This window comes from Crocodylus siamensis, chromosome 1 (assembly GCF_052110815.1).
Source record: "Crocodylus siamensis isolate JL-2025a chromosome 1, ASM5211081v1, whole genome shotgun sequence".
Classification (NCBI taxonomy): domain Eukaryota; kingdom Metazoa; phylum Chordata; order Crocodylia; family Crocodylidae; genus Crocodylus; species Crocodylus siamensis.
This window is the reverse complement of record NC_143395.1, coordinates 205858837-206099827: the sequence shown is the minus strand read 5'-3', so window position 1 is coordinate 206099827 and position 240991 is coordinate 205858837. Positions and strand designations below refer to the sequence as shown.

The 240991-nt window shown below is 45.9% G+C and overlaps 2 protein-coding genes and 1 pseudogene across 2 annotated transcripts; 1 reads left to right on the top strand and 2 right to left on the bottom strand.

Moving 5' to 3' along the window:
- The first annotated feature begins 19635 nt into the window (after positions 1 to 19635).
- HSD3B1 (hydroxy-delta-5-steroid dehydrogenase, 3 beta- and steroid delta-isomerase 1) lies at positions 19636 to 32474 on the top strand. The gene is made up of 3 exons (XM_090031574.1): positions 19636 to 19789; positions 27498 to 27662; positions 31563 to 32474. Exons 1-3 carry the CDS (start codon positions 19636 to 19638, stop codon positions 32375 to 32377), a joined length of 1134 nt encoding a protein of 377 aa, XP_089887700.1. The 3' UTR covers positions 32378 to 32474.
- A 5437-nt stretch (positions 32475 to 37911) lies between these two features.
- Positions 37912 to 40128, bottom strand: ZNF697 (zinc finger protein 697; annotated as a pseudogene).
- Positions 40129 to 53986: 13858 nt separating this feature from the next.
- Positions 53987 to 233268, bottom strand: MAN1A2 (mannosidase alpha class 1A member 2). Its single transcript, XM_090053566.1, has 13 exons — positions 232593 to 233268; positions 203736 to 203991; positions 164056 to 164152; positions 131305 to 131423; positions 130559 to 130639; positions 112326 to 112420; positions 108148 to 108271; positions 107638 to 107731; positions 95897 to 96012; positions 92984 to 93203; positions 82022 to 82194; positions 59515 to 59630; positions 53987 to 54675 (listed from the first exon to the last, which is right to left on the bottom strand). Exons 1-13 carry the CDS (start codon positions 232898 to 232900, stop codon positions 54543 to 54545), a joined length of 1932 nt encoding a protein of 643 aa, XP_089909692.1. The 5' UTR covers positions 232901 to 233268; the 3' UTR covers positions 53987 to 54542.
- Positions 233269 to 240991: the final 7723 nt, after the last annotated feature.

Sequence of the window (240991 nt, the reverse complement as noted above, 5' to 3'; positions counted from 1 at the left end):
CTATAGGCTTTATAGACGGGATAGAAAAGGAAGGAAAGGCAGGGGTGTGGCGCTCTATGTCAAGGAGCAATACACACCCTCTGCCAGCAAAATGGGGTCAGAGGGGCAAGCTGAACTGCTCTGGATCAAGATACAAGGGGGCCATGGGGAGAGAGATCTAACGGTGGGGGTCTACTACAGAACCTCCAACCAAGGGGAGGAACTGGACCAGAAATTTTCGGGCCAGCTTGCAGAGGTATTTAAGGCAAGGGATGTAGTTGTCCTGGGTGATTTAAATTACCCAGACATCTGCTAGGAGGAACAGTCAGCCAGGTCGAACCGTTCCAGGAGGTTCCTGGCCTAGATACAGGACCTCCACTTAATTCAGGAGGTGCACAGTCTCACCAGAGGAAATGCCTTGTTGGACCTGGTCCTGACCACAGGCAACAACCTGGTAAGGGGCCTCCAGGTCCTTGACCACCTGGGTGATAGCTATCATCGCTTGCTGGAATACACTATCCAGTGCAGGGTGTCAAGGGCCAGCAGCAAGGCAGTAGCCCTAGACTTCAAGAGGGCCAACTTCAATGAGCTGAGATTAGGGGGAGAGGAGCTGGGGTTCTCAAGGGCAGGGGAACTCAGTGCCCAAGATGAGTGGTCGTTCCTTAAGGAGACGATAATCAGGGCCCAAGGGGTTACCATCCCAACAAAAAGCAAGGGGGGCAGGAGTGCGTGAAATCCCCCCTGGCTCACCAAGGGTGTACTGAAATGCCTGATTGCCAAAAAGGCAGTGTACACCTTTGGGTGCTATCTCCAAAGAGGAGTATACCTCCTCTGCTCAGGCCTGTAGGGGGGCTGTCAGGAAAGCTAAGGCGAACATAGAGCTAGGACTTGCGTCCAAAATCAAAGATAATAAAAAGTCCTTTTTCAAATACATAGGGACAATGAAGAAAGCACCAGGAAATGTGGGGCCCCTGCAAGATCCTCTGGGCAATTGGGTGGTTGCACCAAAGGAGAAAGCAGACCTCTTTAACCAATTCTTCACCTCTGTTTCCTTGGGCAGGGACCGGGACTTCCCCACTGTGATGCAAGACGGACTCAAGGGGAATGCCTCCAGACCTCAGGTTGGGGAGGACTGGGTCAGAGAACTTCTGGAGGGGCTGGATGTGTTCAAATCAGCGGGTCCAGATGCTCTCCACCTCAGGGTGTTGAGGGAGCTAGCAGGGGTTATTGCAGGGCCCTTGGCACAGCTTTATGAGAGCTCATGGTGCTCGGGCCAGGTGCTGGATGATTGGAAGATAGCCAACATGGTCCCCATCTTTAAAAAAGGGAGAAGGGAGGACCCGGGCAACTATAAGCCCGTCAGGCTTACCTCAGTCCTAGGGAAACTCTTTGAGAAGATCATCATGGAGCACATCTGTGATGGGCCAGCCTCAGAGATGATGCTCAACCAGCATGGGTTCATTAGGGGCAGGTCATGTCAGACCAACCTGATTGCCTTTTATGATCAGGTCACAAAAGCCTTGGATGCAGGTGTTGCCGTGGATGTAATCTTTCTGGACTTCAGCAAGGCCTTTGACACTGTCTCCCACCCCATCCTCATTAAAAAATTGGGTGACTGTGGCATTGATGCCTACACAGTCAGATAGATTGCAGATTGGCTGAAGGGTCGTACTCAGAGGGTGGTGGCAGATGGGTCATATTCGACCTGGGGAGAAGTGGGCAATGGAGTCCCCCAGGGCTCGGTCCTTGGGCCCACGCTGTTCAATCTCTTTATCAGCGATTTGGACAATGGGGTGAAAAGCACCCTGTTTAAATTTGCTGATGATACCAAAATTTGGGGCGAGGTGAGCACGCTAGTAGGGAGGGAAAGACTGCAGCAAGACTTGGATAGATTACAGGGGTGGACTAACAAAAACAGGATATGCTTCAATATTGACAAGTGCAGGGTGCTGCACTTGGGCAGTAGTAACCAGCAGCACACTTATAAGATGTGAAATGCCCTTCTTGAAAGCACAGAAGCAGAAAGGGATCTTGGAGTCATTATTGACTCCAAGATGAACATGGGCCGACAAGGCAAGGTCATGGTTGGAAGGGCTAACCGGACCTTGTCATGCATCCACAGATGCATCTCTAGCAGGTCCAAGGAGGTGATCCTCCCCTTCTATGCAACACTGGTCAGGCCACAGCTGGAGTACTGTGTCCAGTTCTATGCGACCCACTTCAGGATGTATGTGGACAACATTGAGAGGGTCCAGAGGAGGGCCACCCGAATGATCCAGGGACAACAGGGCAGATTGGTCACAAGGCTGGATGATGTATTAAAAGCAACTAACTTTGCAAATGCTTAAGTAAGTGCATTTTTAACAAAAGGATAGGGTGCAAAGTGCATGATGTGTTGTGTAAAAATAGGATGCAGCCCACCAGTTATCATTAGGGGATAAAGCAGAAATACGGCCTTGGAGATGGTGCTGAAGTCAGCAAGAAAACCAGAAAGAACCAACAAGAAACCACATGTGACCGAAAGAAGCAGAGGTCAAAGTCTTAGGCACACACTTTTAGCAGAGAGGTATGTAAATGAATGAAATACATAGGCTAAGGAAGCAAACAGTGAACAGAGGTGGAGCTTGAGATGGGAGGAGAAATGGGTGGAACCAAAGGAGGAACATAGGCAGAGTGAATGTTAATCTCTATGAACCAGGTGTATAAAATGTGAAAAGAACTAATGTTCAGGGCCGGTCCCCAGTTTGTTGGTTTTTTGGGACCTGGCCCGAAGCTGTCTCCATTCTAAATAAAGCTGTTGCAAGCAATGTGTGCTGGTGTTTGCTCCCTGCTTGCTCTGGCTAATGAGTAACAGGAACCATGGATCATCGTCTCCCCAGTCATTGGGCACCACATGGAGTTGGGGTCTAACATAGTCCTTGAAGAAGTCTTCTTCCAGGTGGCTCATAAAAATGTTGGCATACTGTGGGGCCATTTTGATGCCCATAGCTGTTCCCATCATGTGAAGGAAGTGTTGGTTATTAAAAGTGAAGTTGTGTGTGAGGATGAAGTGTATAAGATCAGTAATATCTTTGATTCTGTACTCTGAGTTGTAATCTTGCTCCTGTAGATATGTAAGGCAGGCTTGGATGCCATTCTGGTGTGGGATGTTGGTATATAGGCTGCTAACGTCCATGGTGATTCTTTTAGAAAATGCACTTAAAAACTGTCAAATTTGAAAATCTCTCCCATAAGAAGAGGCACACAGTCATTTCAGTATGCAAAGTGGCACATGGAATTTTGTCATATAGCTGCCATGATTTTAATGAGAGTAACATGGTTAAAACCCTGCACAGTGTTTTGAAAAGTTAAGGGGATCATATTGTTCCCAAAGACACCAAAAGCTTAAGAACACCTCTACTGCTTAAAATGAATACCAGCCATCCACAGGAAAATTGCAACACAGTCCTTTGAATTTAAACAAGAAAACAGAGGAGTGATATAATTGACAGGAAAATCTATGTGGACAGTAACAATCAAAGAGCTGACCTGAGACCAGTGTGATGCTAACATTGCCTAGACACAATTGTGTTCCAATAGCTCCATACCATGATTTCAACAGGAATTGGATGCAACTGCCAACATTTTCACCATAGGGAGAGGAGTTTTGTTAGTGTGAGATGAAAGGGGTGAAATGAAGCAGCCTACCTTTGATCTTCTGCAAAGGCTTAAAGGACCATGAAATTCCTTGACATTTGTGTACAACTACGTGGCCATTACCTGAAAGCACAAGCAATAGTAAAGCACAGTGAGTTTCTCACTAGTTTTTGCCAGATGTAATAGAAATGGGGCCCCAAGGGTAGCTCTGATGCCTTCTGGTGGCCTTGCCACTGTTGCCTTGCTCTGGTGCTTTAGATACCCTCCCATTTACTCTCTCACCTGCCACACCTTTCTGGTAATATTTGACTGGGAGCAAGGGAGGCTGCCTTAGAGTCCCAAAGTGAGTCTTTGTCTTCTCCTAGTCTATAGTTTTATTTCAAACTGTACCAAACCCCTGTCCTGGCTTCAGACACTAAGTATGGCCCTTCTAGCCTGGGGCACTGATCACCTTAAGGCAGGGGTGGGCAATTGTTTGGGCCCACAGGCCACATAGGCAGTTCTGAGGAGTTACCATGGGCCGGTCAGTACCCACTCCCTTACAACATCCCAGAACCTGCATGGCCCTGCAGCTCCTCCCCACCACTGCCAACAGTGCACAGCCCCAGCTCCACCCCTGGCCTCACCCCAGCTGTAGTGGACCAGGCAGAACCTGCATCCACAGTTCCCACCCCACCCCACATCTGCTCCAGACCACCCACCCATGCTGAGCAGCAGCAGCTGGGCAGAAGCTGTTGCTTGGTGTGGGGGAAATGGGCCCTCACCACTTCTGGGTTACAACAGCCTGGAGCCCATGCCTGGGCTGCCCTGCAGCTCCTCTCCACTGTCATGACTGCTACAGGGCAGCAGTGTCAGTGCAGAGGAGCAAGAAGGGCCAAGCAGTGGTGAGGAGGAGAGGCTGTTTTTCCCCATTTAATTGTGGTCCTCCTTTTTTGTGTCATACATGGAGGAGATGTGTGGCTTTGATAGTGTTTTGTATTACTGTGTGTAAAAATGCATTTATTCTTGAAACATCTTTATATTTCATCATCATAACTGTTTTAACACACATGATCTCCCACCTCAGCAATACTAAGCTAGTCTCTGTGGTTCTTATCTTTGTGAATTTGCACTTGAAGTAGTGAACCAAACCAAGGAGACCATTATCCTTTGTAATGCTAATGTATTTTCATTCTGTTTTACATCTTCAGAAATTCTGCCCTGTCACAGGCAGAGGCATACAGATACCACCAATATATGACAATGCCTTATACATTGCATAGCAAATTTCACCAAGACAAGAACCAAGACTAGACTTTAAGAAGGTCTTTGACACTGTCTCTCACCCCATCCTCATCAATAAATTAAGCGACTGTGGCATTGATGCCTACACAGTTGGATGGTAAAAAATTGGCTCACGGGGCACACCCAGAGAGTAGTGGTGGACAGGTTGTACTCAACCTGGTGAGATGTGAGCAGTGGGATACCCCAGGGCTTGGTCCTCAGGCCCGAACTGTTTAACATTGTAGCAGCGCACTAGGGTGCTCGCTACTAGTGATGGAGATGCGGGCTTAGCTGCCAATTCATAGGGCAGCACAGCCGGGGGTTGCCTAAGCAACTGAGTGGGTCAGCTGACTGCCAGGGGGCAGGGCCTAGCCTATATAAACACACAAGGCTGAGGCCTGAGACAGTTCCCCTCTGGCAGCCCAAGGAGCAGAAGCTCTGCTGCCGCAGAGCAGAGCCGAGTGGACCAGAGTTAAGCAGAGAAGCCAGAGTGCTCCAGCATTCATATAATGATGAGAGGGGGTGAAGAGAACCCTGGCAGAGAGGTGAGGGAGCGCCTAGGTGGTGCACAGTTTAGTAACCTAAACAGGTGGCTTCTTTTGGGTTGTAGCCAGTTGGCTCAGGGCTTTATGTTGCTAGTTTGTTATCATTACACCGGAGGACTGGGTGAGGCTGTAGGGGTGCGAGGAGGCCTCATGGGAGCTCCCCAGTAGCTCGGGGGTTCCTGGTGCCCAGTAAGGGCACAGCAAGCAGTGCCAGCGAGGGCACAGCGATTGGTGCCACAGCTGGCACGGCGGGTGAGCGCTGGAGAGGCGCAGTGTGTGGGGTGTTGAGACCCCAGCCCATGAGGGTGGTATTTTGCCCAGTAGGGCATAGGACCCGGGAAAGGGGTCTGGGGCCAGATAAGACGGAGGCCGCCTGAGCCCCATTGTGAGAAGGCCCCAGTGTGGGCAGGAAAGCGCGAGAAGTGCGGGACAGTCCCCAGAGAGGGCGAGTAGCGCGAGAAGCGCAGGACAGGCCCCAGAGGGGGCACGAGACCCCAGTGAGGGGAACTTACTGTGGGAGGCGGGTGACAAAACCCCAGCAGGGTAGCACCTGTGGGGAAGCGCGCGGTGACCGCGGAGAAGCTCAGTCGGGGCAAAAACGTGGGGAGCGCAGAGACAAACCCTACGGGGGGACCCGCGGTGACCATGGTGAGACAGACCCTAGTGGGGAACTACCTATCTGGGAGAAGCCCCAGCAGGGCCAAACTTATTGAGAAGCCCAGCAGGGTGAGTGTACAGACAAGCCCAGAGAGGCGGGCTTAGCAAGAAACTTAAAGGAGCAAGCATAGTGAGCAGGCCTGAGTGGGCTAGCAAATACAGGGGAACTGGTAAAAGGGCGCAAGTTGCGTGACAAGCTCGGGAGCACCAGTAAGGGCGCTGGTTGCCTGACAAGCCCAGGGGCTTTAGCCAGGACGCCTGTTGAGTGACAAGGCCAGAGCGCCTGCGGGAGGCACCAGTTGCGTGGCAAGCCCAAGAGCGCCAGTCAGGGCACAGAGAGTAAACTGATCGGTCAACATCCGGTACATCTGCGAAACTTGGGGCATGCTAAAAGGGAGGTTGGATGCATGCGTAGCCCATAAGGCTGGGGCGCACCAGGTCACCCCTCATAGGATAGGGGCCAGGATGAACAGAGCACTGTGTCATAGGGAACAGTAAGGCATCCTCCCTTAAAAGATATATAACACCAAGACATGGCGGGCGAGACTGAGGGTGCTAAACAGTTAACTTGGCACAGTAGAGGGCACTAGGGAGATCACGGCCGCTCCTAGGGCCCGCTCCGTGACAAACATCTTCATCAGCGACTCGGACAAGGGGGTGGAAAGCACGCTGTCCAAGTTTGCTGATGACACTAAGAGGTGGGGCAAGGTGGACACACTTAAAGGGAGAGAGAGACTGCAAATAGATTTAGACAGGCTACAAAAGTGGGCAGATGAGAATAGGATGGGGTTCAACATAGACAAATGCAGGGTGCTCCACCTTGGGAGAAGGAATCCACAGCATACATACAAGCTGGGGAGTTCCCTCCTTGAAAGCACAGAGACGGAATGGGATCTTGGAGTCATTATTGACTCCAAGATGAACATGAGCCGCCAATGCCAGACTGCAGCCAACAGTGCCAGCCATACCTTGTCCTGCATCCAAAGATACATCTCAAGCCAGTCCAGAGAGGAGATACTCCCCCTCTATGCAACTTTGATCAGGCTGCAGTTGGAGTACCACCTGGATGGATGGATGTGGCCAGCCTGGAGAGGGTTCAGAGGAGGGCCACCCATTTGGTGAGAGGGCAGAAGGACAGCCCCTAAGAGGAAAGACTGAGGGACCTGAACCTGTTCAGCCTTAGCAAGAGGAGGCTGAGGGGGGACCTGGTGGCTGCCTACAACTCATCAGGGGAGACCAACAGCAAATAGGTAAAGCCCTTTTCTCCCCAGCACCACCTGGGGTGATGAGGAACAATTGGTAATAAGCTGATGGAGAATAGGTTTAGGTTAGAGATCAGAAGGCAATTTTTTACAGTTTGGGTGGCCAAAATCTGGAACCAACTTCCCAGGGAAGTGGTCCTTGCCCCTACCTTGGACAAATTCAAGAGGAGGTTGGATGTTCACCTGTCTGGGGTCTTATGAACCAGCATTCATTCCTGCCTGTGGCAGGGGGTCAGGCTAGATGACCTGTTCAGGTCCCTCCTGACCCTAGCTACTATGAAACTATGGAAAGACCATCTTTGGGCATCATTTGGCCAACCTAATAAGGACAGTTTTAAACTAGGTTCCACAGGGGATGGTGATCAAAATCCTCCAGCAACAGAGAAAAACAATCCAGATGGGAAAGGACCAAAAAGAGGCAGATCAACTTTGATAAAGGCCTAAGGAGCCACAAGACAGCAACAAGTGGTACAAAAGGGAAGCAAGAAGATCAAAATGCAGATTGACTTTTATTAGTAAATGTTTAGGATTGGGAATCCAGAAAAAAAGATGACAAAGCTGATAGGGAAATACAGATCACCCGAGCAAGGGACTAACAAGAGGGGGATGGGGGTGAGGAGGGGAACGCAACTAGGCTACAGGAGATACAATGTTAGCCAGCTAAGCCCAGGGATGGGGAATGGAGGGAAGGGGGAAGGGAAGGGAGAGGCTTCACAAAGCTGAGAGAGAAAGGAGATAGATACACACAAACCCGTTACAATGGTCCGCAATGGTGGATGAAGTGGTTCGAAGGAAGTGCCTCAGTCCATATAGAGTCACATCGCGGGGGTCTTCTTCGGGTGAAGCGGGGTCACCTGTGGTCAAAGAATCCTCTCGGAGTGAAGAGAAGGTCCGTCTGGCATGGGGGGGCGCGGTTCAGGCTGTCCCCTCCGGGTCCGGTCCGGCAGCAGCTCATCTGGTGGGGTCAGAGTACTGGCAGTGGCCCATGATGTGTTCCATGTAGATGTCGCAGGTCCAACGGGTGGTGTCGGACACCTTGCGGCAGCACATCAGCTTGGCGTAGTGACACGAGATGCAGCAGGCACGCAAGACGCTTTTGTTGCTGGGGTCCCAGGCTCTGAGCGTTCTCACGATGAGCTTGTTGACCATCATGTCATAGCCAGGGCCCCTCAGGGTGTTGGCCAGCGGGGCGTACTTCTCCCGCTTGTGAGCCCGGGCGTCGATGATGGTTTGGCACTGGTTCCTGAATGGGATGCTGATGTCCACGATCACAACCTTCTTGGCTTCTTCATTGGTGATGACTATGTCAGGTTGCATCTGGCTCTCACAGCCCGGGACAGTGTGGTTCAGGGAGATCTCCCCTGCCGCGGCCGGGATGGCACTCACCAGGCAATCCTGGACAGTGTTGTGGTGAAGCTGCCAGGCTCTGGTGTGCAGCTTGCAGATGCACAGCACGTGGTGGAGGGTCTCTGCCGTATAGATGCACCATCGGCATCTCTTGTCCCGGTGGCCGAAGCACACAGCCCCGTTCAGAGGCAAGCAGTTGAGGCGGGCTCAGTGGAGGAAACTCCAGTCCACGAAGTGCATGAACCTCCCATTGGGCATGAAGTAGTTGCTAGCATCCCACTTTTAGGTGACGTTGAAGACCTTGCCGTGGTCAGGTTTGGCCCTCAGGTCGCTGTTGTACTTGTTTCGGATGGCGTCCTTCAGGAACCTCTCCAGGAAAGTCCTTGTGCAGGGTATCACGGTGATGCAGTCGGCGTGTGGGGCTGGTTGCAGGGAGACTCCCAGCTCCCGGTGCTCCTCGGTCCAGGTGCAGGCACAGCCGATGTGTTTCCCGAGGTGGCATGTGGCATTGCGGGCTCAGCTCCACAGTGAGGCAAAGTCCCCACCGTCTCAGCTGAACTCACCTCCAGCGAGCCACTGAGGAAGGTGGCCAAGTCTCGTCCAGTCGGCTGCCTTGTGATGCTCTTGTGGGCAGTCTCCTCGAGGGTGCTGGTGGTGATGATACTTACTGTTGTGTCCGGGCAGGTCAGGAGGCAGAAGGCATGGGTGACCACCGTGGTCGCAGAGGTCTCCCATGCGGGGGACGTTGGTGCCTCCCTGCTGGTAGGGGATGTGCAGGACCTCATTGCTGGCCCATACCGGCAGGCACAGCCACTTCTTGAGCAGCCGCCGGCTTGGGGTCTTGGGGACCGCCAAGCCTCTCAGGACGAACACGACACGGGGGATGAGGAAGGTGTTCACTGTGTCAACCTTCTGCCAGGGGACCAGCAGGGATGAGTGCAGCTTGTGGGCCTCCTGCACGATCCCATTGATGGTTTCCTCCAGCATCTGCTTGGCCCGGTGGCCGGTGGGCGTCCCCAGGTGGCAGTAGGCCTCACCGTCGCGCAGGTGCCTCATAACCTGGCCCTGGATCGTGAGGCTGGAGTCCAGGACGCGGTTCTTCTGCCTGCCATCGATGTGCACCTGATATCTATACAATGACAGAAGTATAGGGAATAAAAAATAGGAGCTGGAAATTTCAGCTTGTGAAAAGGATTATGATCTGATTGATTTTTGCAGAGCCCACTTTTATGGCTGGAGATTTTATGACTGGAATGTCAACATGAAGGGCTATACTTTGTTTTGGAAGGATAAGTTTGGGAGAAAAGGTGGTAGTGTCACCTTGTATCTCAAAAACACATACGCTTGTTCCCTGGTTCAGGAAAAAGAAAAGAGCAGAGCAGAAAGCTTTAGGGTGAAGATGAACCCAATAAAATGATAGGGATTTATTATAGACCACCAAATCAGGAATAAGAGATGTATGAGGCTTTCTTCAAGAAATTGACAAAAATATCCAAAAAGTATGGAATGGAACTGATGGGAGACTTTAGTTTTCTGCATATCTGGTGGAAGAACAGAACAACCAAACATAAAATGTTGAGCAACTTTCCAACTTTTATGGAGGACAACTTTGCATTCTAGAAGTTTGAGGATACAACTAGGGAATAATCTATTTTAGATTTTGTCCTGATTAAAAAGGAAGAACATGTGGAAGATGTGAAGATGATGGGCAACTTGGGAGGAAGAGATCATTGTATGATTTCCCAATCCTGAGATGGTAAAACCATGAGGGCAGTAAAAAATTAAGTTAGATTTCAAAAAGGTAGATTTCACCCAGCTCAAGAAGTTGATAGGCATGATTTCATGGGAAGATAGAGAGAAGGATAAAAACATTCTGGAGGGCTGGGAGCTTCTAAAGGGAGTAGGAGGACCACAGCAGCCGATATCCTAGTTGTGTAAAAGGCTGTTAATAAACACTCAAGAGATCCCAGGTAGAGAGCCAGACACTATTAGAACAATGAGGCAGTGGAAGACGGCTGAGGGAAGCTGTGAACTCTCCATTACTGGAGGCAGGGCTGGATTAACCCTTTAGTGGGCCTTAGGCAAACAATGTGGGTCTCAGGCAAGTTGAGACCCCCTCCCCAGTGCTGCCACCTGCAGGGAGCAGGGCTTGGAGCCACTGCTAGGAAGCAGCTGCCGTAGCAGTGAGACCAGCAGAGGGGAAGGGAGGAGAGGGGAGGGGAGGGGAGGGGGAGGGAAGGGAAGGGAGGCAGATGGGACCATTTGCACTGCCACTGCTGAGGGAAGGACTGGAGCCCCCACAGCTCAGGGCCCTAGGCATGTGCCTAGTTTCCCTATGCGTTACTCTGGCCCTGACTGGAGGTGTTTAAGAACAGCTTGGACAGCCACTGGTCAAGGATGATAGAAGCATGGCTATGGCTATATTGTATTACGGGCATTTCCCATGCTTCTGGGCTTTGCTGGTTGCCCCATTGGGCTGGGGGGGGACATGGAATTCTGTTCAAACCCCCCCTCCCCCCAACCCTTTCTGCCATGTGTCAGGGGAGGGTTTTTTAGCTATCTTCAGAGGCACTGGGTATTGGCTGCAGCCAAAGCTGGGGATGTTGACTAGGGTATTTCAGTACTCCTGCTGGGACTTAAACTCAGAGGTTCCTGGCTAGAGGGTCTTGCCCTTCCACTCAGAGTCAAACCAATTGCCATATTTGGGCTCAGAAAGGAATTTTACCCCATAGTCAGACTGGTACAGACTGTGGGGGGCTTTGTCTTCCTCTCAAGCAGCAGGCGCGGCCCTCTACCTGGGATCTCTTGAGCATATATTAACAACCTTTCACTGAAACAGGACACTGGCTGCTGTGGACCTTGGTCACCCTGCTTTTCCTGTGGCAGGTTAAATTGCTATGTCTTGTGTTGTGTCAGGATTAGCAGTCGATTTACTAAGAGGTTCGATGATTGATTGTACAGGGTGGTTTGGATAGGGATGATGCTGCCTCAGGCAGGGGGTTCCACTACGTGATCTATGGGGTCTTACTTCTGTATGATTCTATGTATAGAATCTAATTATCGGAGGGTCGTCTTAAATCAGTGGCTCCCAACCTTTTTTTGCTTCAACCCTAAATCCAGATTGCAACCCCCGCCACGGACTCACTTATGCTCGGTGGTGCCAGTCGTGCCCAGGCTGGGCTGGGATCATGGGGGGCAAGAGCCATGCAGACCATGCAGCAGGAGAACCCCCCACAGGCAGGAGGAGCAGAGCGAGTGGCAGACCCCCTACAGCCCTGAGTTGGGTCGTGCCCCGAGGTTGGGAGACACTGTTTTAAATTCATGTCCTTACAGCTGCAGCATGGAAAGCAGTGAAACAAAAGCAGGAAGCTGGGGCGGGGCAGATGGCTCCCTTGCCCTCTGCCCCACTGGTCACTTCTTCCCCCTGTTGCCTACCCCACTTGTGCCTGCACCCCCAGCATCTGCCCCATCACCTCTGCCCCCATGCCTGCTGTCTGCAGCCTCTGCCTTCTGCACCCTATGCCCCTCACTGGTTTCTACCGCCTCTTCCCCCCACCATTATTGTCAGATGCAGCTCCAACTCCATTCCCTCCCACGCATGGAGCACATGGAAATATGGCCCATGCCCAGATATGCAGCAGCATCCTGGGGGTTGGAGCTGCCACTGTTGCTGACTGGCCAGGCAAAGGAGAGAGTTTCTCTGTGCTCTGGGCCCCAGGAAGGAATGGAGCCAGAGCCAAACCCGCATCTTAGAGTAAGAAGTAAGGGAGGGGGCAGAGGCTGAGGGTTGGGGGGGCAGGCTCAGGGCTGAAGTCAGAGCCACAGCAGCCACCTGCCACCACCACCCTCCCTCCACTTTGTACTCAAATCCAGGACCAGGGGCTTTTTCCCTCATGCTGGATAAGGAGAAAAAGAACTAATCTTGGATTTGTGTAAACATGGTACTTTTTGGCACATGTATATTTCTATTGGAATCTATGGGAAGAGGTGGACCCATAGCAGGTGCAGTGGGTGGATGCATGCCCCTTTTGGATTGGACTGTACCACAGGAACTTCTGCGGGCTTTAGTCCCTTCTCCTTCCCCTCTCCACCCCCTCCCCCTCCAGCCAGGCTATATGGGGGCAGGGTTCAGCTGGGAACAGTAACAGTGGCAGTGGCGGGCAATGGGTGGGAAGGATTGTCCCTCTTGCACCTGCTCTTGGGGCCAGGCAGAGAGGGGGAACCCAACCCCCTGCCCATCTCTGTTGCTATCACTGTTGCTGAGCCCAGGCCACTGGCTGGAGTGGTGAGGAGTGGCTTTGAAGCTTCTCCTGCTCCCAGGACAGTGAGGAAAGCAGCAATGGCAGGCAGAGAAGCAGGGGAAGGAGAGAGGAAGGGATGGGGAATTCTTACCTGCTTTGGGAACTTAAACATTTTGAAGAGGCTCTCACATTTCATTCTGTATGCACCAATATGTGGAGGAGACTGGGAGCAGGGGTCCTGCACCCTCATTTGCCAAATCCTGGGTCTGTCCCTGCTTGTAGGTAAGTCTAAGTAACACAAAGGAGTATAACTTTTGCTTGAAATAAGAAGGCCTATAAAGAGTAGGCCCTCCTTGAGGTGGGGCAAGGGAGGACTCTGCCTGCTCCATAACTCAATAAATAGGGCAGGCACCATTTTGGAAGAAGGGACTCGGCCAAGCTTGGTTGGAATTCTGTGAGTGTTTCCTATTGCCTGCAAACTTTCCACAGTGCTAGCAATCCCATCACCTGAGAAAAAGCCATGAAAGCTAGCAACTCTGTTAAACCTCAAAGCTACCTTTGGGTTCCAGAACAGCTCCGTAAGAGGAGATTTAAAGACTAAACTACCCTGGGACGCCCTGGAATTCTTGCTAAGCAGCTTTTTCCATCAGGTGTAAAGAGAAAGAAAGTAGAGGGGGAAAAGGAGAGTGGTGGATAAAGAGATAATTATAGACTGACCAAGGCCTAATGTAAGAAGTTCCTGATTCATGATAACTCAGACCTCTGTCAGTACCTGCTGACAAGGGACTGTATGTGAAGCTGTATGATGTCAGCAGAATCTAAAGCAGTGGTGGGCAAAATGCGGCCCAGGGGCTGGAAACGGCCTGCCAAGCCATTCTATCCAGCCAGCAGGGCCCCTAAAAAATTTAGAAAATTAATATTTATCTGCCCTGGGCTGCCTGTCATGCGGCCCTCAATGGCTGGCCAAAACTCAGTAAGCAGTCATCTGCCCAAAATAATTGCCTGCCTCTGGTCTAAAGGAAACAGCCTGGATGGACCCCATGATGTCTTAGCTGAGGTTTTCTCACAATGGTTTTACCAGTATGCGATCTCTGACAACCCAGTTCAAGGAAATAGGGCTTGGGTACTTTTTATGAACAAACCAATTCCACTAGGAAATAGCACATGTCCATGTCATGGATTTATTCTCCACCTGGAACCTGACCTGAAAGGCATCAAAATCTGCTGTTGTCTGGCAAAGGTGCAGCAATATTAGCTTGCTTCTAAGACAGTGTTTAAAAAGTGATTTGGTTACAGTCATTCCCCAGCTCTATTAGCAGCAGCCCACTTCCTTACAGCAGAGAGCTACCACCTCCCCAACTGCTCCTGTCTCAGTTCCCAACTTTCCCTGTATCTACTAGGGACACAAGATTAGAGGAGAGAGTGGTCTCAGGAAAAGAGTAAAGAGGAAACAAATCCACTACACTGCAGTGGGGCAGCTCCAAACTCTTAACTTTCTGTCCCCAGGAGCTCTGCCTTTATTAGGACTGAATTTGCCTTCTGGTCCTGCTCACAGCACCTTGAGTTCTCTAGAGGCCTTGGGGCCTGCCCTTGCCCACCCAGTGTGCCTACAGCTGTTTCACGTTTGGATTCATGAACACCTTGTAGATTTCTGGACTGACAATAATGACTTTAACACTTCTAACAGAGTTCTACAAGTTTTTAAAGTCAGGTGCCTGGCTCTTTTTTTTTTTTTTTCAAGAAACGTAGTCTATATTCCTGTCACAATGTCCAGGAAACAGGAGACAAATAGCTACTGCAGAGATGTCCTCACAGAGTTATCAGCATGATGTATTATTGTCTGGAGGGGAACATCCTTGAAATCTATCAAAATCCGTATTTTGCTGTAATTCCTGAGCTTTATCTGTGTGGTTGCAAGTCTCTGTCAAGGTTTGTTATCACTGGAGCACAGAGAAAGGCCCTGAGTGAAGGACTTTGAAGTATCAGTGGAGACACATGTATCTCAGACAACTTAAGTTCTAAATAGGATAAGATTACTGAAAGCCTTTTACATCTGTTAAACTCCCATTAAAAAAAGATGGCACCCATCATGGCTTTTCTCACCATCCACATAAAATTTGCGACTATGCCAACTATAGTAAAGAAACAACAACAATAGAAAAATAGAGAGACCTCACTCAGTAGATGGGCATCCACTGCTCAAGATGTCATACAAAAATAAAGCAGAAAATGTTAGAGTCTAAATAGTCCAGGCAAACCTTTGTAGAAAGAGGACACACGAGCAATCTAGTAAAAGGTAAAATCAGTAATGAATTTTTGTTGTTTGTTTACTAATTTCTGCAAATCGAACCCTCCATACAGGCCCCCAGTCCACTGTCCTGCTGTTGCTGACCCAGGGAGAATTCCCTTCAGCCTGATTCTCCATGAGAAATAATACTCTTGCATATATAAAATATGCAGGGAACTGCTGATGTGAAGAAGAAATTGGAAAGGGTATTCATTCAAAAGAAGCTGGATGTCCCCTACCTCTCTGTACTGCTTTTGCCACTCTTTCCAGCAGCCACATGAGGAGAAAGCAAAGCAAAAACCTTCACAAAACACTTGTTCACTCTAACATGCCCTTCAAACTAACTGCAGCTAGAGGCAAGTAGCAAGTCAGAGAATGTAACTGAGTTCATGAGTCCATAGCCTCAGCACTTAGAATCAAGTGGCCAAAATTACCATCAAAACAAAGCTTTCAGGGCTGATTAAGTATCTCAGACTGTACAGGAAACTCTTGCCCTTCAGCCCAGCAGAGTACCCAGTAATAGATGGTCACTACTTATTTTTTCATTCTCCAGAAAATGGATGGTAACAAGAACAGCATGTAAGCAGGGCCTTTCCAGGCTGATCCATCCCTTGCTCTTCTCACAACTTTCAGCATTCAAAGGCCTGGGATGGTCAGAGGTTGAAGAAAGCTTGGTCTCCTAGCTTCAGCCAAACTACTGTCTGAAGATGTTTTCACCTGAATACTGAGTAATCTTTACAGTTTAAAAATGAACAGTGTTTGTGGAGCAGCAGATATATAATGCAGGACTAGCAGGGCATGACATAATCCATGTATACTAAGGCCTTCTGTGACAGAAGCTTCCTGACCTAAGCCAGAAGTCACAAGATGCATAAAAAAACGTTCCTCAAATCCTTGCAGCAGAGGAAAAGACAAACAATGAGGGTTTGTCCTTCCTTCTTCTCCTACTATTGTTGGCATAACTCCTTGTGGTCCTTGGAAACGGGGAGCAGAACTACTGGGCACTTTGGAGGAGGTAAGAAGAAGGCTGTAGTCACCAGGATAAGGGTATAAGAAGAAGGTGATATAGGCTAACGTAGATATTTTCTGTGAATGATGGAAGAGGTATTTGCAGTATTGGCTGATGGGGCTCGTAGAGTTTGCATTCTGGGCCCAGCTGAATATTTTCGACCCCTTGTTAGTAGATCCTGGGTAATATCTTGGGCAATATCCTAAGTTGATATAATTATAGATGGCCCCACGAAATTGTCAGTTACATTTCTAGTTCTTAATCAAAAGCTGCAGTTCTGCCAGTCTACAGAGCCTGCCTATTTCATACTGCTGTGTGACAATCAAGAGGACAACACTAAAGCCAGTGACATATACTCCATGTTTTTAAAGGAAGCATGTTGTTTAACAATAATTAATACAAGCACTATCCCCATTTACTTGGAGCCTAGCATCCCAAAATAGCATTCCAAATACTTGAAACCTAGCATCCCAACTTTCAGAGCATTTGGGATTAACATTCACAAATTTAAATTCACAGGCAAACAATATGTGTACTTCAACCCACATACACATGGGTGGAAGAGATACTTTTAGGTGAAAAGCACCAGAGGCTTAGGTTCTTGACTGAGTAAAGTGAAAGAGGTCCTTGTTAAAAATGGCAATACATCAGCACTGTTAAAAGACCTTCTCATTCTATGCTATGTTCTCTGAGTGGTATTGTTACCAAGGCCTTTGTAAGCAAATCTAATTTTGAACTTTGAAAGGTTGTTATTGCAGCTCAGGGTCAGAAGTGTTCTCAGCTGCATCACAAGCATGAAATGAGCTGTAAATAAGTTCCTCAGTACAAGTTTTGACTATTCAGTGCAGATGAGGTGAGCAGAGCATTCCAGCACTACTCAATAGTTTGAGCCAAGAAGTGAAGAGGAGCTCCATCTCCCACAGCAACTGCTAGAGACATATAAATGGTCAGAATGCACACCTACTTAAGACTTGACACTGCTGTCTTTATGATATTTTAAGTTGACAAGAACTGAAATGAGGCTTCGTGCCTCACTTACAAGTTAGCTTCTGTAGTTGTAGAGCATCTCATAATACCAAGCAGGACATCTGTCTTGGCAGTGCCTTAAGGCGGGGAAATATATAAGTAGCAATTCTTCTGAAAGCACATAGGTGTTCACTGGATGTTTCACATCCAGGTACTGATCCTTAATAAACCTGTGAGATCTGGTATGTAAGTTAGCTGTATGTAAGTACGGTATCTTAAAGGGGGGAAAGGTGTGTTGTTTGTTTGAAGTCATTCAGAAGGTAACAGGCTTGACAGCTTATGAAGTTAAGTTTTTTTTTTCCCCCTGAATAAATCATTCACATTGCACAGCAGAAAAATCTTGCATCAGCTTCTGATAGGAAATTATAATTCCCCCTGGGTCATTGTCACAGCCTGTGTCCTACATAACATCTGCCAGGACCAGGGGGAGCTGTTCTGTGAGGCATGGGCAGAGGAGGTATAGCAGGTGGAGGCTGGCCTAAGTCATTGCCAATAATCCAAGGCATTGGTAGCGTCATTGTCTCTCCTGTTGTCTTTCTGATGCATACTACCATTGCTTATGCAACCCAACTCTTTTAGCCCCTACTCTACCCAAGCAGAGACTCAGAGATTTTGGTTCTTTTAGGAAATAATAGATAACAATGCTCAACCTGAACAAGGATAGATTAAGGATTCTTAGGGCCCTTGACTCAAAAGCAGAGGTCCCAAAAATAACTATACTGACCACCACCTCCATTAGAACACTGCCAATATGAGCACTCTCTGTGGGGTTAGGATGGCCTTGCATCCCTCTTTTTATGACCATGATGGCACAGTTTCTCCAGGAGCCAACATGATACCACTGGTGCTGTCTGTGGTGATTCAGCTGAGCTTACAGAAAAATAGCAGCCAAAGGAGTTTCCAGAATGGGTGGGGGCCTTCTCTTTCAGGGGGCTCTAAGCCTAGATCTTGTGGGCCTGTTAATTAATCCATCTGATTATAGGGACTTTTACCCACAGGCACTTCAGCTATTTCAGCTCTTTGCAGAAACAGTGGTTAATAGATCTCAGTTTGAACCCACTGTAAGGACTTGTAGTTATAGATGCTTTGCTTTCTGAGAGTTGACAACAGACTGCAATGCCATCCCAGGAATGATTCCTATTTGGAGTCCTCCCCAGCCTCTACTTTCACTCTGGATCTGAGGGTCTCTCCACTGCCAACCATGGCAGGGGATCATCGTAGCTGCTGACCCCTTGGCAACCTTTGCCTATTTTTCTCTTATAGCCTTTGTACCCTTACAAACTTTATAATTTTGGAAGGGAGGGACAGCGAAGACACACAACAAGGCAGGGCAGGGTTGCACCTTAGAGACTAACTAGTTCAGAGAGGCATAAGCTTTCATAGGCAACAGTTTACTTTTTCTGATGTTATGAAGCAAAACAAGGTTAATTTGGCTTTTGGTGTTTAAGCAGGTTTACCTCAACACAGCTAAAACTGACACAAACAGCTCTCAAACTGATGAACATGAATACTGATAGAGTCACAGATAAGGGATACACACAAAGTGTATCATACGGAACATAGCTAATATCAGCAGGGTATGGTTGCCTGAAGAATAATTAATTCTGTTAATCCTGAGAAGAGCCTGAAAGGAAATATGAAGCCAACAGATAGACACTTTTGGACCCTGCCCTATTCCCTCCAGAGATTAAGATGGTGGGAAATGGTCAGACCTTTGACACACAGTACTGGTTGCAGCAGAATTACACAAGGTTTTGTCTTGCTTTGTTTTTATTCATTTATTTATTTTTTGGCATCAGAATTAGAAAAAAGGGGCTACATTTAAATATGCACTCAGAAATCTTTTGCTTCAAAGAAGTTCTCCAGATGGGCCGGCAGTGGGTAGGGGGAGCCTTAGTTTCATCATAAATTGAAGAGGGAGGAAGGGAGGGAAAGCAAGATAAGAACGGTGGCAGATGTGTAGCATATAAATACTAAGAGCAGTCTGGTTCCTTCTTATAAACCTAAGGAAGTGGGAATCCAGGCCAGAGGCAGAAAACTGTAGGATTTATTTACTAATAACATTTATTTTAACATTTTCATTTTAATTTGTTCAGTTTATAGTATCTAATTCTTAAATGCTTAGTGATTTTTGCATGGTAACAATGCATGGGCAACTTCTGAATATTAATAATCAGATAATTCATAGTTTTAAAGTTGTTGAATTTGGGTTGGTTATTGAAATTATATTCTTTTCCCTTTGCAATCTCTTTCTGGTGTGATGACTGATTTTCTTAGGCTTTTTGAAGGTAATGATGATTGTTTTTCTTTTCAGTCAGGGCAAAGAATACCTGCTCCATGTTCTAGAGCTGGCCAGTTTGCAACTGAAGAGCAAGCTTTTGCAATGTCTTTGGCTGGAATGACCTGTCTGGTGACGGGAGCAGGGGGATTTCTTGGCCAGAGAATTGTCCATTTACTGCTGGAGGAGGAGGAGGCACTGGCTGAGATCCGACTTCTAGACAAAGTCTTTAGCTCTGAGACACTCATGAACTTTGCAAGTAAGTGAATGTCCTTAGGATGGCATGTGCATGTGTCTGTGTAGAAAAAGGATTTTTACAATACATTCTCCAGAGGAAACTCTTGGAACACTTGCTCATTTAATAGTTTTGTGGAGCTGAGACGCATTTTAATCATGAAACCTCAAAGACAATATGGTCTAGAGGACTATTCATTAGTATATTGGAGGGTATCAGCTTAGTTTTCATTAGATTAAAGCCCCCAGGTCAGTTTCATTATAAAATTTGTTATCACTGTTAGTGGAAGAGAAATCAACTTTCAGTTTATACTGAGACTTGTAAGTAATTTTAGGTTAAGACTGAGCTGAACAAAGCCCCACCACCCCCTTCCCCCCACACTGGAGTAGGAAAAGGTGCTGTAGTTCAGGGTGGAGGGTCATTGGAAGAGCTATGCGGCAGGGTCCAAGACTGGAATAGCAGGGGATTATGCAAATCAAGCAAATCCACCAGGGCAGTTATTACTGATTATTTTTATTACTGTAGTGCCCTGCAGCTTTGGCTGAAATCAGGATCACTTCATAGTATGCACTGTACAGACTGCACATCACAAGAGAGTCCCTGCAGTCTACAGGAAGAGAGTTCTAGTATTCCTAGATGGGAAACCCGATTGACTGATTTGTTCATTGTCACATAAGAAGCTGTTGGCTGATCCAGGAACTGAGTATAACATTTTTTTAAAAAAACCATTCCCATTTGAAAATTGAAATTAGTCCTTAGGAGTAAAAGTTCTGTTGCCTTTTGATAAAACTTCAGCTCCTAACTCATACAGACACATTGGAAAATGTTACCTTTAGTCCAGTTCCTTAACCACACATCCATTTTCTTCTCAGTAGTAATTATCCATATAGGCACTTACACAGAGAATGATATACAATATAATAAAGAACAGATTTTTATGTAGAAATTTTAAGCCAATATATAGAGTTCTACCAGATTACTGTGCTCTGTTTAATTGCATGAAGTTTTAGGAACATTTTCAGAACTTGTTTTTTTCCAACTAAATTCCATTGAATATTTTACTGAGGATTTTACAAGGTTCCTTGGCAGCTCACTTAATGTTTCTTTACTCCTGGAATTCAGCAGCCTCTATTATTCTACTTCCAAGGCAAAAGTTGCAACCACAAGTGGGACTAAGCCTTACCAATATGTGTTTTTCCCTACTTATGCTACAACACAGCATGGCATATTATATGTGCTCCTCTGTATTAACTAGGAGATTTGGGGTATAATTCCCCTGGGAGGAATGAGTGTTTTGGTTTGGGGCTTTCTTAGGGGGGATGTTCTGTTTTGTTTGCATAATTCAATCCTAGCTAGTCCACAAAGCTCTATCCAGTTTTACCTAAACTCCCCCAAGAAACATACCACAGATCCAGAACACTTTCTCTTACCCCCTCAACCCCTTACAGCCGCATGCCCCTTGCCCAGCTGCCCAAAGACTGGAGTGTGCAACAGGTCACACACCTGATTTTTAGACTTGCAAACAGAAAGGGAGATAAGTGAATGGCCTTCCAGAAAGCCTCAAATACACCTGAAGTTCCCTACACTCTGGCAGCAGCTGTGATAACCAATCTTGATGATATAGGAAATCCTTGGTTGATAGAGGAACTGTGAATAACATATCTTACCATTTAGAATAGCCTGTGCACCCCATGTCTGTAAATACAGGATTTAGGGACTGTGCCACAAGCACCTCTCTCAGGAGAAACAGAAATATTTCAATCTAGTATCATTCCCAGTCCATTTCTAACTCAGGGGTTCTTACTCTGGGTTTACAGCTCCTGCACAGCCATTGGGATAGATTCCTCTTTATCTCTATTAGTCTTACCCCAGTGTAACTCCAGTTACTTCACTGGCACATTTATGTGTCTTGATTTAAGGCAGGTTTTTGAAGGCAGCACTGATATAGCCATGTGCAGAGTACAGCAACTCATTCTTGTCTAAAGTCCTTGAGTTCTTTTGATCTCAGTGTCCTTGACAGCATGTGCTCTATAACAGAAAATGAAGGCATTGTTGCATTTAACAGTTTCTTGCTTTGTAGCAATTTAAATTGGAAACACTAGCATTTGTATAACCACTGGCCTCTTGCTGGGACCCTGAAGTCACATTTTATTTGAATAAAATAGATTTTTTTGTCTCCCATGTTTGCATCCTGGAGGTATAGTCTATGGAAGATTCAGGTCCCAGCATGTTCTAATAAAAAATAGTCTTGCAGGTTGAGGCCTATGGTCTCCCTGAATAAATGTTTTTATCAGACACTAATATAATAAGCTACATCATAGCACCTCAGGGTCATGGCTCACCCTGACCACTTTAGTGTTAGGTGTTTCTCTTGGAAAGAAGATACATATCAATAATGTTGATAAATACTGATAGAAACATTTCTACCATATTTGCCTGACATTATACTGCATACTTCTCAAATAAGTATCTAACTTCCTCTACTGATTGACAGTATAGTTTCACATTTTGGCAGCTGCAAAAGATTGCAAAATTGTTTTGCTGTTGAAGAATACTTGTTTGGGAGATTCCACTGCAGCATTAGACTTTTAAAATACAATCACAGTTTAGAGCTGAGGTTAGATTTTTTTTCTCTACAGCTGTACTAACAAGAGACAGCCAGATCATTCCCAGAACATCATCAAAATATGTCTGAAGTAGGACCAGTAGAAACATAGAAAAAATAAAAATGACTGAGTTTCCTAATAATAAAGCAGATCATGCTATGACAAGTCACTCGATTCCTTACAAATGAAAATAAAATATTATTGTTCTGCTCTGAATGCCTAAACTAGATCAGACAAGGTTCTTTGGGTAAATGTGATATTTTTTATTAGACCAACTCAAATAGTTGGAAAAATTCTTCTTAGGAAGCTTTCGGGTATAAATACCCTTTGTCTGGCTGAGAAAGCACCTGCAGTTGGTGTGTGCTAAGAGCGATGGGACAATTTTCTCTCCCTTCTTCCCAGTTTCAACACACACTTTTCTGTTAGCACAACAAGGACTGCATATGTAAGTTTATTTTGTTAAATAAGGAGCAACTCACTGAACAGACCAAGTAGGATGAAAACTGGTGTGAATGAGGTTCAGCAGGTCTACATTGTACTCATGGGACATCTTACATCATGGGCATAACTAGGGGTGCGCTAGAGTGATACTCATGCTGGATGCCAAGTTAGACGGGTTGCCAGAATCACCCCCTCCCCTTCAGAATCTCTGCCCTGGCAGCATACCCATGCCAGGAACTCCTAAACTGCTACAGGTAGCAGCTACTATGGTTGCCTTAAGAGCAACAACTGGGGTGGGGAGGGCATGTTATGGCAGCAGCAACTCAGCAGGCAACTCTTTAGGAATTCCTGGCATGAGTAAGACTGCTGCACCCCTACCCCTCCCTTGGAACTGCTCCCTGCATTGGAACCTGTACCCCCCTCTCAGAACTGTGCACCCTGCTATCCTGCAGAGTTTGCCCTGGACACCGATTCTGCTTATGCCACTGCCAGGGGCCTTTTGGACAGGCTTTCTTGCATTTTATCATATTATATACAACTATTTTAAAATCTTTGACACCAGGTAGGCTTAAAACAGCTAAGCAAATAGCAGCGGTATATCCTGCAACAACTGTACTATGTGGATCAGTTTTCAAGGGAGAGTTCTCACATACACATACAAAAAATTGGAATTTGCAAAAGTAACTAATTTCATTTGCTCAACTCTTTCACAAGCCTTTTCAGTAGCCTGATTTAAGCACACAAAAAGTATGAGAATTTATGCCTAAAAACACAGATTTATATATATCCCTTGTGTTACTGTAGTAGCTCATCGTTCTCACCACAGACCAGAAACACACTTTACAAAGACATGGATTCTACACCAGTTGCTGGTTGTATGCGAAAATACTGCCAGTAGCACATGTATTAGAACAAACCCAAATTGCAGATTCTTTGCAAAAGTTTCACAAGGCTTTGTGCCTGTCAAGCTTGGGCCCATGTGTACACACATACATGCTAGAAACCAGATATTAGGCCTTTTGAAAATGTAAGCCTGGGTAATAATACATTCTAAATAATAATAAGGGTGAATGTCCTACTCACTATTGCTAGATAACTGACATTTTTATAACTAACAGGAACTTAGAATTTCATTTCAAGTCATATGCCAACAGTCAGAGCAGAAAGAGACACCAGAAAGCTGTAGCATGAGAATATTTCTGAATTAGTAAAAGCTTCAGTTCTAACCCGTTGAACAGGTGATTGGGAATCCAAATAGAAGACTTCCTTAAAGCAATATACATTCCTGTTAAAAGAATAGTAAACAGGTATGTATCTTACTCTCACTAAAGAAAACCCTGAAACCCTTGACTGTACTATAGCCACTGGAGAAATTCTAGGGCTAGCAACAGGCATTACACATAAACTGGTTGAACTGATCATAAACTAGTTTAAACCTGTAGCAGAACAGAACTGCAGTGCACATAAACCAGTTTCAAAATGCCTGAAACAGGTTTGAGATAAACCTGGTTGAATGTCGTATCAACACTTAACTTATTTGGCTCAAACCAGTTTATGCAAATGTCTGTCCCAGGCCCCTTGCTGGTTTAAGATAAAGCCCCAGCATCCTCTCTGGGCTGGGCATGGCTCTCTGCTCCGGCCACAGAGCTGACTCCACCCCTCTGCTCTCTAGCTGGAGCAGGGACTGGCCCTAGCAGAGATGCACTAGAGGCAGCCAGCACTGTGCTGGGGATGAGGAGCGCAGCCCCACACACCCTGCCTGGCCACTTCCATCCCCACAGCTCTATGTCATGCCTACAGCTCCACAGTGGCAGCAGGGAAGCCCCGGGCTGGACTCTGCAGGAAAGCAGGGGGCAGGGCAGGGCTCCCTCCACTCCCTGAAGAGTGTGGGGACCTGCACAGCAGGGAGCGGGAGAAGCAGCTGGCTCTAGTATGGGGTATCCCCTGCTGCGAGGGCTGGAGCTGCAAGCTCAGGTTCAGCGAGCAGAGCCACGGGGACAAGGCAGGCTCCACTCCCTCCCCCTGTGCAGCACTGGCCAGAACTGTGCCTGCACCAGGCACAAGCGCCCTGACCTCCCTACCTGATGCTGCTGCCAGGCAGTGGGGGCTGCATGCTATGGGGGGAGTGTGTGGCAGTCCCTACACCCCTCACCCTGCCTTACACCCCACACACCTTGCCCAGCTGAGCTTCATGCTCCTGCTGCCCCTCTAGGGGCTTCTGGCTTGAGCCACTTCAGGCTTGAGCCACTTCAGCCATGTGCAAAACATCTATCCACTTGCAAACTGGTTCACTCTGCAGGTTAGACTAACCTGAAAAGACTGAATCAATTCAGGCTCAGACTTTTTGAATGTCTGTCCCTAGCCTAAGGTGTCACTCTGGATTTCAGTTGTAGCTCATGTTGTCAGAAAAATAAACTGAGTTGGCCCTGACTGGGGGGAGGGGGGGGGGCTGTTGTTGTTCACATCAGTGTTACACCTGTCACATGGAAAAAGACTGAAACAACATGCAGCAGCATAGGAGAATTTGGAAGAGGTGCAGGAACCATGACTAGAATGGTAGTAAATGCTTCAGAACTGGACTGAAATGAGGGGAGCTCAGTGCTAGAACCATGGGAATGCTCCAGACCAGGACAGAGGAAAGCACATTAGCAGGTGTGTGAGGCCAAAGCCTTAAAAAGAGCAAGTGGCATGGGCAACTGATGAGTTCCCCAGTGGCTGATCACCAATCAGGGAGCCAGGGGCAGAGGGAGAAAAAAAAATGGGGGGGGAGGTCTGAATGCACTCACATGCAGGGGGAGGGGAAAGGGCCATGGCGGGGGAGGGAGGAAAGAGCCAAGGGCAGGGGGAGGGAGTGAGGCTGGGGCCGGCACCGGACAGAGATTGGGCTTGGGGCCGGGGTCTGCTGCACCCATGAGGCTGCCTCTTCCCCTGTGCCAGGGGGTTATTGCCCGGCGCTGGCGTCCACTGCCCCGCAGCCCTGCACTGGCCCTGCCTGCCTCCCTGCACTGGCCTCGGTCTAGCCCCAGACACATACTGCCCAGGGGTGCCCAGAGCTGGAGCAGAGCCAGCCTCAGCTGTGCCATTAGGCTGAAGAAGATGGAGCCTGTGGAGACCCTCGCCCCACCCTGTTTAAGTCGTCCTCAGCAGCTCTTGCAGAGTTGCAGCATTGCATTAGGGAGCCAAGGGGGGCACATGCCCGCCCCCCTCAATCTTTGCACGAGAAAAGAGTGGGCTGCAGCTGCAAGGTGAGCTGGGCTTTGTCTGCTCTGTGCCTTGCTGCAGCCTTTGAAAGCGGTGCATCGCCATGTGTGTCCCACCACTCGGTGGGCCACACAGCAAGGCGCATTGTGCTGTGCGGCACCACTTTCAAAGGCTGTAGCCTGGCATGGAGCAGGCAGAGCCCAGCTCACCTCACAGCTGCAGCCCCCCCTGCCCCTTGCAAAGATGTGCCCCCCTTGGCTCCCCCATGCTTCAACTCTGCTTGTCCCATGACCTGGCCCAGCTGGGGCTCCATTCACTGTGAATGAGGCCCTAACTGGGCCATGTCGCGGGGCAATCAGACCCCAGAGGCTTATCCAGGGCTGTGGTGTCTTGGAGCCAAGGGGTTGGGGGAATGTGCTGCCCCTCCCCTGGCTCCCCTGCAGTGTGCACAGTGACAGGAGCCACCGGGCTCCAACTGCCTCATGACCTGGCCCAGCCAGGGCTCCATTTATGGTGAATGGGGCCCCAGTCCGGTTGGGTCATGGGATAACCCCCACAGTGCAGCAGGGAGTGGGGTGGGGGTTGGAGTGAATGATTCGCCCCTACCCCTACCCTGCTTCCTCCTGCACTGTGGGGGTCTTGATCTCTCCCCTGCAACAAAGAAACTTTACTTACCTGCCTGTGCCCGCTGTGCCAGGCATGCCACTCCCCCCACTGCAGCAGCCTGTGGCCAGGTTACGCAGTGGCGGTGGCAGCGATGCGTCTCAGGGCAGGCACAGGAAATCCCAGGGGGTGCACATGCACCCCCATGCTCCCCATACACGTCGCCAATGATACTGCAAGTCAGGACTCAAATAATCAGTGTCAAGAGGCTAGGAAAATAAGAGGTTCCAGGCCAAGAGTAGCATGAGGTGTTGTAAACGGAACTGCAGTGCACCAGAAGACATGCGAGAACCGCCCTAGCAGAGGGAGGGCTGGCATAACAAGCAGGATTGTTGGGCAAGAACCATGTGATTCTTCACAGCTGTGTGTACACAATCTCATATGATAATTGTTTGTCCAGCCTTTGCGTTAACACCTTCAAGTTGCTAGCAAATCACCACAATATTTGTTTCTAACTTTCCCCAGTATGAATATAAAGGTTGATTTGTATTCCATGTGTAGGCACTTTTCTGGAGCCTGTTGGCACGAGGAGATTTTTTTTTTAAAGAAAAAGGTCATGTTGCATTTTGCTGCAAAATCATTCCCCACGGTAACCAAATCATACCCATCTATACAAAGCTGTAATTATCACTTGACAATTAGTGCTTCTGTAAAAATGCCTTTTATTCTACCTGCCCCAAAATGCCTCCACTCAGGTCTGGGCTGTTGGGATTCCTAACTGCAGTCCTAAGCCCTCACAGGGTCCTACCCTTCACCACTCTATCACTTCTCTTAGACATGTCAACAAGGGTCCTTTTCTTCATTTCATGTTGTTTTGGCAGGGCACAGGGGTAAGGCTGAGGTGAAAATCCTGGAGGGGGACATCCGAGATGCTGCCTTCTTGCATCGCGCCTGCCAGGGCATTTCCCTGATCATCCACACAGCTTCCATCATTGATATCTTGGGTCATGTAGAAAAGCAGCTGCTCTGGGAAGTCAATGTTACAGGTGAGCTGCTGGCTGGATTTTCTGTAATGTTTCAAGCTTTGTGTCTATAACGTTGATCACGTATATAGGGAAGGGAGCATTTGCCCTCACTAAATATGTGATTCATATGACTACGCTGCACTTGGTGCCATCACTTACACAAGTGAGAAGGGTGCACAAAGCATTGCCATTCTGATTTCTCTATATCCTACACTCACTCTGCACCAGCAGAGAGAGACAGGGCAAGGCAGAGCCAGGCCCTGAGGCTAGAAGTCTGCTCTGAATGTCAGTGTTTCAATACAAGATTCCTTGGGTAAATCTGATATCTTTTATTAGACCAACTCAAATAGTTGGAAAAATTCCTCATAAGCTTTTGGATACAAATATCCTTCATCAGGCAGAGAAAAGTTTCAATACTTTTCTTAAGGAAAGGAGACTGACTTTCCCCAAGCCCCCACCATAACTCACCACTTTCCTCACTTGAAACTACACTTCAAACCCCAACTGTAGTTTCACTGAACACAGATAGTTTCTAGAAATCCATAGCTTCAGTACAAGGTTATATGCTAAGTCATTGTGCCTGTACTCTTTGGTTAAGGTCTTGAGAAAGCATTTATATTTAAAATGAATGAAATTTAAGGCTGTCAGTTAATCACAGTTAACACATTAACAGAATTAATGTGTTAATCAATTTTTGCCTTCATTTTTTAACACGTTAATCACACATGTAGTTTTGGAGCCCATCCTGGGCTCTGCTCCACTGCCTCCAGGCTGCCCAGTGAGCAGTGGTGACAGTGCAGAGGACCGCAGGGCAGCTCGGACCCAGACTCTAAGTAGCTGCAGCAGGAGTGGGGGATGCATACATAGACACACATGAGCAACTGCAGCCTGCATGCTGCATATAGAGAAACTCTGCCATGTTGTGCCTCCCACCACCAGGCAGGCAGGAGACATGCAGCACAGTCAGCATGCAGCTCCAGGAGCAAGGGTAGCAGGGTGCAGGGCTCCAGCCTGCAGAAGGCAGCTTGCCTCCACCACATGCACAAATCAGGGGGTACATGCACCCCATGACTCCACCAGGGGTGTGTGCAGCAGTGGGGAGCCATGCCTCCCTGTGCCTCTGGACGAGCTGTCTGCAGCTCCATCCCATGACCTGCCCCGGCCCCAGGGCCCCATTCACCCCAACGTCTACCCCAGTCCCTGCCCCACTCCCTCCCTCATTCTGCCTCCCCCACCCCCTTTCCTCTCCCCCTGCCCCTTCCCCTCCACACACTTACCTGCTGGGCATTGTCTGTGTCTGTGTCTGTGTGTCTATCTGTGTGTGTTTGTATGTGTCTCTGAGCATTAAGCACCTTGTGTAGATGCACCAATGAAGTATGATTTCCTCTGTTGTAAGAATGCATTAAACTCTTCAGGGATGTATATGTCAAGTTTTATTATTTTTCTCTCTTAAAAAGTTAAATACAAGTAAGTCCTTTGAATTAAGTCCTTCGGTCTTGATTCAGTCCTTATTCAAAATAAACCAGACATATTAGGATTGCTCATGTAGTAGTCCTTTGCAGGACTGGTCCATTAAATATTTACCTTATTACCCTAAGAAATAAGATGAGTAATCTACCTTTTATATTTTTACAGTATGTTATTTAAATCCAAAATCATAACAGTTTTATATATTCATTTTTACAGGAGTCAAGTTGATACTGAACACAAGCTAACTGCCAAGATACTTTTTTCCTATTTTCACCTTATGGGAGCTTGCAGTCTCATTTGATTGTATCGAGTCCTCCAAAACCTTACTAATTTTTGAAACTTCAGTGGTAGTATGGGTAGTTAAGAGTTTTCTACAGGAATCTGGCTTCCATCCTTTGCAATTTGCCATATACACATCTACATTTTAATGCTGACTTTATTCCTGGATGTTTAACAATCATGTTTTTTTCATTATTTCCTAGTTGTCTAAGCCTCTTTTTGTTTTCTTGTTAAGGACTGAAAAAGGAGTTCAGCATACCAGCCGTGTGAAAGTCAGTAATTCCCCCCACTTCTCATTTATTTAGTGAATCAAAATTTAATCACTATTATTTTTCCATTGACACAGTTGTATTTATTCTCCATATTCTCTTGGACAGTATTAACCCATTTTCTATCTTCGCTTATATTTTTCTATCTTCACCTTCTTCCTTAACAGATTGCAAAGACTTGCTTGTTTGTGCTTTTCCCTGTTTTGTTTCCTGTGTTATTAATTATAACTCCAGATCGTCAACCAGAACTTCGGTGCTTTAATGCACAGTAGACTATTTTACTGTGCACTAAAGTGTCACATAAAAAAGTGACATTATACTAATGCACAGTAAAATAGTCTACTGCGCATGAAGTGTCACTTAGAACCTGTGCAAATGCACTACTGTGTATTAGGGCAGCCTAATGCACATTAATTTAGTACCTCACATTGGAGGTACTACATTTAATGTGCATAGAAAATGTGCATTAATACACATGTAGACATACCCAGTAAAGGATGGACTAAGAAACTGGGTCTTTGGTACACAATATAAGAGACAGATAATAAATGAGGCACTATCTTAAGCATCTTTGCTTCAACCCAAGTCAGATTTTACTTGATCTTACAATAGCAACGTGAACATGAAGTCAATTAAATTGCTATAAGATCAAATTGAACTTTCACTGAACAAGTCAGATACAGTGTCTGGATCCCCACAAGCACGAACATGCACGTTGTGGCACCCCAAAGACTTTTGAGGTGCTACAAAATGCACATGGTGCACATGAAAGGGTTCACCATGCTGCATATTTGTAGTGTAGAGCCAAAATTAGATATCAGGAAATCCCAGTACCCATAAAAAAAAATTGTCCAAAAAAAAAGCCAGGTGGCACACATAGCGTGTGCCACCTGAAACTGGAGCCTGGTCAGCCAGAGCCACAGTCCAGCTGCCAGCCAGGATCATTGCTGCTGCAGCCCCAAGAGGCCCCCAGGTAAACCTGCTGGCCCCAGCCTCCCCTACCCCACCCAGGACAATTTGCCACATACCACAATGCACAAGCAGGGTGTTGCCTGGGGACAAGTAGCAGCAGTACATCTATGTACAACTGCTATTTGTCTATGGGAAAATACACACACACACTCATGAGGACACACCCAGCAGGTGCATATACATGTACACTTTACTGTGGAGTTGACTAATTAGCTACATAGTAAAATGTCACTACCTACGCATGCACCACTATTAGGGTGCAGTAAACTCATTAACTCCACAGTAAAGTAGTACTATGAGGGACAGTACTATTTTTCATCTGAGTCATTAAGTGCAATCAACCACATGTGTAGACAGTGATCACTGGGTGCAAATTGCGCCTGGTCAGCCCAGCCAGCTGGGGGCCAGACCCCTAGGTCCTGTCAGCCCCTCCACCACCTGATGCTGCTACCCAGAGCCTAGGGTTGTCCCCCCATGTCCCCTGCTAGCCCAGGGCTGCTCCACCCTGGCTCAAATTGCTGCAGTCCTGAGCACACATGTAGACACTGAGCCCAGGAGCAGTTCACTCCAACTCAAATGGATCTGGACTTCATTGTGTTGCATGCACAGCATATATAGATGCACCCAGTTTGAAAAAACAAGATAACAAGTGTTATTTAATTATTCATATTTTTTCATTCATATGTTCAAGCAGCTGTGCTGACTCTCTCTTTTCAAATTAAAATAACTACAGTTTGATTAAACATACTGTCTAATTTGAGATGGGGTTTTGGTAGCCTCCAGAGTGAGGTTAGTCAGGAGTCTGGCATACCTGTTTCAAGATATGTGATTTTAAAATGACAAACATACTTTCCCCCAGCTGTGCAACCCAAGATCTGGACCTGTCAGCCAATCCAGTAAATTGCTGCCTTAACACCTTCTTCTTTTGAAGGTACTCAGCTACTGCTGGAGGCGTGTGTCCACAGTAACGTCCAATACTTCATTTATACCAGCTCCATAGAAGTGACAGGCCCAAACTGCAGACGTGATCCCATCTGCAATGGTGATGAAGAAACAGCCTATAAGACTTCACTAACATCTCCGTATGCCCAGACAAAGAGACAAGCAGAGAAATATGTCCTGGAGGCAGATGGTCAGGCACTAAAGGCAGGTGGCATCCTGCTGACGTGCTCCCTACGGTCTATGTACATCTTTGGAGAAGGAAGTCAATTTCTCCAGAATCACCTGGATCAAAGCCTCTTGAACAAAAATATCCACCTGCGTACTTCCAGGAAAGAAGCTTTAGTGAATCCTGTATATGTGGGAAACATTGCCTGGGCTCACATTCAAATCGCCAAAGCCCTGAAGGATCCAGAAAAAGCTAAGCAGATCAGAGGGCAATTTTACTATATCTCAGATGACACTCCCCCCATGAGCTATGCAGACCTAGATTATGAGCTGACGAAGGAACTGGGCTTTGGGATTGAGCCCCAGCTGCCCATGCCACTGGTAATGCTGTACTATTTTGCATTGCTACTGGAGAGCTTGAGTTTCTTGTTCAGGCCCTTTTTCAGATACATCCCCTCTACCAACCGTCACTTTGTGAATCTGATGAACACACAGTTTACCTTCTCCTACAAGAAAGCACAGAGGGATTTTGGCTATGTACCCCGCTACACATGGGAAGAGGCTAAGCAGCGCACTAGTCAGTGGATCGCCTCACTGATTCCACAGAGGAGAGCGTACCTGAAAAATAAAACCGCCTGAGTATGAAAGAAGCAGACTCTGCAAGATAAACAGGCTCATCAGCAATAGAAGAGCTGAATGGGTTTCAGTAGACAATGACAAAGAATTAAAATGTGAGATCTTTGCAAAGAACAACTTAAATAAATAAAAAAATATGAAACTTCATTTGTTTGTGGTATATAGGCTGATATGGGTAAAAGTGCATGATCCACACACATCTCTGTCTATCTGTAAACAGATATCTCATTTGAGACAGTCTGGACTCATCAGTCAAAACCCAGAACAAGAGAGGAGTGACGAAGCCTTTTAAACATGTAGCTGTTCAAGCTACTTTTCTGCCCCTCTGCCAGTAAATGGCCAGGGAGATCACACAGGCTTGGTCTTAGAATGACTGGCAATTAACTTGAAGAAGCCAGGATTAACTTAGTCATGTCATGGAAGACACTGAGGGAAGGAGGGGAGTATTAGAACATTTTATCTGGCATACTTCACAGGTACTTGAAGCAGGACAACAGACTCTTCTGTTTGTAGAATACCAAGACAAAAAGTTTTTTCTAGGGAGATCTGTGATGTCTGTTTACGCTGGGGGTGGGCAAAATATAGCCCATGGGTCAGATCTGGCCTGCACACTATGCGGGGCCCCTCTAAAACTTAGAAAATTATTACCTGCCAGTGGCTGCCTGTCAAAGCTAATGAGGTTCCAGTGGCAGGACCCAGCCCCACCTCACACCCAGCACCTAACCAGAAGCTTCTGTCTAGGAGAAGCTTCTGGCCTGGTGACCATGGGGCTGTTCCCCTGCCCTCCATCCAAGAGTAGAAACTCAGATAAGAACAGGCAGAAGGAGGGGGGAGGAGAGAATCACTGGTGATTGCCCCACTCCATGGGGGCCGGGCTGAGACAAGCTGGCTCCATGCCATGCCATGCCATGCCATGCCATGCCAAGATATGCAGCCAGGAACTGCATCCTGCCAGAGCCAGCCTGCCCCAACCAGCACCACATGATGCCCAGCTGCATGGCAGGAACCACACAGTGCAGTATGGAGCCCACCCAGCCTGGCCCAGCCAGGAGGGAGGGGAGGGCAGGAAGCAGTGGCAGGCAGGCAGGCGGGGGGAGCTGTGGTGGTGGGCAGGCAGCAGTGGCAGCAGTGCCTGGGAAGCTGTGGCAGCAGTGGTGGGCAGACATGTGAGATGAAAAGTAGGGAAGCAGCAGGGAAAGGGCAGCAGCAGTGGGAGGGGAAGAGGTGGCAGCAGGGGAAGTACCAGTGGTGGGGGTGTGGTGGTAGTGGTGGACAGGAGCATGGGGTCTGCGCCAGTGCCCCAGGGCTGGCGGGGAACCAGGGTGGGGTGGCAGGAGCATAGAGCCTAGGAGCAGGGTCTGCCTAACTCTACTGCACAAAGCTCACATGCAGTCGATCCAAGCCACTTGCCTCTGGGTAGAGCCAGGCACAATGGAGCCAGCAACCCAGTCCCACTCACTGCTATGCACAGGTCATGGGGAATGGCAGGGAGCTCTATGCTATGGAATTGGGCCAGGTCCACCCCTCTCCCTGCTGCCCTGACTCAGCCCCATGAACTACACTGCCAGCTTCATCATGCAGGGCTTGGTAGGGTTGGCCCCACATGCTACCAACACCTGCAGCAAGGGACTAGGGTGGGAGCATGGGGAGCTGCACACTATGGAGCCAGATGGGGCTGGCCCTGCTCTCTGCCACCACACGCAGCTCCAGAGACTGGCACACTCCGGTGACTCCAAAGACCTCCCCCCCACACACATGTATCCACACATCACCCACCACCATACCCCCAAATACATCCACACCCTCAAACAGCCCCCACACACACTTCACCATCCCCCACCATTCCCCCAAACATACCTTCCCACATACATTCCTACCCCAATCACATACCCGACACACATCCACATCCACCCACAAAACCCATGTCCCCATGCACCCACCACACACATGCACACACACACACACTCCCCAACCCCCCTCTACATACACCCCTTTACTGCCCACACACAATATACAAGAGTAGGAGTGTATTTTGAGCTATTATGCAAATGCCTCTAGATACACTATGCAAACACATAAATCAGGACAATTTTTAAAAAATAAAATTAAAATAAGTTATAGTAGATGTTTGATTTTTTTATTGTATGATTTTGGTCTTTTTCCAGTTTCAAGATGACAGCACCTTCCTTTCCAAAAGGAGTACTTCCGAGGCAAGGGGAGGGAATTCCAGTGGCAAAGGTCAGGGGTTAGAGGTGGGACTTCTGGTACCAAGATGGCATCCCCAACGGGGCACCCATCTAAGGGCAAGGCTACCCTTGCAGCCCTTGACAGCTCACCAAAGTTTCTTAAGTGACCATTCGGCCAAAATAATTGCCCAGGCCTGGTGTATAGTGAGCAAAGCACATAGTGTGTGTTTAGTGAGCAAAGCACACAGAGTGTGTGTGTGCAATGAGGGAGGGATAGGGAGAGTGTGTGTGTTTTTGTAGGGTGAGTCCCACAAGTACCCCCACCATACACATGCACCCACATTCCCCTTGCACTGCCATACACACAGACCCCCACACCCACACCCCCTCACACACCCTAGCCACCTTCTCCCCAGACACACACCCCCACAAACCCCATATCCATCCACACCCCAGATAGCCACACACACCCACATGCTCCCTCACACCATACCCACACCCCACATACCAACCCCCCCCACAGCCGCCATACACCCACACCCTCTCCCACATACCCACAGCCCCCCACAAACCTATACCCACCCCCCCCATGCCTCCCACAGTATACAAGAGTAACACTTCATTTTAAGCTACTGTGCAATCATCTCCGTGTACACTTCACAAAAACATGTAAGTCAGGACAAAAATATTTTTTAAATTAAATTAATAAATATTGTAAATATTTGATTTTTAGAATATATTTTGGTGGTTTTTTTATTCTGAGATTTCATAGATTTCATAGACATTAGGGCTGGAAGGCACCCAGGAAGTTCATCGAGTCCAGCCCCCTGCCCAAAGGGCAGGAAGTCAGCTGGGGTCATAGGATCCCAGCAAGATAAGCATCCAATTTACTCTTGAAGGTGTTCAATGTAGGTGCTTGATGGCAAAATCCCTTCCTGAAATGAGTATTTCTGAGGGCAAAGGAAGGGGCTTCTGGTGGCAAAGGGTGGGACTTCCAGCCCCAAGATGGTGACCAGGGGGCGGGGCACCCATCAAGGGGCAGGGCTACCCATGCAGCCCTTGACAGCTTGCCAAAACTCACTAAGCAGCCCTTTGCCCAAACTGATTGGCTGCCCCTGCTCCAGACCTATCCAATCCAATGCTCTCCCTCTAGCATCCGCTCTAGCAACTGTCAGAGACAGGATATTAAGCTAGATGGACCATTGGCCTGATTCAGTATGGCACTTATGTTCTTAGGTTCCACACAAATTTTTAAATAAGTTTAAAATATTAGGCATAATATTTTCACGCACTTTTTCATCTGAACACCAGTAGAACTACTGAATACTTGCAAACATGTTCAATGATCACACGTTCCTTTCATCAGACTCAAAAATAAAATTACTTTGAATAAATATTTCCTGAGACAGAATTTCCTTGTTTTGTCTTTAACAGCATCTAGGCTGTGAAGTAAACTGCTAGCAATAGGCCAAGAAATCAGGAATTTGGCAAATGTAAATCAGAGGTGTAGATCTTTCTTTTCTCTTACACAAAATGATGTTACTTTGCAAGTTATAATTTTATTATTGTTGTGGTCTGGGCATAATTTTGTTAAGATAGTTTTCACCAAATCATTGTGGAAAAACAAATAAGGTCCTGCCCAATGAAACAGCATGCTTTAAAACAAAACATGCTTTAAAATGGTCTTCTAACACGGCAAGTCCTAAATTACAGGAAGTACCAGAATGATCAACTGTTGTTGTTTAGCACTAGAATTACCCAAAGCCAGTCTGTTTGACACAGGAAACAATAAGAGTCTTTGGCTCCACTGTCTGGCTTCGTGTGGCATTATCAAAAATTGTGCAAAGCAACTTTAAAATGTAAAGTATACCACTTCAGAATTACATATATACCCCGGCAAGAATGAATACATTTTACAGGTGTAATGCCATAGGATAAAGGGCAAAGTGTTTCCCCATTGCCAAAACTGTGAAAACTTCAAGTTCATATTAACAGCTTCCTTTCAGGAATTTGTACCCAAATAAGGGACATTTGTCATATCACACTACTTTATAAATGACCCTAATATACTCTTTAGGGATCTTATAAACATGGCCTTTACTTTTAGTAAAACATCTTCAGAATGCCTGAGTTGCAGGCTCATTCCTGTGGTTGAGAGCATGAATACCCCTTTCACTAACAGGCAGGGAACTGACTTGAAACCTGTCTAAAAAGCGCCCACAAATCATAGCCCTCTCTTACCAAAGGACATGGCACTTTCACCAGGACCCACCTCACAGGGCCTTATAGCCAATAATTAAAACCTTTAGATAGTAGGTATGTGGTTGTGAACTGGAAAACTCATGGGCGAGAGTAATAACTTCAAGTGTGAGGCTTCTGGCACTTCAGAGCAGCTACAAATATACACTGAGCCCTAGGTATATTAATTAACTTGGAGTTAGGTACAGCACTCAGTGTATACTAGACAAGTCACCAAGTTGAAGAGTGGTCACCAAAGTTCTCTCTCAGCTAGCAAAATGAGGTATGTTGAATAAATAGGTTAGTTATCACTGTAATTTTTTTTCCCTTGTTCCAGATAAGACACATAATAAGGCTGCTTTGTTTTTCTCTCTAGTGAAATTAATGGTAGAGTATACAGGATTCATTGAAAATTGAATCAAGGAAAAGAGACCAGAGAATAACATTCTTTATAAGAAGGAAAGGGCAAGGGAGGGGCAGGAAAGAAACTGCCTGCAGCAGAAATCTGAAGTACTACAACATACACTAGAAAACCTTTTTGCCCAGGTTTAACTGAGCTCGTAAAACAGCAACTACAATAAATATGATCTTCTAATAAGAATAATAATAAGAAGAACAATAACAAAAGAGGATGCAATTGCTGGAGATGCTGCCAAAGAGAATTAGGGGCACCTGTTGAACTAAGGAAGAAACCTTAGTTCAGTAAGTAAGGCATTTCCCAGGGTACTGGTTCCAAAGTCCAGCAAGTAATTTGTCATCTTTGTCTTCTTAATATGATAACAACCAATACTTTCCCTCTTGTCCTTCCATTGGCAGTAATCCAAACAATCGGAACTCCTTACCATCCAACTTCTTCCCCATTTCTTGCTACCACCTTCCAGTCCTTGTTGACTCCAATTAACAATTAACTCCAGCCAAAAACAAGCTCACATCTGCTGTTCCTCCCAAGCCCCGCCCCCCACCCCCATTAATCTTAGAACAACCAACTTTCACTAGGGTGACCCCATCACTTGTGGTTCCTTCTTTGTATTCATCACTGACATGTACTTGGACCTCCATTTTTATGGGCAGGTCCATGGCTTGCAGATCCCCAGGAGGACCTGCCCCTATGTCCTACCCCAGGTGGGGTTTGTGGTGCTGTGTAACATGGGTCATGTACAGGAAGCCCTTGCCACAGTCAGTGCATTTATATGGCTTCTCCTTAGTGTGGATCCTCTGGTGCCGGACAAGATGGGAGCTCTGGATGAAGTTTTTCCCACACTCCACACACACATAGGGTTTCTCACCTGTGTGAGTCGGCTGGTGTTGCGCAAGTGTCGAGAAGTTACTGAAGCTCTTCCTGCAAGCATTCATATGGCTTCTCCGCAGTGTGGGTTCACTGGTGGTTGCCTAGGTGTGAGTTGCTGAGGAAGCTCTTGCTGCAATCACTGCACTGGAAGGGTTTCTCCCAGGTGTGGGTTCTCTTGTGGGTGGAGAGGTGGGAACTCACACTGAAATTTTCTCCACACTCATTGCACATGTAGGGCTTTTCCCCAGTGTGTGTTCTCTGGTGTTTGATGAGGTCCAAGTGCCATCTGAAGCCCTTGTGGTACTCTGGGCATTTGTGAGACTTCTGCTCAATCTGAGCAATCTCAGGGGGCACTAGGCTCAGGTTCTGACTAAAGCTCTCCCCCAATCAGGAAATGCAAAGGAACTCTCTCCGAGAGGAATCCTTGGGTGGAGATGATACCTTGTAGATCCCTGAAACCTCTTTCAGGATAAATGGGATTAACAACCTGTTTCTTACCCAGAAGATCTTCCTGTTGCTCTTCTGACATGCACTGACTCTCATAGGCCTCTTCCTCATCAGGGCTCTGGAAAACACAGTCTGAAAACTCCCCTGGTAACACCCCATGCTGTTCCACATTCTCAGGACAGTCTTCCAGGGGATTCTCTTCCTCATTCTCACTCACAATCTCATCATCTTCTTAACAAAAACAGAAGCCAAACATAAATGTTTGGTAGGAAACAAATCCGAGGGAAGGAAATAACAAAAGGTACATGCCTCAACTAAACAAACATTAAGGTTGGATGTTGGGAGTAAACCTATTGAGGCAGGGAACAATTCTGCTTTAATATTAGAACTGAATGCTCAAAGATAAGCTAGGAGGAAGCACACTGGCCAGAAGATAAAACTGGTGGAAAATCAGGAGTGAGGCTTTCCAGATAAGGAAACTATTGGTTTTAAACCCACTGGAAAGGCGAAGAAGTGTTGTGGAGGCTCTGCAGGAAATACATGTTATTTCACTCAGTTTGGAGATAAGTTTGTCGTATTCCTCACATGCGTAGTCACCAAGAAGGATCTCCCTTTCCTCAAAGTCCTGGAGATATGGGGTGCACAGCTCTATGACTTGTTCCATCCAGGGGACAAGTTTAGAAAACCTGCTCATACCAATGAAAAGGGTCAGTATCACTATTAGTGAAATTGCCATTTTGTATTCATCAAACACCTGATGACAATGTAACTAGTTAGGAAAGAACATATTTCTCAGTGATCTGCCCTGTAGCAGTCCAGAGAAAAACTACCCTACATCTCCTCCTACATCACATAAACATGGGGGGAAAGCCCCTCATCTTACATTTGCATACACAGAAATCTCATTAAATACAGTGTCTATTATTAAACTGCTGCCGAAAGCAGCATGTGATCAGTAATCTAAACTACCTATGATGTTTATTAAATAAAGCCAACGCTAAGCATGACTATAAAGTACATGGTCCATATGAAGCAAACATGCTGATGGGAACTTTTTTTTTTTTTTGTGGCCCTTAAAAAAAACAGGCAGTTGCTCCCCTAGGAGCACCAGGCCAAGAGGTACTGCAATACCAGGCTGACACTCAGAGGCCAGAGCAAGCTTTAACACTCTCCCCTGGTACCAAAAATGTTGTTAGGAACCTATTTTTATTACAAAACTAGAAGAAACTACATCAATGCAAAACCTGGCAACCTCCATGTACAACAATACCTTGTTCTTATTACACACCCTGTTTCACCATTAACACACTAACCTCTCATGAAACTCCCCAACCCAGGATTCACTCCATCCCTTTCTCCTTTTGGAAGAAATACCACCATGCTTCTTTCCTGTATCTCTTCTCTGCCTTCTCCTTCCCCATCTTGTCTGCATCTTGATCCACATAATATTTCAATTTGTATATTGCCAACTCCGAACATTCTCTTCTGGGGAAAGCCAGTCCCTTTACCAATGACAGGTTTCTCATATTCCATACCACTACTGTTGCACAAAGTAGTACAGTGCTCAGACTCTGTGGCTTCAGCTCTTTGGGCATTAACCCATACAGCACCAGTTCATATGTTATATCACAGTCCTTAACGATCACCCTCAAAAATCGACACAACTCCTCCCATACCCTTTGCACAAAAGGGCAGTCCCAAAATACATGTGGTACAGATTCTTCAGGCCCTGTAACTCTCTCTCAGGCACACAGCTAATCTTACCAAATCCCATTTATACTGATAGCTCCTCACAGGAAGAATATTCCATATCATCATCCATATAATATCCATATGTTCTCCTTTCACTCTATTATCTGGTCAGGCTAGTTGACTGACCCCTGGGTAGTCATGTTGGGCTGTATGACCTGTGGTTGTTCAAGTCAGCTTAAATGACCCCAGTGGGTGCTAGAGATGGCCTGACTGGTCTAGTTGGCTTGACTGACCCACAGGTGCTTGAGTCAGCCCATTTGGCCCCAGGGCTTGAATGACCCCCTAGCTTGCTAAAGTTAGCCTGAATGATCTCAAGTAGGTTGAGCGGGTCCAAATGTCCCCAGTGTGGTTGAGAAGGCCAGAATGTCCCTTGGTGGGCGAATCACCCTAGGGTGATCGACTCTGTGCCACTGAACTCTCAAGTCAAGTCAAACCTAATGATTTAGGGTGGTTGAGTCAGCCCAAATGACCCTGGAATGGTGGACTGCCCCTGAATAGCTCCATGGTGGTTAAGTTGCCTCAACTGACCATGGGGTGGTGGAGTGGGCAAATTCAATTGACCTTTTGATGGTTGAGACAGCCCAAATGATCCCAGGTTGTATTGGCCTGAAAGACCCAAGGATGATCATGTCAGCCTGCATGTCCCCATGGTGGTTGAGTTGGCTGGAATCATCTTGGGATGCTTGAGTCAGCCCAAATGACTTTGAGTATACCAACTCAAACATTAGCTGTCAGTGAGATGCTGTAACCAGCAGGGCAAACAATACTGTGGCATGCATCAACTGATGCATCTCAAGCAGAACCAAGGAAGTGATTCTTCCACTTTACTCAGCATTGGTGAGACCACAGCTGGAGTACTGTGTCCAGTTCCAGGTGCCGCACTTCCAACAAGGCTTTGGGAAAGCTTGAGAGAGTCCAGAGAAGAGCCACCCATATGATAGTTTCATAGTTTCATAGTTTGTAGGGTCGGAAGGGACCTGAGCAGATCATCTAGTCCAACCCCCTGCCATGGCAGGAAAGAGTACTGGGGTCAAATGACCCCAGCAAGGTGTTCATCTAACCTCCTCTTAAAGACCCCCAGGGTAGGAGCCAGCACCACTTCTCTTGGAAGCTTGTTCCAGACCCTAGCTGCCCTGACCGTGAAGTAGCGCCTCCTCCTGATATCTAACCTAAATCTACCCTCTGCCAGCTTGTGATTGTTATTCCTGGTCACTCCTGGTGGTGCTCAGGGAGACAGTGACTTCCCCAATGCCTGTTGATCCCCCCTGACTAGTTTATAACAGGCCACAAGATCCCCCCTCAGCCTTCTCTTTTGGAGGCTGAACAGGTTCAGGTCCCGCAGCCTGTCCTCATAGGGCCTGCCCTGTTGTACCCTGATCATGCGAGTGGCCCTCCTCTGGACCCTCTCCATGCTGTCGACATCCCTCTTGAAGTGCGGCGCCCAGAATTGGACGCAATACTCCAGCTGCAGCCTGACCAGTGCCACATAGAGGGGGAGGATCACCTCCTTGGACCTGCTCGAGATGCATCTGTGGATGCATGCCAAGGTGCGGTTGGCCTTCCTGACTGCATCCCTACACTGCCGGCCCATGTTCATCTTGGAGTCAGTGATGACCCCCAGATCCCTTTCCGCCTCCTTGCTGATAAGAGGGGAGTTCTCCAACCTGTAGGTATGGTGCCGGTTGTTCCTCCCCAGGTGCATCACCTTGCACTTGTCTGTGTTCAAACCCATCCTATTCTCGTCTGCCCACCCTTGTGGGGTCTGATTGTAGCCTGTTGCATCCTTCCAATGTACCCACATCCCCCCACATCTTCGTGTCATCAGCAAATTTGAACAGGGTGCTTTTTACCCCCTCATCCAAATCGCTGATGAAGATGTTGAACAGTGCGGGCCCGAGGACCGAGCCCTGTGGAACCCCACTGCCCACGTCCTTCCAGGTTGAGAAGGACCCATCCACCACCACCCTCTGGGTGCAGCCCTCCAGCCAGTTGGCGACCCATTTGACTGTGTGGGTGTCTACACCACAGCCCCCCAGTTTCTTAATGAGAACGGGGTGAGAGACAGTGTCAAAAGCCTTCCGGAAGTCCAGGAAGATTATAACCACTGCTACCCCTGCATCTAACGATCTGGTGATCTGATCGTAAAAGGCCACCACGTTGGTCTGACAGGACCTTCCACTGATGAACCCATGTTGGTTGCCCCTAAGCATGCAGTCTCTTGCTGGCCCCTCCTGGATGTGTGCCAGCATAATTTTCTTGAACAGCTTGCCTAGGATCGAGGTGAGACTAACCGGCCTATAGTTTCCTGGGTCCTCCTTCCTGCCTTTTTTGAAGATGGGGACCACGTTGGCCCTCTTCCAGTCCTCCGGTACCTCACCAGAGCACCACGAGTGCTTGTAAAGCTGTGCCAGGGGACTTGCAATGACCCCGGCCAGTTCCTTTAGAACTCTAGGGTGGAGATCCTCTGGGCCGGCTGACTTGAATACGTCCAACCCCTCCAGAAGTTCCCTAACTAAATCCTCGCTAACCCATGGCCCAGGTGTGCCTCCTCTGGGGCCCGAGGGGGGCCCAGCAGGGAGGTGGCTGTTCTGGTCCCTACTTAGGAAGACGGAGGCAAAGAAATCGTTAAACACGTTAGCTTTGCTGTCTGGTGTGACGACCAAGTTACCCATGTCGTCCTGCAAGGGCCCCACGTTACCCGGGACCTTCTTTTTACCCCCTACGTATTTAAAAAAAGACTTTTTATTGTCTTTAATCTGGGAAGCTAGTCCCAGTTCCATCTCTGCCTTGGCCTTCCTAACTGCCCCCCTACATCCCCGAGCAACTACAGAATAGCCCTCCCTGGTGATGACCCCTTCTTTCCACTGGGTATAAGCCTTGTTTTTAGCAAGGAGACATTCCCGGATTCTTTTGGTGAGCCACAGAGGCTTGTGTGCTCTCCTGCTCCCTTTGATCCTCGTTGGGATTACCTTCCTTTGGGCTTGGAGGATTGTCTCCTTAAGGAGCGACCACTCTCCTTGGACACCTGGCTCCCCTCCCCCCCCGGGACCTCAGTGCTTCTCCAACTATCCTCCTTAGCTCGTTGAAGTCTGCCCTCCTAAAATCTAGGGCCGCTGCCTTACTGCATGCCTTTGCCACCTTGCGCTGGATGGTGAATTCCAGCAGGCGATGATCGTTATCACCCAGGTGGTCGAGCACTCGCAGCCCCCTCACCAGGTCATCAGAGACTTGCAAGGCAAGCCATATGAAGAAAGGCTGACGGACTTGGGCCTCTTTAGCGTAAAAAAGAGAAGACTGAGAGGAGACTTGGTAGCAGCTTACCACTGCATCAGGGGAATACACCAAGGGCTCGGTGAACAACTGTTCACCAGGGCACCCATGGGGAAAATAAGGAGTAATGGCCACAAACTCCTAGAAGACCATTTCAGGCTTAACACTAGGTAAAACATATTCACAGTTAGGGTGTTCAGACTGTGAAATAAACCCCCTCCAAATGTGGTACAATCACCTACCCTGGAAATCTTCAAGAGGAGACTGGACGGTCACATTCCTGGTGGCATTCCTGATGCCACTTGTCTTTCCTGCCTAGTGCAGACAGGCTGGACCCAATGATCTTGTGAGGTCCCATCCAGTCCCTTACAATCTATGAAATCAGCCCCAATGTCCCTGGGGTGGTTGAGCCTGACCCCAACATCCCCTGAGTTTAGCCAAATTACCCTGGTATGGTCATGTCTGCCCAATAAGCCCCAGGGTGGTCTAGTCAGCTTGTATGACACCATGGGGGCTGACTCTCAGGGTGCTCAAGTCAACCCAACTGGACCTGGTGTGACTGACAAAGCTAAAATAACCTCAGCTTGATTGAGTTGGCTCAAATATCCCCCAGCAAGTCAAGTTGGCCTGAATGATGCTGGAGAGATTGAGTCAGTACCATTGATGCCTTGGTGGTTGCGTCAAACCTCATGGCCCTTGGATGGATGAGCATGCTTGAATGTTTCCATGGTGGTTGAGTCCATTAGGTTGACCTCAGGGTTATTAAGTGGGACTGGTTGTCCCCAGGGTTGTCAAACCAGCCTGAATTATCCCAGGATGGTCAGGTTGGCCTTATTGACCCCAGACAGTAAGATTCATTCCAAATGACCCCAGGTGGTCTAGCCTACCTGATAGACTGTGGGGTGGCCTAGTTGGACCAAATGATCCTGGGGTGGTCACATTGGTCTGATTTATTTTTGTTGTTGAATCTGCATGATTACCTCTGTGCTGCACCTATTATCATGATTGACCCTGAGGTAGATATGTCAAACAGATTAATCCTTTTGTGGTTGAAGTTGCTGAGACTGACTCTGGGTTGACTGAGTTGTCATGACTGATCTCAGGGTGGTGATGTCTGCCTGAGTGACCCTGAAGTAGCCCCATCAGCCTGATTGACTCTCAGTGTCTACCCCAGGGCATTTGATATACCCTAGTGTGCCCACATTGGCCTGATTTGCCCCAGGATGGACAAGTTGTTTCAATCGACTATGGCAGGGATGGACAAAATATGACCCACAGGCTGGATCTGTCCCACCAACTGATTGGGCACCTGCCAATTGACTGTATCTGGTCTGCAGCTGCCCCTGCAGCACTCTGCATGCGGTTGAGCCCCTTCCACTCCTGCCTTGGGCAGCCAGTGCCACATTTCCACCTGCACCCGCTTCACACCCACCAGACAGCACCACCCCTGCCTGCAACTTCCCTAGTACTGCTTGGCTCCCCTTTTCTCCATAAGGTACTCCTCCTCCTCCTCCCTCTGCTGCACTGCTCTGGACAGCAGAAAGTGTGGGGAAGCCTTGGAGATGTGAGCCGGGCCACAGACACCCAGCCAGGTGTGGAGGAAGCTGAAGCCAGGAGGTCCTTACCCAGCACATGGGGCTCCAACTCCTCCTCCCACTTGCCTTCCACCCACTTGGCTGCCTGCAGGTGCCTACTCATTGCACTGGGCAAGCAGACTGAGTGGAAGGCAGCCAGAGCTGGAGCCCTGTGTGCTAGGACAGAAGCCACTTGCCTGTAGCTTCCTCCCTGCCTGGATGGGCACCTGCTAGCTGGCACACATCCCCACTGCTTCTCCACATTACCTGCTGCCCAGAGTGGCACAGCAGGGGCAGGAAGAGGAGAAGGAGGAGGAGGAGAAGGAACCACTGGAGCTTGGGGGAGCCAAGCAGTACCCAGGTGGCTGTGGCAGCAGTCCTGCCAGGAAGCTGTGCATGCTGGCTGGGGTACTGCTGTCTGGCAGGTGTGGGGCGGGTGCATGTGTAGGTGGGGGAGGAAGGGTGGAGTACATCTGCACCAGCCAGCTGACTTCTGCTGCATGTGCCCCCTGCCTCCACTCTCTCCCTGCCCCAGCCAGCTGCCAGGACCTAGAACACAGCAACCCCCCACCTCCATGCACAATATACAAAAGTAAGACTTTATTCTGAGCTATTATGCAATCATCTCTATATATACCATTAAAAACAAATCAGGACAAAATTATTTTTAAATACAATTAAAATACGTTATAGTAATGTTTGATTTTTTAATATAGCAATTTTTTTATCTATAGTTTGTTAAAATATCTTTTGAAGGATTTTATGCATGCTCACCAAAACTCATTAAGTGGTCCTCCAGCCAAAATAATTGTCCACCCCTGGACTATGGGATAACCACACTGGCTTGCCCTCATTGACCCTGAGTACCCATGTCTGCCCAATTTGCCTTTTTTTGTTGAGGCAACAGAACTGACCTCTGGGAGGCCACATCAGCCCAACTGACCCCAGAGTGGCCATGTAAGCCCAGTTGACTAGTTTGGCAGTCAACTGGACTGAGCCCTGGGTGGCTGATTATGCCCTATTTGCCCTTTTGGGGTTACGTTGCTTTAATTGAACCCCACCTTCCTGAGTTGGCAATTTGGCCCATTTGATCTCTGGGTGGCTGAGTTGAAGGTCAAATGGGGCTGAGTTCAGAGGGCATGACCACCTTGGTTTAATAGGGCCAAGTTGGTCCATCATAGTCCAGCCTCTTCCAGTTAGGAAATCTGGGTAAACCTACCTTCATTCACACCAAGGCATTCATTGGGTCAAGTCAGGCCTGCATGGCCAGCAAGGGATAATCAGGGTGAGTTAGGCCAACCTGGCTAGCAAGAAGTTAATTGAGCTGAGTCAAGGGAGCCTGGCCACCATGGTGTTAATTGGTTTGAGTTGAACTGGTGTGGCCAACAAGGGTTAATCAAGTCAAGTCAAACAAAGCCAAACCCCAGTGGGTTATATGAGCTGAGACGGGTTGTCCCAGTCACCAAAGGATTAAACTGGCCCTGTCAATCCAGCTCCGCCACCTTGGACTAAGCAGGCTGAATCAAGCCTGCTCAGTCACCAAGGTTTGAATCAGCTGAGTTAGGTCATCCTAGCCACCAAGGGGTTCATTGGGCCAAGTCAGGTCAGCCCAATTTCTATTGAGATAATCGGACAAAATCTAGCCATTCAGTGTTGATCAGTGCAAATTAGATCAGCCTGCACAGCAATGTCTTAATCTGGCTACATTGGGTTGTTCAGTAGAGCGATAGTTAATTGGGTCTAGCCAACATGACCCAATCCCCAAGGAGTTAATCAAGCCTAGTCAGGCCAGCCCTGCCAGGAAGGGCTGAGTCAGGCTACTCAGGCTGAGTCCAGCCAGCCCAGCCACCTAGGTGATTAAGCAAGTCAAGTCAGGCCTGCTCAGCTGCTGTGTTTACTGGGATGAGGCAGCCCAGTCTGGTCACTGATGGGTTAATAAAACCAAGCCAACTTGGCTTGGCCAAGTGGGGCTGGCCCAGCCACCAACATGCAAGTTCGTCTCAGGCCAGGCCAGCCCAGCCCAGCCAGGAAGGGGTTAATTAGGCCAAGTCAGGCTACCCTGGCCACCAAATGGTTAAATGGGCTACTTTAGACTGGCTGGGCCCAGCCACCAGGTCAAACTGGCTCAACCACCACAAGGTTAATCAGAACTGAGCTGGCTCAAGCCAGCTTAGCCACCAAGCAAGGGGTTAACAAGACTGAGTCAGACTGGCCTGGCTAGCAAATAATTAATCTACCTACATGGGGTTGGCCCACCTACCAAAGTGTGAGTCAAGCTGATCTGGCCCAGCTCAGCTACCAAGGCATTCAATGGGCTAAATTGGGTCAGCCCAGTTACCAAGGGAATAAACAGGCCAAGTCTAGTCATTCTGGCCACAAAGGGGTCAGCAAAACTAGTTAAGCCTGACACAATACAAAACATAATGCCCTAACCTACCACAGGCTCAGTCAAAGTAATTGATCAAGCCAAGTAGGGCTGGTCCAGACACCTCACAGCTAAGTAGGCTGAGTTGGGGGAGACATAGCCACAAAGGGGTTAATCATGCTAGCTAAGTCCAATTTACCTGGCTGCCAAGAGGCTAATTGGACCACATCTGGCCTATGCAGGTAAGATGGGGTTAATTGGGCAAAGTTGGGCTGGCCTAGCACCAAGGAGGAGGCAGAGTTGGGCCCACCTTGCTAGCAAGGAGTTAGTTGTCTGTCGGGTCAGCATGACCTCCAAAGGATTAACTGCACCAAGTTATGCCAGCCTGACCATCAATGGATTACTCAGGCCTGAGGGGTTAATTTATCAGGGGGAGTATGCCTGCTTGGCCACTAAGGGGGTTTAATTGGAGCAAGTTGAGCCAGCCTGCCCACCAAAGGATTAATTGGTTTGAGTCAGGCCAATGTGGCCATCAAGGCCACCATCAAGACAAGTCAGATGGGCCAAATCAGGCTAGCCCAGTCACCATTAGTTTAATATTGCCTAGTCAGATGAACCTGGCCATCAAGGAATTAACTGGGTAGAATCAGACCAGCCTGACCACCAGGGATTTAAGCAGGCCAATTAAAGCCAACAGGCCAGTATTCAGGCTGAGTTGGCCCATCTCTGCATGACCCCCTGGATGGCTCAATCCAAAAGACCAGCCCCCCCTCCCCCGCCTTACCCCTTTGCCCCCAGCACCTTGGGTGGCCTGACTTGGCCACTTTTCTATGTTTCTATGGATGATTGCCAGAAGACATGCAAATCCAGGCTAGAAAATGTCAGATTTTGAAGCATGCTTAAAACCAGAGAGGAAGTTCTTAATCATCCTAGAAGTGAGTGGAATACTACAACCCACTGCTTCTGCTTGCTGTTATGATTGAAAAATAAGGACACAACAGATGCCTTTTTCACTTAAAGACATTCTTTATTGATCTTTTTATATACAATATTACTTTCATTCTGTAAAAAGTACATATGCAGGATACCAGGTTGGAGGCAGCCAGAAGGTTCTAAAGTAGTCAGATGATTGACTCCTGCCCCTTTGTTATTTTAGAGGAAAATAATATTTGAATTTTAGGAAGAGTGAAAATAAAGGCAAAATGACAGTCCAACTTCCACCAGAAGTGACAGAGATTATAAGGGCAGCTGCTTAACTGAAACAAGCAATGTTCTCTCTTATTTGATGGTTCCCAACCTTTTTGGACAATTGTAGAGCAGTTGGCCAATGTTCACCATCCCTGATACAATGGAACATACATTAAAATGTATCAGAGCACGAATTTTCTTTCTCCATGATGGCTGGGACACCACTGCAAGATAGGGTAGCACTTCCCAGATTGTGGCAAGAGAGGGAAGGAAGGGAAATAGAATGACTGTGAACAGACCTTTCAACTGTCATACAGAGGATCAGATTTCTTTTTTAAACAAAAAATCTTTAGTTGCTCTATTTAGGATTTTTTTTAAAGTCTTAAAACCATAGAGAATGTGTAACTAATGTAGCTGTTGGCCTGAGTTTGCAGAAGTGTGAAATGATAGCCCTGAGATATAAACTGCCCCATTTATTCCAGTGGGTGCTAACTCAGATTAAAATGCTTGTTCTTTAGATGCTGTCAATATTATTAACTATTTCTCATCTCAAAGCATAAAAGAAAAAGGAAGAAGTGTATTATGAAGGTTAATGACAGAATTTTCCAAAATGGCAGAAGATAAGACAACCCAGGGGTACTATGAAAAGTGAAGAGGGTAACATTATATGGCAGCATCACAGGGAAAGGGCAACTGCTTTTCATTTCCCAGAAATGTATACCTCAGTGCTCAAGTTTGGAAATTACTGGGTGAGAGGGTGCATTAGTGAATTGGAGGTAACAGAGGCTGTATGCAGAGATTTATGAGGTGCATCAACATTAAGGTTGGAAGAAGGGAAGCCTACAGTAACTTCAAACACCTGAATGGTATGGAAACCACATTATGGTCCCCAGTTTTTCCCAATCTCAGTGTTGTTCTCTGCATCTCCAGGATAGCCATAATCTTGTATACAATTTTTACAGTGTTCAGCTTCAATGGCTGATTGTGCAGTGGTGTGAGCTGCTGGAATGTCATTGTGGCTTTTTTGAATTAGCAAGGCAAAAACAAGTAGCTGATTTTCAGATATGCTGAACAGTGGGGATCAGATCCTGTTCCACCTACTGCGCAGCTAAGTGGACTTAGGGTCCTAAGTGCAGTTCTCTCCAAGCTGTTCAAGTCCTGAAAATCCATTAATGCATCTACATTTGTAACATACTGTCATTTGACCCTTAAGACCAAAGCTAAAAACAGAACTCAGCTGATCAGCTTCATTAGACTAAATGCATCACCTGTTGTCCCACCCACTGATTTTGTGGGACAATCACTAACATGCTCCCCACTTATAGAGACATGTCCCAGAGATTGACAGGGCATGTCTCTGTAGGTAGGGAAACCTCTGCTTTACAGTGATGGGTCCCACTTCTGTATTTTTTGAATTTTCCAGGGACTCAAGCCAGGGTGGAATAGGCTCATACTTAGGTGCTTAAGTTCATTTATACACCTAAGAATAAGAATAGAATTACAACTCCAGTTAAGTCAACAGAATGTGTAGATGTTCAAAACCTCTAAAAAAAAATAAAGCCCTAGAAATTGCAATTTGTCAATCTCTTCCTCCATGCATTTATCTTGTTTTGTGCAGTAAGGCCACAACATGTAAGGGTTTGTTTTTTTTTAATTGGGGCCTAAAAATGGAAAAAATAAAAGCTATTTTAGATGGGCAAAATGAAACAGACTGGAGCCAGAATACTCAGATCAAGATGAAGCACTGCACAGTGGGACATAAAACATCTGCAAGCCACTGCTCTACATAGCAAGGGGCGGGGGCAGGAAGTCTGATGCAGAGCTGCATGTTTTTCTGTCCCTTCCCTCCTGGAGTTCTGTTGAGGCAACATCCTTATAATGAAACATTCGTTCTCAAGTCTTGCAACTCAGGTCAGAACCAGCAAACATTCTCTACGCTGGAACAAATACAGGCACAAGAACCTGAAAAGGGAAAAAAACAAACATGTTGATGAACAGCATAGGAATCTGATGAAAATTTGCTTTCACAGTTGGTTATTTAGTAATAACACTCTCCCTGCTATGAGCTGACAGAGCTACAGCAAAACTGTTGTAAATATGGCAGATACATTGTACCAGTAAGCACTGACATGAAGAAACACCTGGGGCGGACCCACGGGGTATGCCATGGTGTGGTCACACCCTCTTATTTGCCACCACTGTCCCCAGCCAAGCCTGACAACCCCACTGCTGTTGAAGCCCCTGGACTGGTAGGGGACCTACCTTCTGCCTGACTGGGGTGTGAGTGGAGTCCCAGATCTTTTCCTAACCCACTCCAGCTTCAGACTGCAAGGGAGGCCAGGCTTAGCTGGGGACAGCAGTGGCAGCAGACAGGTTTACTCATCCTGAACTTGCTTCTTGCTGCTCTCCATCCCCATGTTCCTCACTGGCTAGGAACATGTGTTGGAAGGAAGAACCTGCTTCCTGCTGCTGCTGTCTCTGGCTGATGCAGGCATAGGCAGAATCCAAGAACTGCTCCACTCCTGCTCTAGCCATGGGCTGCAGGAATCAGCTGCACAGAGTTCTGGGCTTGGTCAGGGACAGCAGTGGCATCACACAAGTTCCTCTTTCCAGCATCTGTTTGCTGGCCAGATGGGGAAAAAGTTGAGATGCAGGGAGCAGGCACTGGAAGGAGGAACGTGCACGTTGCCCAGCTGCTGTGGGCAGGAACAGAAAGCAGATTCCCCCCACCATCACAACTTCTTCCTGCCCAGCTCCTTGGTGTCCCCTGCCAGCCTGGTAGCTCCAGCCACATCTCACTCCCATTTAGAAAATCCTAGAACCCCTTGAGGAAACACCTCAAGGTGATCAACCTCCAACTCCTAACTCAGCTAAAAGGAAAGAATGTGGGAGTTGTGGAGAAACAAAGTTAAAAAGAGAAGAGCAAAATCCTTTTAGATCTAAGGATGCTGAGGCAGGTGCAATGGAAATGATAACCTGCTTGTGAAGAGTGTGTTTAAATTCAAAACACTGCTCCAGAAAGCAATGCCGAAGGAAAGAGCATGCAGGAACAGCCTTCCTGACAGTTGTGCAATGTGCGTAAAATTTTACACACTAATAGGAGAAAAGACCTCCAGTTTCTCATCAAGTCTCTTCTTCCATTGGTGTGCAAGGGATTTTATGCTGTTTCCGTAAAGGATCGTGCATTGGCTTTGCACTGAGGCAGCTCATGACTCAGATGAAATTTATTTCCATTACCCAGATTCTGAACATTCTGATTTGTCTCCTGCCACACACCTCTATCAAACACAGCAAGACTTCAGACTTTAGTGAGGATCTAGTCAGGGAACTTCTGGAGGCACTGGACATATTTAAATCAGCTGGTCCGGACGATCTCCACCCCAGAGTGCTGAGGGAATTAGCAGAGGTCATTGTGGGACCCCTGGCATGGCTTTACAAGCACTCACGGTGCTTTGGCGTGGTGCTAGAGAACTGGAAAAGGGCCAATGTCGTTCCCATTTTCAAAAAAGGGAGAAAGGAGGACCCAGGAAACTACAGGCCAGTTAGGCTTACCTCGATCCTGGGAAAGCTTTTTGAGAGAATTATCCTGGCACATGTCCATGAGGGGCCAGCAGGGGAGTTTATGCTTAGGGGCAACCAACATGGGTTCATTAGAGGTAGGTCCTGTCAGACCAACCTGGCTGCCTTCTATTACCAGATCACCAAATCCTTAGGCACAGATGTAGCAGTGGACGTAGTCTTTCTGGACTTTAAGGCGGCTTTCAACACTGTTTCTCACCCCATTCTCAGTAAAAAGCTAGGGAACTGTGGCGTCGACGCCTATGCAGTTAACTGGGTCACTAACTGGCTGGAGGGCCGCACCCAGACAGTGGTGGTGGACCGGTCCTATTTGACCTGGAGGGATGTGAGCAGTGGGGTCCCCCAGGGCTTGGTCCTCGGGGCTGTACCGTTCAACATCTTCACGAGTGCCTTGGACAAGGGTGTAAAAAGTACCCTGTTCAAATTTGCAGACAACACTAAAATGTGGGGGGAAGTGGGCACACTGGAAGGGAGGAATAGACTGCAATTGGACCTAGACAGGTTATAGGGGTGGGCAGATAAGAACAGGATGGGATTCAACACCAACAAGTGCAAGGTACTGCACCTGGGGAGGAAGAACCAGCACCATACCTACAGGCTGAGGAACTCCCTTCTCCTCAGTGCAGAGGCAGAAAAGGATCTTGGAGTTATTATTGATGCTAAAATGAACATGGGCCGACAGTGTGGGGACACAGTCAGGAAGGCCAACCATACCCTGTCATGCATCCACAGATGCATCTCAAGCAAGTCCAAGGAGGTGATCGTCCCCCTCTATGTGACACTCGTCAGGCCACAGTTGGGAGTAAAGCATCCGGTTCTGGGTGCCGCACTTCAAAAGGGATGTGAACAACATGGAGAGGGTCCAGAGGAGGGCCACTCATATGATCAGAGGGCAGCAGGGCAGGCCCTACGCGGAGAAGCTAAAGGACCTGAACCTGTTCAACCTCCACAAGAGAAGGCTGAGCGGGGAACTAGTAGCCATTTACAAACTAGTCAGAGGGGACCAGCAGGCATTGGGGGAGTCCCTGTTCCCCTGAGCACCACCAGGAGTGACTAGAAATAATGGTCACAAGCTGGCAAAGGGTAGATTTAGGCTAGATATCAGGGGGTGCTACTTCACTGTCAGGGCAGCTAGGATCTGGAACCAACTTCCAGGAGGAGTGGTGCTGGCTCCTACCCTGAGGGTCTTTAAGAGGAGGCTGGATGAACATCTTGCCGGGGTCGTTTAACCCCAGTATTCATTCCTGCCATGGCAGGGGGTCAGACTTGATGATCTGATCACGTCCCTTCTGACCCTACCAACTATGAACTATGAGAATTTCAAAGCAGGACTTGTGAATTGTTCCTAACTAATAAAACATGAATATAAAGGGACAATAGACAAATGTAAAGCAACAGCACAAACTACACTGTACCAGATCATTTTTTGTCACAAAAAAGGAAGAATCAGGGCTGTTATAAAGATATGTGGGTTTTCCATGTTTCACTTTTTTTGACTGAGCAAAGGAACCTGAAGGTCTCTCACCTGGATAAGGAAACTGAATGAGGCTGTGCGTCCCATGCTCACTGTCTAAACTTTGTGGGATAAGCTAATCCCAGCGTGCTACTCATATACTACAAAAGCAAATACCGGCTTATTACTTACTCTCTGGCTGCAGTCATGCTCCACAGACCTATAGACTTCATTATGAAGGAGTAAATGATAGGAGGCAAAGGCCTACAAGGAACTGGAAATGGCTGCCAGTCTGGGCAAATTTATGGAATTAGAAAATTCAGACAGGTACAGAAAAGATTTCAAATCCTGGTGCTGCTGGTGCAATTATGTTGCTTTTTTATTGTTGTTTTACTCATGCCATCTTCAAAAAAGAAAGAAAACTCATGTCTGGAATCCATCTCATCCATGCTGGAGACAAGTGTGCAGTTCCTTGGGAAAGGCCAGCAGCAGCAGCGAAGGCTAGGAAGGCTGTTATTCCTTTGCCTGTCAGGCTCCAAATTTACTAGCAGATTCCAATTTCTTGTTAGGATTCAAAGCACATGAGGTCTCTGTCCTGCAAATACGACAATAGTGTGTTTTGGTCATGTATAAAAAGGAATTATTTCAGAGTTACTTATCTACAGGCTGAAGAGCTTTCAGGGGCAGAGGTTCTTTCTCAGCCTGGATTTTGACTCTGAGATCTAGATTAATGAAATATTTCCTTCCTCTCCAGCCTAGAGTCTCAAATGGTCCATGTAAACAAAACACAGTGGAGAACAGTCTCTCCTCCTTTTCTTGGAGTTGCTTTTATTGATACGCAGGGTGTCCTGATAGTGTGGCGTTGGCTAAATGTAAAACAGGCAAAGGGTGAGCTTCTGTGTTAAAAACCCAGTTGTCTAAAGGTAGGAGGTCATCATTGGAGAAGAGCAGATACAAATACCTGGACAGCAAACAGAGAAAAACAATGTTTAAAGGATGACAGCAATAAAAGGTGGTGGGACCACAAACCACCCCAAACCCCTCAACAGCCACAGCTCTGTGACACTACTCTTAACATCAGTTATTTGAATTGCTTCTTGTCCTTCAAAGCTCATGCCAGCCATCATATTCTCTTGACAACAGTATTTCAGGTAAGGAGTCATTCAAGAAAAAAAAAAAAAGATTCTTTAGATCTTTATAGCAACTGGAAAACTGTGGTTTGTGGAAAGAACTATAAAAAGGTGTAAAATAAACAGTTTCTTGATGGCTTTATATTTTTTTTAGTGCTTTTGTAGCACAAGTCCAACATCTGATGTTGAAAAATATGGCAGACTTGGACCTGTGGGCAGGATTTAGAGCTTTTGGTCAAGAAAAAAACTCCTAATCCTATCAAAAGATTTAAGTTCCAAAGATAACAATTTTCCTCCAATACTAAGCCTTCAGTGTTTTCTTTCCTAGTGTCACAATATTGCTCTGGTTTACTTCCGTTTTAGTCTTTGGATAATTCTTGACTAAGAAAAAATGTACCCAAAAAGCAACTCTGCCCTCTGCCATGTAACAAACAAGCATTTACTTGGTAAACATATTAATAAATGTATGTAATTATACATTACATTTTCTTTTTCCTCAAAATGTTATTGCAGTGGGGTGGTGGTTTCCTGGGTGCCCTACTGTGCATTTCCATACTTTCATAAATTTGAATTTTTTAAAGTTAATACTAACTGAATTTCTTAGGCTTATTATGCATGTTTGGGGGATAATTATGACTGCTCAGAAATGTATTTTATCTTCCAATATTGAAATATACTTTCAACCTCAAAAGCATGTTCTTGTTTTTAAAAGTGAATATAATCGTTATATATGGATCCTAAATAAGACAGCCAAACAGAATGTGGTCATGTGAAATTTCTATTGATATTAGAGTATGTAGCATAAGTCTTATATAATTTTACCTTTACGGATAGATTCACCGGTATGACCTGACTGCTTTATGTTCCAGAGAAGTACAAAGCAAGAAAATATACTGGCTAGTTAAGCTGGTCTCCTTTTCTCTGTATTTCCTTTCATGCACACCTCCTAAATACTTCCTGCCAAACAACTGTACACTCAGCCCCCTCCAAATATTCTCCTTCCTGCATCCCACTTGTTCCCTGCACCCATCACTAGTTTCCCCAATCCTCTGCAACATTCACACACATCCCAATGTCCTCTTCGCAGCTATCTCCAGCTATCACCTTCTGTACCTGCATGGGTAGACACATGCAGTCACACACATGCAATTTTCCCCTTCTTTTTGTCCTCCCCCTCCATTTTGCAGGCCTGGTGCAATCACTAATTATTGTAAAAAACAAGTAGTTAGGATTAAGGTAATTCTACCTTTATTTTTCACAATTGAAAATGCATCTTTGAGTGTCTCCATTTTTATGCATCTCCCAACAAAGCACTGCCTTCACTCAGGATGTTTCCTCTTTCTTTATTTTTGATAGAAGAAACATTTATTTCTCAGGAATTCGTTTTCAATATTTGTTATTCTTTTTACAAAAAGCGGTTTTTAGAGTACCATCATCTGGTCCAGGGTGACAGGTCATAATGAGGCTCATAGCTCACTGTGCCCCAGAATGTTGCTTGCCTCGCCCTACAGCTCCCAAAGGAGTTGCAGGGCAAAGCACGCTATTACCTTGCCTAGCAGCTCTGGAGCAATGCATGATCAGGTGCTAAGTCAGAGTCAACACTGTCCTTCAGCACAAACTGGCATGCTGCTTGCCTTGTCCTGCAGCTCCTTCAGGGCCAGGTCACAGTGAGCTGCAGGGCCCACCCTAACCTGCACCTGATCATGCTTTGCACTACAGCTCCCAAGGGAGTTGCATGGCCAGCCAGCAAAACAACTCAGCTTGTCTCTACCTTCCTGGGATAACGGGCATGGGGGAGAGTTAAATTCTCCAGTAGGGCAAGGCCCTGAATATAAATGGTTAGGTTTTGGGGATAGAAAGAAGTGAATAATGAGGTTCCCCAGGGACCAGTATTCAGACCACTGCTGTTTAACACATTCATAAATGGTCTGGAAAAGGAGGTCAGTGACCAAATTTGCTGAGGACACAAAATTATTCAAAATGGCAAAGACTAAGGTAGACTTGAGGAACTACAGAAAGATCTGACACTACTGAGAGAATGGACAACTAACTGGGAGATTAAATTCCATGTAGATAAGCGTAAAGTGACGCACATTACAGGTGTGTGAAACAGGCCGTATTCGATTCAGATTAGGCCCAAATCAGGGACAGTGCTTCAATTAATTGATTCGGCTCACTGTCCCGATTCAATTCAGCCAAATCCAAATCTGAAGATTCGATGTTGATTCGGAGAATCAGTGATTCGGCGAATCAGCGATTCAGCCATAGACACAGATTTAAATTGTTTTTTCTACATACCTCGAGGTATGAGGTGCGGCTCATGAACGCTGAGATGGTGGGGAGGATGGAGCATCCCACAGAAGTGCGCCCCCCGCAACGTGCTTGGCGGCAAACCTGGAAGCGGACTCAAAGTGCTTCTGGTCCACTTTCGGGTCTGCTGCCATGTGCAATGGGTACCCCCCCGCGCTCCTGTGGGACACTCCATCTGCCCCACCATCACAGCATTCACGATCCATCTGGTACCTCCAGGTATGTAGAAAAAACATTTAAAGCTGTGTATATGTCCCAATTGCTGAATCTTTCTGAATCTCTCCAAATCAATTAGGAGGGTTCCGATTTGATTCAGAGAGATTAACGGGTCTCCTGATTCAATTTGGATTTGGAGATTCAGCCACTGAATCGGGTCTAAATCTCCCCCAAATCAAATCAGTGACCAAACTCTCACACTGCCCTAACGCTCACAGGCAAAAATAACCTAAACTATACCTACACTATGATGGGCTCTACATTAGCTGTTACCACACAGGAAAGAGATTTGGGAGTCATTGTGGACAGTTCACTAAAAACATCCTCTCAGTGCTCAGCAGCCATCAGAAAAGCAAACAAAAAGTTAGGAATTATTAAGAAGGGAATTATAAACAAAACAAAGTATCATTATGCCCCTTTATAAATCCATGGTGTAACCCAGTTTTTCTCCCAACATTTCAAAAGAGTAAGAACTAAAGAAAGCCCAGAGAAGGGTAACAAGGAAGATTAGTTGTATGGAGGGGCTTGCATATAAGGAGAGAATAAAAAGGTTGTTTGGAAATGAGACATTTCAGAGGGGGAACATGATAAGGGTTTACAAAGTACTAAATGGTGAAAGGAAAGTTAATAGGAATTTATTATTTACTGTCCCTCACAATACAAGAGTTAGGAGGTATAAAATGAAACAAGTAGGCAGTAAGTTTAAAACTAACAAAAGGAAGTTCTTTTTTCAACCAGTGCATAAACTAAAATGTGAAACACATTGCCACAAGATATTGTGGAAGCTGACATTTGACCAGATTGAAAAAGGGACTGGACAAATTCTTGGGGTAAAGGTCCATCAGTAGCTCCTGAGCATGGGAGTTAGGGAAACTGCCTCTGAATTGGAGCTTTCTAGATCTTAAATGGAGGATGCAACTGGGAAAGGAAAAGTGGAAAATCCCTGGTCATACCCTGTTCACTCTCCCTTTCAGCATTCACTCACTGCCACTGTGTGACACAGGATACTGGGCAAGATGAACCTACAGAGTGACCCAGTAAATGAAAGTTCTTATGTCACCCTGGATGGAAACATAGTTAGCTCCAACTGGGGTGCAAGGTTCCCATCAAAATGTATGGTATAAAATACCCTGTAATTGTAGGGATTGGGGATCTGATCTCATTGCACCATTACGTTAACATCTGCCATGAGCCTAGCTAACAAATGCAACTGAACTAAAAAGATTTAGAACTCATAAATTAAAAAAATATATTCAAGCTTGGCTCTAATTAAAAAAAAACAAACATTTCCACTAACGTTTTTTTTAGGAAAAATACAGGAAATGTATCCAATAATTCAAGTGTGGGGAGGAGTTTTGTACTAGACTATATTTCCTCCTTTCCATTCTGTCAGGTTGGTCATTGCCAGAATAGATTTAGAATGATCACAAACTTTGCATCTGGTCATGTGAAACAGTGGTTCTCAACACTATTTAATACCAGGATCCATTCGTAAACGCCAATGGCCAGTGCTGATGACCAGTCCCGACCCACACTCCCGATATGCTGTGCCCAGGCCCCAGCCCCCCGGTGTATGGGGCATGGTGGGAGGGGGAATGGGAGGCCCCAAGCAGCCCCTAGCAGACTGGAACACTGCCAGCCTGCAAGGGAAAAGCCACATTTTTCTCCATTTTTAAAGTTTGTTCGCAACCGTTTCATAGATTCTTACCACCCACTTCACCCATGGGTCATGACCTACAGGTTGAGAAACGCTGATGTAAAACACATCTGTTCAGTGTAGCCAAGATAAAATGATCTCTCTGTGAAAGGAATTTGGGAATTTGTTTAGGGGAGATAAACTGCCAGTGCAGAGGAAAGACTGAGTTCTGACAAGAGATGCTAAAAGTTGAACTGCAATCTTGAGACAATAATACCCACAGCTGCAACTAGAGTTACAGGCTACTCTGGAGTGGGAGATTCCAATTACAGTTTCTATAGGGAAGGCTGGGAAAATGTGGGGAGTCTTAATTTTTTTAAAAAAGGAAAACATCCTATGACAATCTGGCAATTCATGTGTTAATAACTTATTCTTGTAGACATCAGGAAACCACACAATACCCTCATACTGCTTCACAGGAGAACATGCAAGACAGATGTTTGCTCACTTGAGAGTTTCTGCAAGGAAAAAGCTCTGCTGTACATCATCATATGCAGGAGATGAGGAATAGACGTCCTTGACCCCAGAAAATCCACCACTGACTCTGCAATACTTGTCAATAGCCTGTATTGAGAAAAGAAAAGGACAGAAGAGGCATTATCCTTAATCCAAATCAAGGTTTAGCATATACTAACTGAAGAAACAACAACAGGTGCTTGCAATGGAACTGAAACACATAAATGAAAAAAGAGAAGGGGACAACCAGATCAGAGTTTTGAGCTTGGGCAGAAAGCATCATGTAGTTTGTTATGGTGTTGTTGTATAGTGGGAATGCACAAACAGCAAGTGCCTACTGCATTGCACAAACTCCCCCACCCACAGCTGAATTATCACTAGCATCCTCTCTTCCTCTATAGCAGCATCTCCCTTTCCTCCTCAGAAAGCTGACTCTGGATCCCACCTGCACTGCATTGTGTCCTTGGTCTTTGAAAGGTTGCAGTTCATATCTATGACCACACATACAGAGAGGTGAAAGGGTCTGGTGGATCTCTACTTAGGTCTTGCCAATCACAGCTTGACCACAGAGGTCAACAGTGGGCCTTTTTCACCTAATGCTGAAAAAAGCACAAAGGAGCAGGGATTGGAGAGTTCTGGCAGCTTAGGACATCTCTGGCCTGACCATTTGTTCTACTAACATCCATAATTGTATAGCACAAGAAAATGTCAACCATGAAAAACTGGTGCCAAATAAATCATTTAGGAAGGATTCACAGGCAAGCTGTGCTTCCTTGCTGACTCTCCAGTGCCACCTCAGCAGACACCAGCTCTTCTAATAGGCACATGCAGGGAAGAAGCGGGTGTAGTGATCAGGGCAATTGTTTGGCTTTAAATGTTTGTCATTATCAACTCCAGAAAACAGTTACTTGTAGCTAAGTAATCTTTTTGGCCCACTAGTCTATATGAAAGATCTCCGTACAGAATGCTTTAGGCCTGGTTTTCTGGTTATTGCAATTTCTGCTTTGTTGTTCTCAAGAGAAGCTAAAGGGAACTGAAGCAGGGGAGCAAACACAATTTAGAAACCATATGCCTTTATATACTGTAGAGAAGGAAATTAAGTCAAAATGTACTCTTCACAATCTATAAGTGAACCTCTGAATGCTGGAAAAAGCTAGAAAGGAAAGAGAATTCTCTGATGGAACTTGCATCTGGTGATGTCAGCAAATGATACCAGTGAAACTGGAGTGTGGCAGGGGGGAGGGATGAGCTTCATCTTATGCTGCAGACCTGTAGGTTAGGACTCTCCATATCAAGAAAGACAAAATCCAGCCGTATTAATCAAATAGTCATAAACTTTTGTTATGCAGCTATTCCTATTACAAAGAACATTATTACATTCTGTTTCATAAGAAAAGAGGACACACAGGAGTGTGCATGTGTATGGAGTGGGGGAGGAAAGGTCTCAGCATGCACTGACTATCTTTATCACTATGCATGCTGGAGTCTTTCATTTCTGGTGGATGCACTTCTGTCTATGATGAGAGCAGCCCCTATACATCTCTGGAAGATGAAATTAGTCACATTGGTTGGGACTGACAGATTTACATTTTTAAAAATGGCATAGCAAAATAAATAATGTAGGTTGCAAATAACAGTTTACCCTTACAGAGTGCCTTAGCAACAACAGCTAATTAACACATAGCGGACACCTGGGGGAAGCTGCATATTGTCCCTATTATGCAAATAGGGAAACCGAGGTTAAATGCAGTGGCATAAGACACACAGTGAGTTCCTGCATTACATTCCCATGTTGAAGCCACTGTGAAGCCAGGTTGAACTACTGCTGTGAAGTGTCATTCTTTCCCAAAACAAAGTAGTTTCTGTGGTGTGAGGGAGACACACACCTAATCATAGTGTGAGCTGTAATCTGCCCTACCCCTGGAGTTTCTAACCGGTATTACAGTCCCCCTGGTACAGCCTGTTTAGTGGGTGTGTAGACCAGGGCTCTGTGATCACTCCACATCTCCCTTTCTTTACAAAGAAGATCAGATCATAACACATTATAAATAACTAATAATAAGTTACAACTAGGGGTCTACCCAACTCAACAAGGCAGCTGGCCGATTTCGCAGGCAGATCATGGAGCTGGCTACCATTTTTGTGGGTTTATCTTTGTGGGCACCACACATACTCTGACTGGCCCCACCCCCTGAGATTGGGGAGAGGACTGTTCATTGTACAGCCCTGCCCCTCACTGCTGATTAGCTGAGAGGGCAGTCCATCATGTTGTCCCACCCCTTGCCACTGATTGGTGAAGAGAAGCACAGCTGCATGACAGGCATCCCCCTCAGCCAAACTCGGGTGAGGGGGGCAGCCACTTTGCCAGCAGCCCCTTTTGTGCCAAGCTGCGTGGTGGGGAGGACTGCTGGCTCTCCCTGCAAAGCCACCACTTTTTTTGAATAAGATTTTTTTCCCCTGAGGATTTCAGAGAGATCACCCGATTCTGCAATTTCCATGAAAATGTACAACTGCAATTTGGGTAGGTTCCTATAACTCTTAAAAACTATTTACACTGTTGTACCAACCAACCAATATACATATCTAAAACTATAAATGGATGTTTAAAGGTCAAGTCTGCCGAGGACTGCTTAGTCTTCCAGACCTTGCTCTAACCTCTTTATAGCTCCCATCTCTGACTGAGCCTTCTTCCCAATTTCCATGAGGAGGCGGCTTATTTTCATGCTCTGACCCTGGCCCTGTCAGTGCAGATCATCTTTATTTTGAGGTGGAATATCCTGAAGATGAGCCCTATTTCTGTGGACAAGGCCTTTAGGAGTCTTCACTAAGTAGGATCTTAGGGTGTTTGCTGCATTTTGGACAGTTCCAAACATTTAGAAACTTTTGAACCAAACTCTGTCCCCTGACAGAAGCTCTGGTAGTGATTTTCTCCATGTCAAATATTGAAATTTCTTTGCTGTTGAAGTCTTAGTACAGCATCTCATTTCTTAAATTCCTGCAAGTTGGGCTATGTTGAATTAAGCTGCACTGGTGCCATAGGTAATGGCATCCTAAGTCATCATTTCATGCACAGTTCAGCTAGAGAGCATCCTGATGCCAATGGCAGTGGTATAAATCAATATGTCAGGAGTACCAGATATGTAGAAGCTGTTTTGGAATCTGTACTGCTTTTTCAGGCTCTCTTTTGCTCTGAGGATAGTGAGGACTGCCAATGCAATGTTAAAAACTGAAGTTCTCTACAAACTGTAAGATTAACTCGGAGATAAACTGATGTCCACTGTCTGTTATGAGGACCTCAGGAATGCTGTGCCTTGCAAACAGAGACTTCAGCTGTTGGATGACCTGTGCTGATGAGGTCTGTGCAAGTAAAACCAAGTCAATAATCTACTAAAAAAATGTATCCAGAAAGATACATTGCTATATTCTGTTAAGGTCTATCTGCTGCTTTGTGGAAAGTAATGGCTCTGGAGGCAGTCTTTTTTTTTTTTTTACATTCCTCACAACCTTCTACTAAAATCTGAATTTGCTTACTCAGACCAGGCCACCATATAGATTACTATGCACTTGCCCTACATTTGTTTATACCCTCATGTCCATCATATATCTTTGAAAGCATTTATTTCCAAACTGCCTGACAGCTCACAATGCATCTTCCTTTAAGGAGAGTACCACTGACTAATGTGGAGGTTATTTCAGTCCTGCCAATACTGTTGTAGGTCTTTTGGAAGTTGTGTCCCATAGCCCCATCTGTTTCAACAGAAATGAAGTAGTTTCTGGCAAGTGTCATTCTTCTGTTGCTCATTTCTAATTTGTTCAAGTCTAGGAGCAGACACTGGCAATGCTATCAGAACATAATCAATATATATAAACATCTTTTTCAAAAGTTATTTCTCCTTCTGTGGCTGTCTAACTGGATAGAGCATCTCCAACTGAGCAGTTGGATGATGAGCAGTTTCCCTGGTAAAAATTCAATAGTGGGAAAAAAAATGTTAGTCATAGTCTAAATCTCTTAAATTCTGGGTGGAAGGTCATCCAAGGTTTTGGATATCAGCAATGCTACCAGGGGTTTGTGATTTGCTTCTGTTTAACATTCAGGGCAAGCAAATAAGGGTGCAGACAGAAGTGTAGCTCCCAGCTGTAACTCAGAACTATTTCTGCAAAGCAATCTGAGTTACAATATTACCCCAGACTAAACAGAAGGTCAGTGTTGGTTCCAGGGGAGAGGGGAATCTAGCTGCTGGACGGGAGCCTGCAGCCAAATTCTCATAGCAATGGTCAGGGTTCCCAGTTTTCAGAATGGGAAGAGGGACAGGCAGCAGAGGGAGCTCATTCTTGGGTCTCCACAGGCAGTGTTGAAGGTGGGGTGGATGAATTGGAGGTCCCCCCCCACTTCGGTTTCAGTGTTTCTGCTCTGACTACCAAGGGATAATTTATTAAATATTGTGGTAAAACAGATGACACCTGTAGTTTTTTTGATTGTACTGAATGCTCCCCACCCCGTGAAACTCTACAGACCCATGTATGGCATCCATTAAGGAGATCTCTTAAGGGTTTTGTTAGATGTGATACATTCGGCAAAATTTTTCCAAACTAGTTAGCCATACCCAGCAATCATCTCATGGCAGAAACATCTTGGGGCTCAGGTAGGGCATGCAATGCCTTAATTTTGTCTGGATATGCCTGAATTCCATTTTTGCTAATGATATGTCCAACATATTTTATTTCTTCTCTTTCTCAAATTCATCTCTCCCATTCAAGGTCAGACCAGATAGTCAGAAGCATCACAAAACAGCATGCAGATATTCATGGTGCTCCTGTTTATTTTTTCCATATACCAATATGTCATCTGTAAGGCAATGGATGCTAGGAAGCCCTATTGCAATATGAGAAATTAGTGTTTGGAAATGTTCTGGTGCTGATGATATACTAAAAAGAAGCTGATTGAAACAATGTCTCCCAAATGGGGTAAAGAATATAGACAACAGCCTAGATTCTTCAGCCAGAGGGATTTGCCACAACCCTGCTGTTCAACACTTCCGCCTCTGATAACTGAGCCAATGTATGTTCTATTGCAGGAAGCACTTTTGTTGAGTATGGTCCACAAAAAAGTGAATTTTTCCATTCAGTTTCAGTACTAAAATTATTCTTGCATACCAGTCTATGGGTTCATCTATTTGAGAAATAACCCCCCATTGCTTTTATCCTCTTTAACTCTTCCTTGACTTTCTGTTGCAAAGGAATGGGGATGCACCAAGGAGCTGTTACAACAAAAGGAGTTGGTGATGGCACCGATTTATTTATTTATTTATTTTATATTTCCACGACAGCTTATCCAACCCTGTGAAGACCTGAGGATACATCTTTTTTATGGTTGGTATTTTGCTATTAATTTAATCTAACTTCCCCATTAGGCATAGTCCTTGTATTGTTGGCAATCCCAGGAAGGGAACTGTTAACACTTGTACCGTAAAGCTAGGTTGTGACAAAATGCTTCCTCTTTTTTCCAGTTTCCCCTTGACTTAGCCACACACTTCTAATGCAGTATTACTTACCCTTCTGAGAATGTTATCTGACCTTTGCAGATTTCTGCTCCAGGATCTTCTGCAGCAATGGCAGTAACTGCAGCTACAGTGTCTGTGTTGAATTTAATGAGTTAACCATTAAGATCTGTGAATCTATGTACCAGGTTGCTGATTCTTCTATTGAGGATACAGTTCCTAGTAGCATAAGTTCATTGTCATCTGATGCCACTCCCCCTTTCAGAATTATAGTTTCATAGTTGGTAGGGTCAGAAGGGACCTGAGCAGATCATCAAGTCTGACCCTCTGCCATGGCAGGAAAGAGTACTGGGGTCAAATGACCCTGGCAAGGTGTTCATCCAGCCTCCTCTTAAAGACCCCCAGGGTAGGAGCCAGCACCACTTCTCTTGGAAGCTGGTTCCAGACCCTAGCTGCCCTGACTGTGAAGTAGCGCCTCCTGATATCTAACCTAAATCTACCCTCTGCCAGCTTGTGACCAGTATTCCTGGTCACTCCTGGCAGTGCTCGGGGGAACAGGGACTTCCCCAATGCCTGCTGGTCCCCTCCGACTAGTTTGTAACAGGCCACTAGATCCCCCCTCAGCCTTCTCTTGTGGAGGCTGAACAGGTTCAGGTCCCGTAGCCTCTCCTTGTAGGGCCTGCCCTGCTGCCCCCTGATCATGTGAGTGGCCCTCCTCTGGACCCTCTCCATGTTGTCCACATCCCTCTTGAAGTGCAGCGCCCAAAACTGGACGTAGTACTCCAGCTGCAGCCTGACCAGTGTTGCATAAAGGGGGAGTATCACTTCCTTGGACCTGCTTGAGATGTATCTGTGGATGCATGACAAGGTACAGTTGGCTTTCCTGACCACGTCTCCACACTGTTGGCCCGTGTTCATCTTGGCATCAATAATGATTCCAAGATCCTTTTCTGCCTCTGCACTGATGAGAAGAGAATCCCCCAGCCTGTAAGTATGGTTCTGGTTCTTCCTCCCCAGCTGCATCACCTTGCACTTGTCAATGTTGAAACCCATCCTGTTCTCGTCCACCCACCCCTGTAACCTGTCTAGGTCTGATTGCAGCCTACTCCCTTCTAGCATGCCTGCTTCCCCCATATCTTAGTGTTGTCTGAAAATTTGAACAGGGTGCTTTTTACCCCCTTGTCCAAGTCACCAATGAAGATGTTGAACAGTGCAGGCCCGAGGACCGAGCCCTGCGGGACCCCATTACCCACATCCCTCCAAGCTGAAAATGACCCAGTTAGTGACCCAAATGACTGTGTAGGTGTCAATGCCACAGTCCCCTAGCTTTTTAAAGAGGATGGGGTGAGAGACAGTGTTGAAGGCCTTCTGAAAGTCCAGAAAGACTACATCCACTGCTACCCCTATATCTAAAGATTTTGTGACCTGGTCATAGAAAGCCACCAGGCTGGTCTGACAGGACCTGCCTCTAATGAACCCATGTTGGTTGCCCCTAAGCATAATCTCCCCCGCTGGCCCCTCAAAGACATGCGCCAGAATAATTCTCTCAAAAAGCTTACCCAGGATTGAGGTAAGACTAACTGGCCTATAGTTTCCTGGGTCTTCCTTCCTCCCTTTTTTGAAAATGGGAACCACATTGGCCCTTTTCCAGTCCTCTGGCACCACACCAGAGCATCATGAGTGCTCGTAAAGCCGTGCCAGGAGTCCCACTATGACCTCTGCTAATTCCCTCAGCACTCTGGGGTGGAGATCATCCGGACCAGATGATTTAAATACGTCCTAGTCCCTCCAGAAGTTCCCTGACTAGATCCTCACTGATCCTAGACCTGGGTGCACCTCCCCTGGGGCCTATGGGGGGGTCCCGGTGGGGCGCGGATGATCCAGTCCCTATTCAGAAAAATGGAGGCAAAGAAACTGTTAAATAGGTTAGCTTTGTCATCTGGCACAACGACCAGATTTCCTAGCGTGCCTTGCAGAGGCCCCACCTTACCCAGTACCTTACTTCCACTATCCTGGATGATTTTTAGTCCCTTGCAAAATGCCCTCTCCTATGACATCTCCTGCATTCTGTACTGATTTCTGGATATTGTTTCCAATGGTGGGTTGGTGTTTTGCCACACCTGTCATATCTTTCACTGAGTTCACTACTCAAGTTTCTTGTTTGTTTTTGCTTCATTTTTCTCTATTTTTACACTGTATCTTACATGTGAGGGTCCCTTTCTCTCTTATATTTTGTCTCTACTATATCAGTGGTAGTGAGAGAGAGGATTCGGTTTCTTTAATACAGGGGATTGCTAAAGAGGTCTAACATTAAGATTATATTGGATGAGAGTCGAGAATCTGTTATGAATATTCAGAGTTTGTTGAACAGGTTAGTGAAATGGGCTCAGGGAGTGGAGGACCAAGTTTCTGCCCATGAAGACCAGACTGTGAAAATGACCATGCAGACAGGTACTCACAGCAAGGAACTTCAGGCTCAGAGAGACAAATTTCTGGACTTGGAGGGTAGACCCAAGAGATACAACATTAGTATCACTGGGGTGGCTGAGGGGTCCAAAAATGGTAATCCTACCAAGTCTGTAACACAACTACTTGTCAGCATTTTAAAACTCCCCTTAGAAATTGACATGAAGACAAGGAAGGCCCACAGATTATACTGAAGGAAGCCTGGTTTTAGAGAAAAACCTCAAACGGTCATAGCCAGGCTTCTGAGATTTTCTACCAAAGAGAGGGTATTCAAAGCTGCCAAAGAACTAGGAAAGCTGACATGTGGCAAACCTTCTGTTCATATAAGGCTGCTTCCTGATCTTCCCTGAGAGACAGCTTAAAAACAAACACTGTTTAAACTAGCAAAACTACCAGCCAGTAGGAAACTTCCTGAAATACCCCAACACTGATTTCTCTGACTCTAAGGAAGCAAAAGCCTTTATTACATCATTTATCATCAGGAGGGGCTGAAGTTATGGAATAATCTGAATGACACTAGGTCTAAGTCTCAGTAAAATACTAAAGGAAAAAAAGTAAGATTCTCTTGACCCTAAGGAAATAAGACACTTCAATAAATCAGCTTTATCTCAGAAAGAAGCTGCAGCTATAGATTAGACCAGGGCTGTCCAACTTCTGAGTGGCTGAGGACCACGGAACTCCCAGTCGCACGCTACACAGTTTGCACACCCCCAGGCTATAGGACACGTGGGCTGTAAGTCATCCCACACAAGGCACCCTTTCTGCCCACCGCTGCACTGCACTGCACAGCCTTCCCCTCTCTTCAGTGCATAAGGCCCCAATGCATTGCACGAGTCTCCACGGACTTAACTGTGCTATGGAGATGTCCCACACACAGAGGCATGCCGCGAGTACCCCTCATGGTGGTACAACTCCACTCTTGCCATACAGTTGGCAACTTCCACTGCACTAGACCAGTATGAATGCCATGCAGGGTCCCCAGATACCTCTGAGCCCTCTGGCCACAGGTTCCCTCATCCCTACAGGCTGTCTCAGGGGTGGGGACAGGCAGCAGAATCTGGAAGGTGGTGAAACAGAGAGACTCCAGCAGCAAAAAGAAAAGGAAGTGGAGAAGGAAAGGGGAATGAAGGTTAAATCCTCGGGCGTCGCATATGGGCTGCAGGTGGCCAGTTACACAGCAATGGATTATCTCTGGATTAATATTCAGAATGTGGAAGGTGTCCCCAAATGAAAAAAACAGAAAGCTCACAAGCTTTGGCAGCTCAAATGAAAAAGCAAATAAGGCAGGCCAAAAAAGAATTCAAGGTGTGCCTTACACAAGATGATAACAATAACATTAAAAAAAATACATCAGAAGGAGGAAACCAGCACGAGAACAGGCAGGACCATTAGATCAGGGGTTCTCAACCTTTTTCTTCCTCAGCCTCCCAACCCCAGCATGCTGTAAAAACTCCTTGGCTCATCTGTGCTACAAAAAACTATTTTTCGGTGTATCCAGTAGATTAAAAACTGTATTAAATTGATAGCTAGACAGTTAAACATACAGTGCATACTAGAAAAAAATAATATGGGTACAAAAAATGACAATCGACTGAGACAAGGAGTCCTTTAATAAGGGATAGGCATCCTTTGGAAAAATAGTAAGTATCTGTGTAGTTACAGACTACAGCCTAATTCACAGGCACACGACACCTGTATTAACATTGCACTGGCAAACCTAATTGGCATTTCCTAACTTTTGAGGGTTTTGAATCTGAAATTTGAATATTGCTTTGTAAATATAGCTGTGCACATGTGCAACAGCTGTTCTTTTTAATAAGTGTAAAAGAAAAAAAGTGTAAAATCAATGTTGCTAAAACCAAGGCTACAAAAAGGACCAAATGATACAAGATGATACCTGGCATGTCTCTACTATGGTTGAAAAAAAGCCAGTTAAGCCTTTAACAAAGCTAAGACCACTTGAGATGGTTCATTCTGTACAGACTGGTGGAGGCCGATACATGCAGACAGACCAGTGAAGGACACAGATGCTTTCCCCCAACAGATCTTAAGCAGAGGTTTACTTTGACTGTCTACTTTCAGCCTCTCTGGACACATCCTTCTCTGTACAGCCAGGGCACTCAGTGATTAAAAAAATACACCTAGTCTAGGAGGAAAACTATACATATTTAGTAATATTTCCCTTTTAAGGCACTCACCCCCAAGATAGACATAGGTGTGCAGTAGGCCAAGAACTGCTGGGTTGCCTGATGTAGTAAAATGGTTTCCCTCAGCCCCCCACAAACTGCAGGAGTGTGTGCAACATCAGTCTACATGGGTGAGGGCACTGTTAATACCGCTCATCCCTGCCATCCCTGAGCAAAGCTGCTCTCTGGCTCTTGGCTATGACTGCCACATGCCAGGGAAGAGAATAGCAGGACCATGGCCAGGTGTTGGGCTCATGGTGGATCACAGTGCTGCACGACGATGCTTATGTGGCGAGTCCCATCCCCACCTCCCCATTGGCCCTATATGCCTTCCAGATCTGGGCCAAGGCCAAGCACTAGGGAAGCTGCCAAGGTCCCACCTGGCTGCAGGGCTACAGGCAGCTCACCCAGGTACCTGTGCACCACTGGACCCCAGGCTGTGGACCCCCCAGTTGAGAACTGCTATTTTAGATGACCAAGTAGTAAAAGGTGCACTCAGGAATGATAGAACCATAGGTAAGCGAAATGAAATCTTTGCATCATATTTTACTGCAGAAGATATTGGGGGAATTCCCACACCAGTGCAGTTCTTCCTAGCAGACAGGGCTCAGGAATTGGATCACATTGAAGTGACAGAAGAATAAGTGGTAAAAATAATCCATATTTTTTAAACACTAATAAGTCAATTGGACTGGATGGCATTCACCTGAGAGTTCTGAAGGAACTCAAATTTGAAATTGCAGAACTGTTGGCAATATTGCGTTTACTTGAATCCAAGATGACGATTTTTTTCTACAATCAACATGGGGGGACCTTGCCTTATATTTGAGTACTGGGCAGGTGATAGCTCAGCACCAGCTTCAGTCCAGAACCAGGACCAAAGCCAAAGCTGAACTGCCATCTGCCCTGGACCAGGGCAGTTTTTGCTGCAGAGGATGGGGCTTGTGGCAAGGAAAATGTGGAAGAAACTGCATGATGAGAATAAGAGGTATACGGAGAAGACCCATGGTGTATGGCCTGGGGGGGAAGTACAGGGGGAAACCACATGGCCTGCTCCCCCACCTCCACCCCCTAAACATCTGTTGTTTCGCTTTGCTGTTTACCTTCAGCTCTAGCCCCTCTTCCCCTGACCTGGCCAGGCCTGGAGTTGCTGCCACTGCTTCTGCTTGGCCAGGCTGGGCTAGAGCCACCACTGTTGTTTACTCTGGAACTGGAACCAGAGCTGGAGCCACCACAGAAGGTTGGGGGTGGGGGGGGAGGGTTGGGGGATGGATGCCAGTGGTGGGGAGGAGCAGGCAGCAAGCATCCAAGTGGGGACAGGTAATAGGAGGTAGGCATAGGCAAAGAGGGGCACACAGCAGCTGGGGGGGGGGTATGTAGCAGAGGAAGCAGGCACTGGAAGGTGGGTACAGGCATGAATGGGGGAGGGGGCAGGGGCAAGCAGCATTGACGGGGGGGGCAGCAAGTCAGGGAAGGCAAGGGATGGGGGTCTGACCTTGCGACCCTCATTGCTGCTTTCCCCACCACTGCAGTGAGTTGACTGACATTTAGACAAGCCTCCAATAAACAGATTCTATAAATGGAAAATTTTAACTAGTGTACAGAATCTAATTATTCAGGAGTTGTCCTAAATACAGTGTCACCTTGGATTTAGGTAAATATGGTAGGGTCATACATGGATTTCTGCTGGGTATGATTTTGTTCATCATCAATAACCTGGAATTAATGTTTGTCCCTAAATGTCCCAGGGTTTTCATAAAGAAATGACTCCAGCCACAGGTGTGGAAAAGAGATTAAAAAGGCTAGAAGTCTTCCGTTTGGAAAGGAAATAGCTGAGGTAGAGGTCTATGAAATCACAAAGGCTGCGGACAAAGCGAGTAGAGAACTGTTATTCATCAAGTCCCAGAATACTACAACTATAGGACAGAAATTAGCAGGAGATAGGTTTAAAGCTAACAAAAAGTTGGGTTTTTTTTGTTTTTTTACACAGGACATAGTTAACTTGTGGAACTCATTGCCAAAGAAAATTGTAGCGATAGATCACAAAGCACGGTTTAAAGAGAGACTAGACAAATTCAAAGACAAATCCATTACCACTTATTAAATAGAACAGTCAAGGATACATCTCTAAATCCAGGCTATCTGGTGGCCCCTGAGCTGCTTGTGGTCCCCAAGGGATTATATTGCAGCCCCTGGGCTCCTGGTCTAGGCACTGCTCTATTTGTTGATCTCTAGCTGCTGCCCCTGGAATCTCTAGGTCCCCTTCTCTTCTCCCTCCTGGAAGCAGGGTGGGATTTGTAGGATATAGAGCAGCCTGGAGCTGAGGGAAGTTGTGGCTGGGGAGTCAGAGGGACCTTGCTAGTTGAAAACCCCTGTGATAGATGAGTTTAGCCAGAACCAGAAGGAGGTTGACCAAGATGTGCTAGGACTTGGTGGGGCCATGGATGGGGAGTGTGTAAAATAAATAAATAAATAAATAAATAAATAAATAATAATAATAATAATAATAAAGTCTAGGGAGAACTGGAGCCAGAACCTCAGCAAATGGTTCTTAAGGAGGTGGTGGAGGGGCTGTAGCCTGGGGCACTCCAGGTAGGTGTGTGCCAGGGTCTTCATCTGTTTTAGGAAGAGGCAGGTGTCAAAGGTGTTCATGAATTGCACAAGATGCATGCCCATGGAGCTGGCTCTCTATAGGAGCTGCTAACTGAGGTTGGCTCATGGGATCAGGGTGCAATACAGACTAGCCCACCAGGGATCCTTACCCTCACTGAGTGTCCCAACCCTTGGTGTCTGGGTAGGATGCAAGGATGGAATTGGGGAGCATGCAGAGCAAAAAAGTGTGTACAGCTGGCATTGATGGGATGTTGAAAGCAGATCAGGCTGCTGAGGTGGGGTGGTGGGGAGTGACACAGGGCCTGCTGAGGCAGGAGTCCCACCAGCTCCAGAGGGTGAGAGATACCAATGGGCAGGGACTGTTCTCGCACAAGACCTCTTGGGTGTAGGCAAGGGCAGTATCTAGCACAGTGGCCTTGACCTGGAACAACTAGCAGGGTGCACACAGTATCAGTAGCTCCATAAGCCAGACCAGCACAGAAGGATCTGCCCACCCCTGACTGGCAAAGTTCAGATGGTCCTCTACATGGGCGATATTGGACAGGACCATCCTCTGGCACACCAAGGGTACCTCTGTTGCAGGCACTACCAGATGAAGGTTTTTCAGCAGAAGCTCAGCTTGGGGGCTGCTCTGGGCCACTATATATAGGGATCTGGAGGCACAGACAATGGAGAGGTCCTGGTAGAACTATGGCAGCTCATTAAGGCCTCATATGTAAATAATTACTGGGAACTTAATACCTCCCTGTTGAATCATTATCAATTTGAAGCATTCATTTTAGAGAAGATAAAAAAATGCTCTGGAACTTACACTACTGCCTCCTTGCCTTCAATATTATGGGAAACTACAAAAGCTTTCTTGTGAAGGTATATAATAGCCTATGATTCTGCCAAGAAGAAAAAAAAAAATGGGATACATAAATACTTACTTTTTCTTATCCAAGTCTTTAGATGAGGATTACATCACCTAACTTCTGCCTCAGACTACATATTCTTACCAATATAAGATATGAATTGAATAAACTGCTGTTCCAGAAGGCAGAGTATGCTTCATATGGATTACACCAAGGTAACTAGGAATTGTGAGAACACGTGGGAAGATGAAAAGCATATAGACTAAGGCGAAGATCAGCAACATAAGGTCAGCTGGATCTGGTTTGTAGAACCATAAGGCTTTGATTCTGCCCACATTTGAGCTGGGGCTGGGCAGTGAGAAGGTATACTAGGGCTGGGCAGCTGGAAACTGCACCCACATTGCTGCCACTTTTCCCCACCTGCTTGGTGCAGCATGGGTGCTGCTCCCTGGTTAGAAACTGCACTCACAACCCAACCAGGTCGCTGGGAGAAGTAGCATTAGCCGTCTGGCCCCAGGATGGGTGGCAAACAAACCCCCTTTGCTGCTGACATACTGTTGAAGCCACCCAGGCTGTGCCTGACTGGAGCTGGACAGTTCTGGCCTGAGGCTTGAAAAGCTTGTGGCCCCTGGAGTGAGTAGATTCATAGATGTTAGGGGCTGGAAGGGACCTCACAAGATTACCAGGTCCAGCCCCGCTGCACTTGGGCAGGAAAGACCACTGAGGTCAGATGACCTCAAAGTGCATATCATTTTTTTTTTTTTTTTAAAAGATCTCCAGGGTAGGTGATTGTACCACCTCTGGGAGGAGTCTGTCCCAGACCCTAGGTACTTGAATCATAAAGAAGTTTCTCCTTATGTCCAATCCAAAGTGATCTTCAAGCAGTTTGTGTCCATTGTTTCTGGTCTTCCCCTGGGGTGCTTTGGTGAACAGCTGCTCCCCCAGGCCCTGATTTATGCCCTTTATTTATAGGCTGCCACCAAGTCCCCTCTAAATCTTCTTTTCTCCAGGCAGTCTCATGTCTTTCAGCCTCTCCTCGTATGACCTGCTCTCTAGACCTCTAATCATGCACGTGGCAACCAGAATAAAATCTCAGCCATGAGGCTCTGGGGAATATGCATATGATACAGAGACAAATCAACTGACAGTTTAGTAACTTGCACTCCAGTTTGTATGCTGAAAATTGGAATGACGTTAGAGAGGAAACAGATATTTTCCTGCATTTTATAGCCATAAAACAAATTTTAGAGATGGAGAAGTAAATTTTGGAGGCTCTTCAGCATTAGATAAAATAACTTTGGTCATAAAGGACATGAAAAAATAATAAATCTCCCAGCAGTGACAGATTTCCTGTGAAGTATTATTAAAAAAATGTAAAGATATATGGTTAGCTCAATACTGTATTTTCTCCCATACATCCCAAAATCAACCCCCCAAAGTAGGGTGCATGTATTCATCAAGAAAGCTGTTTTCTTTGCTGGAAAAGTAGTGAATACACGTGGAAACACCTTACATGCCATGCAGCTGCCAAAATGTCAGAATTCTGTGTTAACCCTCTCATAGCTGTAGTTATTGCCTGAGCACTGCAGTTTGTACCTTGAAAGCACTATGTGAGCTGCTGGTAATAATACTGATACAGCTGCTGATGCGGAGACACTTTATTAATATACAGTATTACAGTAACAAATTAAGTCTTACTACTGCCCTTGCAAAAATCTGGAGCTTGACCTTGTGTGATATCCCAGAAGACAGTCTGGGAGAGAAAGCAGGCAGCAGGCACCTCCTGCTACACCAGGAAGGTGTACGCAAGGTACACTACCACCCACTTTACACAGAGCTATGTAATTCTGTAATTTCTGTAATTTGTGCAATTCCTAAAGCAGGCAAGGATTCCATGAATGGTTCTAACTACCCTTCAGGTAGTTGAAGACTGCTATCAAATCCCCCCATAGTCTTCTTTTCTCTAGACTAAATGGGTATTTATAGACATGCGGGGGCGGGGGGGGAGGGAGAAGCACACTTGAATTAGCACACCTTTGAGGGCCACACTAAATAGAGTGCCAAGAGCATTATGTTTATTAGTATCCCCATGGTGAAAAATGGTGGTAGGGCATTTTAAACTAAAACTTGTGTTTTAGTTCAAAGTGCCCCACTGCCACTTATCAGTGCAGAGACACTAATACACATGATGCTCTGGGCACTTTATTAAACGTGGCTCTCAGAGCTGTACTAATTCAAGTGCTGCCCCACCCTTCCACCCCACCCCTGGAGCCTGTCTATAAAACACCCAGTTTGTCTGGAAAAGAGAAGACTGAGGAGAGCTTTGATAGCAGTGCAGCCTTCAACCACCTGAAGGGTAGTTCCAAAGAGGATGGAGTTAGACTGTTCTCAGTGGTGGCACATGACGCATAAACATGACACTGGAGTCTGCTGGTAATTACCACACTCCAGCAGACTTGATTAATTAATTCTGGTCTGACACGCATGTCAGATCAGCCTCCCTGCATGTATAGGAGCCCAGTAAGCCCAGTTCCCTCAGTCTCTCCTAAGTCAGGTTCCCCTAACCATTTTCATTGCTTTCATTGCTTTCCAATTGGACTCTCTCCAACTGTCTACAACCTTCCTGTAGTGGGGGACCCAAAACTGGACCCAGTCCTCCAGATGTAGCCTCACCAGCACTGAATAGAATGGAATAATTACTTCCCTTGATTTGCTGCTGGCAAAGCTCCTAATAATGCAGCCCAGTATGCCATTAACCTATTTGGCAACAAGGATATACTGTTGGCTCATAGTCAGCTTATTGTCTACTGTAACCCCCAGGTCCTTCTCTGCAGAGCTGCAGCTTAGCCAGTTGGTCCCCAGACTGTACCAGTGCATGGGACTGTTCCATCTTAAATGCAGGAGTTTGCACTTATCCTTATTGAACCTCATGAGATTTATTTTGTTCCAAACCTCCAAATTTGTTGAGGTCTCTCTAAATCCTAGCCCTACCCTCCAGCCTATCTATCACTCCCCCCAGCTTGATGCCATTTGCAAACATTCAGAGGGTGCCCTCCATTCCATCTTTCAGGTCACTGATGAAGATATTGAATGAAACCAGCCTTAGGACTGACTCCTGGGACATGCCGGGCACTAGATGTTGAGCCACTGATTGACCTTTGAGCCCAATGATCCAATCAGTTTCCTGTGCACCTTATCGTCCATGCATTGAACTTAGACTGCCTCACCTTGTTTTCAAGAACATTGTGGGAGACAGTATCAAAAGCCTTGCTAAAATCAAGGTACATCACATCCACTGGTCTCCCTGCATCCAGAGAGCCAGTCATGTCATAGATTTCATAGACATCAGGGCTGGAAGGGACCTCGGGAGATCATCGAGTCCAGCCCCACGCCCAAAGGGCAGGAAGTCAGCTGGGGTCATAGGATCCCAGCAAGATAAGCATCCAATTTACTCCTGAAGGTGTTCAATGTAGGTGCTTGAACCACCTCTGCTGGCAGACTGTTCCAGACCATAGAAGGCAATCAGGTTGGTCAGGCATAACCTGCCCTTGGGGAATTCATGCCAACTGTTCCTAATCAAGTTCTTCTCCAAGTGCTTAGAAATGGATTCCTTGAGGACCTGCTCCATGATATTTCCAGGAACTAAGGTGAGGCTGACCAGTCTGTAGTTCTCTGGATCCGCCTTCTTCCCTTTCTTCAAGATAGGCACTACATTTTCCAATCATCCAGGACCTCTCCCAATTGCAGCAAGTTTTCAAGACAATGGCCAGAGGCTCTGCAACCACATCTCCCAGCACCCTCAGGTGCATTGCATCTGGCCCCATGGTCATGTACATAACCACTTTTTTAAATAGTACCTAACCTGTACTTTCAGCACTGTCAGTTTTTCACCTCTTCCCCAAACTGTGCTGCCAGATGCAGTAATCTGGGAGCTGACCTTGTCTTTGAAGGCTGAAGTAAAAAAGGCATCGAGTACTTCAGCCTTTTCTGCATCATCTGTCACTAAGTTGCCTCCTTCCATTCAGTACAGAACCCACACTTTCCCTGATCATCATCTTGTTGCTGACATACTTGTCAAAACCCTTCTTGTTACCCTTCACGTCCCTTGATAGTTTCAACTCCAAATGTACTTTAGTCTTCTTGATTTCATCCCTACATGCCCAAACAATACTTTTATACTCCTCTCTGGTTGTTTGTCCAAGTTTCTACTTCTTGTAAGTTTCTTTTTGTATTTTAGCTTACTGAAGAGTTCCCTGCTAAGCTAAGCTGGTCTTCTGTCATACCTGCTATTTTTCTGTGCATTAGAATGGTTCATTCCTGTGACCTCAAGTAAGGTTTCTTTAAAATACAAGCAGCTCTCCAGGACTTCTGCTTTTCTGAAGTTCAGAGTCCTTACTCTGCTGCTCTTCTTCCTTCTTTTCCTCAGGATCCTGAACTCAACCATCTCACAGTCACTGCTGCCCAAGTTGCCATCCACTTCTACATTCCCCACCAACTCTTCCTTGTTTGCAAGCAGTAGGTCAAGAGCAGCACTATTTGCTTTAGGTGGCTTCTCCAGCATGTACACCAGGAAGTTGTTCCTAACACTTTCTAAAACCTTCCTGGATTGTCTGTGCACTGCTGTACTGCCCTCCCAGAAGGTGTCAGGGTGACTGAAGTCCTCCATGAGAAACATGGGCTGTGATCAGGAAACTTCTGTTAGCTGTTTGTAAAAAGCCTCATCCACCTCATCCTTCTGCTTTGGTGGTCAACAGTACGCACCCACCACAATGTCACCCTTGTTGCTCTCCCCTCTGACTCTAAGCCAGAGACTTTCAATAAGCCTATCTCCAATTTCATACTGTACCTCTGAGCAATCATACAAGTCTTTTACATAAACAGCAACAACTCTTCTTCTCCCCTACCTGTCCTTCCTGAACAGTTTGTACATATCCATGACAGCACTCTAGTCATGTGAGCTATCCCACCAAGTCTGTTACAAAAATAAGGTTGGAAGGGACTCAACAGATCATCTAGTCCAGGGGTTGTCAACCAGGGGTATACGTATGCCTAGGGGTACTTGAGAAGCCCCCAGGGGGTATGTAGCAGTGGCATGGAGAAGCAGGGGGCACTTCCAGTTGTGCTGCTTGTGCTTCCAGTTTTGCCACTGTGCCCAGGGTACCCCTCCCTGCTTGTCAACCAGCCAGAAAACTCCCTGTTTCTAGACCAGCTGCTGGGGGTACACCAACAGGGGATTGAATCTGCAATCTTGATGTAATTAGACCACACTCTAACCAGCTAAGCTGAACAGGCACTATGTACATGTTCATTTGTATTGCTCCAAAATAGTGCAAGTAAGAGAGGCAACCAAGGAAGAGGTTTAATATCAAATGCTTGAAAGACCCTGCTAAAAGCGATCATTTCCAGCAACATCTTAGTGAGAAACTCTCCAGCCTCCCTGATGATCTTGACACCACTAAACCTGGAAAACCCTCAAGAAAGGCATCTGTGTGGCATGTGGCAAATCTCTAGTCTTCTCCACAAAGAAACATCAGGGCTGGTTTGATAAGAATGATAAGGAAATTCAAGCTTGCAGTGATGAAAAAAAAACAGCCTTCAAAACTTGGCAGAATGACATCAACTCCAAACAGAAGCAAGACACTTACCATCACATTAAAGCAGAGGCCACCTGGAACAGAACTCGCGAGTGAAAGAACAAGTGATGGGAGCATAAAGAAAAAGAGATCCAAAAGTTTCCTGACAGCTATGATATGCATAGTTTCTTCGGTGAGACCAAGGGCATCTATGGGCCAAGCACCCAAGAAGCCATCCCTTTGAAATCTGAGGATGGAATAAGTCTTCAACGACAACTCCACCATCAATGTACAGTGGAAAGAACAATTTTCAACAGCTTCTGATCCAAGACTTGAATGTTGAAGATAGTACCATAAAAGCCATTCCACAACACCACATTAAGGACCACCTTGTAGACCCACCAACCTCTCAAGAGGTCTTGAAAGCCATTGGGCAGATGAACAACAACAAAGCATTCCTGATGCAATACCAGCTGAAATTTATAAGTATGGTAGGAAAAAAAAAAAAAGCTCTTACCAACTACTTGCTGTTATTCTGAGAATCTGGAAACAAACAGATTACCAGTAACTTGAGAGATGCCAGAATTTTAATCATATTTAAGAAAGGTAATAAATCAGATTGCAGCAATTAATACAGCATTGCACTCCTTTCCATATCTGGGAAGATCCTGACCTGCATTCTCCTCAACAGACTCATTCCCCTTGCCAAGGAGATTCTATCCGAGTCCCAAAGTGGTTTCAGACTGTCAGAGGTATAGCAAACAGGATCTTTGTTGCTAGACAGCTGCAGGAGAAGTGCCATGAGCAACAAAGACCTTTACATGGTTTTCATTGACCTAAAGCCTTTGATTCAACAGCCTTATGGAAAATCCTGATGAGATCTGGATGGCCGCCAAAATTTGTTACTATCATCAGACTTCTTCATGACAACATGACAGCAAGCATCCTAAGCAATGACTAGGAAATGGGCCCCTTCAACTATTTTAACATCCAACCCCCCCTGCTCAAGGCAGGACCATCCCCAACTAGATTATCCAAGTCAAAGCTTGTCTAGCCAGGTCTTGAAAACCTCCAAGGATGAAGATTCCACAACCTCTGGGTAACCGGTTTCAGTGTTTTATTATCTTCCTAGCGAGAAAATTCTTCCCAATATCTAACCTAAACTTCCCTTACTACAACCTGAGATGACAACCTTGCTCTGTCATCTGCCACCAGTCTAGTTCCATCATCAAATCTATCTGTTTATCCCTTCCCGATCATCTTTGGCAATACCTGTATATTCTAATCTCACAAGCTCCCAACTTTCATGCCTCTGCCTCCTTTGCCTGCTACATCATTGCCCTTGCTAAATTTTTCTAGTTCTTTGCATTTCTGCTAGTTCTTTATCATAATGTCAGGTTCCTTCCCAGGTTGATTTCCTACTTTGTTCCTTTTCAATTTTTCCAAAATGCTACAAGAAAACAAGCCCAATTAACCAAGCCCTTTTCCCTCCTTATCACATACACAAACACTCTTAACCCCACTTTTGGCAGGAAATCACACTCTGCTTCAAATACTTTTATGCACTCTCTTAGCTTCTGTACATTAGTGCCTTGCTTTGGCCCTTATTTAGTTCCTGCCCAGCTCACTGCTCTCATCATGCCATTTGCCTTGCTGATGTCACAAGGCTTCAAAAACTCCCTTGGTTTCTCCATCTCTTATTTTCATCTCTGATCACTAGACCTACTTAACTCGGGAAATCCAGGATTTCCCGCAAAATCTGCAACATCAACAAAAAAACTTAATAGAAATAAAATGCCGTGTCCCCAGTGGGAGCCAGTAGTTCTTGCTGCTGGGAGGGGAAGTGCTGGCTGGTGGGACAGCAGGAAGGGCAGCAGACAAGATGACAGCAGCCCCCTTTCCCTCTTCCCCTGGGGAATCTATGTGCTGAAGGGCAAGGATGCACAAAGGACAGCCAGCAGTCAAGACAGTGGCCACCCCCTCCCCTGCTCCTAGGTCTCTCCGATCAGTACTAAGAGATGGGTTGCCACAAAATGACTGCAGAATTGGAACTTTACATTACGATCAACCTGCAAAAATTGGTATGTCCTCCTGTAATCTGGGTAGACCCCTACCGATAGCTGCTTTTAGATCTACTGCCCAGGCAGGTGAAAAAAAAAACTTAAACAGCAAAGTGGAAGAAGTGAAAAGCAGCGACTGATTTTTATGCTCTGAGACCATGAAGAAGAAACTGGGAAGTGTCCAGGTTGCCCCACCTATCAGTTTTGTAAGACTCAGGATTAGGCTATTAGGTGGTAGCAAAGGAATTCACCCAGGCTAGCAATATTTCCAGCTTTGCTCTTGGAAGCATGTAAAACAGGAATTTATAGAAATCTTATTTTACTATTTGCAATTAGAATTTAGGCTTCATTTTGATGCATAATATATATATATTTTTTACTATACTTCATAACCCAGAAAGATAGGATGGAAACCCATCTGTGGATTACAGACAAGTGGAATTATTGATTTATACTGGGATTACATTGCAAATCTAAATTTCTGTAGCCTAGTTACAACATTTCCAACAGGACAGATTAGCCTGAAACTTAAGGGACTTTCCCATTCAAGAGCTGGGTTCAACAACTAAATACAAACTGGCCAACTAGTATATAGAAACGCAAACTTTTTAAGCATCACAGTAATATTATTCCTTCTCTTTTCCTCCACCCTTCCCATTTCTTGTTGATGCTGTTTATATTCTGCTTCTAAAGGACTCTGGTCTAATGGTGGAGCAGGTCTACCCAGTTTAGCAATCAGATATACCATCTATCCCTCACAACAAACAGAACTAACTTTGATTATTACTCACATAGAGCAATGAAAGCCAGTGTGCATGAATGGACATGTATTTATACACAACATCCTCTGCAGCCTGTTTGAAGACAGTCAGCTGAGTACCTACGTACATTTCAAGAACAAATAATCTAAGATGATTTTTAAAATGCTACAGCTCTCATGTCCAGTAAGTGCTAACACAGTAAATGCTTACCACAATGCAAGGTCTGTGGCCTACAAATTAAAGGTCAAGACTATGAGTTCCATACTGATTTTAGTACAGGACTCATTTCCCAGCTTACTTGCTGGGTCACCTTGAAAATGTCACCTATCTATGGATCTGTTTCTTCATTTGTGAATCAGGAAAAGTGACAACCATCCTGCCCTGTGCTATGTGCATTAATGTTTGAAAGTGTCCTCATATCCTGGGATAAAAGGGCTACAGAAGAACAAAGGAGAGGTATTCTATTGACTGAGTTAATCAGTACTTACCTGCATTGCCTCCCAGCCCCACTGTCTGTATTTGGGATCATGTGTGAATCTCCACATATACCAATAGGTTTCAATCACTTCTGGTCTCAGAATGTAATACTTTTCATTCTGCCGCACTGCCACTGCCTCCACACCACCATCAAATTTGAATGCTTCAGGACCTAGTTTTAATGCTACAGATAAAAAAGAAAAAGAAAACTTTATTCCTTTCAAAGACTTGGGGGAGTGGGGCACAGAATGCAACCGGTACAACAGGTAATGCAAGTACAATTGGATTTAGCTTCTCTTTGAACAGTCTTATAAATATTTTTATTATTGAAGATTATCATATTCCTAATGAATAATGTATACAGTTCCTGTGCTAAAGCTACTCACCTCAACAGGTATATGGTAAACCTTCTTGGAAACTAATAAAACACCTTCCAATATAGGGTAACATTAAAATGATGCAGATTATGGGTTTTTTTGTACCACAGTGAAAAAGGAAAATGGTCAAGAGAAATTTCAACATCCCATTTGAAGAGGAAGACAGGGAAAGGGCCTTAGAACATGAATTAGAAGGCAGCATCCCAGATGATGATACTTTATCTAGACTCCCTTGATGTATGGCAATGGTGGTGGTTAAGCCACTGTAGGGGAGGTACATGACAATTTCAGCCTGCTTCCAAGGGTTTCAAGTATGCGACAAGAACTCTGCCAGGTTTGAAAAATGCGCTATACTGTTGCAGTTTTTTTTTTTTTTTCACTAAAAGGAGATTATAATGGCATCCTGCCAAGATTTAAAGGACTGAATTTGTACAAAATGGTGTTGTCTATTGAAGCACTGTCTTTAATATGAATATGTTACTATAGGTTTCTGGGTACCATCCTGTACCATCATCAAATGGTAGTAGGCAACAGCATAGAACTCAGTCAAGTGTGGCCCGTAGACAGTACTCTGTAATCCAGTGGGTTCCCAAGAATTAGCACAAATATTTTACTATTTCTAAAATAATACAAGTCAGCAGCCTTTCCTGCAACTGTGGCTGCATCAGATTTAATGTTTTGCCAAAGTGTTCATAAAGTGCTGAATGCTGCATATTTGAGCTCAGGCAGGAAAAGGCACATCACAGTCATAAGTTTCCCATGGGTTGTGGGGTAGAAATGGCCTTATACTATGATAGTCCATAGTCACCAGGGCAATGGAGTCCTGATCCCAACCAAAGCATTACAGTCCCATAGCATGGGAACCACTGAAGAACTCCTAACACCCCAGGATATCCAGGAGATCGTAGTTCTAAACTTGAATAGAAAAACATGATATCCTCACCCAGCATGACACCTGGCAAGGAATGTTTCATCAAGAAATACCCATTTTTTTTTATTTTAAACTCATCCATTGCTGTTCATTTTGTTCCCACTTTAATAAAATGCTGTGCACAGTTTTTACTATAACATGAGAAGATTTGAAACCAAGATCTACACCTCCAACAATGTTGCCTCCACCTCCACCCCTGTCAAAGAAACTGGATTTCTGATGCCTGCATTCTGATTATATACTGCTGCTAACAACTCCCATACATTTGACAGCACACTCTTCATTATATCTTTGAGTACCCCAAGATCCCTGATACACATTATACTTAAGATGTGATTAACCAGCTCTGTACTAAAATTTAGTAATAGCCGATACAAAATCAGATACAAAATTTGACATAAAAAAAAAAAAAAAACTTTGCATAGGCTCAAAAAGCCCTTTAATCAGTTATGAATGAGTGTCAAATGAGTACATAAACTAGTGAACAAAACCATGTACTTCTGGAGGAAGCAGTAACCTGGGGTTTCATAGTTCAGATCTAAGAAGGGTTCTGATCAATTTTTAATGCTTCTCTGGCAAGGTGAATACTAGCCCAGTTACCTCCCCGATGAAAGTGGGTAGGGGCACTTCAACCCCAGCCTCCACACACCAGTGGGTATTTATGAGTTGGGGAGAGAATGAGAAGGGCCAGGCATGCATGGAGAGGCACCTAAGCCCTGCAGGGGTGCAAGACCCTGGAGGTCCCAGAGGGGGGCAGTAGTGATACAGGGACCTGCTCAGAGTAGGGTGCAATGAGAGGCATCTGAAGGACTGAGCATGTGGGGTACAGAACAGGGCTGCTGAGGGCAGCCTGAAGGGCTGGTACCAGGGGTGTACTGAGTAGAGCTACAAGGGTGGTTTGAAGGGCAGTACATGGGCCAACCCCACGAGTTAGAACAGGAGCAAGTTGCCTGGTGAAGGGTAGGGACAGAATCAGCTCAGTGTTCAGCACAAGTTGATGCCACAGAGTAGGGGAGCATGAGTGAACCAAAGGTGCTGCGTGTGCTGTGCCAGAGAGTTAGCAGGCAAGCCTGATGGCCAAGAGGTCACTCAAGGGAGCAGGGCAGGTCATATGTGGTCCAGTGAGGGGCAGTGTGGAAGAGGCCCCTGTGAGAGGGGGGCAGAGTGAGTGTGAATGTGGAAGAAGCCCAACAATGGGCTGAATCTGGCTGGAAGTCAGGAAGCAATAATAATATTCTGGATGCCATTTGCAAGCCATGGGCCATGGTATAGGGAATGTACAGAGCAGTGATAGCACCCCCTGGCATTGGGTAGTGAATGGGCGGCCTCATGCTTAATATATCATGATAACATTCAAATTGTGACAGGCAAGTCAGGACAAACTGCCCTAGGCAGGTGCATGGGATAACTTGTGACCTAGCCCCTGGGAAGGCCCCCTGTCACAGTGATCCTGGAGCTTTTCCTCTGTATGTGGCACTGATACTCTGCCAATGAAATACCATGTCCAATTCTGGTCTGTGCATCCCTAATGTCTTCTGGATGACCTCTAAGCAATGGATGATTCAGTTTAATGACCATTCAGGGTCTTGAGAAGATGCAGTTCTACCAGATACCAGTGACTTCTCTGGAGCTGAACTTGTAGATGGGTAAGACCCATTACATAACCAGGAAGAGGATCTGAGGAATTGGTTCATACATTTTGCAGAAATCAGTTAGTCATATCTTAAATTGTAACCTGGCCACACATTAATGCAATACATGGCGTCATAAAACAAGGAACAAGCTACAAAGTTATTCCACAAAAGAAAAGTGTAACCTTTTTGTTTCTCTCTACCAGCTTTGTGGCTGGTTCTTGTGTCATTAATTGAATGCGTGGCCAGGTTCACTCTCATGGCTGGGAGCCTCATCAGCCAATCTGGGCTCCCAGTCAGAGGGGCACACTACGCACATACTATATATGATGCTGCAACCCTGCAGCTGGGAACCCAGATCAGCTGATGGGGTTCCCGGCCATGGAAGTGCAGCTCATGTTCCCCCTGCACTGGCAATAAAGCATGATGGGATCTGATGTGCGATCCCACAATCACACCTCCTGGCACGCACATGAGGCATGGCAGGAAGCATGACTGCATGGATTGTGCATCAGATACCATCATACTTTTACCTGTATATCTTCCAGGGGTCTTACTCATGGCCTGCCTCTAATTTTAATGGACATCCCAAGAAATTCTATCACAACTCCGCAGAAGGACACATGTCCTGTTGGTATCTGGTTCCCCATGGTAACACTAGTGGTTCTAAAGACTCCCTCTTGTTTAGGCATGGACTTCATTGTGGCCCACAGCACAATCCCAGTGGCCCACCATAATTAAGAACAAAAGTGCCATACTGGGTCAGCCCAATGGTCCCTCTAGCCTAGTATCCTATCTCTGACAAGTGGCAGAAATGAATATTATAGAAGAAAAGCACAGAACTGGATACCTCTAGAGTGATCTATCCCCTGGATTCAATACCCTCCCTGGCATCCTCCATTATTTGGGTTAGAGATACCAGAGGAAACATCTCCAACCATTCTGTCCAATAACCATTAATAGATTTACCACCCATTAATTTATCTGGTCCCTTCTTGAACTTGACTGTGTTATCTGCCTCCACCACCTCATGTGGTAATGAATTCCACAAGTTAACAACATATTGTACAAGTTAATTCTCTACTAAACTGTTTTATTAAATGAAAAAAAGGGATTTGAAAAGACAGACATTGAGTCCTGTGTTCTTGCAACAAGTTGATTAATAAATCTGTGCATATACCTCAATGCAGTCCAATTTCCTCCTAAAAAACATGCTGAGGGCTTATGTCCAGTCAAATTGGTTCCCACAAGTAGCAGTTCTCCAGATTTTTTAAAGGAGTCTTAAAAGCCCAGTGTACCTTACAATTGGCCCTTAATACCATTTAAGCTGTGCAGCTTGAACTGTACATCTGTGGACCTTGATGTCTTGGACAGAGTATACAGAAGCTATGAACAGCTATTTCTCCAGTGTCCTCCTCTAGACATCACAGAAAATAGAGACACATACACCTTGTAAGATGCATCTTCCCCTTAGCCTCCTGATCCCTCTTTTTTTTCTTTCCAGAAAAATATTCCTGCTTTGTCTATACCTTCTCACAGAAATATCATTATCTGAGTAGGACGAATATGGTCTCAGGAAGGGGACTGAAAACATTTCACTTTCCTGATGTGGAAGCCACTGAAGCGGAGGACGGGGTCTGAGCAGTGTGCCTGTTCTAAAGGCAGAGTAGACAAATCTGGAATAGAATATACAATAAATACACACCTGGAAACAAGGACTCAAACAGATCACAGCATTCTGGTATTGCAGAAGAAAAGGACACAGTCCTGGACTTTTAAGGCCCTTTCCAAAAATCAGAGCCACTGCTTTCCACTCAAGGTGGGGCAAAGCAATAACCCACCAGGACAGCACTCTTCTCCTAGAAAAAGAAACTTCCAGTTTGGTGGTCCACTGGGGACATCTATCCTGGTTCTAACACACACTGCGTTGTTCAAATCTAGATGATTTATCTGGGTACCCATGGAACTGAGGAGCCTCAGTCTGAGTCAGAAGTTCTCAACTAGGGTGCCACAGCACCCTTCTGAAGGGTGAGGTGGAACCAGTGCCGATGCTGCTGTGGCCAGGTGAAACTACCCTGTGTGGTTCTGTTTCCAGGTACCTGCAGAGCTCAATGAAGAAGCAGCTGCTTTGTAAGCCTAATATAGACAGGCAGGAGTACCCAGTTCCGAGTCCAGCTCCACAGGCACCTCCTGGAAACAGTAGCATGTGAGATAATTCCTTAGAGTAGTGGAGGCACAGCAGGTTGGAGATAAAGTTAGCAAGCCGAGACATCAGAACAGTGGTTCTCAACCAGGGTGCTGTCAAATTCAGAAAAGTTACGGAGGGGTGCCCCGATTCTAAAACGGTTGAGAACTACTACTCTAAGCAGAAAGAGCAAACAGAGAATGTTTCTGAAATCACACAATACTGTAGCTAAGTACAAGAATACTGACATCTCAATATTTATAGTCAATTTAAAATTCATACAGAGGGAGCCAGGGGTGTTTAGCACTGGTAAAATTATGGCATTTATTCCAGTGCATAAATATATATTTAGGTAACAAAAGGAAACAAATGAACAACAATGCAAAATACATCTGATGTACATTGTGATGAAAGGCTAAGTGGGCTGAATTCTAGCCTGCAGTTCCAGTGGGGAGCATGGGGAGGGAAGGAGAAGGAGAAGGGGCTTTGCTCTAAATAGTTCTAGTAGATAGTTCCATAAGTAGGACACCTATATGCCCTTTTAATCCCAGGCAGATGGCAGTCGAGCCTATCAATAAGGCCCAGAGACTACTCCCTGATTGGTTCCCCATAATTTTGTTTCATGGTACTGGGCAAGTATTGTTCCCAGTTTATTACTATAGTTTTGTAACTGTTTTATGGCTAGTGTGGCTGACTGGGCCCAAGAAGAAATAGGGAGCCTGAGAGAGCTGGGGACAGAGAAGACCCCAGGGTGGACGGATGATACCCTTCCCCTTCAAAAGCTCCCCCTAAGGTGACCAAAAAGAAGGAGCTCTCAGAGGTGGAGGGTGCAATGGATTGCCAGGAAAGCCAGAAACTGAGAAAAGCCAGATCCTAAAGCGTGAAGCCACATTTGGGCTGGTTGCAAGAAGTCCTCTCAGGAAGAGAAGACCAAACAAGGCTGCTTCCTGGGGAGTCCCAAAGAATAGTGTTGCCCTTACGGAGAAGAGGGACATTGATCCTATATAACTTTTGTATACAAAAGTGAGAAGTATGGGGAATAAACAAAATGAACTGGAAGTCACAGCCTGTGAAAAGAGCTATGATTTGACTGGTACCACAAAGACCTGGTGGGACAGCTCTTATGCCTGGAATGGCAACACTGAGAGCTACACTCTCTTTTGGAAGGACAGGGTTGGGAGAAAAGGTGGCGGGGCACTGCCTTGTATATTAAACACCCATACATTTGTTCGCTGGTTCAGGAGGATGGAAGATGACAATAAATCAGGATGTAGTTCGGTGAAGATAAAAGGTGACAGAAAGAGGACTGATATAATGGTAGGGATTTAGTACAGACCACAAAGTCAGGAAGAAGTGGATGAGGCACTCTTCAAGGAGGTGACATAATTATCAAAAAGTTATGGGATGGTACAGATGAGAAACTTCAGTTTTCTAGATATCAGCTGTTCAGCCAAACAAAATGCTGAGCCAGTTCCTAATTTGTGCAGAGGACAACTTTCTGTTCCAGACAACTGAAGGTCCAAATAAGGGACCATCTATCTTGGATCTTGTCCAATAAAGAAAAAATGGTAGAAGATGAGAAGGTGATGGAAAACTTGAGAAGTGGTCATAATGTGACAAAATTCATGATCCTGAGACAAAAAAGAATGAAGTCAACAGAATTAAAATGCTAGATTTTAAAAAGGTGGATTTCAGCTGACTCAAGGAGTTAATAAGCATGATGCCATGGGATAGAAGACTGGGCGCATCTACACATGTACTTTAATATGTAGTAGCCTATTTTACCATGCATAAAAGCCTCACATCAAAAGCCATGCTAATATGCTAATGCAAAGTAAAAATACTGCGTATAGTGTCAATAAAAAATGTGCCTTTTCTACTGTGCACTAGGGCAGCCTAATGTGCATATATTTAGTACCTCACAGACCTACTAAATTTAATGCACAATAGCAGAAGTGCATTACTCTACATTATAGATGTGCCCACTGAGAGATCAAGGTAACCAATAGGGCTGGGAGCTTCTAAAGAAAGGGCACACTGTAGGAAGCCCCACAAAAAACTGTTCTGATACAATGGAAGCACCAGAAGAATAGTAAGAGACCAATGCATTTCCACATGGAGCTTCTAGGATGCCTCATTGTCAAAGGAATTCATATAGGCAATAGAAAAATGGGCTGGTAACCAAGCAAGAACCTGCAGGGACAAAATCAAGGTGGCAAAGAAAAAAAAGGAAGCTGAACTTTGCGGGGGAGATGGAAGACAACAAGAGGAGGTTTTATAACTATGTTGAGCAAGAGAGAAACCAAGGAAGTTGTGGGTCTGCTGTAAACAATAGCCAGGATAAACTTGTAACAAGATGCAAAGTACTCCACGATTACTTTATCTCAGTCTTGAGGAAATATTTAGCTGCAATTTAACAGCTAATAAAGAAGGGGAACAAGCTGAGCCATGAGGTAACAAAAGAAATAGAGCTTTTGATGGGTCTAAATGAATTCAAGTCAGCAGGGCCTGATGAACTTCATCAACATGTTCATTAATGATTTGGATGCTGGCATAGAAAGCTTCTTGAGCAAGTTTGTAAAAGACATGAAATGAAAGGATTGTGAACAGGGAATGGAACCGCAATTCAGAAGGATCTCGACAGCCTGGAAAGCTGGGCTGGAGCTAAAAGGATAAAGTTCAATGCTGACAAATGCAAGGCACTAAAACCTCAGAAAAAATAATCAAAAACCAAAATACAAAATGGGTGACAGATGGCTGGATGGCAGCACTACGGAGAAGGATCTGGGAGTCCTAGTAGATCACAGACTCAGTGAGTCTGCAGTGTGGTGTAGCTAGACAAAAGGCAAAGGTGGTTTTTGGATGTATCACTAGAAGCAATTAGGTGCAACACACAGGACATGATAGTGCCTCTACTTGGCACTGATTAGGCCTCATTTCGAGTACTGTATGCAGCTTTGGGCTCAACATTTTACAAAGTAGGAAGGGAATTAGACAGGGTCTACAGGCAGACAACAAAAACAATAAAGTGCTTAGAAGGCAAGCAAAATGAGAGGTTGAAAGAAGTACGCAGGTTCAGCTTGTAGAAAAGGCACAGAAGAAGGGACATGATAGCAGTCTTTAAATGTCTTAATAGCTGCCATAAAGAAGAGGGAAAGCAACTTCTCTCCTGCTGCAGAGTAGGATGCAGACCAATGGCTTGAAGTTGCAGCGAAGTAGGTTTAGACTAGATATCAGGAAAAAACTTCTTCACTGTTAGAACAGTGAGGCAGTGGAATAAACTGCTAGGGAAGTTGCAGAATTTCTATCACTCAAGATGTTCAAGAAGAGGCTGGATAAGCATTAGTCAGGCATGATCTAGCTATGCCTATGTTCTTCTTTGGGTAGTTCCCTTGCTTCTGAGCTTTGCTGATTGCCACATGGGGCCAGGAAGGACTTTTTTCCCCTTCCTGTTGCTACTCTTGTCAGACAGAGGGAAGGAGAAGTTTTGCCATCCTCAAAAGCACTGGGTGTTGGCTGTAGCCAAGGCTGGGGACTTTGACTGGGGTGTGCCACTCTCCTGCTGGGAATTAAACCCAGAGGTTCCTGGCCATATTTAGGGTCAGAAAGGAATTTTACCCCATGGTCAGATTGGTACGTGCTGTGAGGGTTTTTTGCCTTCCTCTGTTGTAGGACGCATGGTCCTCTTCCTTGCATCTCTCAACCATATTTTAAACAACCTTTGCAGCAGCAGGATGTTGGCCTGCTTTACCCGTGGCAGGCTAAGGTGTTATGGCTTTTCATTGCATCAGAGTCCTGTAGTCTTCTCTGATCTACTCAGCTGTGTTCCTGGAAGTATTGTTGGTGCCTATGTGTACAAGCAGGAAAAGGTAGTGGTACGAAGCATGGATGAGTTCCAGCAGTCATACAGGAACCGACTGCAGTAAATCTCACAGCCATTTATCCATCCCCTTCGAGAACTTGTGGAGGTCAAGAAGTCCTGGATAACTGGAAAAGGGCCAGTATAGTACCCATCTTTAAAAAAAAAAAAAAAAGGAGGAGGAGGATCTGGGAAATTATGGACCAGACACCCTGACCTTGAAATCTGGAAAGATCATGGAGCCAGACCTCAAGGAATCTATTGTGAAATACCTAGAGGAGAATGAGGTGATCAGAAACAAACAGCATGGATTCATCAAGAGCAGGTCATGTCTGACTAACCTGATTTCCTTTTTATAGAGAGACAGGCTCTGTGGATGCAGGGAGGAGTGGATGCGATATACCTTAACTTTTCATTAACAAACTGAGGAAATACATACTACATAAAGTTGGGTGTAGGGTAAATATAACTGCTTGGATCACCATACTCAACAAGTAGTTTTCAATGACTCAGTCTAGTTGGAAGAAGGTATCAAGTGGGGCTCCCCAAGGCGCTGTCCTGGGTCCAGCCTTGTTTAATATCTTCATTAAGTAATTGAACAATGGGATTGAGTGTACACTTAGAAACTCTGTGGAAGATGCTCTGGAAGGTGGGGTATAGAATCCAGAATTACATGGACAGACGAGAGAAATGGTCCTCAATCGACTAGATAAAATTCAGAAAAGACAAGTGCGAAGTCCTGTACTTGGGACAGAAAAACTGCATGCACAAAGACTGGGGAATGACTGCTAGGCTGCACTACTACAGAAAAGGAGAAGGGGTAACGGTAGACCATAAGTTGACTATATAAGCCAACACTGTTCTCTTGTTGCCAAAAAAATCCAACAGCATGCTGGGTTGTATTATCAGGAGTGTCACTTCCAAATCAAGGGAAGTGATTCTTGCATTCTATTCAGCACTGGTGAGACTTCACCTGGAGTCCTGTATTCAGTTTGGGGCTCACAAACAGCTGAATTTTTTTGACTATGAGGGTAATCAAGCACTGGAACAGGCTGCCTAGTAAAACTGTGGAATTTCCATCCCTGGAAAATTTTCAAGAGCAGGTTAGATAGATACTTGGCTGGGATGGGCTAGTTACGGATGATTCTGCCCTGATCAAGGCACTAGACTAGATGACCTTGTGAGATCCCTTCCAGGCCTACCTTCCTATGATCTTATGTTCCCTATCCTCTCTATATTGAGAATGCCTCCTAATTTTGTCTAATTAGCAACTTTCACAGCACACTTGTTACCTCCTCTCTAGTTCAACAGTTTCTATTTCAGCACAATGTCTTCTCATCTATTCTAACCCCCTTTCCAACTGAACTAATAATTTGCTATGTGGCACAATATTATTAATAAAAGTAATATAAATTCCACATTTAAATTTGTACTCCATGTACAGTGCGTTTAAACTGAGCAGTGCCTCACTAATACACAGTGGCCACGTCTATACAAGACACTGACCGCACATTTGTTACTGCATAGTCATTTAGTACTTACGTACCCAAATACTAAATGACTGTGCAGTAGCATTCCCAGTAGCACCCCAGTGACGCTAACTGCACAGTAGCTCGTTACTCCCGTGCAGTTGCATTGCATCATGATTCATGCCAAGCAACACTACTACTTGCACAGTAGTAACAAGCTAATGCACAGTAAGCATCCCACGTTGATGTGGCCACTATGTGAAAACTCAGGGACTTGAATGAAAAACATATGAAGAATTAGTTAGGGCTAAACACAAGAAGATGAACAGATGTTAAAGAACTATCAAGTCTGATCCTACATTTGTTTATACTGGTGAATATCAGGAGTAACTTCACTGAAGTCAAGACATTTTAACTGGTATAAATATGGTACAAGACAGACAAAGATCAGGCCCATGCATCTTGAATAATCCCACCACATCTCTTTCCTGTGAAATTTTTAGATCAATAATGACTCTTACTTGTTCTGTCGTATGACTCATGACATGTATGTGCAATCTCAGCTCCAAGTTGCAAATAGTGCCCAGCCTTATCATCTCTGGAACCATCTGCTCCAAGTGCAAACATTCCCCCAGCAAAGCAGGTGAGGTGGCCCATTTTTCTTTCAAGATGCCCATTTTTCCATTCTCCAATGAACGTTAGTCCTCCATTGGACTTTCTGATAAGATGCTTTTCGATGGCCTAAAAGGAGATTGGGAAAGCCTTCAAGTATTCTTTTTTCCAATTCATATTACCTAACTTATTATGCTTTAAAATTGATATATAATGTTATGTTAAATACAATTTTAAAATAAGAATATTTTTTCTCTTCCCTGACAAGTTTTATTTATAAATGTGCTCTATACTTTAGAAATCAAGGGGTTAAGAGTCACAACATTCCCAAGGCACAGGTTTTGGTAGCACTTGAAGAATTACAGACTTCTCTAAGGAGACCAGTCACTGAAAGGAGATAGACTAGCATCCTCTTGGTCAGTATTAAAGAACATCCCCAGAAAAGAAGAGTGAATCGAAAAATAGTAAAAAGAAGAGTGAATAGAAACTGTGAGATTATTCTTTGTAAAAACACTAAGAACCCAGGAGATAGCCCATAATATCTTGGACCTATGGCTTGGATGGAGACCGTTTATGTTGACAGGCCCAAATTAAGACCCTTCCCTACAAAAATGTGTTAGTAGTGCTAGTGGAATATTTTCTGGTGTTAATTTGGATACTTTGACATTATGTGAATAGTCTCTGGTACCAGAATCCACTCATCATGGTGGTTGCACAGACAGAGGTGCAGAACTTTGCTGTGACACAGAGATTATGGGCAGGAGCAATAGCATGGCATGGCAGAGTCTGAAGATAACAGAATCAAAACTATATCCTGATCTTGTTTTAGCTTTCTGATAATTCCAGGACTCATTGGGTTTGCAGGGAATGGTAACAGAAGCTCCAAATCGCAGAACCCCAGGGAGGGAGGCACACATCTGGGGGTGATCAGAGTCCCTAAACCAGTCACAGAAATGGTAGAAATACTTTTGGCTCAACCTGGTATTGAACAGATGCAGAAAAGACAGACTCCTTGTAGAATACCATCTGTATTACTGTCTAGCCATGATTGTTAGCAAGCTTACCAACAGTCATTATTGTAACAAAGTATTTTCTTCAATAAATTATTCATATTATGCTGAAAATCTGAGACTGATATTATACATTAAACATGTACACTATTCTTGTGCCATTGTTCAGCTTGTGCCATTCTGCAAATTAGGGGCAGAATGTGCTATGCCATTACTAAGAAGCCTGAGAACATACTATGCCTCCCTCAAGATACTTCAAAGATTAACAGACAACTAATGAAACTGTGTTCTAAAAGGACATGTAAGTGGTGACTGGATTCATCATAGTGAACCACCGAAACATTCACTCACAATTTTTAAAGAAACTTGTAATGAATGCCCTGACACTTCACAAGAAGTACTATCCTCCCCTGACAGGACCCTGAAGAATAAGATTAAACCATAAATCAAACTAGCATAGGACAAGTGACACATACAAGCATCAGGAGATGAAAGACTTCACCTTAATTTTCTAAATCAGGGGTGTCAAACTCATCTGGCCTCATAGGCTGGATAAGTAGTGGGGGCCTGGGGCACCCTCCCCCCTTCCCTATGCTGGATCCACTCCACCATGTTCAGGACCCGGCAAGAAGAGGACCAGGATCCTGGCACCTGGCTGCCACCATGGGAACAAGCCACAGTGACAAGCTTCTTTCTGTGGTGCTGCTGGGACTGCAGCACTGCTGTTCTTTTCCAGGTGCTTGGCAGCCAAAGCAGTGAGAATCATGGCACTGGAGCCCCAGCAGCATCACAGCATCTTCCTGTGGATGCAGCCAAGCATCTGAGTGAGAGCTACAGCACTGAAGCCAAAGCACCACCACAGCTTCTTTCTGCAGCTGCAGCCAAGCACCCAGAAGAGAGCAGCAGTGCCAGAGCCCCAGCAGCACTGTTGCTTCTTCCCATGATGGCAGCCAAGCTCCTGGGTGACAGCTGCAGCACTGGAGCTCCAGCAGCACTGTGGAGAAAACCCAACATTATGAACACTTGGTTACCACTGTGGAAACAAGCCAGAGGACAGGCTTTTTCCTGCAGTGCTGCTGGAGCTCCAGCACCGTAGCTCTCACCAAGGTGCTTGGCTGCAGCTGTGGGAACAAGCTACCACGTTGCTCCAGCTCCAACACCATGGGTCCCATTCAGGAGCTTGGCTGCTGCTGTAAAAAGATCCCACATTGCAATCATAGCCAGGGCAAAAGTCTGTGGGCCAGATGACCCAGCTCTGAGAGCCATGATTGACATCCCTGTTCCAAGTCACAGCATTTTGAAGTTGGTGTTTTTACTATAATAATCCAAGCCAAATGGATTTTACAACAGTATTCTTTTAAAGCTACAAGAGGAAAGGCTTCATGGTTGATAATGTTTACTCGCTTCCTTATACAACTAAATTACTTCCCTTCATATACATAATAGAACAGTTAAATTCTTGTGCTTTCCTGGTTATTCTAAACCAGGGGTCACCAACCAGTTGATCTCGATTTGCCTAAATGATTGTGGAGCCTCTGACAGTTGATCTCAGTCTGTCAGAGGCCCTACAAATCAGGAGCAGCAGGACACACTGGCTGGGCTAAGCAACGCCCCATGCCGCCTGGGCCAGGCTGGGTGAGTGGGGTCAGAGTCCAGGTGGCTTGTCCAGGAGTCAGGGGGAGCCGGACGGGGGCAGAGCAGTAGATCCTGGGGTGCTCTTTACTTACAAAATGTGATCTTCACCATCTTCACTGTTCTAAGCAGTTTCTGAAGTGACTATTTCATTCTACAGAAGGAGTACATTGTAATTACCTCAATTGCATCGTCATACATTTTCCTTGCCTCGGTGTCCCTCTTGTCTGACATCAGCCAAGCTTTCAATAAATATTCATAAAAACTGTCTCCCAGCCCACCCACAGATGTGTGATCTGTAACAGAGAAAGGAAGGATAAACAGTTAAACATTTTAATGCAATATCACCTTGCATTTGTTGAGAGAAATTCCATACTTTGTTTAAATCCTGAACATTTTTAAACTATCATTAGTTTAATCTATTCCAGCACAGCATGTAATAATCATTTCCTGTCCAAACTTTCTTTTCATATTCTAAGAATGTCTCCCCACAAAAAAACCCCCAAAAAACAACACACTCTTCCTACTATGTATGCTTAATATTAATCACATGGCAAAATTCACTTACTGAAGTCACTCCTCCCACGTCACAGATTTAATTGAAACAACATTTGGCTCTATTACACAAGACATTTTTTCTTGGCAGTTCTTCAATAAATAAAAATGGATAATAATAAAGAAATCTTTGATTCAGTGTACAAGATGCAATTAGAACATATGGCTGGATAAACTGCCACAGACCATATGGAATCTGGACTTTCCACAAGATTTCATTTCACACAGAATAGTTATTTACAGAGCAGAGAAAATGTGACAATATATTCTCTAATTCTTTCATAATTAGAAAGGAGGCAATTTTTGTAGTGTAAACTGCAAGCCTTGTTCATTCGCTTGTACACTTAGCTGTGCTTCTTGCCCATTATTAGGATAGAGACGGATGTAATAACTGAATCGTTCCAAAATGTCAGTCATTAGGAATGGTTCATAATTGTGTGAAATGCTGTGGCTCCAATACAAGGGGGTAGTAGTGAGCACTCTGTCCCACATGCCTCACAGTGATTGAGTGCGGGGGGGGGGGGGGGGGGGAGGATGAGAGGGGGCAAATGCTTTGAGAGTCCTGGGGGTATCTGACCTGTGGCTGCGAATTTGTTATTTTTCTGCCTTCCTTGTTTCCTAAACATGATTTCAATAAATTTCAATAGCTTGCCAATGACCAATCTGCAGTATGCTCCCCTGACTGGGGGGGTGGGAAATATGGGAGTATCGGGGAAAGGAGTACTTAGACCCACACTTTTTAGTTCCCAATGAGTTGGAAGGGAGTTAGCTGGTTAGAAAAAGGTTGTTAGCTGAGTTGAAAAGACAGCTCTTCTTGAACAAGCAGTGGAAGGGAACACACAAATATAACAAAAAGTACCAACAAAAGGAAAAGGCTGGGCTGTAGAGTTCTGACCAAATATCAGAGTGGCCAGCTGCAGCAGTGCATGTGAGATGGGATGGAGAAGAGAAGCAATGCAGTGCAAGATACATGGAGGACTGACAAGACCCATGGCAAAGCATGCTTGGTATCTACACATCACTGTGAACCAGTTCACAGTAAGCTTCTTCAAAATAGTACTCAATTTTCTAGGCATACTTTTAAATCATTGCAGACCACTTTAAATGGGTTTAACAGGCTTGTATGCCTGATCACTTCAAGTTTAAATCATATTTAAACCATACTATTATATGTGCCCATACCATTAGACCAACAAAAAATAGATCTCCTAAAATAAATACATCCTTGTCACTGTGACTTGTTACAAGAGCTGCTTCACATCAGAAGCCACATTCATCATGAATATATTGGTCATATGCACTTAGGGTTGCCAAACCTAATACTTTCTTTAAAACTGATAATCTGCAAACTTTTTACCAAGCTTTCTTACTGACGTATATTTTACAGAATGTGAAGGTAAAATCCTTCTTTTAGGCCCCAGACAAGAGCTAGGCTCAAATTTAGGGATTTAACATGAACCATAGTAAAAAAAAAAAAAAAAAAAAGTTAAATTTGTAGATTATCAGTTAAAAAAAATTCTTCGGTTTGCAACCCTGCTTGGCTGCAGCAATAGCTTTACACCATGCTGCCTGTACTGCATGGATCCCCAACTCCCCCCTATACCCTGATGCCCTGACCATATCACTTTCCCCTCAGCACAATGCCACAAGCCTTACTCCCACCAGCTCCCCACAACTTCCTGATACAGACCCCCGAAGGACTACTGGTTGCCTATCTACAACCTCGCAGTGTTACAGCCAGCCCACAGGATGTAACAGCAGCACATGGCTTTGGGGTTGGGAGGGAGGGCTATGTGGCTACTAAGCCCTGAGAGAATGTTCCCTGCATGCAGGGTGCTGCACTTCTGCTTAGACACTAGGTGGCACTGTTCTTCTCTGTCTGTCCTTCAACATTCAGGCTTGTTCAGAGACGGAAAGTCAGTCAAGCTCCCAGTTGCTTAGGGTTTTTTTGTTTGCTTGTTTGTTTTGTAACAAACTTTACAGATAGATGTCTTTAGCCCACCGTCCCCAACTTTTTTTTTTTTTAAATGACTGTAAAATGTATGCTCCCCAATATGCAATCCTGATATGCACTTGCAAGCAAAAAGTACAGGCATCTGGAGACAACCACCTTCTGCCACAATCACCAGGGTCAGTAAGCTTCAACCGCAGGCCCCTGCTAGAGTGTCAAGACCTTGAAGAGGGAAGGAAGCATCACACCCAGACATCCAACTCATAACTGCGATATCAGCTGCTGCCCCCTAGCCACCCTGATAAAGGCAGCTGCTTTCCCAACCCCTATGATCTCTTTAAACCAAAAAGGCCCTTAGTGTCTACCATTCCTCAAAATTACCAGCTGACTCTCAACGGTGGTAACTCAGACCAGAACCCCTCCAAGTATTTAGGCTTCCTGTAGATTGGGAAAATGGTGCTTCTGTGATAAAAGTACAGAGATGCATCCACTGCCAGTTTTGTACAGCTTACTACAAAACATTTTTCAGTAATTTAAGATGGTCTTTTTGCCCTTCCTCAATGGAACAAAAAAAAGAGAAGCTTTTGGGGTCTGGACAGCAAAAGGAACAGAGGAGCCCCAGGCAGTCTTCCTATTCTACTCCTACTTCCTGTGTGCTAGTGGTTCTACTTCTTTTGCTACCCTGGGTCTCCACTGCCTTACTTCCATTGACCCTTCTTAGTGGGTCACTGAAAACAAGGAGGACAGGCAGAAAAAGGTCTCTAGACTCCCTTTCACACACCTGGCTGATAAAAGTGAAAGTCAATGCTTTATTTCAAGGGTAGGCAACATTTTTTGGCCACAGTGCCAAAAAACCCACAATGTCTACCTTGGAAGGTGCCAGAGTACTGGCATGCCAGAAAAACAAAATTGGGAGGGGGGGGTGGCAATACATGGCAGGGCGCACTGCATATTAGTATATTTAATCATCATAAATGTTGCCTTTGCTGTTGTGTTTTTTGTTAAGCATGTTGCAGTGAGTGAGAGAGAGAAGTAAGAGAAAGAGTAGAGCGAAAAAGAGAAAGAGAGAGAGAAGAAAGGAGAGCAGAATGAGAACCAGGCACATGGAAAACGATATACGCACGCACGCGTGCACAGAACCACATGTGCACAAACAGAGAACCAGAACAGACACATGCACTCACACATCCAGAACCAGACATGTGTGCACACAGAACCAGATGCATGGGTGCACAGAACTGGGCTCCTAGGCCACTGGACAAAGTCCGACCCAACAATGCCTTGGGCCTGCCAGAGCCCCTGGGCTTCCCTGGGGAGCCAGCCAGCCAAGACCCCGGCTCAGAGCCTGCCCATCAGCCCAACCACCTACCCACTCCACACAACTAAGCCCACAAAGGTACAGTGCTCTTGGCCAGCCTCGACCTAGTAGCGTGGCTGAGCCAATGCTGGGCTTGGAGCAGGTGGGAATCAGGCAGGCTCAGCTGCAAGCCCAGTTGCAAGCAGCCCGGGCTCTGTAGTTGGCAGCAGCTACTCAGAGCTGGGGCTGGCTGCAGCTGGGAGTCTGTGAACAGCTACATGTGAGCCTCGGAACAGACAGTTGGGGGGGGCCTGAGGCAGCACAACCTTGGCCCTTCCCCAGCTACCAGCACAGCTGATGACTGGGCTCCAGAGCCTGGAGCAGCTGCTTGTAGCCTGCCTAGGCTCTAGGCCATTTCAGCAAGCAGAAGGCAGGCTGCAAACAGCTGTGCCAGGCTCCACAGCTCCAGCATCACCTCCATGCTGGCAGTGACTGCACACACACCTCGGAGCTGACAGTGGGGATAGGACCTGGCCCTGAGGCAGCACAGCCCTCCTGCTGTCCACTCTGAGGTGCACGTGCAGTCACTGCCAGCATGGAGCTGATGCCAGAGCTGTAGAGCCCATACAGCTGTTTGCAGCTGCCCAGAGCCTAAGCTAGCTACAAACAGCTGTGCTGGGCTCCAGAGCCCCACCATCACCACTGTGTCAGAAGCAGGGGAGAGACCGGGCTTGCGCTGCCTCAGGCCCCTCCCACTGCCCACTCCCAGGTGCCCGTGCATGCACCGGTACACAGCTGATGCCGGAACCCAGCACAGCTATTTGCAGCCAAAATTACCTCATGTGCCTGCTCGGCACACGTGCCAGGGAGTTGCCAACCCCTGCTTTATTTCTTCTTTTCTCTCTCACTATCCCTTAGGCAAGTATTGTCAAAACTCAGGTCATTAAAAAAAAAAAAAAGTCAAGTAATATTGTATTTATTTCATTTTTCTTCTAGTTTTGAATCAAACTATACTCAGGTCATGTTTTCAAATCTCCATCACCATGCAGACTACAAACTACTTTTTCTTTTAACAGACACTGAGGTTCTCATAATCACACAAACCAAGAGCTGGCGCTTTAAGAAAAACATCAAATACCACAAAAGTAATGACTAAACTACAAGACTTAGCAACATTTCTCTGGATCCTCACTGGGGATATGTTAATTTACTTTTTTTCTTTATTTTTAATTTTTACCATTACCAAATAATAGGGTATTTTTCCTCCAAAACCCCCCCACCTGCAATGATCCTCTTCAACAAATTAAGGAATTTTTTTTTCACATGTGGGGGGGGCGGAATTTATCACAAGTCCCCCTCTGCATTTGTCGCCCATGCTCCATACTGCTGCCTGATACATGTTCCTCGGTAAATGGGGAAAGTGAGGCAGGCACTCCCAAGGCTTTAGGAGACTACTCCTGCCTGGGAATTCCTGGGGCGTACAGAATCAGGCCCCTCAAACCTGAAAGGCCCATACCCCAGGAAGGCTGGAGAGCCCAGACAGCTTCATGCTGCCCAACCTCTTCCACCCTAAGCAAACAGTTGTGGGCCTCTATAAACCAGCCCAATTTATTGCTACCTTCTGTTGCAGCCAAAGATTTGAGGATTTGTGACAAGACAAGAAGTATGGACATCTGTTTGCTTTCACTTTTTGCCACCATAAACATTTTTATGGAGGCATAAAGGCGACATCTGTCATGGATTTTTTCAAAATAAGTCAATATTCTACCAGGCTCATTTGTGCATCACTCTTAAATATGCCTATGTATGGGTGACAGGCAAGTCTTGCCCTCCTTCCTGGATAAAAGGCAGGGGATCTGAAGGACATATGCAGGATTTACCTAGCTTGCACAGACATTTTGCAAGTCAGTAAGATGAAGGCACAGCACTGTCACAGGCAGAAAAAACTTAACATTCCAGGACTCTAGAGAAGAAACAACAGTAATCAGGTGAACCTGAAGCAAAGTCTATGGTTTTTTTCCCCTTTTCACCCAGAAGCAAAGGAAGGTCCACTGTTAAAGAATGGGAAGATAGTCTATAAAATGGTGATGCCACATGGTGCAGACAAAAAACATGCCTGGGAGAACAGAGGAGGTATAAGGCAAGACAGGACAGACCCTACATTGCTCTCTTTACCCCCCACCCCAAAAAAAAAAACAAAAAAACAAACAAACAAAAGAAAGGAAGAGAAAAAGAAAGGCAATAACAAAAAATAACCCCTCAAAAGAAGGGCTCTGACAGGGCATATGCGTCTTGAAGCCTGCAGACAACAGAAAAGAGAGTGTTCCATGTTATGCCAAGCAGCTGAAGGGCAGGAAGTGAGGACTACCCTTTGTAGCCCTGTAGTACAGTATGAGGACAGATGGACTTAGGGCATGCAGTATGGGTACTACTAGGGCTTAAATATCTCTGAGCTTGCGTGCTTGAGGCACTTGTTTACTCCTAGTGAGGATGTGCATATGAGAAAAAAAGCACTTGAAGGAGAACTCAGGGATCCACAAGAGAAGTAGCAGTGCCATGGCACAGAGGAGCCCAAGTCCTCTCCCCTACGAATGTCTCCAGGGTTTCAGCAGGAAGGGGCTTGCTAAATAGGGAAGCAGCACTAGTAGCGATGTCCAGCTCCCATGTTGCCCTGCTATCAATGCCCAGAAAGACTACACATTCTCTGGTGCACTTTTTCTTCTTGAGACTAAGCTGTGGTTCAAATGGGTGGAGTGATTTATGTTGTCCCAAACTAAAATGTTTCGGTTTTATTTTCCTGAGAGAAAATTTTACTGAAATATTTTACTTGGAAAAAGCTTCGATGAAAACTACTTTTTTCCACAGGAAAATATTTCATTGGAAAATTTTCAAGCACAACTAATTCTACTTGTCTTGTACATCATTCTACTGAATCAGAGGCAGTCGTATCTTTTGAATTATTGATGGAATAAAAGACTGATCTTATGAGTTATATACTAGCTGCCCAAATGTTTTCCTTTAGCCTGTTGCAAAAAATATTATCAAGTTGTTCATAGATATTTTGCAAACTTTAAAGGAATCAAATGTGTTATACATTATGTTTACAAATACTATTTAACCCAGTTCTGTAATTGACACATCGTTAAAACACCACATTTTGGGAAAGGCATATACCTGATCCAATGCATAATGCGCCTCATGGGAACTATGTGAACAGCAACTACCCACCAGAATGAACTCACAGAAAAAAAATATAAAAGGACAGAGATACACATACATCATACAGCACATTTTTCACAGAACAACCACTCCCTTTCTGACCTCAGTATCCTTGTGCTAAAGGGAAATCTAGTAAGCACCTTTAAAAGGCAACTAGGACAATAGAAACCAAGGACTGAATGCCAATATTGATTTTGACATGCTATAATCTACCTCTGGAAGTCTAATAATCTCTGCCCTTTCGATAGAGCTGGATCTCCCAGTAATCAAGCTTCTTTTCTTCTACTAATTGTTTGTCTGCTACCCCTGGGAATTTCTCCCCCCCTCAAATTTCACAGCTCTCCTCACTTTTCTTAAAAAATCCTGTGCTTGCCTTCATCCCCAGACCTGAGGAAGAATGGGTTGCATTCAAAATCTTATCTAATTTTATCACAACTATGCAGTTGATCTACTGAGAGAGAGAGAGAGAGATACCACCAAAAAAATCTTGCCTCTCCTATCAAGTAAGTGAAAAGCATTTCATAACAACTTCTTAATGTAGGTTTATTTCCAGCTAGATAAATCTAGAAAGGAAGGAAAAAAAGCATCGTCAATATGCTAGAGGTCACATTTTGTCAATTTACAGAATATTTTTAGGCATGCAGTCCTTTCAGCAGGATTGGAAGAGGTGCACAGTAACATATTTTTTTTTCACTCTCAATTTTTATATTTAAGCCCATACTCCTGGATATTATATTAAGTGATCCAGTCTATTTAAAATATATTTTTACTTTAAAATATGATATGGTGCTATGGTTACAAAAACCAGCTAAGATTATCTTGAGTGAAAGCAGTTAGTAATAACACAGCTGGATGTGGAGTGGTAGCAGTCACAGTGTGCGAGCTTCCCCCACCCCCTGCATCTGACTGGGCAGGAGGCGCCTGCACAGCAGCACAGGATCGTGCGTGATGATGCTCCATCTCTGCCTGCCCATGCATACCCCTTAGAGCCTTCTCAAGTATCCCCAGGGATACACGTTCCCTCAGTTGACAACTCCTGCCCTAATTCACTAATTTCCATTCTTTAGATCTCTGTCCATTTCCTTTGGTGTGCCACCATCCTGATCCTGAAAGTCCAACTGTAATTTAAAAATAAAATATGAAAAAACAAGGGTCACTTGCCTATAACTGGAGGTCTTAACGTTATTTTCTGTGCATTTACACTTTTGAGTTATATTGATTAGGCATCTTTGACTGCTGGAAACTTTCAGTAGTGGTCCCCATTCAAGACCCCTCACACCTCTTGCCTGTGCCCTTGTAGCTCAGAACATTAGTAGCCAGTACTGAGAAAGGCGTCCTGGACACACTCATTGCCTTCTACATTCAAAAATGAAATCAGGACTAAGGAAGTAGAGAAAGGCAGGCAGGGAGTATGAACGTATAGAACCCACACCTCAAACTCTGCTTATATGTAAGTAACTATTTCCTTTTTGGCTTTCTTAAGAGTTGGGAGAATACTATTACTCCCCCTGGACGGTGGGGCAAAGACCTAGGTAAAGTGAGGTTGCGATACTGCCCCATCCTACTGTGCATCAGATCTACACACAAAGGAATAACCTTTTACAACAGTATGACTCAAGCTCTGGGTGGCAGTTCTAAGAGGCTTTGGAAGGCTTAGTGAAAGAATACCCAACTACAGTGGTTTATGCTTTCACCTACTGTGTCCCCACAGGCAGTTATAGCAGAGCTGCTGGCAGAGTAAATAAATGGCCCCTTTTAAGCGTGCAGTAAAGAGTTCATCTGCCAATACTTTAATCCAGGGGTAGGCAACATTTTTTGGCTGGAGTGCTGAAAAAACCACAACATCTACCTTGGAAGGTGCTGGAGTGCTGACATGTCGGAGCCTGGAGCAACTGTTTCTAGCCTCCTGGCTGCAGCCAGCCCATACAGCCCAGTCTGCTTGCAGCAAGGCTTGCAGCCTCCCAGCTGCCTGCTTGGAGCAGCCTGGGCTGGCGGTCATGTGCCGAACAAACTGGCCTTGAGTGCTATATGCTCAGCCTGCCAGGGGTTGCTGACGCCTGCCTCAGTCGGTACATAATGGGGTCAAATAGACTGTCTGAGAAGTCCCCAGTAAAGCCTGAGAAAAAAATATTCATTGACTTATGGACTCATTATAACAGAATTCTGTTACCACCTTAGGGAAAATTTTCAGGTGTGGATGAAAGTGCAGTCTTGGGACTGTAGCTCACAATAAGCTGACTACCAAGACTGGCCCAGAGAGCCCCAGGGTTCAGCTGTTAGGCCCAGGGTTGATGAGAAGTTGACTGCCAAAACTCATGCCTGGAGGCTGCGGCTGTAACGTCAGATGCAACAGATCAGAGGCTCCTAGCAGAGGGATCAAAAGAGGTCCTCCTGCTGGGGACTTTAAACCCCACTGAGAGCCTCTATCTCCTGCAGCTGGCAGACTGGCCAGAACTGTCAGGCATATGATTTAAAGTCCCTAGCAGGAGAAGCATTTTGGCTCATCCCCAGCCCACTGACAGTCTTGGGCCACAGCCAGCGATCAGCTGATTGTCAGTCTCAGGGCTGGAACTATACTGGGGCAATATCCAGACCCTGGTACAGTCCCAACCCCAAAACCGACAATCACCTGATTGTCAGTCCCAGGCATATATTACTCTTAATATTTAAGACACTATACCAACCAGCAGCAAAAATGTTCTATTATATAGAGAGCATTTTTATGCATCATTTGCCATTTTAAGGTGCCTTACACTGGGTATACATGTAATCTATGCTGCAATTATGTAGCAGTGGAAAGAAGCTGTATTCAAGGAAAACTTCCAATTATTAGATTCTATACCTGGAAAATTATGACCAATTTATAAATGTTCCATCTAATTATTGGAGGGTTGGTTTTATATTCAGGGTTGTCTTATACAGTGATTTTCAAGGCTCAAAAGAAGAATTTTGAGAATATACTTAATATAGGATATACTGACCTAAAGGAGGCAATAGGGTTAAGAGTTTGTGCACTATTATGCAACAAATGGCTGGTCCCTTAGGATGAAATGGAAGTGCAAATGTTTCTAATGGGCAAGGTTCATTAAACATAGGAAGGTAAGCTTTTAGCTCTCTTTTCCTCCCAAATTCAGCTGCTTCTACAGGTTCCTAAAGTGCAGGCTTAAGTAAGTCAAGGGAACCATAGGATAAATGCAAAGCTGGGAAGGAAGGGGAAAACACTAATAGGAAAATCTCTGGTTGGTCTGTAGGTCAGAGACTTAACTGGAGTTGGTCCAAATCTGTTGGAATGATTGACTTAAGGGAGCACTGATACAGATTTTTGGGGCTGATACCGATAGCCAATTTAAGGAGGCATATCGGTCAGTACCAACCTGATGTCCAATACCAGCCCAGCAGCTTGAAAAGCAGTGCCCAGATGGTAAGTCTGTTGTGGTAGAAGGGGAGGGGGGAGGGAAGGGGCATGGGAGGGAAGATTAAGTCCCCCATGGTGGGGAAGGGGGTGGGGCTAGTGCTGCCCAGCAGGGGCGGGGCACAGGGTCATGGGACAGAGCTGTGACTTGTCCAGGAGTCACCGGGGGGGGGGGGGGGGGGGGAGAAGCTGTCACTCATCTGGGAGCCACTCATCTAGCAGCTCCTGCCCCTGCTCCTGCTGCTTATCTAGGAGGGCCTGGGGAGGCATATGCCCCACCCCTGAATCTTCATGGGGGGAGGGGCAGGGCGGGTATGGGGAGTGAGGGAGCATGTCGGTGTGCATGTGGATATGTGGAGTGTGGGGGGAAGGGTGGGTTGGGTATGTGAGAGGGTGTGGGTGCATGTGTATGGTGGAGTGTGCACGTGGGACTTACCCTACGAACACACTCACTCACTCCTCCCCCCCAGTCCCTTTCCCCCCTGCCCCATGGTACTGGTACAGCTCTGTGCTCCTACCATACAGGGATGCAGCTGGAAGCCACGTGGTGCTAGAGCAGTACGTGGGCAGGAAGTCAGGGAAATGGCTGGGCTGCTGCATTCCTGCTGAGGCTCCCCCTGGCCCCTCACCTTTGACAGGCAGCCAGGAGCAGATAAATATTTTCTAAGTGTTTTAGGGGCCCCATGGACCCCTAAGAATGGCCTGGCAGGCCATATTTTGCCCACCCCTGTACTAGATTGACAGTCTTCCAGAAAAAGAACTTTATATACCCACAGAACAAGTACAGGTCCCACTATAATTGACTTACTTGTCCTGAAGGAAACACTTAATCAGAATCATGCCCATCTATATGGCCTGTCAATACTTGACTTCTCTGCTGACATTGCTAGCACACCACTGATAATAATCTTTTCCAAAGGTATTTTTGTGATGTGCATACCTATCCATTGGAACTAAACTGAGATTCACCAACCCATTTTACATATGACAAGGAACAGAAATCAGAAGTCATTTAAAAGTGAAGTCCTACTAGTCCATCACCAATACAATACATTATAACTAGCTGTACAAGTAGGACTCTCAAAATTTAGGACACCTACTTACCAGCTGACTTACAGAAAGATATGTTAGTATTTCTCACATACGAAAACAGAAAAGAAAAGGAAATGAATTCTATTCTGATACTTATTACTGAAAACATTTCTGATGCATGTAAGTAAGGGACAGATGCTACGTTCCACAGACAGCAGCTCATTCATATAAAATGTTCAATACAGATCAAGATCAGTGATCACCCATGAAGATATTTACTAGAACTATGTTTTAAAGTCCTGGAAATCTTTCTACAGTTCAAATACACAAATGATGCTGTGTAGTCTCTGCAGAAACTGAATTATAATGTTTCTTTACCATTCCAAATAGCAAAATTTGAAAGATTCTAGGGAAAAAACCTTTAAATTACAAATAAATGCAATATAAGTACTCACGTTGACCCCAACGTCCAGTCCTTGGGTTTAAATAATTTGGATAAAGCCCATTGGGACGGTCCATTTTTTGAAGCAGCTTCCGAATGTGCATGACCTAAATTAAAGGAAAACAATCAGGATCCACCCAAATGACTTCCAGCTGCATTCAATGTTCATTGAAATGTCATCTTTCTTCTTTAATAATAAATACTCATAATTTAATTAAATAGGATCCTTCAGAGCCATTCATAAATTGGGCACTTTCTTTCAGTAGCTATTCACTTAGATCGACACCACAAGTATGATTTCTTAAAATATATGTTTAGGGAATAATAAAACAACACACACTTATTTTTAATTTAAAGCATTTTGGCACTGCAAATTCAAATACTAAAATTATTTGCCTGTTACTGGAAAAATGGTAACAGAATGCAACATATTATGTAATGTAATAGAGCACTCTCATTCCTGTGCAAACATACAGTATACATCTCAAGTCTTTTTACAACACTAGAATGCAAGCAGACTAACCTTGTTGTAATAGACAGGATCCCCAGTCAGGTAGCTGAGGTGGACAAATTCCATGTGAAGAGTACCAAACTCAGCCAGGATGCTGCTGCCTGCAGAAGCCCAGCCCCAGTTTCGACCCACACCACTGTGTTCCAATGAATATAGAAGGAAGAGCAGAGAAGGGGAAGCGTGTGCATGGGGGGGGCGGGGGGGGGGCAGCGGACAACAGGACAGGACACAAAAGGGCATCATTAGAATTCAAATCACGTGCAGTAAATCTCATGAATTTAGGCGACTTATTAGTAAGTTCACAGCAAATTGGTATCACACCACACCTAGAATAACAAGTGATTTCTTTGAAAAAAACACTTTATAACTTGATAAAGTATTGAGTATTGCTTAACTAGGCAATAAAATATCTCCACTACACCTTGAAATAAAGAGGCTCTCCATATGATTTTTATAGTATCCAATTCTAATCTCTCTGTATTTATTACATTTAACTGCAGGTGTCAGTTCTTTGCTTCCTCAGCTGAGTTTCCCACAGCAGATCAAACCCATACTGGGGAAAAGGAAGGAAGAGAAATGATACCCTATTTACCCAAATCCAAGACAACTCTGAATTTAAGACATCATCCCAATAATTAGATTCTATACTTGGAAAATTAGAAATTTGTTACAATTTTTCCAAGTACAGAACTCACTTACTCGGGGGGGGGGACGGGGACGGAGTTGTTTTAAATTTACCCCACCCCCATTGGCACATGATACATTTTTACTGTACACAAATAAGTGGCAATCACAGTATATCAAAGATACAGAATATCTTAGTTGCATGAAATCTGCTGTTCCTTTTATTTTTGATGACAAGAACATAAACATAAAACCTAAAAAACAGAAATAAAGCTAAAGAAATTCAAAATGGTTAAGGTCTAGACCTTAAATGGTTAAGCTCCCCCCACCCCAAAAGGAGCCATCTGCAGCTCTCTCCTGCTCCCCAACTGGGCCCTGCAACCACACATTCCAGCCCCAGGCCACAAGTCCCATGCATCATCTGGTTGGGCAGCAGCCTTCCCCTCCTCCCCCCCCAGTCAAGACTTACTAGGCTCCCTGGTAGCCATGTGCATACATGAGCACACACGGGCAACATGCTGCCCCCCTACCTGACTGCCCTCCTCCTGCTCTCCTCCGCTCCTTGCAGGCTGGAAATCTGCCAGCCTACAGACAGCTCTTTGCAAAAGTGGAAAATACGAATGTTTCTCCACTAAAATGAAAAATCCACATTTCTCTCTGTTAAAAGGGAAAACCCATGAGTTTTTTTCATTTTTCCAAGGGGAATGGAAAACCCAGATCACTGATAATCACATACAAGGAACTCTCACTAAATACACTGTTTATCATTATGTTGCTGACAGAAGCAGCTATGCTTAGTAATGGAAACCAATTTAAAAACAAAACAAAACAAACAAAAAACACATGGCCCATGTTAGCCAAACATATTGACGGTACCTTTTTTTTTTTGTTTGTTTGTTTTTTTAGGGCCGAAAAAAAGGTGGTGTTTCCTATACAAGGAACTGGCACTGGACTGGAGGTACTGCACTGCAATACCTGGCCGGCACTGGGAGGGCCAGAGCCAGGCCTGACACCCTTCCCTTGGTGCCAAAAATGCACCTATATTAATAAATTTTAAAAAGAGATTTACATAGTTGATGGGGTAGAAGGAAATACAAGGACCTGGAAGACTGTGGCTACATAGCACAGAGTGGGTGGGAGGGAAGGACACAACTAAGTTACATAGTAAGAATGTAGCCTACTTAGCCTGGGGAGGGAGGGAGGAAATATGAAGTTTTGGGCATGACCCTTACAAAGAAAAGATACAAAATGTCCTACACAGAGAAGTCTCCTTGTTACAAAAGTTATGGGTTTTAAAGAGCAGGCACAAATACAAGTAACAGGATTCAGAGTACCATTGTAGGGGTTGGGGAGAGTCCAGCTGTAACTGTTTTCAGTCACAATCCACTGGAGTGGACAGACAATCATTTCTGGGAGCTTCCAAGCAATGGTCCACAGAGGTGTCTGCATACTGGCACTTGCACATGCTGTGTTCCATACAGCTATGGGATACTCAGACACATAGGGCAGTCTCACTTCTGGGGCTCCATGCTTCAAGGGCCCTGACAATCAGCATCTCAACCACCACCTTGTATTCCTGGCTCCTCAAAATGTCCACTAGCACCTGATGCTGCATCAGCTTCCACTCAGGCAAATGGGATGGTGACATCTATTATCATGATGCACTTGTTCTCTTCATTGGCCATGACTACGTGGAAGTACAACTCAATCTTGCAGCCTTGGACACTTTGGTTGACGGACATGGTTCCAGCTGAAGCCAGGATGGCCTTCATCAGCCAATCCTGGATGGCATTGCCGCAGACCTGCCACGCTTTGGGAGGGTCTCTGATTCATATCTCTGGCAGCTCGTCAGGTTTTGCCCTCAGGTTGCCAGCATACTTGGCTTAGACAGCATCTTTTAGGAACCTCTCCAGGCAGATCCTCAGGTGGGAGGGGTCATGGTGATGCAACTGGCACTGGGGGCTGGGAGCAGCAAGACTCCCAGCTCCTGGCACTTTTGGACCTGATCCAGGTGCTGCCTATGCACTTCCTGAGGTGGTAAGTGGCATTATAGGTTTGGCTCCACAATCAAACAAAGACCCTGCCATCTTAGCTGAACTCAGCATCCAGTAAACTGTTCAGAAAGGTGGCCAGGTATCTGTCAGTGGGCTGTCTGGTGATTCTTCTGTAGGCCATCTCCCTCAGGACACTGGTGGTGATGCTACTTACCATCTTGTCTGGGCAGATCAGGAAACAGAAGGCATGAGTGACCACCACAACATCGCAGAGATCACCCACACAAGGGATGCTGGCACCTCCCTGCCAGCAAGGGACATGCAGGATCTCTTTGCTAGCCTGGAGTGGCAGGTGCAGCCACTTTCTCAGCAGATGCTTAACCTGCCTTTTTAAGGGGGGTCTTGAGGATCTGGCAGAACCTCAGATTCTGGATCTCTTACACTGTCTCAGAATGGTTGGACCAGTACAGAATACCCAGTTCAAGTCATGAACGGGGGCTAATTAGAACATGGATTTTTTGTGCCTGATATCTGGAGTACACACACACACACAGAGCTGTAGGATCACCATGGCTCAAAATGCTGTTGACTGGTAGGGTCCAGCCCAATGAACTACTGGTATGTGATAAATTATGATCTTTTGGCTTTGGAGTAATATCATGTATAGTTTGTAGTATATGTAAGTAGATGTCAAAGTTCTGCCCAAAAGTGTATTTATGGAGTGCCTGTGCTAAAACTTGCAAGTTTCAAAAAAAGGTAATATGCATCAATTCTGGATGAACTAAATGCATGGGTACTACATGCAAATTGCTACAGCCATGTTTAATTTCAAGGTTGTTAATTTTGCTCTTTTATTTCCTTGTGCTCAGGGAGAACAGGGTCTGACATTAAAGAGAGGGGAAAGAGAGGCTGCCAGGGGAGAAAGTTGGGGAGAAGCAAAGAACAAAGGGGCTACCTGACACCCCAAATTTCTTTTCCCTGCTGAAGATTTAGGTGGGGGAGAAATTCAAAGCAAACTTCCAATAATCAGATTGTATACCCAGAAAATTTTAACAAATGAATACATTTTCCACATACAGAATCTAATTGTTGGGATGTCATCTTATCATTAAGTATTTGAGTAAATACCATATTTAAAAATACCTCTAGTCTAGGCTCCATCTGAATGTACTTTTTGTTTAGAAATATAGTAGTAGTAATACCATTTCAATTTCTTGATGCAACAAAAGAACACCCCATACAGCGTATGAAACCCGTAACATTTATGTTGTCTGTAGCTATTTTCATTTTTAACATGCTGTCTAGAGTGACTAAAGCCCAGTAAATACAGGTCCCAAGGCAACAGAGAGCACTGTATAACAAACATGTAGTCCATGTGCTTCTTATGCTAAATGAACAGACACGCCAGTTACTTTAATGTAGATTCGGTAGAGACTTTAGACTCCTAGTAAATTTATTCTAAAGGGCAGTTAAATGCCATTTGACTGTACCTTCCTCACTTCCCTTCCCTAGAGAAGACAGAACTGTGCCTCTGACTTCTGGTTTAAAATATTACAAAAGAAAATTGGTTACCTTTTCAGATTCACCATTGCCCAAGGTATACCTGTGGGTGTGTTGAAGGCAGGAAGGAGCTTTCCTGCCAGCTGCACTGCTTTGATCTTGAAAACCTTAGATAGAAAAATGAGCTACTCAATTACAAACACACATTTCCGTAAATGAGGTACAAAGGCTGTCACTGTAAAACTGACATTTTCCCCTCTTGTTCTATTAGTACAAGAGCAAATTATCAAAATGGAATATATTAACATTTGATTTGCTTTTCAGCAATTCTAAATTTATTTTCTGTTCACTTCTCATATTTCACTAAGATTTAAATATGGAAGTATGACCAGTCAGTTTCACTTTTTAACTTTTAGGCTTAATAATAATCATCATCATCATCTACTGCCTGGGTTCCCACTAAAGATGACTATGAAAAAAAACCAGTTCAAACCAAGTATGTCAAGATGCATTCTGAAACCATCTTTACAAGTACATATGTTGGGCCTAAAAGCAAGGCAGTATTTGTGTGAAGAAACTAGCATAGAAATATTAAAGATTACAACATTAGAGGTTCCCCACCTTTTCCATGATATATGCTATAGGCAGGTAAGGTATATCTTTTAATATACTCACACTATATACAGTTCCAATTTAACCCATTCCTGAAATTCATCTTCACTGATCATAAACAATAAGTAGTGACTCTCTAATATTTCTCTCCAACTGATTTTTCTTAGAATTTCCCTGAAGTTCCAGTCAACCCCTAGATAAAAACCCCATGCTACAGAAAAAGTGATCCAATACATCATCTTGTACATAGTTGTAGCAAACAGGATTCACCTATCAGCAGCCAACAGCAACTAATCTGCATCTTATGCGGGGTGCTAGCATCTGAATTTAAGTGACTCACACAGAAGATCCTGGAACCTACCACCACATTACAGCACCATCCATGGAGATTACACTGCACATTTTAATTGTTTTGTATTGTACTGTATTCTACCAGCACTGGAACAACAGGAGTTTCCTACATCATCGTTTTCAGTTCCACTGGTGGTGAGCAAAAAGTGGGTAAACTTCATGCACAGAAAAATCCACTCTTTTATACACAATGTTGTCTGCACATAACATCATGTTTAAAATATCAGTGGCTGTCTAGAACTGTCCACTATAGTTCCCACTCATAGAAATGAACCAGTTATAGCAACAGTAAGCATTTTTACCAACAATTTCTTGGTGTTGACAAGACCTCATACTGTCAGTGCATTTAACTGCCTAAAAATGCTGTAGAAGTTCTAAAGGAGTGTCTGTGATGCCCTGACCACAGATGCAAATCAGGAGAGTCTTTGAGATGTACTCCTGGGTTGTTGTTACTCCTTCCGGGCTGCCCTTCATCCCCAAACCCCTCCCTCCCTGCCATCTGCTGCTTAACCACTGAGAACAACCAAGATGAACTAGGAGCCAAGCCCTTGGCCTGTAGCACCTCAGCCTTACCCATCTCAACTAGGTCTTGGATGAGGGGAGTTTGCAAGCTAGGAGAATCCCACCCTTGTCCAGTAAAGTGCTCATAAAAGATAGATTACCTCCTTCCTTGGAAGAGGCCTACCTGTATGGTCAAATGTTCTGACAGAGTTATTACTGGCAATAAATATGTTATACAAGAAAATACTGTACAAAGATTTATTTTAAGAACAAGAGCAAACATAAGAAGTCAGTACTGTAGGTTAAAAATACAGACAGAGGTATAAGAATAAACAAACTAAGCAAAATATCAGAATAAGCTGATCTTATCCTGTAATTTAGACCCAAGAATGCAGCTTCTACTCAGCCTGTTAGCTGAAGAAGCAAAGCACCTGATGCCCAGGAAGGCCGAGACAAAACACTCAAGGCAAAGCTTAAGTACAGTGTCTTATTTGGCTCTTTACATACATTATCCACTGCATTTGTGGGGAGCCCATACTATGCATACAACTTTAGCAGACCCCCTGATGTAATTGTGACCAGGCGAATATTTTGCCTCCTTTCAGAGATATCCAAAAGACACCATTTCCCCACTGAGACATGCCCTTTCTTTGGATAGCCTGTTCCCAGGTGACATTTCAGGTACAATTTTGCCTTGTAAGATATAAAATCATTTTTGGAGGGCCTGGACCACACGCCTCAGAGCACATCCATAAGAGTCAGTTTGCCTGGATATTTGACCCCCCCACATTGTATGCTAATTTTCAGTGATGGCTTCTCTTTAGCCATTTAGGCTTTTAGTTTCTCTCAGCTGCAAAAGTAACTCATTGTTTCTTTTCATGACACTGCCAACCCAAAAAGATAAACAGAAGCATCTGAACAGAAGCATCTGAACAGAAGTAAATAACTGCCTGAGCCAGAAAAAAAAAAGAATGTAGTGAGGTTTTGCTTTCTTGATCATGGGAAAGTATGAATGCTCCTAAAAATAAGAATGTCAAAATGTTGGACACACTACCTTTTCATTGCAGTACATGGTGTATAAGAGGTAAACAAAATTAATATATTTGGGATATTACTACTAATGGCCCTGCCAGTATTACAAAGGAACAATACAATATCAAATGCAGTTACTGAGATGGAAATGAAACAGATGTGATTAATTATTTGCAACTTATATGGATCATCAGACAGAGCCTGCTCCATTTATTCACAGAACTACAACTTCCTTTTTTCATGGGCTCCATAATAAATTCCACATTAAGTCCTATATAGTCCTGTAATGACAAAAATAGCCATTTCATATCCAATTCCAAAAAGCAGACAACAAGAAGCCCACTCTTATTTAACAGATAGTATTAAGCTTGCATGCTTTACATACCACAGGGTACAGATATACTGAATCAGTAATTCCCAGAGATTTTAGGCAATTTTACCCAGTTTGGCAGACTTCATTCTTGACTGTGCCAGCCAGTACTGACAGCCTCATCCTATTCTAAACTAAAAGTAGCAGTTTGGCTGTTCTTTGAAATGTGGGTGAGTAAGAGAAGCCCAACTTCCACTCTTGGTTAAAAAAAAACAACACAAAAACAAAAAACACTCAGCAAGCCTACACATAGCAGAATAGAACAGTAGGCAAAAAACAATGTTCTTGAGCCTAGCAGGGAAGATTTCATTGCTGTTCCTCTGGCCTAGTCTTCCTTTTGTAACAACAAGCTGGAAGTACAAGCATTAGTGGGCACCATTTGGAAGCACTGGTTTAAGCACAAGAAATGGTCATAATCCATTGCTATCCGGAGGTTTCAGACTTGAAACATCAAGTTCCCTTTCTCTTCCCTTCCAAATAAAACCTACACTACAGTCAAGGGATGTACAAGGAAGTCTAGTATTCTTATTAACATCCTGTCTTCAGTGAGCAAAGCAAGAGGCTATTATTGTCAGAGAAAGGACTTATAAATAAGTAGGACCAGGGCTACATAAAAGTATCTTTAAAAAACCCCCCAGCATACATCTCAATTGTCTCACTTGTCATTGTGCTAAATGCTGTCAAAACAAACCAAAAAAGAAAGTGTTTCTGCTCTAGAGAAATCACATCTAAACACAACACTACATTCAGCAGATGGATAAAACAGACTGGAGAGAGATAATATAGGTCAACATGGTAAAAAGCAGCAGTCACAGCACAACAGCTGCCTAACTGCTGCTTATTTTTTTTTAATACAAGGAAAACAATAAGGCTGCAATGTAAGTTTATGCAGATGTTCCTGGTTGCTGTACTCCAACTTGAGGTGCGTCTGCAAGGGGGAAAAATATCCCGCTTGCATACATTGGGGAGTGGGAGAATCTGCTGCAGGGGATTTCCCCCACTGCACCTAAAAGCAGGGGTGGACAGGTAAACTTGCAGATGGATGTGGATCCAGTATTTGGGAAAAGAAAGTACAGGAGCAGCTACCTGTATCAGTATGTATGCATATATATGCATTGCAGGGGTGGCTGCATCCCTGCTCCCAGCATCCTCCCTGCACATACCACAGGTGCAGGCAGACCATGGTGCAGGAGCTGCTGAACACTTTTTAAAGTTCCCAAAGCAAGTAAGCACCCCCACCTTCTCCTCTGCACCCATATGCACATCCTCTCCCTTTCTGTCTCCTTCCTTCCCTTTCAGTCTCTCCTTCTACAATTGCTGTTGTTGTACTGGGAGTGTGGGAGATAGCTGAAGAGGCGGGGTGGGGAGGAGTCCTGCCGCTGAGGACAGAGGGGAAAAGCAGGGATTCTCTTCTGCTTTGAGGACTTTTTAAAATTCCCCAGAGGCTCCTTCCCAAAAGGGAGGTGCAGCCATGCCACTGCACCCCCTCTGGATCTACCCCTGTTCACAAGAGTCCCTGGCTAGGGACAGAAGTTACACATAAATCAGTTTAAGTGATCAAGAAACTAGTTTAAACATGTAACAAAATAGGAGTTCAGCACACCTAAACCAGTTCCAAAATGGCTGAAACTGGTTTAAGATAAACCTGGTTGAATGTAGCTCAGACTTAACCGATTTAGGTCAAACGAGTTAATGAAACTGTCTCAGACCCCTTCCTGGTTCAAGTTAAATTCAGAGTCCCATAGCATCACAGCATTTTGCAGCCCTGGGCTGGGCGGGGCTGTGCCGTCTGCTCCAGAGAGCGGGGCTGGCTTCACCACTCCGCTCCCTAATTAGAGCAGGGTCAATTGGCTCACTGGTCCCCCCCAGGCAAAGCCAGGCTGGGGTCTGGGGCCAGGGAAGGGAGTTATACTTCCCTTTCCCTCAGAACAGAGCTGTCCTGCCCTGCTAACTTAGTGCTGGTTTCACCTGTGGACTACAAATCCTAGAGGCACCCGGAAGCAGCAAAAGGAAGTGATGAGCAGTATTCCCTCTAAGGTGCACACGTGTGCAGCTGCGCACAATTACAAATCTTGCCACGCACAAACTTTTTCATGCCACGCACCTGCCCAGAGAGGAGCTGGGCGTGGAGGCACTGGGGCTGGTGAGGGACACTTACCAAAAGTAAGCTCCCCACTGCAAGGCAGGCAGCAACTCCTCCCCAAGAAGGGGACAGGGGCTGGGGCTTGGCATGGGCTCCCCCAGCTCCAGGCAATCGTTCCGCAACCCTGCATTGCCTCAGGGAGTGAAGAGGCACATGGCATCAGGGCTGGAGAGCGGAGCAGTTCCCTGGAGCCCGCAGAACACTGCTTACTAGCTACTAATGGAAAAATATTGAGCTCTGCAGCAAGCTGTTAGGAAAACAGAAGCCCTTAATCTAAAAGTTCTACACTAGGTACTAGAATTGCTTTTTATACTTAAAAAAATCTGTATTTAAATTCAGAACTGAAGAGAGTCCAAGTAGAATATTAAAACAACACTTGGTATTTTTTTGTCTTATAAACAGAACAAAAATAATTCTCTTATCATTTGCACTGCAGAGTACTGTACTTAAATTGGCATTTATGTTGGCCAGTGATTAAAAATAAATCAGAATACTAAATGGAACAGATAAAAGTTTGGCTGTTGGTTATATTTTTAGTCTTGACAAAAAATACTTCTCTTCAAAATCATTGTCTATCCCTCACATCATAGATTCTCTTTGGCACTTCACCCCATTATAGGGGGGAGGAGGGGAGAGGGAAGACACTATCGTAGCAAGGTGGGGGCAAGCAGGATGACTGCCCTGGGGGCTGAAGTGAAGGGCTGCTAACAGGCACTGCCCAGCCAGTGTGGGGCATAGGATGGAGCAGTGATCAGCTCATTTGGGGGGCACAGGGATGTGGGGAGGGCAGCTTCTACCGCTGCATGTATGGGCAAGCATGGGGAGAACTGCTCCATGGGCTCCGCCAGCTCCAAAGAGGGGAACTCATGGACCGAAGCGGCGCGCTCATGGACCACTACTCCTTAGAGGGAACATCGGTGATGAGCAAGCCTGCAGAGTCCTGCTGCTATGATTGTGGACTGTAAATCCCACAGACTTTGAGGGCAGCAGGAAGAGGAAACAAACACACAGCCCATGCTGGCTACATGTCAGAGAGCCATGCTCCAACATCCCCAGGCTTCTGGCTTAAGCCACTGCAGGCACATGGCTGCATTTCCTGAATCAAAAGTAAATGTCTGTTCATTTGGTTATTAGTTCAATCTTTGCCACTTAGACTAACCTGCAAAGAATGAATCAATTCAGCCTCAAGCTTTTTGGCTGTCTGTACCCTTCTGTGCTTGCAGATGCCTGGGAAGAAATTCATTTGCAAGCTGGGTTTTCTCCTACCCAGACCTGCGTGTCTGGCTGAGCAGGAAAGCATTTTTGTCTACAAAGACTTCATTTCAGGTGGCTATCACTCACTGACCTTAAACTTAGGATGGGGATGCTCCCTATTTAAGTAGACCAGCTATCAAGATCTTGGTGTCTCAGTTTTAAGGTAGGAAAATACAACTCTGGATGGAGGATAATATTTTGATGCTCCTTGTAGATGTTCCTTCATGGATCTGAAGAAGAGCAGATCATTCAGTATAGCAGAGATTAAGTCTTTTAAGGGAGATAGGACATGATACGTTGCATAAATAATAATAATAATAGTAAAAAAAACAACTCTATTCCACCTGACTGCATAAGTTAGTCTAATATTGTTACTGATATTCTTACTGTGAGTGGGGACTGGTACCATACCCCGGGGGATTCAGGGTACGGTACCATGCCCCATGCTGCCTGGGGCTCCACTTGTCTGCACTCACCCCAGCCCCTGCTGGAGCAGCCCTGGGAGCAGCCAACACCAGCTGCCGGCACCAGGACATGGTACAGACCAGGAGCAGGGGTGAATGTGGACAAGTAGAGCCCAGGCACAGGGGGGACAGGTGGAGCACAGTGCAGCCCAGCAGCTGCCAGCAGCTGGTGCCAGGGCTGGGGCAAGTGCTCCTCTGTTCCTTCTCTTTGCTGCCTTGTCCAGCCCTGGTAGCAGCACCCCTCCCCCCACCCCTTCCCTAGTCCCAGCCTCATTCCCTCCCTCCCCACCATGGGAACCTATCCCTATTTGTTATATTATAAAGTATGTTCACTTTATGCAAATTTGATTTGTACGCCATTCTCCGGGAACACATGTACCGCATAAAATCGAGGGAAACCTGTATTGAACACTAGGATAATCATTTTTAACTACTTTACGCTCACTAGATTGCTTGTAGTAATTTACCATTCACCGTCATGAATCTAATTCAGTTGTCTTGGCCAAGTCCTGATAAATCAAAAAGTAGAAACTTATATGGTATCATTGTTTTAATGTTTTATAACACTCTTCATATTAAAGCATACTACACACATGCCCACAGACAGCCTGAAACTGCAGTAGCCATTCAGGCTGAAGGCAAAACAAATGACAACGGCATAAAAAGGCATGTGGAAACAGAAGTACAGGGGTGGCTGGGACAAGGACTAATTCCAGGGATGGGGGAATATCCTTGCTCAGTCTGATTTAGCTTGGAGACATTTAGGTTAAGTGTCCTCACTCTTATCATCAGGCTATAGAATAAACCCATTTGATCATATTGTCTGACTTGGTATATAAAATAAGTCACAGCTATGCAGGAACCCCTTAAGTTAGCACCATAAAATAGCGTCTAACTAAAGCATATCTCCCAAATATTTGCTCAGTCTTGGTTTTGTAACAATATCTTCGCATCATAAAAAAAAAAAATCTCATCTCCATCTCTGATTAAGCACTAAGTTCCTTGCTTCAAGACATTTCTTCAGCCCTCAGTTTGTGTGTCAGTTTACAGAATCCTCACTAATTCCTCAACATCCTTTTAAAAAGTGGATACCAAAACTAAAGTCAGCAGGCCAAAACTGGTTTTACCAATACTGTTTACATAAGTAAACATCACCTGCCTATCTTTACCTGCTACTTCCTTGTTTATACAATAAATCCAAGTGTTTACATTGGTCTTTCTGCCTTGGCACTTTACACTGAGGGCTTGTATTGAGTTGCTTATCTCCCATGATCCTCAAATCCTCTTCACTGCTACTATTACCCAAGATGGTCCCCATTCTGTGGATGTGATCTATATTCTGTTTTCAGATGCATGATCTTGTACTTGGCTGTTTTAAAATATATTTTTCTTCAAATGGGCCCAGTTTATTGATTCAAATTGCTCAGCATGATCATCCTCATTCTCTGTTATTACACACCAGTCAACCTAAAGTATCATCTGCAAATGTTATGAGAAATGAAATGTACTTATCACGAGGTAGCTGACAACCACTGAATAGTACCAGGTCTAAAACTGATTTTCAGAGAAGCTCACTAGGAACATTCCTATGTGACAGCGGTATGCCACTAACAACTAATTAGCACATGTCGGAGCAGACTTGATTAATTGAGTCTGCTGTGAATCTACTGGAGCGTACCAATTCCAGCAGCATCTGTTTCACGTGTATTTAGTGTCCCCACATTTCAAAGCTAGTTAAAGCACCTTCCTCCCCGCCACCCAGAAGCACGTATATAGATACCCTTTGTTTTGAAATCAATCAGTCATTCAGTTTTAACCCATTTAGCTTGTGCTTTATTGATACTGTATAGTGCTAATGCTTTAAATGATTGCTTGTCCTACTAAAATCAATGGTACTCAACATTCTAGCCCTGCAGGGGGTATAAAGGGAGCAAAGCCAGATCCTTTGGGTGGGGTTGGTCTGCAGGCTGGATCCAGTGTGGGGTCAGGCCACAGGTCAGTCTACAGATGCAATCCAGCTGCCAGCCCAGTTCCATGCACAGGATCTGGCCAAGGCTTGAACCCACCCACTGGCCCAACTCCAGCCACCAGATCTGGCTGTGGATGGACCACACACACACACACACACACGCACCTCAGCAGGATCCAGTACATGGGGCCATGTCATCCTGCCTGCAGGGCTCCATATAGGTCTGGAAATTTGGCAGCAAGTGAATGGTGGCAATGTTAATTGCTACCACTCCCCTGCTGCCAAATTTCTAGACCTGTTGGAAGCCCCAAGGCCAGATGATACCAGATGTGGCCCCCAGGCTGGAGGCTGAACACTATGGAACTAAACCAAAAGCCTTACAAACATTTATTAAATCATTTTTAATCCTTCTCTACCAACCTTGTGCTCTCCTGAAAGAAAGACATCAGTTTGACCAAAGTCTATATTCCATAAAATGCTGTTGATTACCCTTAATTATACTGCCATTCTCAAATTCAGTATTCAATGAATTCCATAACTTTTCTCTATTTTTTGATTGGTTTGCAATTGATATGTTATACTTACCTGGATTTCCAATTTGCCTTTTTTCAGGTGGCACACTTGCACCTTTTCACTCAAGAAATTTTCCCGGTATTCCAAAATTCAGTAAGAATGAACAACAATCCATAGATCTCTTCAGCTAACATTCAGGATTCTTAGGCTCAGGTCCACCAAGTGAAAAACATTTAACCATAAGAGTTCACAGTTATCACCCTCCTTGATTCCTAATGGTCTATAACATAGTTTACCATCATGGTGTAATGCAAATAAATACGCTCAAAGGCTGACTCATTAACCTTTCCTTAGGTATTTTAGCAACTGGCTTTGTTAGTTTATAAATACCATTCCTTCCCCTCCTTCCCCCACCCAAACAGTGCCATTAAGGTATTATTATTTAAACCAATGGTATAGACCTTAAGTTTCAGTGGCAACTGCTTTTGTGCATCATGGAACAACAACAATCTTTAAACACTTAAAACTTTTTAAAACTACAACCAATTTGTTTTAGCAAGAAAACTAATATTCAGTGAATACTGCATTGCAACAACTTGCAATTTGTTTCATTTAAATGCAGCCAAATTAGACTCATTCAAAAATCTATGCAACTCAACATTCTGAATGAAGGGTTTTTACTCAGCTATAACAAATAAATATTTCCACACGTGGTGTCAGACTGAGACCAGGCACAGACAATTCCAGTTGAGAAGGTTACTATACTGAAAAGGAGTTAAAACTCTTCTGCATTGTCAAATATGCTAAAATGAAGCATAAAGCACTTAATTAGCTTGAGTCACTGGTGCTCTAGCCCCTTTATGACAGATACCCTGGTGCAAAGGACATGTTGGATACAGCTACCAAAAAGTACCTATCATGCAGAAAAAACAAATATAACCCAGTTACAATATCAGCCCCTTAAAGCCCTTCTACGCAGTGGGGCCAAAAAAAAAAAAAAAAAGTGATGCTGTTGGTATAAAACCACGTTTGTCTTCACTTTCCAAACTTTAGGTGCTGACTAGAGCTCAAATGAAGCAACTGAGGCAATTAAGTCTGTCCAGTGACAAATGACAATTATCAGAAATCAACTAAATATAAAACGCACTAAGGCAAACCCTTCAGTGCTGCTCGGTACTGTATTGTACACATATGTTAGCAATCTGCATTCAGAAAGAAAACTGACCTTGCCTTTGGGAAACAAAATAGTGAAGAGTCACAGTGCTCCAACCACTTATAAACAGAAAATGTACTAGTTCATAATAAACTGAATTCAAATCTTTATTCAATTGGAGAGCCACAATATTCTTTCCACTAAGTTTTACTTGTTGGTAAACTATTACAATAGCTAAACACTTTTTAAGGCACAGCAAAGCCTGTTTTCTGCAAACGTTTCATAAAACATGTTTCACTAGCTAAAACCTGTACTTTATATAAGTCAATTGTAAGAAAAATGCTCATTCTATTTCAGTTGGCCAACATCAACATAGGTTTATTATAAAATAACTTAACTGATAGGGAGCATATTCAGGATTCTGGGAACAGGTTATTTAGATTATCTAGGGTATCAGGTATTCTGCAGACTTATAGCTGTTTAAAAAAACAGATTTCAGAATAAATTTATCCTCATGAATTAAATTATCATCTCACTCAGAGATGTCACTTTGATGACGGTTATAAAAATGAGAAGACATTCATCTTAAAGGACTGCTGTATCTCTCAGACTGGTAAAGGTAAATGCAATAAATCAACGAGTATTTATGTCATGATATATATATATATATATATATATATATATATATATATATATATATATATATATATATATATAGCCTTGTTCAGATAAAATAAAATTATAACACATCTATTATATTAATGATGCCATTAGAATATAATTTGCTTTGTTCTTTTAACATGCTATGATTTCTCAAGGCATAGCAACATCACAATGTACATTTCATGGGGTTTTTTCAGGCTTCTTTAATACGCAAAGACTGACCTTGTACCCAACAGTAGAATTTTGTCATTCCAGATCATGCATGTTTTAAAGCATTTTATTTGTTAGCTGCTGCTGAGGATTCTTTATTTGATTTTATCAATCAAACTCGGAGCTTCAATGATTACTGGTTAAGACTCACAGGACACATCTACAAGAGACACTTAATGTGCAGGAGACTGATTGACTGCACATTAGTGTCACAGCAAAAACCACACTATTATACTAATGCACAGTAATTAGCCTACTGCACATCAACAGTCACGTAAAAAGCATGCAATTGTACCAATGCATAGCAGGGCAGCCTACTGTGCATTTACGTAGTACTTCCTTCTGCAAGTGCTAAATTTAATATGCAGTAGGCACTGCACATTAACGAACATACAGACACACCCACATTGTGAGAATTAAGTAGCTGTCCAAGTTGAGGAGCGGTCAGAATAAAGTGTCCTTTATTTTTCTGTACATTAGTTGTTTATAGTAGACAATATTATACTGTCTGCAAAACTGGATTACTCCTGCAGTGCACCCTCACAAAGCACCTTGAGGCTTGCAGGTGAATAAGCTAAGTACAGAGGCAAAGCACCAATACAAATAAATACCACAAAGGAATTTTAAATTCCTCAGCCTTCTGTTCATCTTTTTAGAGCCAGGGAACCCCTCAAACACTTTTATAAATGAGGCACTACCTCCAGTTGAGAACCAGTGTTGGTGCTGCCTCAACTTATTTCAGTGCTTCTCAAATGCCCTGCATGCTTGCTGCACAGCCAGCCTGGGAAGGGCTCTGGTTCATGCACATGATCCTATTGCATTAGTGTTTTCTAATCAGCCTAAAGCAGGCAGGAGCTTCTTCATGCTGTAGCCCTTCCCAGTCCACTCTCATTCTCCTCCCCCCAAAAGCACTTCCTGGAAATACGCATGCAGGTAGAACTGTCCTGTGTGCCTCTGTTTCCAGGAGGAACATGGGGAGAAGGGGAGAGGGAGGATGTGGGACTGAGAAGGGCTAAAGCACCAGCCATCTCTCGTCTGCTTTAGGTTGATCAGAGAACCTTAAAGAAGAGGAGCGTACAACAGGCAGTTTTACCTGGCTGCAGCCATGGCAGCAATGCCTGCATCATAGCACCCTTGAGGGGGTTTCACAGCACCCTGGTTGAGAACGACTGTACTAGACAACACTGAACTAGGAACAAAACTCAAGAATTCTGTTACCCAGAATTCTACTTCCCTAGCAAACAGCTGCACCTAGGCCTCAGGGGCAGTGGAAAAGGAAGATTTGCAAAACCAGAAAGGATGTTTGTGGGTGGTATCTTTTATTGGACTAACTGTGTGGTTGGAAAAGACTTAGAAATGCTTTCAGATGGAGCAGATTCCTCATCAGGTTGCATTTGAAAGCTTGTCTGTGTCTATCCCAACTTAGCATTTTGTCTAAAAAAATCCTTGCCTCTCACATAATTCCTGGATCAGCACTAGTGCACAAACAGGGGCATCTCAGGCTTGAAAAGAACATCAACCGAGTAGCAAGTTTTGGTTGGTGGCCAGAGCTGAGAAAGGATGTAATGAGTTTCATCCAGAATTACCTGCCATGTGCTTTCAACAACCCTGATCATGCAATTCAACAGGGGGTGTTAAAACACCAAAGAATTGATGGCCCCTGGATACGCCTCCAGATAGATTATATAGGGCCACACCCAAACAACAGATGAAGTATTGTATATTGCCTTGTCATTATAGATTGCTTTATGAAGTGGGTGGAAGTCATCCCCACTCATAATTGCATGGCAAAAACTATGACAAAAATAGTAGAACAAATATTTTCCCACTGGGGAGCCCCTAGACTCCTGGATAGTGACCAGGGACCCCACTTTGTCAGTCAAGTAACCAGGGAAGTGTGTTTGGCATTCAATATAAAACAAAAGCTTCATATTCTAGGGAATCCCCAAAGTTCAGGCTTGGTCAAATGCAGCAACTGGACAATTAAACTGGACCTGAGGAAAATGGTAAATGTATCTGAAACAGATTGGGATGAGTGACTGCAATTCTCTTGATGGCCCTCCATGGCTCCAGCTGAACAAGTGTAAGTGGCAAACACTTTAGGCGTGGACACCTTACAGATGGATAAATATTTTGTGAGGCAGAAAAATATCATCAAATGGAACATAGGTGACAGAGTGATGTATCGATCATCTGCAGAGAGAACCCATGCTCTCTCACCTTTATGGCTAGGACTGGCTTACATTATTGATAAAGTCAGTCCAACCGTATATGCCATTGAGATTAACCGTAACAAAAAGAAGATAAAAAAAGATGGTTCCATTCATCACAGTTAAAAGAATGGAAGAGTACCAGCTAAAGGTACAGGTTTATAGAATTTCCTGTTTCTTTATTGCAGCTCTAAGCACGAGACTGACAGAAGGCATCTGGGGAATATGCACTATGACCTGGCAGCAGATAGGAAGAGAAAGATGCTAGCTAGTTGTCGAAGCCATGAGAAAGGTGCAACGAACTCCCAAATGATCAAGGAAAAGACAACCATCTTTCTGATGGCAACCCAGGTCTCAGACCCAGCAGTACTGGAATCGGTAGCTGTGACACAGTGGCAGCTGGAGCCATGGTCACTTATGCAGTATGATGGGAGTTAACGTCACTCCACAAGGAGTTCCAGAGATAATCTTACTAAATCTCTGGGCGGGGAAGGGGAGGGAATCACTTGCTAGGCGAGTCGAGCTTAGCTTCCAGTCAGTGAGGTACCCAAAATGAATGGATGCTTTTGAACAATGGAGATAATACCTTTCCTCTCACTTGGGCCAGAAAAAGATACTGCTAAATGAGGCAGATCAGCTGTGCTATGATGTCACAGCACAGCTGATCCACTTCATTGGGTGAAACACACATCGCCCCCTGTTCCACCCTTGATGGTCTGGGACAAGGGACAATGCAATCTTTCCACTTTCTCTTCTCAGTCAGAGCTGTCATCTGCATCAGCTGTCACCTGGGTCCATTTCCACCCACAGATGTTATGAAGATAAATCCATTAATGTTTGTGAGGTGCCCAGACACTACTCTGATGGATACCACAGACAAGGCAAAGAATAAAGGTCTTAGACTACATGCAAGGCAAGTGGCCACAGACTGAGTAATAAAAATAAAAAATAAACACTAAAACCAACAAGGCTTTGAGCACTGATCACTCAAGGAGTGAACATTACCCAAACTATACAGTGAATCAAACTGATTTTCTGCAAAAGAAACAATGTGCGATTATGTAAGGAAAAAGAGCAACATAACAGCAGGATACATAAGGAGAAGGGTATGTAATTAGGACAGAATGGATTACATAATTGTGATTCCTGATAAAAATGAAATCACAAATTTAAACCCAAAAACTGTTATATATGAAGTTTACTGAGTGCATGTTAACATATGACGTTTGAATTTCCCAACCGCATAAAAATTGGAAGAAGAGTGTAAAGCAGAAGCATCCCATACAATATAACCTGAACTGTGACCTTGTTGGAATACTAAGAGAACGTGGAAACATTTCACTTCCTAGATAGGGTTTAGGCAACTACCACTTTCTCAGTATCCCATTACCCTTAATCAGGACTCCTATTAATATATTTTAATGGAACCATCAGCCTGGGCCATATACAGGATATTTATAAAGTCCTTGTGCAACTTTAAACTTCAATAACTTTGGATGTATACATGATAGAAGCAAACTGTAAATGGCAATTGAAAGCAGAATTCATTACGTTTTAACATAACATAGGTCAAATTTCTAGATTGCTACATAACCACCATCTTTTGAGATACATTGTTCAATCCAATTTTTCAAGTCGTAGAAAACACTTTCTAGATGCTGCTGAGTACTTTAATTAATTGCATTTGTGATCCTTGCCCTATGCATAGCTTACATTATGGTAAAAACCTTAATTAATTATGTTTTCAATCACCGTTTAAAAGGTTGCTTCTATCATGTGTATATTCAAAATTGTTAAAGGTTAAATTTATACAAGGACTTTATAAACACCCTGTATAGTTGTAGTGATCCAAATTTGTAGAAAATGCATTATATATACACTGCATCTCTCGACTGTTTCTATTAGCACAATCAGAATTAAAAAGAGGCTAACAATGCACACCTTAAATTATTTTCCTACTGTTTATGCATGCAACCAAAGGCAAATAACCCCCATTTCTACCTGTATGATGCAACAAGCTACTGGCTTTTGAATAGGGGGCAAAGTGATTGCAATGGGTGGAGTCTCCCTGACTGCAATTACCAAGTCTGATGTACAGAAAAATCTGTTTAACACTCCAAAGGGACTGATAATGATGATGACTGAGTAAGTATCAGTAGTTAGACATCTTCAACTTCTTATAGGATGTAACAAGACATGGTACAGACTTACTTTTGAGAGAGAGAGAGAGAGAGAGAGAGACAAGAATTCCAAGCGCAAATTATATGCACTCTGACTCATTATATGAGAACGTATGATTATACCGTTAGAGGTGTAATGTACAACTTCTTACTAAGATAATTCAGGATGCTTGCTATATAAGAACTGCATGATTATGAAGTAAAATAAATAAAAAGCTTTTGCTTTGCATTCTTATATGCACTCATCAATAGAATAGAAGACAATTCTTCAAAATAACAAATGAAACAGTTGACTGTCTGTCCTGCTGAGCCAAGAAAAGCTGAAGAGAATCTACTGTTTTGTGACAGATTAGTTGGTTTGAGTGCTATGAATATCATATGCAACTCTCCCTATGCCTGAAGAAGGGTGTTTGTGCCCAAAAGCTTCCAAAAAACAATTTTTACAACTATTTAGTTGGTCGTATAAAAGATATCACAATTTACCCAAAGAACCTTGTCTGCCACTGAACATAAGCATCTTTTAAAGGCAACTTATTAACAGGAACATATTTTATTATGATTTAGTATAAATCAGCAGGACTGTGGTAGGGATTCCTGTGCACGGGCTAATGCCACAAGAGCAACAACCACTTAACCCAGTGACTAATTAACCAGATTTCTCTGTACTTGTGCTCAGGAAAAGGATTGCATTTATTTACAGTAAAAGCTGTGTTATCTGGCACCTTACAAGCCAGCATGCTCTATTAACTGGCATGCTGGTTTGTAAGGTAAAAGCGAAACTGGAAGTGCGTTAGACAACCTTTGGGGCACAAGGTACCTTCCCACAGGTATGATACAAAGTTCAGGAAGGGTACCTTGTGCCCAAAAACTAACTAAGATTGCTCCCAATTATGCAGCTGGTCCAATAAAAGATACCACCCAAAAAGTTCTTGCCTTTCACAGCCATGGCTGATTTTTATGGGCAGTAACAGCAGACTCCAGGGACTGAAACAAGCTATGGAGAATATAATCCCTATCTACACTAGGAAAACATACAATTTATGAAAACATGTTAACTATTATGTTTTAAGTAACAACATAAGGCTAAGTTGTGTTTAAAGTCACACTGAGAAATGCAGGTGGGCTTGGTAGTTGTGGTTCACCTATGCCAACACCTTTTTGAAATGACTGTCCTTTTCCAAACCGAAGGTAAAAAAAAAAAAGTTAGTAAAACCATGTAAGAAAACACATCACTTAGCATATTTTCCCAGTGTATAATAGGCTGAAAGGCATTTGAATTGCTACCACCAGTACTGTTTCATGGATGAAGAGGGGCCTTTATCACTTTCCTTTACCAGCTCTAAATGTATTAAAAATGAAAAACAAAGCAGAACACATCACTATATAACTCTCATTCACTGCTTGACCTAGGCAGGATGCAGATAAATAAGAGGTGAAATGCTGAACTGATTTCAAAAATCTGTTTTTCAATATACCATGCAAGCTATGCAACTGTGTATAAGGTTAGGTGATATCAATTCAGTCCAGGCTATGTCAATACAATTTACCTAGCAATGCTAGTACAGAAGTGTGGTGAGAAGAGGATAAAAGAAATAAGTTGGGAATGTGATTTAGATGAAGCCTAACATAAAACAAGTATAATTCATGATCACTGCAACTCCAATTGCAGCTGTGGAATGAATTTAATCCAGCATTTCTCATTCTTATCCAACTGCTATGGCAGGATTAGTTCTCTACAGAAAAGAGTCTGAGAAGATTGTCAAGAGCTTCTGTCTTTGGAAAATAATATCCTTGGGAGGCAATTAACAGTTGGGAAAAAAATCTTTGTGGAACATCTTGAAAATAATGTATTCACAAGCACCTGTATCTCATAACTGAGTACTAGGGGCTGAAGCAACCACTTGTAGAAGTGGATGCAACATCTACTGGACTCAAAAGCCAACACTGAAGATGACCTGAAAGCAAGAAAACTGGAGATTTCATAGACATCAGGGCTGGAAGGGACCTCGAGAGATCATCAAGTCCAGCCCCCTGCCCAAAGGGCAGGAAGTCAGCTGGGGTCATAGGATCCCAGCAAGATAAGCATCCAATTTACTCTTGAAGGTGTTCAATGTAGGTGCTTGAACCACCTCCGCTGGCAGACTGTTCCAGACCTTGGGGGCTCAGACAGTAAAGAAATTCTTCCTTATGTCCAGCCTGAAACGGTCTTGCAGGAGTTTGTGACCATTCGACCTAGTCATCCCTTGGGGCGCTCTGGTGAACAAATGTTCCCCCAGATCCTGGTGGTCACCCCAATAAACTTATAGGTGGCCATCAGATCACCCCTGAGCCTGCGCTTTTCCAGGCTAAAGAGTCCCATGGCTCTCAGCCTATCATCGTAAGATCCGTTTTCCTGACCTCTGATCATGCACGTGGCTCTTCTCTGGACTCTCTCAAGCTTCTCCACATCCTTTTTGAATTGTGGAGCCCAAAACTGGACGCAGTTGGTATGGCATGCTCGAAGTTCTGATAAAGGGACCTCCGTTAACACAAACATATTATGCAAAAATTGAGTTTAGATTCCCTGAAGAGTTCTCACTCAATTCATCCTATTCAAAACAGGTGAAAATCCAAGAAGTTTAAACCTGCCAGTTTACAACTTCCATCTGAGGCCATATTCATTTATTTATCCTTTCCTTACCTCTTGTCCTGAAAGATAATAAGCTGCTAAAAGTCCACCGATGAAACGTATATTGACCTCAAAAACAGACACCTCTGAATTCTGGAAGACAGAAAAAAACCCCAAATATTTAAACATTTCCCTACAGAATAATCAATTTATCAAAAGAAACAACTTTATGGGAGGGATGAACTGCATCCAAAACCAACATGCCTACAAAGACCTGCATTATACCAGATATTTGGAGTCATTCAGAGGACCCCTACCATGTGTTCATGGTAACACCACCACAAGGTGCTCATATCCACAGGATGTTGATGACCACTTGGAAGTACTCAACAACCTTCTAAAATAGATTTGGTCTATCACTATTAAATTAATTTACGAGGCAGAACTGCACTGAAAAACATGGGACACTAAGAATTATGTGGAAATATTTATTATAAAGTTGTATTGCTTCCATCTTTAATTAAATTTTAAAAACGGGGCCATAGTATTAAGGATAATTAAACATACATTATATTTAAGTTTAAAAAGACATGCAAAAAGAAAATACATTTGCCCCAGAAGTTGATTTACAAGGTAAATGAACCAAAATTAATGGCAGGTAAGGTCAGCCAGTCATCCCTACTGTTCTAAATCAAGAAGGCTCCGATTCTAAGAGGGAGTACTTAGAAATTTAACGATATATTTTTACTTCTTATTGCACATTTTCTCAAATATAACTTTAAAAGGATTAGTGAAAGAATAGTACAAGTACTACCTACCACACCAAAATCAAGGTTTTTGTCAATCCACTCTTGTCCTTCTCTGAATTCATCATGAAGCCCCATAATATAGAGAGTATCCAATGCATCAACTATGGTAGCACCCATTTGCGAGTTTCCTACAAGCAGAAAAATAGAACTTCAATTACAAGCAACAAGGAAAAGAAATTACCTGAAGAGGTATTAGAAGTTAGATCAGTAGCAACATGAGAATACTAGGAACAGTCGCACAGTAAACCAGAATTTAGCAGTTTCCTGAAAACTACACACTTTTCTTTGCAGGTTTTAGGTACATCGCTGAAGGCACTTGGGTTTTGTGGAAAAGGGGAGACTAAAACTTGAAATGATGATCATCTGCTTTTCTTCACCACAAAATGAGCAAGCATATTATTCAACACACACATAAGTTCTGTAAGAACACTCAGCTTCAAATAGCGCTTAGGAGATTCCTAGACAGAACTAGGGACAGAGTGACCTATGTAAGAGACAGTAACCAATATCTGCAGTAATATCTTACATTTGCCAATGCTTACTTTGAATTGCACTGAATTTGGCTAACCTCAGTATTTGCAACTGTACAACTTAAGACCATGTTACAGGTTACCCTTAAACCATCATAAAGGCATTTAAAATTGGGAGCATTCACCTGTTAAATTGTGTTAACCTGTCACAAGTACCCTCAAAATGTTTAAAGATAAGCCACTCAAAACAAAGTTTCTTTGAAACATTTAGCCATTCCATCATTCCAGGATGTTGTTTGAATGGTCAGGCAAGGTAAAATGCTCTGGACACCACAGCTTCTCTCAGTGGGGAGAAGGACTTCATTCTCTAGGGCAGTGGTTCTCAGCCTTTTTTGTACCAGGACCCATTTGTAAACATCAATAGCCAGTCCTAACCCAGTGCCTTTCACTCCTGACCCACTGCCTCCCACCCCCAGTGTCTGGGGCAAGGGTTGGGTATGTGATGCATGGGGGCCCCCAATCAGCCCCTAACAGGCTGGAACTCTGCCAGCCTGCAAGGGAAAAGCAGTCATTTCCCACGTTTTTCTCCTTCACAGAATTCATTTTTTAAAGTTTGTTGATTGATTTTTAAAGTTCACTTGTGACCCTTTCATATAGTCTCATGACCCACTTTTGGGTTGTGACCCATGGATTGAGAAACACTGCTCTAGGGCTCCTTGCTGAGTCTCTCTTCACCTCCCTCTGGCTCTACTTCCAAGCTACAAGCCCTTTTCAGTCTCCCTCTCCTGCGGAGATCCCCTGCAGGCACTCCTAGCATGGCTTCACAAGAAGCAAGCCTCTGGCTTTCAGACCCTGACTCTTCTCAGTCCCTGGTTTTTCCCCATAATCCACAGCATTCCCACCTCTGGAAGTTCCTTCTTTACAATTAGATCCTGGGAAGCAGGAAGGGTTTTCTTCTTCTAAAAAGGAAAGGTCAGAGGCCAACATCCCAAACAGCACAGCAGACTCTGCTTCAAAATAACCAGTCTTTATTGTGCCATTCCAATTCCCTCTCTCCACCCTGGGACTTTCTCTTCTCTCCTGGTCCACTCTGGCACCTTATCTCCTCAGGTCACTCTGAGCTTCACTCATTCTCTTCAGGCTTAGTCAAACCACACTTGCAACAAAACAGGTACAAGTCTTAACATGAGGACAACCTCACTCAATACAATGAAACATTATGACACTAGGAAACAATCAAATAGCAGTCTCTGTGTCCTGCTGTCAGTCCCAGACTGCCATCTGGCCCCAAGGTGAAAAGGGCATCTAGATGTCCTACTTAGGGAACTATTTACAAGCATTCTTTACAGTAAAGCCTGCCCACACTGAGACTCCCAAAGTCCTTTGTCAGAAGGTATAACAGGAAAAAAGGTTTTAAAGCACAGGTAAGCAAGGTAAAGGATAAACAAGGGAATGTATTCATGGAAAAGGATCAAGTTATAAAGTGATGGAAGCAATACTTTGAAGAGCTTCCGAATTGTTAGGAACTAGAGGAGATACTGGACAAATATGTAGAGGTCATTCAAAAGAATAGAACTGGAAGAACAAAACAAGACCCTGACATAGGAAACAGCAGCTTCCAGATGGTCCAAGAACTCAAGCATCTTGGATCACTGTTGACTGACACAAATGAGACCACCTGGGAAATCTTTGCAAGGATCCAGAATGGGAATAATGGAGCCACAGTCCTTAAGAGACTTTTTGGGTCCAAGATACAGGTTTCCCCTACTTTATGTGGGTTCTATATGTGTGAATTCACTCTTCTGTGATGAACCTTTTATACCAAAAGTTTGTTATATGTGAAGTAAATTCATTAGAGATGCACCGATACATCAGTCCAATATCAGATCAGTACTGATACAAAGAAAATTGGCTGCATCGGACATTGGCTCGATCAGCCCGATAATTTAGCCGATAAATGCCCGTGCGTGCACAGGCGCATTGTAGCACTCAGGCAGCATGGAGTGCTGCCTCCAACTGGTTAGTCCATTGTGGTGGAAGGGGAGGGGGGAGGGAAGGGGCACGGGGGGCGCAGATCATCTCTCCCCCGCAGTAAGGGAGGGGGCAGGGGCAGGCACTACCCAGCCAGGGCAGGGAGGGATCCAGGACAGACCCATGGCTTACCCAGGTGGGAGGGGCACTCCTGCTGCTGCACACACCCCAGGAGGGCACAGGGGTGTATGTGTCCCCAGATCTACACAGGGTGGGGCAGGGCAGGCAGGCTGCAGCTGGGGCTACGCTAGGCTCTTCTCACTGGGGTCTGGGTGAGGGGAGAGGGGTACAGAGGGTGCTGGAGCCATGCCTACCCCAGCCCAACTCCCTTCCCTCACTGTGGGGGCCTCGATCTGCCCCCACCCCAACGCTCTTTTCACCCCAACAGACTTACCAGCTGAACGCTGCTCTACAAACTGGTGGGCTGCATATCAGCTACTGGATCGGTATTGGCCGATATGGCTGGTTAATAATTTGCCACTGGTATTGGCCCAAAAACTCTTTATCAGCACACCCACAGAATAAAAACACCACATGGGCATGCAGGGAAAAAATTAGGAAAGTCAGGCAACAATTTGAGATTCAACTGGCAGGGAATATAAAAGGCAATAAAAAGAGATTCTATAGGTATATCAAGGAAGACCAAAGAGACTGTAGGTCCCTTCCGGAGTGCAGAATGCAGTTTAGCCATGAAGGAAATAGAGAAGGTTGAACTACATAATTACTTCTTTACTTCAATCTTCACAAATAGGGACAAGTATTGATAATCACAGATCCAGGTTTTCAATTTCCCATGGAAAAACCAAGTAAACTATAGATATTACCTTTTACTACAGGTAAATATGGATTCTTGTTTTACCAGAGAAACCTGCAGATTTTGCAATTTTGCTATGAGCTCCCTGCAGACTGGCAGAGTCCCAGCCTGCAGGGAGCTGGGAGGCATCAGGAGGAAAGCGATGAGATAGGGGGCACCACATGCATGTATATGCACATGGCCCAGGCAGCCTGCAGAGCAACTCCAGCAGGAAGTCGGGGGTAAGGCGGGGATTGAGGCCCTTGTAGGGAAAAGGGGAGAGAGCTGAGCAGGGCTGGGGCCTGGGCCCAGGGCCACAATGCACAGCTGCAGGGCCCCAGCAGGGAGCAGGACAGGGCCATGGGTGGCTCATCCAGGGGAGGGAGAGGGGGAGGGGAAGAGGGCTGGCTCCCCACTGCTGCATGCACTCCTGGGGGTAAGGCGGACCCGCTCCTCCCAGATCTGTACATGGGGTAGGCACAGGCTGTGGGCTCCTGCCCTGCTTCCCTCCCCTGGGGCCTCCACAGCCCAACCCAGTGTGGCAGGAAACAGTGGGACTGCACAGGGATCTCCTTGACACAGAGCTCTGCACTGCCCTGGCAACGCACCTCCTGCACATGCCGCTGCTTTGAGGGGTACAACCCCACACCGCTGTCCTCACTATGGCCCTGGGCTCAGGAGGCGCATCACCAGGAAATTGCAAAACTTGCAGCGGCAAGCAGCTTCTCCACATGGCCCTGCTGTTTCCTGCTGCACTGGGTCATGCCCACTGGGCTGCGGAGGACCTGGGGCAGGGAAGAAGTGTCTGCCTTGTGTACAGATCTGGGGGGCACAGGTCCCCCCTACGCCCCAGAAGTGCACATGGTGGTGGTGGGCAGAACCCCCTCCCAACATACACAAGCCCACAGTAGGCAGCAGGGGGGAGCGGGGTCAGGGGGCTGTGGGGGCTTTTAATTTTAATCACAAATTCTGAGTATTTTATTAGAGAATTTGTGATTTTTTAAAATTGGGGAAAACCAGGACGACTACTGATAACAGGCACATTAGCCAGGAAAACTAACCAAGGTTGCTTGACGCCTTTCCTAAAGGCAGAACAAGTTACTTAGAAAAGTTGAATGGTTTCAAGTTGGCAGGACTGGGTAGAACCTACCCTAAGATACTGCAGGAACTGACTAAGGCATTATCCATCCATTCTCTCTGAGAAGCTGTAGAGGTCAGATGAGGTCCCAGATGACTGGAAAAGGCCCAATATAGCGCCCATCTTTAAGAGAGGGAAAAAGGAGCATCTGGAGAATTACAGAGCAGTCAGCCCGACCTTGACACCTGGAAAGATAGTACAGCAGTTCCTCAAGGAATCTCCAGGAGAACAAGGTGAAGCACCTCAAGGAGAACAAGGAGATCAGAAACAGCCAGCATGGATTCATCAAAAACAAGTCACTCTCCCATAGAAGGAAAACAGGTTGGTCAGGCATGACACTTAGCAAGGCTTTTGATACGGTCTCCAATAACATTCACATTAACAAGCTAAGGAAATACAGACTAGATGGAAGTACTGTATGGTGGATACCAAACTGCTCAGATCAACATGTTAAATGTCTTAGTTAGGAGGAGGTATCAGTAGGGTTCCCCAAGGCAACATTCTGTATCCAGAAATATTGTTTAACATCTTCATTAATTATTTGAACTAACTGAGCTAGTAACAAAAACAATCTAACAAAGACAGATAATCTTCTAGAGGACTGGAAAGTAGTGAATGTTTTACCACTATTTAAAAAAGGTTTCAGGAGTGATCTAGACTAGTCACATTTGCATACTCAACATTGGCTGAAATAATTACCCAGAATACTGCAAAGATCATATAACAGCATCTAAATAGCATGGTTTCAGAAAAAGAATAGTGCATTTTTTACAGTGACCTGTATACCTGTTTTTACTTGGACAGTCTTGTTTTAAACTCTCGCACTGGGTATCTCATTGGTTTGATCAAATGATCACTTTTGTCCTGTTTTCAGCAGGACATCCAACATACACGTTTAAAATGGCACTGTTCTCTGGCACTCCTCACCCCCACCTCCCATGACTGAATGAGTCTATGTTAGAGGGCAAGGGGCAGAGTGCCCATTTTGACACTTCACAAATATGGTCACTGTGCATATTACTAACCTATAGAATCATCTGAATGGGACAACAAGAGATTGGATAACGAAGAACTGGTCAGCAATTTATTCAGGTTTTCTAAAGGTTCTCGCAAAAGGTCATTGGCAGGGCATTAGCAATGACCTTATTTCCCCTGTTTTTTTACCTGTGACTTATTGTAGGGTGTTTTTGGTTTTGTTTTCTAAGGCTGTAGACAAACTTTTCATTTGAGGCAATCCTAATTGTCCAGACTTTTTTGACACTGATCAAAACAAAAGCAGCACAGTCCTTTATACACACGTAGCCTTTCCAAACTGCATTCCTGCTGCTCCTCTATCAGTAGGTAGCCAGGGAGAACACACAGCCCGAGAGGCTTGTCTCTGGAAAGAACAGTACTTTAATAAACTTCAACAAACTTACAGAAGCATAGAGTCTCCAGAAAAAGAGGTAACACATTTCATCTGAATTACTTCATAGGTACTTGAAGTGAGACAATGAGTGTGAATGTCTGAAGGATCCAAGGACAAAGGCATTGTCCCAAGAAAAATGTAACATCTGTTTACTATTTAATGGTACTTCCTGGCTCTGGTGTGCATGAGGGATTAGAGTGGCCAATGAATAGGACTCTTTGAATAAAATAGTTGGCTGGGAATGTAAGGACAAGGACTAGAGAAGTTGAGAAGCCTTTAGCAGTTCAATGTCACACACCCTTTTATGCCCACAGGTACTCAAACTGCAGGTAAGCCTCCAACAGACAGCAATGTTCTAATACGGGGCAACCTTTTTGGCAGTCCTGCCACAAAGTAAACACTGTGCTCTCCCCAAGTGCCACATTAATCCCCTTTCCCTGCCTGATGTGCTGCTCTGCTTTGTCCCATGAATTGTTCTCCCTGCCCAATTTGCTATTCTGCTGTGTTCCCTGCCCAATCTGCTGCTCTGCTTTCCACTCTCTGCCCTGTTCTCCTGGTCTGCTCTGCTTTCTACTCCTTGCCTATCTGCCACTATGATGCCTAGCACTTCTCTAATTTGCTATGTGCTATCTTCAACAGCAGTCCCTTGATCTGAGGATCGTCTCTACCAAGGCTCCTTGATGGGTTTTGAGATGACTGAAGAGTCTTCAGATACCTAAAGTGTGGTTATAAAAGAAAATGGTAATTCAACTGTTCTCCATCTCCAAGGGACAGAATAAGAAGCAACAGTCCTACATATCGATGACCTATAAAACTGTAGAATTTTCATCACTGGAAGTTTTTTAAGAGCAGGTTAGACAAACATCTGGAGGAAATGGTTTAGACTGGAATGAACCTGCCTTAAGCCAGGGGCTGGACTAAAAAGACCTCCTGAGGTCCCTTCCAGCCCTATTTTTCTATGATTCTATAAAACCTCTCACTACTTTCTGAAAAGGAAGTCATTTCCATGAACAATGTACAAATTCAGAACTCCTCTATTTACCAAAGCAGAACTATTAAACAAAGATACAGGCAGGATATTATAGTCCCAGTAAAAAAAAATAAAATAAAATACAAAACATGAAAATTAAAAAGGAAACAATTATCCACCCATTTCCTTTCCCATCTCTAATGAGGTGTTGACGATAAAGCTGCCAAAAACACTTTTTAAAGAAATGCTTAACGGCTCACAATAACTAAGATAATGCTTAAGAAAATAGTTTAATGAACTACTGAAGAATGGAACGTCATTCCAATGTGCAAATAAGCAGCTCAAAAATCAGCCAACGAAAACATGCAGTTTATATAAACTGCCGTACGTGGTTCAGCAGAGCTATTAAATGCAACGAGTAAACCCTTAAGCTAGAATGAAACATATTGTCTTCAGCATTTTAGACCAATTAAAAGAAGCAGAACAAAACAGAACCGTTACTTGCTTGGCATCTCTATTAATATACCACTAATAGAAGGAACAAGAAAGAGAAGGCCTAATTTTCTATCTGAGAATCTACGAGTGTCTCGTTTTTAAGCAGCACTAAAAAACTATTACTATTTTTCCCGATTTAATAAGTGAGGAAACTGTGCAACACACCGCAAACTGCATGACAGAACCTTGATCAAAAATCAGGTCTAGTATCCTAAACTCCGTAGTATGCTGCCTTTTGAATTTTATCTAGGCCAGTTTCCAGTCGTGACAAAGCCAAAGTTCAACTGAAAATTTGCATTTAAGGTGGAATATCTCTATATGCCCTGTTCATATGTTCTCCCTTTAAAAGCAGGGGTTTTCAACATTTTTGGAACAGTGTACCCCCCAATGGCTGGACATGCAACAGGGAAGGCGTGCAGCCAGACATGGAGTGGGGGGAGAGAGGGATGGCACACAGCTAAATGTGGAACAGCAGCAATCACCCTGTGCAACCTTCCCCCACCCACCATGTATGGCCAGGCAGGCTGCACCTGTGAGGAAGTGCAGGATGATGCATGGCAGTGCTCTGTCCCCACCCATCCACGCATACCACCTAGGGCCTTCTCAACCCAGTTGACACCCCTTGCTCTAAAGCACCCAATACTACCACTATCAGAGACAGAAATGGTGAGCTGCTGATCTGCCCCAGTATAACACTTCTTATGTTGTTACGTCTCCCAGTGAGCTCAGTATGCTTCATAAGTTCCTAGAATCTAAACTTGTGAGAAATGTGCCCCCACAGGTAATGTGCCCCATCCTGCTGCCCTGCTGGTGCTGGCCAGTGCGGCAAGCAGGGGGGCTACAGCAGCTGCCACAGTGCGCAGCCCCAATGGGTGAGCCTAGAGCTAGTGCAGGGCCCAGGCTGGCAGCAGGGGCAGGTTATAAGATGGTGCTGAGTGTGGGGAAAAGCACTCGCCCACCCCATGGCCAGCACCCCACACTGCAGCCGCTCGCAGCACACGTGGGGCTGCCTGTGCCTGCTCAGGACAGCCCCATGCAGTCTGCGAGCACCTGCAGCAGGGAGCACCAGGCACAGGGCAGGGGAGGGGCCACTTTTCCCAGCACCAGCTCCTCCACTGCTGGCAAGCAGGGTGTCGGGGCTGTGCACTGCCCCCTGCCTCTACAAGAGGGCTGGGGGGCACTGGGAGTGAGCAGGAACAGGAGCACAGGGCCTGCACTGGTGTCCCAAGGCCAGCGCCAGCACCAGCAAGACCCAGAGCAGGGCAGCAAGGGGGACACATTAACTGTGGAGGCACATTTGTCACAAGAAACCACTCTCTCTCCAATCTCTCAGTTCTAATCCTCAAAGGAAACTTACAAAACACTTTTCAGAGATGAGCCTATGAACTTCATCAGGCTCCTGGATACTAAAAATCATGGACTAAATACAGACATTGGATTTATGTCACATTATAACCTGCCTGACATCTGACTCCCCAGGCACCTCTCCTCTATTTAACCCCCTTTTCCCCCAACCACCCAGCCTATCACCTACTGACTCCTCAATTTACATCTTCACCAACTGCCTATCATGTATGCATACCAGCCCAGCCTCTGGCTTCTTTACTTTTCATTCCATCCAGGAAGAGCACATACCAACTGCAGAGACTTCCTTCGCCTGATGAAAGGTTTTTAAACCTGAAAGTTTGCTTAAATATTTTTTCCAAGTATTTAAGTTGGGCTAATAAAAGGTATCATTCACCTAAAGAACCTTGTCGGCCAACAGTAAGCACAGTAACCCAAGCAAGCAACGCACAGAAATGATTAGACACCTGACTCATGAACAACTTAAATCATCTAATGCCAATCTTAATTCAACCACCCCCATTTCTGACAGTAAGTTCAACACAGCTATTAAAGCAATCAAAACTTGAAAAGCTGCTGGACCAGATAAGATATTTCCAAAATTTGTTACCAAGCTCAAAACCACAATGAAAACATGGCTTCAGAAATTCATGTATATATGTCTAGATAGCAACAGACTTCCAAAAATCAGGAGAAAAGCTGGTGTCATTGCAATCCTAAAACCCAACAAACTACCAGGGAATCTAAAGAGCTACTGACCCACCTCACTACTCTGTGTTACATACATACTTATGAAGCACAATAATAAACTGTAATATTGTTTTTCTGTAATAAAATACTGAACGTCATTGATCCCCAGCTCCCAAAAGACCTAGTTGGCTTTCCAAAAAAGCAGTGTACCACTGACCAAGTTACGTTACTTAGATCTGACATAGAAAATGGATTTGAAATGAGGCAGAAAACAAGCCTGGTCTATACAGACCTTACAGCCACCTACTACACGGTATGGGACCAAGGCCTCAAATATGAACTGCACACTATGATTGACTGAAAGCTACATGGTTTTCATCATGAACATGATCTCTGGAAGACAGTTCAAACTCACCACTAGCTAAGAAGGAAAAAAAAAAAAAAAATCAGAATATAAACTCTGAAGAATGGAGCCCCCCACGGGTCACTGTTAGCACCAATACTTTTCAATGTATAGACCTCCGATTTCCCACATGCATCTAAGCCAGGGGTAGGCAACCCCTGGCACGGGTGCCAGAGTGTGGCACTCAAAGGCATTTTGCTTGGCACACATGCCTCTGGGTGGATGGGGGTGGGAGTGGGGAAGGGGCTGGAGCTACATAGCCACAAGAACCAGGCCCTTCATGGATCCCCCATCATCTGCCCCCAGCACGCCAACATCTTACAAGTTGAAGTTGCGGGTGTTTTTGGCTCCCTGCCCAAAAACATTGCTGACCCCTGATCTAAACAATATATGTACACTGACGATGTTGCCATACTAGCCCAAGGAATAGAAACGAAAGAACTGGAAAAGACACTGAGTACTGCCATGGAACTCAATGCTGACTCTCTCCACAAGTGGTACTTAAAAGTTGAGCATCAATAAATCAGTATCATCATTCTTCCACCTTGACAATCACTGAGCAAAGGGAACACGGAATATCAAGGTAGGCAACGAAATCCTTTCCCATGAGCATACCCCAACCTACCTAGGAGCTGCAATAGACTGTTCCTGTGCATATAAACATTACATTCAGAAGGTCAGCAGTAAAGTCTCTGCACAGGTAGCTGCCTTAAGATGTTTAGCCAGCACAACATGGGGTGCCAATTTCAAAGTGCTCAGATCTACTGCACTTGCAAGGTTATATACCCCAGCAAAATATTGTGCTCCTGTACAGTCCAGAAGCAGTCACACTGAAAAGCTTGACACTGTACTTAACAGTGCACTGAGACCCATAACAGACTGCACAACGGATACGCATGCAAATGTACTCCCTTTACTCTTGGGCATTAAACCAAGTGATACAAGACAACAGACTCTAACATCACTACTGGCAAGAAAGGGAAGAGATGATGAAAACCACCTGCTCCATCAACTGTTAACTGAAGACCCAAACAAATGGAGCTGTGAGAGCAGGGCTGGGCAATTATTTTGGCTGGAGGGCCATTTAATGACTTCTCTTGAGCTGTCAAGGGCCTCAGGGGTAGTCCCAACACTTGACAGGTGCCCTGCCCCCTCATCATCATCTTGGGACCAGAAGTCCCATCCCTAACTCTTGAGCTTTACCACCAGAAGTCCCATTCCTTCCCCTCCCCCCAGAAGTACTCCTTTTTGGAAGGAGGGTTGCCATCTTGGAACCAGAAAAAAATAAATCATATATTAAAAAAATCAAACCTCTCCTATAACATATTTTAATTTTTGTTTTAATATTTTGTCCTTATTTACATGCGTTTGCATAATAGCTCAAAATAAAATCTTACTTTTGTACATTGTGTGGGGGGTTATGCGTGGGATTTTTGGGGGGAAAGGTATGTGGGGTCTGTGAAGGGGTGTGGGTATGTGCGGGGTTTAGCAAACTGTTGCAAAGGGGTGTGCGGCTTGTGGGGGATGGAGGTTGGGTTTGTGGGTGGCTGTAAGCTCCCTTGCCACACAGCCCCTACCACCAGCAGCAGCAGCAGCGGCCCCTTGGGCCGGCACCCCGGTCCACAGCAGGCAGAGCCCCCCAGCAGTGCTCAGTTCTGGTTGAACCCCAGAAGCAGCATATGGCAGCAAAGAACCTGCCTGGTCTGCTATCGCATGCCTTCAAACCAGACTGGACTGGCTCCGTGCCAGCACAGGGGCTACCAGCACTACAGATGGGAGCTGCACACCACTGGGCTGGCTCAGCTCTGTGCCTCCTTGTACAGCTTCAGGCACTCTAGCAGGGAGCTGCATGTGGAGGCATGGAGCTCACTTGGCCCAATGATGCACAGACTAAGCAACAGGGGGTTGTGTGCCTCCACATGCTATTCCCCATTGGAGTGCTGGAAGCTCCACATGGAGGCACAAAGCTGAGCCTGGCCCAATGATACAGGCTTTTGTACATTTTGTACTAAGCAACAGGGGGTTGTGTGCCTCCACATGCTATTCCCCATTGGAGTGCTAGAAGCTCCACATGGAGGCACAAAGCTGAGCCTGGCCCAATGATACAGGCTTTTGTACATTTGGTCTGGTTTGAAGGGACATGCCAGTGGGCCAGTCAGACTATGTCACTATATGCAGCTCCTGGGGTTCAGGCAGAGCCACCACACACCACTGGGGAGCTCTGCCTGCAGTGAACCAGGAGCACCCTGATGGCCTGCTGCCAGCTAGTGCCACCAGCAGCAGGGAGGCCCACACACCCCCACAAACCTCACTCTCACCCATCAGGGAGAAGCTCCTCTCCCCCTTCACCAGCTGTCCAGTTGCACACCATTGTACTCCGCTCCTCCACATGGCACTTCCAGATGAAGTGCTGGGAGCCCCACAGAGGTAGAAGGGTAGAGCCTGCCCAGTCCAATGATGCACAGCCTCTGAAAACCCACCTCCCGCTGGCTTTCAGAGGGGCAGCCATGGGCTGATAATTGTTTTTTTGGAGGGGCCCCATGGGCTGGATAGAATGGCCTGGCAGGCCAGCCCATGCGGTGTAATTTGACTGCTCCTGTTTTACACTAACGCCAAGTTCCGCATTGGGCACAATTTTGTGAAACATGGGTCAAGCTGAAAAGACTGAGAACTGGATATAGATATTTCAAAACAACACTTCACAAGATGAATATTTTAGACAACTCCCTGTGTGAATGCACTGCCTGATGCACAGCACTGAACTTAATCACAAGCTGCAATCTTTAAAAACGCCCAGATAGGGTATATGGAAACTGTACATTGAGCGAGTATACCAGAATGGCTCACAAATTTGGAAATTGATATCTGACATCATATGAAAGAAGAACAGCAGCTTTTCTGTGCTGCCAATTTTCATGTTGTTCTTCAGTTAAATTTCATACACTTGGCACTTATTTCAGTTCTCAGCCCAAGCATGATCAAAATTTGATTTGAAAAGTTTCAGATTGTGATTTTTAAAAGTTTTAGACTTCAGATCTTTTGTATTTTCTTTTTGTTTTTTTCCTCCATCTTCCTACTTTATTTCTTTTTCAGAAAGAAAAAAAGACATTAAATGCAAAATAGTTTATAATTTGAACTTTGAGATATTGTATGGAAAAAGAGATACAAAAAAAACCGGATAAAATGTTGGCGCCCTTGGCAATTATAATGTACCTTTATAAAAGTTAATATTATGAGATATTGCTGATGAGCAATGTGACCTGGACAAAGATAAGGAAATAGCTTTGAATTTCTTAATTACTTTGTATATATAAGAGAAAAATAATATTTTACAATATTACAGATGGCACATGTAGTAACACTAATAACTAATACTAGTTGACATTTGGTGTTAAAAGAATATATAGTTTTCATTGCTTAAAATTTTTTCACACTGTCACCGTTCAGGTTGAGATTTTCCATGCTGGGTATTCTAGCTCAAAGAAATAGCCTGAAAGTTTCAGTTATTTCCAAAGAAGAGTGCGGAGGAAAACCTCTTGTTTTATTCACCTTAAACTGGTTATACGATTTTTTTCATCAATTCTAATACTTCAAAACTTGGAGTAGGGACTTGAAATGCAGACAAGAGAAAGAGAAGCCAATACGGCTAAACAATAAGTTACCAAAGAATACGGGGAAGGGGAGAAGTGCAACATTGAAAAAGTGTGAAGTTGCAGGAAGAGGGGGAAGCCAATGGGGAAGACTATGACCATTTTTGTAACCAATGAGTTGAATCAGGAAGAAGAGTGATGAGACAGGTAGCTACAGGGTTGAAGGAGGTCACCATATGGAAGTCATTAATGATAAGCATGGAAGGGGAAGGCTAAGGGGGAAGGAATATGGAAAGGACTGAGACACATAGGGGTCAGAAACAGCAGAAGCCAGCAAGAAAAAACTTGCCACTAGTAACTTGCACACTTTTGGAGACATATATAAAAAAGCAGATATGGATTTGGAGGTGGGGGCAGGTAGGAGGCAACAAGTTTAGGATAAATTTTACAAGAAAAAAGGGCAGAAAAGAGCAAAAAAAAAAAAAAAGGTATGGGATTTTGATTTATTGGAGGAATGTAAGAACACGATTTTTCAAATATATGGAAAGGGAAGAAGAGCAAAAGGTAGAGAAGTAGAGATGTAATGAGGGGGAGGGCAAAGGAGATAAAGAAAGAGGAAATAACTAGCTGGGTGGATAAAGATGTGTGTATGTATACAGCACATCTGGACTTCAGCAAGGCTTTTGACAAAGTCCCACATGACCTGCTCATAAATAAACAAATGGAGAAACGTGGAATAGGCAAACCTACTACAAGGCAGATAGACAACTGGCTCAATAGCTTCAAGCAAAGAGTAATTATAAATGGATCCATGTCAGAATGGCAGGAAGTTCCAAGTGAAGCCCCAGGGGGTCTGTCCTAGGCCTAATGCTGTTCCACATGTTACTTTCATAGTTTCTAGGGTCGGAAGGGACCCGAGTAGATCATGTAGTCCGACCCCCTGCCATGGCAGGAAAGATCACTGGGGTCAAACGACCCCAGCAAGGTGTACGTCTAGCCTCCTCTTAAAGACCCCCAGGGTAGGAGCCAGCACCACTTCTCTTGGAAGTTGGTTCCAGATCCTAGCTGCCCTGACCATGAAGTAGCGCCTCCTGATGTCTAGCCTAAATCTACCCTTTGCCAGCTTGTGACCGTTATTCCTGGTCACTCCTGGTAGCGCTCAGGGGAACAGGGACTTCCCCAGTACCTGCTGGTCCCCTCTGACTAGTTTGTAAATGGCTACTGGATCCCCCCTCAGCCTTCTCTTCTGGAGGCTGAACAGGTTCAGGTCCCGTAGCCTCTCCTCGTAGGGCCTGCCCTGCTGCCCCCGATCATGCAAGTGGCTCTCCTCTGGACCCTCTCCATGTTGTCCACATCTCTTGAGGTGCGGCGCCCAGAACTGGACGCAGTACTCCAATTGCGCCCTGACCAGTGTCGCATAGAGGGAGGATCACCTCCTTGGACCTCCTCGAGATGCATCTGTGGATGTATGACAAGGTACGGTTGGCCTTCCTGACTGCATCCCCACACTGCCAGCCCATGTTCATCTTGGTATCAATGAGGACTCCAAGATCCTTTTCTGCCTCTGCACTGACAAGAAGGGAGTTCCCCAGCCTGTAGGTATGGTGCTGGTTCTTCCTCCCCAGCTGCATCACTTTGCACTTGTGGGTGTTGAATCCCATCCTATTCTCATCTGCCCACCCCTGTAACCTGCCTAGGTCCAATTGTAGCCTATTCCTCCCTTCTAGCATGCCCATATCCCCCCACATCTTAGTGTCATCAGCAAATTTGAACAGGGTGCTTTTTACTCCCTCGTCCAAGTCACTGATGAAGATGTTGAACAGACCGAGCCCTGGGGGACCCCACTGCCCACATCCCTCCAGGCTGAAAATGACCCATCCACCACCACTCTCTGGGTGCGACCCTCCAGCCAGTTGGCAACCCAATTGACTGTGTGGGTGTCGACAACACAGTCCCCCAGTTTCTTAATGAGAACAGGGTGAGAGACAGTGTCGAAGGCCTTCCGAAACTCCAGGAAGACTATGTCCACTGCTACCCCTGCATCTAAGGATTTGGTGATCTGATCATAGAAGGCCACCAGGTTGGTCTAACAGGACCTGCCACTGATGAACCCGTGTTGGTTGCCCCTAAGCATGAAATCCCCTGCTGGCCCCTCATGGATGTGTGCCAGAATAATTTTCTCAAACAGCTTGCCTAGGATCAAGGTAAGATTAACTGGCCTATAGCTTCCCGGGTCCTCCTTCTTCCCCTTTTTGAAGACGGGAACCATGTTGGCCCTCTTCCAGTCCTCTGGCACCACACTAGAGCACCACAAGTGCTCGTAAAGCCATGCCAGGGGTCCTGCAATGACCTCAGCCAATTCCTTTAGTACTCTAGGGTGGAGATCATCTGGACCGCCTGACTTGAATACGTCCAGTCCCTCCAGCAGCTCCCTAACTAGTTCCTCACTAACCCTTGGCCCAGGTATGCCTCCCTTGGGGGGAGGCACACTTTGATGCTAGAACAGATCACTTCTTGGGCAAATCTGCAGACCTGAAACTGGGAAAGACTGTATATGCACTGGAGGAAAGGAGATGATCTTGGAAAAGGATCTTGATCGGGGCAGATCTAGGACCTTGAAAAAGGGCGGTGAAGTCAAGAGGCTGGAAAGAGGCGTCGTTGGCTGCCCTCTCGGCTCAGAAAGAGGGACCAATCACCTGAGGACACAATCCTGCCGGAACTGGGCTACTCAGCTCCTCTTGAGCGGCTCCCTGAATCTCATTAGGACCCTGATGTCAGAGCAAAATTTTTGATTAAATGCTGACAACACAGGGAGTTGAATCTGACATGTGCAGACAGGCCCTTTGAATGGAAAATTCCACAACGTGCTCAGCATGTGCCCCCTGAGTGATCTTAGGACCTGTCAGTCAGCGCTGACCTAGTTTCTCCGCTGACGCATGCTCAGTTACTCATAGAGCCTGATCCTACACATGCTCAGTTCATCTGAAGCATGACATAATTGGACTAGAAATTTCTCTAAGGGGAGCGTTTCGATTGGCCACTAAATTGGTATAAAAGTTTGATGAGCCCCTCCCTGAGGGGGAGAGAGACGAGAGAGAGAGAGAGAGAGGAAAGAGATCCGCTCGACCTGTGAACAGAGGCTGCCTTGGCAGGGACTGTCTTGCAGAGAGAGATCCAACCTGAGAGCAGAGGCTGTTCTAACAGGGACTGCTCCTCAGGAAGGCTTATTGGACCACTGGTCTCCCCACAGCTGCGGTTTTTGCGATTCATTCGATTTCGTTTTCGTATCGATTGTCTGGCTACTGGACTGGCATTTGGCATTGGTCTTGACCACGATCCTGATTAACCCAACTCACCTCTCATCCACTGGCTACGACTTTATTACACCCTCTGGCACCGACCTTCGGCATCGCTCTCCATCGACTTCGGCATCGCGCTCAACCCGTTTTGTCCACATTGGACTGGCGTCACAACTCCATCGTCTCGGCGAGCTACAGTTCTTGTTCTGTTCGTGGTTCCTTTCATGACCTGTTGACCAGCCCTGGGACTTAAGGAGTGGGCAGCCGCCCCTATCCCTCGCGGGGTAGAATGCAATGGCTCACTCCGGAACCCCGTGGGCCAACAGACCCCCGTTGTTGTTTATTCGTTCCACCTACTGTAACTGAAGAAGCATCGTACCTACTCTCCACCAAGTGTAAGTTAAATAAATCCAACTTGTTATTAAAACCATACACTTCCATGCCACTCAGACTCCATCACCGCTAATCCCACCTGTTCGTTCCAAACTGCCACCCCGGCCCGCTGTGACCTTGGGGCTCAATTCATTTGGTTAGCCGGGCACCTGACACGCTCAGGGTCCTACCTGCATTCCCCCAACCTGTCCCAGCATTCCTCACGCTCTCTTCCTGCTCCCCTGCCACCCCCTCTCTCCCCCCCCACCCCAACACACCAAGTTCATTCGATCCAGGTTCTCAGGACCGGAAAAAGTTCCTATACCCCAGGCCTGCCCTGCTCCAGGAAAGCACTCACAGGAGAATGTGCACTCAATTGGTTGCTGGAAGCACCATTTAGCCCCACACAGCCAGTTTCAGTAGGAGGACAGAGACTCCGTAAAGCTGGCAAGTCAGTCAGCAACACAGAAGTCCTTGACTTCAGAAAAGCCGACTTTGACAAGCTCAAGAGGCTAGTCGGTCAGGCCCTCAGGGACCATGACCCCAGGGAGATGGGAGTTCAAGAAGAGTGGTTGCTTCTCAAGGAAGCGATCCTCAGTGCACAAGCTAAATCTATTCCAACACGGAGGAAAGGCAGCAAGAAGGCACAGCAGCCCTCCTGGCTCTCCAGAGACCTAGCGGACCTACTGTGGCTAAAAAGGAAAGCCTACAAAGGATGGAGGATGGGATTCACCTCCAAGGAGGATTACTCCGCGCTGGTCCGGTCCTGCAGGGACCAAACCAGGAAAGCCAAGGCTGCAACTGAACTCCAACTAGCTTCAGGCATCAAGGACAACAAAAAGTCCTTTTTCAGGTATGTAGGGAGCCAGAGAAAAATCAAGGGCATTGTTGGACCCCTGCTAAACCAGATGGCGCAACTGACAACTGACGCCCAGGAAAAAGCCAACCTATTAAATAGGTACTTTGCGTCAGTCTTTCATCAGTCACACGGGATGCCCATGCCTACTATGGGACAGGGAAATCTGCATGAGGGGAATCCCCTACCCTCCATCAATGCTGACCTCGTGAGGGAACACCTTGAGAAGCTGGATACCTTCAAGTCAGCTGGCCCTGACAACCTGCACCCCAGGGTACTCAAGGAGCTGGCGAGTGTCATAGCCCAGCCCCTGGGACAGATCTTTGAAAACTCCTGGCGCTCTTGTGTAGTGCCCGAAGACTGGAAGAAGGCCAGTGTGGTGCCGATCTTCAAGAAAGGGAGGAGAGTGGATCCGGCTAACTACAGGCCCATTAGCCTGACTTCTATCCTGGGGAAGATCTTAGAAAAGTTTATTAAGGAGGCCATCCTTGATGGACTGGCCCAGGCTAACATCCTAAGGGACAGCCAGCACGGGTTTGTTGAGGGTAGGTCTTGTTTGAGCAATCTTATTTCCTTCTATGACCAGGTGACCTATCACCTGGACAAGGGAGAAGAGATTGATGTCATATATCTTGACTTCAAAAAAGCTTTTGATCTGGTATCCCATGATCACCTCTTGGCCAAACTGCCCAGTTGTGGCCTTGGCTCCACCACGATCCGCTGGCTGGGATATTGGCTTCGTGGTCGGACCCAGAGGGTTGTGATTGATGGCAGTCACTCATCATGGTGCCCTGTGACCAGTGGGGTCCCTCAAGGTTCTGTCCTGGGACCCATACTGTTCAACATCTTCATTAATGATGTGGACATTGGAGTTAGGAGTGGACTGGCCAAGTTCGCCGATGACACCGAACTTTGGGGCAAAGCATCCACGCCAGAAGATAGGCGGGTGATCCAGGCTGACCTGGACAAGCTCAGCAAATGGGCAGACGAGAACCTCATGGTGTTTAACACCGAAAAATGCAAGGTTCTCCACCTTGGGAGGAAAAACCTGCAGCACCCTTATAGGCTCAGCAGTGCTACGTTGGTTAGCACTACAGAAGAAAAAGACTTGGGGGTCATCATTGACCACAAGGTGAACATGAGCCTCCAATGCGATGCTGCGGCTAGTAAAGCGACCAAAATGCTGGCGTGCATCCATAGATGCTTCTCAAGCAAATCCCGGGACGTCATTCTCCCCCTGTACTCGGCCTTGGTGAGGCCGCAGCTGGAGTACTGCGTCCAGTTTTGGGCTCCACAATTCAAAAAGGATGTGGAGAAGCTTGAGAGAGTCCAGAGGAGAGCCACGCGCATGATCAGGGGTCAGGAAAACAGATCTTACGATGACAGGCTGAGAGCCACGGGACTCTTTAGCCTGGAAAAGCGCAGGCTCAGGGGTGATCTGATGGCCACCTATAAGTTTATCAGGGGTGACCACCAGGATCTGGGGGAACATCTGTTCACCAGAGCGCCCCAAGGGATGCCGAGGTCGAACGGTCACAAACTCCTGCAAGACCGTTTCAGGCTGGACATAAGGAAGAATTTCTTTACTGTCCGAGCCCCCAAGGTCTGGAACAATCTGCCATTGGAGGTGGTTCAAGCACCTACATTGAACACCTTCAAGAGTAAATTGGACGCTTATCTTGCTGGGATCCTATGACCCCAGCTGACTTCCTGCCCTTTGGGCAGGGGGCTGGACTCGATCTCCCGAGGTCCCTTCCAGCCCTAATGTCTATGAAATCTATGACTCCTGACTACCTCTCCCTGTGTGCCCTGGGACCAATATGGCCCACAGGGTGAGCGTTGCTGATGCTACTCCCTATCCCCACCCTTTAAATCAGTGCCCAGGCTCAGTGCCCCAGGTCATGCCATCTTGTTGCACTACTGGAAGAAGAAGTGTGACTGCACCCCTGCACCCCCACCCTCAGGCCTGCCACTGAGCATGACAGATTGGAAAGCTAGGCTATAGCCAACAGGATGACATTCAATTCTAAGAATACAAAGTCCTCTACCTCAGGAAGATTAATCAAAACCAAAACACAAAATGGATGACCTTGGATCCCACTGGTTACAGGATACCATGATGAGTGACTTCCATCAATTACTACCCTCTGGGTCTGACCACAGAGCCAATTTCCCAGCCAGCGGATCATGGTGGACCCAAGGCCACAATTGGCCAGTTTCGCCAAGAGGTGATCATGGGATACCAGATAAAAGGCTTTTTTGAAGTCAAGATATATGACATCAATCTCTTCTCCCTTGTCCAGGTGATAGGTCACCTGGTCATAGAAGGAAATAAGATTGCTCAAACAAGACCTAACCACAACAAACCCGTGCTGGCTATCCCTCAGGATGTTGGCATCCTGTTGGCCAGTGCATTAAGGATGGCCTCTTTCATAAACTTTTCTAAGACCTTCCCCGGGACAGAAGTCAGGCTATGATGCTCCCCAGCTCCTTGAGTACCCTGAGGTGTAGACTGTCAGTGCTGGCTGACTTGAAGATATCCAGCTTCTCAAGGCCTTCCTTCACAAGGTCAGCATTAATGGAGGGCAGGGGATCTCCCTCACCCGGACTTCCCTGTCCTGTAGCGGGCATGGGCGTCCCATGGGACTGATGAAAGACCAACACAAAGTACCCATTTAATAGGTTGGCTTTTTCCTGGGCATCAGTTGTCAGTTGCCCCATCTGGTTCAGCATGGGTCCAATGTTGCCCTTACTTTTTCTCTGGCTCCCCACATATCTGGAAAAGGACTTTTTATTGTCCTTGATGCTTGAAGGTAGTTGGAGTTCAGTTGCAGCCTTGGCTTTCCTGGTTTGCTCCCTGCAGGACCGGACCAGTGCAGGATAATTATCCTTGGGAGGTGAATCCCACCCTCCATCCTTTGTAGACCTTTCTTTTTACCCTCAGAGGTCTGCTAGATGCCTGGAGAGCCAGGGGAGCTGCTGTGCCCTCTTGCTGCCTTTCCTCTGAGATGGAATAGACTTAGCTTGTGCACTGAGGATCGCTCCCTTGAGGAGCAACCACTCTTCTTGAACTCCCCTCTCCCTGCAGTTTCATCGGACATAATACACGTCACCCATTTTCCTGCCTGTTGATGCTGTAGGAAGATGGGTGACATGTTTGCAGGTGGAGGGTGGGGTTGTGAAAGAGGGCCAGGCTTGAGCCACATAAGCCCTGGGCCTGAGCTGGATCAGGCAGCCTAGCCCTGAAAGCAATGAAGTGATGAGCTCCTGGCAGCAGAGCAGCAGGACTCCTAAATTAACAATGAGACTGAATAAGCAACTTTGCAGGCCGGAGAACAAGGGAAAGGTACCAGGAGCCCAGAGAGGCTACACAGGTGACCAGCAGGTCCAGTGACCCAGAGAGGGTTACGTAGGTTACCAGTGCGTCCAGTGGCCCAAGAGCCGAGAGAGAGGCTGAGTGAGGGATCTGAGAGTCCAGAGAGAGGGCTGAGTGACATACAGAGCGAGAGAGCTGAGCGTGGGACCAAGAGGTCCCAGAGCCCTGGAAGGGGCTAGGTGTGGAAGGAATGTCAGAAGCGATAACTTGGGGCATGGTGTAGGGATAGACAGAGCCTCAAAACTGGCCCTTAATTGGCCTGGAGGGGCATAGACAGGACAAGTAAGCCCATTTATATTGAGTACTGAGAGGAGACTAGTGGGGTACAGAAGGACCAGCTGGCAATTCGAACAGACTAAGGCTTATTCTAAGGCTCATGGGTAGCCTCCCTTCCTTAATCTTCTTTAAGTGGGCAAGTAATCAAGGGAGGGCTACTGTAAAGCTCGGGCCAGGCAGGAACCAGTCAGCCAATAGGGGGCATCACAACCACCCCTCAGGTCTGGACTTACCACACCAAGGTTTGAGATGAGAGGCCTGACTCTGTATACCCCAGAAATTCCCATGCAGGATCAGACTCCTCAAGCCTTTGGAGCACCTGCCTATTCTTCCTCACTTACCAAGATACATCCTGGAGACCGTGGGGATGTCTCTTTAAGTGGGGAAACCCCAACTTTCTCTGCTTACCAAGACATTCATCAGAGATCCCAGGGACGCATCTCGGTAAATGGGAAAAGCCAGGCCGGCATTCCCAGGGTTTGAGAGGCCAATCCTGCATGGAAATCATGGGGTGCATAGAATCAGGGCCCTCAATTCCCTGGAGCACCTCCCTGGGGCAGGTGAAAATGTGAGCAGCTCTGTGCTGTGCACACTTTCCTGCCATAAAGTAAACAAAAATCCACCAATACATAGCAGCACAGATTGATTCCGCTTTTGTTGTGGACACAAGGGGTATGAACATCTGTTTGGGTCCCTGTGTCACTATAAAAATGTTTGTTTCCACTCTTAGAGACACTTATATATGTGGCATTTCATTTTCATCACAGAAAAAAGTGAATTTTGGGTTACTTGGGGGGTGGGGAATTTGGGGATTTTTTTTTTAAATCTGAATATCAGGGATCTATATCTGTATCTATATAATTAGAGACAACCAGGATCCCTGGTAATCAGCTCAGTACAACAGGTAGAATCATTCTTTCCCTCTGAAACACATCTAATGCCCTAAAGCTCCACTATCTTTGTACCAGGCATCTTGAGCTCTCCAATTTAGCAGTGGTTCTGACAAACTGCAGAGTGGTGGAAAAGAAAATGAAAACAAAATGGTGTTTTGCCAAGTGAAAAGTCCAGTCTTACCAAGCTAACCCAATCTGAATCCTGGTCTCCCCAATATCAGCTCCTACTTTTTAACCTAGTATGTCTCCAACTATGATAAAATGCATCATCTACTAGGAAAGATCTTTCTGGCAAATTAAAAAAACCAAGTCAGACCAACTTTTCTTAACACAACATATCCCCAGACAGGGTGTGCATGCAAATGCAAAGCCTAGAAAAATAAAGCAGGCTTCTTATCCACTGATAGGATCTGAACATCAATTTTCTGTACCACTAAAGTGCATCTTTTCTAGAGAATCATTAACTGCGTTTTATTATTACATTCTGTTTAACTAACTGACACACAGATCTCACAGCAGTCTCTGACCTAACGAAAAGAACAATTCATTTGACACTTTCTCTGGTAATTCAATTTATTCTTCGACGTGATAAAAACTGAAAATCAGGAGACAAATTAATGAAGGTCAGAATTTTCAGGGTTCTACTTTCAGAAACCGTCAAACATCAGCAAGGTGCAAATCAATTTTATGAACAGTGATTATAGCCTGGCAGAAGAGCAATTGCTCAAGATAACAAAGGTTCAACTGAATCTATTACGTATTTCTGTTTTATAAAAATAAGCAAAGTTCAGAGACAGACTAACTCAAACCTGACTGTTTAACTTAGAAGTTGTGATAAGAGGTCTTCCAAGCCTCTGGCTAACAACACAAGTTCATATTACAATAAAGTGAAAAATCCCTAAGGCATGTTTGGATTGGTTAATTTTAAAGGGAACATGATTGTCATTCATGATTTCTTAGACACTTTCTGTAGGAATCACTAAATGAAAGCAAAGGCAACAAGTAGAATGGAAAAAGCAAGTTTTAGCATTACACTTGCCACATGCTGCTGGACCTTCATGCTGTAGCACTTATAGGCTCGGCAGTGCTACACTGGCATGCACTTCAGATGAAAGGGACTTAGGTGTTATGATTGACCACAAGATGAACCTGAGCCTTCGATGTGATGCTGCAGCTAGTAAAGCAAGCAAAATGCAGGCTTGCATCCATAGATGCTTCTCAAGCAAATCCCGGGACGTCATTATCCCATTGTACTCTGCATTGGCAGCTGGAGTACTGCATCCAATTTTAGGCTCCACAATTCAAAAAGAATGTGGAGAAGCTGGAGACAGTCCAGAGGAGAGCCACACACATGATCAGGGGTCAGGAAAACAGACCTTACAATGAAAGGCTGAGAGCCATGGGGCTCTTCAGCCTGGAAAAGCACAGGCTCAGGGGCGATCTGGTGGCCACTCATAAGTTTATCGGGATGCTCATCAGGATCTGGGGGAATGTCTATTCACCAGAGCATCCTAAGGGATGACAAGGTCCAATGGTCACAAACTCCTCTGTGACCATTTCAGGCTGGACATAAGGAAGAACTTCTTTACTGTCTGAGCCCCCAAGGTTTGGAATAGACTGCTGCTGGAGGTGGTCCAAGCACCTACTCTGAATGCCTTCAAGAGACATTTAGATGTCTATCTTGCTTGGATCCTATGATCCCTGCTGACTTCCTGCCCTTTGGACAGGAGGCTGGACTTGATGATCTTCTGAGGTCCCTTCCAGCCCTAATGTCTATGAATCCTGATACTAAAGGGATACCAAGCACAGTGGCCAGATAGAGGAACCAGGTGACCATCATCTCTACCAGTTTTGGCTATATCCTGTCATACACATGCTTTCTCTCACATATGCCAATTTCCTTCTCATGAACTTAACTACCAAGACAACTCCACCTGTGGAAGGGTACTAGAAGTCTGGGACCAGAGAGGCAGCTTAAAAACAACACTTTAAGCAATTCAACAAAGATAATCAGTTTGTCATGTTCTAGGCCTAGGCTTATGCATCAGCAAAGCTTTAAATGAAAGTCCCTACCTGAGTAAAGCTACATTCTGCCTCTTTGTGTGTGTCTTTTTTCAGCTTTAAGACGACAAGACTTTATTCCTAGGGGAGGGAGTTGGGGATGAGAGAAGGGGACAATTAAAGGTGCTGCTCCCCAAAAAAAGTTCCTATTTGTTTTTCCCAACAGAACAATATATCTACAAAGGAAAGGGAAATGAGATGTATTGTTAAAATTAAAACACTGCTTTAAAATAGTGTTTCAATAGCTTATTCATTATTCTGCTTCTGTATATTTAATAAAAAAATACTGGCAGTTTTATAACAGGATCATCAGCTATGACTTGACAAGTCTCAGTTTATGTTCAATTATGAATTATCTAGTGTTGGAACAAGTATTTTATTAACATCTTAGCTTTTTGGGTGCCCAACACACATACTTATCAGTATACATTCTGTCAAAATCTTTTTTATAGACGTCAACATTTTACGGCTATGCTATTTAGAGATTTTCTAATACTAGGTTAACCAGCAGATTCAATATTCACAAAAACAGCAGCAAGTCAGCACCTTCAAAATTCCACTAATAGAGATTTTTACTTTAAATCACCAGTATAAAACAAAAGCCAGAAAACTGACATAAGGACTTGTTTACTGTGTAATATGCTGTGTATTAAGTGTGTTCCATGTGCACCCAAGAAACATCAGCTCTACAGTATGTTCAGCTGCTTTCACACAGCTGCCAAACTGTTAACAAAATGCTTTACAGAAATAAATCATAGCAACAGGATTTGTAAGAAAAATGGAAAATCCAGACACACTAGTCACAACATTTCAGAAACAGAAGATAAAATCATAATACACAATTATTTTAATTATGTCATTCTACAAGAGGGAGGGCCTAAGGAACTTACAACTCAGTCTCTCTCCTGAACACAGACTACACCATAATCCATCATGAAGCCCATACTAATGGACATTAATCCACCCCAAACAGACACACAGTGCTGAGACCTAGCATCTTCAATAACCTGTACTTGGTCTAGCATCTCTTTGAGCTCACTTGTAGGGACAGCCTGTCACTCACCTTTCTGCTATCTGCCTCCAGAGTGCCTTGTCAAGCTCAACTGGATGCTGATGGAGCCCTTCCCTTTCGGGCATGGAGTGCATCAAGGCTACCTATTGTTGGGCCAGCCCTACACTGTTGCCCTCAAGCCCTTCCTGTGCCTCCTGAACAAGCGGATGATGGGGTTAGTGCTTAGGGAACCAGTCATGACAGTGGTCTTCTTGACATATGCCAACAACATACTCCTCACTGTACAGGCTCCAAGTGACCTGACACAGGTGGAGGCCTGCCAGTCCATCTACTTGGTGGCATCTTCTGCCTAGGTCAGCTGGGTTAAGAGCTTTGGCCTGACAGCGTATGACAGGTGGCATCTGGCTCCAGCTACAAATGACATACATGGCCGAGCCTGAATAGACAGAGTGGGTCTTGAAAGATGCAACTGTCTCATGAAATCATGGTGCTTCTATGTAGGGCCCTGAGAAAATTGTGGATTTCATGTAAAAAAAAATTTGCAGCACATGTGCAGGTAAAGTATAATTTTTCATGGAATATTCACGGAACTACCACTGATATTGGCAAATGGGTCCTGGTAGTTCCGTGAATATTCCGTGACAAATGATACTTTACCCGCACACATGTGGCAGGCAAGCACACAGCCATAGGTGGTAGATAGCCAGGACTAACGGGGTTTAGCCCTCCAAAGGTGGGGCAGCACAGAGGGCCACAGGGCAGCTCAGACATGGGCTCCAGGCAGCTGTAGTGGGGGGACAGGGGCAGGCTGGGGAGGGGTGTGCACAGACAGACCAATAGCCTGCAGGGATTGCAGCCAGAATGCATGTGGAGCACTGCCCACCACAGCAGGGAAGTTGGCGAGGGGTGTGGGGGGAGCAGATCAAGGCTCACATGAAGAGGAAGGCAGTGAGGCAGGGGCGAACAGTGTCCTGGGGCAGGATGCTCGGAGCCCAGTGGCTTGTACAGAGACCGGGGGGAGGGGCTCCTGCCACTGCACACACCTCAGGAGAAGCCTGGGGGGCACTTGTCCCCTGGATCTGTGTGGAGCAGGGGCAGCTGGCTGCTGCTCCAGGAGTCAGCTGCCACGTGTGACACCATGTGCCTGCCACCACTGGCTCCCGGGGCAGCAGTGCACAAAGCCCAGCGCACAGCGATAGCCCACCTCTGCCCCACCCACAGATGTGGGGGGCAACCCATGCCTTTCCCCCCAGGCCTCTCCCAAGGTGCATGCAGCAGCAGGAGCCCCTCCTCCCAGCCCCTGGACTCCGAGCATCCCACGACCCACCCATGTCAGATGCATGACAAACAGAACCAAGGAGGTGATACTTCCCCTCTATCAGGCACTGGTCAGACCGCAGTTGGAATACTGTGTGCAGTTTTGGGCACCACACTTCAAAAGGGATGTGGATAACCTGAAGAGGGTCCAGAGAAGGGCCACTCGTATGATTAAGGGCTTGCAAGCCAAGTCCTATGAGGAGACACTAAGGTACCTGGACCTCTTCAGCCTCCATAAGAGAAGGTTGAGAGGTGACCTTGTGTCTGCTGATAAATTCATCATGGGGGCACAGAAGGGAATTGGTGAGGCTCTACTCACCCAAGGCACCCCTGGGGGTCACAAAAAATAATGGCCATAAGCTAGCAGAGAGCAGATTTAGACTGGACATTAGGAGAAACTTTTTCACAGTTAGAGGGGCCGAGGTCTGGAATGGGCTCCCAAGGGAGGTAGTGCTCTCCCCTACCCTGCGGGTCTTCAAAAGGAGATTGGATGAGCATCTGGCTGGGGTCATCTGAACCCAGCACTCTTCCCCATCTATGCAGGGGGTTGGACTCGATCTACTGAGGTCCCTTCCGACCCCAACATCTATGTATCTATGAACTGCTCTGGTAAAATACCAGCAACAACAGATGCCAATAAAAGTTGAGCATAACATTAATGGAAGGATTCTTTTCACTCAGTCCCCACACCCTTCCTTTTGGCAGATGGGATAACTTGGCAATCATCAACTTGTGAGCAGTCAGGAATACATTCCAAATATAAGTGGTGTGTAAACTTCTTTATCGTAGAATCATAGAATCAATGAGTTGGAAGGGACCTAGACAGATCATCGAGTCCGACTCCCTGCCATGGGCAGGAAGGAGCACTGGGGGGTGGCAGGGGTCATAAGACCCCAGCCAGGTGACTATCCAGTCTCCTCTTGAAGATCTCCGGGGAAGGTGAGAGCACCACCTCTCTGGGAAGCCTATTCCAGGCTCGGGCCACCCTCACAGTGAAGTAGTTCTTCCTAATATCTAACCTAAACGTATCCTCCCTCAGCTTGTGGCCATTGTTCCTGGTGACTCCAAGGGGAGCCCTGGTGAACAGACTTTCCCCGAGTCCCTGCTGGTGGCCCCTGATAATGGTGTAGGCAGTCACAAGATCCCCCTTCAGTCTCCTCTTGTGGAGACTGAAGAGATTCAGGTCCCTCAGCCTCTCCTCATAAGGCTGGCCACGGAGGCCCTCAGCCAGACGAGTGGCCTCCTCTGGACCCTCTCCAGGTTCTCCACATCCTTCTTGAAGTGCAGCGCCCAGAACTGGACACAGCACTCCAGCTGCGGCCTGACCAGCACCGCATAGAGGGGGAGCAAGACCTCTCTGGACCTATTTGTGATGCCCCTGTTGATGCAGGACAGGGTGCGGTTGGCTCTGCCTATTGCTTTGTCGCATTGGCGACTCATATTCATCCTGGAGTTAATCCTGACTCCAAGATCCCTCTCTGCCTCTGTGCTGTTGAGAGGGTCAGCCCCTAACTTATAACCATAATGCTGGCTCCCTCTCCCCAGGTGCAGCACCCTGCACTTGTCCTTGTTGAACTGCATCCTTTTCAGATCCGCCCACTTCTCCAACCTATCCAGGTCTGCCTGGATGCAGTCCCTGCCTGCAGGTGTATTCACTTTACCCCACAGCTTGGTGTCAACAGCAAACTTGAACAGGGTGCTCTCCACACCCTCGTCCAAGTCGCTAATGAAGATGTTGAACAGCGCCAGCACTACGACCGAGCCCTGGGGGACTCCGCTGCCCATGCCCCCCCACGTCGACATTGACCCATCCACCACCACCCTCTGGGTGCATCCCTGGAGCCAGTTTGCCACCCATGTGACTGCATTTGTCAATGACGCAGTCCCTCAGCTTGCCCACCAGAATTGGGTGGGACACTGTGTTGAAGGCCTTCTGGAAGGCCAAGAAGATGACGTTGACTTCCTCCTTCCCATCTAAGCTCTTTGTTACCTGGTCATAGAAAGAGACCAGGTTAGTCAGGCAGGATCGGCCTGGCACAAACCCGTGTTGGTTTCCCCTCAACATCCCTTCCCCTGCAGGGCTCTCACAAATGTGGCCCTTGATAATTTTTTCAAAGACCTTCCCCAGGCTAGAAGTGAGGCTGACTGGCCTGTAGTTGCCAGGCTCTTCCTTCCTCCCCTTCTTGAAAATAGGGACCACATTGGCCCTTTTCCAGCCCTCAGGGACTTGGCCTGAGCACCAGAAGTCCTTGAGCAGCCATGCCAATGGCTCCGCAATGACACCAGCCAATTCCCTCAGCACAAGTTCAGGTCAGGGAGGTGTACTCCTCCTTTGTCCCTCCCCCTGCTTCCACTGCCAGTATGCTTTTTTCTTTGCCCTCAGGCCAGCCTGGATATCCACGCTCACCCACAAAGGTTTCTTGGACCCTTTTCCCGCCTTCCTGCATAGTGGAATTACATCCTGCTGTGCCCCAAGGATAGCCTCCTTGAGGAAGGACCACCTTTCCTGGACCCCCATACTAGCTACACCCTGGGCTCCAAGTGCCTCCCTGGCTACTGCCCTAAGCACATCGAAGTTGGCTTTCCTGAAGTCAAGCATTTGCACTGTGCTAGCTACCCTCCCCATCTTTCTCTGAATAGCAAACTGGATCATTTCATGATCACTGTCCCCTAGCCTCCCTTGTACTAGCACCTCCCCCACCAGGTCATCCCCAGAGGCTAACACCAGATCCAGTATGGTGTTTTCTCTAGTGGGGACGAGTACCTCCTACACGAGGTGTAGGTCCTGTATGCACGTCAGGAACCTTCATGAGTGGCTAGAACTGGCCAACTGCTCTTCCCAGTTGATGTCAGGGTAATTCATATCACCCATGACCACATCTTTTGCACACAAGGCCTTCCCCAGCTGCCTGGAAAATTTATGGCATCAGATACCATCAACTGTCGCACCAGGTTAGCATACTGCCCATGCATCCCACAATCTAAGATTCTAAGACGCTCTTTATACCAAGTGCACCAATATTCAGCATCTATAGTTGGGGGGTAGGCGGGGGGGAGGAGCCAGACGACACAGACCCGCCAACTCATTAGATCCAGCCTGTGGGCAGGCACCTACTAATTGATTAGATCCAACCGAAAGCTGCCCCTGCAGCACTCTGCATGGGGCAGAGCCCTACCTACTCCCACCCAGGCCAGCCTACACTGCACTCCCACCTGTGCCTGATGAGCCCATGGGGTGGATGAGATGGGCTGATGGTGTGCCCTTTGTCTATGGTGGTTTCTGGTTCCCCTCTCAGGTACTCTTTGCTGCTCTAAAATCCTTCCTCTGATAACTCTTCATCTTTGAGCATCACCAATTGATCTCTCTGTGGTCATCATACTGTCCACATTCTGCCCTGTGGGCATATTCCTTTGTTTCACAAACCCATCACATGCACATATCCTAATTTGGACTTTACCAGTCTTTTCCTAATATGATCTGTTTCCCCCAGTGCAGAGACCTTGGGATTTCCGGTTTTGGGACTGTGCCCTGATGCCAGTGCCGCAGAGTCCCTTATCTCATGTTAAGAAACAGTGTGGTACATGTCTTCAGTTTCCCAGCCTGTGTCTGCTTGCTGCTTGCCTGTGCTGGACATAGTGTACCTTGAAGGAGACTTGTCAAAAACAGGCTTTTAGAAATTAATTAACCCTTGCCATAGCCCTGGACGATTATTCTAATGCATATCTATTTACCTACAAGGCAATTCTCAAAAGCAAACCTCTAAATACCATTTTCTAGCTATCACTTACCTCCTGCAGTAGCCAGGGGGAGCTAAAGGCTCTGAATGCAGCTGCCCAGGTGCCAGGGAGCTGACAGAAGCCTGGGGTCTACAGTGCTGCTTCAGTCAGCACACGCCCACCACACCAGTACACAGTGGCCAGGGGCAGGCATCAGCTAGTCCAGGCCCCAGAGGTCAAGCCAAGGATCTAAAAGCCAGCCAGGGACTACTGAAGAACTGTCCCTGCCCAGTGGCTGGGGGGGACTCCCAACCACGTTGCTCTGCCCCTGGCAGGAAACTGGCCCGCTGCTGGTCTGACTGACCAGGAACACATTTACTCCCAGTCAGCATCTCCACATGCACTACTGTGCATTAGCTAACATGCATTAAATCTACTAGTTGTAAATACAAGTAGTTGATTTACTGCACAATAACCTATTTTAGATTAGCCAACTGCACACTTAAGCATCTCATATAGATGTGCCCACTGTGTTCCATCGTTTAGCAGTTTCTACACCAACATCCCATTGGATGGGTTTCTACTCACTTGGGTGGAAACAAAAATCAAGCTCTCTGATAAGATTATCCAGTACATAACATGTATACACCAGTACTGAGCCCCAGGGATTAAAAAAAATGAATCTTTAAGTATTTTAATGATATCAAAAGTTTAATGTGGAAATCCTCCCCAGACTTTATTACATAGGTGACAACCAATAATAAGTCTACAAATGAGCTCTAAGTTAGGTTGACGTCCATTGTACCCAGCATTCTACATGAGGGGTGGGCAAAATGCAGCCCCTGGACTAGATGCAGCCCGCCAGGCCATTCCATCCAGCCTGCAGGACCCCTAAAAAAATTTAGAAAATTAATATTTATCTGCCCCTAGCTGCCTGTCACAAGGCCCTCAATGGCTTGCCAAAACTCAGTAAGCGGCCCTCTACCCAAAATAATTGCCCACCCCTGTTCTACATGCATATAAAATTAGATTCTCTTCTTCCCTCACTCTCTTGTTTCAAGCTTTGACTCCATCTCATCCCCAATTCCTTTCCTCTGTATATCCCCCCCATTTCCTTTCTGGTCCTTTCTATTCGCAAACACATTGCTATTTCCCTAGCCCAGAAATACTCAACCCCACAAACCTTATCTCAAATTGCCACTTCTCTTTTTGACCTCTCTTGAATAAAAGACTCCAAGATGTTTGAATATCTCCTTCAATTCTGTTAAATTCCTTATAATTTGGCTTTCCTTCTTAACATTTCCTTCAATTTTTTGTCTTTTGACAAAGATGATCAGTCCTTGCATGGTGCCAGTATGCTTCCCTCAATTTTCCAGGGGTTTAAAATCCTCTTCCTCCACTGTCTAGTCCTCCATCATCATATCATCCTCTTATACTTCTCTTTCCTGCTTTGTTGTGAAGTTGCCACAGATTTGTCCTTAGCCCCATCTTCCTCTTTCCTTCCTTTTTCCTTCCATCCTGGATTATCTAATTCTGCCCATTCCTATGGTTACTACTTTCAAGCCAAAGACTTTCAAAACCCTTCCCAAATTTGACCTCTTACAATGTCCAATCCTGTATATTTCCAAAAATCTCCTTTTAGACATAACTTGGCAATAAACTACGTCTATGCTACAATCAGAAGTAGGACTGAAGCATAGACTGACACACTCAGATAACCTGGGCATCCACAACAACAAAAGGTGCAATACACACGCTTTGGCATCCAAGTACTTAGGCTCTTCACTGCACTTCTAAAATGTCACAGCTTCACTGTATACCTGAGTTCACTAAATGAAAGTTGCCTTGGGTAAATCTACATGTGAAGCAATGTGAAATAGGCTATCTATTTATACATTTCACAAACAATATAAAAATCACAGTAAATAAACATCACTGCCACATTATTGTTAATAGTATGCACATTTTGTTCATAAAATGAAATTCTGCAATATTACTTAAAAGTAAAGCAACAGTGAACATTCTTGCCATAAAACAAAGTATTAAATAATTTCTGTGGTAAAATGGTCACTGAAATGTTGAGTTTCTAGTTCTCTTGTGACAGTATTTCAAAACATTTGTAATAATGTAGAATTTATGAAGGAATTCCACAAATTGATGTGGAGTTTCAAAGACTTTTTTTTTTTTTTTAAAATACAAGAAGGAAGAAATTGCTGACAACAGTAAAAAAATTAGAATGTATAACCTACCAAATATGTTTGTGGAATGTCCTTTCCTGGCAATGGGTTTGAGCTCATTATGTCCCCATCCATACTGCCTATAATTATCCCAGGCATGCTTCATCATCTGAGGAAGGGGAAACAAAAACCGATGTAGTTAATACAGTTTATTCACCCAACACAATTTATAACTGATTTTCTAAACTGAAAATTCCCATGTCTCACCCTCAACCTAAAACAGCAATGGCTATTCTACATTTATTTCCATCAGTTATGGCAGGCAAACCATATAGTATGAATACTCTTTAATTCAAAAAGTCTCAAGAGTATCTAAATACACCAATTAGGGGGAGTAATTAATTGGTCTGTTGCCATACTGTTACTTACAAAGCATGTTATTTTGCTTCTTTTAAGCATGAATTTTTGAAAACACAGATGGTAGCTTCAAACCAGTTTGACTGCAATAGGAGCTGTTGAATATTCAACATTTTTTAAGTGTAGCCCATCGATTTTGCTGCCTAAACAGAAACAAATGTCTTGTGTGTGTCAGTTCTGAAAAACGTTGGCCTAATTCTAACTTGACTATATGAAAACATCAAAATCTCCAAAGGATGTTTATTTCAAAAACGTATGAGGGGGAACTATTTAGTATTATATTATAGGGCTGTGGCTAGCGGTGAAAAGGTAAAATTTAAAAAAGGTACAATTTAGGCTGAAATTTACTAGACTCAGATATACTTAGCTGTAGGGTGGTCTCCGATGAGAAAAAAAGAGTACAAGTCTCACAGCTTGAGACCCAAAAACTATACTAGACAAAGGACTAGAAAATGGGCTCACAATCGCCTTGTGGTCTGCAAAATAGGTTCAGTTGTTTCTATCACATGGTTAATAAAACGTCCCTGAGAAGTAGGGGGAAAGAAGACAGTTATAACAATCCTTATTATAAAAAAAGTTAAAAGATGTTTATAAACAACCAGTTAAAAGCAGATGATTAAAAGCACAGAACCCCATATGGGGTAACTCATGAAAGTAAACAATCAAAAAAGGACAATTCAAATAAACTGACAATGAGGAAAGCCCTTGTACCACCACCATTCCCGCATACCTGTGATTACATTTTAAGGACCAGGCGGCCCACCGGCACCATACACAGTGCCCTTCTAAAAGGCCCAGTAGGATGCAAACTTGGCCCCTTTTGACTTAGGACAAAGTGCTCCAACTCAAAGACCAGATGCAACCGAACTAGAAGCCCACAGAGGCAGTGGGAGCCGGAGCCGGAGCCAGTGACCTGGTTCCAGTGGCTCTTCAGCATCACCATCTTAGCTTGACCCAGAAGGAAGTTAGCCAAGCATGGGGAAGGGGAAGAGATGGGACTGATGAGCAGTTAGAGACTTGTTTTAAAACTTTATTATACATATTATAAAAACAGATGGTCAAAGTGCAAATATACATGGCCCTCCCAGCAGCTGAGCATTGTCAGGAACCCTCATGCATTCCCTCTATGGGTTATACATGTAGGACTAGCAATCCATCTTCCACCTTCCAGAGTGCCCTCTCAATAGCCAAGCACAGCACGAACTGGTCCACATTTTGTTGCAAGAGGAAGTATCCAAATGCAAATATAACACACCCAGACCAAGAAGCAGAAAAGTGGGAGGGTGTTATCAGAGCCAGCCCTTGCAAGCTAACTTCTGTGCCTTTTCAGAGTTGCCATCCTGGTCTGACCCAGCAGGAAACTGGCCAGACAGAGCATGTTTTTCTTGGCTCTTTGGTATGAGAGAGAGAGAAGAATACAGGCAGTCTTTGACTTACAACATTTCAAAATCAATATGATTGCTATTTATAATATAAATACATTAATGTAGCTATATTACTCATCTAATAATTGATCAAGTACAAAATTCTGGGGTATGTTTGGTAAAAATAGGGTATCGGGCCTTGGTTCAGGACCAACCCCCCATTTATAACATCGTTTCTTATGGGAAGATTGGTTCTGAGTTACAACATTTCAACTTAAGACCCGGTTTTCAGGAAGCAAGTGTGTTGCAAGTCCAAGGACTGCCTGTATACACAGTCTCAGATAAGTCCAAACAGTTGCTGCAGCTAGAGGCAGTTTAGAAGGCATGGAAGAGAGTTTCCACCACTATCATGGAACCAGGACATCCCCCCGCCCCCCCTCCCCGCCACCACCACCACCTCCCTGGGAGGCCTGGGGCATGTGTACTGACCTAGGAGCCCAACAGAAGCGTGTTGCTTTTGACACAGTTAATAAAGGCTGAGGCGGCACGCTCGAATGCACACTGACAGTATCAGGACCTAGACACCATTCTCACTTCTCAAAGACAGTCACGTCATCAGCACACGCTATCACCTAAACATCTATGATGATGGGAAGAGCAGGCCTGTGAAGCAGCAGCCCAGTGCAAGGGGCAATGACTTAATAGCGAGAGCACTGAGCATTTCAGAAAGGGGACAGAACTGCCAGATGCCTCTGCTCACAGGGAACAGGGCATAGAGTACTCCATTCATTTGCAGGAGGCTTAAGATGTCCCAGAACAGGAACCAGACAGCAGAGGTGAAAACGGACCCAAAGCCAACATTCTCTAAAGTCTAGAACACAGTCATGATGGACCCAGTCAAAAGCTTTTTCCTGATCCAGTGAGACAAGGCTGATGGTCAGGCCAAAGTGCTCCATGGCTGACAGCAGGTCACATAACAGGAAAAGACTGCCTTGAATGCTGCAACCTGGCATGCAGCAAGTGCTTGAGGTTCATGACTGAGGCCATGATGATTCTGAGAAGGTGGGAAAGGGCCTTAGCCAAGATGCTATAATAAAAAATCAGCATTCAGGAGTGACACTGGTCACTTAATGACACCAAGCTCCCCTTTTCCACTCGCTGGCAACTGACAACATCCTTGAAGCTCTCTTGCAAGAAGGAAAGGAGATTTCAGCCAAAGAAAGGGTAGAAAGTCTTGTAGAGCTCAGTGGGAACTTGTTGAAGCCTGAAGCCTTCCTTGTGATAAGGCCCTCAACACTGGTGGTCAGCTCTGTCAAAGACAGCTCCTGCTCAAGCCCTCCTGCCTCCAATGTAGACAGTTGGGGGGGGGGGGGAGGGGGAGGCACTCCTGCAGCTGTTGCTTCAGGGCAAAGAGGCTTGACTGTGCACAGTTCTGCATAGAAACTGATGACATGCTCTTGGATATTGGTGGGGTCCATGAACATCTGGCCCAATTAGGTTCTCCGGTGAACAATGACCATCTGTTCAGCATCTCTCTTCTCTGGGGCAAAGTAATTGTTTGGGGCATCAGCTTCCAAGAGTTCTTGCAAGAGTTCAAGTACCCTGACCACACCTTTTATTAGCTTCCCCAGGCATTTCTTCTGAAACTAGAGGCTCTTAAAGCTCCTGGTCACTGCTAGTATCTGTCAGAACTGCTTTAGCTCCACAATCTCTCTCAGGGCAGCCTTGCTACTTGTACCACTGGCAGACTACACCAATTTGTACTTTCCCCATATCTGAACACTGCTTCCAAGAATGGAAATTGCATATCATGGCTGCCTGGGTCATCTACAAGCAGGTCAACCAGTCTTGGAAGCAGGTGTCTTGTAGGAGACGGACATTCAGACACTAGTATGGCACTCAGGTGCAAGTTGGGCTTGGGAAGCCAAGCTTGCAAGAAACCAAATAGTGGCCTGAAAGCCCTCATGAAGTGATAGAGATTCTGTGAAGCAGAGACAAGTGATGCTTGACAACGTACAGGCAGTCAATACAAGCCATGGAAAGTGCTTCTGGGCTCACCTTCAGCAAGGTTTACCATCTCATACTGGTGTGCTGTTTCTTGGAAGCAAGTGAAATCTAGATACTTCGTGGTCAGGGCCAAAAAAATGCTCCTTTCCAAGGATCTCTACATCCATTGGCATTGCATGAGCCAAAATTAAAGGTCAGCACGGTAAGCAATGTTTGGGACCAGGAGGCAGGGGAGACGGAAAGTGGAGAGAGGAAAAAAACACCTAGGATTTTGCAATACAGGAAAGAAAGACAGAAAGACAGGCTAAGGATCATTTAGGGTGGGTCAGAAAAAGCCCTAGCACAAGGGTGGCCAGGATCCTAAACAAGCCCCTAGCACAAGGGTGGCCAGGATCATGGGCCACCTAAAAAATTTACTAAATTAATGTTTACTCGCTCCTAGCTGCCTGTCAAAGCTGACAGGAGCCAGGGGCAGTAGGACCCAGAAGGAGCCCTCAGCAGGCTTTGGCAACTCAGCCCCACCCCACTCCAGCCAGTTCCCTGCTTTCCTGCCTCAGCATCACATAGCTCCCAGCTGCATTACTAAACCATGGAGCACAGGACCGTGCTAGTACAGGAAGGAGGGGTGTGCGTGCATGTGCGTGTTCATTTGCATGCAGGCTCGGGGGCAGAACGCGCACATGTGTGTATGCAGGCTTGGTGGCAGAACATACATTTATGTTCAGAGAGTGAGTCCCACACACACACACCCCACCATACACATGCACCCCCCCCCGCACTACCATACATAAACCCCAGCCACCCTCCCCCCACACTCCTCATACCCACCCATACCCCATATATCTACACACCCCCACATGCTTCCTTACTCCACATACCTGCACAACCCCACAAACCTGTACTCACCTCCATACAATATACAAGAGTAAGCCTTCATTTAAGCTGTTGTGCAATCATCTCTGTGTACACTACACAAACACATGTAAATCAAGACAAAAATATTTTTTGAAATCAAATTAATGAATGTTGTAGATGTTTGCTTTTTAGAATATAATTTGGTGTTTTTCTGGTTCTGAGATGGCAAAACCCCTTACTGAAAAGAGTACTTTTGGGAGTGGGGGAGGGACTTCTGGTGGCAAAGGTCAGGGGTGAAGCTTCCGGTCACAAGATGGCAACCAGGGGGCCATGCAGCCCTCAACAACTTGCCAAAAAAGCTAAGTAAGCGGCCCTCTGCCTGAAACAATTGCCCATCCCTGCCGTAGGAAAATGAGGCTCATTCCCTACACACAAGCTGCGCTGCTTTGCTGGCTTTGACTTCCTGGGCTGGGGATTTTTCAATTCTTAGAGCTACGAACTGAATCTTTTCCTTAGCCTGAATGCACAAAGCCTGGTTGTATCCAAAAGGATCAGCTGCTTTGCTGCATTTAGAGCTAAGAACAAACAAGAAACAAATCAAAAACGTGACAACAAAGAAACCCTTGCACCTCACCTGTTCCCCACACATGGCACAGAGGAAGAGGCTGAGGAAGAATCAGACCCATTGTCCCAGGAAATGTAATTGTACAGACATTGGCCTTCAAAACAGAGTTTCTTTCAATATTTACTAAGGCTCCTTTACACTTCTCTGTGTTTTAAGTACAATAGTTACTGGTGTAAAAGGGTCCCCACTCCACCACCACCCCCCTCAAAAAAGGAGCTCTTAAAAGTAACATGAATCTTTATACAGAAGCTGAGGAAGGTAAACTACCAGGTAACTGCCATTAACTTAAAAAAGGACTTAAAAGATGCAAGTGGGAATATTCAGGTCCAAGCAGGGAAAAAAACAAGAAGAACAGACCTGTGTAACCACACCCGCTTCCAGAATTTGGGTGGGCCCAGCACATATGCCTCAGACGACAGTGGCCCCATCACCAGGGCCATCCCTAATGGAGGAGTGAATTGGGGCAATTGCCCAGGCCCCATGCTTTGGGGGGCCCCACGGAGCTGGGCGGAGTGCCATGGCAACTCTGCGCCACCGGCAGCGGCTCCGTGTCCAGCTGCTTGCTTCCTCCTCCCCACTCTGCTGCCAGTGGTGGCAGTATCTTCTTCACATCCAGGGCACACAGGAGCGGGACAGGAGCATGGCCCCGCACAAGCTAATTTGCCCCAGGCCCCAAACCCTGTTCAGATTGGCTCTGCCCATCACCACCTTCCCTGTGCATGGCCCAGATAAGCTCTTGGTAGATGGTCATTCCTTTCATTCTATCCCTCACTATGCTGCAGCCCCCTCTTCTGCCTCTCTGCCTTGTCTAGGAGTTGCTGTGAAGGCACAATTTTATCTTGGGGGGGGGGGGGGGGAAATGGAGGAAAAAAAGGATAGCGAGTCAGAAGAGCCAGATGCATCTTTTACACCAGAAAATGTAGTCCTGTATTTATAGATTCATGGATGCTAAGGTCGGAAGGGTCCTCAAAAAGGATCATCGAGTCAGACCCCCTACCAGTAGCAGAAAGAAGTGCAGGGATCATGTGACCCCAGCCAGGTGCTTGTCCAGTCTCCTCTTGAAGACCCCCAAGGTAGGGGAGAGCACCACCTCCCTTGGAAGCCCATTCCAGATTCTGGCAACCCTCACCAGGAAGTTCTTCCTGATGTCCAACCTAAACCTACTCTCCATCACCTTGTGGCCGTTGTTTCTAGTTGTTCCAAGGGGTGCTTTGGTAAACGGAGCATCTCCTATTACTTGCTGCCCCCCACCCCAAGTGAACTTGTATACTGCCACAAGATCCCATCCTCAGCCTTCTTTTGCAGAGGCCCAGGTCACTAAGCCCTTCTCCATAAGGCCTTCCCTGCAGGCCTCTAGCCATATGAGTGGCCCTCCTCTAGACCTTCTCAAGGTTGTCCACATCCTTCTTGAATTGCAGCGCCCAGAATTTACCTGAATACAAGATGATCCTGATTTATAAAATGACTTAGGGACCTACCTAAATCATAGCAGAAGTTTGCAGCAGAGTGGTACTTTTAATTTTGCTTTTCTCATCAGGAGTCCCCTGCCACAGCCAAGTGGCTGGGAGGCAAAAAACGCATTAATTGCCTCTCAGCCGCTCATCTGGGTGGGAATGGAGGATATGGTGAAAAGAATGAGATTAAAGGTGCTGCTGCACTGTAAGCTTCTGCTGCTATTTAGGTAGGCCCCTAAACGTGACCCCCCCCCCCCATTTATATTTTAAATATGGAAAATTTTAAAAATTTAGAAATTTGTTATAAGAAACATAATTTACCATACAGGCAATTTACCACAAGTTCCCTTAGACTTAGTCCATCCAGAATTGATGCAGTTTCTCTCTTTTTAAGCTGCCCCAAGTTTTAGCACAGGTACTCCATAAACACTTTCAAACAACATTTCTACACTTTCTGAAACATAGTATAAAACAGGGCCAGGCAATTATTTTGGGCAGAGGTTCTGCTTACCCAGTTTTGGCAGGCTGTCGAGGGCTGCATGGGTAGACCCGTCCCTTGACAGGTACACTACCTCCTGGTCACCGTCTTGGGACCAATGTCTCAGAACCAGCACCAGGGGAACCCAGAGTGGACCCCAGGCTGGCAGGGGTCTGTGCAGCTGGGCTGGGCTGCACCAGCAAGGAGAGGGGGGAGCTGGCCCGGTTCCACAGAACCCCTGCTGGCCAGGACCCTGTACACTTGCCGTCCTGCTCTGCACCACGCTGGCAGTGGCCCCGGGACACTACTGCGGGGCCCCATGCTCCCACTGACTCCCATACCCATTCATTCCCAGTGCCCCTTCAAGCCTGTGGTACAGGTGGGGGGAGCATGCAGCTCCAACCCCACACTTGCCAGCAGGGAAGGAGCTGGTGCTAAGCACAGGAAAAAGCAGCCCCTCCCTCGCCCCGTGCCCCTTGCTACAGCGGCTAGCAGTGTGCGTGGGAATGTCCTGAGCAGAGACACGCAGCCCCACATGGGCTGCAACCAGCTGCAGTGTGGGGCGCTGGCCACGGGGCAGAGGAGGGGCCGCTTTTCCCCGTGCTCAGCACCAGCTTGTAACCCACCCCCACTGCCAGCCTGGGCCACATGCTGGCTCCAGGCTCACCCATCAACAGCAGCAGCTGCTCGGTGCGGAGAAAAGTGGCAGTGTTTGCCTGTGCCTGCTCAGGACAGCCCCGCACGGGCTATGAGAGGCTGCAGCATGGAGTGCTGGCCACAGGGCAGGTAAGGGGCCACTTTTTCCCATGCTCAGCACCAGCTCCTTCCCTTCCCCTCCCCCCACTTACTTGAGGTTCAGGCACCGGTGCAGCCACAGGGTGACAAGTGAGCCTGCTGTCGCAGGATCCCGCCAGGGCTTCCCCTTGGTCCCATTGCCCCTGGCTCCTGACATTTCACAGGAACTAAGGACAGATAAATATTAATTTTCTAAATTTTTTAGGGGCCCTGCAAGCCAGATATGGCTTTGCAGGCCGAATCCAGCTTGTGAGCCCTATTTTACCCACCCCAGGTATAAACTCTGCATGTTATGAACTCAAATCCAAAAAACTTGCAACTTACCATATAATTCACTGAGCTGGGCCCCACCAGAGTCAACAGCATTTTAAGCCATGGTGACTCCACAGTATGTGTGTACTCCATATACCCCACTCCCCCTGCAAAGGATCCATACTACTAATTAGCCCCAACTCATGTCTGGAACAGAGTTCTTGCCATGAGTCCTGGAATCCTCCAAAAATGTATATGTACATGAAGCGCAAGGCAACCTGGTCTAGTTCCACCTCATAGAGGGTTGGGTCATGCTAATCAGACTCAAGAGCATGAGAGAGTGACAGAGGGATTCTAGGTGAACTGTTTGGGACCCCACCTGCTGGTGTTTGACAGATGTTTAAGGTTGATGAAGCAAGAGGAATCAGTGGAAATGGGAAAGAAGGGTGCAGCTCAGGGGGAAATGAAGTCAAGATGTATTCAATGTAGAGGCTCACTATGATTTGAAAAAAAAGAGAGTCAGTAGTGAGAGGGACTGCATGCTATGGGCATTACTATATATCTTATTTGGATGGGCTGCACTTGGGAGCCAGGAGCAGGGAGGAGAGGCAGGAACTAGGCACATGTGCATCCCTATACATGTGTGTCCCCTTACCTGACTGGCGGCGGAGGCAGATGCAGCAGCAGCGGAGCCAGCAGCGGGGGCAGCAACAGCTGATCGCCTAAAGGTAAGTGGGGCAGAGGGAGCCGGCACAGCTGAGCCAGATCCAGAGGGGAAGCTCCCTGGATTCCTTTTAGCTGAGCTGGTAGGGAGCCACGCGGGTGGGCAGGAAGGGCCAGGAGGGAGACTCCAGCAAGGGTAGGGCGAAGGCACCACATAAAAATATAGATAAATAGCAACTTATATAATGGTGTCAACGCGGAGTGCTACTAGGACCCTTGCCTGGGGCACGCCACCTACCCGGGGCTTGTCTGAGGCCTCCACCCAGACAGAGCCCACTGGGGAGCTGACATCCCCCGTCCCCCTGACCTGCAGGGGATGCCCAGCAGGGCCGGGGGGAGCAGGGATTGGGGGCCCCCACACCTGTCCTGCAGGCGCCAGTCTTAGGGCCCTGGAGGAACAGGTGAGGGAGCTCCAGGAGGAGGTTAGCAGGCTGAGGGGAATCAGGGAGATGGAGGATGAAATTGATGGGTATTTTCTCTCCCTGCAGGGCCATGCACCCAAGGAAGCAGCACCCTGGGAAGTCCCCTCCACAGCAGAGTGGCAGATGGTCACCTCCAGAACCAGGGCTGATCACAGCAAAGCAGTACCAGTTCCTCCAGTCCAGCTGAAGAACAGGTAGGAGGCCATGGTGACATTGCAGGAGAAGGAAGGAGAGAAGGAAACCTCCAGAGAGGAGGCAACTCTATACTTTCCACACTCAGAACAGGCTGAAGGAGTTAAAGGAGACCTGGAGGAGGAAACGTCGAGTAATCGTCATAGGTGACTCCATCCCAAGAGGTACAGAGAGTCCCATCTGTCACCAGGACCCCTTGACATGCGAGGTCTACTGCCTACCTGGAGCAAAGATTCAGGACATGACGGGGATGATCCAGCACATGATCTGGCTTGCCAATTACTACCCCATGGTCCTAATCCATGTAGCCACTAATGATGTGGCCAGGAGAAGCCCTAAATCACCTGATGATGGACTACCCATGCTCTGGGGGGCATGCTGAAGGAGACAGTGGCACAGGTGGTATTCTCTTCTGTCCTACCAGTGAGCAGATGTGGAAGACGACACGAGAACTGCATCAGAGAGGTCAACGTCTGGCTTCAGGAATGGTGTCTCGAGGCAGGTTTTGGCTTCCTATACAATGACCCACATATCAAGACAAGAGACATGATCGGGTGGGTTGGGGTTCACCTTTCCCCCAAAAGGTAAACATGTGTTCTCTTCTAGGTTAGCAGATCTTCTCCAGCAGGTTTTAAACTAGGCTCACTGGGGGAAAGGGAAGACGAGGGAGGAGGAAGCCTTGGACCACTAAACCAAGCGTCACCCACAAGAACAGCCCAGCCTAGACTGACGACGAAAAGAACAAATACCCAGGTAAGCAACAGGGGCCAGGGTAGTACTGAGATTAGGGGGCCAGTGCACACATCTTCAGGAGGCCTCAAATGCCTCTACACAAATGCTCGTAGTATGGGGAACAAGCAGGAAGAACTTACCCTCCTGCTAGCTGACACCAACCCAGACATAGTAGGGCTCACTGAAAAGTGGTGGGACCCAACACACAACTGGGAGGTGAATATCAAGGGCTATATGCTGTACAGGAGGAATAGGACAGGAAGGAAAGGTGGGGATGTAGCGCTCTACATCAAGGAGGAATACACATCCTCAATGAGTAGCATGGGGTCATAGGAGGGGCACACTAAAGTGCTCTGCGTTAAAATACAAGGATGTCGAGGGGAAAGGGGCTTAACGGTGGGGGGTCTACTACAGATCACCCAACCAAGGGGAGCAGCTAGACCAGGAATTCTTGAGTCAGCTCATGGAGGTAGTTAGGTCAAAGGATGTAGTCATCATGGGAGACCTGAACTTTCCAGATATCTGCTGGGAAGAGCAGTCAGCCAGGTCTGACCGCTCATGTAGGTTCCTAGCCAAGATACAGGACTTCCATCTAACCCAGGAGGTACACAGCCCCACCAGGCGAGACACCTTGTTGGATCTGGTCCTCGCCACAGGCAATGACCTGGAGAGGGGTCTGTAGGTGCTTGACCACCTGGGTGACAGTGATCAATCACCTGCTGGATTTCACCAACGAGAGGCAAAGCGCTACTAGACCTGGTACTGGCTACTGGGGATGACCTAATCGGTGACCTAGTGGTCGATGGGAACCTGGGTGACAGCGACCACAAGCTGATCACCTTCACCATCCGCTGTAAAGCTGGCAAGTCAGTCAGCAGCACAGAAGTCCTTGACTTCAGGAAAGTTGACTTTGACAAACTCAGGAGGCTGGTCAGGGAGGTCCTAAGGGACCACAGGGCCAGGGGGAGGGGAGTTCAGGAAGAGTGGGTGCTCCTCAAGGGAGCGATCCTCAATGCACAAGCTAAGTCTCTTCCATCTCAGAGGAAAGGCAGCAAGAGGGCACAGCAGCTCCCCTGGCTCTCCAGGCATCTAGCAGATCTCCTAAGGCTAAAAAGAAAGGCCTACAAAGGATGGAGGATGGGATTCACCTCCAAGGAGGAATATTCTGCACTGGTCTGGTCCTGCAGGGAGCAAACCAGGAAAGCCAAGGCTGCAACTGAACTCCAACTAGCTTCAAGCATCAAGGACAACAAAAAGTTCTCTTTTTCAGATATGTGGGGAGCCAGAGAAAAAGTAAGGGCAACATTGGACCCCTGCTAAACCAGACGGGACAACTGACGCCCAGGAAAAAGCCAACCTATTACATGGGTACTTTGCATTGGTCTTTCATCAGTCCCATGGGACGCCCATGCCCGCTACAGGACAGGCAGGTCTGAGTGAGGGAGATCCCCTGCCCTCCATTAATGCTGACCTCGTGAAGGAACACCTTGAGAAGCTGGATACCTTCAAGTCAGCCGGCCCTGACAATCTACACCCCAGGGCACTCAAGGAACTGGTGAGCACCATAGCCCAGCCTCTGGCACGGATCTTTGAAAAGTCCTGACGCTCTGGTGTACAATCTTCAAGAAAGGGGGGAAAGTGGATCTGGCTAACTATAGGCCCATCATCAGCCTGACTTCTATCCCGGGGAAGATCTTAGAAAGAGGCCATTCTTAAATGGACTGACCGACGCCAACATCCTAAGGGATAGCCAGCACGGGTTTGTTGTGGGTAGGTCTTGTTTGACCAATCTCTTTTCCTTTCAGGACCTGGTGACCTATCACCTGGGCAAGGAAGAAGAGATTGATGTCATATATCTTGACTTCAAAAAAGCCTTTGATCTGGTATCCCATGATCACCTATTGGCGAAACTGGCCAATTGTGGCCTTGGGTCCACCACAATCTGCTGGCTGGGAAATTGGCTCCATGGTCGGACCCAGAGGGTAGTAATTGATGGAAGTCACTCATTACGGTGTCCTGTGACCAGTGAGGTCCCTCAAGGCTCTGTCCTTGGACCCATATTGTTTAACATCTTCATTAATGATGTGGACATTGGAGTCAGAAGCAGACTGGCCAAGTTCGCTGATGACACCAAACTTTGGGGCAAAGCATCCACACCAGAAGACAGATGGGTGATCCAGGTTGACTTGGACAGGCTCATCAAATGGGTGGATGAAAACCTGATGGTGTTTAAACATCGAAAAATGCAAGGTTCTCCACCTTGGGAAGAAAAACCTGCAGCATCCTTATAGGCTCGGCAGTTCTGCGCTGGCTAGCACAACAGAAGAAAGAGATTTGGGGGTCATCATTGACCACAAGATTAACATGAGCCTGCAATGCAATGCTGCGGCTACTAAAGCAACCAAAACGCTGGTTTGAACTCCCTGTTCAACGCTACATTGAACTCCCTGTGAGCCAACTGCATCTATACCTGGAGAAAAGATGGGTGCCACCAAGTCGCTTTGCGTGAAGAATCGTCAATGATGCACAGCACCTAAGGTGCCCCACCAGTGCCCCATCCATAGATGCTTCTCAAGCAAATCCTGGGGCATCATTCTCCCCTTGTACTCAGCCTTGGTGAGGCCGCAGCTGGAGTACTGGTGTCCAGTTTTGGGCTCCACAATTCAAAAAGGATGTGGAGAAGCTTGAGAGAGTCCAGAGGAAAGCCACACGCATGATCAGAGGTCAGGAAAACAGACCTTACGATGATAGACTGAGAGCCATGGGACTCTTTAGCCTGGAAAAGCGCAGGCTCAGGGGTGATCTGATGGCCACCTATAAGTTTATCAGGGGTGACCACCAGTATCTGGGGGAATGTTTGTTCACCAGAGTGCCCCAAGGGATGACTAGGTCGAACGGTCACAAACTCCTGCAAGACCGTTTCAGGCTGGACATAAGGAAGAATTTCTTTACTGTCCAAGCCCCCAAGGTCTGGAACAGCCTGCCATTGGAGGTGGTTCAAGCACCTACATTGAACACCTTCAAGAGCAAATTGGATGCTTATCTTGCTGGGATCCTATGACCCCAGCTGACTTCCTGCCCTTTGGGCGGGGGGCTGGACTCGATCTTCTGAGGTCCCTTCCAGCCCTAATATCTACAAAATCTATGAAACTGTGTTACACTTCGGTCTCTCTCTATGCCAATTCATTTTCTGTGAATTCGCTTATATGCGACAACCTTATTTATAGCACAAATTCACTTTGTGCGAGAAAAATCTGATTTTATGCAAAAGTTGGCTGGCAATGAGCTCCCTGTAGGCTGGCAGAGTTCCAGCCATCAGGGACCTGGGAAGAAGTGGATATAGGTGTGTGTGGGGGGGGGGGGGTGTCACATATGCATCAACCCATAAGATACCTTGTTTTTAGAGCACCATTTTGGCTGAAATTCTGTGCAAGTCTCTGCTTTTACCTGAAAGACGAAGTGTCAGCAAATAGCAGAAAGCCTACAATGAAGAGCCATTAATACTTGATGATTATCCATGATGATGCTGAAATGAGAAGCTCCCAGGTTCTTCAGGAATTCTTTCTACTCTTTAGACCAGAAAGGAGTGATAGTGCCATGTAAAATAAGTAACACCTGTATGCAGTTCCCTGCCCATTTCCCTCAAAAGTCTTAAGGATTGGTCAGAGCCCTTAAGGGACATTGTCTTTCTCCTTTCTCTGCCTGTACAACTTTGATTCTGCTTCTGGTTCCTGCTCTCAAAAAACCAAACCTTCTAGCCCCTCTTGGGCAGGTGACTTCTCGGTGAACCTAGCCACCCTTCAGGTGGTGTGTTGCTTGTTTACCATCCACCCAAGTTTGGACTTAAAGCTGTTTTTCCAGGGTAACCTGCTTCTGCATCCCAAGCATGTTTTTGTTTAAATGGATAATCATCAAAAGGCCTCCATTGTAGAGTTTCTGCTACTGCTTAAAGCAAAGGCTACATAGTCTTTCAGTCACCCACCACCAGGGGACCATTAATCTCTGACATTAATCTGTCAGCTTGCCCCCTGGCTGCAGGAGGCAGGCAGGCTCTGCAAAAGAAAAAGGATCAGGTCCCTCACCACTTCTGCCTTCAGCAGACTCTTGCATCTGGTAGGACAGCTGGGGCCACCCAGAAATGAGCTACCCAGGTAGCCCCAGGCCACCTGGGAATGTCTGGGACAGCACAAGGAGGCAGCAAAGTGTGCTGGCAGCTAGAGAAGGCAACAAAGATTTTTTTTGCTGCAGAGGCACCCCACCTCTCCTGTGGCCAGGCAACAAGCTAACTAATGGCTGCAACGTTCCAAGTTGCAACATTGCAAACTTTACTTTGAAGCAATAGAAACGCATTTAAAGCCCCCAAAACTTCTGTACATGTAATGTGCGACACCATTAAGCCATACAAAGGAAAATTTGTTATGTGTATATTGTGACATTAATCACATGTACAAGCGCTCCTAGAGACCTAGAGAGAGAACATGTTGAGCCTCTCCAGACCACAAAGGACTTTAAAACCACACGGGCCTGGTGTGGTGGTTAAAATAGCAGTCTGTTGAGAATCCAGCAGGAAGTGTTTCACAATGACAGAGAATCAGAATGCACTCTGAAGACCCATGAATAGGTTTTATCATGGATTAAACAGCCAGGGATTAAAAGACTTTATAATACCAATTAAAACATTTGTGAGGAACATGTTTTAGAAATATACAAAGAACAGCTAGGTTTTTTCAGTCAGTTTGCAAATGAAACCAATGTCAAGTCTGTAGCAGAACACTACCAATTTTTTATACACTTAAACCTTATTGACACAGTAGACTTGGAATCTAGGACAACTGATGTTATCATACAAATGAAAATACTTTAAGACTACTTGGCCGAAATTTACAGCAGCAGCAAATAATAATTGTCCAAACGATGTGCAGATAGTATATGCAAGGCAATATCATGAAGGAGAATGATACCTTTTTCACCTTAAGTGGCTAGCCAATACTTGGGGTCATATATCATGACTATAAGAACAAACTAGTGGATTGACAGAATCTATCTTTGACAGAAAGATACAAAATGCTCCAGTTTCTCTGAAGGGTAGGAAACAAAAAGGAGGCAGTTTCTTTGCTCATAGTTCCAAGTTTCCTTTTACAGGCAGTAGTCACCCAAAAAGTTATCCTTTAGGATCCAATTCAAAACAGAGCTAAGTGTACAAATCTACAAATATTAGGAACTTGAATACATACATAAAGCACCCTATGGGACATGAAAAAAACATTACCACCTCAAATACTGTCACTCCTATCCATAATTCCTTGGAGTTTTTCTCTCTTTGCAAATTTCCTGCCTGCCACCTGCAATGGATTTATTTTCATGAATCTATATGGAATGCCAATCCTTTCCCTTAGGAAATGCAGTCAATGTACTTTGCCCATTTGCCTCTAGTGCCTGTCACAACTCTTCCACTCATCATTTCAACAAATATGTTCTCAGGTTTTGGGAGGAACCATACTTAGACCCCCTATAAAGCTAGGCCTTTCTCGGTCTGCTATCTGGTACCATGTAAACCAGTACAGACCTGTTCAAGGTCAGGATGTTAACAACTAAATCGGCACCCCCACCTGGGCTAGCCTGGGTGAAGAGGGTGTGTGGACACCCAGCAGGACTAAAAACAAAGACCTGTCAAAGGGCAGGTGAACTCCCTGTGACCCAACTGCATCTATACCTGGAGAAAAGATGGGTGCCACCAAGTCGCTTTGCGTGAAGAATCGCCAACGATGCACAGCACCTAAGGTGCCCCACCAGTTGCAGTGGGCTTGGGACTGACTTGACTTGACACTTAGACCATGTGCCCTGTTAACTTTTCAGATGGTCCTTGTGGACTCCGGGTTTTGTCCTGTGACCTGGCTGTATCCTATATAACACTTTAGATATTTGGATCAGTAATGTATTAGGGATGTGAAACAATTCACTGTTTAACCAATAAGCCCAGTGATAACTGGTTAGCTTACTGGCTATTGGTTAGCATGGGATGGGGGGCAGTCTGGCAGGTAAGAGCAGGGAAGGGAAGACATGCAGTGCCCCATCAGGAACTGGAAGGCAGCAGGGCAGGCAGAAGAAGAAGAGAAGAGGATGGAAGGAGGGCAGGGGAACTAGTACCCATAACCTATGACGTTAAAGAGGAAAACAGCAGGCAGCTTAATGACTCATAAATTAAGCCAGGGGTTCCCAAACTCTGACAGACTGAGTACCACCAATTTAAAATGATACAGCCTTAAGTACCACTGGCAAATTTTTCATACACATAGGTAACAGCCTATGTATGACAACAACATTAAAACCTTCAGTTATCATAAAACATTGTTTTATCAGTTATGGTAGGCATATAAAACAATTGTAAAGTGGGAAAAAAACAGTGTTAACCCTGGGTAGGCACCATTTTTAGCCACAAAACTGAAAAAAACGCAGTGTGTACCCTGTAAGGTGCCGAAGTGCCAGCACACGAAAAAAACCAAAACTGGGGCGAAGGGTACATGGCAGGACACACTGCATATTAATACAGTTAATAACCATAAATGTTGCTTTCTTTGTTGCTTTTTTTTTTTAAAACAGTAAATACCAGGTTTTCTAAAAATTCTAAACTTGGTGACAAATACAACTTCATATACTACATTTGTTGTCATGTTTTTCTTGTTAAGCATGTTGTGATCAGGGGGTGAGAAAGAGGGAGAAAAGAGAGGCACAGGGAGAAGCAGGCAGGGGAGTGGAGGAGGAAGGCACCGTGGGCAGGTTGGCCTAGCCAGGCCCTTGGGAAGGCAACAGCCAGAGGACAGCAAGGGCTGGGTCAGAATCAGGGCTGCCCCACGGTACCAGAGACTCTGGCCACAGTAGGGGTGCTCAGCGGCATGGGAGGTGGGGCCCAGGCCATGCAACTCCGTGGGGTTGGAGCGCAGCCACCTGCCCACAGGGGAACAACACCTGGCCAAGGCAGGACACCAGGTTTGGGGAGACTCCCAGCTCGGCCTGTGTGTACCAGGTGTAGCACAAGCCAGGCAGAGCCCTGCAGGCAGCAGCAGGGACTCCCTGGGCTCTGGGAACAGTAGCTGCAGATGGTGCTCAGAGCTGAGCTGGCCGCTAGCCCACAGCACATTGGCCCTGCGCAGCACCTACTTCAGCCCCAGCCTCTTTAGGGGAGCTGCAGGTGAGCAAGGCCAGGGAAGCTATTCCCAGGAGCTCCCGTGGCCAGGCCCTTGCAGCAGGGGCGTCTCTGCCTCACTCGTGCTGTGCCTGGAGCTCAAGAAGGCCAAGCCCAGATCCAAAAGTCTCCCTACTCCCTCCCCCCCACCTTAGCCTGGAAGTCTGCCTCGGCCAGGCAATATTCCCTTGCGGAGCTGCGCTGGCCCAGCCAGGCCCTGCCCACTGTCACAGCCCTTCCTGGGGCAACCTGAGCCTTTCCAGGGGTGCGGAGAGGGCTCCACCACTGTGTATACCCTGGGGTAGGCACAGGGGCCACCTGCCCCATGGATTTATGTGCGGGGTGGAGGCAGCTGCTGCTGCATGCTGGGCTCTGTGCCTCAGGAGCTGCATGCAATGCCATGTGCCTCCTGTTGCTGGTCGGCCAGTGCATGGAAGGGCCATGGCGTCACATGCAGCCACAAGGCAATGACAGCCTGCCCCACACACAAGCCCGAGGGCTTGCCTTCTCCTCCCTACCTGTCAAAGAGCCCCTGGAGCCAGCTCCCATCAGCAACTTCATCTGAGCTGCTGTGTTAATTGGTTAACCATTTAACCAATATAATTAGAAGAGATTAAATGGATAATTTTTTACAATCCCCCCACTATCTAATCAAGGGACTTTTTACATGCTCCCTAACATCCACAAACAACGGAATACAGGCAGTTCCAATAATGGAACCCTAACTGAGGAAATATCAGGTTTCACTGAATCCATCCCAAAACCTCTTGTCACCCAAAGACTGAGTTTTGTCCAAGACACAACAGACTTTCTACAAAAACTTAAAAACGTAAGAGCAGCTTCGCAACAATACCCTCCTAGCCACCATAGATGTTACCAGCTTATATACCAACATCCAAGTCTGCCTTACAGATCTATAGGAACAAGATTACAACTCAGAGTACAGACCTAAGGAGATTATTGACCTTATACACTTCATCCTCACACACAACTATTTCAGATTCAATAAATAACATTTTCTCCAGACCATGGGCACAGCTATAGGCATCAAAATGGCCCCACGATGACCTTTTCATGGCCTACCTAGAAGAATTCCTCAAGAATTGAACAAAACTCATGCTATACCCAATACAGGCAACCCCCGTTTAATGCAGTTTCACCTACCGTGGTTTTGTTATAGCGCTCATTTAAAATATGTATCTAGTTACGCTTAGCACTCAGTACATTTCATTATAACACTCAGAAACTGCCCAGGTGGACTGGGCCAGGGCGCAGGACAGAGGCACGCCTTGTTTTTTTTTTTTGTTTTTTTTTTGGGGGGGGGGGGGGATGTGCCTCACAGATCTGCATGGAGTAAGTAGGCAGGCTGCAGCTGTGGGGTGGAGATGGGCTCTTCTCGCCAAGGGCTGAGCTACAGCAACCCCAAAATTTTGCTGTAGCTCCCTCCCAACACCACCCACCCAGCACCACTCCACCTCTTCCCACCCCTCTGCTGCCCCCCATGCACCAGAAAGAGCCGGGGCTGCCTCGGGTGGGTGCACGGTGGTGGCAGCGCTGAGAGAGACGTACGGCAAAATTTGGGGTGGCTGCATCCCCCTCCATAGCCCCCATCCCAAGCCTACCCCCAGCAAGAACAGCCCAGCACAGCCCGCAGCTGCAGCCTGCCCACTCGGCCAATGTAGATCCAGGGGCACAGACTCCTCCCCCTGCCCCCCCAGGAAGTGCACAGCACGGGGAGCCACCTCAACCCCCTCAACGAGCCACAACTCCATCTCACACCCTGCCCCACCCCTGCTGGGCAGAGCCTGCAACTGCCCCCCCCCCCCCCTTCCACCACAACAGACTTACCAGTTCTCCATGCTATATCAGAAATCAAATCTGTATCGGCTGATATGCCTCCTTAAAAATCGGATATCAGTAAATCAGCCCCAAAAATCTCTAACGGTGCACCCCTAGTATAAATATAGTTAGGAGACCTATGCCTGGTACAGACCTAGAGGAGTATGAATAATGTATGCTGTTTCTACCTGTTAAGGACAAGCTTGACAAAGCTGGACTGAGCTTTCACCACCAAACACATATCTAAGATGTGTTTTCTGTCACCTTTACAATCCGGAAAACTGCTCATTAGCACCGGCCTTCCAGAACACACCAACTTCTGCAGCCTACATATCAAATGTGACAGCAACCAGATACGACCTGTGAAATCGCTCCACATGGCTCAGAACGTGTGATACTACTGAGTCTCTATTCTACTTAACAAAGATAATCTGATGAGGCCCAGTATGCAAGGAGAACCAGACAACATCAACACCTCCAGTAAGTGTTATACTGTAAACATATGCAACATAAATGTAATGTTCTTGCTTTTACCTCCTTCAGAGTACAATTATTCTTTTCCCTTTAATAATCTCATTGATGACTTTGACACAAAGCAATTTGCTGATGCAATATGTTGATGACAAAAATTGGAGAGACAGCACAAATATGGAAGAGGATCAGATCGACATAGAGGAAGAACAGGAATATTTTGTATACTAGAGTAATAGAAATGGGAGGAAATGTAATCTAGAAATAGCATAGAAGAATGACTAATACACCAAGGAATATCACAGAACAGCTCAGCCAATGTGACATGGTCAAAGAAAAATGTGACTAAGATGAATCAAATGAAGGGTTTCTAGTAGAGACAGGAGTATTAATACCATCACCAGTAAGACCTCATCTGCAATAATTGGCCCATCTACATCCAAGATGAACTCAAACTGCAACAGGTACAGAGAAGGGCAGGGGCTCAGAAAATTTTGTAACTACAAGAGAAGTTCTCATCTTGTTTAGTTCAGCAAAACAAAAGCTGCATATGGTACTGATTTCTGACTGTAGATCCAAGATTTAGCAATGACCATGGCTGGGAAAAAGCAAAGCAAGTGAAAGGCCAACGCAGGCACAAAGACAAATGGGTATAAAGTGTTTATAAATAAATTTATGTGTTAGAAATTAGAAGGTTTTTAACCAATGGAGGAACAACGCTCCAGAACACCCTCCTAAAAAGAGTAGTGGAAGCAAAACACTTGTAGTGCAAGATGGAGCTTGGTAGTTTTAGGAAAAAGATTATACAAAGCAATTGCCTGCAATATTAGGCATCTGGACACAGTCCCTTATCTCATTAAGGTGTTACTTTTTACATTCTGAGTTACCCTGAGGTACAGACTGCTTTGCCAGCCAGAACAACCCTGCCAGCACAACACTGCTTGGATCTGAATCAAAAACCCTGACTGGTAAAAATTTGCTCAAATCTAAGAATTGTTTATAAAACCATATTGTGCATATAGAATTTTTGTAAGAGCTATGCTACAGTAGAGACACAGAAGGTTCGTGTTTGCTAGTATTTTGCCTCACACTGTGTGAGAGTCTGATTTTTGCTTTAAAACAAAATGTAAAACCACTGCCACCCAAAAACTGCTACCTAAAACTAAACTTCCCACCCCCTGCCCCAACAAGGATATGTAAAATCCTGCAGGATGGCCAATCTGCATGGATACCACAAGTGGCATAGGCAGCCTATGAGTGTGGCATGCAGCAGATTATGAGGGAACAGGGAATACAGTGATAGATAGGACAGGGAGCAAAAAAAGAGCAGCGGATCAGGAAAAGGAGCAGAAAACAGCAGTTTAATCAGGCAGAGAGCAAAAAGTAGAGCAGGTCAGTTAGTAGGAGAACAGAGTGGTGCTCAGAGCATTAACCTTGTGGTACACCTGCCAAAAAGGTTGGTTTCCACTGTTCTAAAGGACAGACAGATAAGGGAATTTCTCTGAAAAGATTTTATAGATAAAGGAAAAGGAAATAAGGAAAGCAGTACAGGTTTCAGAGTCCAAATGTCCTTTGCATGTGTAATAAACAAAAAAACCCAGCAGTTTGTGCAAGAGCCACTTAATTACTTAAACACTGCAACACCAACACAACAGTTTTTTAAAAAAACGTGTTTCCTGACGGTGGAGAAACTCCACAACAGAGCAGGTATCCCTTGTCTTAACAAGCAAATATCACCTTAAGAGACTGCCTGTCTACCACAGGCAAGCCAACTTGCATGTTGGCACCACGATTAACATCTGTATTTCAATTTTGTTGATATCAGAAACAACCTATATTAAACCCTGTAACAACAATAATTTGCTTAAATCAGCTTATAGCCACATATTTTACAGTAGTCCCCATAAGAAACAAAGAGTTCAGTAAAATACATGCAAACAGAATAGCCCATTATTGGGATTTCTGCTATAATAAAACTATTCTTCTTCATTTTTCTTAAACAGTAAATTTATATTCCAGCTTGAATTTTACAAAAGTTTAACATGAAAGGTAAAGATTTTTGTGGTAATATCTTATTGGAACAACTAGATTACTGGAAGAGATTTAGATAAGCTTTCAACTACTTAAGGAAGGGTAATTTGTAGCCAAAGCTTATCTAGATCTCCTCCAACTAACAGTTTGTTCAATGAAAGAGATGACCAATGAAAATCCTGGCCTCTTAATTATTTCTTGGACCATAATGGCTACAGCACTGCCACCCAAAAAAAAACAAAAAAAACCCCAACCAGTTTAATGCAACTGAGTTATCCATCCATCCACGGTTTTTATGATGCCTTCTATCACTAGTATCTCAGCATCTTCCATGCTAAATCAGTAGCCAGAGTGGAAGCAGACCTGAATCTTTTGTGCTTCTCCATCTTGGGGGCAAAAATTCTACTTGGGTATTGTATTTTCATTCTGACTGGCGTACACATACACATATACATATACATACACACACACTTTAATTTTGGGGGAAGATGGAAGGCCTTTCCCTAGAAACATGGGGTCCAAGAATACTCTATCAAATACAAAACCATTTAGTTGGGGATCAAGTGCATTCAGTGAATCTCACATACTTTAATGCTATATATTACATGGCTATTCAGGGAAAAAAATTCAGGCTTTTCAACAGATTGAGTGTTAAATCTGAACCACTGAGAGTGAACAGTTTACCAATGTGGTGTAAATACAAGCAAGTAGTCTACTTCCACATAATCCATGAGTGCTTGAACAGTATTACAGGGATTACTCGGAATACCGCCACCCTCTTCAGCTAGGTGTGCTTTGATTGGAAATATCTGACAATCCATTATGGTAGGGATCAGCAACCTAAGGCCTAGAGGCCAGATCCAGCCCACAGAGTTGCTAGATTCAGCCTGCGGAGCTCTAGTGCTTTGGCCGTGCTGGCCTTCACCTGCACCTGGGCCAGCTGGCAAGAAGCTGTACCAACACCACAGCCAGGACTTGGGGAGAAAACAACTCCAACTCAAGGACAAATGTAAAAATGTAGAACTTGCTAATGAGACTGAGATAACAAGTGCAGGTATGTAAACTTAACAAACAAAACAAATAGAAATGAACGTGAGATGAGGGGCATGCAAGTATAAATACAGGGATTGGGAGACCTGTCCCTTGTAGAGTTCTAGGGACGCACGAGCAACCTACAACGTTTCCACCTGTCAAAGATAAGCTTTACAAAGTTGGACTAACTAACTGTTAATCAGACCAACTGGTGTGATGTCTGATAACAATAAACCTTTCAGAGCTTTCACCACTAAACAGGTATCCAAGTTGTGTTTTCTGGGTCACCTTTACAGTCCAGAACACAGGCCTCCACAGCCTATATATCAAACATAACAGCAACCAGCCACGAAAATACTCCACAAGCCTCAGAAAAACACTGTCCACTGTATTTGGGTAGTTTAGACTAGTGGCTAGACGCAGGACACCTTAGTGGGTAGTCTCGGGGCAAACAGAGTCAAGAGCTAAGTTGCCAAGTGAAGAAACAGGAGTAAGAGGCACATCTGAGAGGCCAGACCAAGGTTAGGTGCCAATGTTATTGAGCTAAGTAGCCAAGGGTTTAAGCCAGAGCCTAAAAACCAGGACAAGCTGAGGTCAGAAGCCAGCCACAAAGCTGAGAGACAAGTCAAACCAGGACTCAGGGACAAGAAGCCAGGGCAGAGAAGAGACAAGACAAGGAAGATGAGAACAGAACTATGGCAGAGCACCAGTGGGGTGCTCGTCACTTTAAGGCTATCACAGACTCTAGGGAAGCCTGTTTTTCTAAGCAGCAGTGGTAAACATTTTAAGTGGGGAAGTGGGTGTCAGAACACCTTAAGTGCTCTGCCACTTTTAAGATCTGGATCAGGCAGCAGGCAGTGCAGCCCAGTCCTGACAAGCAGCCATCTTAAGCCCTAGGCCAGCAGGGCTGGAGGCAGCAATTTGCTGCCAGACACTGTGGAACCAACACAGCTAGGAGGTAAAGGCAGGAACTATGGGGAAGGCTTAGAGGCTCCTGGTCCTGGGCATGACCTAAAACTGCACCCTGCCAGGACAGGGAGGCCTGGTGGTCCTGCCTGTGGTAGGCAGGGCCACTTAAATATCAGGTTTGAGGACCTTCCCAGTGAAAGGGGGGCAGGGGTTTAGATGCCCCAAGCCACATCACCCCGTGGGTTACATGAAAACATCAGAGAAAGAGTAGTGGGGCCAGGGATGTCCATAAGGGACACACGAGCCCATCGCAGGTGCAAGACCTGGAAGGGGAATAGTGAAGGCCAGGTAAGCTTTGAGAAGTGCCTGAGCCTGAAAGGGTGAAAGACCCCATGAGAGGAGTAGTTAGGGCCCTAAGAGAGGGCACCAGCAGTTAAGGCCCTGATGAGAGGAGGCAAGTTCCAGGCCAGGCACGCCGACAAGCAGCACCTGAGTCTGTGGGGGTGTCCAACCCCAGAGTACAGGACAGAATAGAGAGTGGCAGGGGTGAAGCCTGATGAGGGGCATGAATTGGGGCCCTGAAGTCAGGGGCTTGAGTGGAGGCCCTGCTAGCATGGGGGGGTCTGAGTTAGGCCCAGGTAAGCCTTTGGGTGCCTAAGACCGGAGGTGGGCAGCAGAAGAGGAGCTGTGAGGAAAACAAGGGCTGAGCTCTCAGCCCCTTGACGGAGAACAGCTGGGGGAGTTACCCAGCTATCAGACCAAGGGCAGAGTCAGCACAGCATTTTCTCAACCACCCAGCGCTCACTCAGATGAGGGTGGCAGGAAATGTCCAAAAGGCTGAGCACTTGCTGGCTAGGGAGTGAAGAGTAGCAAGCCTGAGGACCCTCTGGGTGAGGACAGGGAGAATGTGGCCCCTGGGAGAAAAGGGGCAATATGGGAGGCTCGGGAAGAGTGCAATGAAAGAGACCAGGTGAGAGCCGGTGGAGAGCAAGAGGCCTCTGTGATAGGGAGGCAGTATGGAGTGCAGCCCTACCACAGCCAAGTGAAAAAGACTGAATGCTGTGACGAGTTGGGCCTGGCCTCAGGCTAGAGCTTAGCACAGCTGTGAGCAACATCTGCAAGGCATGGAACACATTAAGGGATGGTAGGAGCACGTACCTTTAACCCTCAGACATCAAGGCCCTCAAAAGGGCAGCCTTCTACCTAATTACCAACCAATTACTTAACAGCAAGTCATGGCAAATGAGAGAGGCGGGCGGTGCACCCAGAGGCAGTGGGAGACCAGCACTGTGGCTGGTTGGGGACCTCCCATATCACCACCAGGACAAGACAAGGAAGATAGAACTACGGTGTAGCGTACAGTGAAGGCAAGTGCTAGACTGGTCCCTTAAATGAGGAGTTGGAGCCACCCAGGTCGCTAATAAAAGGTTGTCTCTAAACACAACTGAGATACACTGTGGAATAACGGGATGCTTTAAGTGGGCCAATTTTTAAACCTGCCTGCCAAACTATTAGTGGGAGGGAGGGGGCAAGGTAGCACACAAATCTAAAATATAGTATTTGTAGGCCTAGAGTAATATGGGGGGCTTTAAGCTACAAAGCTTACAGAAGGGAGGTAAACTTCGTAAGAAACCTAGCTGCTTTATCAGAAATATAGCATCAGCCATATTGTGAGAAAACAAGTTGTCTTTACTTTTTTCTGAACAATCACCATACTAAACTAGCACATAAGATCATCTGCCCATAAGATTTTCCCCATAGTTACAGATAATTAGCCAGACTTCCCCCCCCCCCTTTTTTTTTTTTTTTAAAGTGGGGAGAGGGGGAAAAAGGGAACAGAACTAAATGAGGAAATATATCTTATATAAAACACCTTTGAAATGTATGTCCTCAGTGAGCTTATCCCCAATGCATTATAGGGGCCCAATATTTTGCCTAGAGCCATCTTTTACTTGCCTGTCTTGGACAGGATACTACAAGATGATGTGCATATTAGAAACAGGTTACCTCTGCAGATATCATTCCTCCAATAAAGCCATGGTAGGGACCTCAGAACTACAGGAAAATATGCTGGCCACGCCGTGCTGTATTTGGAGAAATATGAACCTTTGGGCAGCATGAAAATTTAAAATAATTTATTCTCTAGTGGCATCTCTGAATCTGTGTCGCTTTATTTATACAAAGACATTGTAAGTTTTTTATTTTTTTAAAAACTGCAGTTTAATACCTCACTTCAAATAAAGTCAAAAGACAAGCATAGCAGTTTACAGAACATCTACAAAGTGACTACTTGCAACAACAAAAAACTAGTAATCACATAAATTGGCTGCTACTTTATAAACAGCCTTTGCTCTAAAGCTACAACAATTGTGAACAAAACTGACTGGGAAATAAATTTAAACTGAAAAATGTTGACAACAGTTGTGCCACAAATATAGTTCTGAAATCATGAAGGCTGCTTTAGTTAAATACACATTATGATAAAGATGATAAGTGAAACCAGCTACGAAAAGTACATTGTCATCATCACCACTATTCTAAATGAGGAAACAGAAAGTTAACAGAAATTACCATAAATCAAAAGCTATGAAATACAGACAGTTAATAAAGAAAGCTAAAATATTATTGAAAGTTGGGAACACAGCAGTTCTCAATCTGTGGTACAGGTACCACCAGTGCTATGCAGACAACCTGTCAGTGGTGCACATTAACAGATTTATTATAATTACTTTATATGACAAACATTTGCTAGTGGTACTTAAGGTTGAACTGGAAAAATTGCTGGTGGTACTTACAGTTGTATCATTTTAAATTGGTCATGCCTAATGTGTCAGAGTTTGGGAACCACTGCTATAGCAGATAAAGTTAAAACAAATGGAAATAATTCAAATACACTGGGGCAAGAGAAATATCAGCAACCAGATGTAAGACTGGGGTGGCAAAGTTGTCACTAATGAATATAGTGTATTTATTACTAGGGCAGGCCTTAAGAATGGCACTGCCTCTTGAAAATCATCGCTGTGACATTGTATCCTCCAATTCTGAGGTTCAGACATCAAAAAGGTGCTTAAAAATTAAGATTCAGAAACAAACTACAAGAATGATCCAAAGTCGTAAAGTCCATCTTACAATGAGATTCTTAGAGAGGGTATTGTAGAAGTGTGTAAATAATAATGGCAAGGCAAAATAAGCACAATTAAGTCATTCTCTCCTACAACTTAAATACAAAGGACAACAAATTCAAACTGTAAGGCTACAAAAGTAAAACACACAAAAAGACTAAACTATTTTTAAGTAGAAGTCAATGTTAAAAGTTTGCACACAAGCCCTCAGAAGTTAATCATTGTCAGACTACAGGTTTGTCCATGTAATCTTAAATTTGGTGCCACTCTGCATATACCTTATTATGTAGTCTCTATTCACACGATTGCATATTTTTTCCATGGGACAAGTATGGCACAAATGAAAAGATAACTGTTTACAGTAATTGTTTTGATCTTCCCTTCATTAAAAATGTACTTATCGTCTTACTGCATACCATCTATAGTTTATGACGAATACACAATTAATCACATTTTAATCACAGCTTTTACCACATGCTACTTAAGTTAATAAATTTGGTTAATGCTTCTGAGCTATTCATCTGAACCTCTTGTCTGTGACACAGGAATACACTGTAATTCCTATCAACAGACAGGGAAATAAAGTCTTGCCTAAAGCCAGACGACTCACCAGAATGAGGACTGTAAGTATGAACCATTAAAAATCCTGATGCAGATGCTAATTTCTTCAGAAATCCCACTGCCTTACTTCCAAATATACTAAGCATCTACAACTCCCACTGGCTTCAGGTAAAACTGTTTGTGCTCGGTATTTCTTCAAATGTCAGGTATCTCAAAACAGGCACTCAGAAAATGAGGAGTCCAAACAAACTAAAGTTTGGTTTGGGTGATGTTGAGAAGAATCGCTTAAGATAACTACGGCAGAGCCAGGGACAGAACTAATTTCTTTGTTTTACATCCGCTTACTTTCGCTATAAAACTATGCTTTGTCTGCTTTCTGTCCCTTACTTAAATCAACCTCTCTTTCAATGAAAGCCTTGGCATCTATACCAAGGGTTTCAAAGATACGGCCTGCAGGCCAGTCCCAGCCTGCAGAGCTCCATCACCTGGCCTCCAGTGCTGCCCCATGTGCCACACAGCACCTGCCCCAGATGGTCTGGGAACCATGCTGCAAGCAGCACCTGTCCTGACTGCTAGGGGAGCAAGTGCAATGGATTGTCAGAGGGGAGGGGAGGGAGTAGGAGAGCAAGAGTGAGGGTGCCCTACAGGACTATTCATCCAACACACAGGGCCAGATTAGCTTGAAACCCCTGCGCTATACTACGTTGTCTTGTTCCTGTACCACCAATCTTATGTACTCAATGAAACAGGAGTCTACCAGAAAAAAACAACATGAAGTTTAAGAGTATAACACAATGCATACAAACTATGTTGTTTAAGCAATGCAACTTCTGGGGGTGTTTAACTTTTCCATGTAAATTGTGAACGTCTATTTGTTGTTTTCTTTATGTACCATGTTTACTCGAATGCAAGACAAAGTATTATACCCCTAATCAGCATGGAGAAAAATAGCCTCATCTTGGATTCAAGTGTATCCTGGAATATTAGCTCCAGCTTTGGCCATGGATTTGGGGACAAAGCTAGAGCCAAGCTACTGCCTGCCCCAGTCTGGAATGTCTTGTTTGGCAGAGGAGAGGGAACACAGGGGACAGCGTAGAGTGTAGGAGTAGGGAATAGGAGGGAGGAACCTGCATCTTGCCTTCACCTCTAGCCTGCTCCCCCACCACCCCTCTTACCTTCTGCTCAGGCTCCAGTCTCTCTAGCCTCAACCTGGCCCGCTAGGAGGTGCCACTATTTCTTCATGGCCAGGCAAGGTTGGACCACTACTGCTGGCTGCCCCAGAGGAACAGAGCTTCAGCAGATGATACGGGAGGGGGCGGGGATAGTGACAGAAGGCATAGTCATGGGGGCTCAAGCAGCAGGAATGTGGGGGGGAGGGAAACAAACAACAAGAGTCAATGGTCTGGCCCTTTGCCCCCTACCACTACTTTCCCTGCCAGAGCAGCAGGGGGAAAAGGGGCACCGGGGCAAATTTAAGACACCTTCTATTAATTAGATTCTATACATGGAAAGTTATAAGAAATTTATAATTTTCCATGTATACAATATAGTTATTGGGGAGGGAGGTTAAATACAATGTTGTCTTAGATTCAGGTAAATACAATAATTATTTATTTTTCAGTTATTTGGAACATTCAAAATATGCTTATCATATTTACTTGAATCCAAGACAGTTTTTTTCCCCTCATTCAATGCAGGGAAAAAAGCCACCCATGTTAGATTGGAGTACAAGCCAAAGGACGGGGAGCAGGGACTCCAGCTGTGAAGCCGGAGCCACTTCCCCCCTTCCCACTCCAAACCCTGTCCCTTCAGTCTGTGCTCCCACCACCCCTCAAGTATCACTGCTTACCTTACCCATCTTGCAGCTCTGGCTCCTGCCGGGGCCCTACACTATGCAGGGGCAGGGAGCACAGAGCACATGCTGCCTCCAGCCTCAACGCAGCCACACAGTAGCTGTTGTGGCAATGACAGCTTCAGCCTCAAACCTGGCCTCAGAGCTGGGGCTAGAGCTGCTGCCACCACTATATGACCAAGCTGAGGTCAGAGGCAGCATGTGCTCCCTGCCCATGGCCAGACCAAGAACCCAACCAGAGTTGGGATTGCAAAGGGAAGGTAAGCAATAGTAGGATTAGCGGATGGGGGAGTAGGCATACAAACATTTTTAGACTGGGAAAAGTAATGCTTTCATCTGTAGAAGTAGCAAAATATTCCTAAAGTCTCAAACATTGAGTTGAAAAGCTTTTATCAATCAAATTCAGAAAAAGAAAAAAAGAAACAACAGATAAAGCATAGCTATGATAACAAGCAGCTAATCTTATCACTCCAATAGCTTGAAAGACTACAGAATTTTGAAAGCAGTAAGCACAGCAATTAGTCAAGGACAGAATCAGGAGATGCATATTCCATTCTTTCCTTTTTTGCATGGCCTAGGCCCTAGGGCAAGTATATGCAGAAGAGCTTTCCTACATATAAAATAGGGATAATATTAGTTAAAAGGCTTTGAAAAGTTTTGGCTTAAAAAAAAATCCTATATAAGAACACAGTACTCTTTCAGTGGACAAAAAATAACTTGCTATGACAAACAGTTTAAATAATCAATAAATCCTTTATATACTAATATATACCCTGCAGCATGCTATACAAAAAATAATGTAATGCAAAACCTCATTAAAATGAGACCTATGTTAGAAAGCCCTGCACAGTTTTTTATTAAATCTGATACAGACACCCTTCCCATTCCCATCTGTTTTATCCCACCTGCAAAAAAATTTATATCCTCCTCGCTCCCACATAGGGGACATAAAGTAAGTAAACAAAGTCTGTTCCTACAAATTCCAGTAATCCAGTGTTTTCTCACATACTCCTAGCCATAAAAAAAATTTTTCCTGTCTCCTGCTACGCCACTGACAGGTCTTCCAAGCTTGACCATTAAAAGTTAAAACCTAACGTGGAGCCTGATAGGACAAATCCTTTACATGCAATATCCCATTTCAATCCAGGTGGCTGATGTAATGTGTGTTTGGATCACTAGTATCTACAGATTGCATCCATACACATAAGTGTGTCTGCTATGACCTATTCATGTGTAGTAAGGACCATGTATAGCTCAGTCTATATTAGAAGTCTGTAATATGGCTCTTGGTCAAGAAAAATATTGAGCATTTCCTTCAAAACATCAACACAGAAAACAATGGACAGGAAAAATAAAAACTATTCAAGAAAATTTCAACATGAACTTCAAACCAAATGAACACAGAACAACATATTCTGCACCAAGAACTAAAAATCAAGTCTTCACTGCCGCTATTTGTCATGTGACTAATTCAAAATTGGCATATATACTCGATTATAAAGTGAGATTCCCCCCCAGTCAACATGGGCGGGAGGCCCGCCCTGCCCGGCGGAGCTGCCCGAGCCTCCCTGAGGCAGCAGGGCCCAGCAGGAGCCTGCCTCCAGGCTCCCAGACTAACTGCTACAACCAGGTTCATGGTATATTGTATTTTATCCAACTCCTAAATTATTTCCACAGTATGATAAAAAGAAAGGTTAGACTGACCCTATTCCCTTTTGATAGGCTCTGATCTCCCAGTAATCATCATTCTTCAGGGCCTGAGAAACAATGTCTTGCATTTGAAAGCTTGTCTAACCTTATCACAACTATACAATAAGACAGTTCACCCTAAGAAATCCTTGCCTCTCTCATCTTTGCTTCTGCCAGGTGTGTATCTGCTACTCCTGGTAATTTTACTCAGCCCCACCCCTCTGCTGTTTTTTCATTATGCTATACCTGGCTTCCCATGATCAGTGGCTCTCAGAGCCACTGTAAATAAAGAGCCCCTCTCTCCTCCCCCCCCCCATACATGTTTAAATGCCCTTTGAAAATAATTGTGTTGGTTGAGGTGGAAATGGGAGCTTTGGCATTGAAATGAGTGCAATATGTGGCAATGCTACAATGCATTTGGTTTCACTGTTTAACCATTTAGAAAGATTAGCGCCTTGAATCAGTTACTGCTTGGAAGTGATCTGTAGCTTTATAATCTAGTATTTCTGATCTAGTGGGGATTTTCCTCCTCCTTCACAATCTCTGACAGATAAGAGACATGGAAAACTTTTATTTTGAGAGCTTAGCACAGCAAACAGCTGTGGGGGAAAGAGGTATTACTAACCATAAACTTCCTGATCCATAAAATCTGGTGTTGTAGATGTCTTAAGAGACCAAGGCAGACCCTTAATTTATATTATAGTTCATTTAATGGATTAGGTCAGTGATGGTCAACTTTCAGACCATGTACTAGATCCAGCCGCATGCTGGACTGACCCTGCATGCTAGATCTGGCTGTGGAGTGACCCTGTACGCTGGCCCCACTGCCCACCACCGATCTAGCACACACGGCCACTTTATCCTACCCACAGGGCTCCCCTGAGGTCTGGAAATCTGACAGCAGAAAAGCAGCAATTAATACTGCTACCATGCCTCTGCCACCAAATATACAGACCCCCAGGGAGCCTTGCAGGCTGGATCTGGAAAGCAAGCCACTGGCTGAGCATCACTGTTTTAAAGCAGCAACCTGGGTGATTGTGACCTAGAAGCATTAAAGGCCACAACTGCCTGCTAGCTTCAGTTGGGGAGAGAGAGAGAGAAGAGTCGTCCCATTGATCTACCCCTCAGGCCATACATTGAGTGCCACCGCAGACATATCTACAATGGAAAAAAACATTGTGTGAAATGCTTTAAACTGAAAGCACACATTAAATTACATGATTTCATGAACACAAGTGGGAAAAAAAAAAAGATGCAAAGCTTTCTCTTCTTATATTTTAATAGTGGATTAAAGAGTATATGCTTATTTTTTTCTGGTATTTAAACTGTGAAATTACAATGTTTGTTCAGCCTACCACAAAGATTTTGGGGACCAACACTACCTGGAACTTGTATAATCATCAGAACAGAAACATATACACTTTCTCCCTCTCTGCCTTAAATTTTGAATGTTGAATACAGCCTGTATTGATATAATTGAGTACACATTTACTTTCTTTTGTTTTATTTTTAATACTCTTAGTTAAGAAAATGTTTTGTTCTGAGATTTAGGCTGTTAGAAATTATTTACCAGTACAGCAATACTGATATTCTGCTTCTGCAACACGTAGTTAGGGTGGAGGCAACTATACCAGTCAAGCTGCACTTCATACCACTATTAAAAATTATCCCTAAAGCACAGAACAAGTTATACCAGTAAAAAAAATTTGAACCAGTTTTGTAAGTGAAAATGCATCTTCATTAAGGGCTTTGGCCAGCACACTCCTCTTCATTTCCTTCCTCCCTCCAACAAACAAAGCTATGCCAGAAGAAGTCTACACTGTATATATACACCAATATACTTTTTTTTTCAGTTGTAGTCTTATATTTTTTTTTCAAATTAAATTGTCAGTGGGTCAAAGTAGTTTCTGAATTCCTTTAATACCCAGTTCCCAAGACATCTGGGAAAGCTTATATTAATAAAAAAGTAACACTACTTGGAAAATAATTTTTTTAATGTTTTGACTACTTTCTAACAATCACAAATTCTTGAGTTACTGTTAAAGTTTGTTTTATTTCAAATGAGTAGCACTTACAGACATGATAAAAGTGTCCATCTAAGCTTTTCCAAAGTAGTCTCCATTTGAGGAGATGAGCCTTAGATAGTCACCTGTATTTAGTGGCATGCCACTTAGTAGGAACAGCTTTTCCCAGCATGTTTCTCCTCCTTTTGTCCTTTTCTGCTGTATAAGTTTGATATGTGCTCTCCATTTGCTGCCACTGGGTGTTTATACACATGCTCTGAGACTGGGGAGGAGAGTGGTGAGGAGAGCAACTTTAATTAGAGCAGTGCTAAAGTGTCCAGATCAACACATATACCAGCATCCCCATGCTGAAAAGTGGCAGTAAGGCCGCCTTAACTAGGGTTCATACTAACAAGACAGGCTGCATCTAAGAAATAATGGGGCTTTTCTTCAAGATCGGAAAATATCAAGAACAGCCTAGATATTTTGCCTAAAATAACACAGGCAAAGGAAAGCACCAATGAGAAAATAGAATGTAAAATGAAGCTAAGTGTTAGAAGCATCACAGCCTGAAATGACAGTGTGAAGAGAGGAAATTTTTTAATGTTTATATATAAACAATAGGAGTCTGAGTAGCAAGCAACAGAAATTGGAAGTTTTCTCTGATGAGAAAAAAGTTGATAAAACTGACATTACTGATAATAATGGGATAAATTACAAGATAAAGTGGTTATAATATGGGGAGGAAGCATAACGTGAAAAGGTAAGAGTAAACATTAAAGATACCATTATTCATTTTAAAATTACTAACTCAGAACCTCAGGATGTAGATCCAATTTAAATAAAAATTACTAACAATACCCAGGCAGAGGATGCTTCCAGACTCCAACCCAGCTGCTCACTCTCCCACTGCTCTGCATGCCATAGCAGCTGAGGATTCCAGGATGCCTCTCCCTCTGCTCGGTATGGGGCCTTGCAGGGCACAAGACATGGCAGCATAGCCCACAGTGCATGAAGCTGGGGAGGAGGCCAGGGTTTCTTGCCCCACATGCACAGCACTGTGTAGGGGGAAAACCTGTGCATGGCACAGTTCAATGAAGTGCAGTGGTGAGATAGGGGGAAAATGCAAGAAGTGCCCAAAGGTAACCTGACCTACGCAACTTGTAACACCTGACCACTTGCAAGTTGGACAGCTGTAAGTTGCTCCATAACCCCTTATCTAACAAAGGGGGGAAACTGCAATTGCAAACTTGTGTGGGAGATTTCTGCTGGTGGAGTTTCTAAAAATTATACCCATCTGCCTCACAAAGTATTGCAGGTAACTATTTTGGATCTTGTTATACCAAATAAAGAAAAACACCTCAATTGATGGAAGGTTGATGATTGCTTAAAAATGAACGGTTATGACTCAAGTATATTCATTATAGGTAAACTATAAATCCTAACCATCAACACATGCTTGGTATGCTAAAAGGACTTATTTCTCAAAACCAAGACAAACTGATTGGGAAGAAAAATTAGACAAAATGTGTGTATATGGATACAAAGATGTTGCTGGACCTGATAAGACCGTGAAACACTGTTCAGTAAAACACACACAGATCAACAATAGATATATGAATATTAGTTTGAGTTAATCAAAGAATGGTTAAATATACTGTTACATAATTAATATACTGTGATTAAATCAAAGTCATATTTATATTAGATACTGTTGATCTGTGTCTGTTTTACTGAACTGTATTTTTAAAAACTCCAGGGGAGAAGCCAACCATTAAATAAAGGACAAAAGAAAACACTTCCCTGATGGACAGGCTATTCCACAACAATTTACAGCTCCTTGAATCTCTCTCTCAAACACATGGTCCTGGCCACCGACAGATACAGGACGCTGGACGAAAGAAGTCACTGGTCTTATCAAGTCCAGCAACATTTTTGTTCTTATCCTTTGGTCTTATGTCAAGTATTTCAAAACATATGCGACTAAATGGACACATCCCATTTGCCTGGTATTGAATGCTATAGCAACTTTTTGATTTAGAGAGTAAGGCTCTGGAGCGGTGAGAGACGCGCGGATGAAGCCCGCTGCGCCCCCGCTCCCCCGAAACCCCCCAGACACCCCCTCAGCAGCCGCCGAGCCCCCCGCCGACCCCCAGCACAGCCGGAGGTAAGCGGGCTCGTAGTGGGAAGGGGTTAACTCCTCGCTCCCTGGGAGGAGGCCGCTGCCTGGTGCCGGCCCGGTCAAGCCCCCGCCCAGGCCCCTACTTGGCCCAGCCCCCCAGGGAGCCACGCGAACAGGCTGCGTAAACAGGCTGCGTAAACAGGCGCTCGAGTTAGCACGGAGTTAGCGCAGGAGAGGGCGCAGGAGGGCACGAGACCCTGCCTGCGACCCCCCAGAGTAGTCAGCTCCAGTCGTAGCCAGCCTACCAGAGGCATGACATGGATGGGCACGCGCCGCACCCCGAGGGTCCCTTCAGGCGCTGCGGCCCCCCATCAGGCACCTCAGAGACGGCCACCCAGACGGAGCCCATGGTTCCGGGCTCCACGCAGACAGAGCCCCTGGCTCTTGGCTGCGGGGGCTGCCTGTCCCTTTTTCAGGCTCTGGGGCCCGGGAGCATGGCCCCCTCCCCTTGCGGGGTCTGCTCCCTACTGGGGTCTCTGGCGCACCAGCTGGAGGAGCTCCAGGCCACAGTCCACAGACTGCGTGCCATCAGGGACTGCGAGCAGGAGATGGGCCTGGCAGTAGGAGTCTCTCTCCCCCGGGAGCCGCAGGGGAGAGCACCGTCTCCCTCCACGACTAAGGAGGACTCTGGGACCTCCCGCTCTGCCCAGTCAGGGGCACGGACCAAGGTGGTCAAGGGCCCCAAGGCCCGCCGCACCAAGGCCCCTCCCTTGCCGGAGTTCGCACCTCTTGCAGCCCCAGCAGAGCCTGCTCAGTTGCGAGCTCCCGCAGGCAACCCAGGCTCAACCGCAGCTACTGGCCCCACTCCCCCCAAGTCAAAGCAAAAGGTGTTTGTTGTGGGAGACTCCATCCTGCGGGGCACTGAGGGGGCTATCTGCCACCCCGACCCCTTAGCCCGGGAAGTCTGCTGCTTCCCGGGGGCCCGCATCCGAGACATTGCGGAGAGGATCCCGCAGCTCCTCCGGCCCACAGACCACTACCCCATGCTCCTTATCCACGTGGGCACCAATGACACAGCTCGGAGCACCCCCAGCCAGGTCACAAGGCGCTACAAGGAGTCGGGACCGGAGCTTAGGAGTCTGGGAGCTCAGGTGGTGTTTTCATTGATCCTCCCAGTCTCGGGCTATGGGCTGAGGAGGGAGAGGAGGATCCACGCAGTGAACCAAAGACTGCAGAGCTGGTGTCATCGGGAAGGCTTTGGCTTCCATGACCACAGCCCACTCTTTGGCGAGAGAGGCAGCGAGCTGCTGGGAAGAGATGGCCTCCACCTCTCTCCTCTGGGGAGGAGGCTCTTCTCAGCCAGGCTGGCTGACCTGCACCACCGGGCTTTAAACTAAGCCCGCTGGGGGATGGGGGGACTACTGCCCCTGCTGGCCCGCTGAACAGCCCTTGCAAAGCCAGCAGACCAAGGCACTTAAGGGAGCCCACCCCTGCCCCAATCTGTGGGCAAGGCAAGAGCCCCCAAGGGCACACTTGCCTGCCTGTACACTAATGCCAGGAGCCTGGGTAACAAGCAGGAGGAGCTTGTCCTCCTGCTCAGTGCAAAGAATTATGACGTCATTGGGATAACGGAGACCTGGTGGGACTCCACCCATGACTGGACCACGGGTATAGAGGACTATACCCTGTACAGGAGGGATCGTGTTGACAAAAAGGGCGGGGGTGTAGCTCTCTATGTGAAGGAAAGCTACATGTCCCTGCAAGCTGATGTTGGTGACCGGCATGGACAGCTAGAGACCCTCTGGGTAAAAATTCGTGGGAAAAACGGCACAGGGGACACAACGGTGGGAGTCTACTACAGACCTCCCACTCAAAAGCCTGAGTTTGACCAGGAGTTTGCCCGGGAACTGACTGAGGCCGCTTGCTCCAGGACCTTGGTTGTCATGGGCGACTTCAATTACCCAGACATCTCCTGGGAAGATCATTCAGCAAAATCCGAGCAGTCGCAAAGCTCTCTCTCATGTGTGGATGACCTCTACCTGACTCAAGAAGTCTATGGGCCAATGAGAGGCAAAGCGCTGCTCGACATGGTACTGGCTACGGGGGACAACCTAATTGGCGACCTAGTGATCGATGGGAAGCTGGGTGACAGTGACCACGAGCTGATCACCTTCACCATCCGCCATAAAGCTAGCAAGTCAGTCAGCAGCACAGAAGTCCTTGACTTCAGAAAAGCCGACTTTGACAAGCTCAAGAGGCTTGTCGGTCAGGCCCTCAGGGACCGTGACCCCAGGGAGATGGGAGTTCAAGAAGAGTGGTTGCTTCTCAAGGAAGCGATCCTCAGTGCACAAGCTAAATCTATTCCAACACGGAGGAAAGGCAGCAAGAAGGCACAGCAGCCCTCCTGGCTCTCTAGGGACCTAGCGGACCTCCTGCGGCTAAAGAGGAAAGCCTACAAAGGATGGAGGATGGGATTCACCTCCAAGGAGGATTATTCTGCGCTGGTCTGGTCCTGCAGGGAGCAACCCAGGAAAGCCAAGGCTGCAACTGAACTCTAACTAGCTTCGAGCATCAAGGACAACAAAAAGTCCTTTTTCAGATATGTGGGGAGCCGGAGGAAAAACAAGGGCAATGTTGGACCCCTGCTAAACCAGATGGGGCAACTGACGCCCAGGAAAAAGCCAACCTATTAAATAGGTACTTTGCGTCAGTCTGTCATCAGTCCCGTGGGATGCCCATGCCTGCTATGGGACAGGGAGATCCGGGTGATGGGGATCCCCTACCCTCCATAAATGCTGACCTTGTGAAGGAACACCTTGAGAAGCTGGATACCTTCAAGTCAGCCGGCCCTGACAACCTGCACCCCAGGGTACTCAAGGAGCTGGCGAGCGTCATAGCCCAGCCCCTGGCATGGATCTTTGAAAACTCCTGGCGCTTTGGTGTAGTGCCTGAAGACTGGAAGAAGGCCAATGTGGTGCCGATCTTCCAGAAAGGGAGGAGAGTGGATCCGGCTAACTACAGGCCCATTAGCCTGACTTCTATCCTGGGGAAGATCTTAGAAAAGTTTATTAAGGAGGCCATCCTTGATGGACTGGCCCAGGCTAACATCCTAAGGGATAGCCAGCATGGGTTTGTTGCGGGTAGGTCTTGTTTGACCAATCTCATTTCCTTCTATGACCAGGTGACCTATCACCTGGATAAGGGAGAAGAGATTGATGTCATATATCTTGACTTCAAAAAAGCCTTTGATCTGGTATCCCACGATCACCTCTTGGCGAAACTGGACAGTTGTGGCCTTGGCTCCACCACGATCCACTGGCTGGGAAACTGGCTCCGTGGTCGGACCCAAAGGGTTGTAATGGATAGCAGTCACTCATCGTGGTACCCTGTGACCAGTGGGGTCCCTCAAGGCTCCGTCCTGGGACCCATCCTGTTCAACATCTTCATTAATGATGTGGACGTTGCAGTCAGAAGCGGACTGGCCAAGTTCGCCGATGACACCAAACTTTGGGGCAAAGCATCCACACCAGAAGATAGGCGGGTGATCCAGGCTGACCTGGACAAGCTCAGCAAATGGGCAGACGAGAACCTCGTGGTGTTTAACACCGAAAAATGCAAGGTTCTCCATCTTGGGAGGAAAAACCTGCAGCATCCTTATAGGCTCGGCAGTGCTACGTTGGATAGCACTACAGAAGAAAGAGACTTGGGGGTCATCATTGACCACAAGATGAACATGAGCCTCCAATGCGATGCTGCAGCTAGTAAAGCGACCAAAATGCTGGCTTGCATCCATAGATGCTTCTCGAGCAAATCCCGCGATGTCATTCTCCCCTTGTACTCGGCCTTGGTGAGGCCGCAGCTGGAGTACTGCATCCAGTTTTGGGCTCCACAATTCAAAAAGGATGTGGAGAAGCTTGAGAGAGTCCAGAGGAGAGCCACACGCATGATCAGAGGTCAGGAAAACAGATCTTACGATGACAGGCTGAGAGCCATGGGACTCTTTAGCCTGGAAAAGCGCAGGCTCAGGGGTGCTCTGATGGCCACCTATAAGTTTATCAGGGGTGACCACCAGGATCTGGGGGAACGTTTGTTCACCAGAGTGCCCCAAGGGATGACTAGGTCGAACGGTCACAAACTCCTGCAAGACCGTTTCAGGCTGGACATAAGGAAGAATTTCTTTACTGTCCGAGCCCCCAAGTTCTGGAACAGTCTGCCAGAGGAGGTGGTCCAAGCACCTACATTGAACACCTTCGAGAGTAAATTGGATGCTTATCTTGCTGGGATCCTATGACCCCAGCTGACTTCCTGCCCTTTGGGCAGGGGGCTGGACTCGATCTCCCGAGGTCCTTCCAGCCCTAGTGTCTATGAAATCTATGAAAACCTAAAGAACTGAACACTGAATCCAGGAAAAGCCCAATATGATATCCATATTCCCATGTTATTTCTGACTGCAAACCAGAGTTCTGAGTACCTTACATGGGCTTATTTTCAAATAGGCTTTTAAGTTGGCCATATTCATTTTCAATCTTACACAAAATGGTCATAAAACCACCAACAGAACATACAAATAAAGCAACTCTTATCACATTCAACCACCAATAGTACCATGCTATGCCCATTACCTCCTTAATTTTGTTCCTCTTCTCTCGGATGTCAAGATCTTCTGGTTCTCCACCATTTATCCCTATGAGATTTGGTAAAGGTACAGGTGGCAGTGGCTTGTCATCTTTCTTTTTCATCTCTTGGGCTACTTTGTTCTTTTCAGTCTGAATCTCAGCTTGAATTTCATCTCGAGATTTCTTTAACTTCTCTTTTGCCTCCTCCAAAGCTTTTTCATGGTCCGCTTGGATTTTATTTCTCAGACGTTCCTCCTCTTCTCTAAAAAAAAAAAAAAAAAAAAAAAAAAAAAAAAAAAATGCTAGTCAGGGGGCTGTTTTCTTAAAAGAAATGGCAACTGTTACCCTCCCCCCAACTTGAGAGCAGAGGCCACATTCTGTGCTGGTTTATTAAAGGCCAATCCACACCCTCAAATTCAATTCCACAGAAAGCATGTGAGTATAGAAATTGGTCCCAGCTCCCAAACTCATGATACAATAAATTGTGTTTCAAATTCTAGAGCAAAACTCAATTTTGCCTCTGTTTTATTTGTACATGAAACATAACAGTATTCACCTTTCTGAGGCAATCATGAATAACCTATAACCCATGCCAGTACAATTGCCTATCTGCTCAAAAGTTTCAAGAGAAAAGACCTCAGTCTTGTACTTCACCGTGGTTGCATAAAAGCAACTCTCACTCCCATTCACCACAAAAAGCTACATTTGGCAATAATCTACTTTAAAAAAATGGAGGGCTCTTCCCCACTTTTTGCCCCATGGAACAGCTGCACTGGCAACTTTTGCGGAGTTAAAATGCTGCTCCTTTTCTATGTGCACTGTAACAGGTTGCAATCACTTACATCATTAATAGGGAGCTATAGCTTCAAAAGCTAAAAGTCCTGTTTTCATGTTTCAGCTGTCTTCATGTTTGAGGAGTCACTGCTCAAGATGCATCAAAGGCTACTAAGAACCACAACATTTGAAAGTTGCAAAGCTATAATCGGACAACATTTTGAAACTCCCAAAATTAGCTGTCATCAAATTAATGAAGTGATTTAATCCATGCCACAATTTAATATCAGAAGGCAAAACTCTGAAATCTATACAACCCTAAAAGTCACTGTTTACAAAAATGAGCTTTGTGAATACCCCACCTTTACTCCAAAAGCCCCCTATAGCAGAAAAAAATAATTTTCAAAATCAAGGTATGTTAAAGGGTTGGCACAATTTTACCAATGGCAAACCAAAATGAACAGTCTAAAGCAGGGCACTGTTGCTTCCAACCCAGCCACTGCCATTTCTACTGCCCACGCTGTTTTGCCCAAATATTTATACCATGCCCAGCATTCTTGAATTCAAGCATAGTCATGAACGTTTGTTACAGTTCCAGCCCAACCCCACTCCATGGAGAATATTACAACAGCTCAGGCCCAGATCCACAAAGGGACATAGGTGTTGTGATGCTCAAAGCTGTCATGCCAAACTTAGTTACCAGGAATGTCATTCAGAAAGCTATGTTCCTTATATAGCAAATAGACAAAGACAGGCAGCTAAAATGAGTTTGGTTGCAACCAGCATGCAGATGGGGGAAGGTGCCTAAGCCAGCCAACAGGAAGTCTACTCCTACCCACTACCACTTAAAGCACCTACATGCAGGCCTTTATCAGGCTCTTGTGTAGATCCCAATCAGGATTGACAGCCTGAAATTATTTACTGGCCTTCAGCACTCAAGTCAACACTATAAAAACAGGTGAATGGATAATGCTCTACTTTTGAAAAGATAGTTTATATTAAATCACCCACCTTCTATATAGTTGTTGAGTGGTTGGAGCCCTGGCTGCCCTAACTTTTCCCATTCACTGCATAAGGAACATAAACACTCAACAGCTTTAGGAATGCCACCCAGGAAGCAGGAGACCAGGGTTCAGACCTCAGGCTCCCACTTCCCAGGAGAATGGCCTAACCACTAGGCTTTAGACTCAAAAGCGTGTTTGGTTTTTGTACAGAAACATCCTATAAACCATTCAACTACAACTAGGTCACATCACAATCATGAGTTTGTCATTGGTTAAATATATCCCTTGTCCATTTTTGTGGATTTACGCAATTTTAGTTCACTAACATTCTGAATATTTTTTCATTTCTCTCCTAAGTGTTATGGAGTGCATGATTAAGCTGTTCACAAGTAACTGCAGTATATGGCCATCACATATTCAAGTGTCACATGGCTCATAAAACAATGCTATGTGCTATTGCTGGCCTTGTCCATTTTCAAAAGGCTCAGGCCTAAGCTGCAGAAATGTAGCTAAGGCAAAGGGCCTTGGAAACCTATGTCTGAGTGACCATAGCATGAACCTTCACATATGCAACAGCTAGCTTGGCCAGCAAAGCAAAAAGAAAGCCATTCATGTTTTACTGGGCACAATCAAATAGAGTACAAGGCCTAGAAGGAAACACTATAAGGAAGAACCACATCTCAAATAATCCAAATATTCAATATTGTAGCTTTGTCTTAAAATAATTAGAAATAGTAACTGGTATAACCAAATGTACTGAATGCTATTATATTGAAGGCTATAACAGATGTATTTTTGTTAAAATGCTTAGGCAAGTTGTAAAAAAGCCATCTTGTCAAACCATAAACTAAAGTAAAGAGATAACAGACCAGTGTTAACAGCATTCAAAAATAGAAAAGGAAAGGAGATAAGGAATCCTCCCTGCTTTCCCAAGAATGTAAATCTCAACTAACTGACATCTTCCAGGTCCATAAGAAATCTAGTTAAATCCAGTTCTTAAAGTTTCACCAAAACAGATAAATGTAAATAAAACCAAGCACAGATCATTTGTTAAAATACTGGGACCAGCCATCTGTAAGTACTGGGCATAGGCTAGAGGGAAATTTGGACTTCTACTTTTGGACTTTTAAATTTGAACTTTCTTGAAGCTCACCTCCCAGGGGAACACAAAAGCTTGGCCAGCAGACCTATTTTCCCCCTGAACTGAAGCCTATGTAGGCATTGTCTTTAATGATCCAAATAAGTCTTTGCTATTGCATAGCCTAATAAAGCTTTCAATTTGCAAATGAAATTGCTCTCACTGTGTCATCAATCTCACTCTCAACCACAGTTAAAATGAAATACAACAGGCTTTCCTATCAATTCCCTTCATTTTAGGATCCAAATCAGTCCTAAATTCTAACATGCTAAGAAACCTGGGGATGTCAGGTTTTAATACAAATGAACTGGAAGGATGGAGAAAAGACTTTGGCAAGGGGTGGAGTCAAGCAAGAAAAACTAATTTATTAAGTCATTTGCCAAGTGAACACTCAATAGACCCAACAAATATAGCTACAGCAAGGGAGTTTCAGTATAGTTCCTTCCATTTAAATAAGTGACTTTACCAGGCTGTGGATATTGATGATCAATCAACTACTCCGAAACAATTTCCCTTCTGCCAAAGAACAGAAGCTTCTGGTGTAGTCCTGGAAGTACAAATTTAATTTTCTTGCAAGCTACAGTCGTGAAATTCCTTGAACAACTAACTTTGGGAAGTCATTACATGAGAGGCCAGAAGAACTATCAGTGACGAGAAAGACTATAATAAGGAGAGAACAGAAACCAAATCTAAGTGAACTAGTGATTTGTGACTGAAAGGATACAGAAAAAGGATGCACTCAATTAGGCTAGAAGTACTAAATAGTTATAAGATACTCTGTCAACCACCAGAGAAACTGTTTCTGGGGAACAGAACAGAAAGCTACATAAAAACATCCAGTGGTGTCCCTCCTGTAATGGAAAAAGTAGCACTAATGCCTCCATCATAAAAAGGAGCACACAGAAAATTTAGCTAGAGAAAAGAACATGGTAATGCACTGTCCTTGGAGTATAACCCCAATCTTACGCTTTGTGTTTATGACAGTTGCCAGATAACTTCTCATTTGAGTCAACAAAATACTTGATACCATTAGTAAATTGTTACTCTCAACATAGGCCAGCGCTGAGGACAGTAGGAGTAGAACACTTAAGAGATTTTCACAGCCATCAGTAGAAGAACTATGGGTGACACTAAGGAATACTGGAGTTCCAATCCAGTCCCCAGAAGGACTGGGTGCAGGCTCTCTTGTCTATCATCCCCTAACCTGTTACACTCAACTCTTCACCTAAGCAGGCCCAGTCTCCTTTCCTTGATTTTGTTGTCTTAGTCTTGGCACCTCCATCACACTGGCTCATCCAGTCTGCATCTCCTCACCATTCTAGTTTCCAGTCATGCCTCTAGATGTCACATTCCCCATTCCATTGTCTTCCAGTGAACTAAACATATCTGGTTTAGTCCCCTGAATATTTGAATCGGGTAGCTTCCTTCTCTACATTGTCTACGTCTGTGAGCACAATCATGAGAAGCTCTCTTCTCAGCTAAAATGCACAGATTTTGATCCAGCATTGCCCTTAACAGCCCAGATCCCAGACCTTCTTTCATGGACAAATTATGGTCAGCATCAATTGAATCTTTGCTTTATTTACCTGCTGAAAACCTAGCATGACCCTGCTGCTTCCTTCTGACTAGCGGAGAGGCAAAAATGGTGCCATGTTTAAAACAGTTATTTTGGCTTCCCTGCTGATCAGGAGCAAGCTGCAAGAGGGGACCCTCCAGTCAATAAGGGGGATACGCAGGGGAACATGGAAGATTAAAGGAACCACAGTGCATGCTATTTCCACCATGACTTCAGTCGGGCCCTACCTATGAGTCTTGAAATACATATATATTACAGACCAAACCAAGTAAATCTGTATATATGACAGCAATACACACACACACACACATTATATTGTATATACACATTGTATGTACATACATACACACACACACACACAAAATATACAGTATATATGCGAGTCCCCCAACTGTTAGTTCAGACCTAGTTAAGGATTACCTGGAGGGCTTATGTGTGTCCAAATCTGCGCGTCCGGATGACTTTCATCCGTGGGTGCTGAGGGAATTGGCTGGTGTCATTGTGGAGCCATTGGCACGGCTGCTCAAGGACTTCTGGTGCTCAGGCCAAGTCCCTGAGGGCTGAAAATAGGGACCACATTGGCCCTTTTCCAAAGGGAGGAAGAAAGAGCCTGGCAACTACAGGCCAGTCAGCCTCACTTCTAGCCTGGGGAAGGTCTTTGAAAAAATTATCAAGGGCCACACTTGTGAGAGCCCTGCAGGGGAAGGGATGTTGAGGCGTAACCAGCACAGGTTTGTGCCAGGCCTGATCCTGCCTAACTAACCTGGTCTCTTTCTATGACCAGGTAACAAAGAGCTTAGATGGGAAGGAGGAAGTCAACGTCATCTTCTTGGACTTCCAGAAGGCCTTCAACACAGTGTCCCACCCAATTCTGGTGGGCAAGCTGAGGGACTGTGGCATTGATGAATGCAGTCACACAGGTGGCAAACTGGCTCCAGGGGCGCACCCAGAGGGTGGTGGTGGACTGAATCTCTTCGGTCTCCAATGTCGACGTGGGGGGGCATGGGCAGCGGAGTCCCCCAGGGCTCGGTCCTTGGGCCGGTGCTGTTCAACATCTTCATTAGCAACTTGGACGAGGGTGTGGAGAGCACCCTGTTCAAGTTTGCTGATGACACCAAGCTGTGGGGTAAAGTAAATACACCTGCAGGCAGGGACTGCATCCAGGCAGACCTGGATAGGTTGGAGAAGTGGGCGGATCTGAAAAGGATGCAGTTCAACAAGGACAAGTGCAGGGTGCTGCACCTGGGAAGAGGGAGCCAGCATTATGGTTATAAGTTAGGGGCTGACCCTCTCAGTAGCACAGAGGCAGAGAGGGATCTTGGAGTCAGGATTGACTCCAGGATGAATATGAGTCGCCAATGCGACAAAGCAATAGGCAGAGCCAACCGCACCCTGTCCTGCATCAACAGGGGCATCACAAACAGGTCCAGAGATGTCTTGCTCCCCCTCTATGCGGTGCTGGTCAGGCTGCAGCTGGAGTGCTGTGTCCAGTTCTGGGCGCTGCACTTCAAGAAGGACGTGGAGAACCTGGAGAGGGTCCAGAGGAGGGCCACTCGTCTGGCTGAGGGCCTCTGTGGCCAGCCCTATGAGGAGAGGCTGAGGGACCTGAATCTCTACAGTCTCCACAAGAGGAGACTGAAGGGGGATCTTGTGACTGCCTACACCATTATCAGGGGCCACCAGCAGGGACTCGGGGAAAGTCTGTTCACCAGGGCTCCCCTTGGAGTCACCAGAAACAATGGCCACAAGCTGAGGGAGGATACGTTTAGGTTAGATATTAGGAAGAACTACTTCACTGTGAGGGTGGCCCGAGCCTGGAATAGGCTTCCCAGAGAGGTGGTGCTCTCACCTTCCCTGGAGATCTTCAAGAGGAGACTGGATGGTCACCTGGCTGGGGTCTTATGACCCCTGCCACCCCCAGTGCTCCTTCCTGCCCATGGCAGGGGGTCAGACTAGATGATCTGTCTAGGTCCCTTCCCACTCATTGATTCTATGATTCTAATAAATCACAAGCAACAAAACCATTCAAATTTTGAAAGTTAATTATGAAACCAAACAAGTGACTGTTGGGCATTAAGTAGGAGAGAAATTAGAAGGTCAAAATGGACTTCAAAGAGCTTATCAGATTAGAGGTGCACTGATACATAGTCCCATATCGGACTAGCACCAATATAAGGAAAATTGACAGCATCGGCAATCGGCTTTTTTTGGCCGATTCATAGATTTAAGCGACTGGAAGGGACTTTGCAAAATCATGTCCAGCCCCCCTGCACTAGGCAGGAAAGACAACTGGGGTCAGGTCACCCCAGAGAGGCAACCATTCAGTCTTCTCTTGAAGTTTCCAGGATAGCTGATCATACCACCTCTGGAGGGAGCTTATTCTACACTCTGGACACCCTAGCTGTGAAGAAGTTTTTCCTAGCGTTAAACCTGAAACGGTCTTGCAGGCATTTATGGTTATTACTCCTGGTTTTCCCCAAGGCTGCCCTGCTAAACAATTGTTCGCCGAGCTCCTGATATAGCGATAAGCTGCTACCAAGTCCCCTCTCAGCCTTTTCTTTTTTAGGCTGAAGAGACCCAAGTCCCACAGCCTTTTCCTCATATGGCATGCCTCACAAGTCTGATCATATGGGTGGCTCCTCTCTGAACTCGCTCAAGCTTTCCCATGTCCTTGTTCAAGTGCAGTGCCCAGAACTGGACCCAGTACTCCAGCTGCGGTCTCAGCAATTCCGAGTAAAGTGGAAGAATCACTTCCCTGGTTTTGCTTGAGATGCATCAGTTGATTCATGCCAGAGTATTGTTTGCCTTGCTGGCTACAGCATCGCATTGACAGCTCATATCATACTGTGGTCTATTATTACCTGTAGGTCCCTTTCAGCATGGTATTAGTCAGTATGGTGCCACCGAGCCTGTATGTTGGGGACTGTCTGTCCCAAGATGGAGCACTTTACAATTCTCAGTGTTGAACTTTGTCTGGTTGATACAGCCAATAATGTTGCCGATAAATGCCCTGTGTATTCATGCAGCCACAGTGCAGCACGCAGGGGGCCAGGAGAGTAGCTCAGCAGCATGGAGTGCATCTGGGTCCAGCTGGTAAGCCTGTTGTGAGGGAAGGCAGGGAGGGCAGATTGAGACCCCCGCAGTGAGGTAGGCAGTGGGGCTGGGGGGGGGGCAATTCCTGCCACTGCATGCACCCTGGGAGGGCATGGGATAGGGGGGCGGGGCACGTGCCCCAAGAATCTGCACACGGGGTGAAGATGAGCTGGGGCCAGGTGCTGGCGGCTTCTTCGGGGGGGGGGGGGGGGAGGTGTATCATAGGGCCAGGGCTGTACTCGGGGCAGGCAGCAGCAGCACTGTGAGGGGGCACTGTGGGAGGCTACAGAGACTTTTGGGGTGGCTGTAGCTACCCCACCCCCCATAGCTCTCCTGCCAGCACTGCTGCCACCTGCCCCAGAGCTCAGGAAGAGCTCGGTGCTACCACGGCCCCAGTCCACAGCAGCAGCACACCCCCACCCCACATGCAGATCTGGGGACACACGTTTCCCATGCCCTCCTGCGGTATGCATAACTGTGGAAGCCATGCCCCCATGCCTCCCAGACGAGCCACTCGCAGCTCTGTCCCACGCTCTATCCCAGCTGTGTAGCCCCTACCCCAGTCCCACTCCTTCCCTCGCCACAGAGACCTCGATCTGCGCCCCCTATGCCCCTTCCCTCTCCCCTCGTTCCTTCCCCCACAACAGACTTACCAGCTGGACACTGTTCTCTAAGCTGCCCTGCTGCATATCAGCAAGCGGACTGCTATCAGCCAATATGGCTCATTAAAAATCAACCATCAGTATCAGCCCAAAAAAAATCTCCAATCGGTGCACCCCTATATTAGATAAATCAAATAATTGTTACGATTATGTCAGAATAAGCAAGTCTGGAAAAGAATCCGTGGGTCCTCTGGATCACAAGAAAAAAATTTAAGACAATGACAAGAAGCTAAAGATACATCTACACTGCAAAGGAATGTGCTGTGGCACACATTAAAAGATGGCTTATATATGCTTATCTACCAACAACAGCAATAAAAACACTACACTACAGACTTCAGTGCACACTGTTGTTACGTGGGTTGGCTAAATTTAGACTGTGCAGCACAGACATTTCCTACATGATTTCCTTACACAGGTCTTCACTGTTCTTGGAAATAAAAAAAGAGATACTCAGACTGAGATAAGAAAAGAGCTGATGAAACAATTTAAAAATCTTTAAAACACCAAACCTATATGGTATATACTACAAGTTCTAAAGCTGTTCAAGCATGAAGTAGCCAAGTTACTAGCAGAACTATGCTTCATTAGAAACAGTTGCTATTCCAAGGGAGTGGGGAGGTTCCAGCTAGCAAAACTCATGTTGATGTTTGACCATTAGACTTCCAAAGTGAGCTGTTCAAATCATTAGGAAATTGGCCCCAGGAAGTCATTTCAATTCTACATCACTATTCTGTCCTACTAGTCCATGCTAATTTCCCAAACCCTGAAGAAGCATTATGTTGATTTCAGCCAAACTTACAAAGATATGCCTCAGGAAGTTGTTATCTGACCCAGAGGGCTCCTCATGGGTCTAGCAATTTGGTGGCAGAGGAGTGGTGGCAGCACTGCCACAGTTCCTGTAGCAACTAATGCTACCACTGCTCATCCTACCATGGGTCAGAAGATGTGGTCCTATGTATTGGATTGGGCCTGCAAACTGGCCCTGTGCCACTATATCAAGTCACAGGGCTGGATGAGTAGGGCACCACTGATTTAAAACCATTCTAGGAAGGCTGAATGTATAAATACACTCAAGTATCTCCTCAAGTAGCATTGTATCACAGAAGCAAAATCATGACTGCTCCTTAAGTCATCCTGTACTAGTCAGCCACACAGCTGTATGAATACACATATATCAACCCCCTCACATTAAAAAATTGCCAAGATCAAGGTGCTCAAAAGTGCTCCCACATTGCACAAATAATTTGAAAATGACACTGGCTCACAAAACTATTATACAGGTAAGGGCCTACCTAAATCATGGCAAGATAAAGGGATTTTCCTGGGCCATTTATGGCACACAGCTAACTCCGCAGTCTTTTTGAGGTGAGCCTCACCGTTGATTGGTTGAGGGATCCTTGCAGCTCTAACCCTTATGGCTGACAGACTGAGAAGCAAAACCTGCAGCATAATTAAATAGCAAAGTCTGCAGAAATATCAAATAAATATTACTGCATTATTATAAATCTCAGTATTAAATTTAACTCTTAATTGAAATATGAATATAAATGTATACACAATATGAATTGTAACTAATATCATTATAATTTATTATTAGCATTGTACAAAAAGTTTAGTAATACTAAATAATGCTAACCTTGATAGAAACAATTTATGTTAGTTGTTAAATGCTAGCATCCATCAGCATTTGTCAGCTGACATCCGGTCTCTGCAATGTGAACACTTGTCCATACACTTAGTTTGTACATTCTGAGACCACAAAATTGGTTGGAATGGTGAGGCAGCGGTTTGCCAAGTTGTAAGATGTGGAAACCGATCAAAAAGACTCCCAAAACACAGTCAAAAGGCATCTGGCACTCTGTCAAAGTTCATGGAAGCAGCACATTTGTTGTCATGCTCTTTCCGCCATCCTGGGATTGATTTCAGTAGTTTAGAGTCAAAACTCAGAAAAGGAACACAAAAGAGAGGCAGCCAGTAGTTTAAACCACAATGCTGGGGACTGACCATACATGTAGTGCCGATTCAACTTCACAGCTATTGTCTGGAAGCTGTCGCCACTGATTTTCACTTTGACGGTTTGAAAGTTGTGATGTTACTATGTCTTTGATCCGACTTACTAAATCCATCAGCTTATTGTGTCCTTGGTGGATAGAAGCCTGCTGACTTTCAAACCATATTAGAAGCTCCACGAATCAGATCACATTTTCAACCACAAACTTAACTTGATCTTCACTGTCACCCCATCTTAAAGAGATCATGTAGTTTAAGCATGCACTGCATACTGGGTGCGATTTCAAGCTCCTCTCACACAAATGGCTGGCAGTACTGGCTTTGGTGGAAGTGATAATTGCATGTAGATCCCAGCTTTAATTGGCAATGAACTGCCTGTATCAAAGTTTATGGCCTGGATTATGTTTGAACACTTTTCTAAAACAGAAAACCAGGCTATCCACATCAGGAAGACATGTACCAGATGTCACTTACTAAAGAAAGGACGTGTGCATTGCAGAGGACAATTTGCCCTGGGCATCATTCCATGGAGCACATCACAAAGTTTTGCACATATACATTGTGATATCAGACAGAAATGCTGAAATCTTGTTAAATACTAAGCAGTCTTTTACAACAGCCTTCACTGCAGCTTGTGCCAGAGTAGAAAAATTGATAGATGCGAGGTAAACCAGCTCTGTTTGAAAAACAGGCAGGTCAGTCCGTCCAGCTCCCAGATACAAATAAAATGTGCAGAACAGTTATCTTGGGCATCTGTGGCTTCATCTGCTACAGTCTAGATTAATTTATATTCTGCCAATTTGTATTTTGTAGACTGAACATGCAAAGCAATTATGCCTGGTAGATAATCTTGCCAAAGCTTATTCATATGTGGGAAACTGCCAGCACATGTTTGTTCAAGTAGTCTCTTAATTTAGGGTTATCGATTTTCTCCAGAGGAATGTTGGCAGCCATGACTCTCTCCACTAGCACGAAAGTAGCCTCTCTTCTTATCAAACTGCTTTCAGTGGTTCTTTTAAAGATCAAGGACATAAATGCTTGTTTCTGGCTCTAACTTTCAGCATCTGCAGCAGCCTTTCACTTTATATGCCATTCAGATTCTAAATGCCGATCAATTCTGTTTTTCCTCGACATATCCAGAGTCACGTTGCATGATGAACAAAACAATTTACCACCATCTGCATGCAAGGTTCCTACAGGGAACTGCCTTACACGATCCTGAGCTGAAATGTATTTAGCTCTCCTGAATTTCTTTTCACTCATCATATTCAGACTTCAGCACTCACTACTGTATATTATTTCCGGCTTCTCAAAAACTGATGCTAAAACCATTTTGTTTTCCTGACTGAGTCTACTTCACTTGCTCAGCCTCTCATTGGTGCTCCCAAACCACATGCTCTATGGCTGGGAGGACTGCTACGCTCTCCTTTTATCCTGGTAAGCTTTTATTTTGGGGGGGCAATTTGGCACCAAGTTGCAGGAAATACCATTTTTTGTGATGATTGCAAAAACCACCATATTTCACAGTTTCCACAAAAATTGTGAAACTGATTTAAGTGGGTTCCTCTATAAAGGATTTCAGAGAAAGAACTCAGAAGGATTTGAACTCAGTATTTCTGTAGGTACCATTTAGTATTCCACAGTGCAGTACAAGAAACATTCTACAAAGCAAACAAACACACAGTGGAAGACTACACTACAGGATATTTCCCAAGAACATAGTGTACTTATCTCACAAATCATGGATGCAGTGGTTCTAAAAAGGAATAGCTTAAATAGGCATAAACAGCAGGCACTTTTTTGGAGCAGCTGCACCTAAAACATTAAAAAGGAAAACATCCTGGAAAAAAAATGTTTCCCTACATAGACTAGTTCTAGGCATGAACATCATGCGACGGGATGACTATGAAATAGTTCACTCAAAATTTTTCTCTGTAGTAAATTTACTACAGTACCCATTTGCAGATACTGGGAGAGTCAGTCTCTCACAGGCTGCCATCCCAAGAAGAAATGGACTCAATACCTTCTACACAGTTTATTTCCCAGGCAGTTAAGATTGGCATGCTCTTTTTCAAGTGGACTCAAGTGATTTACTATATACTACCGCTGTGCATTCCATGTCCACTCCATTTTTACTCTGTAGTAAAAGAAATCATGCATCTGCACTCCCTGCTTTTTAGAAATGGCTCGAGGCTGGCTGTGGGAATTACAGGGTTGGACACCCTAAAATTCTGTGCTTAGCAAACTGGTTGAAGTGGTACACACATACAGAACAGAACCGAGAAGGCCTGGCATCACAGGATCTAGCCAAGACCATTCTACAAAGCAAAAAGATCATACTTTGTTAATATCAGAATTCTTCAGTTGAGCCAAAGTAACAAATAAAAGAAAACTGTTGGACAACATATTTAGACTTCTAAAAGGCTTTTGACAAGGTCCCACAAAGTAGAGCTACTAAAGAAAAGACAATATTTACTCAAATACCAAATTGGGTTTTCCCCCCCAAATGGAAGGGGAAAGGGCCCCCTGGCTTATAATCACATACAAGGAAACCTCGCCTAATACAGTGTCTATCATTAAACTGCTGCCAAAAGAAGCATGTGCTCAGCAATGGAAACCAACTATGAAGTTGCTTAAATGCAGCCAGCACCAAGCACAACTATAAAAACATATGGCCTACACTGGGCAAACATACTGATGGAAACCTACCACTCTTTTTCTCCTTTTAATTCTCTCTCTCGAACCAAATCAGTCAAATTTGTTCTGAATTCCATCCAGAGCTCAGTCGTTCAGATCTGTGTGGTGTTACTACCAGCAAGCATCTTCCCTCCCAGACACTTCAGCCTAGGGCTTCAGATGCTCCCAACTTCATGGCAAGCACCCTACATGCAGGCCCCAACCCCAGAGGTCTTAGGGTTCAGATGACCTTGAGTCTCACTTACCATTAGCCAAGAGGCCAAAAAAGCCTGCCAACTTAGGGATAAATCCCCCAACTCCATAAAATAGGCATGTAGCAGAGATCCTCCCAATGAGAGGCTATAGTAGACTCTCATAGGGGAGTCTGTGTGCAGAGCATTGGACAGGTCTCCACATTTCACTACAAAATACCATTCAAGGTGATCTGACCTCCACAGGAAAACCACTTCATGGTACTGCACCCCTGCCAGGTAAGAATAGGTTAGTGGAACCCTTCTAATAAGATATATGATAGTGCCTATTAAGCAAAGTCCCCCTCACCACCAACTCTTGTCCAAGTAATAGTAAACCAGTACATAGAATATATTTTGACTTCCTCTTCACTCTCATAGCTGAGATGTGCCTTTCTTTCCCATTTCCAATGATTCCTGTTTCTTCACCAGCCTTCAAGGCCTGGTAAACAGCACCAAATAGGGCCCCAAACAGTTCACTCAGAATCCCCCTGTTGTCCCCTCTCTCAGCCTGGTGCATATGATCAGGGTGGCCCTGCCCTCCCTGAGGTAAAGCCAGACCAGTGCTGAGCTGTGGGGTTGACTTTTGAAATGCTTTGAGTGAGTGAGCTACAGTTGTACTATAAGAAGACGGAAGGAGATGAAGGGGAGAATAAAGGCAGAAGACGCATGGAAGAGGAAAGAACAGCACAGATTGCCCAGGAACAAAACCCCAAGAGAAGGTAACAACGGGGAGGAGGACAATGACAGTGATGAGGAGAGGAAGAACAATGAGGATGGCAAGGAGGAACAGGACTGAGGAATTAAGTTTGGATGGGGAGGGGGCACAGAGGCAGCTTGGAGCGATTGTAATGGGTAAGGGAGACAGTAACAAGCACACAGTAGGGCTATTCTAATTGGGATGCCTGTGATCAACTGTAGATGGACTTGTTATGGACTTTTCAGGTGAACCATATCAGTCACAAAACAGGAGTGTTAGGGGGAGGGGAGGGGAGGGGAGAGGAGAGTGGGGGGGTGTATGTTTACACACACATACAATTTATATATCTAAAAAAACATTTTTGCCAAAAAAATTAAAAAGAAAGAAAAAGTAGTTTGTATAACATAAGTAGGTGCCAAAGTACTGCTCAGAAGTATGTTTGTGCAGTGCCTGTGCTAAAACTTGCAGCAGTGTAGCAGTTTCAAAAAAAAAAAAAAAAAAAAAAAATCCATCTATTCTGGAGGAACTAAGTGTATGGGTACTATATGCAAATTGCTAGTCGTATTTCATTTTAAAGTTATTGTTTTCAAGCTAGTTGAAACCAACAAAACATTTGCAATAAAAATTTAATTGCAAAAGTATTTCTTTAAATACAGTATTTTTAGTTATCCTTTGACCAAATACTTTAATGGAATGAAAACTTCTCACCCTCAAAAAGGCTACATGAGGCTATCCACATGTAAACACAGACATAGGAATATCTTTTATTATAGTATAATAGCATTGTGCTCCTAGGCCCTGCTCATGCCCCTCACTCCCCACAATCCCCTGGCCCTGCCCTCATTCTTCCCCCCACCCACAACACTGTGGCCCTCCTTGAGCCCCTCACTTCGGCCCCCCCCAACCCCGTGGCCTTCACTTCCCCCTGCCCCAGCCATGCTCGTGCCCCTCATTCCCCCCCCCGCCACAACCCTCCTCACGCCATTCACTCCCCAGCCCCCACAACCCCTTGGCCCTGCTTGTGCCCTCACCACCCACCCTGCCACCAGAGCTCACACACCCCAGCAGCAGCACTCACTGCCCTGAGTGGCAGCACACAGGCACTGCTGCCAGGCAGTTTCATGGCTCCTAGCTCCCGGTGCACAATGCTGACAGGGCTGGGCTAGACCGGGCTGCAGGGGCTGGCGCTGTGGAGGAGCCAGGCACAGGACTGCCCCTAAGCTGAAGGATTCACAGCAGCATCGCCCTCATGTGCAGTGCTGGTACCGGAGAGAAGTCCCCCTGCAGGTGTGGTAGTATGGGCTGCAGCCAGGGACAGAACTGCAACCTCTACCCAGGGGCATGCCACCTCCGCGGAGGGAAGTATTGGGACCCCCTGCAGCTCAGGACCCACCAACACCTCACACCCCAGCTATGGAAGAGGTGGGCAGGCTCCAGCCCACTCTGGTTGTTTCAGTAGGCATTGTAATTGGCTGCAACATGGCAAAAGATTAACTACCAAGGATTTTCACATACTGTTTAATGAATTTATTAGTGATTTGGAGAGGAGGAAAAAGCAGCAGCAAAATGAGCAAAGTTCGCTGGCAACAAAAGTTTAATATTAGAGTACTAGCAAACCACCCATCAAGAAGGACAGCAGGAATGGAGTAACACCATGACAGCAGAGATGGAAGGGAGAGGCGAGGCCAGCACCAAGCCGCCACCACCTCCAAGGAACAGAGCCACCGATTGGGGAGGGGGCACTCCATCTTCTCCGTCATGGCGACACTTTGTCCCCATCATCATTCCCCCCACCATCCCTCCATCATTCTTGACAGGCAATTCACCCTACGTGCAGCACTGGCTGGTGCCAGGCCACACCAGAAGCCACACCCCCCCCAAGAGCATTACAGACAGACATGTGGACTAAGCCCTTTTTTTTTTTTTTTTTTTTTTTTTTTAAATCATAGAATCATAGAAGCAGGGTCCGAAGGGAACTTGTAGATCTTCAGGTCCAACCCCCTGCCAGGGCAGGAGAAAAAACTGGGCACAAATGATCCCATATAGGTAGGCATCAAGCCTCCTCTTAAAGACCCCCAGGGTAGGAGCCAGCACCACTTCGCTTGGAAGTTGGTTCCAGATCCTAGCCACCCTAACTGTGAAGTAGTTCTTACAGATGTCTAATCTAAACCTACTCTCCAACAACTTGTGGCCATTATTCCTTGTTATGCCAGGGGGCGCTAGGGGAAACAAGGTCTCTCCCAAACCCTTCTGGTCCCCGCTAGTGAGTTTATAGATGGTCACCAGGTCCCTCCTCAGCCTTCTCTTGTGAAGGTTGAACAGGTTCAGGTCCCACAGTCTCTCACTGTAGGGTCTGCCCTGTTGTCCCCGGATCATGCAGGTGGGCCCTCCTCTGGACCCTCTCAATGTTGTCCACATCCCTCCTGAAGTGGGGCGCACAGAACTGGACACAGTACTCCTGACCAGTGTTACATAAAGGGGGAGGATCACCTCCTTGTCCCTGCTAGAGATGCACCTGTGGGTGCATGACACGGTCCGGTTAGCCCTTCCAACCGTGACCTCACATTGTCGACCCATGTTCATCTTGGAGTCAATAATGACTCCAAGATCCCTTTCTGCCTCTGTGCTCTCAAAAAGGGGGTTTCCCAGTCTATAAGTGTGCTGCTGGTTACTACTGCCCAAGTGCAGCACCCTGCACTTGTCAGTATTGAAGTGCATCCTGTTTTTGTTAGCCCACCCCATAACCTATCCAAGTCTTGCTGCAGTCTTTCCCTCCCTACTAGCATGCTTACCTCACCCCAAATTTTGGTATCATCAGCGAATTTAAACAGGGTGCTTTTCACCCCGTCATCCAAATCGCTGATAAAGAGATTGAACAGCACGGGCCCAAGGACCGAGCCCTGGGGGACTCCGCTGCCCACGTCTCCCCAGGTTGAATATGACCCATCCACCACCACCCTCTGAGTACGACCCTTCAGCCAATCTGCAATCCATCTGACTGTGTAGGCATCAATGCCACAGTCACCCAATTTTTTAATGAGGATGGTTTGGGAGACAGTGTCAAAGGCCTTGGTGAAGTCCAGAAAGATTACATCCACGGCAACAACTGCATCCAAGGCTTTTGTGACCTGATCATAAAAGGCAATCAGGTTGGTCTGACATGACCTGTCCCTAATGAAACCGTGCTGGTTGCCCCTGAGCATCATCTCTGAGGCCGGCCCATCACAGATGTACTCCCTGATGATCTTCTCAAAGAGTTTCCCTGGGATTGAGGTAAGACTGACGGGCCTATAGTTGCCCGGGTCCTCCCTCCTCCCTTTTTTAAAGATGGGGACCACGTTGGCTATCTTCCAATCATCTGACACCTGGCCCAAGCACCACGCGTGCTTGTAAAGCCATGCCAAGGGCCCTGCAATAACCCCTGCTCCCTGCAATAACTCCCTCAACACCCTGGGGGACTCTATATTTATATATTTTAGAGGACTCTAAAGAACTCCACAGAGCCATAAACAAGGTATGTAAATGACCAATAATGACAAGGAAACACCATGTCAATAACCTCTAATACTATAAAATCCTTAATCTGTCTGTCTGTCCATAACACTTTATTCGTGCTCTGATTGGCTGACTAACAGTCAATCAGAGCGTGAAGAAGCGTATGGACAGGTGGCAACATGCCGCCTTGATGGCAACAACACAGGGCACGGAGCAGGGATCAAGGCCAGCACAACTGGCCTCACCCCCACTGCTGCCCTGTTCCCTGGAAGCGACTGCAACAGAGCCTCGCCCGCTCCACCCCCTTGGTCCTTGGAGGTGGCAGTGTCAGCTACATGGGATGGGAGCAGAGTTGGGACACAACATAATTACTCATGCTGGGATGAAAGGCCAAGAGACAGTAACTGCCAGAGCCCCCCATAACACTGTGTTGACAAGAGTGGTGAGCAAACAGAGGAGAGCAAGCTAGGGTAGAATGTCAGTGGGGATGGAGCCAGTATAGGAACCAGCATGGTCCTAGCACAGGGGCAGGCAATTATTTCGGGCAGAGAGCCATTTACCCAGTTTTGACAGGCTGTCAAGGGCCACATGGGTAGCCCCGCCCTTTGACAGGTGCCCTGCCCCCTGGTCACCATCTTGGGACCAATGTCCCAATATCTTGGGCTCCCCACCCACTCATACCCAGTGCCCCCCAGCCCCGTGGTACAGGCGGGGGGCAGGGCACAGCCCCAAACCCCTGCTCGTCAACAGGGAAGAAGCTGGTGCTGAGCGCAGGGAAAAGCGGCCCCTCACCCACCCCATGGCTGGTGCCCCCTGCTGCGGGCACTTGCAGCCTATGTGGGGCTGTCCGGAGCATGCACAGGCAGTCCAGGTGGGCTGCAAGTGGTTGCAGCGTGGGGCACCGGCCACACTCAGCACCAGCTTGTAACTCAGCCCCGCTACCAGCCTGGCAGTGGGGCTGGGTTACAAGGTGGTGCTGAGCATGGGAGCGTGGGGAAGCAGCCCCTCACCCGGTGTCCCGTGCTACAACTGCTCACAGCCAGCCTGGGGCTTCCTGTGCCTGCTCCAGACAGCACCGCATGGGCTGCGAGCGCCTGCGGCAAGGAATGGGGTGGGCGAGGGGCCGCTTTTCTCCACGCAGGGAAGGAGCCCAGGGACAAGCTAAGCGCCGGGGGGGGGGGGGGGGGGGGGGAGCGGCCAAACATACTAACTTTCCAGCTGAACAGAGAGATTTTTGGCAAGAACGAATTAAGGAAAGATCAGAATTTCTTTAAAAACCACACACACCAAAAGGGAGCATTGTTAGACATTACAGGCCTTTTCCTACATCACCAAAACAATAACTGCATGACAACACTGAAGTTGTAATCAGTCTTGGAATGTGACCCACCAGTACATTTCACACCCATCCTTATACAAGACTTATTTTTGACACTACTTACCTGGAGTTTATTTTAACGTGTTAGCTAGAAATGACTTCGTATCCTAACCTGAAACATATGTTTCCGGGGGGGAGGCGGGAGGGGGAGAAATCAGTTAAGAGCTCAAAAATGACAATTTTAAAGATACTTGAATCTACCATATTCAATAACCACTAATTATGTTATTGCTCAAAGCAAAAGCATGATTTACCTTGTTAGCATGCGCTTGGGTCTAATTAATTAAACGAAAAATGAAAGCATCTACTGTAGCCATCAATGTAAATCCAAGAGCTCTACCTGTGTTTCCAGTTCGGAGAATGACTGCTTTAAGCATTATACAGATTCCCAATTATATTTTTTTATCCTGCTATGGACTTAGAGGTTTCTGACAGGCATAACTACCAACTCAGATCTATTCTCACAAAATATTTGCTATCCCACCTGCACTCCATCTCAACTAGCTGACATGCAGAAGAATTCCCTACACCTGCATGGGTTTAAACATATAGGGCACATGTGCTTGCAGCAGCTAAAATAGAAGTGGTAAAAATTTGAGCCGGGGCTTTTTGCCTCAGTGCATGTGCCTGAACATGCACTTTGTTATGAAGCAAACTGTGCCACTTGTGGCAAAACAACCCTCCCTGGCTCCTCCCAGATCTGCAGCCAGGGAGAGCAAGAACCCTGGCCAGCAGCTTAGGGCTACTTGCCCTCAGGAACTTCCAAGGCCCAGCCACTTGGTGTCTGGGGACACTAGCCCCTTGTGTCAGCTAGACTGCTGAAGCAGCATCCCAAATTCACTTTTTAAAAATACCCCAAAATCCACATTCTTCCACAATTAGAACAAAAGAGAGAGGGAATGATCAGATTGGCAATGTTTTATTCCTATTTTTGCAATGTTAAAGAAATTTGGAAGCCTACCAGTGTCTCTAGCAGCAGCATAAAATAAATCCTAAATATCTATATGTTTTAATGTTTCCTTTTGGCTTCCTTATCACATGGTGGGTGTCTGATAGGGGGATATGGGGTTTGCAGGAGAAGGGTGGGAAAGGGGGAAACTGTGGGTGTGGGGGTTGCTTAGGAGGGGTGGGTCCCCTGCCCTACACAGGGCAGAGCCCCCCCCCCCCCAGCATATTGACTACCCTGCCTGCAGGGTCCCAGCCCCTCTCAGGAGCTCCCCACCAGCCTCCAGCCCCCTGCTTGTCTCCAGCCTTGGGAGACTGGAGATGAACAGGAGACCAAGTAGGAGGCTGGAGAGAGCACAAGAATGAGCAGGAGGTTGGAGAGAGCAGGGGAAGTCTCTAACTCATCTCCAGGGCCTCGTCTCCAGCCTCCTGCTTTTTCCCTTGCTCATCTCCAGCCTCCCAAGCATATTTCATGCAACTTAAAATGGAATCCAAATAGACAGAATAGTTTAATATTGGAGTTGTTACTTGAATTCACATAGGAGCCTGATCTTGCTTCCACTGAAATCAGTGGGAGTCCTTCCCTTGTCTTCAATGAGAACTGGATTGGGTCCTTTGTCCCTGGTGCCTAAAAGTTTTTTTTGAGTCTATTTTATCTCCAACCCTAAAATAGTGGCCAGGGTGTTACAAAAAGAAAAAAGAAAAGAACCTATGTGATTTAGGAATCAAGGTCTCATTGAAAGTCTAGCACACTAAGTGTTATGTCACTTACATTAAGTCACTTTTGAAAATACATGTGAGACTCCAAAGTTCCTCAGAGATTTCTGAACAAGACTGAAGATGAGCAAGAGAAAGAACAGGAGGCACAGGAAATCTCCAGCTCCTCTCCAGGGGCTTGTCTCCAGCCTCCTGCTCATTCCCCTGCTTGTCTTCAGCCTTGGGAGGCTGCTGCTACTACCTATAAGTGTGGGAGGGACTGGGGGAACAAACAGCGGGCAGGGGGGGAAAAAACAAGAAATGGGGTCAATGAACAGGGAGTTGGGAAAAGAAATGGGGGCTGGGGCCAGGTGGGGCCGCCCCCATGGTCCCTTCTCCCCCTCCATCCCCTACTTGCCTGGCATGAAGCCAGGTCCAGGTCCCTGCAGCATGCACCGCTGCTTGCCCTGCACAGGCAGGCAGCCGTTTCAACACTGGGGAAAGGGCCAGCCACAGAGATGCTTTGGCAGGCTACCAAAGTGTCTCTATGGAGAACCAAGCCTCTGCTTGCCTCAGGACACAATCCAGGACCAGGCCCTGCCCCACTTTTTTCCCCTTGGGGTATTGTTTGACTCCTGGCCAGGGGTCTAATTTTCCCCAGGCTGCAAATTTGCAGCACAGGGAGCGTTTTTTTGTTCCTGCACATCTCTCTTGCAGCATCTCAAAGGGGTTTGAGATGCTGCAAGAGGCACGTGCACACTGGTCTAGACACACCCACAGAAGGTAGAATAGGATCTTGGCCTAAGTGATGTAGGTCCCATAGAACAGTACTAACTTTAGATAAAATTAGCTTAATCTTATACTAACTTCCAAAGATGCTAGTATTGAATGTATAATTTCAATTCAGCTGTTATAAGTAGACTTAGAAAAACCAGGTTTAATTAAAGATAACCTTAAATGTGCAGAAGTTTCTATGGCAAACTGCTTTCATCATATGTAATTTTTATAAACATCATTTTGCTCACTTCTCATTCTGTTCATTTCCTCATATCATTAAAGGATGCTGACAGACATGGGGGGGAGGAGGAGAAAAATTAGCTTTATCCAAAGCAGCAGTGCATTAGTTCGACCTGAATCTGCAACATCTGTACAAATCATACACTTCAGTGGGGCTTTTTGGTGCTTTTACCTAAAGTTGATTCAATCAGATATTGGAAGAAAGCACCAAAAAAAGCCCTGCTAAAATACCCAGCCTATAGATATTGGGTAAGCTGGGTCCAGCTAACATGATGTTTCTTCTGGGCATGCGCTGGGCTCAACACAGGGCACATGTAGCCTTCTGAGGGCACGAAGCCTGCCAAGTTTCAAAGAGACAGGTGCAGGGGTTTCTGGTAAACTGTACCTCAAGGTGCTGACAAGCACAACTTGTGTCACTCGCCAGCAGCACCAGTTTCCTGTCATCCCACTTGCAGATCTGGGAGGGCTGTGGGGTTGTGCCAGACTCTTCCTGGGGGCGTGGGCTGCTGGTCTGTGCTTGGGATGACAGGAGGCTGCCGCCACCACCTGGAACCAGTGCTGGGCACAGCCCATACCCAGCACCAGGAAAACCAGTGCTTCCGCTCACCCCAGGCAGAAGCAGCAGCCTCTTGTCATCCCACCTGCAGAGCTGGGGGCATGGCCCCTAGGAGGAGTCCAGCAGTGCTAGGAGGGCAAGTTGAGCTCCATGGGTCTGTCAAAGCTGGTCAGAGCACAGCCCTTGCTTTTCCCACCTCCTGCCACCAGGCTGCACTGACAGCCAGCCCCACAGATCTCAGCCCAGCAGTGGGAGGCAGGGGAGAGCCAGGGCTGCGCTCGAGCAGCTCCACAGACCTCAGCCCGGCAGTGGGAAGAGTCAGCGGTGGAGCCGCTCAGAGCACAGCCCTGGCCAGTGGCTCTCCCCCACCTCCCGCTGCCAGGCTGCTTTCCCTGCGGAGCGGAGCCCTGACTCTCCCCCACCTCCCACCACTGAGCTGCTTCAAAACTTTCAAAATGTTTTGAGTCCCCTCCTTTCATTTCGAAGCCTTTTGTTTCATTTTGATTTTGCTGTTACAAGCTCAAAATAGCTTCGAAATGAAACACTCATCAAAATTTTGCACCGTCCTAGTAACTACTTGGGTGGATGAAAGACATGCATAGTGTATCTGGACTTCAGTAAGACTTTTGACAAAGTGCCCCAAAACCTTCCAATAGAGAAACTGGAGATACGTGGGCTATATAAATTACTATAAGGTAGACAGATAGCAGGCTCAAGCAAAGGGTAAATATTAACCAGTTTATGTCAGAATGGTGAGAGGTTTCAAGCGGAGTCCCACAGGGGCTCGGTATTATTCAACATGTTTATAAACAATTTGGATCCTGGCACAGAAAGTTTCTTGAACAAGTTGCAGATGACACAAAACAGAGGAGGACTGCTTTACTTGTGGTAGGTTAGGGTGTTAGGTCTATGCTGGATCAGGATTGATGATAGTCATGTAGAGCTTAAATTATGTTTTGTAACAGATGGTTTGGATAGGGATGATCCTACCTCATGCAGAAGGTTGGACTACATGACCTCTGGAGGTCCCTTCCAGCCCTATTTCTCTATGATTCTGTGATTTAAAATAAATAAAAAGAAATACAAAAGTGGCCAAGAGGACTGAGTAAATACACTGATACATTTTGTATTTAAGTTGAAATATACTTCATATGAGATGGACAAGAGACCAAAATACAAAACTTAAAGGAAACTGATAAGGAAGAGTATAGATTTTACAAAAGCCTATTTTTATGAAACTTTAAGCAAGAGAAATGTTATCAAAACATTAAAAAGGAAGATTTTTAAATAAACAATCCTTTGTATGCTCTGAAAACAAGACAAAGATCTTAAAACCGTAACACTATATTGATTCCAAGACTTCCACTGTACAAGCTAGAAGGTAACCCAGCAAGTAGAGTAGATAGATAAAGTGACAAACTGCATTTTTGCATCAAGCAGGCTACACAACAACTGCACAAGCTTTTGCTTCTGCAGAGCCCAGTCAAGCAGTCTAGTTGCAACAACCCTCAAGGTACTTAGCCCTCCAATACAAACTTCCTGAACCAGCAGATTATGAGAGATTTTAAAACTGAAGCAAAACCAACCATTTCAGTGCCCTAGACAGAGTAGAGTGCAGAGGGGAGGGACTCTAAATCAGTGCCTAGGGCTGCTAATGCCTGCCCTGTGCGTTCTACCTGCCCTGCCCATGCTACTCATTTTGAAAGGCCTTCTTTGGAGAGTCCAAGAGAAGTCAAATTTTCCATGTCTCCATACACTTCATTTCCTAAGACCCTTACCAAAATGGAAGCCAGAACAATTGATTTTCCTGCCAAGCAAAGAAAGAAAACTTTCTTCTAGAACTTATGAAATGAAGTCATGAGATATCTAGTAGAAGCATCTCAAAAGATCCAGAGATAGAAGTACATTTTCATCACAATATTAATGACCCCTCCATATCTGCAAATGGCAACTCAACTCCCTACAGTGCTTAAGGATTAAATTCACCACCACAGTGCTGATTGTAGATACAGAAACTAAATCACAAACTGGACAGACCAGGTTATCAAGGGCTGGGATAAATTACAGTAGCTGAAAAATAAACAAACAAATAAATAAACAAAGTAAATTTTCCAGACCGCTGTATTGAGGTAGGCTCCAAAACTGCAAAACCAAGCCATGAAAATAAGCTCCATCTCCTGTAGGACAGGAATGGCAATTACTTAAGGTAAGCCACCACCCAAGTGTGGGTGCTGGACAAGGAGGAGGAGGGGACACTATTTACATGGAAGAATACAGAAACTAGCATTGTCTCCATCCTTCCTTTGTTCCTGGCCAATTCTGCCCACAATTTTAGCACGATTACTTACATGCTTCTATGCCCAAATAAGCTAAATAGACGAATTCTGAGACTATTTAAAAACCACGCACATACATTGTTCATTTTAACTAAACACTCACCAAGATGGCAGAGCAAGTGCTTTCAAGCCATCCATAAAAGGCAGAGGGTTTAACTGCTGACCGATAGTTATTCAATGACTAATGCAACAATTACAGTATGAACTTGATAAATGAAATAAAGGTGCTGACTTATGAGCAATAAAGGGGAAAAGCAGCAGGAATTCTCATCTATAAATGAACAGCGCAGCAAGAAAGAGAAGCCATTCAGAATTGAGTCTTTCATTTGTACTGTTATTGCCAGCTGTCAGCATGTCACAAATTAGATGTTTCCTAGTACATATCCAAACTATTGTTTTATCCAACCAATCAGAACTTAAACTGGATGTCCTCAACTGAAGACAGTTTGCTCTACAATCGAGCTGGAAAAAAAAACTTGGGGTTGTAACAGACTAACTCCTGAGCAGATATGACACACAGGAGGATCATGTAACAGACAAACTTCCAAGTAATGCTTGGGTTGGGCTTTTCAGTATTACCTCATTAATTTAAGAGCACAAAACCCAATGACTTACAGAAGGACCTGTGCACCCAAAATGTAATGTACTCTTGAAATGCTTACTGCAACTGGTGATGTTCGGTATGTCCTTTTGTAGTATTTATCTTATACTTACAGACAATAAAACAGTGAGTTTGTGGCAGACTCTACTGTTGGCACAGAAATAGGACACTGCTGCTCTGAAGTGGTTTCAAACCTTTGGGATGATATTATACTCTTGTTGTTTGCAGGATTCATTTCCTATTACAACATCATTTTAATTTTGATTAGGGAGAAAGTAATACTTTAAATAAGGAATCTGTATTGCTGATGTTCAGATTTCAAAGGCTCTCTTCTCAGTAATCTCTTAAACAAATTTGGAAGACAGCTACAGTACCAAGACACATTTTAACTCATTTATAATATTGAATGGGATAGGTTAATAAGATGCATTAAACTTTCCAAAAAAGAAAATATTTATCTTCCATCTCTGCACATTTTTCATATTCCATAATTTCTGCATAATCCTGCCTGAATCCATCCTGCCTCTAAACAAACAAACAAGAATCTCCATAATTAACTACAAAGATTTTTAAAAGTTACCAGGGAACTGATAACAATTGATCCGCTATTTTAACAGGTTGAAAGAATCTAAGCTCGATGCTCCAAGAAATGGTCACTGCTACTTGATTAACAAGGACCCATAAGAACTATTTGCATGTATCATCCCATCTTGGGAAGAAAAGAAAGAGGAGGCATAATGGCAAAGGACTGCTTATGCCAACTGCTAAATGATTTCAGCTTGGTGGAAATAAATACACATCAGTTGAAAATGTTATTGCAAATTTGGAGGATTTGCTTAGAGAAAACTGCTCAAATACTGAACCAAAAACAGGCATTAAGATGGATGTGCATCTCTACTACATAAATGTTAAGAATGGTATTTTATATACCAGACAAGTAACTTCCATCTTTTTATGAATGTTAACACTAGCACTCACAGAAAATAGAACTCTTCCCATAGCCACCAAGCATTCCCTTCCCTGCCCCTCCCCCCAAAAAATTCAATGCATCATTGTTTCACTATGAACTACCTTTTCATCTCAGGGCCCAAGGAATGAGAGAAGAAATGAAGAGATCCTTCCTATCTAGTATCATGTCCAGCTCCCCATACCATTTCTCTGAAAAGTTAAAAGAGCCAGTCTGCCCCTTTTGCTACCTGCCATCTCAAAGCTATTCAAAAGCATCTCTGAGTGGGTGTATTTTGCCCAACACACTGCACCGGGGCGGGGCGGAATAAAAAAGCCTTTCCACCCCAAATTGGGACAATAATTCAACCCAGAATTGCCTATGCAGGACTGTTCATCTCTTCATCAGACCACCTGCAGCTTCAGGTGGTACACCCAAAATGTCAGCAAATCAATAACAATTAACAATTGTTTGTATCTTGAACTAGAGACCAATGACCACATCATCCCCAGACTAGGTGACAGTGTATTCATAAGATTAATTCCTCCAAAATATGCTATAAAAGGAACCAATTAAGTCAGCAATCAGCAACATTTTAAAGCTGTGAGCCAGACTGCCCCCGTTTCATAGTTGTTGGGGCTGGAAGGGACTTTACAGATTATTGGGTTCAGTTACCCTGCACTTGGGCAAGAAAGACTGCTGGGGTCAGATGTTCAAGTCAGAGGCGGGTGGACAATAAAGGGAGAGAGCTCACTGCTGGTGTTTTTTCCCCAGCATCTGCTGTCAAAGCTCTCGGTCATCAAATGCTGTCAAAGCCCCATATCCACAGGCTGAATCAAATGGCCAATCTGTGCATACAGCCAACTTCAGTAGTTAGTAGTATAGGGGAAAACAGTGCATTGTTGAAACTGGTAAGAATGATGACCCCATCTATATTCAAAAGCATAACCCAAACAGGGGCATGGGAGCACTTTCAACTACAGATGCAAGATAAGCCAAAGAACTGAAAGGTAAATATGCACGTTCCTCAAGGATGGACAAAGCCTACGTAAACAAACTGACCTCTCCTCTGAACAGAATAAAAAAAGTTACATCTTTCTACAGGTAAACAAAGTCAAGGTGTGCACACCTACTGAAAACCCCTTTTTGATACCATTCCATCCTTGGAGGTTTTTAAGACCAGGCTAAACAAAGCTTTGGCTGGGATGATCTAGCTGGGGATGATCCTGCTTCAAGCAGGAGCTGGTCTAGATGACCTCCTGTAGTCCCTTCCAACCCTAATTTTCTATGATTCTACAATACTGAAATCAAACACTGAAGTGTCTTCACTGTAATAAAAATAAGATCTCATACACATACAGAAATGGGAATAAAACCTAGGTCAGTAAGTTCCAGATGCCACAGAACAATCACTTCAGAATGTTTAGCACCTGGTATCATCAGCAAGCTCATTTTCATCTGCATGGCCCACCTACTGTACCGCACCATGCACATTCAAAATTCCAAAATTTTTCCCCCCCACTCTCCCCACTGTGACCTCTGTATCTTGCTTGCTTTCCATTTTAAAACTTCAGGTTTTGTTTGTACTAGATGACTACAATAACTACAAGGCCACCAAAAAAAGTCATAGAACTTGTGAGTTTCAGGATCCTGTTGTTTTGCAGAAAGGCAATAACAGGACATGGATTATCAAGAATGTCTAAACCTAAGTTTGGTTTAAAATGCAATTACAATGGCCAATTAACATCTGAGACGAAGGAAGCCTTCATTAAATATTCAGCACCCTTTCAATTAATGAATGAGATGCCACAATATGCCTTTCCAGGCAGGTAGCAGCAGAGAAACATAAGAGACTACGTTTTAAATTGGTAATAGTTTTAAAGAAATAATATTTGAAAAAATATCCAATTCATGGCATTCAGGTTGCTTTTATACACCACAAAGAAAAATATCCAGCAATGCTACCTTTAAAAAATTCTCATAGTACATCAGAAGCAAATATTTTGCCATGTTCAGAGAGGAACATGGAGTCACTGTCAGCACATAAAAAATATTCTCTGAATTCTATTATTATTATTACTAATTTTCACAGTACCGAGAAGATTTTATCAGCCATACTTTTTGTATTGCACATATCTCTGACAGTGGAGAAAGCTTCACTTTTAATATTGATGAGCCAAGTATCAACATGTGTTTAATCATACACCAAAGAAATCGGTTCATCTGATTTATTTTAAGTAAGACAGAGATCATAAGCTGCCTAGTTTTCCTGTTACAATCAAGTCTGAGGCCAACTTAATCTGACCCAGCACAGCACCAGGGGAGGCTGGATGCTGCAAGTGATCCATAAAGGCGACCTAGAACAAGCAGCAGCAGCAGCATGCTGAGAATTCAGTTCCCACACTTCACTGCTAGCCACCTTCCATTAGTAACCACTGCTAGACAGAGCCAGTCACTGCCAACTGAGTTTACTCCCAAAGCTGCAGCAACTTCACTCCCTTTACTGATGCTAAGCAAAGAGAAAGTAAAAATCCATGAAGCACAGAAGTATGGATTAGGCTGTGAGGTTCAAGGTGGATTTCAGAGTCCTGTCCATCATGATTTCACCAAGGGAAACCATGATGCATAGTAACCAAGGGGAATGGGGGGAAAGCAGAAAAAATGAGAAACAGGCACACACACACAGAAGAAAAACAATGGATATTTGATGGTGCAAAAGGCGGCAACAGAAGACCTTCTATTTGTGGGCCCATCCAAAGGCTCTTAGGTCCTTAATGAAGGCACCTGTTCAGCAACTGGTAAATTACCCCAACTCTTCCCTTGAAAACAGTGAGATCCTCCATGTGGACACGTTGCCACAGACAGCAAGAGGAAAGAGATAGAGACCACACGCAGGCCAGCCACTTACTGGGCCTCTGCTGGACCCAACCCGGCTGCTGTGTCCAGCTCCCAACGTCTAAGCAACAGCAGCCTCAGGCCCAGCAAGACCAAACCCTGCACATCTACCTGTGCCGGTGCTCATCATGTCCTTGCCCGTGGATCAAGTAGCCTCCGAGGTTTTTGCCCCCATTGCTGGTATCCACGTGAGGAATCAACACATCCTCTAACCCCAGATCAAAGCGTTTGTGTTTAGAAGAGTCAGGCAGGAAGAAGAACGCCCCGAAGCAGAGAGTGATGAAGGCACTGAGGATCAGGAGCAGGATGAATTTCTCGGACAGCCGCAGCGTGGCCCTGTGGTGTGGGAAGGAGGCGGTGCCCACGTTCAGGGCCGGGATCCTCCGCCCGGACAGGGGCAGCAGCGCCGGCGTGGTCATTGCCCCGTCACGCGCAGGCCCCGCGGCCCCGACCCGGCCGCAGCGCTCAGCCCCCGGCGCGCGCGGCCTGCTCCGCCCCGGGCCCGGCGCTCAGCATGCCAGCCGACCGGCCGAGCCGGGCCGGGCCGCGGGCCCGGGCCGCAGCGCTCAGGGCGCTCCGCGGCGGCTGCGACTGCGGCTGTGGCTCCGGCCCCGGCGCAGACGTAGACGCAGACGCGGGCTCAGCCCGCGGCTCCCGCCCTGCCCCGCAGGTCGCGGCAGGCGGCGGCTCATTCCTCCACAGCACCGAACAGAGCCGGTAACGGCCACGGCGGCCCTGCTCCAGACCCAGCCCCAGAGCCCGACGCGCCTGCGCATGCGTCAGCGAGGCTGTAGGAAGCAGCTGCCATAAGCGCCCCGCCCAGTACCGGGGGCGGGGCCCGCGCTCAGACGTGACAGCGCTCTGCTGTCTGACGTGGCCCTGAGCGTGCGGGCGCTCGGTTATGTCATCACCGCCGCGCAGGCCTGGTGCTGCTACGTGACTCCCAGAAGCGCGGAGGCCCGAGCTTCGTTCCCCCGTGGCTCCCGGCCCTGCCCAACCCAGGGGGGTCTGAGAGGCCCGGGCGCAGCTAGGGGCGCCGAGAGAAGCAACTGCTTCGGCCCAGCCTCAGGACGGAGAGGCAGTGGCGCTGTGATTAACTCACACGTCTCCTGGGGAAGACCACAGCTAGGTCTCCGGCCAGGGCCAGAACCTCTGCTGGGGCCTTGCTCTGGCCCTCACCAGCTTCAGGGAAGGCGTTTTGCACCGCAGGGACTGGCTGCCTGCGATCCTGCGCTGAAGATGCGTAGTTTGTGTTCAGGTTTTGGTTGCATCTGGTCTAATAAAAGATATCTAGTCAAACTATGTGGCAGCACGCTATTGGCCCTTCAGGGAAGCCGCACACAGAAGCGTGGAACCAGCTTGAGCTAATAGCATGCAGCTCCTGGTCCACGCACCGCAGGCTGGGCTTGTCCAAGGAGGGGTCCAGCTCCCCACTGCAATGTGTATTCCCAGAGGGCAGGAGGGAATTGTGTCCCCCAGATCTATGCACAGGGTTAGGGCAGGGCAGGTGTGTGCTGCAGACTTGTGCTCCCTGCCTTGCTGCCCTTCTCCAGGGCGTTCACAGCATAGCATATGTGACCCAGCGAGGCTGTGCAGGAAAGTTGCTTGCTACTGCAAGCTCTGTGCTGCCCTGGCCATGCTTTGTCTGTCTGCACCGGAGCAGCGCAGGGCTGTGCCCATCATTGCTGCTCCCACCTACAGGAGAAGTCTCTCTAGGGCATCACAGAGCTTGCAGAAGCAAGGAGCTTTCTTGCGCAGCCCCACTGGGCCCTGCCATGCTGGGTCTTGCACACTGCTGCGGAGGCCCCAGGGGAGGGCAGCAGGTTGGCAAGCCCCTAGCACACGCCCCTCCTGCCCCTACCACACACACAGATCTGGGAAGTGTAGGTCCCACCAGCCCCCTAGGAGTGTGCACTGCAACCAGGAGCCAGCCTCGCCCCCACCCAAGCCATCAGTACTTCTGCAGCAGCCACTGCCTTCTGGAGGCAGGGAGCTGTGGACCTGGGTCCTGGCCCCATAACCCTGGCAGCTGGGGACCCTCTCTGGCAGGGCTGGGGGACAGAGGCTGTGAGTGGAGGGCAAAGAGCATAAGCAAGGCTGGAGGACTGTGGGGGGAGCGAGGGGCACCAGTTGGGCTGGGGGGGATGCTGAGGGGGCAGTGAGGGGCATGAGCAAAGCTGGGGGAGTGAGGGGCACCAGGGGGTGTGTAGGGGGCTTTTAAATCACAGATTTTGGGGGATTTTTATCAGGGATTTTGCAATTTTTTAATCAGGGAAAAACAGGATCCCTGGAGATCAGTATCTCTAGCCCTAGTGTGATTATCAGAGAACCTGTCCTCCCCAGTTGTTTTTCACTCCTAAATGAAAGAGGCCTTTAACATTTTCCCCCACCCAGCGTAGATAATGGTATAAGTCAGTCACCATCAGAGAAGGCTCATTAGAAGGATTTGGGTGATATTTAACTGTACTAAAAGTAAACTTAATAGTGAAAACACCCAGTTAGCAAGATCTACAGTTAGGTTTCTGTGGGTATGTAAGGAGGTATTTAGCTTACAAAGGGCTAAGACCTGGCTGCAGATAGTCAGCAGTTAAGAGTCTGCTCATTTGGATGTCATGCCAAGAGGTGGGCAGTTTGGTCCAAGGCTACTTGGGGAATTGAGGTCCAACCAGGTTTGGGAGGAATGAGCACAATCCAGGGTCAACGCAGGTCAGGAAGCGAGGAGAGCCATCTAAGAGCAAGGTCCAGAAATATGCCCAGAGAGAAATAAGCAGAGTCAGAAGACAAGCCAGAGGGAGCAGCAAAGTAGTCTAGACCCATGGGTGTGACCCCAACATAGGTTGCAAGAATATATAAAACAGTTGTGAACAAATTTTAAAAAACAGATTCTCCTTTAAAGGAGAGAAACAAAGAAGCATGCAAAAGACTCTATGTCTCCAAACTGAAACAGGAGAATGTGAAAATGGGCATGTTGGAGAACTACACAGCCAACTAGGAACAATTGATGTAAACCCCAATAAAACAGGAAAATTGGGCATCCTTCAGAGACTCTGTGTACTCAGCTGTCTCTAATACCCTTGGTCCCACCACACATAAAAATCAAGATTGATTTAATGAAAACTATACTGACATAGGGAGACTACTATATGAGAAACATTGGCTCCATAAGGCCTGTCTAGAAGACAGCACCTCAGCATCTAAGAAGGCAGTTTTCAACAACATCAAGAGGATCGTCCAATGTAAACTCAGATGCAAGACTCATAGCTGAGGAACAAGGCAGATGAGATTCAGTCCTATGCAGATAGGAATGATATGAATAACGTCAATGATGCTCTGAGGGGAATCTACAGGCCAGAGTTATCAGAAACATCTCCAATACTGAGTGCTGGTGGCACCACACTGCTCACTTACAAAGAAAAGATACTGCAAAGATGGGCAGAACACTTCAACAACATCCCCAAATCAACAATCATCTATTAGTGAGGAGGCAATTGATTAGCTGCCCCAGGTAGACATTAACTTATCTCTTCCTGATCCTCCAATGCTAACTGAGACTGTGAAAGCAATCAATCTGCTATCAGATGGCAAAGCACCTAGAACAGACAAGGTCTACAAGGCCAAAGGCTCGCACATGGCTCTGAAACTGACTGAACTCTTCCAGTCAATGCGGACTCAAGCAACTAACTATACCCCAAGGATACAAGGATGCATCCATTGTCCACTTGTTGCAGGATTATCTATTGCTTTTCTGCTTTTACAACCATCAGGTCATTTCCTTGCTGTCAATAGCTGGCAAAATCCTCACCAGAATTCTGCTGAATCACCTTGTGCAACACACTGAACAAGAGCTCCTGCCTGAGAAAGGACACGTGACTATAGACATGGTGTCTGCAGCTCATCAGCTTCAGGAAGAAATGCCAGGAACAGAACTCGAACCTGTACATGATTTTCATTGACCTGAAAAAGCATTTGATACAGTCAGTCGGGAGGGCCTTTGGAAGATCATGGCAAAATTCAGTTGCCCAGAGAAATTCATCACAATGGTTTAGCATGCTCCCTTGCATTGTGGATGACAGTGAGCCATCTGAACCATTTCCAGTCACCAGTGGAGTCAAGCAGGGTGGTGTGTTGGCCCCAACCCTCTTCAGTATGATGTTGTCAACTGTCACAGAGTGGGGCCTAGGAGAGGCCATGATCTCTCTAGCACCCCCTGCCATGCTAAGTAGACGGTCCAGCACCCTCTTACTTGCCCACCACATCTTGTTGGTATATGGTTCTAGAAGGGAGGCTGCCTCTTGTCGCCCTGGACACCGTGCTATGCTTACACTGTCCCCCCTTCCGTACGGAGTGACCTGCTGCACCCCAGCCTTATGGGCTATGCGTGCCTCCAACCTCCCCTTTAGCACACCCCAAGCCTCGCAGATGTACCGGACGTTATCTGGTCAGATTCCTGTATGCGCCCTTCACTGGCGCCCCTGGGCTTGTCACGCAACTGGCGCCCCTCTACTGGCGCCCCTGGGCTTGTCACGCAACCGGCGCCCCTTCCCTGGCACCCCTGGGCTTGTCACGCAACCGGCGCCCCTCTATCCACTAGTCCTCTCAGGCCTACTAATTATACCTGCCCCCCTCCTGGGGTCCGCTCAATATACTTGCCCCTCCTGGGGCCTGTCCACGTACAGACGGTGCCCCCACTGGGGCCTGTCCCTCCACGCACTCGCCCTGTCCGGGCTCTCTATAATCGCGGACTCGCCCTCTCCGGGTTCGTCTCTATAGTAGCACCCTACCCTGGGCTTCTCTTCCTGTGTGCCCCCCCACTTGGGCCTAACACAAGCCCCTCGGGCTTCTCGCAGGTGCTCCTTGCAAGGTGGCTCGAGTGGCCTTAGCCGTGCCTGGCCCCCCAAAATTCTTTTTGCCCCTTCTCAGGGCTGGGGTATTACACCCCGAACTACAGTGCCCTCGCCAGCACTGTGCACCTTGTCAGGGCTGGGGTAATACACCCCTACTATGGTGCCCTCACGGGCCCCAGGGCCCCCACCACTGTGGAGCCCCTCAGGGACTCTTCCTAATTGGGGCTCAGGTGGCCCTAGCCTTACCTGGCCCCCTTGACACCTTTCTCTGGGTCCTACCCCACTGGGGCTTCTACCTACACCCACGCTGGGCTTCCTCTCACTAAACGTGCCCTCCCTGGGCTCCTCAATCTGCTCACCCTTCTGGGGCTGGGGGCCTAGCCGCCCCGCAATACAGAACCCCTCTCTGGTGCTGGGAGCACCCCATCTCCCTGGGGAGCTCCTGATGAGGCCTCCTCCCCCCTTACAGCCTCGCCCGGACCTCCGGTATAACAATAACTAAACAGAACCATAAGCCAATCGGCTGTAACGCAACAATAAGCCTCCTGGCTAAAGCATAGGATCCAGGCCCACCTGGCTCTCTTGCAAAGGCCTCCCAGTCAGGGTTCTCTCCACCCTTACCATGGTGCAGCCCCTTGGGTGCTCAGGCTGCACCGCTTGTCTCTGCTCTACTTGGCTCTCCTGCAGAGCTCCTGCACCTCAGGCTGCCAGAAGGAAACTGCATCTTGGCTTTGGCCTGGGCTGTTTATAAAGGCCTGGCCCTGCCCCCTTCTGGTCATGTGACCAGCCTGGCTGCTCCGGGAACCAACACCTGTGCTGTCTCAAGGAGCTTCAGCAGCCCTTATTCCTTCATAGGAACAGGGCACCCAAGTGCTCCTGTGACATCAACCATGCTTACAGATGCTTTTCATGACTGACGCTGGGATTGATATCAGATACTGGACTGATGGCAAGCTCTTCAATTTGAGGAGACTAAAGGCGAAGACAAAGTTAAAGGAAGAGACCACTTGTGGTCTTCTGTTTGCTGATGACTATCCCCTGAATTGCCAAATCTGGGTCTGACGTACAGCAGAGTATGGGCCACTTCTCTTCAGCTTGTGACAACTTTGGTCTCACAATCAACACTAAGACAGAAGTGATATACCAGCCTGCACCAGGAAAGCCTTGAGTGGAGCCTACCATCATAGTGAATGGCCAAACCTTCCAGGCAGCAGACAAGTTCACCTATCTCAGCAGTACTTAGTAATGTGCAGTTCACATCAATTATGAAACTAATGCCAGAATTGCCAAAGCAGGTGTGGCCTTTGGCAGACTACATGCAAATATGTGGGAGTGCAGAGGCATCAATCAACAAACAAAACTGAAGGTCTACAAAGCTATTGTATTTCCAGTCCTGAAGTATGCATGCAAAACCTGGACAGTGTACAGATGCCATGCTATGAAGCTGAACCACTTTCACATGGGCTGTCTGAGGAAACTGATGAGTATAAAATGGTAAAACAATGTCCCAGACACTGAGGTTCTCACATGGGCAGGCATTCCAAGTAACCACACTCTGTTGATTAAATTATAGATGAGATGGGCAGGCCTTGTCACCAGGATGTTAGATGACTGACTGCCAAAGAAGATTTTCTGTGGCCAGCTAAAAGAGGGAAAGCACTCTCAGGGAGGCCAGAAGAAACAATTCAAGGATTCCCTCAAGTCACCCTTGAAGAAGTTCTAACTGTGGCGGAATGCCAGGCTAGCGATTCCGGCACCACTTGGGGAGCCGCGGGCTTTACACAGCGGGCGAGCACGCAGCTTGTGGGGCAGAATTGGAGGTAGCTTTATGACCACCTTCAAGGTTCGCTGAGTTGGCGCAAGTAGACGAGTTAAAGTAAGTTGTTAGTTTTCTGTAATAAGTTTGTAGGATGTCTGTTGGTTCACGGGGTTCCAGAGTAAGCCCTTGCGTTCTAACCCGATGGGCTAGGTGCGGCTGCCAACTCCTTAAGTCCCAGAACTGGTCAACAGTTCATTGAGATAGAGTGTTAGTGGTAGAAGTTATTACGGAGTAAAAAGAAGGTAAAGTAAAAATTTGTTTTATTCACTCACCTGGCCTCACCCTCTTACGAATAAGAGGGGAGACCGGCTGGAACGGAGTTGCAGTAAATATAAGTAAAGAAAGCGTAGATATGCTGTCTAAGCTACGAAGAGAGGCAGTCAAGAGGTGGAGTCTCCGATGTTTCTTCAGTTACAGTATGCCAGATACAAAGGGGGTCTGTTGGCCCACAGGGTTCACTAGCGAGCCCTTGCTTTCCACCCCTTGTGGGATAGGTGCGGCTACTCACTAGTTAGTCCTAGGGCTGGTCAACAGCTCATGAACGGGATGGTGGATAACAAAACTGTAACACGGTGAATCATTGTCGATTGTCAGATTTTCGAGGCCTTGGTTTTCGCTGGGATACGCCCAGGCAGGGAGGCTGAGGACTGGCTACAGGGTGATCAAGGCTGAAGGGTTGTCCAGTCATCGTCTCTGCTACTTCCTGCCTCTATGCCTCTTTTATAGATGTTGGTTGGACTGCCTCTGTGACACTAACTATGATATAAGCTAAGCATACAGGGATAGGATAGTTTCTTTTGCATAATAGTTACTAGGTAGATTTTCTACATAAGTTTCGTTTCTGCAGGAATGACACTTATAGATAAGAAATGAAACTTACAAAATACGCATGTGTAGCTTAATACAAGCGTGGGAAAATATAAAGCTTTCATTTTGATTTAAAGCCAAAACTACAAGGTCACATAAATGTGAGAGTGCCGCGCGGCAGTTATACAGAAATAAAATAAAACATTTACATGCCCTCGTGCCGTGGGGCAGTAGAACATTTATGTAGTGGTTTCATTTAGAAATGGGTTGATAGTGAACGGATCTTTTTCTTTGTTGAGTTCATTGGGAAGTTTGGTGTAGATGAAGGCACTTACAGAGTTTATACGATTTTGGATATACTTTACAATACAAGAACAAATGCATAAAAAGATAATGATAGGTATGAATAATAAGAGAAGTGCTGAAAGTAAGTTAGATAGCCAAGATGAGATATTAAAGCCTAGCGCGTTAAAGACTTAAGAAAGTAAGCTGTTGCCAATGCCAGCAATGCCATTGACACGGGTGGCTATTTTACGAATGCTATCGACTGGTTGGTTGAGTGGAATGGAAACATTGGGAATTGCAATACAACATAGATCATTAGATAGGTTGAGGTATTGATATAGGCCACCATGTTGGAGTAATAAGGCATCTAACGCAAGGCGGTTTTGAATAGTCATTTGGGAGGTGGCCTGTAACTGTTGGTTAAAGAGAGAAAGGCTGTCAGCTGTGCAGTTCGCTAATAATTCTACTTCTTCAGCTAATTGGGATAGGGCAATGCTGGTTTTTGTCATACCGATTCCCCAAACAAATAGGCCTTCGGTGGCCCAACTAAGAGCTTGGGTTACCTTCTCTCCATGGGTTAGGGAACTCCATACCGGCACACGTGATCTAGTTTGCCTATGTTTTATATGAAGACTCGGTGGGTAAACAGTAGATGCTTTTAAAGGTGGGCAGAATAAAAGTGATGCAAAAAAAACATTGTACGGCGCAGAGGGTGGCAGGTAAGGCTGTATATACTTTTCCATTAGAACAGGCCC

Excerpts from the sequence above, each read along its gene's own strand:
- HSD3B1 (XM_090031574.1), top strand. The coding sequence starts at position 19,636 with ATGTCTTTGGCTGGAATGACCTGTCTGGTGACGGGAGCAGGGGGATTT. Across the intron at positions 19,790-27,497 it reads GACACTCATGAACTTTGCAA|GGCACAGGGGTAAGGCTGAG; the intron begins GTAAGTGAATGT and ends TTGTTTTGGCAG. Across the intron at positions 27,663-31,562 it reads CTGGGAAGTCAATGTTACAG|GTACTCAGCTACTGCTGGAG; the intron begins GTGAGCTGCTGG and ends CTTCTTTTGAAG.
- MAN1A2 (XM_090053566.1), bottom strand. The coding sequence starts at position 232,900 with ATGACCACGCCGGCGCTGCTGCCCCTGTCCGGGCGGAGGATCCCGGCC. Across the intron at positions 107,732-108,147 it reads ATCCTGTCTATTACAACAAG|GTCATGCACATTCGGAAGCT; the intron begins GTTAGTCTGCTT and ends CCTTTAATTTAG. Across the intron at positions 96,013-107,637 it reads GACTGGACGTTGGGGTCAAC|ATCACACATCTGTGGGTGGG; the intron begins GTGAGTACTTAT and ends TCTCTGTTACAG.